This window comes from Lissotriton vulgaris, chromosome 1_1, assembly GCF_964263255.1.
Source record: "Lissotriton vulgaris chromosome 1_1, aLisVul1.2, whole genome shotgun sequence".
Taxonomy (NCBI): Eukaryota; Metazoa; Chordata; class Amphibia; order Caudata; family Salamandridae; genus Lissotriton; species Lissotriton vulgaris.
The window spans coordinates 1,516,200,357-1,516,483,075 of NC_141685.1; the positions used below are offsets into that span (position 1 = coordinate 1,516,200,357).

At 46.2% G+C, this 282,719-nt stretch overlaps 1 protein-coding gene across 1 annotated transcript; it reads right to left on the reverse strand.

Moving 5' to 3' along the window:
* Positions 1-87,783: 87,783 nt before the first annotated feature.
* Positions 87,784-223,723, reverse strand: PANX2 (pannexin 2). Its single transcript, XM_086936772.1, has 3 exons — positions 223,490-223,723; positions 175,324-176,775; positions 87,784-88,352 (listed from the first exon to the last, which is right to left on the reverse strand). The coding sequence occupies exons 1-3, from the start codon at positions 223,713-223,715 to the stop codon at positions 87,982-87,984; spliced, it is 2,049 nt and encodes a 682-aa protein (XP_086792898.1). The 5' UTR covers positions 223,716-223,723; the 3' UTR covers positions 87,784-87,981.
* Between the last annotated feature and the right edge of the window lie 58,996 nt (positions 223,724-282,719).

The window sequence follows — 282,719 nt, forward strand, 5'->3', positions numbered from 1 at the left end:
ATATAAATCCCCTACTGTAGTTAACCCTCTTATGCGCCAGCTCACCACTATGCTGTCCCAGCAAATACTGGGGTGTAAGCTTGGGGAAATCAATGGTGTATATATAGAAATCTTATCGATTTTATAGCAGTTTTTTATTGCCTTCCAGACTTTATATGCAGCCGCTACCACCTTAAATCTGGTGCGTTTGTTGTAGTTCCAATCCATATTAAGTAAAAGACGGTTCCTGACTTCAGCACCCAATAACAGACCATATATCAATGGTTGTAGTGCTGGCTCTAAGGGTCCTATCCCTGTAAGCAAAATATTCATACGTACAAGCATACAGGCATAATAGTATAAAAGAAAGTCAGGTACCGCCCAACCCCCAACCGTCCTTGGCAGTACGATATACTTTTTAGCGCGCCGCTCCTTTCCTCGAGCCCATACAAATTTCATACAAATCGCTTGCAACTGTGTGATGTATACAAGGGGAATCTCTAACGGTACACAGCGATAGTAATATAAAATCTTGGGTAATACCGTCATTTTTAATGTATTGCACCTGCCTACAAGCGTCAGATGTAAACATTCAAATTGATCCAATTGTTTACGTATCTCGCTAAGCAGATTCTGCCAGTTAGATTTAACCGTAGCCAGAGCCGAGGCGTTTATCTGTATCCCCAGATATGTAGCCTCTGCTAGAACCCGGGTATCATGAAAAGTCTTGATGTTAACACATAATATCTGGGTCTTAGCAGTGTTTAATTTATATCCTGATACAGCGCCATATACCACTGCTAAATGTTCAATCTCAGGCATTGTTAGGGCCGGTCTTGAAGAAAACACGGCTACGTCATCAGCATATGCTAGGGCCCGATATTGTTGATGTTGTATCTTAACTGGGGGATCTGAGGGCTGTTCTCCATCATTTTCAAGAACGGATCTATGTAGAGGGTGAATAACAGCGGGGAGCACGGGCATCCTTGCCTTGTGCCCCTTTGTATTGAAACCAGTTCTGATTGTAACGCCATTACATAGATCTGTGCACTAGGTTGTTGGTACAGTGTCTGTATTGATGTTATAAATTTTGGCCCAAACCCTCGATGCTTCATCAGATCCCATAGGAAGGCCCACGACACTTGGTCGAATGCCTTCTCAGCGTCCAGCAATATAAGGCTCAAAGGTGTTCCCAGACAGTTTGCATAATCTATTAAAGCAATCACCTGGTTGACATGGTCAGTTGTGCCCCGCCTAGGAATAAAACCATGCTGATATACTGAGACCAGTGGGGATATCACGTCTGAGGGCCTTGTCGCCAATATTTTTGAATAGATTTTCCCATCAGTGTTAAGCAATGAGATAGGCCGGTATGAAGCTGGCTTATCTTCAGGTTTCCCTTTTTTTCTAAAAACCACAATACTGGCCTCATCCCACGTTTTAGGATACCTCCCAGTCTGTGCCATCCTAAATGTGGTTAACATATCATGTTTCAAAACTTGAAAGAAGGATTTATAAACCTACAGCGGGAGCTTGTCGGGGCCAGGTGCCTTGCCTGCAGGTAATGCCTTAATTGCAGCCTCAAGTTCGAACATCTCTATTGGAGCCTCTAAATTAGCTGCAGTCTCGCTATCTAAGTTTTGCCCAGAGAATTGTCCTAATAAAGCGTTAGCTTTGCTACTGTCATAGTCTTCTCTAGCATATAGACGAGTATAGAATTGCCTGAAGACTTCCACGATTTCCATCTCAGTGTCTACAATTTGCCCGTTTATATCTTTAATACATTTGATTCGCTGTGCAACTTCCCTGATTCTCATTCTCTGGGCCAGGCACCTGCCACTTGCCTCCCCGTACTCATAAAGCAACTGACGCTTAGTGACATAAGTTTTTGCCGCCTCCTTACTCCAATATTATTTCACCTTTGCCTTACATCGGGCTACCTCTGCTGTAGTATCTTGGATATCTCTACTTAAGCTTATATCCTGAACCAAGTGCTCCTCGACCTTTCCTAAATCACTATATAGCTCCTGAAGCTTTGCCCGTAGTTGTTTTTGCGCATATAACCCGAAACTAAGGACCTCCCCGCTAAAAGCCGCTTTAAACGAGTCCCCCTCTCAGTACTCCCTCTATTATAATTGAAGAACTCTGTAACCCAGTCTCTCATATACTCATGAAATTTTATATCTAACAGCAACTTGCGTTCAAAAGTAAATTCCCGGGGCTTATTAAGAGGGCAGCTTATCTGAATGGAAAGGACTACAGGACCTTGGTCAGATGTGACTCGAGGGTATACTTGCATTTGTGCGCCATGGAGTAAGCTTTGTGGTAGTCAAAAATAATCCAAGCGCACTAGTTTCTTGTGAGGTGCCGAGAAGAAAGTGTAGCCAGGGTTACCCCCCTGAGATAAGACCAAGCATCAGTCAATCCGTGTGAGGTAAATAATGCTTGTAATGCTCTATATACTTTAGGTTTCCTACCTACATATCTATATTTCTCATTACCTAATGAGTCTGGCTGGAGATTGATATTTAAATCCCCACACACTATTACTGGGGTAGGCCAGGTTGCAAGTTCAGCGTTAAGGTATTCTAGAACAGCTGGATCATCAAAATTGTATCCGTAAATAGAGCACACCGTACATTTAAAAATGCCAATAATACATTCTGTAATAACCCATCTACCACCGGTGTCCTCTAGAATCCTCCCAGAGCCAGAAACATGTTTTCTAGCTAATATGGCGACCCATCGGATCGTAGAAGTTTGCTTAGTACATACTAGAACATTATACCCGAGCTCAGTCAGAAATGTCCGGTTAGACCATGCTACATGCGTCTCTTGGAGACAAATAATATCACAGCTAAGCCACTGCAGTTCCCTAGCCACCCGTTGTCTTTTATTAACAGCATTAAGGCCCCTAACATTCATTGTACCTAATCTCAACATTCTGGCTGCCATTCCATCGTCTCAAAATAATCAAAATGCCGTTCCACCACTGCCCTGCATATCACACATTCTGAATAAAAAGAAAATTTACTGCACTTGTGATCTCTTTTTGTTGCCCCCAACCATACCCCTCCTCCCTTCCACCTTTCCCTCCCCTACCACCAAAAAAAGGGCAAAAGGACATAGTCCTTGGTGATGCCGGTGTGCGAGTTCCACCTCCACAGGAAGCCAGCCAGGCCGCCACCCTTTTAAATTTTTTATTTGTATTTTTTTTCCCCCGCTTTTTTTACCACAGATATTAAACACTATTGGACACTAGAAAAAGAAATAGGCAGTTATCTCCAACCTCCCGAAACTATCGGTTAATCAAAATTTGCCTGTAAATGTTAGGTAGAGAAAAAAAAAACATCTTTCTACCTGTTCGAGACTTTTAATTAAAAGATACATATCTATATATTTCTAGTTATAAGTGTCCCAGAAAACCATGCTAATGTCAAATAGCAGTTTTAATTCATGCTACTAGTGCGGGCTGAAATCGAAGAATTTCTTTGTGATACCAAACTGCCACCTTGTGAATTGAATTTGCCAAATTCTACACTATCAAACTCAGGTTAAGATGTTCCATTGTTTGTGACTAAAGTCTTCAGATACACTTGTGCCTGAGGCTCCGATGTAAAAAATTTCGATTGCCCCCTTGTAAATCACTTTGAGTTTTGCTGGGTTTAGGAGGAATAATTGCGCCCCCTTGGCTTGAAATGGCGAGAACAGCTGTCGAAATTGCCATCTTAGTGTCACAGTTGTAGGACAGAAATCCGGGCGGACAAAAAATTCGCACCCACTGCCTGTACGACGCTTATTAGGCCGAGCTAAATCATATAGCGCTTCTCTCAAGATGAAATTATTTAAGCATTTCAGTATCGCACGTGGCTGCACCTTAGGTCCCGCTGTTGAGTTAGAGGTTCCATGAGATTTGCGCTGAGTAAACGGGAATCGGTGTGCCCAGACGATCTCGTTCTCCCATTGCCAGTCACTTAGCTCAGGGAAGGCTTCTGTGAAAGTCTCAATGATAAATTTGCGAGCGTCTTTCCCTTCTTTCATTTCAGGAATGCCTAAAACTCGTAAATTATTGCGTCTTGCGCGATTTTCTAGGTCCGTCAACTTCCACTCCACATCTGTTCTTGTCGCCTGTAAAGTTACTATAGCCGCATGTTGTTTTGTCAGTGAATCTTCAGCACTAGAGAAGCGCTCCTCCGTTTCTGTAACTCGCGAAGTGAGCTCGTTAAATGATTTAGCCATTCGGCGCATGGTGTTTTGAAGTTTCCGGACTGCTCCCTGAGTACGGTTACTTTCGGCTTTGGTCTCTGCTCTATGCGCCATGATGCTTTTATAAATTATATCCAGAGTGACCCCATAAGCTTCTTCCTCAGTTAAGCCTTGATTCTGACCTTGCTCTTGCTCCTGTTGTTCAATTTACTCACCTTCCCAGGCGGGTTGTTCAAGGGGAGTCAGCACTTGAGTTAGGCTCTCTGCGTCAAAATTCCGTCTGACAGAATCTTGGTAATCAACCAAGCCCTTAACCTGTAAAGGTGACTGCTCTGCGTCCACTTCTTCATCATAATCTTCCTCCGTAAATGCCTCCTCACCTCCCCATTCCCCTGGCAGACTGTTACAATTGTCTTCTGAAACAACTGAGAAATCTGGCATAGAATAAAACTTGCCCTCTGCAATTGCAGACTCCTTATCAGCCAAATCCTCATTTACTACTCGCTGATTCAATTCAGTCTCTGCGTTAATAATGCACTCAGGGGGAGCCAGGCCGTTCTTAACCCCAATATTACCAGCATTGCCTTTTGTTGCAGTAGCGGATTTTGCGCTACCACCTTTCTTCGAAAAAAGTGCGTGTACAACAGGAGTTTTCGAGCCTTTCCCACTCCCATTTACACTTAAATTCGTACTAGTGCTTGGCTCACCTTGACTAGCCTTGGTAGGCACTGTTGTTCCAGTTACGAGTCCCATGCTGCCCCCTGTATTGCCAGTTTTAAGATCAGGGGGATTCGAAGCTTGAGCCGTGCTTGGTGGATTCAGATTCGGATTCAAATTCCCAGCGCTGGAGGCATTTATATTTACATTAATGCCGTTTTTTTCGTGCCTCTACCTTTCGGGGCCATAGTTATCTCGAAGCTTGCAGTGCGATGTCGAAGTATCCACCAAGGACATGCAACAAAGTATCAACGTAGGATTCTTTTCCTTCCGTGAAACAATCAGCCGGCAGCCTTCACTTACGCCGCCCGTCTCAAGACGCTCACTCAGCGATTTTCTATCTCCCGCTCCTTGAGGCCGTCAGGCTCCATCAGGCTCTGCAGCAGCCGCCGAGCTGAGAGGGCTGGAATGCCCGCCCTCCGTTCCGTGCTTCCCGCGGGGGAAATCAAACCGGGAGAGCCGTCAGGCTAATCCTCCGTCCACGCCACGCTGACATTTTCTGTTTCCAGATGATTAGGAAAGTGCCGGTTCCATCGAAATTCAGCCCTCAGTTAGAAGAGCGGGTAAGCGGCGTTCCCTGGCGTTCTTCTCTACAGAGGGTGAAGAGTGCACACTCACACGGCCTTCCACGCGGCCGCCATCTTGCCCCCCAGCTTTCGTACTTCTCAGTGTTTAATGTTACAAATCCAGAAACGTTTTATTTCAAAAGTGTAAATAAGACAGGGATGAAAACAATGTTGACCAACACTAAACAAACTTATTCTGCACAATTTTATGCTCAGCAGTCTACATTAGGTTTCGACTTCTGGAAAGACAACATTGAGACAAAAACTGTCTGGGGCATGAAAGACTGGCAGGTACAAGGTTTAGAGGCCTTGTTCAGAGCCTGCATTACACCAGAACAAATAATGTTATTAAACGATACTGTTGACAGACTTCTTGTTTTGGCCTGGCTAAGATTAAAGATTTAAATAAACCGTCTTTACCTAAACCCACTTCTGAAAGTAATGACAGTACAGAAAAGGAGGTAGACGTACCATATATTTTAAAACAAAACAGAACAAATCCTGATTGGAAAAATGGTTAACCTGGCCCACAGACACCAATAACTGTAATGATAGATTCCTTAACAAATCACAGGGGTTAAAACTGAACAGGTCAGATCCAAGATACTCCCAGAGACAACATCCAGGGACAGTAACAACATACAGTGTAGGAAAACTATGCCTTGATTGGCTAGAAACATCCACACTTCCGGAAATCAAACAGCACTTTTCTTTACTTAAAGAAAGCAATGATTTGTGAGATTTCTTAATGGGGCCTCGCTAACCACGGCAAAAACATTTCATATACGCTGCATACAACGAAGCTTGGAAAATAATGCAAATGGAAACTGCAGAAAGAATACCAGAAATTGATCATATTAATTTAGAGAAAGCTCTCTCTGTAGTGGACAATGGGTAAAGGACTCTGTCCTCCAGAATATATTCTTTGGACAGAATTGTATCCTCTGCAATTGACATAATGGAACAGGACTTGCTGGGCGATTACATCTAGGAAGGCTGAATTTTATGAGGAGAGGATTGTGACAGCTTAGGATCCTCAAAAAGAAATCTTTAGAGTTCTAACGGAACTCAGGAAAACTAAGGAGCAGAGTCCGGTGTTCACACAAGAGGACTGTCAAAAATTCCAAGATTTCTTTTCTAGTAAGATCACAGACCTCATATCGGAAATTGCTCTCACCCCCATGTTTGATTGCCCCCACCGCCTACTCCAGTCAAGAAGCCAGTGGACATTCCACTAACCACTTTGCCCTTGATTACGAAGGATAGACTGACACTGCTCCTGGGGCGGGTTAAGTCGGGCTCCCAGGCTGACCCATGTCCACCAGAAGTGTTCAAACTGGCAATGCCGGGTATAGAGAAAGAGGTTTTGACTCTCCTTAACGCATCTTTACAACTAGGACAAGTTCCGTTGGCCTTTAAGGAGGCCCGGTTGATCCCACTGCTAAAAAAACGGGGGCTGATGTGAAATGCTTGAAAAATTTCAGGCCAATTTCCCAAATACCATTCTTGGCCAAAGTAGTTGAGTAGCATGTGCTTTCTGATCTCACTGACCATCTGGAGAGGAATGCATTGTTGGAACCGAATCAGGCTGGGTTTCGTGCTAATCATAGCACGGAGCTAGTGATGCTGTCCATCCTGGATGAGTTGAGGAACAGGGCAGATAGAAAAATTCCAGGTGCCTTGGTGCTGTTAGACCTCTCCGCGGCATTTGATAGCGTGTGTCATAAACAATTTTTGGCGCGGTTGAGGGACTTCGGCATTCAGGGCACAGCACATGCCTGGTTCGCTTCCTTTTTGCAAGGGAGGACGCAGAGAGTACAGCTCGGAGATTTGCTCTCCACTACAACATCGATTACCTGTGGAGTGCCGCAGGGGTCCGCCCTTTCACCCCTTTTATTCAATATTTATTTACAGCCTCTGATATTACTGCTTAATCAGATGGACTGCCAGTTTACAATTACGCTGACGACACCCAAATTGTCATCCAAATGGAGGACGAGCCAGGGGCGTTTGCGAGATTACAGAATATTCTTAAGCAGACAGCCAATTAGATGTCCATGAATTCGCTAAAAATCAATCCTGATAAGACCGAGGGGTGGCCAATTACTATCGCAGGCAACCCTTGGAATGATGGTTTTTGGCCAAGAGAACTAGGGACACCCCCAGTACCAGCGGTGGCAGTAAAAAGTCTGGGCATCCATGTGGATGGCAAGTTATCCATGCAGAAACAAGTCATGGCGGTGGTGGGAACCTGTGTTGGCCTTCTCTGACAACTAAGAAAAATCTCTTCACTACTGTCCTTCTCAACTCTGAGGAGTGCGGTCTCGGCTAAGATTCTAGCGAGGCTGGATTATGGCAATTCGCTATATATAGGCCTGCCTCAAAAACTTCTGGACAAGTTGCAAGTTGTCATGAATGACGCTGCAAGGCTCATCTTTAAGAAACCGAGGAAGACGCATGCATCCCCCCTCATGCGTGAGCTGCACTGGTTGCCAGTGAGGCAGAGGGTATTGTTCAAAGGGCTCGGCATTGCACATAAATCTTTGTACGGAAAGGCGCCAGGGTATCTGAAGGCCCGCCTGACGTCCTATAGGCCTGGTAGGATGTTAAGATCGTCGGAAGCTACTCTTCTCACCCAACCACGTTTCAGGCTGGCCACAGTTGGTAGCCGCGCTATCTCTAATACCCTTCCAGCAGCCTGGAATAAGCTACCAGTGGAACTACGGAAAGAAACCAACCTGTTGTGCTTCCGGAAGAAGTTAAAAACTGCTTTTCAAACAAGCCTGGATGGAGCTGTAAATTCCCAAATGACCCTCTGAATGTCTGTTGTGCGTACCTGACAAAGCGCTTAGAGACCCCTGGGTTATAACGCGCTATATAAATCGAAATAAATAAATAAATAAATAATGTTACAACATGGCCACTCTCAATTACGTTCTATAATGCAGTTAGGCTGGACGTTGCAAAATCTTCATTCAGGCTACGTGCCATGGTGTCTAATCAGCACAACATCATTGTTTGCTGTATTTAACCTTACAGATAAACAAATCTCTTTGGCACAAAAAGGAGCAGACTATACGGTGCTGAGCATTGAAAAACTGGAAAGAGTACCATTGACAGTTTCTGAGAAGCCTGTCAGTGAATGTATAATTCATGGCACCATCATGATACCAGTGACGATTTTCCAATTCTAATATTGTCTACAGCATATACCATCAGGCCTGTATGAAAGGTTGGCTAATGAATACATTAAGTCAACATGGACTTTACCTTATACACACAAATGTTGGAACAAGGGGAAGGAGGTATTTCTTAGTGCAACAAATTGTAAAACCTCACTAAGTGGTACACTTTTGTGCAAAGGTATTAATTTACATGGAGCCTGCAACGGTTCTGCAAAAAACCTCTCTTGCCACCTGCATGGTACTCCCTCCGCCGTGATAGAACCCATTTTCAGGCAGCTATCCAATGGCAGTTAGGTTATGTTGAATGATCACAGCTGCTGTGGCATGATGCTAGGAAAACTTTATCTCGTTAGTGTGTCGTCCATGGTCACTTATTGTGTGCAAGTATTGTATCCAACGCACAAGACAGACAGTGGGACGGCATTATGGCCTTCACTAAATATCTCTTCTATACAAATTGATATTTTAAGCAGAATAAAAGCCATTCTTTTGCAAAAGTCTGTACCACTGACCTCGTCTAAAGAAACGTATGATCTACAAGTTGCGAGCACATCTGCAGAGATACATGCATTATTATCAACAAACTGCCCAATAAATTTCGCAGAAATGTTAAGTTAAATCTTGAACATGTCTGATACCAGTGACATCGCACATGTATTTAAGACTATTTTTTCGGGACTGTTAACACCATTCGAAGCAGTCCTCAGCATTTTTCCTAACTTTGTGCACTCTGTGTTCGGCGGCCTGCCTCTCATCTTGGGACTCGTAGCTGGAATTCTATTTTATTTCCTTCTGCTCCGATATGGCAAGTCCAGCAACCAACGATACCCACACCAACATGGAAGGGGCCCTCCTTGCCATGAGGTATCGTGAGATGATTTCACAGATTCTTGGCTTGGCTCGTTTTAGAGATCTGAACACAACCTGGTTTCTATCGTTCAGACCAATTTGGCAAGATTGCATCTTACCTGTTCTACGATGCCTGCTTTGCGGAGAGAAATGCGTGTTGGACATCTGTCTTACACTTCCATCAGTCCTGCCATCGGATGGCGACGCCTTGCTAGGTCCTGTAATGACTCATGCATCGTATTGTCCCCAACGGCTACCAATCCTGATGACGGCATTCATTGAGGTCTCACCAGTAAGTCTAACTGAGGGTGAGATACGAGAATCAACAGGCACACAGGTACTATCTGATTTGAACACTGCTAATGCGGCACCTGGCGCTCACGGCAATGCTTCTCATCTGTGCACATTTGATCTGCTTGATCAAGTGGTTCCACTTTCACCTACTGGGGTAGACGATTTCTTTGCCAGCCTTGATGATCTGATGTTTTCTCCTGACACCGAGAATAACTTTTGATTCATGCACACAGCGGTCCTGAACTCTGAAATTCGGCCTTCAAATTTTCAAAACCAAAGAATTCTAACTTTGGAACTCTATTTTTTCATTACCATTTGAATTTTTCTCTCCAAAACATTGAACTTTTTTGGCACAGACTAATCTGCTTAAAGTAGAACTATTTCTTAGAGAACCAGAAATTCTTTTCCTTTTTGAACACTGCCTAGAGTAAATATTTGGCCTTGTCCTAATTACTATAACTATTGATATGATATGTTATATTATGAAATGGTCTCGACTTTTTCTTTCTGTATTTGAGAGCCATTTTCATAAATGTAAATTCATGATTCATTCAGTTTGCATATATAAATACCATACTATATGCTTGGAAGGTCTTCACTTCCTTCAAATGCGTACTGTAGAAATGCTTAATATTTTGTACAACCATTTCAAGTGCATTTTTTGTATTTTGGGGTGGGATTGTAAACACTAGCTTTAGATATGTTCAGTGCTTATTATATTAGCTTTATTGAACTTAAGATCGTGGAGAGGGTGTTGTAAATGAATCTAGGACCCTACTGTAATTCTCCCGATTCATGCCCTTATATAGGTATACTTTATCATATCCTTATATAGGCATAGAACTCACTATCCTATTTGGCCTAAGCCATACAGCCCAAATACAGCTTGGCTACTTCCACTATGTTCCGAGAATTAACAACGATTTCTTGGAAAAACCCGCCTTCAGCAGCTAGGAACTTCCCCCTGCTTGAATATTAAGTTCTCCAAGAACTCCTGGCATTTTCCAAGAATTTAGCCTTTGAGTGACGATATTAAGTCCAAACATGCGTCAAACTCGGCACCTTCAAAGTATAAATATGCCTAGGTTTGCCCAGTCAAACCCACAGTGGTTTGGAGCAGATCGACTATCTACTTGCCCGACGCCCTGCAGCAGCAAGTGCTGAAGGAAGCCAACCCACCAGCTGACGCACTGAGAGAGACGCTGTCTTTTCTCTTGGCTCCAGTGTTTCCGGCTTACCCTTGCGGGTATCTGGGAAATCGAGTCCTGAGAGAGAGATAAAAGACCTCCTTCATTCTAAAACTAAAGTACAGAGCTGATTAGACCTCTTAGAGAATTCTTGAAATAGATTCCTGGCACAGAACTACAAAACTTAGGCTACTCCTCACTTACTTCTTCCCTCGTACTAGACTTAGTACACCGGGGTAGGCATATTTTAGAAGCACCAGTTGAGTACTTTTAGTCATTATTTATCACTGTATGTATTTTATACGTTTTATGCACTTTATGGCTTAGAAACCATATCATGCTTTTACAGTACTACTTTATAATACTGTTTGTATTATATGCCTTGTACTTTATAACCAGTATTACGATTGTAGCAGTTCATTTCCAATGTTTGAGAAAGAAGACTATTCAATATATACTTTTTATTGAAAACGCCCGTCTCTCTATTTCTCTGCATCTCTGGTGAAACGAAGCAGGCACGATTGACTGAGTAAAATAGTTATTTATTGTTTCCGCAACTCTAGAGATACGTGTCTTATCCTTAGGAAACAAAGTCGTCATGTTTATGCGGTTTACAGAATCTAATCCCTTCTTATGAATTCCAGAAAGTTTCTAGTGACCTCTGAGCTAGCTGGCATTCACTATTAAGTTTAATTTATTCGGTAGAGACATAGTAGACCTCAGTCCTACGTCTAAACGACAGTATATATTATTCCAATGCGCAGAGCCTATTGGGAATATAGGAACTACACTACAAACTGAGTCTTATGAACAGAAACCACTAGTGTGGGTAACCTGTGAAGTTTTACTGCATGTCTTAAAAAAAATACTATTCTCTGATGCTGATGTCAACACCTTAGTGGGTATAAAATGTGCCATCTTTGAAAAGGAATCAATTACAAAAATGGCTGTGAACCCTTTATTGGATTGAAGAACTACAATAAAATCAATGCAAGTCATTTTCCAAGGCTGTTTGGGAACTTCCAATGGTTGTAACAGTCCCATTGGCTTATTATGAACATTTTTGTTTCTCAAGTGAATTTCACAAGCTGGAACATGCTCCTTTATATCCGTACTCATGTTTAACCACCAAAATTGTATTTTCAATAATGTAATTGTTTTAACTATAGCTGGATGATCTGTCAAGGGAAAATCATGAATTTCCTTTAATGCCTGATGTCTAATCCCCACTGTAGGTCAATAAAGACACTGATTAAACCATGGTAACTCATTTTCAATTCTCAATCTTTCATCTTTATCAGATGAATTCACAATTTCCTCTTCGCATAAACACTATATGAAAAAGATAACGATTTTTTTCTTTTGGAATTATTGGATACACTGTTTGTTCTGGCTCATGACTGTCATGATTTCTATGAGACAATGAGTCAGCTTTTCGATTTTGTTTCCTCGATCTGTAATGTATGACAAAATATAGTCTGAGAAGAATAACAACCATCTCATCTGTCTAGCTGCTAATGAACTGCATAACCGTGACTGGAAACTTCTGTTCCAAACAAATATTGTCTTCAGACTGTGAAGTTACTATAAAAGCCAATAGCGGTTTCTCAGAAATAGTGTAATTCATTTTGGCATAAGTGAGTTTTTGAGATGCATAAGATACAGGATGTAATTGACCTGTATATGGATGTCTCTGAGATGAAAATGCCCTAAAGCTATAACTGATGCATTAGCTTCAACATAGAAAGGTAGACCAGTGTCAGGATGTCTGAGGATTGCCCCTGAAGTAAACTTGTTTTTTAATTCCTGGAATGCTTATTTTTCCTCATGATTCCACTTAAAAGGAACCCCCTTTAATAGCCTAGTAATAGGTGATATGACCTGAGAAAAATTATTTAGAAAATGTCTGTAGAAGTTTGCAAAGAATAAAAAGCTCTGGATGTCTTTTACCATCTTTAGAATAGGTCAGTCAATGATTTACTGAGTCGTCTTGGGTTTCCATTTTTAAATCATCTGGAAAAATCCCAAATCCTAAAGATTACACCTGAAAAAAATGAAACTCACACTTTTCAGCCTCTGCATAAAAGTTATTTTCTTGCAATTTTTGCTAAATACTCTGCATACTTGCTGAATGTGTTCCTGTCTGTCTTTTAAGAACATAAGAATATCATCAATGTAACAAATGACAACAAATGTAAATAAAATCTTTAACAGTGTCATTAATAAAAAAACAAAATGGTACAGGAGCATTTAACAGTCCAAATCGCAAATATTCATAAAGCCCAAATGTGATCCGAAATGATGTCTTCCCCCCTCACAAAATCCTACCAAAGGATAAGAACCTCTTAGATCAACCTTCATAAAATCCTAGCATCCTTGATCTGATCAAATATTACTGAGATCAAAAAAAGGGGGTAGCGATTTTTAATGGTAACTTCGTTCAAGGCAGGATAGTCTATAAAGGTACAAAGATCACCTTTTTTTCATGCACAAAAACAGAGGTGAAGTTACAGGAGGTTGTGAATGTCTAAGAGCTATTTTGCCAGATGTATCTCATTGTATTGTTTCAAGTGTTCATTCTCTTTATCTCTTAATCTGTATATTCTGCTGCAAGACAATTTGCCGCCTGGGTTCAAGATAAATCATACAGTTATACTCTTTGTGAGGAGGCAACTGCTCAGCTTGCTGTTTACTAAACACATCTAACAAATGAAAGTATTCAGTAGGAATCTTTTTAAGTAAATCAGTCTCTTTTTCAAATTTTTCCACAGTTTCCATGGCTGCCATTTGTAAATGTGTCATGCCTTAAAGTGGGTGGGGGGAGCAGGATTTGGGGTCCTCAAGAAAATGCAAGCACTCAAGTAGTTGGAGGGGGAAGGCTTTATTGCCAATGCCGTTCAAACCAAAAGAAAAGACTACAATGTCTGTGTAATGTCCAGTTGAAGAGTATTCCTCTTATATTCACTGGTCCCAGCACAGAAAGGAGGAGGGTTCCAGCGTCAAATCTCTGTACAGAGTTCCAAGCTTGCTCCAAAAGACGAGGACGTCACCAAAACATAAAAGAAATCAAGGGTCAGTGGGCGGTCTATGAAGAACCAAACAGAGGGGAGGGGAAGACAGAAGTGAGGGGAGCCACGTTCCTACTTTACGGGTGGAAACCAGAGAGGCAAAGGAAGCAGTGGTGATCTTCCAATGTAGTGTAGTTCCTATTTCCCTGATAGGTTCTGCGCATTGGAATAACATACCCAATAGGCTTGGCATAGGACTGAGGTCAGTATGCCCCTATCGTGTATATTAAACTTAATTACTGTGTACCAGCTAGCTCAGAGGCCACTAGAAACTTCTTGAAGACAAGAAGGGAATAGCTGATGGCAACCACATAACATAAAACTCTGATCCCTCAGGATCGTGGAAACAATATACTACTTTTCATTCAGCCACTCATCTCTGAGTATAGAAGAAACAGTTGGGTGTGTTTACAATAAAATTTATTGCACAATTGTTATTATAGTACTGGTTATATGTGCTGCGACAATTGTTAGACAGTAGAAGAGAAATATGGCCAGCAGTGCAGTTAAATAAAAAGGCATTGTATAGTTCTACCATTTTGCAATAGTAATGAACACATACATGAAATACAGAATGCATTAAGATAAAGCCTATACTCCTATGATGCCTAACTAGATGTACCTAAGTGTACCTAGCATGTGTGTAGGTCTTAGAGAGCCAAGAATCCCCCTAGGATTTAGTCTAACCTGATTACCTTAGTAGGACTCCAACCTGATCTCAAGCTGGACCCTCGAGGATGGGTGGATGGACTTCTGCCAGCTGAAGCTTTGGCATGACCGAGGTTGCAGAGCCTCAGGTCAGAGTGTCGGCATGGAAGTCTTGGTCTCCTCTGGTTTACTTGGTCAAAGGGAGGTATATTTATACCTGATAGGTGCCTTGGAATGTTAGTATTGACGTAAAGCCAGTCTGAGGAAGACGTTAGGAAGGAACCCTTAGGGAATTGTGGTTCATGCATATTTAATGAGTTCTTAGAGAAATCGATAATCCTGTGCTAGGAAAAATCCCAAGAGCTTAAGGGTCTATTTCTAAGAATTTGTTGTGACGTAGGTTAGTCACTGTTGGACATGGAGATGACGTATTTAGGATGGACCGTCTTCTGCGCCCAGAGCACACATCAGATAAGGGACAGCCTCTGTTGCTCATTATTGTGAAGGGAGGGCTAATGTAGGTGAAAGGGCCTTAAGTGGGTGAAAGGGCTTGCCTGTCTTTGTGACACGAAGGATTTGTGCCTCTGAAACGGCGCTCCTATGTTAGGGCCTCAATCCAACACATAACACCCACTCCAATCTATGGACAATCGTGAATAACCCATTAAAAGCAAACTATGTGACTAAAATAGACATTTGCATTTAATTGGCAGTTTAGTTGCATGAGAGTGGTTTATGAACTGAAAAAATAGCAGCTGTTAAAATATGTATAATTACTATAGACTCTGTGGAGGCAGGAAAAATCTATAGTGTCATAAAAAAATACTCTTTAGAGTTAGTAGTTACTTATAAAAGTTTCTGTTTATAAAATTGAAAATTCTTACATGCTGTTCAGAAGACCTTGCTTTCCTTAGAAAAAAAACAAAAGGTCTGTTTAGAGGGAAAGCTCCAAGCACTCGGTGAAAGTTTAAACAATAAGAGAAAAAATGTGTTTCAGGACATGTTTTGCAAAAATAAAGATAAAAAAGTGCTGGCTGGGAGACACAACATTTTTGTTGCTAGTTGCTGCATGGAACTGCCCTTTTTAATACCTCACAGAATCATTGTGGGAGCACAGAATGAAGAGTGCTGCCAGTTCCTGGTTCTGAGGCAGCCAGTGCTGTAATCAATACCTTGGTGCTTCTAAAGGAAGCAAAAAGGCACCCACTGGATTTGCAAGGAATGATTTGGTTTGATGGGAATACGCTCGGGACACAGCCAAGCATGGGACTTCAGCAGCTCCAGCCTGCTGGTAAATGCCACTGGCATTTTCCTTTGGAAGTGTCAGACAGATGATGACCACGCATTCTTCACTATAAAAAACAGGCATCATAGAACAGGTATGTTGCAGTCTTTTCAGACTGGTCTTTTAAATATTAGGAACCGTGAGAAGCATAGCTCCTGTTCGATGTATTCCCAAGGACAATCACACTGTATGTTAAAGATAGAATTTATCAAAAAGGAAAAAAGGGAAGTCTGTATTTAAGAGTGCTATTTTGCAAAAAAGAAAAAATATTTCTTTAGCTGATGTGAAATGAAAAATAAAAGTGCTGCACAAGCATGGTTTTCAGATTGCCCTAAGCATTTAATTTTACATAGGAAACTTTTGTTTCACTACTGTCAGTGTTGGGGCTTCTAGCCCAAAAAAAAGCACAACTTCCCTACACTATAGGATTTCACTACCTCTGGATGTTATCTGTACATAACTTAGATCTGGCCTATGTATACTGAGTCCCTTGGTGACGTTCAGGAATCATTTTTGTGACAGGTATTTGTGTCAAAAGGCCAAACCACCGATACTTTCCTCACTGGGTCTGTTGTTTTGTAAATGGCATCTAATGTTGCCCCTGTTGATGTATGTCAACTATTCCACCCCCGTGCAATGGTGTTTGGTGGTGTTTGGCAACATTCCTACTGGTGTTTAAACAACCACATTTCTAGATGCATTACAATTGTGTAGGAGTTGATAACCTTAATGAAGGTAACAGGTATAAAGCGTCGCAATACGAATAAATCTCTAACATTTCAGGATCTGAAAATGTAGCAATTATTCCTAAAACAGACAGCATAAGCACATCATTTAGAATACAAAGGCTTGTTCAGGCCGAATACATTTATAAGTCTCTTTTGCATTTGAATTGAAAATGGACGTGGCTTCAGTTTTATGTTGTTCCTCTGTTTTGTAGAAAGTGTCCACTAAGAGTCATGCTAAAAACAAGCTCTACGCAAAGCCAAAACAGAAAAAGATGAACCCAGAAATACTCCATAGTTCTACTCATGGTGAAGCCAAGTCTGTATCTTTTGCAAAAAGAAAAGCTTCAAAAGTTTGTACTTGCATGTTTGTAGTTTGTTTTTGGGCTGGCCGTCGCTTCCTGTTCACGTGGAGCCATGGAAACGTATCACAGTTAATTAAATAGTCTGTAGCTGTAAGATCAATTGTTGAAATTGCATCGTATTTAGTTGAAGTTATTTCTGCTGTTTCTGTTGAAAAACATCAAATGTTGAAGTTAATAGTTGATGTCTTTGCTGAAAAACGTTCAGATGTTGAAGTTAATATTTGATGTTTTGGTTGAAAAACATTGAAGTTTTTATTATTTTATGCTTTTATTGAAAAACGTTGGTGTACACATTTGTTTTGGCAAAATTGCAACTTGAGTGTTGTCTTGACTTTTATTTTGAATTTGAAAGGGTTGTTCAAGGAGAACTAGTTCCATTGCATTGTTGCATAGTCCCCCTCTCCATGGATTTGATTTCTCAAACGTGATGAGCTTTTCAGTTTGAATTTCTTGAATAGTAGTGAGATGGACGTCTACTTATGTGGAGTTTATGAGGCCTACTGCTCAGTATTGGCCATATAGTTTTTGGTTGATTCTTTCATTTGAAATGAATCTGGTGCTTTTATCACGGCAGGATACTGCAAAAGTACAGTTCTTGTTCCCTTCACTTTAAGGACTGGCACATGTATTTCTGTTATGAGGGGCCAAATTCCTTTGTGTCCGCGATCTTTTTCTCTCTCTACCCAGATCCCCGACTTATGGGATTCAGACAGGTCTTGCCGTGATTACCTCGACTTCTCTGTGGCGGCCTGTTTCATTTTGACAGAATCTTTGTTTCTTTGTTTCCTTTAGTTCCTGTAAAACAGCCAAACGATCATAGATACAGAATGGTTTTCATCCGCCACTGTGGCTTCACATTTATGGTCAGGTTCCCACATTCATAAATGGAGTGACACCTCCTAGAGAGCTTCTTGGCTGAGTGTGTATTGCCCCTGAATCCATATAAGTGTTTGACCCCACTAGTGCCCCACTACGTCCATCCCTTCCATGGCGTCTTAGTAGGCTCGAGAGCCAAGTGTGGAACCACAGTCAGGGTGTAACGTTTATTGCGTATCTCGCAAATCTTTCTATAACAGTTTTGAGTTTCAGCCGAGTGCTGAGGCCATACCTTTTGGAAACTTGAGCACTGATCCACTGCCACCAAGATATATTTTTAAGCCACTTCAAACTTTGAGGGGCCAAGGTGGTCCTATTACATGACACGATCAAGTGATGCTGTCTAGCAATAGGACCTGCTAGGGTCTTGTGATGGTGTAGCCTGGCACTTGTTTGCAGATGTTGCAGTTCAAGATAAAGCCAATAGTCTGACTTCTGATCCCTGGCCACCAACAGCACTGTTGCAATGAAGAAACAGTAGCTATGACCCCTGAATGCGCGGAGCACAAGCCCTTGTGTTTTAAATGATTAATTCCTGCCTACTATCTTTATTTGGAAATACTCTATCCCCCACTCCAGGAATCTGAGCATACAGAATGTTGTTTGCACCTAACTTGTAGGAGTATTTGAGTGGAAATGTCTTAGGCACTGCTGTGCTGCTTTTGCGTGAAGCAATTACAGTCACCATATTCTAACCGTCTATTCACGTTGTTGGACGAGTGTGCGCAGCTATGGAAGCTGTGTGAACAGCACCCTTTGAGGCTTCAACAGCCACTAAATTCTGTTCAACGTGCAAGCCATCACGTTGATGACTCAGCGTATTAATCATGTGAGTTTTCGGTAGGTCATTTATTAACTCCACTACCTGTTCCCATAATTTTTGTGTTTAATTATGCCACCTTTTTTCATCTTAAAACCCATTTTGTTCCCAATGGTGTAAATATTTATTATATCATTGCACACAGGAAAAGGAATCACACACAATGAGTGTGGGGAATTCTCGGTCCGTGTTTACATGTGTAAGTACATGTGTAAGTATCAGGGTTTTTAAAGCTTCCAACCAAGCTGTGCTATTACCTAGAGGTAGTTCTTTGGTGCAATAAGGACGGAACTTGCCATCCAGCATCTGATCTTTAACAAAGGTGGCCCGTGGGTCAGACCCATCAGTGTAAATTTTTAACATTCATACTGATCTAGAGGCAAGATTTCATTTGGTAGATGATGTTCTTTTTCATATTGCTGGAAGGCCTGTGTTTTTAAACTTGGATCAAATTTGAATTCAAAGTCTGATGCAGCAAAATAATTAGCCCTTTGTATCCATTCTGGATGTAAGGTTTTGGCATTAGGAATGCTAGCCCCGGTACCGGAGTGATGACAATAATACATCTTCCCATGAGCCAGTGCTCTTTCTTTTGCTACAGCAGTCTGAATGGTTGTCAGAATGTTTTCCTGTTGAATTAAAACTAATTTCTGTGTTTGTGTACAGATAAAATTTGTATGCGATTGGTACAGTTTCACCTTCATTAAAGGTTTAGTAAGTGTACCCGCATTGACCCAAAAGTGGTACAAGTTTACACGTGTGTGTATGTGTTTGGGAGCAATAATATCTTCCTGGAGTAAGCCAGTATTGGTGTGTTTTTGTGTCTAGTGTTTGACTGAAAAGTCAGGTTTGAAAAGGTCATAGAAAGGTTTCATTCTTGCTGCAAAATCCAAAATGTATGTTCTGCCAAAATGTAGGAATCTCAGTACTGATTGGTAGTTGTTTAACGTCTTTGGAGGCTGGAGCAGCGCACCCTTTTCTAAAAAGTTAGCTGCCAGGCTTTCCCCTTCACTTGAAGGCTCATATCCCAAAGAAAGGACACAGAGGTGAGCAATTTTTGATTTTTCAAAATTAAATGTGTAGCCCTCAGAGGCGAATCCCATAATACCATGGTCAAGTGTTTCCCCAATAGGTCGTCCTTTAGATCAATATCATCCATATAGGAAAATGCTTCTTCATCAAAGTGCTTTAGCAATTCGGTAATTCTTTCAGAAAATATCCCTGAGCTGTTCTTATACCCACGGGGGAAATGACAGTAATTGTCGCTGGGACTCTAATATACTAAATACTGTGAAGTACCTGTTTTCAGGTGCTATAGTTTGACAGAAACATCCATTTGAGACAACATATGTTGTTTTGTATTTATCCCGCATAATGTTATTCATTAATGTGGCACTATCTGCATGTTGGACAGCATATGTCTTTGTGCAAGTGTTCAAGTGTCTGTAAATGAAAACTAGACGAAATGTATTATCAGGTTTTGATAAGTGATGCAAGGGATTGTTCATTCGTTAACTGCATTTCAAATGATCTTCTGATATTCAAGTTGATCTAAGATCTCCCTAACCTGTGTTTCAGCTTCTTGCTTAATAGGATATTGTCTTTTAACATGTGGTGAAACTATTAACGGGATCACATGGTGGGCTGAGTCCTCATCCCAACCAGCGTGATTTGTATATAATGCTGGAGCCTGAGCCACAGCCCACTCCTGTTCATATGTATGTATAAGGTGAACGGGAACATGGTTGGAAAATGCAGGAAAAATTATACTGTCTCCCTTTGGGCGCTCCCTGGCGAATGCTGGCGGCTAATCTGGTACTGCTAACAGTATGTCAAAACCAGACGATAGGTTCTTCGCAAAGAGACATTTTACTTTACTGTGTTCGTCCTCCTCCATGCGGAGTGTTATTTCATATAACTTGTGTGGGACGCTCACCCTTTTGTCTGGTGTTTCCACCATGATGTAATCATTCAATTTTGCTGTCCAGAAATTCCTTCAGGTTCTGGCGAGCTATTGTTACTTCTACCGCTCTGTCTTAGCAGTGTTTGAGCCCAATCCTCGTTCAGAAGTTGAGTCCTTAGGATTCTGTGCAGGTATAACTTTGAGACCTGCAAGTTTCTTCTTTTTTTTTTTTCAATTGAGGTTTAGATTGTGGCATGTCTTCTATTTGAGTCCTAAGCGTGCTTGTCCCTGGACTGCTTGTGCTCTTCTTTGGGTGCTGACTTTCCTTCTCTCCTTGTGTTGTTTGTCGAGAGGAATGTGTATCAGTATCCTGATACCTGTCAGGTTTCCTAATATTATCCCAATTCAAAAGGTTATACCTCTTTGCAGAGGGCTCCTGTTGAGGAGACCTACCTCGGGACAGAGAATCTTTTCTGAAAAGTGTAGTTTTTTTTATTATTATCTCACTTCTTTTTAGAAGAAGTAGGTATCTGCTTAGAAGTATCCTTCTCAGGACTGCCCATTAGCTGTGGTTTTAAAAGCTTTCCCACCCAAACTGTCCCTTCCCAGTTCTGCATATGCAGTTTTAATTATTTTGGGAAGTTCTTGAGGTTGATCTAGAAGACTGACCTCTCTTAGGTGTTGGCGGATCACCACTGAGGCTGCTTCCCTTTAATGTTGGCTAGTATTATTATTGATACCTGGTCGTAATTACTTAGTAATTTCATACCTAAGGTCAGAGCTGGTTCAGCTCCATACTTGTTCTGTATCTGTCATACGACATCTGGAATTACCGCTAAGGAAGGAATACCAGGAGTTCTGGTAAATATGGCAGCAAAGACTGTACCAAAAGTGGTGCAGTCCTCTAACTCTGGTGTAATCCCCATGGGCAAGCAGAGTGTTAGCATTATATGCTTTCAAATGGTGTGGTATTTGGAAATACTGCTTCTAACTGGGTGATTTTCAGAGCTACCCAGAAAGGAATCTGTTCACGTTTCGTGGGCAGTTTATCCATTACTGTGTGTGTGTTTTGTCGAGTGATTTTAGTAGCGGTGCTCTGTGTAAAAGCTGTATTATTTGTAGCTACCATGGGCTGGATACCAAGGGGCCCATTATGTAACAGGCAGATCGCCAAAAACCACCGCCCGCCTCTAATTTCCCCCCGCCACATTACCATGGCGGGGGGACCCCGGTGGACGGGAAGACCATCCGCCGTTTTTACGCCGGTAGGCAATCCGCCTGATTGCCTACCGGATGGAAAAGCAGTTTATATGTTGGCGGTGTCTGGTAGACACCGCCATCCATATTACTATGCAGGCTTGGATGTACCTTTCCATGGCGGCAACGCCGCCACGGAAAGGCAGGTGATTCTTAACATTGGGGCCCCGTAGCGGGCCCCCAGGGATTCTGGGGGGTGGGGGGTGCACCAGCAGTTCCATGCACAACATGGTAGGAAACCGCACGGTGCCTGCCATGTTGTGCATGGAAGTGCCCAACATGCCTTCCTGGCGTTGTGGCAGGCGGTGCTGATTGCACCGCCCGCCACAATGTCAGGAATGCTGGATGTATGTATATGTATGTATGTATGTGTCTTGTAAAGCGCACTGCTGCCCCGAGGCGTCGTGGCGCTGTAGACCGCTGGGGAACCCGTCCTGGCTATCCCTGTGAGATGGTCCCTACTGGGTATCTCCAAGGTGAAACCAGGCATCCCCGGTGAATGTGGGGGGCCGTTGTAGAGATGGGGCAAGCTAATGCCCAGAGTTGCCGAGTGTGATCCCTGGTTAGAGTAGGCACCGAGGCGAGAATTATCGAGTCTGCTGACCCTGGTCCACGACCCTGCCGCGTCGGGAATTGAACCCTGGTCCCGGGCCGTTCTCTGCTTCCGAGTCTGCCACCTCTAACCAGTGAGCCACACCACTCCAGATGCACCCGCCATCGTGGCGGGCGCATCCTAATGTCCCCCATGGGACCCCGCCTTTATGGCGGGCGGTCCTTTTTTGCATTGTGTCCGTCCGCCATCCTAATGTGCCCCCAAGTGTCCTCATGACGAGTTGCGTCATGGCTCTGTAAGTGTTTTACCAACTCTTTGTGTTGTAAGAGCAGTGTATCTTTTTATTAAGGTTTTGTAATTACAGAGTCCCCCGTGGGGGTAGCATATAAACGATTTGTCAGTCCTTACACTTAGGGAAAGGTTTACATAATGTCCACAAATACGTATTAACTGTTGAACATGGGGGTTACTCCGCCCGGCGGGAGAGTGCATGCTCGCTCATGGAGTCACGGGTGTGGGAACTGAGTATACAAGAGAGAGTGTCACACTCTAATATATCCCGTGAACCGCGTGGTGACGGAAGTCGGTATATCTGTCGTCCCCATGTTTGTCTACATGTCCCCTTACTAGACAGTGCATGACTTACGTGCAATGAGTATGTCGGTATCAAACTCACCGATCAAAACCTGAACTCAAAACTGTGGGAAGGAACTTCTTCTTAGAACCTGGAGAGGGGGAGGGTACTGAGGGCAAGTAAAGGCAAGTGGATGTACGGTGGGCAGAGGGCATGCAGGCCAGTGGTCCAAAAAGGGTAGAGGTCCTGAGGGTACCAGGGGAGAGAGTGCACCCCGGCGTAGGTGGCGGGCATTATCCCTGTCAGGGCATCTGATTAGGTGTGTCGGGGTGTTGTGAGGGGCCACGGGGATGGCAGCGGTGTGTCATCTGGTGCGGTCTCTTGCTTAAATTGTAGGAGTAGTTGTGTCCATTCTAGGGAGATAGGATGTTTTCGGTACCCTTCACTTCTTCCTCCCATAAGGTCTCTTCTTCTGCCGCCCCCCACTTGTTGACTTCCCCTATCCATGCCGGCTCCGGGGGGCCCAAGGTTGCTCTCCAGTGCATGGCTATTGCGCGTTTCGCGAGGATTAGGGCGAGGGATGCAAAGCGCCATTGCAATTTTTTGGATTTTTTCTTTTTGTAGGCTCCCAGGGCACAGATTTCCCATGTGTCAATGTGTGGTAGGTTGACCAGTGTGAGGAGTGTTCGGTGTATTTTGGTCCAATAGCGTTGCAGGGAGGGGCAATCCCAGAACATGTGCCTAAAGTTCGCTTCCTCAGTCTGACATCGGGGGCAGCTAAATTGTGTGTCCGGATAGTACCGGTGCAATTTGTCTGGTGTGAGGTAGGCCCGATGGAGTATTTTAAACTGTATGTTTTTGAATCGCGCATTCCTAGACACTTTCTTTGTATATTCCAGAGCCCCCGTCCACTCCGTGTCATGAAATGCCCTGCCTACGTCATCTTCCCAGGAGTGTCTTAGGTTCGCTAGGGAGACATCAGTCAGTTCTCTGAGGGCCTTATAGTGCCAGGTAACTAGGTGCCTGCCTGCCCCCATATGGAGTATCGTAAGGAGGACCGGGTGCGTGGGGGCTCCCCGTCCCGCAGATTCCAAAACTGACGAGCGCTGTCCAACAGCTGCCTATGCATTAAAAATTGTCCGGGAGGGAGGTCATACCAGTCGACTAGCTGCTCGTAGGTTCTTAGTTGCCCCTCATGAAACAACACCTCCACCTCCGTCACATCGTGATCTGTCCAGGTCTGCAGTGCTCTAGTGGTGTAATATTTGTCCCTGCTGGGAAGGTCTACCAAGGGCAACAGTGGGGAATATAGTGGCCGGTGTTTCGACATTCTATGGACGCGCATCATGCACTTACGTGCTATGGAGACCTGAAGCGGGTGGGTATGGGTCGGTTTGGTGCCGGGCAGGGGAATCCGTCGTATGGCTGTGAGGGGTATCCTGCCGGTCTCCGTTGTCATCTCCCCAATGTGTCTCTCTGTGGTCCAGTGGGAAAGCCATTGAAGCTGCGCAGCAAGGAAATAAGATTCAAAGGACGGGGCTCCTAGGCCTCCGCTCGCGGTGGGCAAATACAGGGTGCGTAAAGCAACTCTGCGCCGGCCATTGCACCATATCAGTGTTGTAAGCAAGGCATCTAGTTCATGAAAGAAAGACTGGGGCGGGATCACTGGGAGGTTGGCGAAATGGTAGAGCAATCTGGGTACCATTATCATTTTTGCAATGGCCACCCGGCCGATGGGCAACAGTGAAAGAGTCTTCCAGAAGCCCACCGCCGAACGCAGAACCGCCAGCACCTTTCTGTGATTACCTTCGTACAGATCGGTCGGGGAGTGGTAAAGTCGCACTCCCAGGTATCTGGGGGCTTCTTCACTCCATCTTAAGGTCTGCGTACCCATCATTACATCGTGTGGTGCCAGGTGGGGGTGAAGCGGGTAGATGGTCGACTTCTCCCAGTTAACCCTAAGACCCGAAGTGTCACCGAACTCTTGCAAGGTTTCCTAAATCGAGGTGAGATCTCCTGTCACATCCCGGACATAAATTAGCAGGTCATCTGCGTATAACGACATGCAGTGTGTCGTGCCCGCTATCGGGATTCCCCATGCGGTTCCCTCCCGTTGTAACCGTATAGCCAGGGGTCCCCTTCTCCACTGGGAAGGGAGCCGAAATAAGCTTACCGACTCTCACCCTGGAGGTGAGTCTCCTATACAAGAGTTTCGTGTATGCCAGCAAGTTGTGGCCAATGTTTAGCTTTCATAGGACCACGAACAAGTGGGGCCATGTCAGAGTATCAAACACCTTCGCTAGATCAAAGATCAGGCATGCTGCGTGGGGGAAGCTATCTTGCACCCTATCTTGGATATGAAAGAGCCATCTTAGGTTATGGGAGGTGTTGCGTCTGGGCACAAACCCGCACTGATCAGGGTGTACCAGGGTAGGGAGAATTTGACTATAGCGATCAGCCATGATTTTCCCCAGAATTTTACAATCTGTATTCAGGAGCGTGATAGGTCTGTACGAGGACGGGCATGTGGGATCCCTATGGAGTTTGAGAAATATCACCATCGTGGACTCGCAAAATGACACGGGCAGGATCCTTTTGGAGAATGCCTCTTCATATGTGAACGCGAGGTGAAGCACTATCTGGGTCGCGAAGGTGCTATGGTATTCTAACTGAAACCCGTCCATTCCCGGTGTTTTCCTTTGCGCGAGAGACCCAATGGCGCGCTTAATATCGGAGGCTGTGATCTTGCTGTCCAATTCTTTCTTATCTGTGGAGGAGAGTGTTGGGAGTGTTAGTGTGCCCAGGAATTGTGTCAACGTATGTGGTGTCGTCGGTGTGGGGTTTCGGTACACGTCCACGTAGTGGGTGCAGAAAATTCACAGGATATCTAATTGGGAGGTGTGGAGGTGCCCTGTCTCATCCGCCAGGTCTGTGATGGGTTGTGAGGTCATGTCCTGTCTGGCCACCCATGCCAGAAGTGCTCCCGCTCTATTGCCCTCCCTGTGTGTCCATGTAGCGTACACTCGGAAGTTGTATTTCCGTAGATCCCTGAGTATTTCTTCATGGGCGAGTTTCACCGCCGCAAGCTGCGGCGCTGTGGCCCGCCTTGGTCCGCGGCGCGGGACAGCTCTGCCAATGCGGTCTCAGTTTTATGTAGGGCCTGCTCCAGTGTTCTCCGCACTCCCACTACCTGCTGGATACAGTGTCCTCGGGCACTAACCTTGTATGCGTCCCACTCTGTGGGCCTTAAAGAAGCTAAGCCTGCATTGTGTGAAAAGTATTCCCGAATGAATTCCCTGTGTGTGTGGTGAAAGGCCTGATCTGTGAGGCATTCTTGGGGGAGTCGCCAGGTAAGGATCGGGCGTGGGGTGGCCGCCAAAAAAGGGTCACAGCATGCGCGTCGTGGTCTGAGATTATACGCCCTAGGTAGTCAGTATGGTGTATTTTGGGCAGGATATCCGCAGAACACAAGAACCTGTCAAGCCTCACCCGCAGATCATAAGGGATGGAGTGAAAGGAGTATAATCTGGCGGCCGGATTCTGCACTCTCCAAGCGTCCGCCAGCGCCCATCGTGCTACCCAGTCATGGAACCATTCTGTTTGTTTGAGTGCTGGGGAATGTGGTGGGGGAGGGTGTGATCTATCTAAGTGGAGGTCTAAAACACAGTTGTATTCCCCACTGAGGAGCCAAGGTAAGAGCAGTGTATCTTGTAGCATTATATCATTGTCAGGATGTGGTGTGTAGCCGGCTAATGTCGTCCATGTAGCTCCTGTTCTACCTAGTGGACTGAGCCTGGTTTTATTTATTTGTTGTAAGGCACCATTACACCAGAAATTGTGGTCCTGGTCAGTGAGTGGAATCTTAATCTTCTCCAATGGAGTGTAGACAGCTGGAACTTTTTCATGTGTGTAAGAATGAAAAGTCTGAGTTGTTGCATTTACTGCTGGGAATGTAACCCAAGAATAGAAAACATTTGTTTGATAATCTTCTTGTGCCTCTATTAACATTACTGTACCTCCTTGGGGTGTTAAACCATGTCTGAGGGGTTTTTGCGTAAGTGTATGCATGATTTTGGGTGCAAAATGTATTGCATTTGCTTCCTCTTTGTAGTTTGAAACCTGTGTCCCAGTGACAGGGGCAACTGCTTCGACAGACATTGTGTTGTGAAAACAAAATGTCCTAAAAAAGGGTTTTAAGATAAGGTTTTAAAAAGGCACAATTGTTCGGGAACTTTTTCCTTCAAGCTTGATTAACCAACAGCCAATACATAGGAAGTTTGTCTACTCAGCTGTAGCGGAATTTTGTGCCTACCCACTCCAGACTTCTCTGGCGTTTTGTGAGTAGGGGTCTCTGAGAATAAGCATGACTGAACTACTCAGATTCTACTGTTAAATAAGTGTCACATTCACGCTGGGCGCCATGTAGTGTAGTTCCTATTTCCCTGATAGGTTCTGCGCATTGGAATACCATACACAATAGGCTTGGCATTGGACTGAGGCCAGTATCCCCCTATTGTGTATATTAAACTTAATTACTGTGTACCAGATAGCTCAGAGGCCACTAGAAACTTCTTGAAGACAAGACGGGAATAGCTTCTGGCAACCACATAACATAAAACCCTGAACCCTCAGGATCATGGAAACAACATACTACTTTTCATTCAGTCACTCATCTCAGAGAAGTACATAGAAGAAACAGTCAGGTGTGTTTACAATAAAATGTATTGCACAGTTGTTATTCTAGTACTGGTTATATGTGCTGCGACAACTGCTGGACAGTAGCAGAGAAATATGGCCAGCAGTGCAGTTAAATAACAAGACATTGTATAGTTCTACCATTTTGCAATAGTAATGAACACATACATGAAATACAGAATGCAATAAGATAAAGCCTATACCCCTATTATGCCTAACTAGATGTACCTAAGTGTACCTAGCATGTGTGTAGGTCTTAGAGAGTCAAGAATCCCCCTAGGATTTAGTCTAACACGATTACCTTAGTGGGACTTCATCCTGATCTCGTGCTGGACCCTCCAGGATGGGTGGATGGACTTCTGCCAGTTGGAGCTGTGGCATGACGCAGGTTGCAGCGTCTCAGGTCAGAGTGGCGGCATGGAAGTCTCGGTTTCCTCTGGTTTACTTGGGCAAAGGGAGCCATATTTATACCCGATAGGTGCCTTGGAATGTTAGTATTAACTTAAAGTCAGTCAGACAGACCCTCCAGGATATCGCGATTTCGCGATTTGCCGCGAAATCGGCACTTTTTAAAAAATGCCGCGATTTTTACAAAAATGCCCGCGAAATCGGCATTTTTGTAGAAATCGCGGCATTTTTCGCTATATCCTGGGGGGTCTGCTTTATCAGCAGCATTGGAGAGGCACAGCGGGATTGCAACCCTCACACCTCCAGCCCTTGATGAGCTGTTAAGAGCTGCTTCGAAGGTGACTGAGAGGAGGGGGGGGGCAGCCCTGACACCTCCAGCCCTTGCTGACCTGTTAAGAGGCGCTGCGAAGGTGACTGAGAGGGAGGGGCTGCAGGTTCAGGAGCAGCAACATCTATTCACATACAAACAGCCCTGCCTGATGGTGGAATCCGCGACTGCCATTTCCCTCTTGTTACCCCGAGCCAACAATCAATTTGTCTCCAAGTTGATGCTAATTATCAGATAAAAGCACCTTTCAGTGGCTAGCCTGCGCCCCATTGATCCCACCTCGCACGTGCTTGTTAAGGAGCAGACAGGTTCAGCTATCCAGCCACGGAGAGCCCGAGAGGGGCCAGCCACAGAGGTCACATGGTCCCAGGAGGGCAGCACGCGCCAGCAGGTGGAAGAGGGGCTGGGGAGAGGTGAGGTTGGAGGGTTGTCTCTCGAGCTCTGGGGTGGCAAGCGCCCTGCGTCTGTGAATTCCTGTACGAGGCAATGTGTCATGTCTCTGCTATTTAGAGGGGGGCTCACACATTCCATTTCTACCCAGGGCCCCAAACATCCGAGACTCGGCCAGATTACACCCCTGATTACACCGAGGCAGCACGTGGTTCTCTTCACAGAGCGTAATTACTGTCACTAAATTGTAAGCAAACCTCGGTTCTTCAAACATGCAGTCTATAATTTAAGAAAATAAAGAAATGGAAGGGTAGCTGGATGATGGATGAGGGGAAAGATGGATGAGGGGAAGGATGATGTATGAGGTGAAGGATGGATGGATGGATGGAGGGGAAGGATGGATGGATGAGGGGAAGGATGGATGGATGGATGGATGGAGGGGAAGGATGGATGGATGAGGAGAAGGATGGATGGATGGATGGATGGATGGATGGATGGATGGATGGATGGATGGATGGATGGATGGATGGAGGGGATGGATGGATGGATGGAGGGGATGGATGGATGAGGAGAAGGATGGATGGATGGATGGATGGAGGGGAAGGATGGATGGATGAGGAGAAGGATGGATGGGTGATGAGGGGAAGGATGGATGATGAGGGGAAGGACAGATGGATGGATGGATGGATGATTGGTGGGTGAAAGGATGGATGGAAGGAAGGATGGCTAAGTGAAAGGGTCGATGGAGAGAGAAAGGGAGGATGGATGGATGACTAAAATATTGGATGGGTGGAAGGATTAGTAAGTGAAAGGATGGCTGGATTGGTGAAAGGGTAAATGGCTGAATGGATGAGTGAATGGATGGATGGGATGAAGAGTGGATGGATAAGTGTACAGATGGATAGGGTGAAAGGGTGGATGGATAATGGAGATGAGTGAAAGGATGGATGAGGGGATGGATGAAGGGATGGATGAGTGAAATGATAGATGAAAGGATACATGATGGATAGGTTTGCAAACGGTTGAATATGTTTGGAAATGGCTGGGCTTACTTATATACTATTGCGCGACCTCTGATGTGTCTGTAAAACGTACCTATTGTCCTGAAGTTTTGTCCTGAATTTTGAGCTCCTGTTCTGAATTTGTGTCCTGAATTTTGACCCTTTGTCCTGAATTTTTACACTCACCGTCCTGAGTTTGCACCAATGCCAGTTGGTCACCCTATTCGCTGGCTTGGAGACGGAGCGCCGTGCAGAGATGTCTGTCCCTCAAGATAAACAGACAGAACCACTCAGCCGAGAGAGCTGAGGCGCACACGGGACGGGGTATCTGCAGAGGCGCGCTGGACAAGGGATGAAGTCACAGGGTTGAGCTCACCTATTGCAGACCATTTCCCCCTGGGAGTGAGCCATGGGAAAAATCCTAGAGGCGAGAAATTTAACACGGGCGTCAAATGGCCCCATGTCATGGGTGTCAACTTCAATCAGTCCCCGCTTTTAAATCTGAGACGATTTGCAGGCTGACATTTTGCAACGAAACTACAAGTACCAACATGCAGTTCGCTACTGTTTAACAAGTGACCACTTGGCGGTTTTGACTGCTCTTTCTCTAGTGTTTAGGTCTGTCGAACGGGCATCCGGTGGGATATCAGGTCGTGTTCAAAATACACTGTACTATTTAACGTGCTTACTAATAAAAGGGGCGATGGGTATAGCCATCATTAGTGCAGCAGGTACAGTGGCACCAAGCTCTAAGGCTATTGCAAGACACAAACTGACCTGCAATGATACGCCTCTTCTGGCGCAAGGCTTTGCAACGTGACGCATCTGGGAGATGCGTCACGTAGTAAATACCCTGCACCATGGTGCATCTTTTGCGCCGCCGCTGCCCCAAAGTGTCTACATTGTAAAGAAACCAAATATACATAGCTTCATGTTGTTAAGTAACTAAAAAAACTAAGATATCTGTGTTTGTTGTAGGAAAAATGGCCACATAAAATGCCACAAAATTGCCGCTAAATTTCCATATTTGTGCCGCTAAATTTCCATTTTTTTGCCACTAAATTTGCTAATCCATGCCGCTATATCCTGGGGGGTCTGGTCAGAGGAAGACGTTAGGAATGAACCATTAGGGAATAGTGGTTCATGCATATTTATTGAGTTTTAGGAGAAATCAATAATCCTGTGCTAGGGAAAATCCCAAGAGCTTAAGGGTCTATTTCTAAGAGTTTGTTGGGACGTAGGTTAGTCACTATTGCACATGGAGATGACGTATTTAGGACGGACCGTCTTCTGTGCCCAGAGCACACATCAGATAAGGGACAGCCTCTGTTGCTCGTTATTGTGAAGGAAGGGCTACTGCAGGTGAAAGGGCCTTAAGTGGGTGAAAGGGCCTGCCTGTCTTTGTGGCACGAAGGATTTGTGCCTCTGAAACGGCGCACCTATGTTAGGGTCTCAATCCAACACATAACACTACCTTACTACCCGTTCCGTCCCGGTGCTTTAACGAGTCCCAGGACACGCTCACATGGAGAGTGGCGGCTTGTGGCGCGGTGTCGGTTGCTGCCGACACTTTCTCCTGGTGTTGAGGTTGTCGGGCAGCCTCTGGTACAGGTCCGGGCAGTCGTTCTCCAGCGGGCTGCTGACCTGGCATTTTCTCCCTTCCCGCCACGTCCCTCGGCTCGTCCGCGGAACTCCAGGTTGTTCCGGACTCCTCCCTCCTTAACGCGTCAGGATTTTTAGATAAGGTCTACAGGGCTGACGTCACGCATCCTGATTCCTCCTCCTGACGGCTTCCTGGTATGTTAAAGGGACCGGCCTCGTCCCGCACCTGCGTTGTCATGACATTATCATAAATAAAGGGTTCCCAGTCTAGCTCCCCAGGATCTTCCCGAAAAAATGAGTACTAATGTACTCTGATGCCACAACCAAATCCTGATGACATATAGTTCTAGAATTTGATGACTGTTATTTTATTGTGCCATGCTCCCGAATAATCTGTGGATTATGCTTAACTAATCATGGAGTTCCTAAAATGATCTGCCATTGAGGGGTATCAATTATGTCAAAGCCTAAGGGCCTTATTATGAGTTTAGCAGTCCATCGACGGTGGTGGTTCGGCTACCGCTGCACTAGAGGTCTTAACTTCCCTATTACAAGTAGGGCGGTCGGATTGAGGGATCCGCGATCTCTAGTTGTCTTGCAGCGGTCTTGAGGCTGCAATATGCTTGAGGGGTTGCTGTGGCCCTGCCAGGCATTTTCCGAGTTTCCTAACACCTCACTTTTCATGGCAGTGAGCCCGCTGTGAAAAGTTTGGTGGTGAGGAAACAAAGGGGGCCTACAGGGCCCCCTTGTGCCTGTAGGCCTGGGCATACATGGATGGGGGCACATGGTGTGCCCATCTATGTGCATGCAACCTAGGTCCTGCAGGGCATGGACTTTACAGTCCATGCCCTGCAGGAACTTGCTTTGGCATTCCCATTGTGGTGCTCTTTTTATAGGCACTGCCGTGGGACCACCAAAGAACCATCTGCCAGTGACAAAAGAATTCAAATTCTGGTGGGTGGTGCTCAAACGGTTTTGGCGGTGTGGGAGCTGGGCGGTCCCGCTCCCGACCTGCCAATCTCTTAATAATGCCCTAGGTTTTCCTTGTGATTGCCCTGACTAAAAACTAAGAATGTTAGCTTAACATGGAGTTCCTAAAATGATCTGTGATTGAGGGGTATTAATTATGTCAAATGCTAAGGGCCTTATTTTGAGTTTGGCGGTCCATCGACGGTGGCGTTGCGGCTACCGCTGCACTGGTGATTCGACTTCCTTATTACAAGTAGGACGGTTGGACCGAGGGATCCACGATCCCTAGTGGTTTTGCAGAGGTCTTGAGGCTGCAGTATGCTTGGCGGGCTGCTGTGGCCCCACCATGCATATTTCGAGTTTCCTCCCCGCCTCACTTTTCATGGAAATAAGCCCACCAAGAAAAGTTTGGTAGTGAGGAAACAAAGCGGGACCTACAGGCCCCCCTTGTGCCTCTGGGCCTGGGGATACATGTAGGGTGGCATATTGAGCATGTGTGACAGAGGTTTGGAGAGCTGTCATCTGGGCAATTCCTTATGCCTTTCTTTTTCACAGACAAATTTCAGGGGTAGGTAAGATTGAGAGACTTTGAAAATATGTTCATTTGATATTGGAATGGATCACTGACTAAATATCGAGACCAAAAATATAGACATCCACAAATATCGAACACCAAAATATCGAATTCCTATCTACAAACAGGTAAGTACTAAAATATTGAATCCAAAATATTGTTAAAAAAAATACTTAGTCCAAATATCGATTTTTTTTAAATGTGTTATTAATTAGTTACAATTAATGAAATATTTAAAGTAATTAACTAAAATATACTTAAAAATACTTAAATAACATTACAATTATTAAATATTTAATGTAAATTATAACAAAAATACAATTTTATTTTTCAAAACATATATATATTTTTATACATAACAACTGTGCCTGCACATTCCCTCGCCTGCCGCTAATAAATTTGGGCTGCCAAAATGCTGCTTACGGACGCTGTTGACCCATGCAGGTTGTGGCTTATACAAAGCTAGAGTGCTCCACCATTGTGTGACACTCACAGCGTCTTCGTTCTATTAGCGGCAGGCGAGGGAATGTGCAGACACAGATGTTACGGCTGCCAATAAAGTTTTTCGCTATGGGAGCGCCATCGGCCTTTTCATTGGCCAAGGATCCACCAACCACATGGCAGTTCTGTTTAAATAACTGTGCCGCTTTACTGCTGGCTTTCCGCACTGATGACGGCAAGAGCCAGAAACGCGTCTGCGGATACTTTCTAACCGACACACAACCCGAGCATGCACCGGACCTTGGGAGTACCATGAACTCCTTGTTTTTGCTGTGTTACAAGCGGTTTCCACCACCGCTTCCCGGTTGCACCCGCCGCGAGTTCGGCTGGCCCCAGGTGGGATACTGTGTTTTGGATTCAATTTGGGCTGCCGAAACGCTGCTTACGGACGCTGTTGACCCATGCAGGTTGTGGCTTATACAAAGCTAGAGTGCTCCACCATTGTGTGACACTCACAGCGTCTTCGTTCTATTAGCGGCAGGCGAGGGAATGTGCAGGCACAGTTGTTACGGCTGCCAATAAAGTTTTTCGTTATGGGAGCGCCATCAGCCTTTTCATTGGCCAAGGATCCACCAACCACATGGCAGTTCCGTTTAAATAACTGTGCCGCTTTACTGACGGCTTTCCGCACTGATGACGGCAAGAGCCAGAAACGCATCTGCGGATACTTTCTAGCCGACACACAACCCGAGCAAGCACCGGACCTTGGGAGTACCATGAACTCCTTGTTTTTGCTGTGTTACAAGCGGTTTCCACCACCGCTTCCCGGTTGCACCCGCCGCGAGTTCGGCTGGCCCCAGGTGGGATACTGTGTTTTGGATTCAATTTGGGCTGCCGAAACGCTGCTTACGGACGCTGTTGACCCATGCAGGTTGTGGCTTATACAAAGCTAGAGTGCTCCACCATTGTGTGACACTCCCAGCGTCTTCGTTCTATTAGCGGCAGGCGAGGGAATGTGCAGGCACAGTTGTTACGGCTGCCAATAAAGTTTTTCGCTATGGGAGCGCCATCGGCCTTTTCATTGGCCAAGGATCCACCAACCACATGGCAGTTCCGTTTAAATAACTGTGCCGCTTTACTGACGGCTTTCCGCACTGATGACGGCAAGAGCCAGAAACGCGTCTGCGGATACTTTCTAGCCGACACACAACCCGAGCGTGCACCGGACCTTGGGAGTACCATGAACTCCTTGTTTTTGCTATATATATATATGTATATATAAATATATAATATATATATATATACATATATATTAACATAATATTAATAAAAAATATACAATATCTTTACCGTAGGGTAGCGTAGGGGTAAAGATTACTATTTCCACTCCAGCGAGTGCAACAGTAGGGAAAGCGTTGGATAGCGTAAGGGTAAAAATTACTATTTCCACTCCAGTGAGTATAACAGTAGGGAAAGCATTGGATAGCGTAGGGGTAAAAATTACTATTCCCACTCCAGTGAGTGCAACAATAGGGAAAGCGTTGGATAGCGTAGGGGTAAAAATTACTATTCCCACTCCAGAGTGTGCAACAGTAGGGAAAGCGTTGGATAGCGTAGGGGTAAAAATTACTATTCCCACTCCAGAGAGTGCAACAGTAGGGAAAGCATTGGATAGCATAGGGGTAAAAATTACTATTCCCACTCCAGAGAGTGCAACAGTAGGGGAAGCGATGGATAGCGTACGGGTAAAAATTTCTATTCCCACTCCAGTGAGCACAACAGTAGGGAAAGTAAAAACTTCATAAATTAATAAAAATAAATTAAATATTAATACCAATTGCAAATTAATTAAAAGTAATTACCAATTTAATATAATATAATTAATCAATTAAAAATACAATTAAAAATTCATTATTAAAATTCATTACCTAATAATACAAATGAATTAACAATTAACAATTAATTAATTAGCAATTAAAAAATAATTAAAAGTTAATTCAAGATAAATACTAAAAAATCAATTAAAATTTTTAATTAATTATAATTAAATTACTTCCCACCCTATTTGCCTATAAACCCACAACACGCTACAGAAAACAAATTAATAAAATTAACATAATTAATAATAATTAATTACCAATTACAATTCAATTAATTACCAATTAAAAATTAACACTTAATTCAAAATAAATACCAATAAATAAATTAAAATATTTAATTAATTATAATTAAATTACTTCCCATCCTATTCCCCTATAAACCCACAACCCGCTACAGAATTAAATTACGCTAAAATTAAATACCATAAAATTCATTACTTACAATAAATTATAAAATAAATATACACTTTTCACACATATACTAACATATAAAACACTTTAAAAAATTCCATATTATTAAAAAAATCGATATATTTAATAACTATATTATATACTTCGATATTTTGACTATTTATATTTATGTAAATCGATATTACATTACTTACCTTACATTCAATATTTTTTTTGCCTATATTATGTCCATTCGATATTTTGTCCATTCTATATTTTAACTTCGATATTAGTAGTAGTCTATATTTTTGACTCGATATTGTGGGGGTTTACCATAGGAATAACAGATACACGTTTTTTATTTATTCAGGAATGCGACAGAGCAATTTATACAAAATTAAAGGTAATATTTTAACAAATTAAATACTGAAAAGGACATCTGTCAATAATGTACACACAGTCCAGAACCACTTTCTACATTTTATACCAATTTCTAATCACTTACTTTTGCAACATGTAACTGTAACTAAAATGTGTCAGAGACTTCTATTATTGAGGAACCAGAGGTTCGAATCCCACTAAGGGGGCAACTGCCTACACATATGCAAAGCATCTGATACCCTCACAGGTGATTATCGTACTTTACAAATCTACTTAACATAGCAGGGATTTTACTGCTGTCCCTGTGCTATATTGTTGGTTTTCCTTTATTCTTTTATAAATTAAAGATTAAAGCCTTGCATAAGAATTCCAATCAAAAGAACACCAATTAAAGGGAGAAAATAATTAGGGTCTCCTGTTAGGACTCCTTTCAGGAAAAAGAAATGGCAATACTAGTCTCTTCACTTTAGTTCCTAGTATTTAACCTCTTTTCCTGAGTGGTTCTCTTTAGGCAGATTCCTGAAATTAGAAGGATGGGAGGCTTCAATACCAGAACCAGGTTCCCATCATCTATCCAAAGTCCCCTTGCATTTCTCTATGTTGTTGTCCAAATGTAGAAGGATAGAAGGCATCAGAACCAGAGTCGAGGTCCCAGCATCTCTGTCAGTGTTGAGAGAGTGAATGCTTATACATGAAAGAGGTAATGTTGGGACCTGCCTCTAGTCAGTTCTTGCTACACAACTGGTGTCTGACCCTACCCCTCCCTGACATGTTTTACTCTTTCCAACTGGGTATAGTGACTCCCTTCTAAAAAGTAAGCCATGTAATCTTCTCGTTCTACTAAGGTTGCCAGTAGTGTGCTAAAGTGGTGTCTATGCAGTAGCGGCTGCTACCAGTTAGTAGTGATGGGGCGGGCGTGGGGGGTGTTAAAAAAAAAGGAATGGGGGAGAACTAGAGAAAAACATTTACCTTTTCGGCAGCTGGCTCTCCTCCGTCCTCTTCATCCATGATGCAGGCAGCAACAGGTGCTCTCCACGCCTCTCCTTGCTCTGCGGCTGGCACAGCCCCGCCAGCAGCTTTACAGTGCACCACAATAGCGGGAAAAAATAATCATAATAACATTGTTATCATTTTATTTTTCTTGTGGGGCGACGCTCCTCTGCCTTAACAGAGAAGCCACCATGGTGTCTTTGAGTGGTAAAAGGTGTCTAGAGGAGAAAGTAGTCCTCTATTTCCAATGGTTTGGGACTTTCTTAAAAAGTACTGCTTGTAAGTACAGTCTGTTGGGGCTTAATCAGCATGGAGTCAGAAGGGACGAACATGGATCAGTGTACTACTGGGAGCTTTAAAGCATAACCTCCTCGCCTACCATTACAAATCACCCTACCTTCCATGGAGGTTGTAGTCATACATGGCTGATGACCTACTGGAGTGGGTGATCCAAAGTGTATAACCCGAACCACAGCTGGCATACCCCGGGTTCTTGTGTTGAAGGTGAAGGGGTCACCATGTTATCTCATGTTATCTAAGATTAGTACTGAAACTTGTTGTCCCTCTGGTATCCAACCTTAGGGGGGATATTTAAGATTGCGGAGGGTCCACCACCGCCAGCCATGCAGTGGCAGGCCATCAGACAGCAATTTTCCCCTGGCCAAAGTAGGATGCCAGGGGAATCACTTTCCGACCATGGTGAGCACAAAGATCACCCGCCACGGATCCGCCACAGGCAATCGTACCGATTGCCTGGCGGAGCGGTCAGCATGCCTAAAATGGTGGCAATGTCTAGCAGACACCATCTGCCAAATTACGATGCTGGCTGTAGCCAGCCTGTCCATGGTAGCAAAACCACAATAGAAAGGCTGGCGGGGATTTTTTTGGGGCCTGTTACAGGCCCCCCTTGTGTTGGGGGGAGGTGGAGGTGCACTGGGGGGGTACCTCCCTGGATTTCCATGCACTAAGTGGCAGGCACCGCAGGCTGACTACCACGTGGTGCGGGTCATTGCACTACATGCATTTTTGGAATTACGGCGGGTGCTGCAGCCAAGGTTAAATTGCTGGATGTGATCGCCATGGTGGCAGTCGCATCGTAATGTGGAGTGAGGGACCCCTGCATGACAGGCGGGCGATTCCAATCCCCGCTACGATGGCGGTGGACTCAAGTTCACCCGCCATCGTAATCAACCTCTTGGTTCTTACATTTATGTCAGTCCCAGAGTCTGGGGCACAATTCTTCCTAGCCCTGACTGCTTGTGCTTTGTTTCAAACATTCTTACTCCTAGACAACAAACGTTCTAAGGTTCATACGAATGTCACCCAACTTCGACTGCAAAAGCACAGTACAACCAGCACTCTTGCAGTTATGACCGGATAAATATACCATGTATAGGAAGGGTACATTGATCCGGTCCTGTATAGCTCTTTAAACATTGATTTGGATCGCTATAGCTCTTTAAACATTGATTCAGACCTTTATAGCTCTTTAAATGGCCTATGTCTCAGGTGAAAGTGGACTCTGTGGTAGAAACTGAAAGCTATCGGGAGAGATATTCATAAAGCCGCCATCGCAAATATACAATATGGGTCAGTTGGCCAACTAACTAGTCTGTTTATGTGAAGGAGGAATCCTTGCCCCTCTGCTGTTCAACCTATAAAGTATGTAAACAAATTACTACGGGAGGCAGCGATGGATGTAATCCCCTTTTTACCCTTTTTTGCTGCGAATGTCACAGTACTGATGGTCAGGACTGTGTGGATGGTCAGGACTGCACAGGTCCTTCCCAATGTCACAGTAGTGATGGTCATGACTGCACGGGTCCTTCCCAATGTCACAGTAGTGATGGTCAGGAATGCACGGGTCCTTCCCAATGTCACAGTACTGATGGTCAGGACTGCGCAAATCCTTTACCTCTTCCTGGAGAGGCCAGAGGTCTATTGTAGGACTAACTTCCTAAAAATACATGAAGCAAGTCTAAGTGCCTGGTTTAAAGGACGTGGCATGCCGTGCAGAGATGCCCTAATAGGTCTGGGTGCATATTAGCAGGAGTACGTAAAGCTACTCTTTTCTTCAAGTGGCACGGGAAAACTCTGCTTAGTTAAAGCAGGACACAAGGGCCATCCATGTTACAGTTTACCTGCAGGTATGATGAGCCAGCGGCAAAGGAAGCCCTTCATGTGTATTAGCGTAAAACTCTATATGCAGCCCTTAAGAGGATAGCGCTCTGGGGACCCACGAGGACAAACACTAGTGATGCCTTAGGACACGGGTACTCATAGTACGGCCCACGGGCCACCAGCTGCCCAGCAAACTTTCCTTGGCGGCCCGCAGACCTTGCAGACATCGTACCCGTGAATTACATTATTTTTTTTTTAATTGTGTTTGCAAACACTGCTGGTTGCAGCAGCGCGAGTCTAAGAGACTCTGCTGCTCTGTGGGGGCCGGCCGCCGGGTGATTCCAATGATAGTCAAAGTGGAGCTGCGGGGGCCTAAGAAGAGGTCAAATACAACACAGCCTCATTAACATGCAAATGGTCTTTTTAAAGACCTGTGAAGTGCTCGGGTGCGGCTGTCTGTGCCTGGGAAGCTGTCTCAGCCCGGGCTGACACACAGGCATGGTGAGATGAAGAGGGTGACAGAGGGCGGTAGAGAGACTGAGACGGAGAGGGAGGGAGACAGAGGGAGAGGGAGGAAGGGTGAGAGGGAGGGAGAGAGAGGGAGACAGAGATAGGGAGACAGAGAAAGGGAGAGGGAGGGAGACAGAGGGTCACAGACAGAGGGAGGGAGAGGGAGGGAGACAGACAGAGACAGACAGAGGAGGGAGACAGAGGGAGGGCGAGAGGGAGACAAAGGGTGAGAGCATAGACATATGGAGACAGAGGGAGAGGAAGGGAGAGGGAGGGAGAGGGAGAGGGGGGGAGAGGGAGACAGAGGGAGGGAGACAGAGGGAGGGAGGCGGCAGATGACAGACAGAGGGAGACAGAGGGTGACACACAGAGGGAGACATAGGGAGGGAGGCAGACAGATGGAGACAGAGGAATTATTATTATTATTATGTTTCTTATATAGCGCCAGAATCGACCCCCGAAGGGGTATCTCCGCGCTTGCCTTGGGAACCCGTCCTGGCTTTTCCCTGTGAGATAGCCCCTACTGGGCATCCCCAAGGTGAAAGCCAGGCATCCCGCCGCGGGGGGGGGGCCGTTGTGGAGATTAAGCAAGCTTAATGCCCAGAGTTGCAGAGTGTGAACCCATGATTAGGTCAGGCACCGAAGCGAGAATTATCGAGTCCATGGACATTTGAGCTCAAGACCCTGCCGCGTTGGGAATTGAACCCTGGTCCCGGGTCTGACCTCTGCTTCAGGGTCTGCCTGCTCTAACCAGTGAGCCACACTTCTCCACAGAGGAAGGGAGTCAAAAAGATGGAGGGAGGGAGACAGAGGGAGACAGAGAGAGGGGGAGGGAGGGATGGAGACAGAGAGAGGGAGGAGGGAGACAGAGAGGAGGAAGAGGGAGACAGAGAGAGGAGGGAGACAAAGAGTGGGAGATAGAGAGGGAGACGGAGAGAGAGGGAGACAGAGAGAGGGAGACATGGGGAGGACGGAGGAAGGGAGGGGGACAGAGAGAGGGAGACAGAGAGAGGGAGACAGACAGAGGGAGGCAGATGGAGGGAGACAGAGGGAGGGAGACAGAGGGAGGGAGAAAGAGGAAGACAGACAGAGGAGGGAGACAGACAGACCGAGACAGAGAGAGGGAGACAGAGGGAAGGAGATAGAGGGAGGGAGACAGAGGGAGGGAGAGAGGGAGACCAAGTGAAAGAGAGACAGACAGAGGGAGACAGAGAGGGAGAGGGAGTGAGACAGTCAGATGAATGAGACGGAGGGAGACAGGGAGAGAGAGAGTGAAACAGTCAGAGTGAGTGAGACAGAGGGAGACAGGGAGAGAGCGAGCTAGAGAGAGGGAGGAGACAGAGAGAGAGAGAGAGAGAGAGAGAGAGAGAGATAGAGAGAGAGAGAGAGAGAGAGAGAGAGAGATGTGTATATGCCGGGTCTGGTGGCTCAGTGGACGAAGGCGTCCGCTGCAGGGACTTGTGATCAACCTCATGGTCACAGTTATTTTTGTTGCTCTAGCCCCGCCCCCTCCCCCACTGACCCCGCCACCACCGGTGTGGCCCTCGGACACAAACCACACTGTAAATTTGGCCCCCAGAGAAAGTTTGTGAGTATCCATGCCTTAGGTCTACCTCCTCCGTCTGAGGTTTAGGTACACAGACCCCTACCCTAGTGCTGTGGCAGCAACTGGGGAATTCGGTGCTGATACTAGACACGTTTTCGAGATTACACTGTGTCGTCTTAACTTCCTAGTGCGCGTTTTAAGGGATGGTTTGATTATTTCACTAAAAAACTCTTTTTTTTAGTAAACACTATTGGTGCCCAATCAAGCTGTACCGACACAGCTGAGGGTTTCAGTATATTGCCTGTGAGGTGTACATGTTATTGTGGAAAGGCCGGCAGTCTCTATTGCTTGGTTGCAAATATCTCACTCACTAATTACTGTAACGAAGGGGAGTGTGCGGAGGTAATGTTCCAATTACTTGGGCGTAGTTCCATTACTCCGAGTCTGTACTTCCCCGATACACTCAGAACCTTCCTCCTTCTCTCCCGGACGCTGGCCGAGTCAAACCTCGCATGTTACCTTGGTAACAACGCGAGGTCCCATCCGCGCAGGTGCCTGTTCTTACAAAGCACCACTCAGGACAACGTTGTATTTTTTGCTGGTTAAAAAGTAAACTGTGACAATGAAGTTCCGGCACTGGAGGCGGTGACTTCCCTCATCCAGTAATAGTTGTAACAAGTAAGAATGGGAGTGGAGGCATGGAATTACTGGTAAGTCACTGGAGCGTAGGGGTGCAAGATGACTAAATCCAGTGGTACCACCACACCCTCTGGTTGTGGTGACATTAATCCCACCCCAGGTTATTACTCCATCTATAGGCAATCCTCTCTGTGCTTTAGATCGGGTACACAAAAGAGGCAAAGACAGCAGCTCATCTGACTCATAACCACAGACGCCTCTAAATCTGATTCATTCTCATCTCATAAAAAGTATTTACAACACATTCATGAGAAACAAGACAGGTAAACAGAATATTGTTTATTGTGTATTTGTTATTTAGTGCTTTTCAATTACATACCTGTGTCACATACAGTATAAGTGCCTGGCGCCAATATTAAGTTAAAGGAAAATGTAAAAAATATGTCAACACCAGGCTTGTGCTCTGCTGTGCATTGCTGGGCAGATCCACACGACACTGAAGCAGCAACTATCTGTGCCTTTTAGAATGTAGCTTTGATTATCAGTAATGCACTTAGTCTAGTTTACTAGTCATTGATCTAAAGGCTAATTACATATTGATCTCCTATCGATGTAGTGGAAATGGCAGTGTTAACAAGGATTCTTCATGTTTAGGTCACCTAATTAAAGCGAACATTTGGCAAGATAATGGACGAAAACAATGCCACGCCTACAGTACGTTTTTTTGTGAGACCTACAAACCACACTGAGCGACATCTTTCGGGCAGATATACGTTTTTCATTGTTCAAGTTAACAATATCCTTAGTAAGTAGCATTTCTTAATCAGGTCCTAACAGAAAGAAACATGTAGTTTACTGACCTTTCGACATCAAGACCTCATACATTGCATACTCATGATATAATTCTAACAGTACATGTATATATTCTGTAAAAAAACGAATAAACTCATTTTACATACAAAAATATTTTTGTTCAAATTTTTAAAAGCAGAAGGACAAGACTAGATTTGACATTCCCAAAAAGCTAAGCCCACCTCAACACATAAGACACCCAACCATGCTCCTGATGCTCTCTGTGAAAACAGGGTCACTTGCTTACCCTCAGGTCTCTCACACTGGAGCTCGGTTGCTCACCCCGAGCCACACAACAATGCACACCCCGGGGAGGGTGATTGAGGGGTAGGAGACGAGGAGAACCCTGGATGCAGGTGACTCTACCTGGCAGAAATTCCAGCTGGCCAGCTACTAATGGATTCTACTGGATGTAGCTGCTCACATGGGGTTTGGGAAATCTACTCAACTGCTGTCTGTTGGTTCCGTTTGCATCGTTGTATGTGTTATTGGTGTTTAAAAGTGTCTATTGGTTTCATTTGTCCTTTGTGTTTAACGAGTAGAATTTCTCTTGTTTTTACTGACGGATTCACGAAGTCCAATGCCCACTAAAAATATTAAATGTGGATTTAGTGGAAATTAAAAGCAGACAGTTAAGTGGACTTCCCACAAAAAAATGGCAGATGACTGTAGTGTATATGGGCAGATCTGGTCCTCAGACAGAAACTGCATGACATGGGCAGTAATAAACATAGGTAAGGCCCTGGCGCAACAGCAAATGAATGCAGAAGCTGATATCCAATATTGTCAGTTCTGCAAGTGTATGTAGCTATGGTATTGATGTACAGACCATACATCCTGCTTTCTCCAGTCAGGTCTGGAGAATTTCCAGGCACATACACCATAAGCCCTGCGTGAAGGGAGGTCAATTGGCACTTCACACGTATGCACATGTATGACCTAATACCGCTGTGCACTATGAATGACCACTCTGAGTGAGATCCTCTGGTTCTTGCTTCACATCCAGCAGTGTTTACCCTGTTTACTGTAGAGCAGATCAGTGTCATCAGATAAGTCTGGCTGTCCATTTAAAAGTGTCAGGACTGGGCCTACGTTTGAGCGCAAAGGCACACGCAAAAGCAAAAAGACTCATGAATCACTAAGATTGCGTATTTTTCAAAGCCACTTTGGGGATAGCATCAAAGTATAAATTGCTCATAACATCTGAAAGACTGTGTTTATCAGGGAGATTTTTTTTGAAGAATAGCAAATCACATTCATCTACAAAATGAGCTCATTACCTACCAACGGATGTACCTTTGCCTTCCACTTCCAGGCTCAACAAACTGGAGGGGGGCACCGAGGAGAGAAAGGGCAAGGCTGTTTACTTAAGTCTCCTGACAACGTACCCCTACCCTTTTTCCCGGTGGGTCTTTGTTCACTCTTACCCTGTATTCCATGTTAAGCATTTCTGACCAGCAGGTAATAAGAAGTCTCAATTATATTGATTTCTACTGTTGAAAAATGTATGACAATGTAGCAGAGACGAACAAGCAAGTGATGTATCGTGGTATGTACCATTCTAGTGATGGCTAGGGCAATGTTTCTCCTAATGACATTGTCATTGACAGGAGCCTCCTCAGATGGGTGGTTGAGCGGGTCTGGTGGTGTACAGCAGCTTGTTGTTTGCATCACTTGGATACAAACAAAGGTGGGGGTTCAGCTCAGCTCTATTGGGGGCCCAATTCCTTGATACAAAAATACAGATACGTAGCTAGGTATGCAGAGGTATGTACATAGCGCCATCCTAGTTCACGAGCAGCAGGTCGTTCATTAGTGGGCATTAGCTATGAATCAAGATACTTTACTAGAGGAAAGATGAAGAAGCCATAGAAACAGGATCACAACTCTCATGTGCTGATTTATGGGCACTGAGGGCGGTTAGAGATTTAACTAGGACAAGAGAGAAGGGGCCTGCATCCTCACCACCGGGTGCTCTTGGGAACTTTATGTTGGGATTCATCAAATCAAAAACGATATTGTTCTTTCTCTTCTCGGTTCTGCGCACTGGTACCTTTCCTGCTGACCTGACCTGAGTTTAAATAGCAGTACTAGGCCCAGCCTTTCTTATGGAAATACTTAGGGAACTCAATAAAGAAATATGTAACATAAATAACTGGTGGTGCAGCAATATATGCCATCAATTAAGTACCGGTGAGGTGGACAGAATGTGTCACTTTCGTAATATGCCTCTGACATACTAACCCAAGATGAACGTAATAAAGGAATTCCCTACTTAATGTGTTGTAATAAATCCCAATTGTACAAATTCCCCCTACAAATATAAATAGGTCTACATTATTTAGTAAGCGAGACTACCTTTTGCCATAGTGGCAGAATGCTGGACATCCTCAGAAAACTGCAGCAAATAAAATCTGACGAAGCAGTTGAACCGGTTTTATCCATAAAGCTATAACGTTTCCATTGTTATAGGCACAGTGCTTAATGATAGCAATACTGTTCAGGCGTATTAAGTGTTTAAGTACATTTGACTCCGTTTACCTTATTTATTTTATCTGCAAATCAACTTTCATCAATGTTATTAGAAATGAATTTAGAGGATTTTTCCTTTTTTTATCTTACATTCGAGCTTGAAGTTTTGCCTTCAATGCACTTGCACTTTTTTGGGGGTTGATTGTGGTACATTTAATGTTCTTTGATACGATCATAGTCTCCCAGTGTTGTACTGTATGCATTGCACTTTTATGGTAGTAAATGATCGAAATAAAGTTCGAAATAAAAAAATTATTTATCTGCTCTTGGTCTTACTAAAGGCACAAAACAATGTTGTTATCTACGTTTCACTAATATAATATAGTATCATTTTAAGTTATGTGATGAAATGTGTGTCTGACTCCCCTGTATCCCCTAAAACAAAAAACATCACCAAGTTTGAAGTCAAGAGTGAATGAATACATATTCGCAATAATCCTGCATTTACTCATGTGGAACCGTTTAATTTACAAACTGAGATAACTGAATTTTCACTAGCAGTCTAAGATGTAGATAATATTTCCAAATCAATATAGAAAGGGAATGATTGGAAATATATATTTTATATCAAACAATAGTTGCGGGTGACTGTGCAGTGACTGTTAGGTGAATGCACACAAAGCAGAGTCCTTATGTATACAAGGTCTGGTTAACTACAGAGCTGAACCAACAAAGGTTTTATAGTAACATGGCCCTCATGCTTGTTTTATTACCTGATATATAGAATGAAGTACCTCCTGCTCTGGATTATTAGAATATTGCAAGTCACTGAGGAGTTCTGTGACCACCATCATATGGTGATGGATCTCCAAGGCGATTTTCAATCGCCTTACACTGTACATCGGGGGAACTTTGTTCTTATAATACATGGGCAGGTGATCACCCTTCAAAAACATGAGGACTCTCCAGTGCAAAACCAAACGTACCAAAAGGCGTTTGATATTTGTTGTAAATATATATTAGAATCCGTTTAATACAGGTCAGATTTTTAAAAAATGATGCAGCACAGAATGTGTGGAAATATGCAGAGATATTTTACCTTTACTATAATTGCCAGAAATATTTTCGCTTTTCATTGTTTATATAGAAAAACAGAGCAGAAGAAGGAAAAAGCCATGTTTCCTATTTTGTTGTGTGAACTGCAGTTTCAATTATGCTCCCTGACCTGCCTTTGGCTACCTCATTTCTTTAATACAGACGGCTAGAAAGGTCAAACATCACCTATAATAAGGAAATTAAAGACAGGCTTTTATACAGGTATTGCAGACACCCATGTATAATATATAGAATTAAAGATAGGTAAACAGGCAATGTTTTTCACTGAAATCTTCTGAGTGACATCAAATAGACAATGAAAGTGAACCTCAGGTTGCCTTTAGTGTCACTCAGAACCCTAGGTGAAAAACATCCCAGTGACTCAATTTTTACCCATATATAATTGTATTTTATGTATTGCCCCTCGAGGACTTTGACTGCTGCGTGGGGGCAGAGGAGTAATGGTGAAACAACGCATAGCATGGCATCTCCTTCCTGACTCAATTGTGAACAAAATATTTCTTAATTGCCATCATCAACCAACCCCCACCAGCTTCCCTGCCTTCCTTCCCTCTTCTGCAGCTGTGCTTTCTGGCAAGCAGAGCTGCACTCACTTGCTTTCAGAGTGCCCTGTCAGCCTGGCCTGGGTGGCCTTTATGCCATAGCAGCAGTGGTTAAGAAGTTTTGTTATCATCTGTTGAATTACCAGATTTAGAATCGAGTGTAAATGATAGAGGCTTCCTATGGAAGCCATGCCAAACAAACCTATTAATGCATCCACAAGGGTGCTAAGCTATAACTGAAAATCACATAACCTTGGGATGGGAATGTCCACATTTTAATGCATGTTTTGGGTACTTGTACAGCGCTTCACTTTTGGAGTATAGTTGACCTTTGCAGCTCTGGGGTATTTGCGAATCACAATCACAGTGGTCTGTAATCTAAGCAAAATGAAAAACCTTCTATGAAATGGTGTTGTACGTTGGAGGCGCAAACCAAGCATTAATGACTGTTAATGGCTTTTCCCCAACTTTGGGGTAAGCAACGTTGCATAATGATATGGGAAGAGTGTATCACCTTCTGCCAGGGTCACTATTCATTGCTGCTATCAGAGGCAAGGAGGAAAAGATTCTGGGCACCTGCAGTCTACAGAGTGATAAAGAATGATTCTCCTCTTGGTTAAGGTATGTATATTAAAAATATTATGTTGTGCACACCTTTTTAAATGTTCATATGTTTATGTTACTGGGTCAGTTTGGCATATATGCAAGCAGTCAATGAATGTCTCACTCCAAGTGTACTATTTGGTTGTGTGGTTTTATTTTGTCACACAACAGGATTACATGTGGGTGGACAGTCTTCCGAGCACACATGAGCCAGAAGAAGAGATGTATTGGGCGGTAATTAAGAGAGCAACTGCTTTTCAAAATGGAGACTAGTTTATGGTGTTTTTATTATGTAATACAGGGGCTGGGTGTAGACCAATAGTTAGTGACTTACTAAGAATGACTAAATGAATATCAGTTTGAAGGTAAGTGATGGCTTGGCATCAGACTGAATGGAAGCCATTATTGTGATTTAGAATGTAAGGATCTTTTACATCGTATTCTTCACAGGATGACGCAGAATTCCAGCAACCAGACTCCAAGGGAGACAGTGCAAAATACCACCTGGAATATGATGCTTGGTAAAGTAAGAAAGACCGTTTCAGAGTTAAAAAAAAATGAATCTACAATCTTGAGAGATGGAAAGAATGACATATGCTGGACATATGAAAGGGTGGACATGTGACCAATAAGCTCTTCTTTCTTTGGACACACCCATGACGGACACCCAGGCACTCTGCTGTAAGAAGTCACCCACAGGGTAGGCTCTCCTATAGTTTTATAGCTTTGTCTGTTCTGAGGGTCAGGAAAGTGGTTGTCTGTTCTGAGGGTCAGGAAAGTGAATGCCTGCCCAGGGAGAACTGCTTTTAGAAGGGTGAGCGTCAAAGAACTACTGAGTAGCAGAGTACTACTGTGGATAAATTCGAGTGGAGATTTGTGAATAGAACAGTTCATTGTGTTTGGGACTATGCAGGTAAGTCCCTTTGAGCCTATAGAGTGACCATCTTTCAATGTTTGTATTCGATTTCTGTTTTTTGTGGTCCAGCTTCAGGTGAATGATAATCATGATTTTATGGAATAGAAAGAAAATGGTTTGCCAGAAAGAACTCTCAGAATAAATGTGTGTATCTGCTTCTAAGGAGTGCAAGCCAGTACACATGTAAAGCATACAATTACACGTCTCTTACAGCTTATATTAGACACATCCATGCTTACCTGAGCAAAAAAACACCTTTGTGGAAGTGGGAGTGTGTGATTGCACTATGCATGTTGTTTAGGAGCGAGCCCCTGGCACATTGTCCTTTCTGGAATACTACGCATTGCTTCACCTCGTAGTCGTTCCAGATCCGAATTAAATACCACAGAATAGGCGGGTGAATTTTTTGTCTGTGTCAATGACAGAGAATAATTTGAGCATGTGGAGGCGGGCAGGCAGGTGGGTGGGCAACACATGCACTCTCACTCACACCCATACATTCACATGGGCACACACAGCCATTCACAGCATGCACTCACAAATGCACATACATTCATACACACACACACCCACGCAACACACAATATAAAACATCAAACTTACCAGCCGCAGCATTCTGCGTGGCATGAGGAAAGCAACTGAGGTTCCAGGAGGGCTGGGACTGCCACGTCCTCTCATAGGCTGACCTTTGGGAGGAGGCGGCAGAATGGGATGGGTCAGTGAGACTTACTGACCAGGGCCGGCGCTAGGCATGGGCAGCGTGGGCAGCTGCCCAGGGCCTCGCACTCAGCCCACCAGCATGGGGCCACGCACTGGTGATGTATCCTGTCGGTTACCTGGCGATCCATTTCAAAGAAAGGTGGCACCTTTCTTTGATATGGAGGGGCCCCCCTCCCCGGGCCTCTCAGGGATGGTATCTGGATACATAAGGGAGGGAGACGCTCCCTTCAATTGAAAGGAGACCCATTCACAGACACGGTGGGAGGCCCATTGTCCATCATTTTGGCGCCCCCATAGTTTTAACTTTTAGCCCACAAGCAATTCTCACACCTATCGGACTGAAGGTGTGAGAAATGCTTGTGGGCTCAAAGTTAAAACTGTGGGGGGTGACAAAATGCTGGACAATAGGCCTCCCACAGTGTCTGTGAATGGTCTCCTTGCAAGGGGCCACTTATCTACATTAGAGGGGCCTCGCACATTCCCTTTTAGCTCAGGGCCTCGCAAATCCTAGAACCGGCCCTGTTACTGACTCCACCTCATTCTGGGATGAGGTATCAGTGATATATACTCGTCCCTGGGCACTTCAGGGCTTAAAACGTAAGCCCTAAATGTGAGGTTATCAGTGACGCTCCCCCTTGTCATGACAGGAAGGTCCACCAGGGAATTTGCCGAGCTGAGGACGTCACGCTCACAGGGACATCTTCAACCAGGCAAAGTTTAGTTCAGGCAGCCAGGCACCTGTACATTTAGCTCATATCTAGCGCCTGGCTGCCTGACCTGGACAAGAAGAGTGTCTGTCAGGCTAACGTTTGCTCAGCCTGACAGATACTCTTCACATCGGGAAAAGGGTGGGGGCCTGGGCCCCTCCACCGTTAATGACCGACTGCTGCTAATATATTTGCATTTTATCTAATTCATTTGTTAGTTGCACAGATTCAATGTGGAGGTGGCGCTTCCTTTGGTGGGCAGAGTCCTTCCTTGTTACTAGTTACACCTCAGGAGCCAGGGCAAAGTAAGAACTGCGAGCTGTCCATCCAGTGCCATGTCAAGGACTGGTAGAGAGGGGCTAGCTAGTGGATTCCTTGCTACAGCAAGGACCAAGGATGCATTCTGAGAATCAGAATTGGTGCAAGGGAGTTAAGAGGTGGGGGCAAAATACACATTTACTTTCTGGAGCTGTCCCCATAGCTGCTACCTCACCTCACACTATGGAAGAACTGAGCCAGCAGGAACACGTAGTGTTTTTACAAGTCTGTCCAGTCAAGCAACAACCATTTTTCAAAGAAAAAGTCATTGAAACAGAGCAAACATGTTTACCCGTCTAGTCAAAATGTTAAGGGGAGATCTACCAATTGCATAGTGAAGATAATATATATTTCTCCGCAAGCAGAATGTACAAACTGAAACCCTGTTAAAGACAAGCTCTGTGGTTTTGCGGTACATTTGAGTAAACGTGGTGCAACAGATCCCCCAACCAATACTCACCAGATTTCCTCCAAGGACACTGAAATATTTGGACGATTGTCAGATATAAGAAGAATTGGCCACTATCGCAATGGTTAAGTAAATTATTACCTCGTGCGGAGACTGGCAAACAACCATCCGCCCGCTCTGTCTATTACTTCATTTCTCTGTGTATCTGGCTACTTATCTACCTGTCTGTCAGTCTACCTACCTACCAAGCTATCTGTCTTCCTGTCTGCCTGTTTGTGAGCACTGTAGGTACACTAGATTTAAAATGAGAACTGAGTAAACACAAGCCCTGAAATTCAAATGTTCAAGCATAAAATAGATCTGTCTTGGCAACCATTTTGGCAAACAAACAGGAACATACGAGCAGTATCCTTTATGTTTTGTTTGTGTACCTGTATGTAAATGCAGTACAATGTGCACCCGCATTGCCAGTAGCAACACACAGAAGGCCACTCAACTTAAGTAGCTGCATTAACTGAAGTATGCTGCCTCTCAGGAGCTCAGAGTGGGCTTTAAGCCATGTTCACAATGCAGTGCTTCTAAAAGCACCACTTATCAACAAGAAACAGGGCTTGACCGTGAGGTAAAACAGTTGAGGCGATTCTAAATGTTGACAATCGTCTTGAAACACCCTCTGCTTTGAGCCCTTTGACATGTAGGCATGAATTGGCATCAACAGGGAAACATATCAGTGAACAAGATGAAGAATGAATTTCATGTCAAGACCAGAGAATCCTATTATGTACTTCTTCCTTGCTTCAATCTCATAGCAGCCAGTAACTGAACAAGAAATTGAATTAGAAATATAGAAAGTGGGAAAAACGTCAACTCTCAGCATACTTTGAGACACAACTACTACGGATCATAATACTGGTGTCTCAACAGTGTTGAAAAGTATGGCAGGTAGAGTAGAGTCCTTCCTCTCTCTTGATGCTCCTAGTAGTCACATATTTTCTTTCCTCAGTTCTAATAAGATCTTTAATTGATAATGTTGTTGTATTTTGCTAGGTAATAGTTAATGTTACACTCTAGTGTTTGGCACAATCAAACTGTCAAATACATTTGGGTGTAAAAGGGACACAAATGAGCTTCTTTTTTTCCTGATTCTGGTGCTCAGTTGGCGCCTTCTGCATCGTCACATGACTCAAAATGAGTTTACATGAGGTTTTTGGGGGCCGCCGTACGCTAATGTTGCAGTCACTGACTGCGTGTTCCCCCAGAGCAGCTTTTACTGCCTTTCCTCCCACTTGGCAGAAGTGGTATGGTCGTTTTCTTTGGCAAGGTCAGTCTTCTGGTTACACTGCCTCTTCCTTCTAAGAGCGGAGTGATGCGGTTTGAAAAAATCTTTCTAAACAAACAGACAAATCTGTCTATTCCATCATTTTCACATGTGTTTGGTACCAATTTCTGCCAGAATGAGTGCTCCCTTGTTTTCAATGGTGAAGGAAGATTTGGAAAATGGCATGGAAGTGTCTGAGTAGCTATTTAAAGGAAATTTGGCAAGTTTTATAATTGTCTCTGAATTATCTGCAGTAAATTTATATATGAGAGTAATTGTGTAAAAATATTGGGGGAAATGTCAAAAACATTGTGCAGTCACAGACTAGGCCTGCTAGAAGTGGTAGTTCATTACTATGTTATCCTGAAATTTCAGAATCATGGGAAGAAAGTTATGTGGTAGCTTCAGAGCCCATCCAAAAACACCCTATTAAGAGAGCTTATAAGGTAAAACATGTTATTTTACATGTATTTGAAGAGCTCATTTTTACCCAAGAGGGAATCCTGGCACTGAGCAGGTGTACCAGCCTTACTTTAAGAGACAGGTATTCAGTTTCTTGTGGAACTAGAGTAGGGAGGGGGAAACTCTGATGCGTAGTGGGAGGTCGTAATATGCATTAGTAGTGATGTACGAGTAGACCCGTCCTCTGGATCTGTTTCTGTGTATGCGTGAGATTTGTGCGAGTACATGTCTGGCAGAGAGAGGGTTTCAAGGTAGCTGTTGGAAGGAGACTCAACTGCTCAGATAGGCAGGATTATGTTATGTAGTGCCTTGAATGTGGGAGTAAAGAGGTTGAATCGATTTCTTGTGTGTTTCAGGAGTTAGTGGAGCTCCCTGAGGTGTGGTATGATGTGTGTTCTGCCTGGGAGGTTGAGTTTGACTGTTGCGTTCTGGATGGTTTGCAGTTGTCTGGGTAGCTGCTTGGTGAATCCAGAACAGAAGTTGTTTCCGTTATTCAGCTTGCTAGTGATCAGGGCATGAATGATGTTTTTTTGGTGTGACTTTGTAACTATTTGAAGATCTTCCTCAGCATTGTCAGGATGTGGATGCAGGATGCGGTGATGGCATTGACTGGTGCAGTCATGAAATGTTTGCTGTCAATGATGATTCCGATGTTCCTGGCATGATGCTGGGTGTGGATCCGAGACTGGAAGGTCATCAGGTATAGTTCCATAATGAGGTGTTCTTGCCAAATACGTCTTTCAGTTTTGAGTTTGAGACAGTGGGTCTCATCCACTTAATGACTTTGGTGGCAAAAGTGTTTCTTTTGTGAGGAGTCATGTCTGAAAGGGAGATTATGAGTTGCATGTTGTTGGCATAGGAGAGGATGTTGAGGTCATGTGTGCCGACAATATTGGCCAGAGTGGTCATGAATCTGTTGACAAGGGTAAGGCTGAGGGATGAACCTTGAGCCAGTCCAGAGATGAGTTGGCATGCTTCTGACTAGTACAATGCCAGGTTGATAGTTAATGTGTGTCCGTAAATAAGGAGCAGATGCAGCAGAGAGCGTGTCCTTCGATGCCATTCTCATGAAGTCGACTGATGAGTATGGGGTATGCGATTGTCTCAAATGCTGCAGAGAGGTCCAGGAAGAAGAGGGCAGAAGTGTCTTTTCTATTCGACTCTGCCTCCAGGCATGTGCTGCAATCTTGTAGCTGGTGGGGATGGCTGTGGCGATGTCTGGTGCAGAGGGTGGGTTCAGACATGTTTCTGTAAGAAACAGGAGTTCTGGAGTGTGGTTGTGCAACAGGTCCCAGACGTCAGTGGCGTGTTTATTGAGTGAGCCGGCCTTGAGGAATATGGATGAAAGTTCTGGGAGCTGTTTGCGAGTTGGCGGATGAGTGTTGAGTGCTGTCAGTGGAAGAATGGAGTGATGTAGGTGTGGCAGAGTCCATGAGAACTTGCATGATACGCAGGAGAAAACTCCCTCCATGCTGTGTAGTGCAGTGCAGCAGTAGTGCAGCGAGCATTGTTGAGGGCAAAGAGGGTCGGAGTGGGATAGCAGAAGATAGGAGCAGGAATAGGGTTCCTGGTGCTGGGCGCAGTCTAAGCACAGATGGAGCAGATTAGCTTGCCTTTGGCGTGTCTTTGGCTTGCGAAAGGCAGACCCGCTTTGTGTCCACACTGAAACAGCCATTAAGTAGGTCCTGGGAGGGGGAGGAGCTTAGCGCGCAACCAAGATGGTCGCGTGAGCACCCGGCTCCCCGGACCCTCGCCACTCCTCGCAATTGATCCTGATGATATCCTGAATTCTTGGACAGATTTTTGAAGATGGACCTCGACTGAGTCCATAACTCTTTTCAGAATTTAAATTGGACTTGGGCAACCAAAACTACAGCGCTTTGAACTTTTGGGGCCCACCTGGAGGCGAGCCGGGGACTTGGCGACTTGTGGATCCGGGACGAAGTTGAACAACAACGGCAGTGGGGTCTCCTTGGCAGCCCTACCTCAACTTTCGGTTTTGTTTCTGGATCCTGGCATGGTATGATTGCGAGATCGTTTCGCTCGGTTGGGGAACAATCCAGCCTCCATTTAGTGTAACCACTGCTTCATCATCACAGCCTTTTGGGTCAAGTTGTGACTTTGTCTTGGCCGTACGAGCCAGCTTTTGTGGTTTGTTGGTGCCCTGCCAACAGGCGGCCATTTTCACTAGGTCTCGCGGGCCCCTCCGGGGCGCATCTTCCAACATGGCGGGCAGGGGTGAAGCCGAGAAGCGGAAGATCAAGACGCCTCTTCGTGGGGGACCGGTCTAGACAAATGTTATGGACCGGTACACTCAAGCCAAAGGATCCCCCGGGCTCTCCAGCCGTACCCCGGAGGACGCCAGAGAAGACCCGTCCGCTCCTGTTGATTTGTACCTAAAGGACATTATGGGCGCCATCACCAACATGAAGGAGACCATCAACCAGCAATATGAGGCTCTGGCTCACAAATTTGACACAGTTGCCATTGATGTCGCCCTGATCAGGGCCGACCTGTCCAAGACCAATGAGAAAGTGATTTCAGTGGATTTGAAGACTTCCAGCCTCACGGCAGATGTGTCGGAACTCCAAACCGAACTTGGCATTTTGAAATCAGCCAATGACCTGATGTCCCATCGGCTGGAGGATTTTGAGACCAGGGCAAGACGCAACAACATCCGCGTCATAGGTGTTCCAGAAAATCCCGGGACTCACTGGGTTGACCTCCTGGTTGAAGATCTAGTCCTGAACCATCTTGCCCCTTCTGAACTGAGCAAGTTTTTCGCAGTGGAGCGTGCACATCGTGTTCCGGGTGGTAAGCCCAAGCCGGGCGCTCCTCTGAGGCCTATCATCGCAAAACTTTTTCACTTCAGAGACCGTGATGCGATCCTGCAGGCATCAAGAGTGAGCGGCCCGGTAAAATTTGAAAACTCCACTGTCAATTTTTTCCTGGACTTCACTCAACTTGTCCAGAGACAAAGGATGGGCTTTCAGGGGGTTAAACGACGTCTTCGGGACTTAGGACTACAGTACGCGATGCTTTTCCCTACTAGGCTTCGAGTGGAATATGAGGAACGGACCCTCTTTTTTGATGGACCGGACAATGAGAGTGACTGGTCGGATTCCCTGCCTGGCCGAGGCGATCGGACGGAGCACCCTGGCGGTGCCGAGGGTGGTGAGCCTACACGGAAGTGACTTTTCGGTCCCTGACTTCCGAACATCGGACATTGCTCAGCTGGGTGCTCTTCCTTTTGCATATTATGTCTTATTGTTGTCCACGTCCGGGTGGCGGGTGGGGACGGGCCTCTTTCCTCCTCCGGGGTCTTTTTGTAGAATGGGACTGTTAGGGTGACAGGCACACTGCATGTTGGGGTGGCTTCTTAGTCTACTGCAGGGGTTCAGGGAGGGGGGAGTTGTAACGGGTTTTGGTTGGGGGTGGGATGGGGTGTTTGTGTATGTGTTTTTCTTTCTCATGGCGACATATTGGTTTCTTCTCTGCTTCAGGTGTCCCGCTCTTTGTGGGGTGACTCATGCATCACTTGTGGGGATGGGGGGTAGTGGGTTGAGGCTGATATCTTGGAACGTCAATGGATTGGGGGGATCGTATAAAACGGGGTGTTGTACTGCAATATTTGCATCGTTTGTCTCCTGATGTGGTACTCTTGCAGGAGACGCATTTGGTGGGAAATGTGTGTCATGCTATGAATAGGTGGGGTTATCGCTTGGTTGCACACTACGGGTTCACCATGGGTTCCAGAGGGGTCGGTATTCTGGTCCGGTCTTCTCTCCCTCTAGAGATTGATGACGTGATCCTTGACGACAGAGGGCGCTACGCCGCCCTCACTGGAAGGTGGGAGGGTAAGACTCTTTCATTTGTTACTGTATACGTCCCCCGGGTCTCCAGACCTCTACTTTCTCGGATGTTGGCCAGATGATGCTGGAGCTCCCTGATAGTCTTCTCCTCATGGGTGGGGATTTTAATTCTGTGCTTTCAGGCGGTTTAGATCGCCACCCCCCCAGGGATCTTCCCAATTCCCAATAATGGCTTGGTGGGTTCTTGGACACCTTTGGTCTGGTAGATTGCTGGAGGTTAATGCATCCGACATAACGTCAATACACCTTTCACTCCGGGGCTCATGGGAGTCTCTCCAGGCTTGATTACATCCTTATGCCTGCTGTCCAGTCTTCCTACGTCGGGGAGATCAGACACTTGGCCCGGGGCATTTCAGATCATTCTCCTTTGTGGCTTAGTTTCGATATGGGGATATACGCTGCGGGCGGATCGCCCCTATCAATCCTTGGTACCTGCGCAATCCCAAGACCCGTAACAGCCTGATAAAGTCCCGGGATCACTATTTCCTGGAGAACGAGGGGTCCGTTTTGTCCTCAGTGTCCCTGTGGGAAGCCTTCAAAACTGTTATTCGTGGACAGGCCCTATCTTTAATAGCTGAGACCAAGAAAGCTAGGAATAAGGAGGTCGTGAATCTGAAGGCGGAAATACTAGAGTTGGAGGCTGACCTAGAATTAGGTGTCACCCAGGATAGACTCCATGCCCTTAGTTTGAAGCAGTTTGACTATAAATCCCTTGTTACAGATGCTGCCTAGACAATGTACAGGGAACAGCAAGGTAGACTGTATGATGTTGGGGATATGGCGGGTAAACTGATCGCCTTGCTTGATAAGAAGGAAAGAGCGAATCGTGTGGTCCCTGTGATTCAGACTTTGGATGGTGTGAATGTGACTGACCCTGGCGAGATTGTGGAGTGTTTTGCTGACTATTTCCGTGTGGTCTACTCCCCGGTGTCCGATAGAGACGAGGATAACTCTCGTTTATTGCTGAGGGACATCGCGCTGCCCCGCCTGTCTGAGGATGATCGAGAGTGCATGGAGGCCTCGTCGTCGGTCGACGAGATTGCGACCGCAATCCGTTCCCTCCATTCTGGCAAGGCTATGGGCCCAAATGGCTTGCCTATTGAACTGTACAAACTGCGCCCGGACAAAGTCGCACCAAATCTTTGCAATATGTTTATGGAGTCCCGTGATCTTGGCACCCTCCCTTGTGACCAGCGTCTGGCAACCGTCGTAGTAATTCCCAAGGAGGGCAAGCCTCGTGATCGTTGTGGGTCATACAGGCCTATCTCCCTATTAAATGCTGAGCCGAAGATTCTCGCCAAGGTCCTCGCTAATCGTCTTCTCACTGTAATTTGTGACCTGATCCATCCGGATCAATCCGGTTTCATTCCGCACCGGAACACTGCTCTTAATTTGCGGCGCTTACATGCTGTTCTCGCTAGGGCGGAGTCTCTTCCGGAGCCGGCCATCTTGGCTTCCTTGGACGCCACGATGGCCTTTGATACGATAGAATGGCCGTATCTCTGGACCACTCTGGCGAAGTTTGGTTTCGGTGCGGAATTTATCAGTTGGGTGAGACTTTTACATACGGACCCGCTGGCTCAGTTGGTCGTCAATGGTAGAGTGTCCCAGTCCTTTGCTCTCGGAAGGGGTACTAGGCAGGGGTGCCCGCTGTCCCCCCTGCTCTTTGCTCTTGCTCTAGAACCGCTTGCAGCCTGGCTCCAATGGGAGCTGTCGATAAAGGGCATTCAGTGGGCCCCCGATTTTGAAGATCGAGTCTCGTTGTATGCAGACGATATCCTTTTGTACCTCACCTCCCCATGTAAATCCCTTAAGGTCCTGTTCAACGTTCTCACTTCTTTCGGCAAGAACTCCGGTTTGATCATTAACTGGTCTAAATCGTGTGTTTACGTAATCTCGGGCGGCCTTCCCCCCTTACCGAGTAGGTTTCCCATTCAAATTTCACAATCTGGCTTCAAGTATTTGGGGGTCTATATATCATTAGACCCAGCTGCCCGCTACGAGCACAATCTCCTTCCTCCTCTCCGACGATTGAAGTTGGACGTGGCTCGGTGGCGTAGATTGCCGTTGTCGCCACTTGGTCGAGCGGCACTCTTTAAAATTATGTCCCTGCCTCGATTTCTCTACGCACTTCAGAACTTTTTTGACGTTATTCTGGCGGGGTACTTTCGAGAGGTGGAAGGTTTACAGAGGAGGCTTGGTTGGGACGGTCGCGCACGCATCGCTCTTGCAAAACTAACTCTCCCCTGGTATGATGGGGGCATCGCGCTCCCGGACATCAGGAGGTATTATTGGGCCTCCCAGTTGTTCGCCATCAACCATGCAACGTATGCACCCGGTCCGAATCCTGCTTTCGAGATGGATAAATATCAGTTGCCCGGCGGTAACTTCAACCGAGCGCTCTACTCTCGGACGGCGGGGAGGAACCTAGTGGGACCCACCAAGATTGCGGTGCGTGTGTGGAAAGATGCCAATGCGGCCATAGGATGGAATGATCGATTGGCACGAGCGACCCTTTTGTATGCTTCTGAAAGACTGGGATGCCTCTGGACAACGAAGGGTTTTGAGAACTGGGATATGATTGACATTAGCAGAGTGGGTGATCTCTGGGTGAAAGGCTGAGGTTCCGTGACGATTTGAACCCGTGTTTTCAACATTGTCGTAAATACATAATTTTGGTATCAGTGAACCGCAAATGGTCCATTTAGCATATCCTGGTGTTTTCGCTGTGCTACGAGCAAGAGTACTCCCGTTACAAACACATTTCTGATCTACCCATGGCATCCATCTTAGATCATGGCAGCCATTTTGTGTTTCTTGCCCTCACATAGACAATGGACACGCAATGACCTCTGATTTCTTCATTTCGATTAAGGACACGTAAGCTTAGCCAGAGATTCACCTCTCTAGTGACACGTGCACCTTAGAGCAGAACACGCTGTGGCTACGTGACTCGACAAAGGCTGCCTCCTCTGCCTAAGGCCAGTCCTGCTATACTGGTTCTCGTGTTCGGTGGCCTGATCATGATTAGGCGGCCGAAGCTGGTAGCCTTGCCCATTTACAACCCACAAACATCTCTTATCCTGCTTTTCTATCTCCTACACCTGGCCCTGTTTCTTTCTTTCTGGACCTTTATTAGGGGGAGGTAACGAAATTTACGATGAGGCGGTCCGGCTCTTGAATGAAATGTTGACATGGGATTGTGATGGAATAGTGGGAACCCCTCTTCGTAATGTTTGACACCAGATATTATCGACGATTCCTGTGCAACGCCAAATATTTATTGTTTAGGACACAAAGGTTTGGGAATGTACCAGCATGTAAAGAATTTGCCTGAAGGCCAATATTTAGTATATAAGGAGCAACCCTTCTTGTACAAATTGAACAGGCTCCTGGATACTGCCCGTGTGTAGTTTCTGTGACTTCTGTGTCCCTGCAGTAATAAACCTTTGGTCTTTGACGCCACCATCGAGAAGCCCGTGTTTCTGTTTATTTGTGCACCGAGACAGGTAGAACTCCGGGGTCTTCGGGTGTTATCCCTGACACCTCTGGACGGAACCAAAAAGTCCAGAACTCCAATGCGCAGTGAAGACCTTCGCGGTGCTTCAAAGTGAGTACGAGTTGAGTGATAGGGAGTTCTTCAGGTATGCAAAGGTTCGCCACGCTTTGCTGTCTGTCTTCACAGCCGGTGTTAATGTTCCTGAATCTTCCCCACTCGAGGACTGTATACTTGACGGTCATCTGCCCGATAGTACGATCTCCTTGATTTATAAGAAATTAATTAACAATCGGGCAGATCTCCTTGCCCGTCTCAGGGAGGCCTGGACCGGAGACAGGTTGGAGTTGGATGAAGAAGACTGGCAGTCTGCACTATCCTCCCGGAAAAGGTCGCCATTCCAGCCCGTCTCTGTCTCGTCCAGCTCAAAATCCTTCATCGTGTGTATGTTACGGGTCCTCGCTTGTTTGCTATGGGTTTTTCCTCGGATGGGTTGTGTAAGCGCGGATGTGGAATGAGTGCCACCTTTCTTCATATCCTTTGGGAGTGTCATGAGGTGGCGGCGTATTGGCAACGTGTGCATGCGGTAATGTAAATGTAAGGTGTTTTGTAGCGCGCTCAATTACTACCGGAGTATCCTGGCGCGAATGACCGCTGGGGAACCCGTCCTGGCTTTCCCTGTGAGATGGTCCCATGCTGGGTATCTCCAAGGTGAAGCCAGGCATCCCCGGCGTCTGTGGGGGGCCGTTGTAGAGATGAGGCAAGCTTAATGCCCAGAGTTACCGAGTGTGATCACTGCCCAAAGTGGGCACCGAGGCGAGAATTATCAGTCCGCTGACCCAGGTCCTCGACCCTGCCGCGTCGGGAATCGAACCCTGGTCCCGGACCGTTCTCAGCCTCCGGGTCTGCCGCCTCTAACCAGTGAGCCACGTAATGGAGTGTGTCACCGGGGTCGCTCTGCTGCCTGAGGCTCGTAGATGTTTGTTGAATGTGTGGGAGCCAAATGATTACAACGTTGCCCAGGCCCAGTGGGCGGCCCAGGCCCAGTGGGCGGCACTTGGGAACATGATCGCAAAGAGAGATATTGCGCAACTGTGGGGTTCCCAACGGCCTCCCACCGTGTCGGTATGGAAGGAAAATATGGACTGGTGCATGTTTAGAGAGAAGACAGTATATTTGGCTAGGGGCAAGCCGAGGGCGTGGAGTATAATTTGGGGTCAATGGAACGCCTACCGAGGGAACATCTGTATGCCCCCGTTTGAAGACAATCCGGACATTTCTCTGTCCCCCTGATCCGGAGGTTCATGAAATAGTTTACTCTTTTTTCCGGATTGTCTGACTTCCTCACTGCCTCCCCCCCATGGCATTCTCTATTGCCCTCCTGATTCTCTATCTGATAATGCAGGCCCCCCCCCATCGGAGCCCGACATTGTCTAGAACGCTTTTCGCCTTGAGTTTTGTTTTGTTTGTTTTTCTTTTTGTTCCTTTTCTAAAAATTAAAAAATATCTATATCCTGACTACATCCTGTGTTGCTGAGAAATGTATCCTGTATTCTGCTGGATCTACAAGGGATCAGTCGCTGCTTTGTGGTGTCATATCATTGCTTTACATGTACTAGCGGCCGGCCCCTGTGGCTGTAGGCCCATACTTGTAATGATGTTGTTTTGCACAATAAAGCTTTTTTAAAAGTAGGTCCTGGGAGAGGGGAGGCATGTAGGGGAAAGTGGGAAGCGCTGCACAGAGGTGGGAGAGTGGGAAAATGTAAGTAGTATTGGAGGAGAGGTAGGCATGAAAAACTAATGGCACTTGTGCCATAAACAAAGGATGCACAGAGCTAATCAAGGAGGCAAAAAACAGGAGGGTATTAGAATGGGCAAAAAACGCACTACGAACTGGCACAGAAATGGAAGGAAAGAGGCACAAAGGCCACACAGACAAGAGGGCACACAATTGGCAACTGGCACAAAAAGCGTGAGGAAAGAGGCACAAGGGAGGCACATACCAAGAGGGCACAAAAACAGGGAACTGGAACATAAAGCAGGAGGAAAGAGACACAAGGGAGGTGCACAAGAGGGCACAGAAAATGGTACACTGGTAGTAAAATGGAAGGAAAGAGGCACAAGGAGGCACAGAACAAGAGCACACAAAAACTGGGGAAAGGCCAGCCACAAGAGACAGAAAAACAGAATTAAAGAGGCAATAAACAAAGGCACAGTCAAACTAAGGCACAAACCAAGGCTGGGACAGGCCTGTGGAGGAGGGGGGGGAGAGAGAGAGATATCGAGAGAGACAGAGAGAAAGAGAGAGAGAGAGAGAGAGAGAGAGAGAGAGAGAGAGATAACGACCAGGTGAGGAGCCATGCGGCAGCCTCAGGCATAGGACTGGAGCCGGGACCTCCATCACAACGCTGTCCTGATGGCTAGTATGAACCTGGATATTCATAAAGATTCTCCAGGCTCTTCTGCACCTTTGACATTTGACGTTGTTGCGGTAGAGAAAGGAAGTGTTCCACCAAGTGGTGGTTCCGCCAAGCATATTGCAGCCTCTGACTGCTGCTCCATGGGAAAGTCAGTGATCCCAGGGTGGTCTGACTGCCAAGGTCTTAATTGGGCAGTCAGACTGCCGGTGCAGCAGTGGTTGGATCCACCACAGTCACACCACCAGGATTCTGGCGGTCCTTGGACCGCTAGACTCATAATAGGGTTTTAAGTGTTATGAAAACCCATTATTAATCCTAAGCTTTTGGCATTTTTCACTAAGTACGGTAATGATTGGGGGCGTGGCCTGACAGCATGGCCAACAGAAGGTGAGCTCCAGAGCTCTCACCCAGCCGGGAGCCATTCTCTCCTACATCCTGCAAAATCCTGCCTGAAGTGAAGCAATCCAAACAGAAATAGCTGCAAATCACACATATTGAGCCTAGCCTGGCCCCAGTTTCTGCAACAACAGGGTGAAACCGGGATATTTCCTGACTGCAGTCTAGCTGGGCCTGTGACTCTAGGCAGTTTTAGTTGCACTGAGTGGAGAGCACCTGTACCGATTTACTGCAGTGGATCCAGCCCGCCCCGGAATTCGCCTAAACTTGGAACAGCTGAGGGATACTAATATGGGGCTGGCATTAACTCCCCCTGGGAGCTGTGGCACGGGCCGGATACCCGGTGGCATGGCAGGAGCGTGAGATGTCCCGGCATTGGCAAGGGGTGGTACAAGCCCCTCCACGGTGGCTCGATCGTGGGAGGCCAAAGTAGCACCTAGTATTGGGGACCTGAGGTAGCTGGCGGCCACAGCCGTGCACTGAGCGGTGACTGACCCTGGAGGAGCGAGGGCAGCTGGCCCTGTGAAACCGCCGGGTGCTGGCTGGAGACGCTAGTGACTGTGCACCGTGCCAGAGGGTAGGCCGGCGTGAGAGGAGGAGCTGCATGCAACAGCTTCTGCTCTGGGACCTGTGAGTGAGCATGACCTCAGGACGCATTGGAGGCACCTCCTGTTCTCCGGGTTGATGGTATGAGTAACAGGCACTGGAGGAGCTCTGCCGGAGCTTGAGGGCTATGTGGTGGGTGTCGATTGGCCCCCTTCCACCACTGGCTTCAGTGCTGGGTGCCCCCGGGGGTGCTGGTTCTGTGGTTGCATAGGCCCTTTCCTTGCACCTGCACTGGTTGGTGCCCTGATGGTGGTGGACTTCCTGATTGCTTCCCTGGGCCCCCACTGGGACATTGGAGGTCATATACCCTAGTAGCCCGGACCTAGTATGCAGGCGGAGTGCTGATCATGCCTACAGAGGGCCCCATGTGGAAGCAGTAAATATGCAGATGGAGGGTTCCTTTACTGCTGTGAACTGGGGGGCTGATTCAAGTGACTGTAGCTCAGAGTTGAACACTGCTTGTTAATTACCAAAGAGGCTTGCTGAGCAGGGTATTGAAATGCTATCACCTGCAATGTACTGGGTTCTCTGCCTCTCTTGACCCTCACTGTCTGCCGTCGCCTGTAGTCCTGGAGGTACTGCTGATCCCTATTGGGGTGTGCTTTCGGCATGGCCGTGCTAGCTTTGAAAAGCTGGTATTCCTTCAAGTGGAGCCCTGAGGACTCTTTGAACCCTGGAAGGTGTGTGACTCAAACTGTGCAGATTGGTGCTCCATAAATCAGCAATACAGCTGCTCTCTGGAACACTCTTACTCTTGTCCTGAGCCCTACACCTTTAGGGTGTCCTATAAGAGTAGAGATACTGTATGGCCATGCGCAGGTGGCGCTCATGCATTTTATGTCTCTAGGAGCCCACTCGGGAGTGCACATTGTGGGATGCTGGCACCATCGTGGAGGCGATATACCACCTTGCGATAGCCTATGGTTCACTGACAAAATATCAAGGTCCAAAATATCGACCTACAAAATTATCGAGACATTAATATCTACCACAAAAATATCAACTGCTTAAACCCAAAATAATAAGTATAAAAATATTGAAAAAAAAATTAGTTTCAATAATATTATTGTGTTAAATATTGATTTTAAAATATACATCTAAATAATAAAATATAAAATAAAATATATGAAATACTAACATTAATTGATCAAAAATTAAACATATCAAGGGCCTGATTACGATGTTGGTCAGAGTTGCCTCCGAACAACATCGCAGCGAAATCGGGACCAACCAACCTCAATTTGGTGGTCCCAACTGCATTGTTACGATGTGACCGCACATGATGCAGTCGCACACTCCCACTTCCCTATGGGAGCTTGTGCTGCGGTCGGAAACCAGCCGCAGCACAAGCTTCCATAGAGAAATTGGAGTTTATGTAGATCCCTGCACCATAGATACCTCCATGCCCACAATCGTAGGCCACAGCGGCACCAAAGTCACTTTAGGACAGTCTTTCCATGTCAAAAAGGCAGGCATGGAAAGGCTGTGTGAAACCGGCATTGTAATCCCGACTGCGAAAACGATATCCTACAGGGATTACATTGCAATTCCAATTGGCCAACGGGCTCCTTGAGCATGTTGGAAGCCAGTCGGAATGACTGGCCGGTTTGACTTCTGACCAACTACATTGTAATTAGGTGGTCAGAACCAGGGATGTCGGTCAGAAGGCCTCCGAATTGCAGTCAGATGCTTTCCATAATGTATATTGTAACAAATATAACAAATAAACTTACTCTAAAAAAGTTAGACACACATATATATATATATACATATATATATACATATATATATATATATATATATATATATATATATATATATATATATATATATATATATACACACACAACAACCAGCTCCCACAGAACCATATATACCATATATCTAGTTAAAAATATTATAAAACGAATAATTATTTTATATTATATTCAAATTTACAAGATATAAAATAATATAATATAACATATATACATATATGAAAATATAAATAACTTTAAGGGACAGATTACGATATGGCCCGTTGGTCGGAGCCTTTAGGGCTGCATCGTAATGGGTCGGTCGGTTTCCTTTCCGACCGCCTCATTATGATGGAGTCGGTCAGAAAGGAAACCGGATGGTCATTCCGGCTGGCTTCTGACAGACTCAGAGAACTCCTCCGGCAGTCGGGAGTCGGCTAGTAATCTCAAGGGTGGCTCTTTCTGCCCTTGAGATTACGATCACAGTTTCCGACATGGTTTCCATGACGGTCTGTCTGACATGGAAACCAAGTCGGAAAGCGTGTTGGGGGGCCACCATCAGGGCCCCATTTGGAGCACGGTCTCCGGTTGGAGGCCGAGTGGGCACCTATGGTGCCCACTGTTGATATCTGTACCTTGTGGCAGGCACCTTGAGGTGTCTTCCAAGTGGTGCAGGGATAAACCGCACCTCCTATTTCACTAAGGTTGCATGCATTACTGCCGGTTTATGACCGCAATGCATGCTCTCATAGTGAAATATAGGAATGCGACCAAACATTGTTCGGTTGCATCCTAATGGGGCGGTCAGGACCACCAACAGGGTGTTGGTCGGTCCCATGACCGAGTCGGGCGGAAGTGATTCTGCCTGACATCATGATGAGCCCCAAAATATTTAAAAAGCAAATCACTTTAATTAAAATGAAAAAACAAACATTTTTTACAATTTAATACAAATATTTTACAAATAAAAAAATGTATAATTATAAATATTATTCTTTTAAATACACAACATAATGATATTAATTAAAACACTATCAAATACATTAATAAATATTACAATTAAATATATACAATTCCTACTACAATTTACACAAAAATAGACAAATTCTTTTACTGATAATATATCAAATGTACTTATCCGACGTCACACAACATAACAGCAATAAAATTGTTACATCACACAAAGGTAAAATGTACTACTCTCACTATAATAAATGCAAAATTAGATAAAATAGTGTTTTTCAGAGCACTGCAATGAATACAACACTAGGAAAAAAATTAGATTACAAAGAGATAAAATGTACTTTACCCTCTCAAATAAGTGCAACAGTAGAGAGAGTGTTGGATTGCGGCATGGTACAGCTTACTATTCCCACTCGACTGAGTGTAACAGTAGAGAACGTGTTGGATTGCGGAGGGATACAAATTACAATTCCCATTCCAGTGAGCCCAAATGTACGGAAATTGTTGGATTGCGGAGTGGTAAAATATTATATTCTCCCTCTAGTCAATGCAAGAGTAGGGAAAGTTTTGGATTGCGGAGGCGTAAAATTTACTATTACCACTCCAGTAGGTGCGACAGTAGGGAAGGTGTTGGATTGCAAAGGGTTAGAATTTACTATTCCCACTCCACTGAGTCTAACTGTAGTAAAAGTGTTGAATTGCGGAGGGATAAAATGTACGATTCCCAGTCCAATGACTGCAAAAGTAGGTGAAGTGTTGGATTGCGGAGGGATACAATTTACAATTCCCACTCCAGTGAGCGTAAATGTAGGGAAAGTGTTGGATTGCGGAGTGGTAAAATGTAATATTATCCCTCTAGTCAATGCAACAGTAGGGAAAGTGTTGGATTGTGAAGGGGTAAAATTTACTATTACCACTCCATTAGGTGCAACAGTAGGGAAAGTGTTGGATTGCAAACGGTTAGAATTTACTATTCCCACTCCTCTGAGTGTAACTGTAGGTAAAGTGTTGAATTGCAGAGGGATAAAATGTACGATTCCCAGTTCAATGAGTGCAAAAGTAGGGAAAGTGTTGGATTGCAAAGGGGTAAAATTTAATATTCCTACTCCAGTCTGAGCAACAGTAGGGAAAGTGTTGGATTGCGGGGGGCAAAATGTACTATTCCGACTCCAGTCAGTGCAACAGTAGGAAAAGTGTTGGATTATAAAAGAAAAAAAATGTAATATTCCCACTGCAGTCAGTATTACATCAGAAACAAATTCTCTTAAAAATAATAAATTATTTAAAAAACAAACTAAAAATATAAATATTAACCCCTTCCATGCTGCCGTCGGCCATTGGCCGACGGCAACACTACCTCGCTGGTGCTGCCGTCGGCCAATGGCCAACGCGGCCCCGCCCATTTTGCGGAAGTGCTGCACTTCCGCAAAATCGCGGGCGCAGTAAACGGGTTAAAAAAAGACACAAATATATTTCATATACTTTTTTTTTAATAAATACATATTCTAATGGTAAATACATACCATACATAATTAAAAATATTATAAAAATTTAAATCCCAAAATAATTTTTATATACAAAATATTTTATGTACAAATAGTTGATAAACAAAAAATTATCTATTAAATATACTTTCCACAATATACACCCACAAAATATACAAAACACTCTTAAAATGTATTAGAAAATGAATTACTCAATTAACATAATACATTTCAATTTTAACATTTATTATCAATAAAAAAATATTCTAACCTAATTAAAATTGTATTTACTTCCCACCATATACCCCAACAAAACCCAAACCCACACCTAAAATGTAAGTAAAAAAATGTAATTACACAATTAAAATACTTCATTATAAATCAAATAATCATTATTAAATAGAAAATAGTAATATCAATGACTTTTAATTAATTTACTTCCTACCCTGTACCCCTAAAAACCCCACAACTTACACCTAAAATAAAAACATATTTACATAATTAACATAATTAATTGTCTATTAATCTTTTAATATTAATTAACAATTAAGTATTCATGAATACAAATGTAATTACTTCCCTGCCTGTACCCCTATAAACCCCACAACCTGCACAATAATGTTATGTAGAAAATTATTTTAACACAATTAACATAATTAGTTATCAATTACATAATTATTATTAGTTAACAGTTATTAATAAATGAATAACATTGTTACCTTCCACACAGTACCCCTATAAGCCCCACAACCCGCGCTTAAAATGTAAATACATTTAAAAAAGAACACTATTAACATATTTAATTATTAATTAAAGAATATTAATTTAAAAGTAATCATTAATTTGTTATAATTAAATTACTTCAAACTCTGTGCCCCTAAACACCCACAGCCCGCTACGGTACTAAAAATAATAAAAATGACTTCAATGAAATGTAATAACTACTAAACAATGTACAAATACATGTAAAAACATATACAATATATGTACAAAAAAATGTCATATATACATTTAAAATATATACCAAAATACAGACTAATAAAAACCGATAATATAAACAACTATATTTTTGTAATCAATATTAATGTGTTCGGTATTTAAATTTTTTTTATTACTTACCTTAACCCCTCCCATGCTCGTGACGGAACCGTTCCATCACGAGCCTCGGGTGGGCTGTGCTGGTGACGGAACGGTTCTGTCACGGTCCGCTCACCGCGCCTGCGCTGCGCGAATTCCGCGCCTGCGCGGCACATTCTATTGAGCGGGCAGGGCCGTGACGGAACCGTTCCATCACAAGCACAGCTCACCCGCGTGCCGTGACGGAGCGGTTCCATCACGAGCACGAGACCGCCGCGCGGCCCCCCCACCCCCTTAGCACTGCGGCGGAATAGCCGCCGCAGTGAAGGAGTTAAAATCGACATTTCTGACAATAGTATTCTTGCTGACGATATTTCCATGTCACAATATTTTCAACATAATATTTTTGCAAGTTGATATTTCCAACTCAATATTTTGTCTCAACACCGGGCGAACCTCCTTGCGGCCATCCAGGGATCACATACCGCATTGAAACAACAAATATAAGCAGTATCGGTTGATGTCAATTTGCTGAATCTCCGATAAGGTTACCAGCGCTGAATCTAATATAGAAAACATGACATGGGGGGAGGCAACCTTGAACCGTCAGATGGCCACAATTACTAACATAATAGCAAAACTGGACTGGAGAGCGGAGGACACAGAGTGTCTCTCCCAACGCTGCAACTTTTGGGTGCTAGGAGTTCCGGAAAAAGCAGAGGGAACATCCACTGAATGTTTCTAGGAAGACTGGATTCATAAATCATTGAAGCCTAGGGGCCTTTCCGACATCTTTATAATTGAATGGGTCCACAGGGCCTTGGTCCTGCCACTGCATCCTGGAACCCTCCCCCCAGGGACATCATCGCTAAGGTCTTTAATTATCAGGACAGAGACTGCATTTTGAGGCAAAGGAGTCCCCAGTCGGGGTTATCTTACTCGATGCTGAAAAAGCATTTGATAGAGTGGACTGGGGATTCCTTTGGACTGTGTTAGAAGCGAAAGGGTTTCCCCCACAATTCATTTTAGCGGTGCGCTCACTTTACTTAGGACCCAAGGGTATAATTAGATTAGGTACTGACCAGTCGAGACCTTTCCCTATCACTAGAGGGACCAGACAAGGCTGCCCTTGTTCCCCGCTCTTATTTGCGTTATATCTAGAACCTTACTTGAGTAGACTTATTCTGGAACCTAATATTCCATCTGTCCGTCTCTTCGAAGTTGATCATAAAGTTTTAGCGTATGCAGATGACGTGGCTATTGTCACTTCTGATGTCTCCTCTGCGCTACCTACAATAATTGACCTTGCTAGTGAGTTCGGGAAAGTCTCTGGCTATAAGTTAAACATTACAAAAACCCAGATTATACATTCGGAAATGGGTAAACCCACTGATATCCCATTAAATGCTACTGGTTTATATCTTGGTGTTACTCTATCTCCTAAGGTTGAGGATATTGTTGCATTAAACTTAGACCCCTTACTCATATCTGCTAACAGAACGCTAGAAAGATTTAATAATTTACATTTGTCATTATATGGACGAACTAACGTTATCAAGATGATGATTTTTCCAAAATTTTTGTATTTTTTTCGTACCATTCCTCTATTTTTTTCCATGTCCCTTTTCAATAGAATAGATAGAATGGTGTCTAGGTTCCTGTGGGGATACCACCGCGCTAGAAGATCTTTAAAATGGTGCACTCTTCCACTAGATTGTGGTGGTCTGGGGCTCCCAAACTTTAGAATGTACTACTGGGCTATTGCTTTGAAAACCTTTCGGGTATTGCTTTTTCATGATTATGTATCAGAACCAGCCATTGTACCTTCTATCTTTGAAATGCTTCTAGGTACCCATGCGCGGCAATGTCTGCTGAAAGTCATCGAACCTAGTTACTATAAAAAAACAAAGTTTAAGGTGGTCCTTGCTGCATTTTTAATTTGGAGGCAAATTAACAAAACTCTACGCATAATCCCAAAATTGAATTATTATACACCTTTGTCCGATAATAAGTTATTATCCGCAATCTTCCAAGATCTGGTAATTTACCGATGGCATGCGAAACAGATTCATCTACTTGGTCAATTGTATCAAAATGGGTCCCTTATGTCTTTTTCTAAATTACAAGAGACATTCGGTTTATCTAAGAACGATTTTTTTAAATACCTACAGATTCGTAGCTTCCTGGAAAAAAATAATGTTCTACTTACCGATACTATGGAAACTATTGATATCTTAGAAAGTTCTAGGAAGAATAGCCGTATTGGTATTATTTACCAGCTAATGAACAATAGGGTGCAGAACGATCTCGATCATCATACCTTGAAATGGCAGAGAAAGCTTTGTATTGAAGGAATTGATTTGGTAAAAGTGTTCGAGATGAGTAATAAGACACTAATCAATAGCTCTCTTAAGAGTCAACACTTTATGTCCACCTTAGATCTGTACTATACACCTGCCAAACTCGTAAAATGGAAAGCTCTAAAAGGTACTAACTGTAGCCGTTGTGGAACCTTAGCAGCCGACTCAATTCACATGTTTTATAGCTGCTTTAAACTGGCTGTATATATAGAAAAGATTGAAAAGTTTCTGACCAATGTGTTACATGTGCGGATTATGCTTCATCCTACTATTATTATTTTTGGTGTTTATTTTCCATCTCGGAATCTAACTATAGATCAAGAACATTTTATGTTTATGGGAATGTCTATTTATCGAGCTTGTATCACTTCTAGATGGTTGGATGTAGATCCACCAACTTTTTGAGTTATGGTTGGGAAAGCTGCTAAATGTTTATAGATTGGATAAAGCAGTTTACAAACTGAAAGGACTCAAAAAGAAGACCTTTGGTCGGAAGCTATGGTCACCAATTGATAATTGGATTTAAAAATGTACAATGGTTGTTTTCTGTAAAGAATTATGTTGGATTTCTCACTTCGTTATACCCTTGTATGTACTACCTCTGCCAGAAAATAAATAAATAATAAAAAAAAAAGAAAAAAAAAAAAAAAAAAGAGACTGCATTTTGAGAGCGACTCGTGAAAAGGAGGTCCTCCAATTCAAGAACTGCACCATAGCTATCTTTCCAGATTTCACAAAACTGGTTCAATTCCTTCATGGCTGCAAAAAGAAACTGAGAGCAATGGGCTTGAGATATATGTTATTGTATCCAGCTAAGTTGAATGTCCTACACAATGATAAAGCCCATTTCTTTGATAGACCTGGGGATGCTTGCAAATGGCTTGAGGTTCGAGACTCTGCTATTACCACGGGTAGTGGTCCATGTCAACGACAAAAATGGAAAATGTGCCATCGGACCACCTCTGCAGGGCCCCGCACTGCTACTGATAGTCTGAACCGGTCTCCATTGGACTCAGATAGAATTCGTATTGAGGAGAATGGGACAATGCACTTGACACTACTTGCATCCCCTGAGAGGGGTGGACTTTCTAAAGTGCTGTCATCTTCTGTGGATGCTGCTTCGAGGGCACTGAGCCCCACAACTGAGATGATTCCAGACACGGCTATTAATGGGGGCGGAGAGGGTTGAGGGGATCCGGTAACACTATGAGGTGTTTTTATTGATTGATTTGTTTGGTTTAATAGGGTGGGTAGTGGCGGATGATACAGATGTTTGGTCCAACTATTTCTCGCTACAATAACGTTATGTTGTTGTACCTGGCTGAGGGGGCTGGTTTTTGATTCTATTTAGTATGTCCTCGTTGGACATACTGGTGTGTTGTGTTCATCCTAACACAACTGTAGGTGGGCTCTTGTAGTCACATGTTGGTACTATGGTTGTCCATGGGTGTGTGGTGAAGTTGGTTTTCCAAGTTTCAAATGAGAAAAGTTTTTCGTTTGTTGCGCAAGGGTAGTAGCCATCTTAACATGTGGCCATTTCCACAGACAGGATATCTAAGCCTACAACACAATGACAGTTTATTTTAGTTATAAACTCCTTTCCTGGAATGCAAGGGAGCTAGGCACTTCTAAGAAATGTTATAGGGTGTTATCACTTCTCAAACGTTATGGCGTCATGACTCTAGCTCGGGGACCCGATACATACCGCTGCTCCACCCTAAAACTGCGCTGTATGAAAATACATGGGGAAGAGAAATTGAGTGAAAGTTGAACCATTCACTCACCTGAAAAGCAGGAGAAAAGAAACACTGCTGATCCTAGTTTGACTGGCATCACTGCCCTCTACTTTCAGGAGGCGAAGCGGCCTGGTGTCCACTTCTGGGGTACACTATGTTTAAATCTGGCTAGCGGGACCAGCTTCGTCTCGAGCTTTTGGAATCTGGATCCATGTTTGGCAACAGCCTCCTTGGAGATTTCCCCTGCACGCCTGTGATTACAGCCTGCACCTTGTACCTGATGTGCAACCCCGCCGTAGGAACGCTGGTTTCCAAACCACGCGGGAGGCAGCCTGGCAAACCAGACCTGTTGCCAGCGCTGAAGCGCTGAAACTACTTGCAAATTCCAAACCGCATGGAAGACGATTTCAGGAATTTGTTCCGTATCAGCGTAAAAGTGCTCAAACTGCCTTAAGCCCTGAACCCCGTGAGAAGCTGTTACGGGAACAACCTTTGTTTGGTATATCATTTCACCCAAGAGTACATTGAATAGAAGTTGCGCTGGAGCACTTGTTTGCACGTGTTCCTTTGGGTCATTTGCGATGGAGTGCTTGTCTGCACGTTTTCCTATGGGTCATGGCACTGGAGCGCATGTTTGCATATTTCCTTTGTATTATTGTACTGGAGCGCTTACCTGTATAATTCTTTTGTGTCATTGCACTGGTGCGCTTGCCAGCATATTTCATTTTGGGTTGCCGTGCTGGAGCATGTAGTGTCCTGTGGGACACGTTCTAGTGTTCTGCAGGAAGCTGTAATCCCAGCCACTCCTTTGAGGGCTGGACACACTGCATCCCCACAGCCATTCATCACGGGTGTCACGAGTGACGGGGGCCCGGCAATCAAAGGGCCCGGGCACATGTGCTTGTGGGCAGTTACTACAATGAAGTCCTCTAGTGAATGTGTCTGTCTGTTCACTGATGTGGGCCTGAGGCCCAACATCACACTGGCGACGAAAGGGTCCGAGCCCCCGTGCACAACAGCTGCATCTGCCGCGCCGTGGGAGGAGTAATGCAGCATACAGCACCGGCACCTGTCTGCCTGCACAGCCGGCGATCACCCTATAGGAGACACCACTAGGAGACGAGGAGTTGCGAAAACTGCGGTCCCGGAGAGCCCCTGTGGATTGCATCATACTGGCAGCATTGCCACCCCTTTACTGAGGCGATCAGCAAGGCAAGGAAGGGTACCCCCGCTCACTGCCACTAGCAGCCTGACCACCTGAGCCCACGCAGCACCAACAGGAAGGTGGTGAGTGTCTCCTCGCCCCCCCCCTGTTTGCACGACGCCAGCAACACCCAGGGCATGTAGCGTGTCACATCCAGCCAGCGTGGAAGGGTACCAAGGCTGCTGCTGCCCACAGGAAAGCCTGCACCTGCGCGAGCCGGGCCGCGGAGGACTGCAAGCCACGTGGCCCACTCTTACAGCACATCCGTCACTGCCAGCAAGCCGCCAAGCACATGTGCCCCGACCCTACTGTGCCCCCCTTCCTTCATTGAGTGATCAGCATGGCCCGGAGTTAGGCGCGCGGCCGGACTTCCAGCAAGCGCATGGACCCAGCGCCAAATGCCGCCACAGATCTACTCCAAGTTCCAACAGCTGAGGGGAGAAAGTGAAGCTACTCCGCAGCCTTCCACAGGCACCTGCATTCGATAGGCAAGCTCATGCATGCATCATCAGCCCCACGTGGCCGGCCGGCGGAAGGAAAGCTGCTGCTCAGCGCGTTGAAAGCACAGACAGCGCCACGTAGTGACCAGTGGTGCAAACTGCACCCGCCAACAACGCAAGGAGCCCTACACTAGCCTTGTCAGCACTCTATAGCCTGCAGCAGACTGGCTAAGTGACTGCCACCCAGAAGCAGACTACCGGGGCCCTGCACCTTAGAAACGGTGCTGCCACCTGGTGGGTGTGAGAGACAACACACCCTCCTGCAACTAAAGACAGGAGCTCCCAGCTTGGGACTTCACAATAAAACAAGAAGAAAAGGAAAAAGAAGAAGAAGCAAACACACACTCGCAGGTCAAGATCAGGTGGAACATGCCTAGCATTGCAACAGCCAACTGCCCCAATCAAGAGCCTCCAGTTCAAGCTGAGGGTGAGTTTTTCTATGAGGAGATGGCTACAGTGTCACCTAGGGGCCACTGAGAGACTCCACATAATCAGCAAAGAAACCACAGCACAGGTGGCTGCAGCACCATCTAATGACTGCTCAGGAGCGTCTCCAAAACTGATGCCCAAGTGCTGCTGCCAACAGTTGGAAGAGGGGAGACTCCAAACCCGCACCTAGCAAAGGAATATCAGGCCCCAGGACTGCCTCAGCACAGGAAAGTTCCAAAGAAACGAAACACGACCATCAGCCCAGGCAGCACCAGGGACCAGAGGAGAGACCCTGACTTCTCACTACCCTGCCAGAAGCGGCAGGATCAGCAAAACGAGTTTGCGAAAGGATCCTAGCAGTAGATTCAAACGAGCGCATCCAAAGAGCGGTCCAGCACAGTAACTGCCCACCGCGACCAATGGCTGCAGACCTGTGACAAGCATAGCTGCACTGAACCCTACAGACCAGCAGTACTAGAGCACAGCGTCCGGCTAACCAACTGGCAACGGCAGTCAACAGATCCAAGAGAGCACACAGCCACCACCTGGAGGACAGCCTGCTCACGCCCAGTGGCTGAGACGATCTGCACCAGGCACAGCAGAGAAGACTTCTCCTAGAGTGACCCTCTGCACCCTGCAAGTGAGAACAGCCAGAACACCTTCAAAGACAGCGAAGTCTCCAGGTATCTGCCACACTCTAGAGCCCCCAAGGTGCCCCCAGCTGCACCAGCGCAAACCAGCATCATAGAAGCAAGAGCACTGCCTGCCACTTCCGCAAGTACAGGGAGAGACTGAAAAACTCCGCAAAGAGCTGCAAGAAGCTCAGAGCTACACACGGACAGCCACCACCAACAAGAGTGGACGACCAGCCAGAGCAGCAACGTCTCAAAGTCGCTGTCCCCGCTAACAGCTCAGGAGCGGAGGAGAGATCGCATCACTTGCCCCTCCTAGTACACAGACCTAGTCGCAAGCTACGCTACCAGCACACTAAGCGCCAGAAGAACGCATCCAAACAAAGCAGGCAAAGTCAGAATCGCGCAGAAAACCACACCAGTGAACCGGACAACACGGGCAGGCACCCGAGAGAGAGCGACATCTCCACAAGGAAGCACCGCTGAACGCAGGTAGGAGAGCACCCACGTCTCCACCTCCCCAGCAAAGCCCTGCAGGGGGCCGAAGACCATACACATTGTCCTCCCTCACACTGCCTCAAGACAGAGTCGGCCGCGACCCAAGACAGGCAAGAGAGGAGTTGCACACCCCACGTGACAAGCCGCCAAAGCTACATGTGCTCCAACAACCACCGACCGGACGTCACGTCGCCCACCAATCAAGGAGCACGTTACACCAATTGACCAGTCTGGGCAAGCATGCCTAAACGTAAGCCTCAAGGGAGAACTAAGAGTAAGCAACAGCAAGCGCAAAACGAGTCTCATCCCTACGCTTCCCCTGGAGTAAGCTGCAGCAAGTGCAAACCGAGTATCGTCCCAACGCATCCCCAGGTGAGCGTCAACCGGTGTCCCTGGAGACAACCTCATGGGAGAATGGATCATAAGCCGCAGCAAACGCAAACCGTGGATCATCCCAACGCTTCCCCAGGAGACCGTCCACCCCAGAGTGTCAGCAGTCCAAGTCAAACGGCATCCCTGCTCCTGACTGCAAATGCCATGGGTGAAGATCAGCCCAGAGTGTCTTTCCTCACACCGCCTCAAGGTGGAGTCGGCAGTGGCCCCAAGACAGGCAAGAGAGGATCCACACACTCCACATGTCACAGCACCACTTAAACTCAACCTTAGCAAGGCAGAGGCACATGCTGCCAAGTACCTCCTGGCATTCGACTCTCCCAGCAAGTGACCACCATCTGTCATCCTGTGTCACCCCATGGCTGGCAACCGCCATCACACCGGCCATCAGCACATGTGTCAAACACCACCCAAGAGTATCGATGGATTGGAGTCACATGTTATTGCCACACCACCCGAGAACAAAACAGAGACTACCTGTGAACCGGGCACACCCCTGGACCGTGGGATTGAGAGCAAGCATCGGCCAAGACATCTTCGCCCTAGAGGGTGGATGGTACGACCAAGTAATAGCTACTCGGTGGGCCAGCAGCTGCCCCCAGTCAGCACACAAGCGGCCCCAGCGTAGCCTTCATGCAGTTCTGCAGCAACCCCGGCAATGGGCCTCTCCAGGCGGGAGAGTGAAAAGAGACTTTGCTCAACCGACGGGTCATCGGTTGCAGCCAAAAGGTTCCACAGAGATGATTGATTAGGCAACACCTCGATGAACAGTCACCATGAACTCCATCAATGCTCATGACGCATCCCATTGAAAGAACTGTTTGAATCCACCACAGACCATCACCGACGTCAACAAAAGGGAAGCCACACAAGTGAACTGATGCTATGCAGCGGACGTTTCCAAGCCAGCGGTCATGTCCTGAACCCTTCAGGTTAAACTACGAGTGCCGACCGAGACGTTCCTGCTGCGGGCAGAATCAGCCCACATCTGACATCTTCGGGCCACCTATCTCAGAGGACTGATGGACCCTGTGGTAGTTTAGTTAATTGTTTTATCTCCACAGGTTGGACTAACGTTTTGTTTGTTCTTCAATAAAGTTGGAAAGGAATGTAGTGTCCTGCGGGACACGTTCTAGTGTCCCGCAGGAAGCTGTAATCCCAGCCACTCCTTTGAGGGCTGGACACACTGCACCCCCACCTCCATCCATCCCAGGTGTCACGAGTAACGGGGGCCCGGAAATAAAAGGGCCCGGGCGCACGTGCTCGTGGGCAGCTACTACACTGAAGTCCTCTAGTATCTGTGTCTGTCTGCTCCCTGATGCGGGCCTAAGGCCCAACATCACAGAGTGCTTGCCTGCGTATTTCAATTGGATCACTGCGCTGGATCGTTTACCTGTGTATTTGCTCATGTGTCACCACGCTATAGCACTTGCCTGCATATTACCATTTGGGTCACCACGCTGGAGCACTTGCCTGTGTATTTCCTTGTGTATCACTGCGCTGGAGCACTGCTGCAGGAAGACCTTCAGTAATGCTTAACTGAGCATTGTTGGATTGTTCCAAGACCTGTACAAAAACAAGCCCTTTTCATGAATCAATGACTCCACCCTTACCAGTTGAAACACAATTCACTGTTCTACACTTGTGACCTATTGTTTCAGGTAGTTACCACACCTATGGGGAGGGCAGGCTATGACTAGATTTCTCCGACAATTAGAAATTGGTGATATTGTTTTTCTTTCCCTTGGGTAACCTCCTACACATCGATAACAGGCATCCCGTTCATTTCTTGGCCTTCTTCCCCTGCACCCCAACCTTCTCCTCATGTAGGCCTTAAGTGTTTCGAGTAAAAGTTAAGGGGCAGTGGAGTTAGGTCATATCGTCTCTGCAAGGTCTCATCACGTCAAGATAAGAGTTGCGGTGGTCTGACACATGGCACCAGGATAGTGTGTCTCCAGGAGACCCATTTAACTGAGGTTAAAGCCACAAAAGCTTGCAAAAGAAATGGAGGGAGAAGACATAGTATGCCACTTATTCGTCCTTCTCTAGGGGGGTGCTTGTCTGGATTGCTCCAGGGGTTCTGTTGCATTGACATACATGGAGGCTGATGTGGTGGGTTTATACATATTGGTCCAGGGCACATTGGATGGTCAGGATGTGGTGGTCTTTAATTCTTATGGTCCAAACACTAATGGCAACCCTTTTTACACTACTCTAGCAGATGTAATGTCACAGACGAGAGGGTTTGAAACGTTCTGGGTGAGCGATTTTAATTGTATAGTGAATGGGGAATTGGATTGCCACCCTCCCCAACAAGGTATAAAACCTAGGATGACTGCCAGGTGGGACGAAGTTATGTCACAACTGGGATTCCACAAGGTGTAGAGGGACATTCACCCGTGGCGCTGGGAATATACTTGTCACTCAGCCAAACATGGTACGGATAGCAGACTGGATCGAATATTGACAGCGCAACAGACAGCTGCAAGAGTGCATGCAGGGACACATCTGACACAATATGTATCGGACCATGTACCTGTTGCATGTCAATTCCAACAGAGGGGGTGTCCCCGATCCCCATACTCATGGAGATTCCCCTCTGAGATACTGCAGGACCAGGTGTAGGGAAACCGTAGCAGAGGCTCTGACTGACTATATTGATATAAACTGGACGTCTGCCCACAGTCGTGCGATAGAATGAGAAGCACTCAAAGTGGTCCTGAGAAGTAGATGTGTGGGTCTCTCCTGTGAAGTGCGTTGCACTCTACAGACAGAACTCCTTCATGAGGAGCAAACATTGGCAGCCTTACAGGGGTACTCAAGGGGAGAACCAAAGTCAGGAAATTGAAACTGAACTACTGAGACGGGTGACTGAAAGTAGGGGCAGGTTAGAACATTACAGTTTGAAATCGTACCGACGACTACTTCATCGGGAGGGTGATAAATCAGGAAGACTCTTGGCCTGGACTCTCCACCATGAGTTGCCCCACTCCTCTTTGCTGCACCTTATGTCTCTCTGTGGGGGTGAGGCATGCACTCAGAGTGACATTTTGGAGGTATTTTGAGAGCACTTGGAGCAGGTGTATGCCAGCCTGAGTGACCTGGACCATGCACGACACACAGAATATTGGGCAGAGCTTCAGGTCCTGACCTGGGGCATTGGCGAAGCAGGAGCTGGACTCCGCACTTACATTAGAGGAGATTCAGGCTGCTATAAAATGGGGAAGATGTCGCGAAATGATGTCTCCACAGCTGAACTTTATCAGGCTGATAGTACAGTGGTGGCCCCGCCTTCTTGAGGATAATGGAGAAGCACTAAACAAGAAATGTACTGCCGTTTTTATTGCGCGAACGTACCATTGCAATAATCTTGAAGTCCGGGGCTGTGGCATCTGATCCATCCTCATACCATCCAATCACAATGAGACATAAAGATCCTGTGTAAAGTTCCAGCATTGTGATTGGGTCCGGAGGTTGCACAGTTGGTCCACCTGGGCCAATATGGGTTCATACCGGGATGGAACACTACTATGAATATCAGACAGTTAATGCATGTCATGCCTGAAGTGGAGGATAGTAAGCGTAAACTAGCTTTGGTCTCTATTGATATTGGCAAGGCGTTTGACACCTTGAATTGGTGGTACCTCTTGGCGGTCTTGGAGGCAATGGGCTTCGGACCGCAATTTAGAGGTTGAGTGAGCTTGCTGTACACCGAACCCATGACATGGGTCAGGTTGGGTAGGCTATGTTCTGACCCCCTGAAGGTAAGGAGGGCCACATGACAGGGGTGACCACTATCACCCTGTTGTTTGCAATAGCTCTGGAGGCTTTGGCCCTCAGGAAAGACATCAGGAGGTGGGGGATACGAGGGGGGGGGGGGGGGGGGGAGAGAGCACTTTATCTTCCCATATGCCAACAACACGCTTTTCTACCTGTTGGCTCCAAGGGACTCACTGCAGTTGCTTCTGGAGACTATGATGCTTTTAGAGACATATCAGGATTGCGTATTAACATGAATAAGTCATTGATATTCCCTCTGGGTTGCTTGGCATCTCAGGATCCAGCCATAATACCGGATGTGCCCTTACACGTAAAAGCTGATCAGTTCTGATATTTAGGACTTATGGTTGGCCACACGGCTCAGATGTGGCACCAATATAATATCGATCTAGTGACAGAGGGCCTAACTAGGTCAGTGCAATTCTGGAACACGATCTCCTTGTCCCTTATGGCAAAGATGGTGTTCTTGCTACGCTGCCTATATGCTCTACAGCACTCTTTAGGCACGTTGCCAAGGACTGTTTTTAAATGTCTCCACACCTTATTAACAACTTTAGTGTGGGAGGGAGGAAGGAGCAGAGGGTCCCGGGTGTCTATTCATTTGCCTTTAGCACTACCTAGCATTTCAGTTACAGCATACAGGACACTGGTTGTCAGGCGGGGACAATTGGGAAAAAGATTTACTGGCAGATGGCACACGGGTAGGGACACTGTCACAATTGCTCCACGGGATGAAAGAGCTGGTGATTTGGTGCCATATCTAATCAAACATACAGCCGTATTGGGGGTACGAGCAGTGAAGGTGTAACATGCTTCCTTCACAAGAGAGTTTGTATTCTGGGACCTCCCGCAGTTCTACCTGTTGACCTCTGTTGTGGACGCTACTGCCTGGAGAGAGGAGGGGTATTTCACCCTGGGAGACCTCTACCACAATGACACATTAATTACATTTGAGGAGGTGCAGAAGACTTTTGGTGTGGGGTGTGGCCAGTTTCTATTGCAAGCACGTATTGTGGACATAGTAAGTGATATCTGGCCTACATACCCGGATGTACCAATTTCCTCTGATTGATTGATTGATAAAAATTTATATTGCGCAAGACAATGACCCGAAGGTATCAAGGCGCCTAACAATAACATCAAAAGTCTGAATCAATCATCATTACACATAGGCCTGTAAGAAGAGGCGGGTTTTTAAAGCACCGCGAAAGGTCTGCAGGGAGGGCAGGGACCTAAGATCCAAAGGAAGATCATTCCACCACTTGGGAGCTAGAGTGGAGAAAGCCCTGCCACCCCATTTAGCTTTTCGCACACGAGGGGCTGAGAGAAGCAATTTCCCGGAGGAACGCAGATTCCTTCCGGGGATGTAGTGGGAGATGATGGAGCCCACTCCAGAGTCACTGTTCCTTGCGATGGCTCTGTATGTCATGCACAGGACCTTAAACCGTACTCGGTACTCCACAGGAAGCCAGTGCAACGTTTTTCTGGCCAAAGTGGCCGAGAAGCGTCTAGGAACATCCAGAACAAATCTGGCCGCGGCATTCTGGACAACCTGCAAGCGCTGTAGGAGGGTCTTATTTAGCCCCGCATACAGCGCATTGCAGTAGTCTAGGCGTGAGCCAATGAGCGCGACCGCTATTTGCTTTCTGGACTGCACAGAAAGATATTTCCTGATCCTTCGCAGGGTGTGGATAAGGCCCCAACAGGTGGTGATGGTCCTACTCACCTGTCTGCCCATATCCAGGGCAGGATCTATCATCACCCCAAGATTTTTTGCAGATGTAGTGGGGGAGGGACACACACCTAGCGAGTCAGGCCACCAGCTAGAGGACCAGATATTTTCGTTCCCACCAAACACCATCACCTCAGTCTTCTCCCCATTCAGTTTGAGGGAGTTCTGAATCATCCAGTGACCAACCGCCTCCATACAAGATCTAAATTTGGAGACGGTCTGCATATCTGAATGGGAGAGAGAGACGAGTATTTGGGTGTCGTCAGCATAGGATACTACCTCCATCCCGAAAGTTCTTATTAGTCTGGCCAGTGGGGTCACATAGATGTTGAATAGGGTCGGGCTAAGAGCCGACCCTTGTGGGACCCCACATAGCACAGGCCGGGATGGAGATAGAAACTCACCCATCTTGACTCTTTGTTCCCTCCCAGTCAGGAAGGAAGTCAGGAGATCTAGAGCTGCGCCCTTCACCCCCACATCCCCCAGACGAGATGAAAGAACTGAGGGAGAGAGGGTATCAAAGGCCGCAGTTAGGTCTAACAGGACCAGGAGGGTAGTCTGGCCTCTGTCCACTGTCGTGCGGATGTTATCGAGCAGTGAGGGCCGACTCGGTGCTATGATCTCTCCTGAATCCATGCTGAGAAGAGTCAAGACAACCCGAGCTTTCTACAAAAGCGGCGAGATGCTTATTCAGATGTGCTTCAAGCATCTTCGCAGGGGCGGGAAGCAGCGAGATTGGACGGAAGTTTTTCAGGACTTCCGGGTCAAGGGAGGCCTTCTTTAGCAGGGGTTTTACTACTGCTTTCTTCCATTCCAAGGGGAAGACACCATCTCTTATTGCTAGATTCATAATTTCTAGCAGTGGTGGTAGGAAGGACTCCTTGCACTGCTTGATGATTTTCAGAGGGCAAGTATCCAAAGGGGAACCGGATTTGATCTTATTAAGCAGGACTTCAAGATCCTGCGGTTCTAGTGGTGGAAAGGAGTCCAGGGTGCTTAGTGGAGGAGCATCGAAGATGGGCAGATTCGACTGAGCCAGGGCATTAGAGACACTGATGCCAGCTCTTTGTTTCTCAAGAGCTAGATGGATATCCAATATTTTTGTATGGAAGAATAGGGCAATCCTATCACATAAGTCCTGCGAAGGGATAACAGGGTCAGGAGTTTGTAAGTCGACTAACGCGTCGACAATTTTGAAAAGTTCCTTCGGGGAGGAGAGCGAGGTGGTCAGGGTTACAAAGTAATCTTGTTTAGCCTGCACAATCTCAGCCTTATATTTCCTGACAAGGAGTTTGTGGGCTTCTTTATTCTTAAAATCCCAGCTAGAATGCCAGAGCCTCTCCTTCCTCCTCACTTCTTGCCTGAGGAGCCTAAGGGAGTCGGAGAACCACGGAGCAGAAGGTCTCTTCCTTGCTCGGCGTCGGGTCTGTATGGGAGCTAGCTCATTCATAGCTTCGGTGACAACCTGTTCAAAATGACCAACTGCGGTATGTACATTGTCCATACCCGTGATAGAAAAGCTAGCAGCCCAAGGCGCAAAGGAATGGCTGCTGATGTCCCTAAGGTTTCTAGCCGTAACCATTGCATGATTCCCTTTTTTACTTCCATCCCTCATGAGGTATTCCAGATGGAATGGAACTGCGAGGTGGTCGGACCAAGATAGATGCACCGGATCCTTAGTGATTATACAATGGTCATTCGAAAAGATGCCATCTAACGTATGACCTGCCCGATGAGTCGCCCCACTGACTCGCTGCATAAGCCCACAGGAAGCCAGAGCCTCAATGAGTCCTGAGGTGTCAGAGACATCCTGTCGTTCTAAATGATAGTTAAAATCACCTAGGATGGAGAAATTTTCTCGACCAAAATATGGTTCCAAGGCCTGAAGAAATTTAAAAGTAAAATCAGTCCGTGGGCCTGGTGGTCGATATAATAGGATTCCATGGAAAAAAGGACACTGTGCTTCCTTTATGGTGAAATAAAGGGCTTGGAAACAGTCCGGGAAATCAGGAATAGGTATAGTGTGACATTGAAGGTGGTCTTTATAGAGAATCGCTATACCACCTCCCACTCGACCCTGTCTGTCACTCTGAAGTGTTTAGGACGCTGCTGGAGTTTGGCTGAGTTTGGCACTCTGGGCCTTATTACGAGATTTTGGCAGAGCGGTGGCGCGGCGGTGCAAACTACCGTGCCACTGCTCCGCCAAAGCTCGCACTGCCTGGCCGCCAGATTATCACTTATTCATAGTCTGGCGGGTGGACAGATTGGTGGTTATCCCTGCGGTGCCCTTTAAAAGGCAGCGGTGCCTTTTAAAAAGGCACAGCAAAGGGAAAGCCTCACAAGGTTCCTGCACGGCATAGACTCGTAAGTCCATGTCGTGCAGATACCTATGTGCATGCACACGGAGGGCACATTTATGCCCCCCTGTGTGCATCCACATATGTCTGAGGGCCCCCTTTGTTTACACTCTGCCATTTATTTCATGGTGGTTGAACTGCCATGAAAAGCCTGGCTGATAGGAAACTCGTAATATGCTTGGTGGGACCGTGGTGGTCCCGCCAAACATATTGCGGCCTCTGGCGGCCACTCCTACGCTGGCGGTCTGACTGCCCGAGTCATAATCTGCCACTGCTGCGCCACCACAAGTCTCGCAGTCCAAAGACCCCCAGACTCGTAACCTGGCCTTTAGTGTCACACTTGTATAAAGCCATGCTTACAGATAAACCTAAGATCAGTATCGGGCCACCACGGCCTGGGAGGATGCACTGGGTTCATCGATAGGAACGCACAGTAGAAAGGTGTTTGTGCATTAGTTAAGCAGGGAACATGTAATGCACGGTTCAAATTAGTAAACTTCAGCTACATACACCACACATATATCACCCCAGTGTTACTTCATCCAATAGGCCCTGCCAAAACAGATAGATGCCACAGGTGTCAGGGCAGACCCACAACCTTTCTTCACTTAGCCTGGTACTGTGCTCCGGTACATCAGTGGTACAGAGATTGCAGAATACTGAGCGTGTAACAGTGGAACTGGAACCGGCCACATGCCTATTTAGGACTGCCAGAAAGCAAAAGGGTAGGAAATGGAATGGAAATGTGTGCAACTGGCTGTACTGCTAGCAAAAAGGCGGGTTGTTATTTCATAAGTGAGCCCAATCGTGGTCCTAACGAACAAGGATGGATCAAAGATGTTAAAGAATGTGTGGTAGCAGAAGAAATCCGACATCTGCAGCGTAGGAGGGACGAGAATACAGAGGAGGATTTTCAAATCTGAGGTAGGGGGCCTGCCAAGGTTAGAGGAGGTTGAAGAGATGTCTGAGCAAGGATCTGAAAGGTAGGGTCATAATGGCAATCATGGGGAGTAAGGTGTATTTCTGGCAAGAAGGAATAACTGCTGGTAAATTTCTAATGTACTGTTAAGTAATCACTTGTCCCTGGGAGTGGGAATACTCCTGATCTACTACGCATTTCGGATGATGGCTGCAATGTATGAAATTGTTAAAGGTGCAGTGTGTGTTTTTTTCTGTACTGTCGGAATTGTTAAAATAAATATATTCTTTTAAAAAGTATGGTAATGATTCAGAATCAGAGGATAGATTTTGTGCGGTCCTCCTGAGAGGATAGCCTGTTAGATTCAATGGGCACAATTAAAATAATGTTTGTGATGGATTAACAAGACAAGGATGGCAAAGGGACTGTTGACCTGTACTAACTGTCAAACTGGATCCAAAGATTGATTTGTTTTATTGGAAAACCGAATTCTGCAATTTCCCTCAAAAGGCACAATGGTTTATTACTGAAAATAGACCCAAATTTGGGCAAACTGATATCCCCTGAAGTTGGACCTGCACATGGGCATCTATTTGGTGATCACTTCATGAAAGAAATATCAAAGTGCATCAAAGGCCTTCACCACTCTTGACAAGGTTCAATCCTGCAAGGTCTTCAGCTATTGTGTTTTTTCACGGGAAAGGTTTTTTTGTTGTTGACTGAAACCCATCCAACAACAAATCCCAGTTTGCCTCCAATAAAGGAAACTTTGACTTTAATGACACTGGACCCGCTTTCTTCTCTAAAATGTGAGGAGGCTTACACAACATTATATGAGAGGCCAAACAAGAGCCATAAACATTAACAGTAAGTATTTAACACATGTTGGGCCTAATTAAGATGTCGGTCGGAGTTTCCTCCGACTGATACCATTTCAGGGAGGGAACTGCCTGGCCATAGGTCGGTGGTTCTGATAACCCCATTAGGAAGCGACTGAACCAAACTTCAATTTTTCAATGGGAATTAGGGCAGCGGGCCAAACCGTCCGCAGGACAAGCTCCCATTGAAAAACGGAAGTTTGTAAACATCTGTGGACCATGAGGCAGGCCCCCACAGTCAGGGCCGGACTGAGAACGAAAACCGGCCCTGGAAAAGTGCTCGGCCGGCCCCGTAGGGGTGCGACCAAGCTCTTTGCCGGGGCCAGTTTTCGTCCGTTTTTGTTACAGGGCTGCAAAATCGGCCCTGTAACAAAAACGGCCCCCAGGGCCAAAAACCGGCCCCCACCCTTGCGGCGCACCGGGGGATTGACTGGTGCCCGCAATGGCCAGTCCAGGCCTGCCCACAGTGCCTGCCACATGGTGCAGGGATGTTTAGGGGGGCACCATAGGTACCCCAGGCCCAAATGCAGAGAGGCAGGTGGGAAGGGGGCCCTGCTAGGGACACCCAAAGTCAGTTTCCGAGAGAAAATCCATGTCCGAAAGGCCGACATGGATTGGCTGTCGGAAACTGATATCATAATCCTGGCAGCAGAAACGCCATCTTTAAGTGATTATGAGCTCTTTCCGAATGGCCGACAGGCACTATGAGCCTCTCGGAAACACGTTGGATTCCCCCACCGGTTTAAACTCTGACCGGCTTTCCGACCGACATCGTAATTAGGCCCTTTTTATGTATTGGTGGTCGCACTTTTCTTTTTCTGCAATCAAATCACATAAAATGCGGATTTTACAAGATTTGGTGCAGGAAAGTCCTCATTTTTTAAAGACAGAAAGGTGAGTATCATCCTACCTCTGAGATTATTAACATAATTGTTAATAATTTACTGGCTTGCTATTTCATACTTTTTTTGTTTCATGTTTGATAATAATATTTTATTTTCTGATTCTTTACTTGCCCAGTCTATAGCTCCTTAATCTGCCTAAGTACTCAATTGGATTGCAGTCTTCTTACTATTTGCCACTGTTATGTTCACAACATAAAAGCACTTACCCTAACCCATCAGGAGAAATCGTGCATTAGGGATATTATACCCACCCAGGAGAAATTAGACCTGTTTAATTACCGAATGCAACAGTCTAGGAAAGAAACTTGGCAACTTTACTTCTTAAAAGTGTAAGGCGGTGGCGTATATTTTGTGTCTTTTGGGTACTGTTGTGCTCCCAGTGTTTTGTGCTCTGAGCAGGGCCAGGGGAATGGGGTACCCTTTATGGGTAGATATCCAGAACTTTACCGGTCGCAAGGGCTTTGTGTTACAGCCCTATGCAGACACAGTACAGACACCGTGGGATAAATGCTCTGGTTTGCTGGATTGCAATCCAGCGTGAGTCCTAATCAATCAATCAATCATCAAGGTTTGTATAGCGTGGCTTGCCAGCCGGAGTGGGGGGGGAGGGGGGGGGGGGGGGTCTTCAGGCGCTGTGGGGTTTGAGCGATCCTCGGTCGGAGAGAGGTGGAGGTCGAAGAGCCAGGTCTACAGATGCTTCCTGAATTTCCTCAGGGAGAAGAATGTGCATAGGTGGAGCTCGTTCCAGTCCTATATTTTACTACATGTCCGCCGTAATTCTGTGTAACGCTACCAAAACAGCATTAGATTGTGTACAATTCTAGGGCAGTCTATTATTGATCTTATATGTGTTGGTGCACAACATAAGGGAATGTGTTGGTGTACTGATCGTGTTGGTGATGGTAAGCATCAAAAGTGCATTTTAAATGGCCATAAAGTAGACCATGTATTTAAAGGTCCCATGCTCGTGCAGTGATGCATTCTGGGCAGGATTATAAGCTTCGATGGCAAGTTCCCTCACTGTATCTGAAAAGATGCCACCCCCCTGGAGAGAGGAGCTTTGCTGAGAAGCATCTACCTGGTAAGCTTAGAGTATGAGACTAGGCAAGCACAAAAGGCAATGAGCTCGAGGCTGGTGAAGGGGAATACCCTAGATGCTAGCTCCCTGAATGCTAACTTTTTTGGCAAAATGAGCTATCCTTCTGACACAAATGAACGAGTATGAATTATTCCAGCTTTCAAAATGACCTCCTAATATTCCACGGAGCTTGCAAAAGGCCTGGGCTCTTGGAATGTTGCTCGCTTGATCTCCTTTGGGGGTATGACTGAAATAATGTCATCTGGATCGGGGGATGCATGGTTCCTATCGATCAGGTTTGAGATCTGCTCCTCGTGGTCCTCGTAGAGAGTACTAATATGGAGTATAGGAAGTGTTTGGTTGCGGTTAAAAGACGTCACGGGGTCTGGTTTGGACTGGTTTAGAAGGGCGTTGGCAGCTGCGGCATTCTTTGCTATAAGACTGTGGTTACATGTCAGGAACGTGACCGGGGAGGGGATTGTCCGGCAGGTCTCTGACAAAGAGCGACTGTCTTCACCAAGATTCTTCACAGGGAGAGAGATATCTGGAAAAAACACAATATTTGTTAATGTGGTTTTAAGAGGACTTAATATTTCCTGACTTAAATTCATTTTAATCACTAAAGCTTCCAAATCCAACAAAGTAAAATAAAATCACCACTACACAACTCATAAAACCCAAACCAAGAGTAAGAGGTTAAAAAACACTTCATAGGTCAACGACACATACTTTACTTGGACAACAACAATGCTAACCATCTACATTTTCCTACCTGAATCACCATCTACGAGGGCTGAGCTTTAGAGAAGGTTATAAGATAAAAATCTAGGTGGCATGGAAGCCATTTCACAAATCATACCATGATTACCATAACTGTGTTATGGTACTTTTTTCTTCTAAATTTCTGCCTGTATTTATCGTCTTTTTAATTGATCTGTATGTATCTATAACTCTTGAACATTCCATGGAAAAATCAAACTGAAAATAGTACTGAGTCAGATTTACTTGTGTAAAAAGTGTACACTTGCTCATGTATACCTGTTGAGTTTTCATACTGTATTAAGTAGCAATATACAAGAGATCATAACTATGTAAACTTCATTTTGATCATGGTCTTATTTATGAGTTAAAATAAAAACTAAAATTGAGGCCTTAATAATCTGGTTAGCCGGTTCGCTGCGGGTGTCGGCCAACGGCCGTCACAAGCACTACCTCGGTAGTGCTGCGCACGTCTGCTGGCCGACGCGGCCCCGCCCATTTATTAGAACATTCCGCACAGGCGCGGAAGGTTCGAAGCAGTTTAGGCATTAAAATGGATAAGATGACTTTGCTTTCTTTAGGATCAAGAGGCACATACGAATATCATCCAGTGCTACCTCTATAACTATACAGTCCCCTACCAAGACACCCAGGATCAGTGGTGTAGCGTGGGTTGCCACCAGCCGGGGCAAGGCAAGTATTATACCCCCTAACCTGTGGATTGCGAAAAGCAAAGAAAAAACGTACTACTTTCTCTACAGGAGCTTGTGTTACGGCTGGAATACAGCTCCTATAGAGAAATGGGTGTGTGTGTGTAAAACCATGCACCCTGTGGGGGGCAACCCATAGTGCCTGCCACACAGTATAACGTTTTACAGGGGGGTACCTTAGGTACCCCCCTGACCACAAACTGTAGGCCGCGTAGGCAAGGGGGCCCTGCTAGGGGCCCAAAGTCGCTTTCCAACAGCCTTTCCATGTCGGAAAGGCTGGCACAGAAAGACTGTGGGAAACCGACATCGTAATCCAGATGGCAGAAATATTGTCCACAGGGGATTACAGTGCGGTTCCGACAGGCAGGAAGACACCAAGAGCCGGTTGGAACCGAGTCGGAATGACCGGCCGGTTTACGTTCCGACTGCACACATAGTAATCGGGTGGTCGGACCGCCCACCCAAAGCCTCGGCCTACTGGGATCTTGCCTATGCACCGGACAGAACAGCCTACCCACCATCCGATTTATCATAGTGTGCATGGGTGTGGCATCTTTTTGGAGAGGTGGAGTGAGGATGGACTTGTGGGTACCGACAAATGAAGATGCAGACTCTTAACTCACCCACTCTGGGGGAGAGAGTGCTCTGCAACCGTCAGGTGCCAGTGTCCCTAGTGCAGGTCGAGACGGTACTGAACTGCATAGTGTCTTGTTTGACAACCCTGACTTGGTTTCAGGAGTAAGCTGGTATGTGGACCCGTCCACGTCCTCATGAATGGTGGGCATTCCGCTGTTCTGCCTGTGAGTCATGCACACCAATACTAACTCTGTGAGGGGACGATATGTTGGAGTTACATGCTTTTCCTAAATTGCTTGCCACATAAGTTGCCTTGCAAATCATGGAATGTCAGATTTTGATTGCGCTCACCAATGAAATACCACTAGAAAAACTCTTACTGTGAACTTTCAACAGAGAACATTTGTCTGTAGCAACGACGCTGCTAACAGGAAATCCTCTATAACGCCTGTTTCCCTCCACACTCACCCTCACTCCAATTCTAACCAAATACCCTACCTTAACTCACCGGACTGCACACTTATCCTTTTTTAGTTATGTGAAATTTCTTTTCAATATTATGAAAAATTCTGTCCACAAACTTTTAAAAATGAAATGGTACTTACAATTGAAGATGATGAAGGACAATGGAAAGAAAGACCCGTAACTAGTTGTTTACTAGAATACACCTGGTCTTCCTTTGCCAAAATCCTTACAACAGCAACAGTGTTTTAAAAGAAAGTTTAAACTATATAGAAACTTCAAAGAGGTGCAACAGTCACTCTCAGCTTTAAAGCTATGTCACTTCCGGCTGAAAAGGGAATGTCACTTCCTGCTGAAAAGGGAAGCATTTGGATATTCCAATACCTTTCAAGTTGTTTTGGGTGCTAGCAGACCTTTCCAAGCTAATGAGCAGGAGCAGAGTCCCTTAGTTAATTTGTCACTCAGTGGTTACAACTCAGTTCTGTGTTTGGTGGCTGTGTGGTCCATACATTGATCCATCGATGTAATCTCAAAGCATGGCTTGTTGGCATGTTGGTCAATCAATTAAAAGATGAACATTGATGGGATTGTTTGCTAATCTAGATAGAAAAACCACAATTTACGAGGAAACGCATCTGACTAGGTTAGATTACCAGTCTTTATGCCATGGCTGGGACACATATAGATCTTGCTAACAGGGAAGAAGTTTGAATTAACCATGTTTGACCTTCATCCCCTCACAACAAGCACAACCAGAAGACCTGCTGAGCACGTAAGAAAAAGGGATATTGCTCTGCCTTCTCAACCCTGGCTAGTGGGTCCGAAAGTGTCTTAAATCTGTTTCTCTTCATCAGAGAATAAATAAAACATCTTAAGACCCAGATGATCAATTATTTATATTTGATGGTTTGGATGTTCATAAGGTACTGGCGCTGGTGATCGTTTACATTTCCAGTAGTTAAAATTCACACTTCTTTGAAAGAGTCTCCATTAGACTTTAAATCCCCTAGAAGAGACCTAGAAAATATTGATAGGAAAATGAATACAGTGTGAATAGTGATTAAAGTACTTTCATTGGTATATATCTATGGATCGCATCGGATTTAAATTTATCTGAAAGAGAGGTTATGAAGCAAGCAGCTGGGTATCGAGGAAAGGCGAGAAGGCACATGTGACGAGGAGGACCCGGACTCGGGCCCTCCTGGCTCACCTTTACCCGTGTCCCCTCTTTTTGCACAGCACTCCGATACATGGAAAACGGATGGCGGCGGGTATAATCCCTCACAGGACCCAGAAGAGCCATGTTACTTTAACTGGGCGGAGTTGGACCCTGAGCCCGCCCACCAACTGGAGGTAAAGGAACGCCCGAAACGGAGTCAGGTGTGTCTTACACCTGGAGGTGGTGGAGAGTGGTGGCGGCAGAGAGGAGCTGAGTGGACGTGGACGGAGGACGGAGAAACGAAGATTGCAATCGAGGAGGAGGCGGGAGAGCAGAGGAGGAGAGCGGGCGAGGAGGAGAGCGTGGAACATCGGCTGGAGGAAGCGGGAGAGCAGAGGAGGATATCGGGAGAGGAAACAAGCGTGGAACATCGGAAAGCTGAGGCGGGAGAAGAACAGCGGAGGACGGAGGCAGGAGCCGAGAGAGGCAGAGGATCACGGACCGACAGAGACGTGTGGCAAAAGAACGGAGACGAGAGCGACAAGCCAGGAGGCCAACAGGAAGGCGCACCGCCCAGCCACACTTCACACGAAGTGTGGCTAGAACAGGTACGGTCACGGTTCACGGGGTGGGCGGGCCGTAAGTGGGGTAAACCTCCGTGACACAAGCGACCCTCTGTGCACCGACCCCCACCCTTCACCGAACCGGCACCGTATACTTTGAGAGCACGTGTGATCCCTCACTTCCCTACCCTAATCTATCGACGTAAACATTGCCTAAATATTGGTTTCTTTCTTTCTCGGGGCAATCCTGACGAGAGTCAACAACGGCGGAAGCAAGGCCTACAACACCCAGGAGGCACCGGGAGTTCTTCCGGCTGGGAACGGCGAAACAAGCGGCAGAAGAAGCTGAAAACCCCTTGCCTTTCTATCGAGTGCCTGTACAGAAAAGAAAACATTACAAAACAATAAAGCCGTCGTTACCTAGAACACCTTTGTCAGTAAGCTTATTTGATAGCCCGGCCAAAAGCTCACAGCACAGAAGGCACTGGGCTGTAAGGATAGCAGAGAGGAAAGTTTACAATAATTGATATTGAAACGACAATCATCAGTTACAGGCGGCCAAGGGGGATAAAACACAGCCCAGGATGCCTGATTTCCTCTAAAAAAGAAATGGTTACGCTAGATACAGCAGTTTCTATGTCAATCATAGGCCCAATTGAAGTGATCACAAATTCAAAAACAAGCATTGGCAAAGTCAAGATTTCGTGGCTTTAAAAGGCCAAGCTATTGTTTTGCCAATGATTTTTGACAGAGAAGAACAGCCTCAGAAAAAAAGCAGAAGAGTAGAACTCATCCAATCAGAACACAGCAAGACTGAAATGCTCCGGGACAAAATGTAAGACTAGGGAGGAAAGCCACTGAATCAAGAGCAGGCAATGCGGATAGACAACTAACCCATCCACTCTTGAGCATGTAGCTGACCCAAAGACCACCCTATGTATTTGACATGTATTAGAAACAACAGGTCTTGACCCAGACAGCTAAAGCTGTGTGTAGCTGAGACTTACAAAATAGACTTCGTGTTGTGGTACCCCAATTTATTGGAGTTATACTTGATAGATGCTGTCAGGCCTAAAATATAGATGTAACCTTTTCAGAGAAAAGGAGAGCTGGGAGGTGTCTTTCACTCTCCCTCAACAGTTAGGCTTGGGTGCTAAGGAGTATTGAGCGCCTGAAGGGCCTGTCAGAACAGGGGGCATATGATAGAAGCATGCCCCTAAGCGTAGTATGCCCTCGCAATAGTTGATATTTTACTTAATGATTATTTATTATACACCATTTGTCTTCAAATCATATGCATTAGAAGGATTGTACATTTTATGAGCAGCTCAGCAGCAATTATGTAAATTACCGCAAAGGTAAAAAATGCTGCAATAATATTTCATTACGCATCCCATCCCGACACTACGAGTTTTACCTGAATTGGATTGAACCAGCCTTCTAATGGTACGGTTGATAATTATATAGGAGCTGAGCATGAGCCCAGCCCTTCTTGCTCCAATGAACACAGAGCTTATTGAAAAGATATATACGTTATTGACATAGGTGCTAGGTTAGACACATGGACTGGTTGCTGGAGGGGATGCTGACCCCATAGGCACTGTGACGTATGCGGGGGCATTATTTAACTTGCCATTTTATCCTAATAATGCAACACTAAAACTCAATCAACCATCAGCCAGAAATATATCAAGACATAAAACCTCAAACTACCACCCAGCAAAGCATGCAAATGCTGCATAAGTTGGAAAGACAGTGTGCTTCAGAGGAATTAAATAACAGGAAGCACAAGGAGATGAGAGACAGATACAAGAAGCCCAAGGCCAAATATCCTGAGCTCAGGTCTGGGGTCACAGAAAGAGGGTCAGCCCAGGAACCTAGCTACTAAGGACACGTGCAGTGGGATGTTGAAATCAAAACCTTAAAGTCTGAGTGGACAATGCAAGGACCCTTGACATGAAGTTGAATGAATATGCTAGAGGTAAGAAACTAACTAACTGAGCTATCTTCCTGTTACACATCACATGCCTTTGCAAAAGGCCATAGGACCTTACACATTGACTTGAGCTCAACACGGAGGAGACTGAAGCAACATGAAGGATGAGGAGACGACAACAAGCACCAAATCGGGGTCTCTGTTAAGCTGACTCATTGCAGTCACAGGACATTGTGCATGAGAGCACAAGCACAAGTCTGCTTGTGCAAGACGTTCCCAGAAGTAGGTACCCATCATGTCAGGATCACACAACCTTCCTGCAAAAATCAAACACACCTCTGAGGAGCTCAAGCGACCCTGTATAAAAGCTTAGCATCTCCACCTCGAAAAGAACAGTTCAGATGCCAGTCCTCCTTCTGTCGTGCTGTCATATTACGAAGGAGCGCACTTAAATTCCACGATCTGGGATCATATTACAAAGAGTGCCCCACTTTGCACACCCCCGGGGGAACTTTGGTGCTAAAGAAGAGGCTGCAGACACTGGAGCAGCCCCTTCTATAATGCAGATAGCGCCAGCACTATCTGCAGGGGACATTCCCTCATTTGCATGGGGGCGTGCCCCATACAAATGAGGAAATCCCTTTGCCTCTGCTCCCGTGCCATATTACAGACACGTTCGCAGAGGCAAGGAAGCTCTCAGGGGGTGCGCTGACAGTGCGCCAAATAAAAGGTGGCGCACTGTCAGCGGGCCCCAAGAGAGCAGCCCTTTGGAGGGGGAAAGTGGGTCCTATGGACCCCCAAGACATGTTAAATGTTAAATGTCGTATACTTGTAAAAAGCACAGCTGCCCCAGCAAAGGGGCGTCCCAGCGCTGTATACCGCTGGGGAACCCATCCTGGCTTTCCCTGTGGGATGGTCCCTCCTGGGCATCTCCAAGGTGAAGACAAGCATCCCCGGCGCTGATGGGGCCGTTAGTAGAGATTAAGCAAGCTATTGCCCAGAGTTGCTGAGTGGGACCCATGGTTGGAGTAGGCACCGAGGCGAGAATTATCGAGTCCGCTGACCATGGCCCAAGACCCTGCCGCGTTGGGAATCGAACCTTGGTCCCGGGCCGACCTCTGCTTCCGGGTCTGCCCCCTCTAACCATTGAGCCACACCACTCCACTAAAACATCCCTTGAAGGTGGGCGCAGTCACTGACTACACCCACCTGAATGGGGATCTCTAATCACCTGCACAGTGAAAACACAGGGCGGGTTTATGGCAGCCGCTCCATATTTCACAGGAATGCGCTGCTGCCAGGGCAGTGTGAGTTCACGACTACACTGGGGGGGGGGGGTGCATTCCATGTAATGGTGTGCACTTTCCCTGTTTGCACGTGGTGCACCTGTTTACGGTGCACCGAGCGCAAAAAGGGAAAGTGAACCTTTACATAATAGGGCCCCTAGAGTGCAAACCTGCAGAAGGGTGCCAAATACTATCCTTACAAGCAGTCGGAAATAAAATATTTATTAAAAAGTTCATACATTATTGATCTCCCCTATGATTTGTTCAACACTTTTTAATGCATTGGCAATACCCAATTGTGCGGCTGCTCTTTACTTTAATAATCCACAAGGATTTAGATGTTTTCCTGAATTCTTTTTTTCATTTCCTCATATTCTGTTTGTGGAGTCAGGTGAGCTAGGACCCAGAGTACGCAGACCATGACAGGAAGGGGACACAGGAGGAGGAACAGGATGCAGGGATTCAAGGAAGAGCAGGACAGGAAGGCTGGGGAAAAGAGGAGAGCGTGGTGTACACAACTTAAAATAGAATAAAAGAGCGATTGCCCCTACCCCATGCCACACCTACGCTTCGTTTTTGGTGCCCAACTGAGTTGAAGAGACTGTCCCGACAGTAAAATGATGGCGTTTCATTAGATAAAAATATAAGGTGCCCCCCAAAATACAAAACTGATGGCCAGGGGAAGGGAGGCCCGCTACAGTCCCCAATGTCCCATGAAACGGCTGGTTGGAAGGGACATCATAATCACTATGGCGGTGCCTGGCAGGCACCGCCACTATTGTAGGGATTGTGGCTCCCTCCGACGCACGTCGGATGAGTGGCGGTCAGTCTTTCCAACGGCCAAGCATCCACCCAGCATTGTAATATGGCGGGCGGTAAACAAAGTTACGATGGCAGTGGGACCGCAACCTACGGGTTGTCGGCTGTAGTCGCACTGTCATCGTAATCAGGCCCTAAGTGAATTGTTTAGTATTTTAATGAGAGTGTTTTCATTCACTTCCATCCTTACCCATTCTATACATGATCCAGCACTTTTTGGAGTTGCCCAAAACCTTCACAGTGCTTTACATGAGCTGCAGATTACATTAACTGTTATTTAGGCAGAGGAGATTATGTGATTAGCCAAGAATCACAGGATGTTAAGCCGTCGCCAGCACTCAAACCTGGTTCCCAGTTCCAAAGTCGTCAACTCTGTCCATTATGACACATGTCCTGCGTTCTCTATCGCCTTAGCCTCAACTCTTTCACATTCCTCTCACCCTCTCTTCCATTTTCAAACGTTATGACCGTTTTTTCCTCTTTTGGTAGCTCACACTATGAATCATGGCTCAGTAGAAGGGTCAGCCATTTTGGAACAGCAGCTAGCAAGTCATGATGATGTCGAGGCGAGGCATTGTTTTGTGAAATGAATAATAAACTGACATGCTCCTACAAGACCGAAATCCTTTCAACCCCTTGTGGTACCCACAAGGCTGAAATCTTTGACATTAACTTGATAATCTACTTAGAGACAGACCCCAGTATTCCTGCTGCGCTCAATAATAATAACGACAACCATGCAGGTGGCATTCGACTGTTACTGCAAATCTCTTCTGATCAGAAGTACCCGCCATAACTGAAGCAAGAGATCCAATCCGAATCCTTATTGAAATCCAATCAAGACCTAATGTGTGCTTGAATGGCTCTCAAAGGTGATACTTAACTTTCTCTCCATAACTCAAGAACTCCGCAAGAGTGACTGGTTTACAGTGAAAATGGGCTATAAGATAAGCAATAATAAATAAAATAAAAAGAAACCTCCTTTCTGCGTATATGACTACTTGTGCTGCAATAAACAGGGATAAGTGAAACAAGACTGGCTGAGGACATCTTAGCAAAATAGTGCAATACACATGTTAGCCCCAGGACCACACACTTTCTGTGCAACGTTGGAGTTTCACAACTCTAATCTACTGCTTTAAACTTGTAAATCAATCATAATGCAAAACAATGATATGCTAGTTAATGAATGAATGAATGATACTTGATGCTGTGTGCTTCAATAAATCGCGACATCCAGTTTCCATCTTCCATGCATTTCCAGTCGAGTAACGGTTACCAAGATTGTTTCCACAACCTGGGAGCTCCCTCTAGTGGTCGATGTACAATACGTCCGGAATATCGTAGGCATAGAAAAGAGAGCAAAAAGAAACGCAACACAGAGCATTTCAACGCCAAGCACCGTTCAGTGGCCAATTGTAATTACCCTGGAAATTATTTTAAAACATGCATACAATGACGTGAACGAGTTGACGTAAATCAATAAATATGACATTGTAACTATACGGCGCTTCTTAGATAGTTTTGGTCCACTGACAAGAGATTGAACATACAGATACACTCTGACTATGAGCAAGTAATGCGTGACAATAACTTTATGAAACGTAAGTGTTTTAACAATTGAAAAGATAAGAAAGAAAGTCGAGCATTCTCAATCTAGAGAGGAAAACTCCATTAAACTGAACTTGTCGAGCAATGAGTTTCGTAAGGGTGACATTAATATGAATTCTTTAATGAACCTGGAAACCAGCAATGACTATTCCAATACATTGCATGTTGAGGAAATCGTGAGCTCTTTAGCGGGTCTACGAGGGAAACAACCATCACAACGCAACTTTTACAACGCACTACCATCACAATGCAACTTTTACAACGCAAGATCCATTACAACGCATGCCATTACAACGTAAGTATGGGTAAGTATTTAATTAAAATAATATTAATTTATTTTTAAATACATTTTCTTAAAAGAATTATAATTTAATTTATTATAATACATTTTAATATTTTAATATTTTAATTTAATTTTATTTGAATTAAATGTATTTTAATTAAACCCCCTGGAGTTAGAATAGTAATTTAACCCCTACTCTATGCAGCACTTACCCTACTATTACACCCCCTGGAGTTAGAATAGTAATTTTAACCCCTACTCTATCCAACACTTACCCTACTATTACACCCCCATGGAGTTAGAATAGTAATTTTAACCCTTACACTATCCAGCACTTACCCTACTATTACACCCCCCTGGAGTTAGAATAGTAATTTTAACCCCTACACTATCCAGCACTTACTCTACTATTACACCCCCCTGGAGTTAGAATAGTAATTTTAACCCCTATACTATCCAGCACTTACCCTACTATTACACCCCCCTGGAGTTAGAATAGTAATTGTAACCCCTACACTATACAGCACTTACCCTTCTATTACACCCCCCTGGAGTTAGAATAGTCATTTAAACCCCTACTCTATCCAACACTTACCCTACTATTACACCCCCCTGGAGTTCGAATAGTAATTTTAACCCCTACACTATCCAGCACTTACCTACTATTACACCCCCCCTGGAGTTAGAATAGTAATTTTAACCCCTACACCAGTGTTTCCCAAACTGTGGTCCACGGACCCCCAGGGGTCCGTGGCACATTCCCTGGGGGTCCGCAGGCAACAGTTTTAAAAGCACAGAAACTTGTCTTATATAATTAGCAGCTTTCCAGCAACAATAAAAGTGTCAAGAGAATGCCAGTGATTAATGTACCTGCTGGAGCTGAGGAGAGTTTGTTCAGTTGCAGCTTTGATTGAACTAATGTAGCACAGAGGATTAATGTGCCTACTGCAAAGAACGTGTGTCATGCATTTATCACAGCAATTCTTTCGTTACTGTGCACTTCATAAGTGACAATCGTAATCTAGCAGAGGGACCTATAAACTGTCAAAGAGCTACTTGCAAACTGCATGGTACCTGTTAGTAACTTATATTTTTACCCAGTTATTCATTATCCTGATGCTGCTAAAAAGATTTATTTGGGTGGAAATACATTTTTAATGTTAAAGTCAGTGCTAGCCACTGTGTTATGTTCTGAATCCTGGGTTTGTGCTTTTCCAGACCGAGCACTCTTTAAACATTTTATATTCACACTGATTTACATGTATGATTCAATGTCTCTATATGTGTGTGATGTAAAGTGCTCTGACATCCTACAATGGTATGAGAGATGCTATCAAACAAATGAAATACATGTGACAGAGGGGCTATTACTTCAATATAAAATACTAAGCGCCAGATGTACAATCTGTTTTTTTATGCGTGAACGGGTTCGCGAACCCGTTTATGCATGCAAAAATCTAGTGAGCCATGTACATAGCCTATTTCGCGAGTCATAATTTGTTTGCAACTCGCTAAATAGGTTTTGCAACTTGCTATTTGGAAGGGGCATGCCCTTCCAAATAGGGAGCCTCAAAACCTTGTACAAATGTTTTGCAGTCGCAAAACAGTCACAATTACCACCTACTTCAAGCAGATGGTAATGCATTTGCAAATGGGAAGGGGTCCCCAGGGGACACCTTCCCCTTTGCAAATGCATGCAAAATTATTTTTTACGGGCAGGCAGTGGTCCCAGGGACCTTTGCCTGAACTTAGAAAATGAAACGAAAACGTTTCATTTTCTTTTTTTTTTTTTAAATGCATGGTAAACAGGCTGCATTTTTTTAAAAACTGCTTTATTTAAAAGCAGTTCGAGACATGGTGGCCTGCAGAGCCCAGCAGGCCACCATCCCTGGAAGGGCTGGCATTCCCAATGGGCTCGCAAATTGCGAGAGGCTCATTAATATTAATGAACCTCACAATTTGCGACCCTATTGGGAATCCCAAACACTGTTAAACACACTGTTGTACATTTCATTTAGCGACTCGCAATTTGCCACTGGCAATGTGTCGCCAATTGCGAGGCGCTAAATGAAATGGTCGTACATCTGGCCCCCAAAATCCTTAGTACTTTGAGTATTTGTTTTGTGTGCACACATTTGTATTTTTTCGAATTACTGTTTTAATTTTGAAATTTAACTCATACAAATTGATTGGGGGTCCCAGCTTCCAGTGGCGACTCAATGGGGGTCCTCATGAGTCAAAAGTTTGGGAACCACTGCCCTACACTATCCTGCACTTACCCTACTATTACACCCCCCTGGAGTTAGAATAGTAATTTTAACCCCTACACTATCCAGCACTTACCCTACTATTACACCCCCCTGGATATAGAATTGCAAATTAAATTTTATTAAATAATAATAAAAATTATTTTAAATAAATTATTTTAAAAAATTGTGATTAAATTCAAATTAAATTAATATTAATACAATTATATACTTACCTATACTTATGTTGTAATGGCATGCGTTGTAATAGCATCTGCGTTGTAATGGCATGAGTTGTAATGGATCTTGCGTTGTAAAAGTTGTGTTGTGATGGTATGCATTGTGAATATATGCGTTGTAACGTCATACATTCGGTCTAGGACTGTGCTAAGAAAAGACAGGGTGGTAATGATCAGGCAGTGATTTGCAAAATTCTTTGAGTCTGCCATTGGTGTTCTTAGAAAGGATGTGCCAATAGTTTGCTTAAATAGTTAAGGCACAGTACTCTGTAGAATTAATGCCTTAACCACACATTTAGAGTCCGGGATTAGAAATGTGAAGAATTGTTCCCTGCAGCTCACAGCCCAAGTTAAGACGTGTTTGAGGTTTTATCTAGGTTTTTTTTTTTAATTTATTTTTAATTTTTTTTATTTTTTTTATCCTCATTTGTGTGCATAGCTCCAATCTATCAAAACCGAGAAGAAAACCACCACAGAGCAAAGAGCCAAAAGGTCATGTACTGTGCCAACTCAGCTATATAGCTGGTGAGGGGATTTGTCTAACGAGAGGTAGGGCCAGTTCCCATTTGGCACTAAATACTGCGACCAGTCTTGGACTCGCTTAGAATGGTACCTCAGTTGATAGAGCCCGAATCATCGAGACCCCTTGAAATGTAGACTATTAGTCTTAATAGCCAAGGTAGGCAATGCTCACATTAATCATAGGACCTGGGAAAAAAAAAAAACCCAGGTGAGGTCACGACTAACCAAGCATTGCCCAGAATGCTCTAGTATTCGGGTTTCCTACCCTGGCAAGGTCGAGTTTAGAAATTTGGAGGAGTGATGTTCGCCATTCATGCTCTGTAGGTGGTAGAGCGTCTTTCCAGTGTCTACATATCTCCCTACGTGCTGCAAGGATAGAATAAAATATCAATCTTGTTGCTGCGTTGTGGGTTTTACTTCTCAGACCAAAAATCACAAGCGCGAGGTCTATTGTAATGTGTTCGCCCACAAAATGCGACAACTTATTTTTAATGGCTTCCCAATATTCTGATAAACTTGGACAATCCAAGAACATATGTGTATCCGTGGCAGTAGTTAACCCACATCTAGGACATGAATTTGGGCCTGTTAATGAGAATTTTGTTAACCTGTGGGGAGAATAGTATGCTCTATGCAAAGTAAAGAGGTGGTTTCGACGAAGCCACGATGGTTTAACTAAATCCCAAAGCAATGAACAGGAAGCACTCCAGAGCTCTTCCACATCAAGCCCCGGCATTAGTTCTGCCTATAAATTTGTTGGTAGTTGAAAACTAACATCTATTTCATCTAATATTTTGTTATACCACGGGAAATTTCTTTTTTTGCCACTGGGTTGTCTAATAAGGAAGTTACCAAGTCACTAATGTCACCTATAGGCTGCTTGCTACGTCTCATTAACTGACCATTATATGTCTGAGCCCAGCTAGTAATCTGAATATATTTAAATCTTGACAACTCAGGACCGACTTTGTTAATAAGATAATCCCATGGGAGTAAAGCCCCATCCATGAACAAGTCATCCCAACAATAAATACCAGCTTCTAGCAAGGGTCTATTAAGTGCGTCTGTTGTCCATAAGGGGGGGGCAGGTAAGTTCCATATCGGTGCCCTAGCTGAATAGTAGCCAATCTTTATCGCTTGTTTTATTTTGTACCAAGTAGATACACAACCTTTTAGAACTTTCAATTTGATTTTTTTTAAAAATTTGGGGTCACTGAACTTAAACAAGAAACCGGCATGATTAACTCCCTCACTGTCCAATAGAGTAGAAAAAAGAGGGCCCATCCCAGTAGATAACGGAGTTTTAAGCAACATACGCATGTGCGATAATTGGAAGGCCCATGCGTATATTTGAAGGTCTGGTCCAGCCAGCCCTCCCTTCTCCCTCCGTCGTCTAATTTTTTTCCACGAAATTCTGGCACTTTTATTATTCCAAATAAAACTAGTAATAACACTCTGTAGTTTAGAAATTAGTTTTGAGTCAAAATAAAGTGGAATTGAATTAAATAAAAAAGAAACTTTCGGTAAAATGCTCATCTTCACCAGATTAAGCTTACCCAGAACAGAAAGCGGGAGATGAGACCAATCTCTCATGAGTTTCCTGCACTCTGCAGCGACTTTATTAAAGTTGAGAGAGGCGATTGCATTGATATCCTCAACTATATTCACTCCTAGATAACGAATTTGACTTTTAGATGTCCCATTATTGTTAGTTCTGTTACAATTCCAGGACATTGATTCTGTCTTGAGAGCATTGATCTCATACCCTGAAACTTTCCCAAATGTATGGGCCTGTTCTATTATTTCTGGGTACGCCTCTTCATAATCTGTGGAAAAAATCATAATATCGTCTGCATAAAGTGCCACCTTCCTATCCCAGCCACCATAAACAAAAGGTTTGATGAATGTATTGTCCCTAAGAATCTGAGCGAATGGCTCTATATATATGTCAAAAAGAAGGGGGGACAGGGGGCAACCCTGTCTGGTTCCTCTCATGACCTTAAAGGGTTCTGTCAGGCCTCCATTGATTAGCAGGGAAGCAGAAGGGTTACGATATAGAAGCTTAATTGTCCTCCGAAATCCATCCCCAATGCCAAAGCTCTTCAAGGTCTCCGATAGATACAACCAATTCACCCTATCAAAGGCCTTGGTGGCGTCTAGAGTGAGAACAACCAGTGGAATGTCTTCCTTTATAGCAATGTCGATTGAACCAATCAGTTCGTATGTAAGCTCACAGAGCTGTCTCCCTTTTATAAAACCCTTTTGGTTCGGAGCTATTATATCCGGAACAACCCGCCCCAGCCGATTTGCTAAAACTGATGTAAAAATTTTATAATCGGCATTTAGTATAGAGATGGGCCTGTATGAGCCACAATCAGAGGCGGGTTTACCAGGTTTCAGAATTAGGGTTATAGAGGCACTATTCCATGACTCCGGTGGTGTTTTGCCCTCTCTAAGAATTTGGTTAAACAGAGTGGCCAGTACTGGTGAGACTTCCGAGATAAGTTTTTTATAGATCTCGCTAGGCATCCCATCTGTGCCAACCGCCTTTCCGTTTTTTGATTTCTTTATGGCCTCCTCCACCTCCGCTATAGTGATTTCCCCATCTAAGTAGCAAGACTGTTCTGTTGTTAGGGATGGAAGAGGTATGCCCCCCAGCCAATTAATTACGTCACAACGATTGGGCCTAAGATCGTCTTGATATATGGTTTCGAAGAACTTTCTAAAAACTGCTCTAATTTCCTCATCCCTGGAGAAAGTACCTTCCGCTGAAGTAACTGAACAGATGTTATTACGTGCCCGATCAGATTTTGTTTTCCAGGTAAGTAGTTTACCTGCCCCCTCCCCATATTGAAAATGGGAGAGCTTACTTGCTTCCCATCTCTGCATGACCCGCTTCTCCAAAACTGCTGACAGTAAAAGTTTCAGCCTGTTCAGTTCTGCTTGTCTAAGATCAAGGGTTGGATTTCCTATGGGATCAATGTTATCTATATCGTTTTGTACTCTCGAAATGTTTCTCTCAATGGAGGTAACTTCATCTATATATTGTCTACTGCAGAAGGCTACTTTATTTTTAATAAGGCCTCTTAGAGTACACTTGAACGCGTCCCAAATTATCCCTATTGGGGCCGAATCCTTATTAGTGCTAAAGAAGTAGTTTGTCTCTGATTGTAAAAATACAATGTCCTCTGTTGAAGAGAGAAGAGATCTATCAAAGGACCATATTTTAGTGGGAGGAGTCGTGGCTAATTTTAGTACTAGTTCAATTGCAGAGTGATCAGAAAGATGTATTGGGGTGTATTGTATTGAGATAGTATTTTCAGCAAAAGCTCTACTTATAAGAATAAAATCAATTCTAGACCTGTGTCTATATTTATGATTTCTAAATGAAAATTCTTGCCTTTGACCCTCTTTAAACCGCCAAATATCTAAATAGTCATATTGGCGCATCAAACCTAACAGGCAGTTTCTAGATTTGGAAGTTATTTTCTGCCTACTGTTAGGGGTTTTATCTAAGAGTGGATTCAAGATTATATTAAAGTCCCCTGCTATTATCACTGGGTCTGGGAAACTAAGCAAGTGGCTAAATAAAGTTTCCAGTGTTGAGGGATCATCTATGTTAGGACCATAATATCCCACGAGTGTTAACTTTGTGTCTCCTAATTCTATTGCCGCAATAACCCATCTACCTCTGGTATCTACTTTCTGCTGCTTAATTTTGAATATGACAGATTTTTTGAAAAATATCGAGACCCCCCGTGTGTTAGAGCCTCGTGTTGTTGAGATTGATGATTCTATCCATCTGTTCCTACGGACCAAGTCAAGTATCTCGCTCTCGACTAAGTGAGTCTCCTGGAGGATAATGATTCCCGCATCGGTGTCCCGAAGATACTGCATGATTTTATTAGCTCGTGGTTTGGTGCGGAGACCATTAACGTTCCAGGACAATATTTTTAGTTTACTCATTAGATTGTACAGTTAAGACATTTATTAGGGCTGGCTGTGACAGGAAGATGATAAACAACTCAAACGAATTGTTACTTTGTATCTTAAGATGAGAAGAAAACATTGTGTTGAAAAAGAAGCTGTTTACATATAAAGATTGGAGCTCTTTACAAAAAATATGATTTTGCCCCCCTCCCCCCCCGTGCCCACCCCAACTCCCTCCCTGGGAAAACCCCGTACTCACCAACCGGAAAACTTCCGGAAGTAAGTGCTCCTAGCTCTTCCCCGTCTCGTCACCTCGTGCCCATACTATCTAAGAAGTGACTCGCCGAACATGGCTGTATAAATCGTATATTTGTGTTTGTTTTAATTCGTTAGTTTTTTTCCCATACTTTCCCCTTTTTTTTTTCCCTCTTGTTTTTATGTTTTTTTTTTTTATTTATTTTTTTATTTACACAATTTTTTCCTTGGTCCTTCCCCTTATCCCTTCTTTCCCATTTTTTTTTTATTTTCCTTGTATTTTTTTTTTTTCATTTGTGCCTTTTTATTATTTCCTTTAACTTAACTCCCTATCGACCTTGTGGCCATATTAATGTTCTTTTCCAATTCTTTGCCACCTCTAAGATTAAGGGTCAATGGCGATCCTTTGATTCATCTGATTATGATTGTGATAGTTTCAATAAAACTTAGTATCACTCTCCTTGCTTCCTATTGCCAAAGGCTAACAAGAGTTCGTCTGCGGCTTGCACTGATCTAATATTGTGCATTTTGTTGTCTAACATGACTTTAAGAGATGCAGGGAACCCCATTTGTACTGTGGCGCCAAATTTACGAAAAGCGTCCATTCTTTTACCGAGTTCCCATTGTTTATCCAAGGTAAAGCGTGACAAGTCTGAACGGATCTGGAAATTATAGCCTTTATATGTTTGCGACTTAAACTTAAGAGCCTGGTTCAAGATGTGTTCTTTTAGTGAATAAGTGTGAAAATTTACGAGAATTTTCCTAGGCTTAGACCGCTGGATATTGCGCCTAAAGGGATCCCGGTGTATACGCTGAATATCCGCTGCTAGCTCCTCAATGGATTGAGAGAGATTTAAAGTTTCTTTCAAAAGAGTGATTATGTAACTCTTAATGTCTGCACCTTCAGACCCCTCAGGAATATTCAAAATGCGTATGTTACTCCGCCTTGCATTATTTTCTAAGATCTCCATTCTTTCTGAGATAGCCTGGTCTTCTTTCCTTAGTTTAACAATGTCCTCCATGGTGCCCTCAGCTCTCATTGATATTTGACCCACCGTCTCTTCTAAAGCTTGTGTTCTTAGCGTCAAATTACCTAATCTCTCATCAAGAGATTCACAGAAGCTCCTTATCTCTTTCTGATTAGAGGCTGACTCAGCGAAGCCTTGTTTAATTTCTGCAGACAGCTCCGCAAACATTCTTTGTACTGAGGCAACTGATATTGTGTCAGCACTAGAGCCAGCCACATCACATAGATCTTGATCTTGAGAAGTTCTCAGAGGGGTTTCAACAAATATATCAGCCTCAAAGTTGTCTTCAATGTTAGCATTGGCGTTAGGGATCTCGAGAGGATTCCTACCATCTGCTGGAAAGGTAGAAGATGACGATTTACCCCCTGCTTTTAAAGTTCCATCGTTTATTATGACTTGGTGGACAGAACTCTCCGTCTCAGACACTCTCTGTGTGCTTGATGTACTCTCCTCTGGTTGTGATATATGGGGCAGATCAATATTAGCAACTTGATTATCTTCTAACTGGTTGGTTTCCATAGTCTCAGAACCAAACTTGGAAATGCTATTGCTTTTACTGGATTGAACTTGTTCTTTCCCTAGGTTCAAGATTTGAGGGATCGCCTTGAAGTATGAGCGCAACGAAGGGGTGACTCTAGGGGGGAGAGCTGTAGCGGGGTTTGCTTTGGCACATTTTCTTCCCCTTTTAGCTTTCACTTCAACCGAGAGGTATGAAGATGTTTCCCGATCTGCTTGTGGACTTTTTTCTAATTGAGAAACTTTTTTATCAGCCTCCTCCTCGATGGCTTGTAGTGCGCTCTTTGCTTTCTTTTTTCGGGATGCACTGGCCCCCGCTGTGTTCCTTGCTACGCTCTTTCCCCTTAACTTCCTAACAGAGTCTGAAGCACTCATGTGTGCCAGATTATGGCAAATGGGCGCGCTGTTTGCTTTGCAGTTAATCACCACATCTACACACTTTATTGTACTCACAACGCACACAGTACTTACTGTGGGAGTCTCAGAAAACACGAGGGGTCCGCCTTTTGGTGTAACACTCGGTATAATACTCGCGTGCAGGAAAGAGTAATCACCGTGTATCTTGTTTCCTTCTTGAGTGCTAAATCCAAATTTCAATTTGTAAATTTCAGAGGCTCCGTTAACATAGTTGGCGCTTCCTACGCCAAGAAGACTCTGAAGCCGTTTTACCCTATGAAACTCGAAAGCGGCTCGGTTCCAGGGTTGTAGCCTCACAGTCGGGAGCAGCCCACACGAAGAGCGGTTACTTCCGCATTCGTCTTCGTCTCCGCGGTTACTGGTGTTCCAGGGTTGTAGCCTCGCTGTCGGGAGCAGCCCACACGAAGAGCGGTTACTTCCGCGTTCGTCTTCGTCTCCGCGGTTGCTGGTGTTACCGAGGCTGCCGCGCCCTTCCCGGACGCTGCTGGAAATTCTGTAGACTCGGCGCATTGAACAAAAATATATTACCCTCGCCGATCAGCCGTGTAGGTAGCGTGTAGGTGTGTGATAGCCGAGTCAGGTTTCAGCTGCTAGCTGACAGGCATCTACGGACGAGACGGAGCGGAGCACTGCCGCAGTCAGCCGACTGCCGCCATGTTTTCCCCCTGTGATCGAGGTTTTATCTAGGTTAAAATATACAAACCGGTGCCAATTTTGAATTATACATTACAGTTTGCAAGGTATCTATTTACATCCTCACCTTGGTTTATAAAAGAAATCTATACATTTCTCACCATCTATTGACAGACTTCAGCACATAGGATGTACTTATCAAATCGCCACATAGTTGGTTTATTTAAAGCATCTTCAGATTCTTGTTTCCAGTTCGAATTTGAGCAGAGAAGTGGCAGTCAAGTACTGCTGTGGGTTTCCTCCTTGTGAAATGCACATTTGAGGGATTTTTGTGTGATTTATGTACAGGAACTATATATTCTTGTTCAGGTGGAATACTAAGGGGTCGATTATAATGTCGTTCAGAAGGGCTCCGAATCGGATTCGGGTTTGCTGAATTCGATTTGGAACCCTTGTTTGCGACCGAATCGTACACAGTTCACAAAGACTGATTACGATGCCCAGAAACCATTAGGGCTGTCCAAATCGGTTCCAAAAGGCATTCAGACAACTTGCATCTTTCAGAGCCAAATCGTATAGCTCTACGGACTCGGTTTCCAAGCGAGCGATTGCGATGATTGATTCGGCAAGCCTTTCCGAATTGGTTTCTCCGCAACGAATCGGCTGCCGGAATCTGTCTTTGGGGGTCCATAGCAGGCCCCCCTTCAACAGGGGCCTTCCCAATCGGGCCTGTGGGGCTTCCCAGGGGACTCCGCTTTCCAACCATGCACAATGTGGCAGGCACCATGGGGTGCCCACCACAGGGAGAACGATTTTCCCCAAACACCCCTTTCTTCAATGGGAGATTGTATATTTGTTTGGAACACAGGTTCCCTTTGAAGCCAATGGGAGTCCAACGGAATCGTATCGGAAGCATCCAGGTGCCTTCAAATCGCTCAGTCGGACTCCCCTGATTCGAGTCGTTCAGAAAGTATTCCGTAACCGATTCGGTAGGAATTTTTTCTGGACGAGATCGTAATCTGCCCGTAAGTTTGCAATTCAACTTAAAATGGCAGTTAGACAAAACATTGAGTTTTAAATATCATAATGCTAAAATATTGTTACTACGAAAATATTGTGGTACAGAATGTCATTGTCAAAAATCATTGTTTTTAAGATTATTTTCATTATTATAGTAGTCAAAAATATGTTAATTTAAAATGTTTTAAATAATATATTAGTTTTAAGAGGTAATATTGTTAGTCTAATTCTTAAAAAAAATAGACTACAATGTTAAGTGTTCTAGTAATTTAGTTTTACATTTAACAATTTATAGTTTATTAGTGGGTTGCTGGGTTTATAGGGGACATGGTGGGAAGTTAATTAGGTTATAATTATTTGCATTTAATGGTAAGTATTTTTAATTAATTATTTGATTGATTATTAATTATGTTAATTGATTAATTGCTACATTATATTTTTTAATTTATTTTATTAACTTTAATGTATATTTGAATGTTATCATTAATAGTTATATGTTATTTTCTAGTAGCAGCTTGTTGGGTTTGTAGGGGAATGTGGAGGGAAGTTAATTAATACAATCTTAATTCAAAATTAATATTTTCTTACGCTCATTAAATATCTAATGAATATTATTTATTGTAATGATTGAATCACTTATATTTTCAATATTTCTGGTGTTTCTTTTATATTTGTATTTTATTTTGAATAAGTTATTATTGTTTTTTTTCACTTTTCACTTTCTAAAGGGCTTAGGGTGGGAAGATGCTACCGTTATGATATTATGTAAAATAATATTGTTATATGTAATTCATTTATTGATTGTATTTGTATTTAATTTTGCTGCAGTCATTTTTCAAAATGTATTGTACAGTTTTTGTTTCATTAATTATTTAATTTGTAAGTGTTTTTGAAATGATGTCTGTGGAATGGCTTTTGTTGCAATAATTATTTTTGTTTTTTCCAGTATTTTGATTTATAAAAATAGTGTTCAAATATTTTTGTATTTATATAAGTTAATGTGATTTTAGGTAGGTCTTTTTTACAATTTTAAATTAAATGTTTTTTTTTACATTTTTCTTATTTCATATAGTATTGATATTTACTAGGCACTATACTTTATTATTTTATTATGTATAAAAATAATTGTAACCAGCCGTAATACAGGCTCCTATAGAGAAATGGGTGTGTGTGTGTGTAAAACCTTGCACCCTGTGTCAGACACCCCATGGTACTATTCACATTGAAGTACATCTGACTATATATCACTGGAAGAAAAGTGGGGAGAGAAAATGTAGAACAAGTGCTATGTAGGAACAGAGGTGACATGCTTCATCATATGGGTTCCCTCCTCACATCGTAGTGTGGGCTATGACTCCCTAAGGAGAGGGAGGAGCAGAGGTGTTTTCTCAGAAGATGAGCGAAGAAGTAGAGATGAATGAGGGGTAGAGTGCAGAAAGGTGTGATAAAGTGTGATTTAAAAATGTCTATGTGAGTCCACTAAACGTTTATTTAGTGGTCACAGTGAGAAGGTTAAAATGCAAGAGTCACTCTGAAAAAAGTGGTTAAAGTGAAAAAGTGAAAGTATACAAGCCACTACTAGAACTGTGTGGCCTGTTGTTCAACGTCCCTCTTCTTTTCAGAGGGGTTCGTAAAACTAATGGGGGATAAAGTCATGTGCACTCTCCAAGCTCTTGTACCATCTCGTGGTGCCCAGTTGTTAATCCTGGTGCCCCCTCCGAATGAGATGTCAGGTTGCCGGCCTCTGTCTTTGGGGGCCCGTTCCAGTCTCCCCTTCACCAGGGGCCAATGGATTTTAGGGATGCTATACACCATGGGTACTCGTAAACATTTCCCCAGGGGTCAAAAAGTATGGTCTGTGGTTCGGCTGAGGGCTGCATTGATGCCACCAGCATGGGGTGAGGGGACAGGTGGGTTTAGGTGAAGGATGTACATGAAGTGGACTGTGATTCATGGAGTTATTTGGAGGGTTTCAAACCATACTGCCCTGTAAATTGTGCCCCTAGACTGTAGAAGAGATACCGATTTGACAATACTGTGCTAAACTGTATCTGAGTCTCTGTCCCTCTATCACAACCTGGGGCAAACCTTCTCTGCTCGCAATTGCTAGCTTTAGCAAGTCAAAGTGCAAAAGAAGTAATCTGGTTATTGAATTTGAATGAAAAACAATCTTAGGCCTCACAATCTCCTTATTCCTTTGGTCTCTCATCTGTAAACATTGGGAAATTAGAATGCTTAGAAACAGGCTACGCCAAGATGGCAAGTTCTATAAAAAAAAAACCTTGACAAAGACCCCCCCATCCTTTGTCGAAGCATGCATTATGAGTGTTGCTGATAAAAGGAGCATATAGGGTGGATTGCATAATAGTCATTGGTAATGCCTGTGCACATACTGCTTTAATTACTCTTGATGACATCACTGTGTAGTTTCAGATACTTGCGAAATGTCCTCTGAATGTGTGCCTGCACTTTTGTTTTCAGCTTATCCTATTAAAACCTGTTATAATATAGTATTGCAATATGAATTACAATACCACAGTATATATGCTTCATTGATGAAGACTAGTCTTTTTCTGCACTGGTGTGTTAGCACCCAGTACTGCAGTAAAAGCAGAGACATGCTCACCAGATATTTGAGCAAATGCTATTTAAATTACAGTCCACCACTTCCTTAAAGCTATGTGTAGAAACAGGATCTTTAAAAGATGCGTTCTAGGAAGGGCTCACGACTGGATTGACATTTCGCAACTGGCAGTGGTGCTGGTATCATTTTCAGAATGGGTTGCTGCCATTAATGTTACATTACTGAAGTCATATGCACTGCAAAAAATCCATATATCAGGCAAAACTAAGTGTAGGTGAGTGGCAAGGATGCAGTAAGTAGCTGGTGGTACATTTTAGAGCACACTGCTGCAAATATATCACTAAAGCGTGGAGTGGTAGTGCACTGCCATCACAGACAACACACTTTCTATTGAATTGACAATTACAATTGCACAGACATACAGTTTTACTGATAAAACTATACACTGCACAAATGTGTGTGGAAGTCAGCATCACCTAGAGTATTGGTTTGTTTGGATCAGAATAAAATCTTGTTTCCACCACACTTCAAAATTCTAAACAATGTGCTTCATTTGTGCTTTCCTGAATTCTGATATATTCTAAAAAAAATATACAGTTCATTTACTGCCATTTCAATTTTGTTGTGTGCATGAAATAAAGAAAATCCTGCAGTCTTTCCTTTCACACTTCCAGAGAAGTAAACACCAGGCACCCTTTCAAACGAAAAAACAACACTTTGTGGAAAGACAAGGCCTGATATTTGACCTCTACCTTTGAATGCACAGCAAATTTGACAAGATGAAAACAAAATTTAAAGGCCTCTTAATTGCTCATTCCAGGTCTGAACTCCAGCATTTTAATTTTGGGGGTTCTTCAGCATCCCCCATTCCCTTATTTCCAGCTCCTATAGCATGGGCATGAAATTAAGGAAGCGGTTATTTAAAGTTCTGTTATTGTATAGAGCACTGTCCTAAAAAGACAACTCATAGACAGAAAAGCCTTCCTCACAGGCATGCGATATTGATGAATTGGCAGTGGCGGGGATAAGTAAAATCAGTCAAGCAGAAAGATAGAAGGTAGGAAACCTTTGCAAAGAAATACTGCAAGTTTACTGCTGTGAACTAGCATACAAGGGAGACAACTGGAAAAATGTATTCTCATGGACCACCTCATGAAAAAAAGAGCTCCTGGAAAGCAATCACTTGTGGAAGATTACAAGGAGCCAGTCAGAAAGGTGGTAAATAGGCTGGACAAAGACATGCGGAACAGCCTAAAACAAATAAATTCAGCAAATAAAAAACAAGAAAATGTGAGTAACCAAATAAAAGTCCAATGGTAAGCAATGGGTAGAATGCATTCTTAGGTAAGCTTTCAGCATGTCCCAAATATGTCTTTACAACCAGACTGCTGTGCTGTCTGGAAGACTTTGACCTCAAGAAGGATAAAGAATGGAAAAAGTCCACCAGCCTATCCATTCTGAAAAACCATCCCCCTTTCCTCCTCCTCGTCAGAAGTTTTCTCTTTGCCTTTATTGGCCAAACCAGCTCTGTGCCAGTCCGTGTTTTTCTCCCCCAGCTACAGAGGTGCTGGAATAGGGTGAGGATATTGATCAGAGAGAGGGCTCATAGAGACACAAAGATCCATTCTGCTAGAATAGATGTCATAGCCCTGCAACAAAATAGCAAAAACAAGGATCTTATCCAGAGAGAAGTGTGAAAAGGGAAGAATTTCACTCTGGAATTTTAGCTTAGAAATGAAGAGGGGCGTGGCTTGGACGGCAATGGAGACGGTCGTCTAGGTCCGTCGGCTCCACATCCCTGAGGGGTAAACAACCAGCCATACGGGACAGAACAGAACAAAAAAGACAGCACAAGGCGTGGGAAAGGTCTGAGCAACTGATCGAGGAGCGAGAGGTGAAGAACGCAACCACGGAGAGGGAAATGAGCTCCTGAACCCACCGAGCACCAACAACAGCACAAAGAAGCAAGATGGCGGAGTGAGGCAAGAGGGGCGAAGGCTACGGAGCTACGGAGCAAGAAACAAAGAAGACCCCACTTCTGTAGCACGACAGCAACAGCGGTGCCGGGAGACCTGTCATCACAGTCTAAAAGGCACGGATCAGCCGCAAGTAAGGCAAGACTGAGGAGCACAAAGCGGACGGCTGCCCACAGCAACAACAAAAAGAAGAGGAAGATCGTGGCGCAAAAGGAAAGGAGCGGAAGCAAGCGACCCAAACCTCTCCTGAAGCCGAACTACCCCAAGCGTCGGAGGACCGGAATCAAGCGAACCGGAAGTAAGTGGCTACAAGACGCCATTGCCGGAAGTCTTCCCCGACTTCAAGTTGAAGACGGAAGGTATGCAACTAGGTGACCCGGAAGCGGAAGGGGAGGAACCAGGCAGCCGGAAAGGATAGCGGACAGAGAAACGGAGGAGCGCGATCATCGGCAAAGCTGAGCGCAGATGCTGGAGAGAGGTGCGGCAAGCAACCGACGCTAGGAGCTGAAAGGCCTGAGGAGCGAGATCGCCGACTGAGAGGAGAGGCGCGCTGAGAACCTTAGGCAAAAGCCTAGCGAGGGCAAAACGGAGAGGCGTTCATTTGGCCAAGCAAAAGAGCGTGTTGATATGCGGACAGGGCCGGAAGGGGCAGTGAACTAGCGCGGACAGCAAAAAAGTGGCATAAGCACTGACACTAAACAAGGAGACTGCGCTAAGAGAGCGACGGGGGACAACGTGATATATGACACCCCAGGCACACGCTAGACGCTGAGAGGGGTCTGAGAAGGGGACAGCACCCTAGCAAGGCACGAGACATTGAGCTTGCAGACTACTGGCAAAAGTCACCACTCCTGTGAGATAACAAGCAGCGGGGTCAGAAAGGGCAGAGCAAGCACACCCCTCCTAAACATCCCGAGCCCGAACAGCCTTGAGCAGCCACAAACAGCCATAAACAGCCCCTGCAGCAAACATGCAGCGCAGAGGCTGCACAGAGCGAAGGGAGTTTTAAACATCTCCGTTGTGGCGCTAAACACAAACACCTCCACAGTGCCAGGCAGCCCACGGGCGCCCCTATATATGCACACATCGCCTCAACGAAGGCCGAGACGTTAAAAAGAGCCAGTGGTCCTGCAGACCGCGAGCAAGGCAGCCTGCACGCTGGCAGGACCCAAGGCAAAAACAAGAACAAGACACATCAGGGAGCCGAGCAGATACAGACAAGCTGCCCAACCGCCTGCCCCAAAGGTAGCGAGCACACCAAAGGCAGTACAAGCAGGAGGGAGGCTGGTCAACATCCTATCAAGGAGGGGCATCAAAACAATGGCTGGCAATGATGGAAAACCAACAGGCGAGCAACAGAAGAAACCAAAATTTGACAACCAAGGGTCCCCGTTGAAAGCAAGAGGAGAGCCTGTCACTCTGGAGACCATCCTGAGGAAAGTGAACGAAGGCAATGAGGTGGGAAGAGAGACAAAACTCAAGCTGGAGAACATGCAACTAGAAATGGCAGCCATAAGAGCGGATCTTCACAAAACAAATACGAGAATAGAAGCCGCAGAAAGCCGAATAAGCTCGGTGGAAGATGAAACTAGCAAACATACCAAGGCCATAGCAGAGTTGAAAACAGCCACAAATGCTGTACAAAAGCAGCTAGCAGAAAAGGACGATAGGGCAAGAAGAGGCAATGTGAGAATACTAGGAGTGCCGGAAGGGGCAGAGGATAAAGCAGGCTCCTGCGCCGCCATGCTGGAGGAGATGATCCCACAACTTACAGGCATCACCTTCCAAAGAGGCTTCGAGGTACAAAAGGCATACAGGGTACCAGCAGGAAAACCAACCACAGGCAGAAGCCCGAGAGCGATAATCTGCAACCCACTGAGACTAAGTCATACCGAAGCCATATTCGCCTTCGCCAGGAAAAATCAGAATCTGACGTGGGCTGACAGCAAGATAGTACTTACCCAGGACTACTCAAAGCCGACAGTGGAGATACGGAAGGGCTTCCTGGCACAAAGAGACACCTTGCGGAGAAGAGGAGCCACGTTCAGCTTCGTCAGCCCAACAAAATTCAAGGTAACAGACAAATGGAAAACGATGCTTTTTGAATGCCCAGAAGTTCTTAAACGATACCTACAAGGCCCTGCAGTGGAGGACATGGAGGAAAATAAAAGCCCAGGGGCAGCAAAGAGGAGCGCGTCGCCGCTAAATGAACAATCGGAGTGATGAGGTTGAGGCGAACGGCGAGCGTCAACGGGGGAGCACAGAACAGCGTATCTACCTCACAATGTAAAATGAAGGAAGCGCACAGGCAAGAGAGAAATTGAAAGACTGAAGGACATAAAAGAGACCCGAAACAAAGAGAAACACCAACAGCCGAAGATATAACCAACTCTACCTCAGGGATGATGCGGGCAGAGGAACTTTGTCGTCGCACACCCGGCTAGCAAGTAAGGGAGGGAGGGGGGCGGGAAGGCGAGAGTGGGGGAGGGGGGAGGGGGGGAAAAGGGGGGGGGGGGTTCTATGCATGGGCTTACTGACTATCTTTCCTTTCTCTGCAACTCTTGCATCTTTTACTTCTCTCTAATCACACTCGTACCAAGTAGGAGCAAGGGCAAGCACGAAGACATGTATAGGCACATGACACGGAGAGCAAAAAAGCCTGATGGGAACCCACCAGCACAGCGAACACAAGACAGTAGTAATGACACATAACAGCCAGAATAGCATAGGGTCAGACATCAAAATAGTCTCCCTAAACGTAAAGGGGCTGAATAGCCCGGTAAAAAGAAGGAAGGTACTCGAACACCTAAGGAAACTTAAGAGTGACATCTACGTGCTCCAAGAGACGAGACTAGAGCAGGCAGACATCCCACGATTAAGAGCCAACTGGATAGGAGAGGTGGTGGGATCTCCAGCCCTGAACAAAAAGAATGGGGTAGTAACACTAATAAGCAAAAACTCGAACCTGTCCCTTACAAGCTACCAGGCAGACACCCAGGGTAGGACACTAGTAACCAGTCTCAAGAGAGCAGGAGAGACCTACCATGTCGCGAACATATACGGCCCTAACAGTGAGGACAAACAATTTTGGGAGGGGATAGGTGCCCAGCTACACAACCTACCGATGGAAGACCTACTGATCGTCGCCGGAGACTTGAACCAAGTTCTTGACCCAGCACTTGACAAACACCCCTGCAGACGCCACCCAACAACTAGCCCTAACATCCTTATAAACCTTTGCTCCAAACTGAGGATTAAGGACCCATGGCGCCTAAGCAACCCAGACGCCAGGGAATATACATTCTACTCCAACCCCCACAACTCCTACAGCCGGATAGACTACATACTAATGTCAGAAACACACACTCACCTCATTGACCACACAGAAATAGGACCCATAACAATATCAGATCACGCACATATAAGCCTATCCCTATCGGGCAGACACAACGAAAAGCCAACACGCAGGTGGCGATTCGATGACGGCCTTCTACAACACACATCAGCGAGGGCAGAGATAGATACGGCGATTAAAGAGTATCTGACAATCAACGATACACCAGAAACACCCAGAGAGGTACTATGGGACACCCTAAAAGCGACCATACGGGGGACAGTAATGACAATAAAGGGCAAAATGAACAAAGCAAGGAACAAAAGAATTGCCGACCTAGAGAAAGAGATCAAAACACTAGAGAACAGCCACATTACAAGCCTAGAAGATAACAACACACTCACAAAACTAACCAAACTGAAGTATGAGCTCAATAGAATATTAAGCGAAAGAGCAGGGACCTGGATCAACAAATATAAATCAGTCAACCTGTGCACCGCCAACAAAGCGGGGAAAAACCTAGCAACCTACCTAAAAGGGAAACAAAAGCAGTACACAATTGGGGCAATCAAAGATAAACACAACAAGGCCCAAACGGCTAATAAAGACATCGTGGAAGTCTTCAGGGACTTCTATGAGGGGCTATACACAAGAGATGACGCGCTAAAAGAGGATGGGGGCGAGGAACTCCTTAACAGCATAGCCACACCCACACTAACAGAGCGAGAACGAGACGTCCTAGAGTTAGCAGTTACGGAGGAAGAGATAAGGAAAGCCACCACCAGCCTCAAAGAAAACAAAGCACCAGGGCCTGACGGGTTTTCAGCAGGGTTCTACAAACAATACCTGACCACACTCCAACCCACACTGAAACAGGTATTCGACGAGTGCGTCCACAAAGGACGCATGACCCCATCAATGGCTGAGGCAAACATAGTAGTCATACCAAAGGAAGGGAAAGACATGACAGAGGCGAAAAACTTCAGGCCGATCTCGCTCATAAATGTAGACTGCAAGATATACGCGAAGATACTAGCCAACAGACTTAACGCCTACCTACCTAAACTCATACACAACTCCCAGGTAGGATACCTCAAAAACCGTATGTCCCATGACAACACCAGACTACTATGCCATCTAATCAACCACTCGTACCAGAGCAGTAAAGCTGCAGTAATGATAGCCCTAGACGCCGAAAAAGCGTTCGATAGAGTCTCATGGCCCTTTTTAGATCGATGCATGGAGAAATTCGGGCTAGGATCCAACTACAGGAGGATGGTGATGGCGCTTTACAACAGCCCCAAAGCGCGAGTGGTAGTGAACGGCGGCACCTCTAACATACTAAACCTAGGCAGAGGTACGAGACAGGGCTGTCCGCTCTCACCTGGCCTCTTCCTATTGGCGATAGAACCTCTCCTAACAATGATACGAACGAACGAAGACATAGCAGGTGTGCCAATAGGAGAGGAAAAATTTAAGCTAGCCGCGTATGCGGATGATGTTTTAATAATGACTGAAGACCCTGAGAGATCTATCAAGGCACTGACAGACACAATTGAGAGGTACGCCCAGGTTTCAGGGTACAAACTCAACAAGGACAAATCAGAGTGCAAGCCCCTAAACATCCACACAACAAGTGCAGTACTAGGAACTTCAGGCCTAGCGTGGCAAAATAAACCCATTAAGTACCTAGGCATTCTCTTTGAGAGGGACCTTAGCACGACACTAGAACATAATGAACAGGCTATAATTCAGAAAATAAAGGCCAAAGTAGACGGGTGGTCACCCAAGTTCACAACCTGGTGGGGGAGGGTTGAAACAATAAAAATGATGCTCACACCAATGGTGAACTATATGCTAACAATGCTACCCCTAACCAACAAAGACGACTTCCACAAAAAAGTAGACAGGATACTGAACGATTTTCTATGGAAAGGGAAGAAGGCCAGAATAAGCATGCAAAAACTCAGATTATCAAAGGAACAGGGGGGGCTAAACATAACAAACTTCAAAAGATTCCACGAGGCATGCATAGCTAGACAGGGACTGCACTGGCTGGACCCAAGACAGGACTACACACCGGCATGGCTAACACTCGAACAGGGGTTGCTTAAAGGTATGAAACCCATCACCCTCCTCACGGCCACCAAACACCCGGCAATCAAAAATAACCCGGTACTCAGAAACACAAAGCGAGCACTGCTGAAAGTTGACAAACTTCTAAACATGAGCATCAGGGGAGGGCCCTACGAATCCATCTGGCACAACCCAACCCTAAAATACAGGGGCAAGATCCTAGACATGCACGATTGGTACAGCCAAGGGATATCCATAGCCAGAGACCTTAAGAACAAGGGCGCGGACGTTACTTTCGACACCCTGAAGGGAGAGTACAACCTAAACAGCATAGAACTATACAACTTCCTGAAGATAAAAGTCGCAATAAGGAAGGCGAACCTCAACACCCAGACACCCTCGATAATACAGCTGGCCAGCAGCCTGAACACGCTAGGACACCAGGTAGCACACATCTATAAGATCCTAGGCCCCAAACACACCAAACTTAATGACAAAGTCATAAACTTCTGGGGGGAGGCAGCAGGTCAAGCACTCAGCGATGACGCTAAAGCCGAGCTATGGAGGTCCGCGAGTCGGAAAAAGGTGACAGCCACACTGAGCCAGACAAAATTCTGGCTGTTACACAAGGCATACTGGACACCAGCCCGATTAGCCACCGTAGGCATTAGAGACAGCGACGTATGCTGGAACTGCGGTAAAGAAAGGGGAGACTTAGAACACCTCCTACTAAAATGCCCCAAGATTAAGGACTTCTGGGGGAAGATCAGAACAATTATTCACGAAATCACAGGCATAGACATACACATAGACCTCACGAGCCTGGCCCTAGGGTTCACGTCCCAGGCAATCACAAAAGCAGAGGATCGGGACCTCATTGATCTTCTGCTAACATCCGCAGTCAAAATAGTCCTAACTAATTGGAAGGACACATCAAAGGCGGCTCCACAGGCGTGGCTCAACTGGGTCACGTTCCTTAGGGGGGCGGACAACATCACAGCAAAACACACACCGAAAACGCACAAGCAGTCGACCATGTGGGGGTCCTTAGACCACTACCTGTCATCACACAAGCCACCGTAGGCGTGAGCAAGATACATTGGAGGGCGCTTGCTGAAACAGTTTTGTGATAACAGAACACCGTGCACATCTCCTACTCTATCTATACCTCTCTCTCTCCACTGTTCCCCCCGGGGCGCGGGGGCACAAGTTGATCGATCACAGAGACGTACAATGATATGGAACATCAAAAGGACGGAATACGAACTATGAGACTACGAACTGGCGAACAATATCACGAGCACGGACTACCGCTCCCCACCCCCCCCTTCTTCTTCCTCTCTCCTCTTTAGCCTACTTTCTTCTTTCTTCTTCCACTCATGTATAAACCTCGTCCATGTATGTAAATTTATATTTTTTTATATACAATAAAGAATTTCGGAAATAAAAAAAAAAAAAAAAAAGAAATGAAGAGGTCATCTGCTTCTAAAACGGGCTGCATAACACGAAAGCTAGGAGATCCAGGCACCTTGCTACTGAAGGTTTGCTAAGAGAAGAAGCTGGAGACTGTGATCAGTAAGTGGAAATTCCATAATGCATATATTTGTTTTAGCATTAGCCAGGATGTACCTACACAGATGGCACAACTGCATCTATAAATCCTCCCCTTCATGTGCAGTGGTGCTACTGAGAAAGTGTTCAATTTATGCAGCATGTTCTATGGGTGGACACCATGGAGTAAAGTTGGGCTCAAGCAACACCTGCCTAGGTTTGCAGACCCTAGTATGCAGAGGAAGAAGACTAGTTCACACAACTACAAGGTCCGCAGCAGTTAACTTTGTATGAAGGGAAAGGCTGTAATCTTTTTGGTTGTTTAAGATACAGCTTAACCTTGTTTCCAAAATGTCTGCCCTTAGTTTATTTGCAAAGTAAGCATACTTGCAGAAGCAGTTCTTGAATATAGAACATGCTCTCGGCTTGGGAGAGTGTACCCCTCAGGCTCACAGCTCAGACACTGATCTAGCAATATGTTCATTTTATTGCCTTTTTGATCTCAACTCAACATTCAGCTTTATTCGGACTCTCACAATAAGAACTGAGGAAGAAGAAAGAGGCGTTGTGGGCTGGACTGGAGCTCAGTACTGGAAAAAGAGGGACTGGAAAAAGCGCGGTGGTCCCAGAACCCAAGAGAGATCATCTGAATGGAATGTGATGACTCTATAATGGAGTCTTGTATATGAATTGGGCAACTGTGAGAGGTACAAAGGTTAAAGGTACGTTTGACTTACTGGAAGGGGTATGGCTGCATTCGACATAGAAGAAGCAGCTATTGTGAAGCTTGAAGATGCAGCTCCATTCCTTAGCAGAGCGAGAGAAAAAAGATTTAAACCCTCCTTTTTAGTAATCATACTTTTTCATAATCATTGTCCTTTGATGCTTTATTTATTCGTTTAAGGGAGGCTATTTTTGAAAAAAAGACCATACTGAATCATCAAACTTTCCTTTGGTTTGCAAACCCTCTATTTGTCTGGTGAGGGTGTGGAGAGGTTTGAAGGCTCCGTTCTGTTGCAGGTCTGATGTAAGGTCAGTGGTGGCTGGTGACTATTATAGGTGGTGGGGTGCAAAATTCGGTGATGAGTTTGACGTATGAACCATGTGAAACAAGCGAAGTAGATTAACATAAGGGGCATTCAAAGGTGTTCTCCCCTTGTACATTTTGACAAAGGAGGGCAAAATGGGACATTTTAAAGATAATGTTGACAAAAAACAGTAAGGTTTATGAAAACTTGAAAGAATGTGCCCATGTTTTGTGGCACAAAATATTGGTAATGCTCAGCATGTGTGATACACTTCTGTAAGAAATGGGGTCTCTAGTTGGCAGAGGTATGCACCCTTTCCAAGTAGGGACCACCACTCTAGTCCGAGTAAGCTAGATACACATTAAAAGATAACCTGTGCTCACCTTCTGGCAACTTGGTAAAGAGAACTCAGGCTTATCTAAAGAAGCAGTCGAGTGATGAGTCAATGTCGATCCCACAGTGGTGGTGATGCATCGGTTCCGTAGATGAAACGCTGAGATTCAATGATTCCAAAGAGGGATGTACTGGGATTCTCCACATAGTCAAAGGATGAGTTGATCTCTCAACTCTACAGCGGCGGCAATGCATGGTTCCAATGCGTCAGGCTCTCAAGGCGAAATCTTGGTTGCAATAGCGATGCACCAATTCTGTTCCCGCAATCGGGTCAATGCACTGGTTCTGCTACACACAGACTCAATATGCTTTGATTTCAATGATGCAATTATCTGGGTCCCCTTCCAGTGAATCAGGCACAGAAGCAATGGTAGAGACTTTGATATACCCGAGCCTCAAGCAACAGGAGGAAAGCCAACATGCACGTGGAGATCACTTCATTGCAAGGCAGAGTCCAGCTTTCCTAAGCAAAGTCAGAGAGCAACAGGGAGCAGGGTAGTACAAGAGAAAAGCAGGCCTTCCAGGTCAGCAGTCCAGCAGAGTTTCAGTCCTTGATGTTACATAGCAGATCTTCTGAGAGAGTCCAGTTTTAGGTACAGAAGTGTATGATTCGGTGAAGTAAGAGACCAAGTACTTATACACAAATGTGCCTTTGAAGTGGTGGTGACTTCAAAGAAGGGTCTGTGAAGTGCACACAGGTCCTTTCTTCCCCTCCCAGGCTACAGACAATCAGTAGGGGGTAATCAGCCCTTTGTTTGGGAACAGGACATTGCCTATTCATGTGTAAGTGTCAGATCCTCCCTCCCTTCCTTCCCAGAAAGAGCCATCAGAATGCAGATGAGAATTCAAACACACCTAACCTTCAGGTGTTTGTGGCTATCTAGAGGGAATGCACAAAGCCTAGCTGTCACCCACTCCAGACGAATACTGGAGACAGTCTGCAGGTGCACAGTGCAGTAAGAGCAGAGAAATGCCCACTTTCTAAAAGTGGCATTTCTAAAATAATAATGTTAAATCGAACTTTCCTAGTAAAGAGGATTTATCATTAATGTTAATGTTATTGGGATTTGTATAGCGCTCGGCTGCCCCAGCAAAGGGGCGTCCCGGCGCTGCGAGCAGAGCCAAAGACAGAAAAAGAAGAAAGCACCAGAAGGGAAGAGGTGCGGTTACTGAAAGAGGTGGGTTTTGATGGCTTTCCTGAAAGCCAGAAGGTCCTGCATTCCACGGATAGTTTCCGGGAGGCTGTTCCAGAGCTTGGCAGCGAGCAGGCTAAAGGATCGACCGCCCATTCTGGCTAGATTGGTACGGGGAATGACCACCAGATGTTGTCCTTCTGAACGAAGTGACCTCCCAGGAATATATTCCGTCAGGAGGGGGCGCAACATCGGGGGGGAGGCGGTTTTAAGGATTTTGAAGGCAAGGCAAAGTGCCTTAAACTGAATCCTTTTTCCCACCGGGAGCCAGTGTAGTTTTTTCAGAGCGCCAGCCACTGAGGAGTGGCGGGGGAGACCTACTTACGCTCTGGCGGCAGCATTCTGCACTCTCTGAAGTCTGGTAGTTTCCGCCAGGTTAGCGCCCAGTAGGAGGGAGCTGGCATAATCCAGCCTAGAGAGGATGGTAGCTTGGACAATTACCTGGCGGGTGTGACAGTTGAAGAACTTCAGAATAGGTCTTAGATTGCGCAGGATGCCGAAGCAGGTGGCTGCGACTTTTTTGGTGTGGTGAGTGAATTTCAATGCTGAGTCGACCCAGACTCCCAAGTTTTTTACACATTCCTTGGGCTCAGGAGGTTGGCCTAAAGTATCAGGCCACCAATTATCGCCCCAGGATGCGGTGTTTTTCCCCAAGAGCAGTATCTCCGTTTTCCCCGCATTGAGCTGGAGGAAATTGGCCGTCATCCAGTTGGTGATGTCAGTAAGGGTCTGCTTGAAGTGATGAGCCTCCAGACCGTTGTTACCATTGAGAGCTACCACCAACTGGGTATCATCTGCGTAAGATACTAACGTCAGACCACTCTGTTTAACCACTTCTGCTAGAGGTCGGACGTAAACATTGAACAGGGTGGGGCTCAGTGATGACCCTTGAGGCACCCCCTGTCCAATGTTGTGCTCTTTAGAGATGTAAGGGGGGGTGGAGACTTTGAAGGATCTGTTGGCAAGAAAGTCTTTAAACCATCCCAGGGCCGTACCTGTGATTCCAGCTTCCTCCAATCTCATCAAGAGGGCCTCGTGTGACACCGTGTCGAAGGCAGCACTGAGATCCAACAGGATCAGTGCTGCCGTTCCGCCGGTGTCAAGAATGGTACGGAGGTCCTCTGTAACACTAAGCAAGGCTGTCTCGGTGCTGTGACCAGCTCTAAACCCGTGTTGGGAGTCATCCAGAATGTTATTGGTTATGAGGAAGTTGGTGAGGGTGGTGTTGACGTGTGCCTCTATGATTTTAGCTGGCCAGGGGAGAAGTGAGATGGGCCGAAAATTTTCAGGAAGGGTGGGGTCCAGGGTGGGCTTTTTCAAGATGGGGGATACCCATGCCTGCTTCCATTTAGAGGGAATTTTAGCCGTAGAGAGAGACAGGTTAATTATTATTATTATTATATTTATTTTTATAGAGCGCAACAGCTACCCTAAGGTTTCCCGGCGCTAAGAAAGAGGCTGAAACAGGTAACAAGGGGAAAGGGACAGTTGAGCAGATTAAGTTTAGTTATTGGTTAAACAACCATGTCTTCAGGTTCTTACGGAATTGCAAATAGCATTCATTTGTGCGGAGTTGGATTGGAAGGGAGTTCCATAACAAGGGGGCCAGATAGGAAAAAGAGCGACCTCCTTGTCTAACTCGATTGATCCTGGGTACCTGGAACTTATGTTGAGTCGAGGAGCGTAGAGTTCTAGTAGGGACGTATTGTTTAACCAAGGAGCTCAAATATGCAGGGGCCTTACCGGCCTTAATTCTATGCATGAAACATAGAGCTTTAAATTTTGCTCGTTGTTCAATCCGGAGCCAATGGAGACTCCGGAGACCAGATGACGTAGAGGATCTTTTTGGTAACATGCATATCAGTCTCACAGCTTCATTTTGCACTGTTTGGAGTTTCTTGGTAACATCCTTGCATACTCCCAGGTATAAGATATTGCCGTAGTCCAGCCTAGAAGTAATTAGAGCTTGGACTACAGTTTTTAGTGTATTCTGGGGGAGCATCCACCTGATTTTCCTTAGCCACTTGAGTATGGTAAAACACGTAGCTGCCACTCTGACCGTTTGCTGTTTCATAGATAGGTTTTCATCAAAAATGATGCCCAGGTTGCGAGCATTGGTAGAGGGGGTGGGTGTCGGCCCCATCTGAGAGGGCCAATGTTGTGGGCCCCACAAGGAGGTTTGTTTTCCAAATAAAAGTAATTCCGTCTTTCCTCCATTGAGTTTTAGCTTATTCTCAAACATCCAATTGGCAATGTTGGAGAGGCCCAAATGGAGGGAAGATGGGTTGGAATGTGCATTTGCCGAGAGTGAGTAAACAATCTGGGTGTCGTCAGCATATGAGTAAATTGTCAACCCAGATTGTTCGGCTAAACGGGCAAGGGGACTGACGTATAAATTAAATAATAAAGGGCTGAGTATCGAGCCCTGGGGAACACCATAAGGTTGATTATGGGGTTGAGAAGAGGATGTGGCCGAAAATACTTGAAAAGTTCTCTCAGAGAGAAAACTACTAAGCCAAGCCAGTGCTGGTCCTGTGATACCATAGGTTTGCAAGGTGTTAAGGAGGATGGTGTGGGAGACCGTGTCAAATGCGGCACTTAAGTCGAGTAATATAAGTGCCACGGTCTCCCCTTCATCCACTTGCCGACGTATGTTCCGTATCGGTTCCGTGACAAGCTCATTGGCTGCACAAAAGGTCTCGGGTTTTAGGGGGTCAGCCGGGGAGCCAGATTTTATTTTTTTACAGATTTTATGGAAGCTCTCACGTTCTAGTGAGGGGAGGTAGGAAAAACAGGGCCTACTGGGGTCTAAAGTAACGGAAATCTGGGGGGAATAAGGGAAGGTCTCGTAAATTTTCTTTATTTTGTTGGTAAAGAAATTGGCCATGTTATTACATAAGTCTGGAGAGGTGACGGCAGTGATGGTGGTTTTTTTTGCAGTGAGGTCTTTTAGAATTTTAAAAAGTTTTAGCGGCGTTGGTGCCACTGTTGATTTCAGTGGCATAATACGTCGCCCTTGTTCTACAGACATGACGATGATAGGTTTTTTGTAATTGAACATAGTTATGCTTGAGGTTGGTGTCATAATTTTTCCTCCATCCTCTTTCCGCCTTTTTACATTCTTTTTTCAGGGTGGCTAATTCTGAATTGTACCAGGGGCTAGCCGCATGGGCACGAGCCTTGACCCATTTAGCTGGAATCAGGGAGTCCAATGCTTGAGTTATCCAGTGGCAGAACTGGTCATATCCTAGGTCAATGTCATCACTCAGGGGAGGGGGATTAGTCCTTAGGAGATTATGAAGCTCCTCCAAGCGGAGTTTTCTCCACGGACGCTTCTGAACTTGAGGGGTGGGTGCAGATGCGGGGGCGGGTTTGCAAGGGACTGTCATGATCACCAAATGGTGGTCTGTCCACGCCATAGGAATAGGTGTACCGGCAGTTCCATTCTCGATGTTGGAAAAGATGGGATCAAGGAGGTGTCCCGCTCTATGGGTGGGGCCACTCACAAGTTGATTAAGCTGGAGGGCAGCAAGATCCGCAAGAAAGGAGGAGATTTTGGGCTCCGTGTCCCGGTCAAGGTGTAGGTTAAGGTCACCTATGATCGTATAATTGGAAGTTTTAGTGATGTTAGTGCCCAGGTACTGTAGGAGTGAGTTGATGAATGGAGTGTCAGCGCCAGGGGGTCTGTAAATCAAGAGGCCAGTTGCGCAAAATTGAGGGTTGGCTTTAATGGAAAATCTAGCACTTTCGCTGCCCCTAATATCAGCTTTGATTAATTGGCAGGCGAGGTGCGATTTAGCTATGAGTGCAAGCCCGCCCCCTCTTGAATTTCTGTTTACGGTACATGTTGTAAACCCCATAGGAGTGGCCAGGTTGATGACCGAGTCCATGTCGTCATGGAGCCACGTCTCGGTCATAAACAAGGCATCAAGGGAGTAGTCAGCTAGGAGATCATGTATGTCTAGATGATGCTTCTGCATCGATCTGACATTGAGGTGTCCCATCCTGAGGGTCGTCTGTGTGGATTGAGGAGGTCTTGGTTTTAATGTAGTGAGGGTACATAACTTAGAAGGGTGTGGCAGTGGGTGCAGGATATGAGCTGGGTTCCGCCTGGTACAAGTGCAGGTATGATGCTGAAGATTCAGTAACTCTTGCTTGGAGTAGCACATCTTACCATGCAGGTTACAACCCCGGAATAGCAGGGGGTCTGGCGCCTGGCGCGGCCTTAGCGCGGATGGGCGCAGACGGGCTGACTCAGGCCAGACTCCGGCACTAGGGACGGTGCTCCCGCAAACGCGACCGCTAGCGCGGGAGACAGCTGTTTCCTTTTATGAGGGACACTAGAGCGCTCCCACCGCTCTTGCCCTCACAAAGATGGCCGCCGTGAAAGGAACTTCCTAGCCCTTCATAAAGCCCCAAAACGGCCGATAGAGCCGTGTAAATGATGCGAAAATGAGTGCAGGTAAGCTGAAAGAATGCTGTCTGCAATACAGAGTGAAAAAATTACAATTTTAAAATAGCGCTAAAAACGAGCAAAGTGACTCGAAAATGACACACAATACACCATTAAAAGGCAGTGCATTACAGGTCGCGTTTTTAGAAAGTAACTCGCCAAGAATCTCGCGAGCACGGTCAGAGGGCTTCTTTTATGGGGGACACTAGAGGACACTAGAGCACTCCCACCGCTCTTGCCCTCACAAAGATGGCCGCCATGAAAGGAACTTCCTAGCCCTTCATAAAGCCCCAAAACGGCCGATAGAGCCGTGTAAATGATGCGAAAATGAGTGCAGGTAGGCTGAAAGAATGCTGTCTGCAATACAGAGTGAAAAAATTACAATTTTAAAATAGTGCTAAAAACGAGCAAAGTGACTCGAAAATGACACACAATACACCATTAAAAGGCAGTGCATTACAGGTCGCGTTTTTAGAAAGTAACTCGCCAAGAATCTCGCGAGCACGGTCAGAGGGCTCCTTTTATGGGGGACACTAGAGGACACTAGAGCACTCCCACCGCTCTTGCCCTCACAAAGATGGCCGCCGTGAAAGGAACTTCCTAGCCCTTCATAAAGCCCCAAAACGGCCGATAGAGCCGTGTAAATGATGCGAAAATGAGTGCAGGTAGGCTGAAAGAATGCTGTCTGCAATACAGAGTGAAAAAATTACAATTTTAAAATAGCGCTAAAAACGAGCAAAGTGACTCGAAAATGACACACAATACACCATTAAAAGGCAGTGCATTACAGGTCGCGTTTTTAGAAAGTAACTCGCCAAGAAATTACAATTCCAATGATATAAAACATGATACTAGCACTCCTTTCTAATCAGGAAGTACAGCTTAAAAGTGTAGTAAGGATTTTCCAATGTTAACCTATTAGAGAAGTGGGCTTCACAGTAGTGTAGAACAAATGTGGGTGTTTGTCACTACCAGACATGCAAAACTTAAAGGTACATGTCCTACCTTTTCCTTACACAGCACCCTTCCCTGTGGGCTACCTAAGGCCTACCTTAGGGGTGACTTATGTGAAATAAAAGGGAAGTGTTAGGCATGGATAAGGTTTTATTTTTTTATAAAATATTTTTTTATTTTCACCATTGCACAGTTCGCACATTTCATTGCATATTCTCCAAAGATACATTTAAATTCATATAACGTATTACATCATACACAAAATTCATCAAAGCATCCTACATATTGCAATAAATTGATATCAACTCAAATTAATGCAACAAATGTCACATATATTCATCCAATCTTTCCTAGCCTAATCCCTCAATCCCAGGCCCTCTCTCCATCTTATAATGGGGTCCCATATCTTTAACCCCAGTCTCCTCCCTTTTCTACCTTTTTGGGCGTAGATATTTTTTTCCAAATTATAAGTTGATAAAAAATTAGACAGCCAAACTTGCATTGCTGGGGGGTTTTTGTCCAGCCAAGCCCTGGCTATGCATAGCCTAAAAACTGCCATTGCGACAAAAATGAACTCCCTCTGATTAACATTAGTATCTGTGACTATCCCTAGCAATATTTCTGGGGGTTTTAAGGTAATCTGGATATTCAGAGTGGCATCAAGAAACTTCTCTATGTCTTTTATCACTGTTTGTATCTGCGGGCATGCAGCAAATAAGTGTATTAAGTCTGCATCAAGGGAACTACATCTTGGGCATGTGATGCCTACGCTACCCCCCCATTTTGCTATCTTTGCAGGGTGAAGTATAATGAGTAAAGGGTTTTATACTGCTGTGATTGCAGTGGTGCTGAGCAAAGGAGAGTTCGCCCTAAATCCAGTGACTCTTTAAACCAACTAGCCTCACCTTCCAGCTTGTCTGCCCACTTTTCACTGTACTTGTCCATATCATCTGGTTTCCCTGCTAACAAGTTTGCGGAAAAACAACGTATAGAATAGTCTCCCCCTAGCCTTATTTTCTCCAGTATTTCTACCTTAGTAAACCCTACACTCCCACCCTGCTTATTCCCCAGAAAACTTCTTAACTGCAAAAATTTAAAAAGATCCCTCCTATCTAATCCGAATCTGGTCATTAGCTCTGTAAATTGGAACACCCCCTCCGTATTCCTCACATCCCCAATCTGTACTATCCCCTTCTCCAACCAGCCCGCCATTGTACTATCGCCAAAAATCTGCATTGGGAGGGACACATTTTTATACATCCTTGTATACCAATTATATCGGCCCAGTCCAATTCTCTTCATCACTGCATTCCAAATCTTAATTGCGGCTTGGACTGTCTTGAATCTAGTTCTTTTAAAGTATGCGAAGTCAATACATTTGAGAAAGGATTTCTCTACCTCCGGTCCCAACACAATGGAGTATATCCTGGATGAATCATTTGCTGTTCTAGCATCTACGCCGCCCCCACCTATCAGTCCCCGCATATATTGCAGTGCAGATGCCCAGTAGTATAATCTGAAATCGGGCACCCCCCAGCCACCCCTCTCTCTAGGCAGAGACATAAAGCGGTATGCCCTACGGGTCTTACCATGGGCCCAAATAAATCTGTTCAGCATTTTTTCAAGATCATTAAATCATTTTATCTAAAAAAATAACGGTATTGTCCTATAAAAGTACAAAAATGTTGGCAATATTAACATTTTTATAACGTTAGTGCAGCCTACTAACGACAAATGCAGATTGTTCATTCGATCCAGATCCGACTTACCATTTAACATCAAGGGCGCTAGATTATTCTGTACCAACGAGTCTAAATCAGCTGTGATTGCAACCCCCAGATATACCGCTGAGTCCACAACTCTTTGATCATTAAACACAATATGTTGGTTACATACTATTTGAGTTTTGGAGCTATTTAGGCTGTACCCAGATATTTGCCCAAATCTTTGTGCTTCGGACTCAATTTCCCCTATGGCCATGCTGGGATTAGGTGTTAAAATAGCCACATCGTCGGCGTAGGCGAGAGTCTTTACCTCGCATCCATTCAACCTTATTGGAGGAATCCTTACATTGCTTTCCATTTTCCTTATCAATGGATCCAGATAAAGAGCGAATAGTAATGGGGAGGATGGGCAGCCCTGTCTAGTCCCTCTCTCGATCCTAACTGCTGCTGATTTACCTCTATTAACTCTAATCCTTCCTGACGGATTCTTATAGAGAGTCTGCATTGCGGTTATAAAACTATTCCCCAATCCATTCCATTTTAATGTTTGCCATAAGTATTCCCAGGAGACTCTATCGAACGCCTTTTCGGCATCCAAAGGACATCCGCCGCGTCAAACGTTGTAATCACCTGCCTAATGTGTTGCATAGTGCCTTTTCCAGGGATAAACCCATGCGGAGTGTGGCTTACTAATCCCTCTATTACCTCTGCCAATCTTATGCAAAAATCTTGGAATACACCTTAGTGTCTGCATTCATCAATGTAATAGGCCTATAGGAGTGTCGAATGTTTTCCTTTTTTTAAGATAACAATGATGTCTGCTTCCCCCCATGACTCAGGTATCTTATCCCCCTTCTGCGCCTCCAGCATGACATTAAACATTTCAATTCCCACAGCTTGATAAAATACTTTGTAAAACTCGGCCGGGAGCTGGTCTGGGCCAGCTGCTTTACCTGAAGGTAACGTGCTTAATGCCGTAAGAAATTCCTCCAGAGTAAAAGGGGAGTCCAACCTATCCTTTTCTTCCTCAGATATACCCGGAGGAATAATATTACTTAAATAGCTTCCAACCACATTAGCTGTTCCTACACTGCCTCTAGTATATAATTCTTCGTAAAACTGCCTAAACACTTCCCTTACTTCAGTTGTTTCAGTGACCATAATTCCATTCTCATCCATAATCTCAACAATGTCTGATGCTGCTAGCCTCTGTCTGGTGCGTACTGCTAGTAAGTGGCCTACCTTCTCGCTTAACTCGTAAATGGCTTCCCTCTTAGTTAAATAATTCTCTGCTGCTTTTTTTTAGATATTTTCCGCCGCCTCCGCCCTAAGAGCCACTATTTTTAGCAGGTGTTCTTCTATTGGTGCCCTGTTTTTTAAATCCTGCGCCAATTCCTCCTCAACCCTTATCAGCTTTTGATAAACTTCGTTGATTTTAAGTCGTGTCCTTTTCTGGGCTGAAAACACATAACTCATTGTCTCTCCCCGTACCCCAGCCTTAAAGGCATCCCACACCACTCCCACATGGGCCGTACCTTTATTAATTTCCCAGTAGGCCCTAATCCATTCTGTCATGTAGGCCCTGTAGCCTTCATCCTTCAAAAGGGCTCTATCGAATGTCCACTGCATATCTTTTCGCCGTGCCTGGCCCAATCTAATGGTTAAAATCAGAGTACTATGATCCGAAACAATTCGAGGTTGTTTTTCTATTTGTGCCTCTGATAACAAGGGAGATGAGATCAGGAAATAGTTCAGTCTAACAAGTACTTTGTGGGGGGCCGAGTAGAGTGTACTACCATCAATACCTGGGTTCAGCTTAACCCATGGATCCACTAAAGAATTATTTGACACCATATCTGACAGTGCCCTATGGGTTCTCTTTTTTCTCCCTGCATATTCCCTCCCCGTCTGTACAAATGAGCTACTGGGATCATGAATATTAAAGTCTCCACAGCATATGATTGGCTCGGGCCATAGTGCCACCTCAGTATCTAAAAATTGGAAAAGATCAGGATCGTCTTCTGTCGAGCCATACACAGAAACTATGGTACATTTTTCTCCCTTAAATTTTATTTCCAATATTACCCACCTTCCCCATTGGTCCTCCGATTTCCTTATTACCTCTACGTCAGCGGGTCTTCCTAGTACCACCACCCCTCTATGCTTCGTCCCTTGCTTAGTATTTGCCAGTACAGAGAACCCTAATTGGTCCATAAGATAACCCTTAGAAGCTTCAACATGCGTTTCTTGGAGGCAAACCAAATCCAACTTAAGTGTCCTAAGCAATGCCGCCACTCTCAATCTTTTACCCGAGTCATTGAGGCCGCAGATATTGATAGTTGCAATCCTACAAGTCATTAAAATATATCATAAGTTTTGTCCAACTCTGTATACCATACCCGATCTAACACTTTGCTTTGATAATGAATCCAATAGTTATCGTGTATCCTCATCCTTCTGGCTAGTACATACTGAAAAATGTGAATTCCCTGTGCTCTGAAATGTGCTTTCCTGTGCTGCTTCTTACATCCTCCCACACTTTTTTTTGCGTTTTTAACCCTTTTTTATCCCCCTTTTCCCCTGCTCCCACCCTACCCCCCCTCTGGCTCCCTCCCCCCTCCCCCCCTTTAGTGGCAAATAGGTCCATAAGACCTATGTGTAGCCGCAGTAGCTTGTGGGGATCGCTCTTCTCTCCCCCCTTTACCCATCACCCTGTATAATGTATGCCCCCCCCTCTATGTCTTCCCCTTATGTATTTCGCTATTTTGCGTGTGCTGTCCCCTTAACCATAATTCAAACAGCGGTATATCAAGGTCTAGCATCTTCCTCTAGTCATGCTTACCCCCCGCATGTACTCCTTCCAAATCCCTGGATTTTAACAGTTCTATATTTCTCAGCCCCCTTTCTGTGACTTAATCTCCTCCAAGAATTGTTGAGCCTTAATTTCGGACAGGAAGATATTTGTTCTGCCCCATGTAACCACTTTTAACCTTGCAGGAAATAAAAGAAACGCCTCGGAGCCTAGGGCCTGGAAGGGTTTAATGAGCTGCCTAAGTCTCCATCTTCTCTCCACCGTTACGTGGCAGAAATCTGGCCTGGCGAGGAAGGTGATTCCCTCAAAGGATCTTTTCTTGTCAGGTCTGGCCTTGTCCATTATTTCCTCCCTGAGCAGGTAATTCCCAACATAAATCAAGATGGCTCTAGGCAATGCATGTTGAGCTGCCTGCCCCTTGCCCCCTCGACCTTTTCTGATGGTAAAGGGAAATCTGTGGGCTCGTTGAATCTCTCTTTCCCACTCCCACTGTGATTCGGGGAAAGCTCCTCTTAGCAAGTTAACAACAAAGTGCATAATGTCATCCCCCTCTGCTCCTTCCGCCACGCCCAAGATGCGAACGTTATTCCGCCTCTGGCGGTTTTCAAAATCCTCCAGCTTCCATTGCAGATCACTCGACAATTTTTCCTGCTCCAGTTTGAAGTCCTGCCACCCCCTGACATCATCCTCTAGCTTCCCAGTTCGCTCCTCGACCTCAGTCACTCTCTCGACGACACCTTCATAAAGCTTGTTAACCTTCCTGAGGGTTTTCTGGATCTTTTTTGTGGCTTGCCTGGCCCTTCGGCTTTCTGTCCTTGCTTCTCCTTGCATCTGTTTGAGCGTGGAGCATATCATGTCAAAGGGGGCCTGAAACTGCGCTGACATGGGGGTATTGCCTAGGGTCTGTGAATTGCCTTCCTCTAGGTAGGTCTGCGATGTTGCAGAATAGTCCCAGTCTAACTTCTTCTCTCCTGCTGAGGTTGATTCCAATACTCCTCCATGCCTTCTACCCTTTACCCTTCTCTTTTTCTGCGTGGTTTCTTTCATTGATGAGCTTGATCCAGAGCTTGTTTCTCCTTCTACCTCCCCCTCGTCTGACGGGACGTCGCTTGACTGGGTAGTATCGGTTTCTTCATTTACTGAGAAGAAGCATTCCCCTTCTAATGAGGCACCCTCTTTTTTCTCCAAACCCAAAGTTTTATCTGCAGTCAGTGAAACACTTTTTCCTGCTATGTTAGATTTGCTGGCCTCATTGTTTATTTCTTTATCTCTTTTGCTGCTCATCTCAGCTTCTAATTGAATTAGCGCCTCCATCATGTCTGCGCTTCCCGCTGACCCGAGTCTATATGGCCCCCCGCCTGTGTCTGATGTTAAAGAGTTATTACTCGTCCCTTTGGCCTCCTTCACTCCGCTGTTGTTGCTCTGCTTTACCTTAAGCGCTGTGGCTTCAGCGTTACCTCCGCCTCCGCTGCCGCCGCAGCTACTGGTGAGTGTTTCTGCCGAGTCTCGGGGTTGCCTAGCGACAGCTGCCTCCGCGCCGGGAGCGTCTGCTGTTGAGTCCTCGAGGACGTTTCTGCTCGCGGTTAGGTCCGTGTCCGGCTGGGAGCTTCTCCTGGAGGTGAACGGTTCCATCAAGGTAGGCTGCCGTAATGCCGCTTCTTTTCCTTTGGTTGAGCCCTGTCTTGCGTTTGTAGCAGTGTCTTCGATGGGGTGATCCGAGTCTTTCCCAGGCCGGGGACGATCATTTCTTTCTGCTGACGCTGACACTGTATCTGATTTTGGGCGCACCTCCGCCTTCTCTGTTTTCTCCACTTTTTCTGCTTTCTCGATTCTCTTCCCCTTTTGAGCCGGGGGTATTACTTTTCGTATGGCGCCAGGTCCCCGCTGTTGTAGTCCCGGGGGTACATCATTGCCGCTCCTTTTTGCGCTTGCATGGACGCCTCTGCCACTTGCTCCTTGCATGTTTGTTGGCGTATCCTGTTGCGCTTTTGTTTTTTCTTTATCTTTATCTTTGTCTGTCTTAGTTAAACGCGCCGGCATCCTCACCAGTTGTGCCCAAAGCTCTGCTCTCCACTCGGTTAATTTTAGCAATAACCGGCTGAGTTGTGCTTAGTTGCAGGGTATTTTGAGCGAACCCTGAACAGTCCTGCCTGCATCCAAATTTTCAGATCCATAGGGGGGTATGCAACCTTATTCAACGACCATCAGGGTGACCCGGGGAGAGAGGTCTGGAGCGACTTCTCATCACAACCTCACGGCGGCCATCTTGCCCGCAGGCATGGATAAAGTTTTAAATGCCAAGTTTAAATGGCAGTAAACTGAACAGACAGGTCTTGTAATGGCAGGCCGGAGGCAGGTTTCAAAGCCTACTTGTGTGGGTGAAAAAACACGGAATTTTTACCTAAGCCTCTAAGAATGAATTATAACACTTAATGTTTTTTAAGGATAAACATAACTTTATTTGTTTACCCAGATACTTGAATTTATCTCTGATTTATAAACATTTGTTTTGTCTTTTTGCACACAGAAAACGAAAATTGCTATCAACCTCACATATAGCCATATGTGAATTACATTGCAACTTTGTGAATATTTACAAAAAGTGAATAAGGCACAAAATATATGTGAAAACAAAGTGCTCTTAATTAAACCAAAACATGGACAATGAATTAACCTTCAATTGTGAACAAACAAATCATTTCTCAATCCTAAGCCAGGGTAAAACGCTTTTTGTGTATGACCCCTAGCAAACTAGAGCCGACTGAATCAGGAAGGCTAAACAGTTAGAAAAACATCAATCGATTCCAATCTTAAATTCACAATAAATGTACAAAATTAGAAAGCCGACGCGTTTCGAATCCTGTTTACAGATTCACAGGATTCTCCTCAGGGCAGTATAATTCTAGTCCATGAGAACAAATTCTAAAAAGAAAGAAAAATTGTGTTTGTAATTAAAAATGATCCTCGAGCCATTTTTTAAAAACATTAGATAACATGGCGGGAGGCGGCATACCTTTGGTGGAACTTATCCAGAGATGCTTTTATTTCATGGACAAAGATGATCTATGCTGTGAGTCCGCGCTGCAACAGAGCGAAGGGGTGGTCAAAATAATGCATTCATAGGGAAAAGCATCACAACTATTTTTGAGCACAGGCACTATGTTACCTTTAGTAGTCACCATCCGGCGGCAAGGCTGCCTGGTCCGGGTAGTACTTGTTCTGTTTTACGTTGTTTCCTGTAAGTTTGAAATGAGGCCAATAAGTGTAGGGTTTTCTACAGCTAAAAGATCGAAGTTTTTGGCAGATACCGCAAGGACTTACTTTTCTTTTAAATGGTAGCGCGTACAATCCTCTCCTAGTCTCTGCAATGGTCGCTAGCGTTATTCCGATTTCCAGCAATTCTCACTGTCAGAAAGAGGAGGGAGGGAAGGTCATTGCGCTAATCCTGAATTGCGTGTTAAACTAAAGGGAAGCTAAGCGTATGGCGGCGCCAAAGCTTACCGGCGATACTTTGAATCCAGCGTTTCTCGTTCACACTGCTAAACTCCCCGCTCTCAATGTGGGTGTCCGCGGTTGTGCCTGAATTGATTACATCCAAAGTGGTGTTGTCAAATAGCCAATCAGGAACAAGCTGATTCCGATTGCGACCCAGTGCATTGTGGGAATTGTAGTTTCCGGGCTTTGCTCTACTTCTTAGGCTCTATTTATTTCACTTAGGGTGTTCAAGCCTTTATTGGCACTATCAAATTTTAGAATAAGATAGGCTTCTTTGCGTAACAGTAAGTTTTCGACCTCGGACTGGTGTTTAGCATCAATTTTTGCCAGTACTGTCCACCTAAAATCAGTTTCACTGTGCTCTTTTTCCACAAAATGGTCAACCATTGGTGCAGACAGGACTCTCTTTTTTATTCGTGAACGATGTTGAGTCATTCTGACATTGACTGCCTGGCTCGTTTTGCCAATGTACACCCTGTCGCACGGACAGACCACAGCATAGACCACATCTTTTGTCTTACAGTTTGTGAATACTTGATGTTTCCACTGTATGCCACTATGAGTAAACACACTGCCTTCAATAGTAGTTGTACAAGAAACACAATTACCACATTTATGGTGCCCACATATTGGTTTGAGATTCCACTGTGTTGTTAAATCACTTTTGGGTGGCGGAATGTAACTGTCCGCCTTGATGAGCTGTTGTCCTAAGCTCCTGTTCTTCCGCATTGCGAAAATTGGTTTGGCTATGGGATACTCCAAGGTTTCCAGAAGATGCCAATTTTTTAGAATGATACGTTTAAAATGGTTAGTATGTTGACTGTAAGTGGTTACACAAACCAATTTATCCGATTCACATTTTTCCTTTACCTTAAGTAAAGCTTCTCTCGGAGTGAATCTGGCTCTATGTTTGGAGTGTTTTAGTAACTTTTTGGGGTACCCACGTTTCGCCATTTCGCTGCAAAAGGATGTTGCATGAAGATCGAAATCAGATTCTTTCGTACAATTTCGTCTTATCCTGAGCAGCTGCCCATAAGGAAGGTTGTCCTTCAAACTTTGTGGGTGTGAGCTACGATAGTGGAGGATTGTGTTTCGGTCCGTTTCTTTTTTGTGCAAGGAGGCTGTCAGCTTTGCTTCACTGGCACTTACAATGACATCAAGAAAGGTCATTTTTTGTTTGCTGGAATTTAGGGTAAATTTGATATCTCGGTGACGTGAATTGAGCCATACATGGAAATCATCGAGATCAGTCTGGCTCCCCTGCCACAGGAGCCAGACGTCGTCGATGTATCTTAGCCATTGTTTAATGCTACATGCAAAAGGGTTGTCATTAAATATGAATTTGTGTTCATACTGGGCCATGTAGAGTACTGCCAGCTCCGGCGCATAAGGACAGCCCATGGCTGTCCCTTTGATCTGGAGGAAAAATTCATTTTCAAATTTAAAATAGTTGTTCCGTAAAGTGATTTCTGCCAATGACACAATGAATGAGGTGGGCACCCGGTGAGGTCTTTCTCGCTGGTCTAAGTATAGCTCAATCACCTCAAGTGCCTCATCCTGGGGGATTTGGGTGTATAGCGAGGCAACATCTAAGGTTGCCATCAATTGAGTTTCTTCATTAAATGTCAACCCCTCTGTTTTGGTTAAAAAATCCGTTGTGTCCCTCAAATATGATTTAACATTTGGAACGAAGGGCTTGAGAAAGAAATCTATGTATTTCGAGATTGGCTCGAGTGCAGAGTCGCACCCAGAGACAATTGGTCTTCCCGGAGGTGTTGTGTCATTTTTATGTATCTTTGGCAAAAAGTACAGAACTGGCGTTCTAGGGGATTTTTTGTTGAGGAATTCGAATTCTTTGGGACCGAGATAACCCTCCTCCAGTCCTTTCTTTGTAATTCTTGAGATCTTATCCTGAATGGCATGAATCGGATCTTCCCTGGACGGTCTGTACCACTCACGATTGGTTGTGTGTGTTTGACCTTCAGCCAGATACATCGAGCGGGGCCATAAAACTACAGCTCCGCCCTTGTCTGCCTGTTTTATTATGATCGAAGTGTCAGATTTTAGATCACGTATGGCATTATTCTGGCTTTTACTGATATTATTTCTAGTGAACCATTTTGTTTTCTCTAGTTTCGTGAGGGATGATAAGACCGCTTGCTCGAAGGCAATTATCTGTTTAGGAACATTTTGCGTAGGCGTGAATCGCGATTTGACCCGAAGTCCAGTCGTTTCCTGAGTCGATGTCACTTCTGAGCCAGCAAAGAAAGCTTTCAGCCTCACCTTGCGACAAAAGTCTAAAGCCTCCAATTTTAATTTTGTGAAGTCAGTTCTTTGGGTTGGGACGAATTTGAGGCCCAGGTTTAAAAGTCTTTCCTCATCATATGTTAACTGTTTAGTAGACAGATTGACTATGGTTGAGGTTTCTAGCTCTTGTAGAATTTGTTGCGGGTTCGCATCTCCCATGGCTGCTTGAAGCGTACCCGGGATTGCCCTCCTCTGGCTAAAAAAGGAGCCGATGCCCCAGAGGCTCCCCGCCTTTTCGTATTATTTTGTCTAGAATCAGAAGAGGAGTCAGAAGAAGTTGTGTCTGAAAAGGTTGTGAACCTATTTCTAGATCTGCCCTGAAATGTAGTTAGGGCCACTCGGGACTCACCTGAGGTATAAAAGTCTTCTTTTAGAAAAGGGTAAACCTGTTCTAATTTAAAGGATTGGGAATCTCTGTCAAACTGAGCTGTTTTGATATTAAGAGTATTGTCTTTGAAAAGAGCAATTTCCTTTTCAATCTTTTCTAAGAGCAATTTTGCCTCTGTGGTAGTCTGATTATCATTAATGTTTTTGACCAATTCCTCAATCTCCTTTTCTTCCTGACTGCAAATGCGTTGGGCGGTTTCTATTGTGTGGACCATTAGATCCCTGCTGCATTTAGTGTTAATTTGGCTAAAACCTTTTTTATAGTCTGCATCTTCTGTGAAGATGACAGGAATATTTTTCACCTGAAGGCCCCAAGGTATGGTCCCTGCTTTCAGATGTTTTAACAGAAAATACCCATGGAGTTCAGTACGAATGTGTTTTTTTTGAAGGCGAGTTAGTTTATCTCCCTCATTTTGTTGTTTCGCCGAGGTACTAAGGGTGATGTTAGAGAATGGGGAGGACTCGATAAGATTTTGAATATGGCTTTCCGTGAAGGACAGCGTATCCTTTTCTGCCATGCTAGGCAGGAGAAAACCCTCCTGCAAATTTTCACGTTAAGTGAAGAGATATGGAGGACACTCTTTGTGTCAATCCCTATCCACTCGGGCTACAGCCCGCTCAATAATGTAATGAAACACGGGTGGTTGGGCCCTGTGGGAAAGAGGGTAGGTAGGGCCAATATAATGAAAAAACACGGAATTTTTACCTAAGCCTCTAAGAATGAATTATAACACTTAATGTTTTTTAAGGATAAACATAACTTTATTTGTTTACCCAGATACTTGAATTTATCTCTGATTTATAAACATTTGTTTTGTCTTTTTGCACACAGAAAACGAAAATTGCTATCAACCTCACATATAGCCATATGTGAATTACATTGCAACTTTGTGAATATTTACAAAAAGTGAATAAGGCACAAAATATATGTGAAAACAAAGTGCTCTTAATTAAACCAAAACATGGACAATGAATTAACCTTCAATTGTGAACAAACAAATCATTTCTCAATCCTAAGCCAGGGTAAAACGCTTTTTGTGTATGACCCCTAGCAAACTAGAGCCGACTGAATCAGGAAGGCTAAACAGTTAGAAAAACATCAATCGATTCCAATCTTAAATTCACAATAAATGTACAAAATTAGAAAGCCGACGCGTTTCGAATCCTGTTTACAGATTCACAGGATTCTCCTCAGGGCAGTATAATTCTAGTCCATGAGAACAAATTCTAAAAAGAAAGAAAAATTGTGTTTGTAATTAAAAATGATCCTCGAGCCATTTTTTAAAAACATTAGATAACATGGCGGGAGGCGGCATACCTTTGGTGGAACTTATCCAGAGATGCTTTTATTTCATGGACAAAGATGATCTATGCTGTGAGTCCGCGCTGCAACAGAGCGAAGGGGTGGTCAAAATAATGCATTCATAGGGAAAAGCATCACAACTATTTTTGAGCACAGGCACTATGTTACCTTTAGTAGTCACCATCCGGCGGCAAGGCTGCCTGGTCCGGGTAGTACTTGTTCTGTTTTACGTTGTTTCCTGTAAGTTTGAAATGAGGCCAATAAGTGTAGGGTTTTCTACAGCTAAAAGATCGAAGTTTTTGGCAGATACCGCAAGGACTTACTTTTCTTTTAAATGGTAGCACGTACAATCCTCTCCTAGTCTCTGCAATGGTCGCTAGCGTTATTCCGATTTCCAGCAATTCTCACTGTCAGAAAGAGGAGGGAGGGAAGGTCATTGCGCTAATCCTGAATTGCGTGTTAAACTAAAGGGAAGCTAAGCGTATGGCGGCGCCAAAGCTTACCGGCGATACTTTGAATCCAGCGTTTCTCGTTCACACTGCTAAACTCCCCGCTCTCAATGTGGGTGTCCGCGGTTGTGCCTGAATTGATTACATCCAAAGTGGTGTTGTCAAATAGCCAATCAGGAACAAGCTGATTCCGATTGCGACCCAGTGCATTGTGGGAATTGTAGTTTCCGGGCTTTGCTCTACTTCTTAGGCTCTATTTATTTCACTTAGGGTGTTCAAGCCTTTATTGGCACTATCAAATTTTAGAATAAGATAGGCTTCTTTGCGTAACAGTAAGTTTTCGACCTCGGACTGGTGTTTAGCATCAATTTTTGCCAGTACTGTCCACCTAAAATCAGTTTCACTGTGCTCTTTTTCCACAAAATGGTCAACCATTGGTGCAGACAGGACTCTCTTTTTTATTCGTGAACGATGTTGAGTCATTCTGACATTGACTGCCTGGCTCGTTTTGCCAATGTACACCCTGTCGCACGGACAGACCACAGCATAGACCACATCTTTTGTCTTACAGTTTGTGAATACTTGATGTTTCCACTGTATGCCACTATGAGTAAACACACTGCCTTCAATAGTAGTTGTACAAGAAACACAATTACCACATTTATGGTGCCCACATATTGGTTTGAGATTCCACTGTGTTGTTAAATCACTTTTGGGTGGCGGAATGTAACTGTCCGCCTTGATGAGCTGTTGTCCTAAGCTCCTGTTCTTCCGCATTGCGAAAATTGGTTTGGCTATGGGATACTCCAAGGTTTCCAGAAGATGCCAATTTTTTAGAATGATACGTTTAAAATGGTTAGTATGTTGACTGTAAGTGGTTACACAAACCAATTTATCCGATTCACATTTTTCCTTTACCTTAAGTAAAGCTTCTCTCGGAGTGAATCTGGCTCTATGTTTGGAGTGTTTTAGTAACTTTTTGGGGTACCCACGTTTCGCCATTTCGCTGCAAAAGGATGTTGCATGAAGATCGAAATCAGATTCTTTCGTACAATTTCGTCTTATCCTGAGCAGCTGCCCATAAGGAAGGTTGTCCTTCAAACTTTGTGGGTGTGAGCTACGATAGTGGAGGATTGTGTTTCGGTCCGTTTCTTTTTTGTGCAAGGAGGCTGTCAGCTTTGCTTCACTGGCACTTACAATGACATCAAGAAAGGTCATTTTTTGTTTGCTGGAATTTAGGGTAAATTTGATATCTCGGTGACGTGAATTGAGCCATACATGGAAATCATCGAGATCAGTCTGGCTCCCCTGCCACAGGAGCCAGACGTCGTCGATGTATCTTAGCCATTGTTTAATGCTACATGCAAAAGGGTTGTCATTAAATATGAATTTGTGTTCATACTGGGCCATGTAGAGTACTGCCAGCTCCGGCGCATAAGGACAGCCCATGGCTGTCCCTTTGATCTGGATGAAAAATTCATTTTCAAATTTAAAATAGTTGTTCCGTAAAGTGATTTCTGCCAATGACACAATGAATGAGGTGGGCACCCGGTGAGGTCTTTCTCGCTGGTCTAAGTATAGCTCAATCACCTCAAGTGCCTCATCCTGGGGGATTTGGGTGTATAGCGAGGCAACATCTAAGGTTGCCATCAATTGAGTTTCTTCATTAAATGTCAACCCCTCTGTTTTGGTTAAAAAATCCGTTGTGTCCCTCAAATATGATTTAACATTTGGAACGAAGGGCTTGAGAAAGAAATCTATGTATTTCGAGATTGGCTCGAGTGCAGAGTCGCACCCAGAGACAATTGGTCTTCCCGGAGGTGTTGTGTCATTTTTATGTATCTTTGGCAAAAAGTACAGAACTGGCGTTCTAGGGGATTTTTTGTTGAGGAATTCGAATTCTTTGGGACCGAGATAACCCTCCTCCAGTCCTTTCTTTGTAATTCTTGAGATCTTATCCTGAATGGCATGAATCGGATCTTCCCTGGACGGTCTGTACCACTCACGATTGGTTGTGTGTGTTTGACCTTCAGCCAGATACATCGAGCGGGGCCATAAAACTACAGCTCCGCCCTTGTCTGCCTGTTTTATTATGATCGAAGTGTCAGATTTTAGATCACGTATGGCATTATTCTGGCTTTTACTGATATTATTTCTAGTGAACCATTTTGTTTTCTCTAGTTTCGTGAGGGATGATAAGACCGCTTGCTCGAAGGCAATTATCTGTTTAGGAACATTTTGCGTAGGCGTGAATCGCGATTTGACCCGAAGTCCAGTCGTTTCCTGAGTCGATGTCACTTCTGAGCCAGCAAAGAAAGCTTTCAGCCTCACCTTGCGACAAAAGTCTAAAGCCTCCAATTTTAATTTTGTGAAGTCAGTTCTTTGGGTTGGGACGAATTTGAGGCCCAGGTTTAAAAGTCTTTCCTCATCATATGTTAACTGTTTAGTAGACAGATTGACTATGGTTGAGGTTTCTAGCTCTTGTAGAATTTGTTGCGGGTTCGCATCTCCCATGGCTGCTTGAAGCGTACCCGGGATTGCCCTCCTCTGGCTAAAAAAGGAGCCGATGCCCCAGAGGCTCCCCGCCTTTTCGTATTATTTTGTCTAGAATCAGAAGAGGAGTCAGAAGAAGTTGTGTCTGAAAAGGTTGTGAACCTATTTCTAGATCTGCCCTGAAATGTAGTTAGGGCCACTCGGGACTCACCTGAGGTATAAAAGTCTTCTTTTAGAAAAGGGTAAACCTGTTCTAATTTAAAGGATTGGGAATCTCTGTCAAACTGAGCTGTTTTGATATTAAGAGTATTGTCTTTGAAAAGAGCAATTTCCTTTTCAATCTTTTCTAAGAGCAATTTTGCCTCTGTGGTAGTCTGATTATCATTAATGTTTTTGACCAATTCCTCAATCTCCTTTTCTTCCTGACTGCAAATGCGTTGGGCGGTTTCTATTGTGTGGACCATTAGATCCCTGCTGCATTTAGTGTTAATTTGGCTAAAACCTTTTTTATAGTCTGCATCTTCTGTGAAGATGACAGGAATATTTTTCACCTGAAGGCCCCAAGGTATGGTCCCTGCTTTCAGATGTTTTAACAGAAAATACCCATGGAGTTCAGTACGAATGTGTTTTTTTTGAAGGCGAGTTAGTTTATCTCCCTCATTTTGTTGTTTCGCCGAGGTACTAAGGGTGATGTTAGAGAATGGGGAGGACTCGATAAGATTTTGAATATGGCTTTCCGTGAAGGACAGCGTATCCTTTTCTGCCATGCTAGGCAGGAGAAAACCCTCCTGCAAATTTTCACGTTAAGTGAAGAGATATGGAGGACACTCTTTGTGTCAATCCCTATCCACTCGGGCTACAGCGTAAAACAGAACAAGTACTACCCGGACCAGGCAGCCTTGCCGCCGGATGGTGACTACTAAAGGTAACATAGTGCCTGTGCTCAAAAGTAGTTGTGATGCTTTTCCCTATGAATGCATTATTTTGACCACCCCTTCGCTCTGTTGCAGCGCGGACTCACAGCATAGATCATCTTTGTCCATGAAATAAAAGCATCTCTGGATAAGTTCCACCAAAGGTATGCCGCCTCCCGCCATGTTATCTAATGTTTTTAAAAAATGGCTCGAGGATCATTTTTAATTACAAACACAATTTTTCTTTCTTTTTAGAATTTGTTCTCATGGACTAGAATTATACTGCCCTGAGGAGAATCCTGTGAATCTGTAAACAGGATTCGAAACGCGTCGGCTTTCTAATTTTGTACATTTATTGTGAATTTAAGATTGGAATCGATTGATGTTTTTCTAACTGTTTAGCCTTCCTGATTCAGTCGGCTCTAGTTTGCTAGGGGTCATACACAAAAAGCGTTTTACCCTGGCTTAGGATTGAGAAATGATTTGTTTGTTCACAATTGAAGGTTAATTCATTGTCCATGTTTTGGTTTAATTAAGAGCACTTTGTTTTCACATATATTTTGTGCCTTATTCACTTTTTGTAAATATTCACAAAGTTGCAATGTAATTCACATATGGCTATATGTGAGGTTGATAGCAATTTTCGTTTTCTGTGTGCAAAAAGACAAAACAAATGTTTATAAATCAGAGATAAATTCAAGTATCTGGGTAAACAAATAAAGTTATGTTTATCCTTAAAAAACATTAAGTGTTATAATTCATTCTTAGAGGCTTAGGTAAAAATTCCGTGTTTTTTCATTATATTGGCCCTACCTACCCTCTTTCCCACAGGGCCCAACCACCCGTGTTTCATTACTTGTGTGGGTGGCACAGTCAGTGCTGCAGCCCCACTAGAAGCATTTAATTTACAGGCCCTGGGTACAAGGCATACCACTTTACAAGGGACTTACAAAGAAATTAAATATTCCAAACAGGTGTAAAGCAGTTATACCATGTTTAGAGAAGTAAGCACATGCACTTCAGCAATGTACAGCAGTGGGTAGCAGTGGTAAAGGGCTCAGAGCCCTAAAGCCAACAAAAAGAAGGTCAGAAGAGCAGGAGAAAAGCAAAAAGTCTGAGGTCATTTTGCAACATCTTTCACACTCTCATATAAAACTGCACCTTGTTGCCATAAAAGATTTACCATTGAATGGAAGACAGTTTGTTGCATATCATCATTCATGTCCAAATCAATCATCAAGCATCCTCATCTGTCAGGGACATGACAAAATGACGCATAATGAAACGTTTCACAATGAATTAAATCACAAAGCAATGCGTGATTGGCACGCATATGCAATTGATCTGATAAATGATTACGACTCAAAAATTAACAATAGGTAAAATAAAAAATGCCTTTATATTTGTTATTACATACTCTCAGGATCCAGAATTATACGATAAAGAAATTGTAATTTTTGTTTGTACTGTACGATTCCATGAATCAACTGTTAGACAAGACTGAGCTTCAGTAATGATTTTAATCTTCTTGCTTTCCTTTCAAGCAGTGAATTCTGGTAGTTGGAGCCCTCCTATGCTTGAAATGAAACAGTTGGACAAACAAATCTATTCAGATTGCTTTGTAAAATGAGGGCCCAGGCTGTGTACTTTCTGTGCTACCAGTTGTCTGGCGCCCTCGTATTAATTTCAAAACGCTTCCCAGATAGACTGCATTTTTTGCCTCTATCTGGTGACTCACCAATCTCTGCTGATTGTGTGATGGAACAGTAGAATTCACAATGTTTTTCTTCTTTGCCTTTTGCTAGAGCGATAAAACACCAAAATCTGTTCATAGACTCCTATCAAGCTGCAACGACACCACAAAGTAAAATGAAAACATTTGCTGAAACTCCATTTGCCGAAACGCTGTTCCATAAATATCCATGTGCACATTCGGACCGGTCTATGCCGCTGTTGTTGTGGGCTAGGCTGGATTGGGGGGAGGGGCATTAGAATGTTTTGGGAGTAAGAGAGTTTCTGATAATGTACACAGATGTTATCACAAGCATGCTGGGCATGTTTAGGTTGTATGAGTACCACGAACACTGACCCTAAACTAGATAACATGAAATCGAACAAGGCAGGGTCTGCCCGGCCGGCTACTTTTGTGCTTATTATATTTCTCTATCCATGAATTTACATTTTTGTTTTATTATTGTTTTACATTATTATTCAAGCTCCCTGTAGTTTGAAGTGAAGAATGGGAGGTCTTTGTTTTGTGTGATTTTTTCTGTTAAATTTGCAGCTAAAGATTTGTTGAAGCTTGCAATCACAAGTCGCAGATTTTTACCAGTATAGGCACGTTTATGTGAGCCCCCTCCAGAGGTTAGTGGGGGAGTGACGACCCTCTCTAGGCCACATGTTTATGCTACTTAGAAGCAGATTAAGTAATCAGTCATACACATTACCAGAGGTGTCCCAAATTGTACACAATAATTTCATAATATGTGCCATGTCGTGGCTTTTCTTGTGTGTGCCGCGACAGCACACTGTCTTTGTTAAGTTGCACTGCTGTGTTTTTATTTTGTACACACATCAGTCATAACTGAAAAGTAGCAACTTTATGGGAGGATGGGGGAGAGAGGTGCTCATTAAGTGAGTGTAAATAAAATAATCTTATCTCCATGATCTTCTTATTTGAAATGTTATCCACTCGAGGGTTGACGAAATAAAGTCCACCCGCCTGCCTTGCCTGGCTGTAATAAAATGCATGCTGAGCCCACAGAAACTAAGGGGCCGATTAGGATGGCGGCGGTGCTGGGACCAGCCGACAGTGGGGCGGGGATCCCGCACCAGCAATTAGGATGCCACCACCACCGTCACTGTGGCGGTGGCATCCTCTATTCTCAGCATTGTGGCGGGCGGTGCTCACTGCACTGCCCGCCACTATGCTGGGAAGGCACTGTGTGCATTGTCATGCACAAGGTGATAGGCACCGAGCGGTGCCTGCCACCTTGTCCATGACAATGTAGGGTGTATGGTAATCCCCATGTGCACCCTCCGCCCCCCCAATACCCTGGGGGCCCGCAGCGGGCCCCCAACAGCAAAATCTGCATGCCTTTCTGTGGCAGCGATGCTGCCACAGAAAGGATGCCTCCCGCACCCATGCTAATATGGATAGCGGTGTCTAGCAGACACCGCCACCATATCTAGCCCTTTTTCCGCCCGGGCGACTGGTCAACTGGCGGAAAACCAGCAGACGGTCTTTCCGTCCGCCGGGGTCCCCCCGCCATACTAATATGACGGGGGGAAATGGGTGGCGGGCGGAGGGAAATGTAGGACGTTCGCACTACATCGTAATCAGCCCCTAAGTGTCATGCCTCCCTCCCACCCAATCCAAGCACTGCTGTCATGATGTTGATAATAGTAAACAGCATGAAAGAAGTGCCAGGATTGGCCGGGGGTGTTGAAAACAGCACTCGTTCCGAGACCTTTGGGACTGTGTCTCTGTTTCCCCAGATCCCGGACAGTTTTGACTGTGGAAGCATCAACGGTGCATGTTGGGCAACAACAACAAAATACCCATCCATCTGACATGTGCAGTTCAGTTACACAGCCTCAGCAAGTCACCCCAATCAGCCATGCCTATTGCTGGGAGAGACAGCTCTGTGGTGGAACTGTCCCATTAAGGAAGCAAAGATGACGTGTGGTAAAGGGGAAACTATTTTAACTGAGAATTGTTTTTTAAATAATAATTTGGAATGGCTCTTAGAGGGGGTAGTAGGGCAACTCCCCTATGCCCACATGTAGGAACCACCCCTGTGTCTACGTGAACAAATTAAATGTAGATATCTCGATGGTAATTAGCCCAAAGATTAGCTCGTAGGTTAGATCATTTGCAATTTGGTGTATCAAGTCTATGCATTCAAAAAGGTTAGTGATCATAGCATCAGTTTCACTTTGCTCATGTTCAGGCACAGACTGTGAATTTAAGCAGTTACAGAACCACGTTGCCTGCTCATTGACACTGGTAAATCCTAGGTGCAGACCAGTGCAATCTCAGTCTTCACACTGTTGACCTCAGTCCAGCCCCTACAGGCTCACAAGTGCTGAGCAATGGGCTTGTTGTCTGTGCATATGATAACTTTACTCCGAGTATACAGAGTCATCTTTCTATGCCAAAAGGTAAAGGGGGGGTTATGCCACAACCAATAGAAGCTCCCCTTTTTGCAACCTCACTTATCTGTTGACCTCACTTAATTCTGCCCTGGACTCAATTGAGATGCAGTAAGAAATAAATACGGTGAAAACTTCTATCACTTAAAAACTATGCAACACTGTCTCCTTGTTATAAAAAAACAATCATATTTACTTTTTTTTTTTAAAAACGAAATCTATTATCAAGTGATATAAAATATGCAAAGATTTATTACACACATTTCTTGTAATCCATCTTACCCTATTGCACTTGCAATCACAATACCACGTTGTCAATATTTGTCATTGTTCTCATTATGACCATACAAACAATAATAATAGCTTAGAAGAATCTTAAATCTGTTGACGGGGTGTTTCAGTGGTATTTGGAATGGTTAACACCACCTTCTTCAGCACAACAGTATTTTTATAAAGATCATAAACAAACTCCAGGAGATAAAAATATATAAAAAGGCAATATCAGACTAAAACAATGTAGACAATTCTATTCATTACAACATTTAGTTCCACTGTATTGTTAGTGCAAACCATTGGTCCAAATTGGATGATATCCACACCAATTACTGATAAGTCACGAACCTAAATGAATTAAGATCGTCCCTTGTACTGACTTCAAACCATTAAAGCTACCTCGATCACCACTGTAATTACTCTTTGATGGTCCTATTAAGGGGTATCAATTCCTCCTTTTGCACTGAATAAAACATTTTCTACAACCTCTGCCTGTCACCTAGTTGTCAGGCTGGGGTACAAAGTTGCCTCTTGCACAGGCTACATAATCCCATAGACCAGGGATACTCAAAGTATGGCCAGGGTGCTGCACCTTTAATTACAGGCCCCTGGTGAACAGAAACACTGGGCTGTTGTTCACGTGACAGAGCAGGAACATTCAGAAAGCTATGAAACAAACAGGCATACGTTATTTACAGGTTAACTAAAGTAACCGTAAAGAAGAAAAGAAAGTGTTCTGGAAAACGTATTGTTCGGAACATCTTTAGCTTTACAGACATCTTGCAGCAAGCATGTAAAACTATGGCAAACTCTCTGCAAACTTGAAAATAAGGTTATTTATTTACATGAATGAGCGTTTTTACCTTAGTAGATCAGATCATATAACTACATTGAGAGGCATTTATTGGCAGTGAGTTTTCAAGCATGATCTTGGAAACATTCATGCCGCCCCCATTCTGAAAACAATGCCAAGAGCAAGTCATTTGTCAGGTGCACCATGTGTGTAGCCTTGGTTGTTATATAAAACACAAGAGAAGGTTTTGTACAGCACACATCCTGAACTCGTATATGTTATGGGGCTCTCATATGTAGTAATCGGAGGCAAAGTGAAATTAACCTATTGCCTCGGATCACACAATTTTGTCAAGCGCATAAGCCAGGATTGATGCCAGGTTTTCTAGTTTCACATTTTGCAATTCAGCCAGTAGAGGAGTATCTCTTTCCCTCTCACATTCTACATTAGAAGTTAATGCTTTGACTTTAAATTTTGGTTAAGAGCGTTCATCACCACGACCCTCGCATTGCTGGCATCTGTGTGACCCTCGGGCATGCCTCAGACAGTACTATGCAGCCCCCGGGCAAATGTTTGCGAGTACCCATGCCATAGATAAACCCTGCAAAAGAGACAAATGATGGACGGAATGCTGAACAATGCAAACATTCACCCACTGTCACAAGGAGATACTGGAATTAATTATATGAACAATACCCAGGTATTCTAAAAATGGAGTCATGATTGGGGCATTATTAGAGTCACAGTAAAAATATATGAATTGTTTAAAGAATACAGTGATCCCTTCCTAACATAACACCATATAAATTGTAGGGAGGACAGACTACTGAGATGTATCCGGATTTCCACAAGGTCGCCACTTGAGGATAGGTCCCATGACTCACAATAAGGTAAAACTACATTTAAGTAGTTGCTTACATCCCCAGGCTGCTTGTTTCCGGTCCAGGAAAGACTTGGCTTGGCAGTTCAGGCTGGACTGTTCCCATGAGGAACAGGGCCAAGACTGATTTGCATATGGAGGGGTCTAAACTGAGGTGGCATGGTGAGCAGAAGAACAATGTTTTTTACCCAGATCTCTTGACCTGGGGTAAATGTCTGATTTATTCAGCATTCTGTCCATTATTTGTTTGCATAGCACTTTTCGCTCTAAGTGGGATGGTATGCCCAGACGTGGGTCCTTGCTCACTGTATCACTGGATCCAGGCTAGCCTGACTGATGATGAGTAATACCCCGGAACCGGTCCCTGGATGCTTGTGTCCAGTCCAGGGAGGACTTAGCTTTGCAGTTCGGGCTTGACTTTAATCCCATGAGGGAGAGGGTCAAGACTGATTTGCATACACTTAGGTCTAAACTTGGGTGGCATGGTGTTAGAAATGGAATTTCTGGTTGGCTAAGGCATGTGCCTAAGCCAGGCAGACACCACCACTCTAGCCAGGGCAAGGGAGTTACACACTGAAGGTAACCCCTGCTCACCTCCTTGGTAGCTTGGCATGAGCAGTCAGGCTTATCCCAGAGGCAATGTGAAAGGCGTTTGAACAACACACACACAAAGCAGCAACACACCAGGCACACTACAAAATAACTCCACACAAAGGTATATCAAAAATAGCCTTCGTATTATCATAAACACATTAGATCATAACCACACATGTACACTGTGCCAACTGGCACCAGACCATAATTTACAGGGGATTATATACAAGACAGGGCCAATAGGGCCACTGTAAGACCCATTAGAATGCACAAGTAATAACACAAACAGTAACTACTGGGAAAATAATGAACTCAGCATTATCACTAGCATAAACACATTATGTAGTCTCCTTAGGCCTAAACATCATAGCATGACATTTGCATTAGGCATTACATTAGGCATAAACATATTATGCATAAATCACATTTAGGGGTGCACCGTAGTAACACCCCACAGGTGCATGCATCACCTTCAGGCATAAACACATTATGTGCAATCTCTTAGCCTTGTGTCCTATCAGGACACAAAAATGACCCCAGGCCAAAAGGCCTTCTCTGGGGCCCAATGCCCTTTGTCCCAAATGTCAGGGCGTAAGGATAAGACCTTCTACTGGCCCTTGGCTGCCAATGCAGCAAGAACAACGTGCGTAATGCACTGGGGTAGGGGAGTGCACCTCACCCCCTGCTTTTCCTCTAAAAGAAATGGCCCCCGTTGTAGCTGCCCTATCTCTTGTGGTGCTGCTGTGTGCAAAATTAGCACCTACAGAGTGCCTGGGGGAGTCCCTCCTACTGGGGCTCCGCTTCTGGGCAAAATATCAGCACCAACCATGCCTCTTATGCGCCCATCTCACCTGGACTCCTCGAATGCCAAATTGCCCCCACGTTGCAGGGGCAGAAAAAATAAGGCCCGTAATGCACCGGGGGCCGGCACTGCTACCAACCGGTAGCGCTATGTGCCAAGGGCGGGAGGTCCTCCCTCGGTCTCTTCCGCGTAGGTGAAACTTCTTCCATGGCCAGACTCACCCTCAGCGAGGTCGGACCGGGAGACGCTGCTCCCCCCTGTTGTGCCTCCGTCGGCTTCACCCTTCAGAGGCACAGTGTTGATGCACTCAGCCGCGTTTTGGCGTAGGTGACCCGAGCCGGCTTCTCTCTTCACTCTGGACTTTCGGCGGGCACGCGGGGCTCTCCACCAACCACGGAAGCCCCGCCTTCAAGCAGGCACAAGCTTGCCTGACTTCCTGCCGCTTGCCCTCACTGAGGCGGGGTAGGCTCTTGTCCTCCTTCAGGCTCGTCCTCTTCCCGGCAAGGCTCCGCCCTCGGTCAGGCGGTATGCCTGACTACCGGCCCGGGTTGCGGCGGTGAATAACACAAGCCCACACTCCGGCTCACAGCGGCGGCTCCTCTAAGCACACCAAGGCGGGGTGGGCCAAAAGCAGTATCAATGTGGGGTAGGCTACCGCCGTTAAAAATGCACAAACGTGGGGTGGGCTCCCGCTCTCCTCAGCAGCGGCAGTGCGGGGTGGGCTCCTGCTCTGCTGCAGATGCACCCACCATGCGGGGTAGGCTCCCACTTTCAGTGATGGCAATACAAGGTGAGCTCCTGCTTCCAAGGCAACACTTGCGGGGGAATCCCCACATCTGAATTCCCTCTCCATATGTTGCAGCTTCAGCTCTGCAACGCCGCAACACTCTCCCCGTCCTGGAAGTTTTGAATAAAGTGCCCACAAGGTGCCCAGGCAAAGGCTTCAGGGGCACAATTCTGGGCCTAGGCAGGCCAGCTCACAGGGCCCTCCAGTAGTGTGGCAGTCCCTCGTGGCGGTTCCTCCTGGCGCCAAGCAGCAGCTAGTCCCCCACAAGTCACAAGAAAGAACACCTTACAAGAGGTCACAGCTCCAATATTTATACAGCATTTTCTTTGTCTGCCCTGGCACAGGGTTGGGGGAATCCAGCCTCAACTGGTTCTGGGGGGTGTGGAGCACGTTGTTTACAGGGCTACTACCCTCCTTTGTCAGGTTGGGGCTCTGTCATCAGACACACCACAGGGGAGCAGAGCCAGCATTCACCTAGGCAGGCACAGACGTATTCAGTGTCAGGGGACTACTCCTCCCACTACTCCTAATGCAGATCTCCTATTCAGCCTAGCGCGGACTCACCCAGCCCTCCCTGGAGCCACACACACCTCACCAGCCCCTGTCACTCTAAGGCCGGACATGCAATACACATCACACAGGCAGACACATAGCACACAGAAATACTAACTTCTAAAAGTGGCATTTCTTAAATAGGTATAACAAATCTGCGCACACCATTGCGCAGTATTTATTATTACCATTCCAAATATACCAAACTTGACCACGCTGCTCCTCTCATATCAGGAATTACCACTGAAACACCTATTAGGGAATCCCTAATGCATTTCTATGGGAGGGCAGCCTCACAGCAGTGAGAAACCAAAATGGCTGTTTGTCACTACCAGGACATGTCACACACTTAAGGTACATGTCCTACCTTTCACCTACAATGCACCCTGCCCATAGGGCGCTAGGGTCTACCTTAGGGGTGACTGACATGCAGTAAGAGGGGGGGTCACAGACATGGCACACACTTTAGGTGCCATGTCACAGCAGCAGTAACACTTCACGCACAGGCCCTGCATTGGCAGAGGCCGGAGACAGGTTTGAAAGGCTACTTTGGTGTGTGGCACAATCATCGCTGCAAGCCCACCAGTAGCATTTAATTTACCAGCCCTGGGTATATGAGATACCACTTTACAAGGGACTGACAGGTAAATTAAATATACCAAACAGGTCTGGACCAATCTTACCATGTTTACCACAGAGAGCACACACACCTTACACTGAACAGCAGTGCTAAAGTGCCCAGAGTCTTAAAACCACCAACATCATGTCAGAAAAAGGCTAGGAGGAAGGCAAAAATGTCAGGGATGACCCTGCAAAAAGGGTCAATCCAACACATGTTGAGCAAAAGAACAATGAATTTAACCCAGATCTCTTGACTGGGGGTGAATGTATGATTTATTCAACATTCCCTCCATCATTTGCTTGCGTAGTACATCCCTCGACAGGATCATTAGACTGTATTTACAGGGTTTGTCTATGTGATTATGTAGCCTGTGCAAGAGGCAACTTTGTGCCAGAGCCTGACCATTAGGTGACAGGTAGAGATTGGAGAACAATGGTATATTCAGTGATAAAGGAGGAATTGGTACCCTTTAATAGGACCACCTAAGAGTAATTACAGTGGTGGTTGAGGTAGATTTAATGATATGAAGTCAGTACAAGGGACAATCTTAATTCCTTTGGGTACATGACTAGTCGGTAATTGGTGTGGATATCTTCCAATTTGGACTAATGGTTTGCACTAACAATACAGTTGACCTAAATGTTGTAATGAATGGAAATCTCTACATTATTTTTGACTGATATTGTTTTTTTAATTTGAGTTTGTTTATGATCTGTATAAAAAATATTGTTGTCCTGAAGAAGGTGGTGTCAACCATTCCAAATACCACCAAAACGCAGCGTTGACAGATTCATTAATTTTTAGTTGTATAACCTTCTTCTGAGTTATTCTTATTGTTTGTATGGTCAGAAAGAGAACAATGTGACAAATATTGACAAAGTGATTTTGTGACTGAAAGTGCAATATAGTTTGTAGGATTACAATAAATGTGTGTTTTAAATCTTTGCATGTTTTTAACCCATGTATATTATTTCATGATAGATGTCACTAAGTTTAAAATATATATGACAGGTTTTTTTTAAAAAAAAAGGAGACCGTTTTGCTGCATTTGTATGTGATAGAAGTGTTCACTGTAGTCAATTCTTAGTGCAGCTCGATTGAGGTCAGGGCAAAATTAACTGAGGTTGATATAGAAGTAAGGGTGTCCAAAGAGGAGCTTATTTTGGTTGTAGGATAACTTTAAATAAGACTAATTTCCCCTACTTCTATCTAAATTCGTCCAAGTTTGGGTCTCTGATTTCTGTTTGTTTTTGTAACTAGGCTGAGCATTCTGTTATGCATGTTGCAGTCTTACATCATTGATGTAGATAATGTGCCTTTACTGATTTTTAGGTCTTGCCTACACGGCACATGTACTGTCTCTTCTAGACAAGTTGTATACACTCTGTGAACTTACAGCTCTCCCATTGCCTTTTATTTTCTGTTCTAAGTGTCATTTTTAAACCCTTGCCTGTGTGTGATCATTCTCTTGTAAATGTCCTTCCTTTTCGTGTGTTGTTCCCTCCCACTGAGCAAGGACCAATTACTTCTACCCTTACACTTTTTTGCTTGTAGGTTTGTTTTTCGCCACTATTTGTTTCTTTGTTGTCTGCAAATGTTTCTGGAAACCTAGCCTTTGTTCGTGTGCCTTCTGTAAAGCTTTAATACCTGTGTCGGCTTCATTTGCTGTCTGTATGCAATTATTTATATGCTTTTTGTGTTTGTGTGTCCTCTTGTCAACTTTATTTCTGTATGCATCTGCAAGACTTTTTAAAGCTATTACTTTTCTTTTTGTTTGCAGCGTGTTTTGGCTTTTTAAAGCTATTTTAATTATTTATTTGCTTTCGTTTTTGCGCGTCATCTGTAAAGCTTGAAAGCCTCTCTTTTTTTAGGTTTCGCCTAGCGGAAGCTGCGCTCTGCGCAGCTTTTCCGCGCAGGCGAAATCCTGTTGAGAACCGTAGTGTGGCTTTGGTTCGGCCCTCGTCCGTGATTGGCTGGCTCCGTAAACGGAGCCTTGCCATTGGACGAGGGGCCTGTCCGTCAATGCTGGACCAGACACGGGGGCGTTCCCGACATTCTTTGGCTTTTGCCGACGTCACGGGACGCCGGGAACGCCCCCGTGTCTGGTCCGGCATTGCCGGCACTTCTGCGAGGCTCCCGAGCGAAGGAGGAGCCCCGGGGAAAGAGCATGTCCCGCCTCGGAACGAAGTCCAGGTGAGTCCGCCTCCCTCCCGAAGTCCGCCACGTTTCCCGCCTCCCTCCCGACGTCCGTGACCTTTCCCGCCCCCCTCCCGCCCCCCTCCCGCCGTTCGTGTACTCTCCCGCCCCCCTCCCGCCGTTAAGATCCACAATACGTCGCTGATAACAGCTAAAAATAGGCAAGACCTAAAAACGCTTCAGGTCAAGCGACAACTCTGTAACACATGACCGGCTACATTGGCAGCTGTGTCATTACATTGTTTTATCTTCCTGTGCGAGAGAAGCTGAATAGGGACAACGACAGACTATTTCGCCGCCATCTTGAAGATGTCATTGACATGAATTCATCGCAACGAAAGTCAGGGCCAGGTCTGCCTAAACGTCTCATTTCTCCACGAAGAAACTTCGATTGAGACGGAGTTGAGGACGAAAAGGGATACCAATCGAAACTGAGGTTGTTTTTTGACATCCATTTATGAACAGCATTACACGCGATTATTCCATTCCATTTGGTAGAAATCTTAGAATGTGGCATACAGCATAAAATGCGTTAAGCGTTGCGCTTGCCAATACTCACAAAAATGTGTCATTAAACAAGCCTTGTCATGTGTTTGTATTACAGAAAATCGAGTAAGCTCTGCTTCCATGATGGCCGACGCCTCAGCACAGGTGCCAGCCCGAACGTTAGGGTCGCGTTTATTATTTACCAGCTCTTCCGACCGACTCCCTTTGCCTGTGGTGGGAACAATGAGACCTCACCCAGTCGTTCATAGAAGTAGAAGGAGGACTAAACTGTGCCACCCTCTTTGGGTAGCTCGTGTGCATCTCTTGTGGTGTATACTCTGGGAGGCGGAAGTGAGAACTGACAGCGGCTCCCTGGCTCCGACCTGCCGCCGTTGGCTGCAGGAGTCTCTCTGGGTAGATCACCTAACGGGAAGATGAGCCGAGCCCGTTGTGCAAAGCCACGGCCTCTTTCGCACTGACATGCTCCCACCTCTGGCGGCAGCACCATGACATCTGTCCGGAGCCTCAACCGGGTTGGGGTGCGGGAGGATGAGAACGGGGAAGTGGATGTATCCCTCCAGCAAATGATCTCTGCCATCGTGGAGGAGAGGACACGCAGCAACATCCGACATGAGATCAGCGGGCTGGGTAAGAGACTTTTGAGAGAGTGACATCATTAAAGAGGGACTGTTGGCTTCTGAGCTAGTGACTAACGAGAGAGTGACTGTTGACAGGTCCTTAGTGTGAGGGACAGCGAAAGGTTCATGTGTGACTACAGAGAGAGTGACTTCCGATAGAGTGAATGTCGCAAGAAGGTGAAAGTGACTCCCGAGTGACTTATTGTTAGACAAGTGAGTGCCGGGAAAATAACTGGTATGAGACGATGGTAGTGAGTGAGCATAACTAAACAGACTACTACCAAAAGAGTTACGATTGAGACCTTGTGTGGGCGAATGTTGTGGGACTAGCTAATTGTTCAACAAAGTGACGGCTCGGGGAGTGACTGCTGCCAGTTCAGGATCTGATCTAGTGACTGCTGTGTGACAGCTGACATGTGACCAGCTAGAATACTTACTGAAGGAATACTCCTTTAGAGAGTGGAATCCTCGGTGGCTGATTATTAAGAGATCAGGTGGATATTGGTTAGAGACTAGTGAGACAGAGTTGATGCTTTAAGATATATATTTACTGGATAAGTGACTGCAAGGACAGTTCCTTGTGGTAGATTTATAATCCATTTTCAAAACGCGGATTTATTAATTTCGTGAGTAGATGTCACATCACACCGAATACTGGACAAGAGTCAAAGCTACTTATTTGCTTATTTGAGGTAGCCGTTTACGATTTGAACTTTTTGGGGGCATTGATGAACAATTCTCTGTACTCTGGCTACACCCTGTAGCATACATTTTTTTACGGGAATATCCGTAGAAAGCCGTGCGCCCACCCAGCATTGCTTGTGAAAGCAGAGATCTGAAGTCTGAAAGCGGGATTGGCATCCTTAACAATAATTGCGGAAACGTCCAAATATGGTTGTGGTGATGTGCGATCATCTACTATTGTGGTAAATAATGTGTATCACGTCAAGTGGATCAGTTCTGATGAGTGGCTTGCCAATTATGTGCATCCTCAAGGGCATAGAGCATGAGCGATCATTCTATATCATAGTCCAGTGGCAACAGATTGCCAAACCGAATCGGGGCTTTAGTGGGTGGGAGGGGTAGGGGGGGGGGGAGGAGGGTGTGTGTTGCACACTGCGTAACATATTTCGTTGGCTCTCAGTATGCCTTAATCCCTGTATGAGGAGGCCCTCCAACCAGCAGCCGGCATGCCACCGTGTTTTGTGTGTTTCGAATTTAATTTTTTTCAGAGTCGACTAGTATGAGGGGGAAACAGGCTGATCTGTGTAATAGCAGTAAAAAGAGACAGGTTGGACAGGCCATATGTGAAATTTGGTCTCTGGAGTGTCTGATGTGTTCGTGGTTTAAAGTGGAGTCGTCTGTTTACCGAGACGAGAAGCTGTGGTTACTGTTTGAAACACGTCTTTAAACGTGGGCGGGTGATACATTATTTTATGTATGATACACTGTTTGTTATCACTTTTCTAGACACAAATGTGGTGATGTGACACCTACCTACGACATCAATAAAACCGCGTTTTAAAAATGGATTAGAACTCTACCACAAGGAACTCACCCAGTAAATTTACATGTCCATAAAGAAATGCACTGAGCTGTGACTGCTGGCAATCTCAGACACCCCAGAGGCACGGTTACCAGTGCAGTGTGTTCCTAACGCGATGCTGTGAACGCATATGGTTACTGCTGCTTCCGGTTCCGGTGGGACGCTCTTGGGGCTCTCTGGCTAAGGCCAGCACTGCTTCTCATCCGGGCTCGCGCAGAGGCCCCTCTCGTGCCCCTGCAGATACCCATCGCAGCAGGATGTTATCTCTCACCGATAATCCCTCCCGATGGCCTTCTGCGTCCCTTTTTGTTTGCGACAAAGCGTGTGGCCTCGGGCCCGGGGCTGGCCTTGACTCCACAGCCCCGGGCTCCAGCGAGCATTGTTGGGATGAGCGGGGTCGCGCCATTGTCGCCTGGCCCTGATCCGGTGCCCTAAAGAGGAATGTGACCCCCCACCCCCACTTTCAGTGACACTCGCTCCCATTTTGCTTTCACTGACACTCTTCTATTGCTTTCAGTGATATACTCTCTCCTCTTGCTTTCAGTGACACTTTCTCATTCCAGTGACACTCTCCCCTCTTTGTTTTAGCGACCCTCTTATGTTGCTTTCAGTGGCCCTCTTTATCTCTTGCTTTCAGTGCCACCCTCTCTTTCCTCTTGCTTTCAGTGCCACCCCTCTCTTTCCTCTTGCTTTCAGTGCCCCCTCTCTTTCCTCTTGCTTTCAGTGACACTTTCTCATTCCAGTGACACTCTCCCCTCTTTGTTTTAGCGACCCTCTTATGTTGCTTTCAGTGGCCCTCTTTATCTCTTGCTTTCAGTGCCACCCTCTCTTTCCTCTTGCTTTCAGTGCCACCCCTCTCTTTCCTCTTGCTTTCAGTGCCCCCTCTCTTTCCTCTTGCTTTCAGTGACACTTTCTCATTCCAGTGACACTCTCCCACATCAACGTTTTACACATAATTCAAAGAAGTTAGAAAAGACCATTTGTCAAAAGCAATACCAAAAGCACAAACTTTAACAAAGGCGAAACCATTGCATTGTAAATGCTTGTTCTTGGAATAGCAGAGTTTACCCTAACAGGGCTATAAAATCCAAAGTGGTGTGCGAGTGAGAAGCTGCAGGCATCTGCTTTGTGTCATGCAGGGGGATGCGCTGGCCGGTGGGAGGAAAGCACGGTCATGATGCTTTTTTGAGCAATTGTAATTACAGCAAAGCAGTCTGTTTTTCACCTTCACTTCTCACCCAGAGGAAAGATTCATCAAAGCAGTTTGTCAGAGCATTCTGGTGTTCTGCAGTGGACAAAACACCTCATTCAAAAAATGGCACCCTGCCTCCTCACATCTGATTTTTCCCTCTGTTTTCATTCCATCACAGGGCAAAATAGCTCAGTAGATACAATTCCCGCAGCAGATCGCACTAAATCTGGATGTTTCTGACTGCGCTCTTTATCCAGGGGCTGGCTATACTGATTCAGAATTTAGAGCCAGGAGTGCACAAAAAACACTGAAAAGCTTAATTTTTCTCATTTGCTTTTTTTGGTGCCATCCACTATTAACCATACATTGACTAACACCCACCCTCATGTTATCCCCTCCCGCCTCCCCCATCCAATTGGTAAAGCCAATAGCCTGCCCTTGAGCGAGACCTATTGGCTTTGCCAATGCTTATTACGATAGCTGTCTGACATGCACAGCTTGATTTTTTTCATAGAAAATGCACCCCACAGCATTCTGACCGGTATGGAATTTCAATGATGAAGGAAATCACTTGCTTCCTGGTGATGCTCTCTAAGGCAACAATACCAATGCTGGAGTCTTCTGTCTGTGGTTGCGAGGCCTTTGCCCTTCTGATATGATGTGGGCTTGAGCCTCAACACTCATCCCTCTAAATTGGTGGATAGGCTATTCCTAATTTCCCACCTCATTGCAAGGGTGGCTTGAATCAGATAATAACAGTATACGATGTGCTCCAACAGCAATGTTTCTGCAGAGGGGCACATTGTGCACTGGCTTTATCTGATTGCCAGAAAGAAATCATAAGAACTCCAAGAATTAGGGTAGCAGGTCAAAAATCTAATCTTTTCTCCTGTGGTCAGACTTCCGGCTGTGTCTAATTCTATTGAATGCTATCTTGTTTCTATTAAAAAGGATTTTTTTTAAGTTGGAAGAAAGAGAGGAACGTATGCACGACAGCTGACATAAATAAGGGCTAGATAAACCATGTAAAAAATAACTCATATCTTATAGCACAGTATTTTCTTTTCTATTTTACTTTGTGATTAAAAATGAAACTGTTGAACAACTTCTTTGACTGCCTGCATTTGTAGTGTTGTGGCGCCCTCATGTGTTAAAAGCGTACAACTGCAGGCATGTGAAAAATCAGCATCTCTTTCAGTTAAAACTGGGTCCGCTGATTAGAGTGTCGGTAGGATTTTCTCAGTGATGGCTAGTTCACATTCCGAGTGGTGCTCATTGACCTAACTCTTAGCCACAGCAGACAACTAACAAACCTCGAACACCACAGGGGCGTCACTAAGCCAGATGATCTGGACTACCGAGTGATGTTCCTCAAAGATCGATCCTCCCCACAAATTGATTTAAACTTTACATGGAACCACTTGATTCGTCTGAAGGATACTTAGGTGCACATACACCAGTAAATTGATGTCACTCAACTACACTTAAAATTATCCAACTTACAAGAGATCAAAACTCATGGAATCTGACTTTTCTGTGTCCAGACTCAGATGAACTAAAACTTCTCCTTCTCAACCCAGAGAAAACTGCTGTTCCTATTACTTTCAGCATCAGCTAACAAGCTGGCACATGATTACCAAACTCACTAAATGTGAATTACTTTTCCACTTCTCCTGTCTCTTCAGCCAAATCTCTAGGTTTTATTACTGACAAAAATGGATCCTCCATCACACATGTTAGACCTGACATCCTTAGAGTGATCTTACCCCAAACCTTTTGCCCTCGTCCTCAAATGTTGCTGATCTCGTTTTTGTTGTCTTAGGACCAATGTTTTCTCAAATTGTTTTCCTCTGTGTGCAGCAGTGTAAAATCTCTGTACGCTGCAGCCAAGGCTATGTGTTCCAGAAACACAACTGCACTGCTGGCCCCCTATGTGACAGTGTTTGTTGGTGCTTCCCAATGACCAGTGGCAGCTCCTCCGCTAATGGCGGAGGAGCGTCACTCCACTGCTGCAAAGCAGTGAAAGAAAGAACAAATACAATGATAATTACCTGAGGGTATTATCATTGTATTCGTTCCTGCTGCACAGCTTTGAAGGGCACGCAGGGCTGCTCTGCTCTCAGAGCAGGAGAGTAGTGGTTTGCCCAGTCCAAGTGCATAATGACTGTTTGGCCCTCTGGGGCTGTCCAAAACAGTTTTATTTATTTTTTATTTAATGCGATTTTCTATAGCGCGAACATTACCCAAAGGTGTCAGATCGCTTTACAACAGAACCAGTTGCGATACTTAAGGACTTAGGATTACATGAGTTTCAGAAAAGATACAAACAGGAAAAAAAATTGCAAATGTACAAATTGTAAAGTCACACAGGGAAGAGATACAAATAGGAAAAATTGCAAATGTACAAGTTGTAAAGTCACTCAAGGAAGAGATACAAATGGATAAACTCTAAGAATCTCATTGGAATGGTAGTGAGTACAAAGGTCTACTACATATACTAGTGGTTAGAGTTATCTCTATATACATATATAAGCACTTCACATGTTCTCCATGCAGGCTGCATTACAGCCTGCATGGAGAACATGCCCTGGCCCCTATTCCCTGGCTGAGCGCAGATCCACGGTGCTCAGACCAATCACAATGCTGCATTGCACTGTTGTGCTTGGTTTATGGGAGGGAGCCTGGCTGCTTAATGTTCTCGCCCGGGAGAAGAGAGACTGAGACGACATGCAGGAGAGCGGCGATAACGTACGTTTTTTAACTTCTTACTTTTTTTTTTTTTAATCAAACTGCCCTTCCGCCCACCCCACTCCACCACCCCTGATCTGTGCCGGCCGCTCCTGCCAATGACTGCCATGGATTCCCTCAATACCACCCTTTAACATTGCCCCACAAGTCTCCATTACCACTCTCTTTGTGATGCATTCAATTTGTTTTATAGCGTAGTGTAGGGTGTCAGAGCACTTTACATTGCACACACATTAAACAGAGACCATTAATCATAGGTGTGTAAATTAGTGTATAAGAAAAGTAACATAAGACAGAGGACTGCAAGGTGTAGGAGTGACGTCATCCATACTGGTAGGCAGGAACAGTGCTTGGTCTAGAAAAGCACAAACACAAAATTTAAAATATACTCCATGGTTGGGGGTTCTCTTTAATAAAAATTATTTGGTACCCAAATGAAACCTTTTTGCAACATTAGGATAATGAATGGCTGTGGAAAAAATCGTATAATCTAATCTATACCCTGCAGTATGCATGAAGTTCTTTGATGACAGTTAATCGTCTACTGTTCTATATTAGGATTTTAACTTAAGAACTGCAAGTAATAACATGACCTCTCTGACAAAAGTAGTAGCCCACTAACCTATTTTTCTTTGCAGCAGGCACATTAACCCTCTGTGCTACCTTAAAACTTCCACTGGAGAAAACTCTTATCCCTCTCCAGGCTGTACATTAATCACTAGAGTGATATTGACATATTTATTATTGCCTGAAACATGCTGGAAGCAAGGAACGTTGCAGCAGGTTCTTTTAAAACAATAATATACCTGCAAACACATGCCTCCACCCAAAGTCAGCACCCGGTGGAGTGGAACTGGTTGCACCACATTACAGCCAGCCCTGGCCGGGCAAGCCGTGCCCTATAAACAAAAGAAGTGCAGCAAGTCTACAAGCACGACGTGTGCTTGGAATACTTCCTGCATTTCTTTTGTTAATATAGCGCTGCACACAATCTGCACACTCTATTAACAAATGAAATGCAGTCTACAAGCATGACGTGTGCTTTCAGAATCCCCTGAAATCACACGTCGTGCTTGTAGACTTGCTGCCTTCCATTTGTTAATAGGGCATGGCTGCGGGGCAGATTGTGTGCCTTTGTGAAAGTATTCATGTTAATTGCAGCACATGCCAGGCTCTGCAATTAACAGGAATACTTTCAAGAAGGCACACAATCTGCCACGCAGCCACCTCCTTTTCAACAAAAGAAATGCAGCACGAGCAGGAGCCACTTGCTGATGAACTTTCCATCCGTTCGTGTTCCCGTCATGGGTGATCCTACCGAAGAAGGAAATTACAGTTTTTCACATGGCTTGCGTTTTAAAAGCAGTGGTGTGAATTGTCCTTACAAAGGTGCTGTGTGTCCTCACTTCACACAAGACACTGTGCACTCGGGGTGACATAGTTACGCGTGTGTGCACCTTACAGGGAATTATGTTCTCTCCTCTAAACAAGGTAAAATTGGTTTACACTCAATTGGCACATTTAATTAACTTGTAAGTCACTAGTTAAGTGGTGCTACATATACTCAGGCCTGTAAATTAAATGCTACTTATGGGCCTGTAGAGCTTATTGTGCCACCCACTTAGGAAGCCTTTACACATGTCTCAAGCCTTTCAATACAGACTGTATTTGCATTTTTAAACTGCCATTTCGACCTGGCAAATAAACCTTTTGTCAGACCTAAACGTTCCTTTTCAATAAACATATATAGGTCACCCCTATGGCCGGCTCTAAATAGCTCATAGGGCAGGGTGCGGTGTATTTAAAATGTTGGACATGTATTTTTAACTTTTACATGTCATGGTTGTGAAATACAATTGATTTCATTTTTCACTACTGCAAGGCCTGCCTCTCCCATAGGATAACATTGGGTTAACTTACCACACAGTAAATGATAGCTTTGAATTGGGAGCAGGTAGAAATATCAAGTTTGGTGTCTAAAGATTTGTAATTCAAGGCCCTTCTTAATGGTAAAGTCAGATTTAAAGTCACAATTCTGAAAATGCAATTTTTAGCAAGTTGCCATTTTCTTGTCCCAGTCATTCAGTGGCTGCAGTCTGTTTCCTGGGTAACATGATTAGGTGTAGCTGGCAGCTGGTCTTTGTGTATTGCTCTCAGACAGTGAGAGAAAGGGCAATAGGTGCTGGCAGGATGGGTCACCTCAGACTTGATGAAGGGAGGAGCTGTTCCCTACCACACTTACAGATCACAAAGGCTATACCGGAGAACACACAAACAAGAGTTTGACACTAGTCTTTTGTGTCCCAGACAAGTGGGCTTGGCCAGGGAGGCGGGAATTTCAAACACCCCTGGGGTGGAAACCTTCAGAACCTTCTCCTATTTCAAAGCTGAAATCAGTTATTGGAGCAGCAGACCCAACTCTTTAGTATACCTTTGGACCTGTGGAAGACTCATAAGGACTGCTCTACTGCTCTGCAAGAAAGACTGCTACTCTGATGCTCCGCAGCCCTACTGCCTGCTGCCCTACTGCCTAAGTAAAATGACTGGGCCTGCTTCTTGATCCTTAGACCACCAGAGTGCCTCCAAAGGCTAGTTGTGTGGCCTCCTGATCAAAGCTTTAGAGACAGAAAAGGCTCCACCCACTTAAACTCAGCAGCTTGACTTTACTTACTGTTAGTCTCTGCCCCCCAAGTGGTGCCACCTGAGCCCTGGCCCTTTGGAAGTAGGCCTGCAGGTGTTCTGCCAGCCCAGCTGTGATCCTGTAAAGCAGAACCAAGGGATCTCCTCGCAGCCGCATTGAAACCACCCCTGAACGGCACAGGCCTTTGCATTGCAAGCCCCTCTTTGATGGACTCCTCAAAAACAATGCAGGACTCCCCATCTCAGCCCCTCAGTTTCTCCGGAACCACTGGTGCACAATGCATCTTTGATGCAGGACCTCCCATCGTAAGCTCCACATCAACGCAATCTCCTCAACAATGACAGAAGCCTCCACATCACAGCCTTGCAGCTCCTTCGTACCGCCACTGTGCAATGCATATTTGACACAGGATCTCACAATGCTTCGCAACCAGGATGTAATTTACTTTGTTCAGTGGGCCTAACAGGCTCCCTGTATCCAGCCTACACTCCATCGTGGTCAGCCTGAACTTGTAACTTTGTCCAGGTCCGGCTCGACCAGATAATCACAGTTGGTACTTTATGCTTCTAAGCACTGTCTTTACTTAAAACTTTGAAATTGCATTTCTCCAGTTCTACTGATTGGATTTTTGTCATTTAATAATTTATTACATTGTACTCTGTTATTCTAAATTGGTGTAGGATTTTTTCTCTGTTGTGTTTTCACTTTATTACTATTTGAGGTGTTGCATATATACTTAATATATTGCCTCTAAAGTAAGACTGACTGCTTTTGTAGCATGCTACCAGAGGGTTAAGCAAAGTTTTATTTGGGGCTTGCTTGTGTCTTCATCCTAACATATATTGTGACTGCTACTTGAGTAGGGATTCACCCCCTCAACTAGTAATCAGATTTCCAACACCACACCTAAGCAGAATACCAAACACTGCAAACTTTCAGGTTATCACATAAAGAAATCCAACACCTAATCCCAAAAGGCTTTCTAAAAACAGTAGAACAAGTGCTATTCATCTCAAGACTGGATTTAGAAAATGCTGTCCTAGAAAGAGTCCCTCTATCTTTCTATTACCTCTCAAAACCATCCTCCAATGTACTGCCACATTAATCCACAAAGCAATAACCTTCAGTCTCATCAAGCTCATCCTTCATGACCTTATCTAGCTTCCTATTCCAGCCAGGATCACATTCAAATTATGCATTCTTGATCACAAGGGTCTTAAATAAAACATTTCCCACTATCTCTCATTATCTGGCCAATGCAGGGAACTCATAAATCTAAGAATCAAAGATTCACCTTTATAGAAAGTATACAAATTGGCATTTAGGATACAACTTAAAGCCCTTTTTTTTAAACCATTCCCAAAATAACATCACATTGCCATATGTATGATACATGACAACTCCATCTAGTAATGATGCTAAACACCCAGGTGGTAAAAAATATTGAACTCTTATGTTTTACACTTCACCTTTGTGGGAAAGTGGTTTATTAGCTGGGGTGTATTAATGTCCATCACCTGTAATAAAGTTACTATTTTGTTAGATTCAGTCAATGTGCCAGTAATTTAAACTTCATGTAGCTCCTGGCACAAAGTAGACAGGCTGACCTTAACCAAAATGTGTAGCGCATTCAGAAGTACCAGAGCAGTTAATATGTCCAAAATACTACGCAATAAAAATCCCACTCTAAACTATAAATATGAATAAGCAAAATGACATAAAAACAACAAAAATACATGGCAAGAGTTAGATCCGTGAAACATATTTCCAGAGAATAATACATACACAGGGGCACATGGCAAGGATGCCCCCTGTGCGCAATACTATTTGTCTTGGCACTAGAGCCATTGGACCTCCGTCTCTGGATGGAGGCTACTCACTGCAGAATACCCTTAGGCGCATCGATGCACCGATGCACCGGGTGTCTCCATATGCAGACGACCTGATTATATATGGGACGGACATCCTGGAGGGACAGGGTTCCATCCCCGTATTTTTGCTGATTTTAAAGTAGTGCCTGGCTTATCCATGAACAATTCCAAGTCTAGTGCTTTTTTCTTCCATGACCAAACACACCCGGACAGTATTGCTTTTGGGGGACTCACAATACCAACAGCCCCACATACCTTTAAATATCTGGGCATTAACATCTACGTTCACAAGCGGATATGTTAGAGGGCAATCTAAATAAGGCCATCCGAGGTATACGATCTCAGGTAGCTTTCTGGACCACACTAACCCTATTGGCTATAGGCCATGTGGCTCTATCTACGATTTGTTGTTGTTTATTTTGTGAGTCATCCTGTTTTTTTTATCTACTGGGTCTTTAATGATTTTATATATAACATTTGGAATGATTTTATTAAACAAAGGATAGAGGGTTTTTGTTACCTCAATAACTTTCTCAGCGGTTTCGAAATATCGTTAATTGGCCAGTTTGAATTAACTAGGCTGCTTCCTGCTTTTGTTATCTCGATCTCAGGTGAAGATACAGTTTTTGTAGCTTTTATAACTTTATTCCTTGCTTTTCATTGTTATTTCCTCTGGCTTTTTGAAAATTGGTATTCATGTGCTGTTTCTGATGGGATTATTTGTGAAACCAGTGAGAATCCCCCTGTTTGTGCTTCTTTTTTCTTTTCTGTTAAATCCTTACTACTTTCCTCATTTAAGTTTGTATTAATCACAATTTTTTCTGTTATGTTTGTTAATCAGGGAAGCACAACTACAATCTGCATATGAAGATATTGGTTGTGACTGAAATCTTATTACCAATTCTCGCTACTGAGGAAGCCATGGCGCTAAGAAGGTCTACCTGCACCTCCATTTTGTTTGACTGATAAGTTAGAGCTTCTAGTAATAATTGAGAAGTTCTAAAGAACAGGTCCCAGATTGACCCCGAGTCCCAATTGCTCGAACATTGTGCTCCCTGAATTTGGCTTTTTACAGAAGAGGGTTGTTTATTAGGTTCACATGCTGTGCTTCGTTTTTCTTCATCTTTATTTCCTGATTCAATAAATTGTAGCCTGTTATTACGTTCATCCTTTTGATAGGGTGTACTCCATCGCTGCAGATTATCCAATTTCATTATGTAATCGTCCGTATTATTTTGGGATTTGTTGGTCTGCTTGAGATTCTCTGACCCGAGTTTTGCTCTGCATCCTTTAAAATTGAAATGGTGTCAGTATGAAGGGGATTAGATAAGTTCATTTTATCCTTTATTGCTTTTGGCCTACCTTCCCCCTTTTTTAAATTGTCTTGTTGACACTGATTTGTTTGCACCAGTCTCATTGGGTCTCCTGCTACGTTAGATTTTTTTATATTTACTTGCACTTCAATTGGTAGCGGCACCCCTGTTACTAAGAGTTGTTGGAGATCTCCAGACTGTGTTCTCATGTCACTTGGGTCATCTTGTTGCAATTCTGCAGTTAGAGGAATTGTTAACATCTCTAGGTCAGTTATTTGACCCCATTAGTTATCAGGGTTTTCATTTGTTTTTGTTGTTAGGTCCCTTTCATACTGGCCAAACTCCTTTAGATCATGCTTTTGGGATATTGCACTGGATTCACTCACTGGCTTAATTGGGGTTTGAAGACCATTTGAATCAGTTTGTAACGTTCGCATTGGTCTCGTTGGGTCCTTCATAAAATCAAACTTTGTTGTTTTCCCAAATATATATATATATCATAGCTGATTTCGAAGACTGGTTTTCCCCTGATCGTTTTAATTTAATTTAATTTTAAATTGCTGTGGATTGTAGTTTTTGTTTCCTCTTAGCGGGGGAACAGGTGGTCGCTCCTGTCCTGACCTCATACTTCCCACTTAGTTATACAGGTGTGAGTTCTTTTTCATACTTTATACAGGCCAAGCTAGTACAGCCATGGCGACAATGCTCGCTTCACCCCTCTTCACTCCATGAACAGACCCCAGCTGGGAGTTGTTTCCATCCATAGAACATGGGCAGCCCTCACTGCAACTAGTCACAGTTCACTAGTCACAGTGCACTCCTGCCTCAGGTCTTACCAACAGCCATGCAGCACGCAGCACACTGCTTCTCACCTTTATCTGAACTTACAGCAGTTTACTGTACCCTGGCTGCGGGTTGCAGACTATCTGATATAGTTCAGGGATGTCGGGTCACAAGGTTTTTGCAGAGCTGTGGGGTTGCTTCAGCCACAGCACCTCCTGTTTCAATCCCAAAGGCAGTTAAAATCTGGTTGCAGAGTTTGCGGAATCACACGCTGCTCTATTCCTCACCGCTTGGGTTGCAGGTGTAATTACAGCCATTCCCAGTTCTCTATAGTGGGTAGCAGGGGTCACAAAGGCCAGAAGGGCCTGGAGTACGAGGGGGAGCCTCAGAGTCTCTCAGGCTGCTGGCTCCAGTCCCCCCTCATGATATAGGACGATGCCAAATGATGCTAAACCACCAAACCGAGCCGCCAGCTCCAGCCGCCTCCAGCCACCAGCCGCCAGGGAAGCCCGTCTCCGCTCCCTCATCTCTGCAGAAAACCACTAGCTACACTTGCTCCTCACTCTCAGCCGCTCCGCTCAGCCGTTCACCGATATCAGCGGTGATCAAGGAGGAGGTCAAAGTGGTGGTTTAAGCAGCGGAGGGAAACGGGGAACAGCAAACTCCTTCTCAGGTTTCAGCTCCTCGCTCTCAATGGCAGCGAAATTGCAGCGAAAACGAAAACCCGGACTGAACTCAAGAATTACTGTCCTTCAGTCTCCTGACAGAAGAAGTAGAGTGATTAAATAAGACAATGAAAGAGAGAATACAATTGATGAGAATGAATGATTTGTCTTGGTGAGCAGAGTTACATAAAACACTGCTTGCTCACATGTCAGCTGGTAAATTACTATCTTAGAGGAGACCTGACATAAAAATGTCTCCTGGGTGGGTGAGAGGGCACAAGCGAATGATGTGTAGGTTATCAGTGGATGGAGGTGAAAGGAGTTGGAACATCAAATACTGGTATGATAGGAAGAATGCAGCAAAAGCGGTTATTGTGCATCTGGGTGATAAAGTGAGAATTCAAGCTCTCACTGGAAATGTGAATTGGTCCAAGTTGTTTACCAAACCACAGTGAGTTACCAAGTTGTTAAAAAATGCGGTGAAACCCAGGGATGGAAGCAGATCTTGAATTGCGTTTGTGCAAATTGGATTGATTGAGTAACAGGTAGTAAAGAAAGTGGCATTAGTGGTCCTGGGCTGAATCCGGAAACTGACAGGGTCTTCAGCGTATGTGTGGAAATTGTAACGAGCGATGGTGGGAAAGAGTGTCCCGGAGGTGGGCATATCTACGAGACTTTGCTTCATTTTGAGAGATGTCCCTTCTATCACTGGTTTCCAGGCAGCTTTCAATTTTATGGAGGTCTCTCTTTTTATGTATAAGAAAAGGTGTGAACTACTATTCGATATAGTGTTATCTGTAATATTACCCATGTGTGCTCCAGTATAATCAGCAATTTTCACATGTTTGAGTTCTGGTTCGATGTCTGTTCTTTAGTAGGGTTAGCATTAGTTCTTTTGTCCTTCTTGTTTTGTTATTTAAAACCTTGACTGTGGTGTGAATTCTGCCGCAGTGCTGGAGAATGAATGAGTGGGCGGGGTTCGGATGGCTCCCGGCCGTCCTCCTCACACGCCCACTGTGATATCAGACGGCCGGGGTAGTCCGACGCATGGATCGGGTTAAAGGCATGGAGTCTTTGGAGCCTTGTCCGGGCAGATTCCATTCTAGAGTGATATAGTGATGCAGATACAGGACGTTGTGGAGAAAGTTAGTCCAGCTGCTGGCTGCGGGGGAAGTATTTCTTCATAAATCTCTTATTTGTTCCCCAAGACTATATGACATACGTCATTACATCAAGGATAAATATACTAAGGGCCAGAACGTATGCCAATATTTCTCTTTTTTACAGGATATGATAGGATGGGAGGATATTTTCATGAAAACACATTTCCCATGAAGAAAGGAACAAAAAGGAAATTCTAAAATTAATCTATTTTCCCATTTTTAAGTACTACTGTACGTGGAATGAGGGTGAGCGTGTTTCAGTTGGACCAGCCAATGTTTGTGTGGTTTAAGTAAAGATTTTTTTTGTAATGCCCAATGTAAATTGGGAAAAATGGAAAACAAGTCAAAAAGAAGAAAGAGGTCTTCAACTATAACCTTTGTTTTTTTTTTGTTTTTTGTTTAAATTTTTAAAACCTTTATTTGAGGAAATGGGTGCGTACAAATACGGGCCTACAACCCAGAGGCCGGCCACGGAACAAAACTGGAAAGCACCATCATCAATTAAAGGCACGGAGTGGTTAGATGATATTACCTATCGCTGTAAGTCAATGTTATTAACTAACTAGAACCACTCGACATAGGATTAAAGGAGGTTAATTTTTATATATTAAGGAATAAAGGATCGGCCGTATAGGTAGCAACCTGGTGTACGTGGCGGGGAATAATCCAACTGTTTCGTTGCAGTACAGCAAAAAAGCAATAATCAGAAAGGTCCATAGCATGCAAAACATAGGTTTGCTTATAATTCCTCAATAGTAGTATTTACGCCCGACCACATGTACCCAGAGACTAACTGAACAGCAATTCCGCAGTAATAAAAACCATCAGGGAAACAGTTAAGTTGCAATCACTATATAACCTTTGTTAAGTATAATACTAAGGAACTGATTAGGTTTGGCTACAAATAATGTTTCTGGACATCCACATAGGAAGGGTGTCATGGGCCTTTGTGCAAACAAACAAAAAGGCACCTTCAATTGTTGTTGGTCTAGTAAAAGACAACACTTATCCTGGTTTGGTAGGTAACTCATGGGTGTGGGCGCCGAAGTGACCACACCTGCTGCCCCAATAGTAGCTGCGCCCCTATTTCTGGCTGGTATCCTCGCAATTAAAACCAGCTAATACAAATGTTTACCATAGACTGTGGATGTTCTTTGTAGAGGTTCATAATTGATAAACAGAAATAAGCAAAGATTTCCTGCGTTTTTATGAGTTTTATTTGAGATGCACGTCCTTTACAACTGATTTAGCAAAGAACTAGCAAATCACCCGGCGCATATTGGCTTGACTAAATCAAACTAGGTCCATTACTTTATTTTTCGAATCATGACTGGAGTAGAGATCTGTAGCAAATGATGGACTGAATGCTTCTATTACTGCAAATTATCCCAAAGCAAGAGTAGTTATGGTTATGAATGGCCGCAAAAATGCTAGTCTTGTTACGTAATAGTTGTAGGCACTCTCCCTCTAATGGTCAAACTACTCAACACCCATAAATACAATTGAAACAGACAAAAACACAAAAAAAGAGTGCCTCAAGAGTCCAAAAATTGTATACAGAGCGTGTTCTACATGAAAGGAGGAGAAAAAATCGAGAACACATGATTTTATGGTGTCAATCCCAATATGCTCTTCTCCAAGACCAACATAACATGGGAGCTGTAGTAAGAAGTAGATGTTAATGTTAATGTTAACTGGGACTTCCAGAGCGCATAATCACCAACAGGTCTCTTAGCTCTATGAGAGAGAGCCTAACCTCACCATATCCACAAGTACATGCACCGAAACTTGGCCTAGGTTGGGCCCCAGGCTTCTGTAAAAAGAAGCGTTTTACATTTTTTCCTAAATGGAAGAAGGGTGGGTTCCCTGCGAAGGCTTTCCAGTAGCCTGTTCCAGGGTTGAGGGATCATTGAGGAAAAGGCTCTGCCCCCTTTGGCGGATGTATTGAAGCAGGGGTAAGCCAAAAGGCCAGTATCAGACGATCGAAGGGTACGCCCTGGCATATAGTTTATGAGGCGTTCCTTAATGGAAGCTGGGACCCGGCCGTGGATGGCTTTATGGGCTATGCAGGGACCTTTTAACCTGGTTCTCTGTTTGATCGGGAGCCAGGGCAGCTGCTGCAGTAGGGGGTGGCATGTCTCAAACAATTCTCTTTATTATTCTTCAAAACATCATTGAAACAGCATAGACAACATGTTTCGTCTTCTGAAAGGACTTCTTTCTCGGAAGAAGGTACTTGGCGTGGTGGTGCATCGTACTACCCCGTCTGAGCTTACAGAACCTATTGGGGTGTGGATATTAAGCTGCATTATTGATATACGACTTTCAGTTATTGTTTTAAGATAATATAGGATCAATACGTGTGTTCCAAGAATCTCTGGGAGAACCGATTCTCTCACACTTAGACTTTGATGTGATATTGCTGCAAAGAAATATATAAACTTTGATGAAGTCCTTCCAGAGGACGAATTGCTTCTTTAACTGCATCTACCTCAATCAGCAGCGTAATTGATCAGTGCTTACATGATTGGCCAGAGAACCTTGACGCTATTTCCTGTCGAACTCAACTGACAAAGGAAGTTTGTAATTAAACTAGTGAGCACTTCCCATCTGGCAGAGGCGCCTGACACATTAGAAAATAATTATGCCATTCGTAACAGAAAAAAAACATACAATACAAAACAATCCAGTGCTACATTACTTGTGATTGATCATCTGAGTTGACAACATGTTACAAAAGGATCACTATCTGCATGAAAGCTACGTTCATGCCATGTGTACTTCCTTCAGTCACTTCTGTTTTTAAGTAATAACAAGTTGCATTCTGGGACCTGTAGTTTTGTTCACCCGATAGAAGTATGGACTTGAAACTGACAGCATACAAGGTGATGTTGGCTAAACAGCCAGCATGACTGCTGTTGTCACAAGACTCTTGAGTAGTCATCCGTTCCCTTGAAAGTAGTACTCGGAGTCTGATTTTGACATTACACAAACAGGACTACAAGTCCCAAATGAAAAGGAAAACAAAGGACTAGGGGCCAGATGTAGGTGGCCGTTACCGACCGGTAAATGGTCATTCCATATGTAGGTGCCCTATTTTACCGATACGGTAAATTTACCGAATCGGTAAAATACTGAATCGGTATTTTGTACCGATTCGGTAATTTTGAGATGTAGGTGGGACTCTTCTGAGTCCCACAGGCCTTACCGAATCGGTATTTTACCACCCAATCCAATTGGGTGGTAAAATACCGATTTCAGGTGTGCATGCACATGTGTGCATGCACACCTATGGCATGTGACAGACAGACATGCCCTAAGGGCATGTCTGTGTGCCACATGTCACACATGCCTGAATTCGCGGTGCTAGAGGGTGTCAAAGTGACACCCCCTGCACCCTTGCAACATTAGGTATTTACAGAATCGGTAAATACCGGTTCGGTAATGCCCATTGATTCCTATGGGCTTCAATGCCCATAGGAATCAATGGGCATTACCGAATCGGTATTTACCGATTTGGTAAATACCGATTCTTACAGAATCAGTAATTCAATTACCAATTCTATCTACATCTCCCCCCTTCTATTTTACCGATTCATAAATACAGAATCGGTAAAATTCGGTATTTATGAATCAGTAAAATATACTTACCTACATCTGGCCCCTTATGTGCTTACTCACGTTTCACATGGTATAACTAGAGAGAAAAGTTAACTCACACACAGATACAGTGCCACAGAAAAATAATGTAAAGCAAATAATTTCATCCTAGATAATGTTTTTTAAACAATTGCAGCAAAGAAAAAAAACCAAAGTACAACAATTTTCAAATCATTGCATTCAGCTCCAGAGCTACAACGTGTACTACAGTATCAGTCAGACTTAAAAGTAATTTTGTCTCCCTTTCCATCAAAGTTGGCCTCAAAAACTTACCAACATGAGCGTTCTGTTGAGCCTCCGTGATCAATCATCTAGCAAGGTTCTTTTACAGGCAATCACTACTGAACTCACAGGTTCTAAACAGGAAACCTCAACAGCTCCGAGCCAGTAGTAAATATGACAGAAAGTTACAGCTCCCCCAATAATTAATGAACCTTAGGCCAGGTAGAGTTCCTTGAAACTCAAATCACATAAAAAAGCTGTGTGACTTTAGTTTGTGGAGAGTCAGTTCACCAAGGATTGCCACACTAGGCCTGAATCAAGACATATCGAACACCCCCTGCATTATTGTTGTGACATTACATATAATATTTCCTTATTAGAGTTTGTTATACATCAACAAAAAGTCAAATGAAGAAATAGAGAAAGTCATACTTATTGAAACATAAATTCAGTTTAGTTAAGGAGAAATACAGGCAAGCAACATTCAGTACAATATTGGTAGGTGCCAGAGAGGCACTTGAATCTGAGATACTATACCTTTGATAGAAGCTGAAACATGGACGACAATGTTCTCCTCGTGCTCTCGGAATCCGCTCTCCTGGTTTCCCAGAGTAGGGATTGGGGCGCTCTTGTGGATCTCTGCCTTGGGCTTCTTATTGCTGAGGATATAAGGGTGCACATCTAAAGAAAAGTGTCGGGCGTTCTTCTTATCTGAGCCCCCAGAGGAGGTAACGTTTGGCTCACTTTTATGAGGCAATGTTGGTGGAGAAGATTTAGAGCTGGATTCTAGCAAGGGGGCTACAAGACTGTCCGTTGCAGTTTTCCGCCGCACAGGCTTCGGCTTGTCGGGCTTGCTGTTTTCAGTTTTCATTATGGCTATCTGCTCCTTGAACGGCTGGGGTAGGGTGTTAGTGCTTGGCATCCATTTCATCTTCTTTCGAGGTCTTTTTATGATGAGCTGCTCATTGACATCAATGCCGGCTGGATCTACGCTAGGATCCACGGTCTGCGTGCCTGAGTCTCTCATGGTTGGAGTGGCATCGTAGTTCGACTGGGCCAGGGCTGCAAGCAGCTGACGTACCACATTATCGTACATCAAATCACTTTCATTGGTGATGAAATCCAAACGGTTCAGCGATTTGATGTGATCCCTATTCTCGTTGCAAAACATCGCAAGAATGTTAATATCACAAAACTGGGACTTTTGCCATTGTTTCTTAGTCTTTATCCCCACTTTGTTGAGTTTGTCAAATATAAAGTTTGACTTACGGAATATGAACAGTTGGATTAAGTTCACAAGGATGATTAGGTTCATGAAGCAGAGAAGGCCAATATCTACGCAACTAATTATCCGCTGCAGCTGGACAGAAGGCAATTTGCAGTTTACCCTGATGTGCAGCTTTGAGCTGCTTATTTTGTCTGGAGGCTCTCCAAGTGCGCACGTAAATTCATTCTGCTTCTGCGTTGCATAATAGAAGCTCAAGTAGGATATTGGAATGCTACTTAAAAAGACAATGAAAAGGTGACGCGCAAGGTAGAGCTTGGCCAAGAAGTTACTGCTCCCTCTCCTTTCCAGGTACTTCTCAAAGAGGTTTTGCTCTGGACTTTTCTCTTTTTCAGCATTCTCGATTATCTCACGCTTCTCTCTTTCTGTGATTCCAGGACCTTTGGACTGAATTTGTTTCTCTATCTTTGGCGCACGGCCCTCTGCTGCGCGGTGATAGCAGTTGTCAATCTCCTGAAGTAAAAAATTGAGCTCAGATGTCAAGCGAGTGGAGGCCATGAACTCCCAGCCCAGAGCAGGGATGTACATGATGCCAGTGAAGGCAAGCAGTGCATAGGGAAGGAATTTGTGTTCAAATAAGGAGGGCCAGCGGCTGATGTCCACTCCGGGCAACGCATCTTTGAGTTCTGTCCAACAATATCCCCTTGCGTATAAGGCTTGGTCGCGGGTGAAATTATGTGGTGTGTAGCAGTATATCGGCTCCTCTGCATAACAGAGAAAACAAATCACTGATGTAGAATTAGCCTAATAACAGTCTATATTCAATAAACAGTTTTAATATTGACATTGTGTGTCTTTAAGTAGGCCATTACAAGGTGATCACAATCTGTAACATTGTATCTAGCAATCAGTTGGGCAATTAGTAAGCACAGAGAAACCAATTTATGTAAGCTGCAAAGTTCAAAGATAATTACACCAAGCCGAAATCCTACTTAGCGATTTACAAATGGTTTCTAACTGATCCAACTGCAGCATAAGTGCACAACTGGAAAAAGAGGAAAACACTCGTGGTTATGTGAAAATACGACCAGAAATTAGCAGCTACAAACACAGAACAACAGCAACAGCAAAGACAATTTCAATATAGCAACTGAATCAACTGGGAGTTGCCTAAAAGGAATTTAAATCAAATGAAATTTACTATCTAGCCATTCCCCAAAACATTCTTGGGGTCATGTACTTCCAGGTGCTACTGAAAAAACAGGTGCACATCTTTTTGTTTGTTTTTACATTACTGCTGATTAAAAGCTGAGCGAAATTTACAGCTGTCTGCTTTTTACATGAGCTGTACCAACAGGTTTATTCTGTTGGTATTTGTGGGTGCAAAGACTGCTTAGGTGCCTTCAGTTTAATTTTGTTTATTTGACTTGTAAAACAGGGACTAAAGCACGCCTGATAAGCAACTCAAAATGGTGTTATATGCAGCAGTTTACAGTTGGGTCTAAATGACTGTAAAAGCAAGCAACTGTAGCAACCATTCGTAACTGATCAACTCGATCTTCCACCACGTGTAACTTACAAACCCTCCTAACACATAAATGAGTTTAGCCATGTAGATCTAAGTGGTATATGTAAGGAACCAACAGGCATTACAGAACTGTTCTCATTGCAGAGTCATCACAGAAACACTTTTTTCCTGTGTGATCAGCAAACGTTTGAAGCCACATACAACACAAGGTGGCTAGTCAGTTGTGGTTGTTGTGGTTGTCATGTTTAGTTTTTCAGCACAGTTCTCCAACATATCCTATTTCTGTTCCTGCTTTAATAGAGTTGTGACATGTAGCTTACGTTGCCTGTTTATCAGCGTTCATCCTATAGTTGGTTTCAATACGTCGGGCAAATGTTTTGAGATGGAGCCTGGCGAACATCATGGTGCTGCCAGTGCAATGTTAGAGTCTGCAGCCCTAAGAAAATACTTTAACCATGGGAGAACAGACCCCTCCGCTCTATTCCTGGGTCTCACTTCCCATAAGATTTTCTTATCAGACAGTAGCTCTGGGCCTTGCTAACAACAGGCAAAATAAATTAGTTGCCTTAAAGCCACAATTTGTTTATGCTTTGGAGCCCCAGTTCTACTCACCAATAATTGAAGCACTCTCTGGATGGTCTTCTTCAAGAATACAATATATATATATATGCAGAAAGAGCAAAGTATACAGCATAAAGTACATACAAAGTAAATATAATATATCCATGCAGCAGGACCAGAGGGCCCGATTCACAAAAGTAATCTGATACAAAACCCTAACTTTACGGCTTTCGGTATTCATAAAAGGCATTTAGGAGTATTAAAATTAGGATTCCTAATGTTACTACTCCTAAACTGAGACAAAACCCTAACTTTACGGCTTTCGGTATTCATACAAGGCATTTAGGAGTGTTACAATTAGGCTTCCTAACGTTACTACTGCTTAATGCCCATTGTGAATACCGAAAGTCGTAAAGTCAGAATTTTGTCTCAGATTACTTTTTTGAATCGGGCCCAGAGTGAGTGTTCATGACTGCCCCAAAAACAGGGTGCCACGACCGATGCTCACCAACAGAGTAGGAGGAGCCTTAACGGTAAGTTGTCAAGGTCGAGGCCGGAGAAGGGTCAGATAACAGATTTTACGTCAAGATTAATACTTCATAGTAGGTAATTAATAGTTTGTGATTCATCACCACGCTTGGCAGAAGGACCACCACACACATTTTTTATGTCCTCGATCCATATTTCTTCCGCGAGATGTAATATATTAGTAGTTTATCCTCTATAGCGCTTAACACCTCTCACAACCTCTTCTAGATCATTCAGGAAAAAGCTGTCCCCAGTTCTTCTTAGGTGGGCAGTCTTTTTGTGAAGCAAGAGGTTATGGTGTGATTGTTTCAGTTAATGAATCTCCCATCCAATGCTTTCCCTATTGCCCTTAAACTCAATGCTTTGCCACTTACTGATCAGACTACTGATAATCCGCAAGCCATATACGGTGCCTTCCTCTGTTTCCTTCACCGAAAGTAAGCACCCGGACCACAGTATTTGTCAATTCATTCAACTTGTTTGATGTTAAGTCATCAAGAGGCGAGCAGGAAGCTATTTCTTACCAAATTTTGCAAACCACATTGAAAGTTTTTACGGGAACTAGATTAGCAAGATTCCCTAAACAACAATATGGCCAGCTGGGGGCAAATCTGAAATATTGGAAAGGCAAACCCTATCTGCATCGGAAACAGCATGCTTCCAGGGTAATGATCAGTCCCTAATTTCTCAATAAATGAGAATGTGCAGCAAGCCTTAAGGTGCTTTAATAAAAGTGCAATCAAGAAGAGGAAAGGATCACCCTGCACAGTAGTGATCTGGAGCTGCACTTGCCATGCAATCATTTCAGGTCCTTAAATGTTATTTAATAAATATCTCAAACAATAATAATTTTTCAGGTAATTTTAATACCATCATTAAATAGGTCAAGAAACAACTATTCAGGCTTAGTTGCACGTCCAACAGCTTTTCGATGAACAGCAATTCATTCAAAAAGATGCCATATTTAAATTGACATGTAAGGCAATAAGAAGCCTCCCCTCGCCCCATCCCTTTCCAGCGACCATTGGAAGATGCCACCACAGGAATGCAAACCAACTTAAAACCATTTAGGGTTATTCACTAGGTTTCCAGTGGGCGCTTGCATGACAAAAAGGGATTCAAGGCATTGGGTTGCTTTTCTTACTATTCTAAAAGCCTGTGGGGGGAGCACAAAATTGCACAGCACCACAAAACCCTCAGTAAATCGGAGCCTTTTTGTTCAAATTTAGTAGCCAATCCCATTCAAATTCAAAATTGTATTTGATTCAGACCTCAGCGGAGGTCAACAAATACAAATACATCATATAAGATAATTGAATATAAACTTTTAAGATTACATTAAAACTCATACAAATGTAATGGGTTAAGATCTGTGATTGAATCTATATACGTTTTTGTTTTTAGGTTTCGACCTGGCCGTAGCACTGCGAAGCAGTGCTCCGCCCAGGCGAAAACTTTTGTTTACAGTATGGGGAACTTGAATCCGCCCCTTCTTCCATTGGCTAGCTCCATAAATGGAGACTAGCCATTGGAAGAGATTGGCTGTCAATCACGCTTTCCCTGTGAAAACGCGATTCGGGGGCGTTTCTGACTCTTTTTTTAAGTCCCGCCCCTTGTTGCCGTGTGTCCCGGGCCGTGCTGTGATTGGCTGCCGGCCCGGGACACCCCCGTGACGTCATTCCCCGGGCCGCGCTGTGATTGGCTGCCGGCCCGGGACACCCCGTGACGTCATTCCCCGGGCCGCGCTTTGATTGGCTGCCGGCCCGGAACCTGACTTGTTTTCTTTTTTATTCAAAGCTTTGTTTCGCCATTCTCCTGGGTGCCTCCACGGAGCTGGTGTCTCGCTGGCCCCTCTGCGAGTGCCGCCAGTCCCTGCTGTGTTCCGTTTGTCGGCTAGCTCTCTAGTCCTAGCTGCCAGAGGTCTCTTAACTGCATCGCACGTCCGCGGGGTGTCTCCGGGAGGCCCCCAGTTGGCTCAGTGGCCCCACGTCCCTGACTCTCTCTCGACGGTGCCCCCCCTCTAGTGGGTGCTCCTGGGGAACTCCATGCAGATGCCTCTTGGATGCAGCCTCCCTGTCACTCTCTGGATGACCGTCCTAGGTGCTGTCCCTGACGGCCTCAACTAAGGGTCCGCCTCTCTAATCCTACTTCCCTGTCGCTCTCTCTACAGCACTGGGTGCTGTCTCACGCGTCCGCGGCCGTCTGCCTCCTCAATGCTCTCTTGGCAGTGCTGCCAGTCCTAGGTGCTGTCTCCTGGGTGGCAGGGACGTTTCTCCACACTCTCCATAGTGGTCTTTGCGCCCAGTCCTTCGGTGCCACGTGGCACGGGTGGTCTCGGGCGCCTCGGCAGCCGGGGTACAGAGCTGATGCATGCTCAAGCTCGTTGTCCCTTGTCTTACCCCTCATCTTTTTCTGCATTTCTAATTTATTGAGTGCCCTCCCCGCTGTCATGTTTTATAATTATATCTATCAGAGCCCAGGCCTCTTCTTTTACGTCCTCCCTCCTCTTGCCTCTACCCTCCTTTCCTCATCTCGCTTTCCCTGCAACATTCGTCTACCCTTTTCATTCTTCCTCATTTATTTTGTCTCCCATTTCCCAGTCTTTCCCTTCTCTACTGTCTTTCACTATTCTCTTCTCCCATTTGGTTTTCTCAATTCTTTTCTCCCGTATCATTCACATTCACTTTCTTTTTCTCTCCATTCTTTCTCACACCTACCCTTTCTCCGCTTTTTTTCCTTCTCACCATCGAATTCTTCTGAATATTTCGCTCCTCTTTTCGTTTTCCCTTCTCTCTGACTGTATTTTCTGCACTCAATCCCCTCCTTTCTTCCTCTCTTCTCTCTCTATTCCTCATTTTTGTGCTCCCTTCTCATTCACTCGTCCTCATTCACATCCACTTTCTTTTTCTCTCCATTCTTTCTCACACCTACCCTCTCTCCTAATTTTCCAGTTTCTTTTGATATCCCTTCTTCATCCTCTCAATTTTTCTCTTCTATTCTCTTTCTCTCTCTCTCCTTAACCCTCCCCTCCGGTAGTTCCTCCTAGCACCTCTTGTCACATTGTCTGCCGCTGTCTTTTCTCCCTGCTTATCTCTCTACAATTAGCACAGCCGTAAAAAACACAGTCATTGTGTCATCAGCAACGTGCCACCATACAGCAAATACCAGCTACCACACTTCACCTCAAATTTTAATACAGCAGTAGCCTGTTTTTCACAGTCCTCCTGGTTATTTATGCTTTTTTTGGTTGCACTTCTGGAGTATTCAGATACTCAGATTGTCTGTAAGCTTTAACTACCATCAGTCCTCGAGACATCTGGAGTTACTGAATCCTTTTGAACAAACCGGAGCGCTACAAAATATTCTGAAATTAAATTCTTCCATATCTGAGATCTTAAGTTGTGAAGTGTGGTAAACATATGACCCAACTGCAGCCTGGCTTAAGCAGATGGTATCCCCTACCACTTTGACAAAGTAAATAACTTTTGGGTTGATACATGCTACAAACTCACACCCAAAAGACAGAGCAACAATGTGATGAAAAGCATTTTCTGATATGAGAACATTACAATGCTTATCTACTGAGGCTTTAAGTCTCAGCATCCTAGCTGCTGTTATGCTTGGAGTAAGCCATGTGTGTGGGTCTGTGTGTTTTTATGTGGCATTTGCCAGAGATTAAACTATTGGCATTGTAAATGACAATGCCATTTATTTATCTGTTTTCAAAACCAACACACAAATACAAATGTTGTCATTTACAATGCCAATAGCTCAAACCTTTCAAAAGGCGAAACCATTGCATTGTAAATGCTTGTTTTTGTTTTTTACTAATCAAGCTCCATGCTTTTAGTATAAATCTAAGAGACTCTTAAAAAACGTAAACAGATTGTTCCAAACACATTAATTAGGAGGGGGATTTACACAGTGTAATTAGATCTTGAGTTAAAATGACGTTATATTTAAAACGTATTGGATTTGGACTTGTTAGAGGTTGTTGTTCACAGAGCCTCTGGTATGTATCAGAATTGTACAGGTACCGCTCAAGGAAGATGATACTCCAGCTGAATGTGCCACAGGGCAGCGAACTATAGTCATTCTGCTTAAGTAAGGAAGATATCCTCCACCAGTTATGAGTTGGCAAGCTAGTGTTAGTACTCCAAAGCTGTTTACGGGGAACTCAGTGGCCTGATTGCCAAGATATTTTTAAACAGTGCACTTGCGGCAGCATTTAAAGGCCCATTTGTTTTGCACGTGTGTGTTTTTTCAAATCTATAATTCATTTCGATAGTTCTAGCTATGGTAAAAAAAAAACTCTTTTTAAAGGGCAATAATGTCTGTAGATGATAATAGTAATATTTATTACTACTATTGCTATTACTAATATTTGTATTTTTTAACAACGTCTGAAACAGTACTAAAATGGTATACTGCCATTTGTTTCACATGAGATTGCTTTAACTCAATTCATATTAGGACACACACCCCACTGGGCATAGCAAAGGCTTCGAAATAGCCAATTGTCTTTTTAGAGCAGAGAGGATGGGGGAGCACTCCAGTATCTCTGATTGACATGACAGGCAGATCCTAGCATCTTGATACAGGTACCTTATAATAAACTGAATAAACCGAAAGGTTACTGCATTTTGATGTAGTAATCTTTAAAGAGATTTGTAGTAAACTCTTTTCTAAATTTGAACAGAGTTAGGGCAGTCCTTATGTATACAGGGATGTTGTTCCAGATCCTGGATGCATAGATTCAAAAGTAATGCTACTTTTGTTTTTGACATTTTTACATTTCCTAGGCTTTCCACTGATGGTGGCCTACATATGGGTGTGCCAAGAGCCACCAGAGATTGTGAGCTTGTCTGCATGATAAGCAGGGGTGCTGGTTCTGATGGCCTTGTAAATGATGCAGCATGTTTTGAAGATCATGCCAGCTGTAATGTTTAGGGCCCTGGGCTCTCATGCAGCCATGCAGATGACCGCAAAGACACATAGTTGGGGTGACTGGAACTGCCCCAGGGCACGTGTGTCCGGGCCCCTTTATTGGCAAGGTCACCTGAACGGTGTCACCTGTGATGGATGGGTGCTGGGTGAATGTAGAGGCCAGCCCACGAGGAGAGGCTGGTTAAAAAAGGGCATATGCTGGAAGACTTGAACGTGTCCAGCAGATCACTACATCCCTCCCAAACTTTATTGAAAAAAAACAATGAGTCCAACCTGTGGGAAAGAATGAAACAACAAAACAAAACACCACTGAGTCTCTTCAGGAATTCCCCAAGACAGTACTGGATCTTATGACCACATTTCCATGGGGTTACAATTCCCCTCTACAATATTGTTCGATCCCGCCTGCTCTCTTGGTGTTGGAGTACTTTAACAGTTCAAACTGGGGGGTGCATCAGGAGCAGTGGTGGAGTCCACTGCAGAGATAGCTTTGAAAACGCCCTGTTTCCATGGATGGCCAACCTGCAAAGACAGAATTTGACAGTTTGGTGGTTGAGAGTCTTCCTTGGAGGCTGTGGTGCTTCCCAGTATCCATGGGTGGAGTGGTTTCAGACTTCTGTCTCTTGCCAGGAGCCCTTCAAGCAGGACGTCCTTGAGGCCCTTTTCACTGGGTTTCCACAGGAGTGTCTGGACTGTGCAGTATCTCTCCCAGGCCGCACGCGAAGGGTCCACTGCGAACTGCCAACAGGATCTCATACGGGTCATTTGTGCCCCTGCAAGGGTGGATGTCTCAGAGTCTGTGTGCTCTTGCCATCAGGACTCAGGTGCACAGGCATCTGCTAGATAGTCTTTGGATAACCAGTCTCCCTCCGCGACCTCAATGCCTCTCGGTGTCTATTGTGGAGTGGGTGCAGACAGATCTGTCTTGTCAGGATTCCCCTCTCATTGGAATTCCCTTGAGGCCCTTGCCCCTGGATGATTGCCACGGACATGTGTGTATTGTTCGGAGCATCTTATAGGCCACATGACCGGGGTCACTGAGGAAGTCTGAACAAGACCACGTCCAAGTCTCTCGACCAACCCCAAAGGTGGACAGGACATGGTTGAGTATGCTCTCTTCAGCAGGCTTCAGGTTCACTGGGTATATGAGATGATTTCCGGGGAGCCAGCCTCCCACAACGCCAGGGACTCCTTGCTACTCTCCAGGTGTTTCTTAGACATAGTGCTCCACGTTGGATGTGTGGTGCTCTTTAGGTGGTGCTAGTGACACACTTGACAACGATGACAATTACTGATGGCTGTCAGTGATCTTCTGTGTGATGGGTATATCACACTCAATCAATCAATGCCAGCTTTATTCAATTTTTGTAGAAAAAATCATAAAAGCAAACAATTTAAAATGACAGTATTACATAATTATAAAATACACCCTTTGTCTTAAAAAATACATTACTCAGGGATACAATGATTAGTTCCACCGAAAATTTACAGATCCTTTTTATCCTCTCCAGTAAATTTTATATGGCAATTCTTTTCCTGAAGTTAACAATGCTTTTTTAAAAAGATGCTATTGACTTTGCGAAACATTCATTATCTATAAATTGCAATGCTAAAGACGATGGCCTGAATTGTCTCAACCCTAACAATCATAAGATCCATCTTTTTCTTTGCATTACATAAAATGTTCAAAATAAAACTACATACATAGTTGTTTGTTGAGATTGTTTTTCACAAGGGCAAATACTTAGTGTAGGAGACCAGTCATTTGGTTCGGGAAAAGTTATCAACTGATGATAGAGACCAAGTCTGAAACGGGTTAAAACAAAATCGATCAAACCCGCTTACTGTGTAATGTAAATACATCTGTATGCCATAAGAAGTAAGTCTGAGTTGATTCGACTGAACCAATGGATTTACTGCCTCGGTAGTAAGTCTACTTGCCTCCATGTGTGTCAAACAACATTTTTAAAGATGTTTTCTGGTAACAGAATGTAAAATCCCAGGGTTGTTAAAATATTCATAGTGGCGAATGGCATTCATAAAAGTTTTTATGTAATTCAGCCATGGGATCTCCATGGCCCGATCTTACGTAAGACTATCTTTTAGTATATCACAATTAAAAATTGTTTTTGTGGAAGTCCAGATCTTGTGCGACAACAGGACAGGTTGGATTTTTATTAGGTCTGAAATATAGGGCAACCCTAGTTCTGAAGGGCATATATAGGTGGAAGTACTATCTGGAACCGCCCAAAGATATTTTAAAAAGGCATTCTCTACTTGTTGAATAGATTCAGTATCCCGGTAACCCCGCACACCTGCGCCATACATAGCTATGCTGGTACATTTTGCCCTATTTATTTGTAGAAGTTCCACAGGTGGTTTTCTACTCAGCTCCTATTCCTTACTGCCTGGTGCCATGTCCCCTTGTTGTTGAATAAAATACCTACATAGGGAAATGTTATAGTGGTTTCCACCTTATATTATCAATGAAAAAGCCCCTGCACCTAGAACTATTTCTGCCTCACTTTATTACAAAGGTTTTGGAAATGTTAACGAGAAGACCCTGCCTCTCCATGTACCTGGTGTAACTAGTAAATAATCTTTGGCGGCCTAGTTGAGTGGGGCCATCAGAACTGCATTGTTCACGTACAATGGGCAGATATAGGATGTTTGTTTATTTCTGGTAAGTCCTAGCACTCCTCTATCAGCGTTTGTTCGAAGCCATTAGTGTATAGTGTAAATAAAAAACTAACGGTGCCAGGACACATCCTTGTCTAACCCCCCTCTATAAGCTGAACGGTGCAGTGCATTCTCCCTCAAGTCTGTAATGGACCCTTGCTTTAGCATTACAGTACAATTGTATTAAAAATTGGATACATTTTGACTCTACCACCATACTGGCTAAAATCTCACACAGTTTGTCAAGTATCACGCAGTCGAAAGCTGCAGAGAGATCTACAAAGGTAAGGTATAATCTACCTTTTTTCGACCTCATGTACTTCCCTATCAGGATATTGAGGTTCAGTCCTTGTTCAAGCGTACCCAGACCTTGACGAAACCCAAATTGTATATCCGATAGCACATGATTATCTTCCGCCCAGTCTTGGAGACAGTTAAGGACAATCCGGCCCGCAATCCATACTAATTAATCCAGCAAGGATATCGGTCTATAGCATGCATGATTCTGCTGATCCCCTTTTTTAAAAATTGGCACTAGGATAGATTCCGACCATGTCTCAATAAATCCAGTGGAGCAAAAGGCCACCAAAACCTGCGTTAGAAGTGGAAACCATAAAAGCAAATTGGATTTGAAGAGATCAACTGGAACACCATCTGGACCCGGTGCCTAGACTCCCTTACTTTCAATGATCGCACTTGTTACTTCTTTAAGAGAAAAGGAGAGAACAATGGGATAATTAGCTACAGTTGTTGGCCCCTGTGAACTCAGTGTGTTATCAGGAATACTATTCTCTTTTTCCATTTTATATACTTTGGAAAAGAAGCGTACCCATTGATGTTCACTAAAGGCAATCTCTACGGTCGGCATATCTTTAGTTTTAGAAAATGGGGCATTTACTATTTGCCAAAATGCTGTGGTGGCCCTATTTTGTAATGCTTCATGCAACCTTACCCATGCTTCATCCTTTAGAGTGTTTCCGGATTTTCTGGGCCTGACTATATTCCCTTCTGGACAGCCTTTTCTCATTGATGTCCCTGTCTGATTTGTGCAGAGCACATTTAAATTTTGTATAAGCTTTAGTGCAGTGTGAGTCAAACCACCCAGGATTACTCACTGGGTTTTTCCTGTTGACGACCCACAGGGCCTCCTTTATTTTATTTGTAACCTGTGCATAGGATTCTAGAATGTCAGCATGAGAGCTTGTTTCATCCAAACAGACTAAGAGGGATTATAACTTTTTAAAACAATTTTACTAGTAAACTCTGTTGAGTCTAACTTTGCTCACTGTAGTGAATAGCCGTTTGTTTTGCCCACAGCCATGTTTTTAACCGCATATACTCTATCATTTTCAAATTTATGCATTTTTTTAGGACAAGTTAAAATTATGCTCAAAGGGAAATGATCACTAACGCTAACCCTATGGGTACTAAAGTTTTTAAGTCTCGTGGCACATCGTTAGGTAACATTATGTAGTCTATGATTGAGTTTGTGCCTCTTCCATTAAACGTCTGAGTGAAAAGAACTGGAGTGAGCATAGGTTGTTCACAAAACCTAGGACAAAAGAGAATAAAATCTCATTTAAACATTCCCCATGCATTGAGTGGGGAAAGTGAGAACATTCATCACTGCTCTCTAGCTGAAGTGCACAATTGTTCCTTCCACTCAATGGACACAGGCCAGCATTAAAATCACCCCCCCCCCAGACAACACCTTATACTCTTACATTCCCTCGCTGTAACTTATTCAGATCCCGACATAATCTTTGTATGACATTTGCAATTTGGTCCCTTTCAGCATTATTATGTTTATCAATGTATAATAACAATTTTCTACCTACATACATGGTGACAATTTGATAATAAGTATCAGAAGTTACCAAGGTTACCTTATTAACATTCAGTAAGTTAGACATGTAAATACATAGACCCCCCTTAGATCTTCCATCTGTGGCTGGGACAGCTGATGTATGAAACATCATGTATCCATTAATATGTGTTTCGTCTACCATCCAGGTTTCCTGGAGACATATAATGTTACATTTTTCAATAAACTTGAACCATAGTGAATTCTAGAGCTTTGAGCGAAGGCCAGCGATGTTCCAAAATAATATTGAGATATTCCCCATTTTGTCGTCATTGGCCTCCAGCCTTTCAGGCCATTCTCCATTGGGGCATATTAAGCCTTGTCTTTCACCCGACTCAGCGAAGGAGTCGCCCACTAGAGTGTCTAGTGGAATAACTTCTGCTGTTCCCCCTACACTTTGATGATGCACCCCATATTGCTCACTCTACTTTAATGATGTTTCTGATTGGCTTACCCAGGTGAATACTCAGAGGTGCGTCGTTTTCTGGCCTCAAAGCACTCTTTTCTCTCCTCTTTTTTTATATTCTTCTTTGCGATATAGTACTGTGGCCTCATGCCACCCTCTTTAGCTCATAGCTATTTCATGTGATGTGGCATTGTGCCACTCTTCTTCTTCACAACATAGCATTGTGACATCTTGCCTCAGCCTTCTCCTTGGCTCTTCCACGATGTGGCATCATGCCACGCTTTTCTCCCTTTTGACCAGGCCTCTCGATGTGACGTGAACTTCACATGGACCTCCCTGGTCACGTCCTGTTCCTAGGACTGATTCTCTTCTCCTCTGTCTCCTGACCAGGCCTCTTGCTGTGATCTTCTCTTCACAGTGACCTCCCTGGTCGCGTCCTGTCTTGTCTGTAAGACCTGACTCTCGTCCTGTCGGTAGAACATGACTCTTAATACAGGGTGCAAAGTGGTAGCAAACTCGGGTACTTGTGCAGTTCTGCTGCTGAAGCAGTGAGGGCGAGCAGCAGGGTATCTCCCTTCCTAGCTGACTGGGCTATTGAAGGCAATGTTAACATAGCCATATCTAGCCCTGTGTGCACAGATGCAGTGGAAGCTTGAACTTGGGGCCAAATATTTCTTTAAAACGGTACCTCGCCCGTATGGATCACTTGCTTGTCCAGGTGCCTTACCACAAAGGGACGCTAGGCAGCACTTCAGCTCTATTCATCTGCCCTTGGCAGTCTTTCCTCTGCCTTAAGACTTTGCTAGTCACTGAAAATGCCGGTGCGGCCTCATCGGCAGCAGGAGGTCTCTCGGAGGGCTGCAATACCTCTACACACCGGCAGACCCCTCTACAGGACCAGGTGATTGGTAATGGAGCTTGGAAACGTTCCCAGTGGTGCTGCTTTGACTGTCACCTTACTCTAGTCAGGTTTACTGCTTCAGTGGTGGGTCACTGCAGCTTTTATCATGCCTCGGGCCATGCCTTAACTTGCAGGGCGCTGCCGGAATATAACTTGGGGCCTTGTATACAGGGGGAGTCCTTGTCCTACGCAGCAATTCCTAGTCACAATGTCAGCCCCCATTAGAGCTGCCGCCCACCAGCCGCACCGTGCAGCCACTGTCCATGCGAGCTATGCCAGGCAGTAGATGCTGATGAGGGCGCATGTGTGTTGCTTCATGTTGGGAAGGCTTTCCTCCCCCTCTCATTGGGGCAGATGGTGGCAGGCAGGGCAGCTTGCGGACGCCTCAGCAAGTCACAGCATGGACAAGCACCGGGCCGTCCTTACTTTGAGGGTCCTGTGGCGCATTCTCTTGTGGGTGCTGTCTTCTCTTGGCGCTGTTCCTGCTGGTGCTACCTTCTCTTGTCCCCAGGCCCATCACTGATCCCTTTTTATCGGCCTGCTCTCCTCCCGGGTCAGGTCATCGTGCTGACTTACTGCAGGCAGGGTCTGCACAGGATGCATTTCCCCAGCCCCAAACACGGCACAGGGAAGCCGGAGCACATGTGGGGTTAAACCCGCTCATCGCCATTGTAATGTTTAGGGCCCTAGGCCCTCATGCAGCCATGCAAATGACTCCACAGACATATAGTTGGGGTAACTTAAATTTGTCCAGGGCATATGCGCCCATCCCTTTTATTGGCAGGGTCACCTGGCCTGTGACACCTGTGATGAATGGGTGTGGGGTGAATGTAGAGGCCTGACCTCTGGGAGTGGTGGTTACATAGGGTATATGTTGGAACACTAGAACGTATCCAGCACATCACTACACTGGACAGTAAGGGAAGACAATGGATTTTTATCAGGAAGGGGGTTCTTTGTTCATATTTCTTCCAGCCGTGGATAAGGCATGCTGTAGTGTGTAGGATGCCCCTTAGAGGTGCCAGTGTGGAGTCTAAAAGACCCGGCAGCATGGTGTTACCACCATCCTGTTGGTCTGATGTGTATGGCTTGAGCCAGTAATACACATTTATTCTGCGGGAAGTGCCGCCTGCATGAGGCCTTTCCTTATATGATCGTTTAATCTACAGCGCAGATCTGCTGTATGATCAGTGTAAAATGGGAGACAGATCTGCTGCCTAAAGACTCAACCTGTATAATATATGTTATAATATAATAATATTAGCTATCTCTCCCATGCATATTTTGACCTTTTTTTTCTGACCGCCAAATCTCCCTTAAAACCTTTTAAAATATTCAAAATGTCTCTGAAATATATAAAAATCATACAACTACCATATATTTTGTTGAAGTAGAACAAAAATTATACAGAACTCTAAGCTAAGGTCTCTTCTCCATACAGACTGCAGAAACTGCCCAAAGTGGTACTATTTTGTGCTCTTTATTAATTCTGAACGAGATGTTATTTACCACCAGATTATATATTTTTGTAATTTACATGTTTGCCCCATTTCTTTTTACACCAGTGTTCATATAGATTACTCAAAAAACTGCGTTCAATGCCTACTTCTGGCCAATGCTCGAATGCAACTTCAATATTGTGAAACAAAAGCTGGACCCAGACCTAACCCCTTATATAAGACATAAATGCATGGAAAGGCGACTCCTCATGGTATTAATATGTAAATGTTAAAAAGAGCTCTATTCCGCATTAAAAGGCCCTCAACAGGGATTGCTACTGCAAAAACAAAGAGTCATACATTGCGTTTAGCCTTTCAGAAGGTACTCCATTCTGGTCTGTGTTTTAGGAGCCAGTCAATAAATGTGACGCATCTGTTCAATAATTCAATGGTTTATCTAAAACATTTATCGAGTGCCACTTCTGTATCCTACAAAATAGGCAAGGACGGAACATGATGTACTAGTAAAGCGCAGCTAGAAGTGAGACCCTGTCCAGCTGCTCCCCGCCTATTTCTCCTCTTCCAAAACATAACATGACACATGCTTCATTTCATTCTCCTCTATTTCTATGAGAACTGGTTGCGATATTGAGAATTCTTGTAAAATTGTAAACAACGGCAATTGCGATGCGACAAATTATTGTCAAAATAGTTATGATGCTCTCTCCCACCAAAATACAATTGAATATAAACTTTGTAACAAATATTTTTTTTACAATTCTTTATATTGAGTTTTGTATAAAAACATTAGATTACCTCAACAGCCCTACAGAACCCACCTTTTGCCATCACAGTAAAGGTGTGTCCTATGCACGTAAGCACCCCACAACAGTTGGTAACATTAGTAACATCATTATAGAAATATCCTATACAGGTCAAAATATCTCCGTGATCTCCATCCCCCTCGAGCAGGTCCATATTCGGTGGATCAGTCAATGTAGCTAACAGTTCCGCTCATTCTGCAAGCGTCTGTGTAAACTTATCACCCCTCCGTGCTGCCTTCATGAGCCATTCATCTGTAAAAGGAATGTCTTGACTATTCTTGCTTCCAGCGCGGCACTGCCGGTGTGTCGGGGTCACCCAGGGGTGGCTCCTCCGCTATGGGGGAGGAGCGTTGCCCCCGCTACTTTTTCGGAGTGCGAGAAGCAGAAACATAAAATGGTAATACCTTTTAGTTATTATCATTTTATATTCGCGTTGGGGATGGACAGGTGGGTGAGGCAGCTCTACTCTCCGAGCAGGGCAGGTGAGGAGCGGTGTGCCCACTCCTGAGTGTGCATAGACTGTTTGGTCGGTCCTCTTGAGCCGCCTAAAACAGTTATGTGCACTTTGCCCTTCTTAATGTAGGCTGCAATGCTGCCTGCATGGAGAATTTGCCAACCCCATAAGCCCCTGGCTGGGAGCTGTCCCGACCAATCACAACTCTACATGAAGCGTTTTGATCGGCTTAGGGGAGGGAGCCTGGCTGCCTGCTTCCTGTCGGAGCCCGGAGGGCGGGAGAGCAGGAGCCGAGAAAAGGAAGGACCTGGCCTCAAGGTAAGTTAAAAAAGTGTTTTAAATTAACTCCCTGCGCGACTTCCCCCGTGATCCCCCTCCCTACGTGACCCCCGCGCACATCCCCCCCACCAGCGAGCCATGCCAGCTGGGACTGAGGGACCCAATGTATATGCAGTTCTTCTTTTGGCAAGTACTGACCCGAATGTCCACACACATTCTTAATCTTATTTTACAGCCTTTACGTATAGACATTATATCAAGTAGTCACCTTTCTATGGATTTCCCTACAGTCAAAGCAACCATATCGTTCATAGTTTGTACCCCTTCCCCCCAGAAACGATCCACTTTTGGACATTTCCACCTTCTAGACAGGAAATCAGCTTCTGGCGTACCACACCTACCACACCTGGATGATATATCAGGCTAGATCTGTGCCTGTCTCGATGGTGTAAGGCATGTTCTGTTTAAATAATTACACCATTGGAGTTAAAACGAGCGCTCGGGTATGGTTTTCACACGCTTGCAAGCCATCCTCCTTTCAGATGCAGTTCGCTGCTCCAGGAAGTCAACTGCCCAGCGTTCCTAGGCCTTCTCAGTGTTACCACCTCTATCTAATACTGCCCAAGCATATATTATAGTTATCAGGTTCCTACACTCAGCCAACTCTAGAATCTCTTGTGCGCCTACTTGTCCAATGGAAGCCCCAGGGAAGTTATTCCAAACACCTTGCACTGCGTGCAATATTTATACTGCAGAAACTGACGTGGCCCTACCCCAAACTGCTCCGCTCCTGTGTCCGCATAATATATATGAATCTGTTATCGCAAAGGCTACCCCTGAAGGGGGCCTCACAGGATAGCGCCATAGCAACCACCGCTGCTCTGAAAAATCGAACTTGAGCCTCATTGGCGTGCCCAGAACAAAGGAGTGGGCTAGCCCACACGTCACCCTCCCCCCCACAAGAGACAGCGCAAAGGGGGCACAAGGATGACTTGACCAAATACAGGACCATGTAATGTTTTGAACACCCCAATTGGGAAGCCACCACCCAGAAAACGAGGGTGATGGAGGGGTTATAAGGGCAACGCTCCCCCAGCATTGATACTTGTTTCGCTGCAGGGAGCTGGGGAGCGGTTGACTTCAGTTTTTTGAGGAAAAGTTACATTACCGAAAGATTTACCTTGCAATGGTGGACCAGTCCTCATGGTCCGAGGCTGCGTGTGAAACACCGGTGGCCGTGTCAGTAGAGCCTGTGCAGGAGCGCCACCTGGGGAATGGCACAGGGATCTCCCCAGCTGCGGCATAGATAGCCGGGAGAATTGTGGCGCCAGCCACTCAACAGGAGCGCCGTTGCCCGTGAGACCTACCGGAACAGGAGAGGTCAGAGACGCTGATGTTAAAGTCGACAGAAACAGTTGCGGGTCTCAACGTGGGCCCACCATCACGGCTGAAGCAGGTACTGAGGCGGATGGTTGGGCATCCCGAATTTAAAGCACTGAACAGAACTTCGGTGGAGCCGCTGTTTTCAAAAAGCTTGGAGCTGGGATTGCCAGGCCGCAAGACACTAGCCCACCCGCTCACTGGGACGTGCTTCTAGCATGCAGCCCCGTCCTCTCTGTCCAGATCCGCTCAGTAAGCACTGTCTCGCCCGCCCCTTTGTTTTCCCTCACCAAGAAAAGAAGTGGGCATTGGGGCAAACAAGAAGTTTCACCCGCTCAGGGTTGCAAGGTGTGGAAGTTGGTGAGGGCCCATCAGTCTTGTCTTCACCCCCTCCATCGCTGCAAGCTGAACGGAGCGTGGAGGTAAAATGAGTAGGCTTAGCCGGGCCATCGGGGATGGCATAAAACTGTAGTGGTCTTTTGGAGGGAAGTCTTCTCCCTTCCCCCACACCCACCTGAACCACCAGTCTGACTGCAGAGCGACAGGCAGGGTCAGCCCTGGTTAGTACTTGGAGAGCAGACCGCTAGGGAGTAAAAGGAGCTGTGGGCAATTAAAAAAAAAGAAGGCGGAAAACGACAAGACAAGAGTTCAAGCCTTCTAACAGTATGAAATAATGCTAAAGGGGGGGTCAAACTTCACAAGGGTTTGTTAGTGCATAAGGAGAGTTGCAGCACCCTGCTGACCCTTGCCCCACGGCACAAAGGTGTCAAAGAGCCATAGAGAGGCCTTGGGACAGCCCGATTGCAGGGTGTCATAACCCAGTCCTCTTAGAGCGAAAAACATTCAAACAGCCCGGATACTACAGAGGACAACGGAGAGTCAGGGCTCAATCGGCCAGCCAGGCGAATTTAATGAGTTGATATGACAGATCAGGGCGGCATCTGAAGTGCACGGGACAAGTTGGCTGCAGCCGCACCTGACCAAAGGCGCGGGCGGAGGGCCGGACAGTCAACAAATCAACGGGATGCCAGCAACCAGGAAGCAACAGAGGCCACCAGGGAAAGGACCAAAGAGGGTGAAGGTGAAGAAGGGGCACAAAGACCGAGCCACCGCCTGTAAACAGCACGGTGTCAGCAGGTCCTAGCGGGGAAACCAGCAACTCAACATTGAGTGGTGAGCATATCGGCGCAATTGTCTAAAATCAATATCCCAGTTGGTCTGCAATGGTTTAAAAGCACAGGGTCAGAACACACGCAGCTGACACGGGGGCCCTCAGGGGGGGTAATCTAGGCTCCCACGGCACCTGGTGGATCCAGGAAGCACACGGCTGGGGCACTTGCAAGGGCAACAGGAGGGCGCGTCACCGAATGCGGCAGATCTGGGCGGGTGACCAGCCAGGGTATGCAGGATGCAAGCGAGGGATAGTGTCTACTTCAGCTGGGCAGGCAACCCGTCTCGGTTGGAGCAAACCCAAGAGACATATGCAAGGCCATCACCAGGGCAGTCATCCATGATAACTAGAGCCACCGGGTTGGCAAGTCTCATCCCCTGGCAGTCAAAGAAAAGATATGGAGGAAGGAATTTATCAACATCTTTTCACTATTAGAGATACAGTTCGATGGTTTGAACCTGACCATGTGCGATAAGAAAGAGGAAGACAGAAGGGAGAGGAGAAGAGAGAGGAAGGAAAGGAACTTTGATAATTGGCTGGATGCTTACAGAATTATGACATGCATCATTGTAGAGAATTTCCCCCACTGTGCAGCGGACCTCTGGCTCTACGAAGTTAACATCCACGGGGCACATAGGCAATTTCCGGGTGACGCTTGGTTGGAGTAAAGGTTTTAGGTTAAAAATGCAAACACACACGGAAATGGAGTGGAACGAGGAAGATGTGTCAGGGATTATTCACAAAATGCTGGTAGCAAAGGAAGTCAGGACATGAACAGGAAGGGGAGAACAGACCCTTTGGGAACAACACTATAAGGGGAGGAACCAGCCATACCGCAGGCCTAAATCACACAACAGCTGGAAAACCCCACCCTCCAGCAGGACAACAGCTATCTGTTGGAAATACGAAACCAAACAATGCACATGGGGAGCGTCGTGCAAATTCCAACACAAATGCTCAGGCTAGGGTGGAACACCCAGTGTCAAATTGCAGACGCCGCAAGCAGCATGGAGAGAAGAAAGAGAAAAAAAAGAAGCACTAGTAGGGATCCTGGGCGCTGGGGGTACAAAAAGACAACGGCGGCTCACAGTTAGCAAGATCCCCCATCAACACCTACCAGCTCAGGAGGCTAGCCAACAGACACCACAATAGAAGTGATGCAGCCCTTTTGGTGACAGGTTTCGAGGAGGGGTTTAGAATTCCATTCCAACGCCCTTTACCTGAGGCCAGGGTAAAGAACTTGAAATCAGCCTTGAGGCCCCCAGAGGTGGTCAGCCCAAAATTTGAAAAAGAAAGGACTCAAGGAAGGATTGAGGGCCCCCTAACACTGCCCCTGCACAAAAACCTGGTGATCTCACCAACGGGAGTGGTGCTGAAGAAGAAGAGCGGCCATTTCAGGCTCATTCATCACTTATCTTTCCCTAGGTGCTCATCAGTAAAAAATGGGATCAGTCTGGCAAAATGCTCTGTGGGGTATGCAACTGTGGATGATGCCATTGATCTAGTGAAGGCCAAGGGTCGGGCCTCATGGCAAAAACGTATATTGAGTCGGCCTTCCGCCTCCTCCCGGTGAATTTTTAGCAATATAGTTCCTTCTTGGAGTGGGCCTTTAAGGATTGCCACCCTCAGGGTGGTAAACTACACTACCTCCATGACTTCCTGTTTGTGGGGTGGGCAGTGTCCCCAGAATTTTTTAACACTCTGGCAGTATTCCGAGCCATTGCAGGGGATATGGGAGAACCGCTAGCGGCAGAGAAGATGGTGGGGCCAGCAACCAAACTCACTTTCCTCGGGATAGAATTAGGCTCTGTAGCGGATACATCCAGACTGCCTCAGGTCAAAGTGGAGGAGTGCAGGTGCTTGCAAAAATCTATGTTTTACTACTGAGACTGAACTTGAATATGACTTATACGCCCTGATGAAGTCGGTGGAAATTATCCACGAGGCGAAAAACATGTTGGCTGCATTCTGTTCAGACTGGCTGTGATATTACCTATTTGGAATTCTGACGTTTGGAATAAAACAAAGAAATTACCATAACTATGAACTGCTGGATTTACTTTGGAATGGACATTTGCTCAGGATAAGATTTTGTTTGTATTGTTATTTGGGGATTCCACCTCCAAATCATGGAACGTTGGGTGACCGCTCCACTTATCCTTGGAGCAAACTTTGAAATTTCGATTGTACTACATTGCACTGCCTCAGCGCAGTTGGCCCTGCCACTTTTAGACTGTTGTACAATAGAACAAGAGACAACGTGTGTTGGCAATTCATGCTATGTATGTAAGTATTGGTGTATGTCAGTTGGGAGTGGGCACAGTGCTGGGCTATTGCAGAGGCCATCCCTGAAGGGGGCCTCACGGGTCGGCGCCATAACAACCGCCACTGCTGCAAAAAATCTGTTTTGGCCCGCATTGGCGTGCCCAGAACAAAGGAGGGGGCTCGCCTCACACGTCACCCCCTCCCCCAATAGACGGCACAAAGGAGTCGCAAGGATGACTTGACCAATGGCAGGGCCAGGTAATGTTTTGAACCCCTCAATGGGGAAGCCGCCACCCAGAAAACGGGGTAATGAGGGGGTTAGAAGGGCAGTGCATGCCCAGTATAGATACTTGTTTTGCTGCAGAGACCTGGGGAGTGGTGCGCATGGCAGTTTTATGAGACCCACCCACACCCACACTACAGCATTGTCGCAGGGCTGAACGGCAAACAAGGGGGATAAGAAGGGGTACATTGGTTGGATATGGAGGCACAAAGGCAGGGCGGTGTGTCGAAGGAGGGCCACTCGGGGATGGCTCACGGCAGGGTGATTAGGCCAGAAAAGGGGGTAGCAAACGGAGATGGCACTCGCAGCATAGACCCGCCGAATGGCAGGGCATAAAAGGCACAACGCGATTTGTCCCAACTGGGGCCCTCGTCAAACCAATAAACTGCATGTTCCACTTGTGTTGCTGCAGCCTATAAGAATACATCTAGGAGTCTTAAGTCTCCTCCAAACCACAGGAGGTTCAGCATTTCTAGTGTTACACATCTGCGCTTCACAGCCCAAGCCAGGGCACACATCAAGATATCTAGTCGAGTTAATGTGTTTGCCAACATAGGAAACATAGTATTTTGCAACACATAAACAATGGGGTAGAAACACCATTTTCAGCAAAGAGACACGCCCAGTTATGAAAAGGGACAGCATTTTCCAGAAATGCACTGAACCCATCAGTCCATCCACCACAAAGCCAAAATTAAGAAGGTACTGGACAGCAGGCCAACACATCATCCACATTACCAAATACCTGAAGCTCTATTTTTCCCACTCTACTCCTATATTCACACAGAGGTTCCCAAATGCCTCCCAACTGTCCCAGGGGAACAGCTTAGACTTGCAGCTTGTGCGCAAAACTGAAACCACACCTAACTTTTCCAGTTCTTCCAGCAGCCAAATACTCAAATGCATAGTCAGCATATAGTGAGATGATGTGGGGGACAGGGCCTGTTCTGATACCCATGGAAGGAGCCCAACTCACCACCTGCAAGAACGTGACTCAAATTGCCTACACAAACAACATGGGCAATAAAAGACATCCCTGTCTAGTTGCCCTTTCCAATGCCCATGAATCCATTATTATTCCTTCCGTACGTACCCTAGCCTTGGGATCTGTATATTTGTAACACATGTGTAATATCATAATGTTCATATGCACAGTTTACTATTACCACAATGTTTCTAATAAGATTTTTTTTTAAACCAGAGGATTATTGTAAAATGTGAACACTTTTCTTGTGAATATGTACAAAAATGATTATTAAATAATGCAAAACTCAGGGTCACTGATGGTGGTGTTCTACCAATCCATCACAAAAAGCTCTGAAATATGCAAAATATTTTTCTTTGAAAGTGTTGTAGTTTTCATTCTTTGCTTTGCTAATTTCTGCCTTATGCATGTCCACTGGAAAAGAGTTACACCACAGACACAGCTTTGTCAGTGTGAATATAAATTTGCTCAATGTGGCAGAACATCTCATCTGCTACATAACTTGCAGATTTGACAAAAATAGGAATCCAGCTTGTAGCAAATTTGACTCTTTCTGCACTATCACCCCAAATTATTTTTTAGTCTTTTTGCTGATCTCTATTTTTGCAGTCTGTAGAACTCTGTGCACTTGACAGTGCTGTGCTCCCCCTTTAAACTGATGATGAATAACCCTGATTGGCATGTCTAACCTACCTGTAAATGCCTAGTATATGGTACCAAGTGTACCCTGGTCCTGTAAATTAAATGCTTTTAATGGACTGCAGAACTCGTGCCATTAACTGCAGTGGCACTTTTAATCGTCTCCAGGCCTACCATTGTACACTGGCTGTGCAGTTTTAAACTGCAAATTGTAGCCCTTTTTCGACAAGCCTAAACCTTCCTTTAAAATGTTTATGTCACCCCTCAATAGCCCTTATTGTCCATAAGGCAGTGTCATGGTGTTTACAATTAGGAAATGTAAACATTTAATGTGAATTGTAACCTTACAATGAAAATGCCATGTAGCAGGGTTGACTGTTCCAAAGAAAAGCATTGGGATACATTAGTAAGCTTAATGCATGCTATCTCCACCTAAGAAACAGCTACAAATTACATTTTTGGAATTTTTCAGATATTCATTACAAGCCCAATTCCCTGGTGCCAGTCCGAAATTAGCATTTCAGTGGACATGAATGAGGTCTGAACTTGCTTTGAGGACAAGGACAAAAGCTTTGGGTGTGGGGAGGTGTTGTTGTGCCCTTGACAAGATGACCTGTGGAATGGGTCCAAAGACTTAATTAAGTTTAAAGAGGCCTACCCTATCACACGCAGATGTGGATAACACACATGACTTCACCTATCTTTTGTCCTTTTAGCCAGACTGACTTCCATCACATTGTCAGATTTTGATGGAGTTTCAAGATTAGCTTGACAGGTCTATTAGTGTTTTTCATATGACGTTGTGGCAACACTTTAAAGAAGGGAAACAAAATAGCAAAACAATCTGTGTGTAGCCGATGTCCGGCTGCTGAAAGCTCAGATTTGTCCCCTCAGACTTCTGTCTCTGAGTTTGTTGTCGGTGCAGGGACTGACTGAAACTAGATGTTAGTGTTAAACGTGGGAAGACACTAGAATTATCATAGTATACTCCCCACACACATGTCCCACCCTGCAGAGCCTGAGTCTACTGTGTCCGAAGACTTAGGCGATCTTTAAAATGCCCAAAGTAGGAAAGGTTAGGCCCGGGAATCTTTCCAACCCCTAAGCTCATGGGAGGCATAAATGTGGAATTTTCAATCACCTCATTTAGAACACTCCTGAAAATGCGGAATGTCAGAAGAGGACTGAGCCTGCTGTCTGAGATCTCAGAACAGCCTAATATACTGGACCTGTACACCCTCTTGTACCCAGGACAAAGAACTGGACTCCAAGGGCCTTAAGGGTGGGACTCTGCTAAAGCTACAGGGACACAACAAGCTACAAGAGGCCTTTTCCTGAAACTGCCCAGCTGAGCGGTGGCAACTGGACCTGGCCTGGTTCCTCCTGTTGTCCTCTGCCTGCCACCCTGTGAGTCTCTAAATGCCTTCCCTGGTGTCCTAGGGGGCTTAACAAGTGAACTCCTATGGTGGATTGGGAGTTAAAGCACTAAAGTTGGAAGATAGAATCTTTGACCAGGACGAAGCTGGTTAGTGTGTCCTACCCGAACTCCGAGTCTGGGTCAAATTGCGCCTAAGTCATTTTCCACTGCAACTATTGACTAGCATTGACAGTTTGTGCTTCTTGGCGCTATTTCTGCCTAAAATTTAAAAAATCCATATCGCCAGGTCCCCTTACTGGATTGTTGTCATTCTGGTGTCATTTTTTGTTTAAGTACTGCATAGATAAGTCTGTCTGCTCTGTACCATAGGTACCAGGGGTTGAGTTTAGGATAATTTAGTGACTCAAAGAGTTCACCCTGAGAAGCAATGTGATTATTACTTGTGGTGGGTAATTACACCCCTCAACTAATAAACCAAATTCCTAACACAGTTCAAACGGATGAAACGTTTTTATAAACACTGCACACAAGTCCAGGATCATGCCCAATGCTTTGCAAATGTCATCTGGTCACCTTGCAGCTGCTGATTGCAGTTTTCAGATATTTAAAAGAGGAGATTAATATTCCCTGTAAATATAAATATACCAAATTAGTGACTGGAGAAAGGAACATTTTCTGAAGCAGGATACAAAAACTCTAAATATGTATGGGTAATTTTAACTGGATGAGAACAAGATCAGTGTGGTGAGCACTTAATGAGGACATGAGTTTGATCATCATAATTTGAGGTGTAGTAGTTCCTATTATTTACAGTGCTTAGAAATGAAAAAGTGTGGTGTGAAGAGCTGTTTAAAAAACAAATGACTATTATTAAAATACTTTGCTTCACCTTTCACAAAATGCTCACACATCTTGAAACCTAGTGTGGCACGCACAAGATAAATATGTAGTATACATTTTGATCTGCAAGGCTGCTTTATAAGAGAAACCTATGCTTATGTAGGCCCTACAACTTGCACAATTGCGAACATGCTCTAGAACATAACTCGAATGGGCAAAATAAATGAGGCACACCTAAAATAAGACATTTGTACATGTAGGTTTGTTTTCAGCACAGGGATGGGGGCCTACTCACAATCTTTACTGTGTAGTACGTTTAGCAGTACTGCAATTATTCTACTAACATACTACACAATTCTATTCACTAACCTACATGTGGAGATCAATGCCTCTAGCCCTCCTTCCTTATATGTGCAGAGAGCTCCACTCCGACTGTGGAGATCTCTGCACACCTATGTATATGTTTTTGTGGTAAATGTGAGAGGGACCGGGGGAGCAGCAGGTGAACCAGGAGGGAATACTCCCTACTAAAGGGGATACGGTTTGAGAAGAGTACGGACGGGGTGGGGAGGGCTATTGAGGGGAAGGCACTCATCCACAAAAGAGTAAGACCATGGCTATTCACAAACTGTACTTCTATAGTTTCTATAACCAACAAGCACTGGCAAAGCCAATGGAGTCATAGTGCTTTTTTATCCCTTAAGTCATGTTTCTATGCTACATGTACAAAAACCAATGTATGGCAAGCAACAAGAGGCAGAAGGGTGGGGGAGTGTGGGACAATAGACAGCAGTGGGAGGGCAGGTGACATTTTAGAGCTTGTTCACATAGAAAAAAAGTAGCTCCAGCTATTAAAGCAGCAGATTAAAACTCCAAAAGGAAGATGTACTTGTTCCATGATCTAGAGAAAACACAAACACACAAAAGAAGACTAAGGGAGACAGGGAACCAACAGCAAATAGTACACATTGACAAATGGAAAGCAAGGAAATAAGAGTGACAAAAAAGCCAACAGAAGGTAAGTAATCGGTAGGCTTTTAAGATATTTTTTTTATTTACAAGAGATTTCGCAAGCACAGTGATAGTGCTGTGCAGGCGAAACCTAAAGAGGACCCAAAACATTAGTGAATGTACTCCATATCAGAGCTGGAATGCTTTCAGCACCAGACATGGATAACCACTGGTACTGCAACATTCTTTCATAGCAAATGAGTCAATGACTTAAAATAAAAGCATTTTAGAATGTTAAATCAAATTCACTTATTTAATCTTTGCTATTTAACAAATATGAGGAAACACCAATATTACACTGGATGGTCCAGAAATCCATTTTTAAGCTTAGATTTGATCTTTTGATTGTGCAATCAGATACTACTAAAAAGTCCAGAAAATATGAACACCACATGTTGGGTGCCAAATATTGCGTCAATTGAGTTGCTGGCTCAGCTCTACTAGGTTTGTTTTCACACCCACAGGTGACACAAGTCAACTTAGTCGTGTATCAAGAGGGAGAGAGAGGACCAGATAGCCAGCCCGTATCCCCTTATTATATATGCTTAAATCAAAATGAGGCTAGCTGAGGTGAAAGGGAAAGGGATGTTTAAATAGTAATCTTATTTAAAGGTATGCGTGACTCAGTATAGTTTTGTCAGACTGTTTATGGCACCTGGTAGGTGTGCTCATGAAGCCCTCACCCACCAACCTAGTTGGTGGCATGCTTCATCATCGGGCCCACCCAGTGACACCTAACGTGTCCCGGGTGTGCTACGACGCCTGGAGACAGCGGAGCAGGTATGTCACTGTGTGTGCGGTGAAGATTGTTTTGAATGTGAATTTAAAACGGCTTGGCGGGGGTCCCAGTACCCGAAGGTAGGACAGACTTTATTACCTGGGCCTCCGTCAGCGGTTAAAAATAAGGCAGGTGGACGTTAGAGGCGAGTTACGACCTCCCACGTCCTTGGTACGTCAACATGTTTCAGCCAGTGCCTTATGGATATGCTGGCTTTCTTCAGGACTATTAAAAAGTGTGTGTGATTAAAACTACGCTATAAAGTCGGCTGTCATGAGTATTCATGCATACCTTCCAAGTGACTCTTTCTCTCCCTGTATGTTTTGTCTTTGTCTTACTTGTTATTTGTACAGGTGGTCTTGAGAAGGGAATCCCCCCTCTCACACATAGATACACTTTAGGGCGTGTAGACACATAGTCTGTATCACACGTCCACTAGTTTTAATCACACACACTTTTTAATCGTCCTGAAGAAAGCCAGCATATCCATAAGGCACTGGCTGAAACATGTTGACGTACCAAGAACGTGGGAGGTCGTAACTCGCCTCTAACGTCCACCTGCCTTATTTTTAACCGCTGACGGAGGCCCAGGTAATAAAGTCTGTCCTACCTTCGGGTACTGGGACCCCCGCCAAGCCGTTTTAAATTCACATTCAAAACAATCTTCACCGCACACACAGTGACATACCTGCTCCGCTGTCTCCAGGCGTCGTAGAACACCCGGGACACGTTAGGTGTCACTGGGTGGGCCCGATGATGAAGCATGCCACCAACTAGGTTGGTGGGTGAGGGCTTCATGAGCACACCAACCAGGTGCCATAAACAGTCTGACAAAACAATACTGAGTCATGCATACCTTTAAATAAGATTACTATTAAAACATCCCTTTCCCTTTCACCTCAGCTAGCCTCATTTTGATTTAAGCACAAGTCAACTTAGTCCAATGCATCATCGCTGAATATGAATTACAGGTTATTGTAGCACTGCAGTACTCCACCTAATATATGAATGAGGTGGTATCAATGCTTTTTGGTTACTAATAGGTAGCATCGGTAATCCAAACGATTGCTCATTAATACTTTACACACTAAAGACCAACCGAAACTGAATATTTATGTCAACATATTTTTTTTACAACAGTTATTTTAAAAGGCTGAGATCTAGAGCACATGATATGGATAACATCACAGAAGATAATAAAAAGCAGCTAAGCTTTCCAATGACAGTGAAAGTAGGAAAAAAGTAACATCACAATTTATAGCCCTTATATCCTCACTGTGTTATCTCTAAGCACTATGCTAGTTCTAGCAGATGAGTACATAATAAGCCTGAGTTTCTCAAGGTGGCGCACATACCTGGACAACAGGGTTTATTGTCTGTTTGGAACAGTTTTTAAGCTATTTCGACCACAAGGCCAAGAGCTATAAGATTGTGTCCACGAAAGAACACAACCCTGGCACCAGTTTGTGAGGGCAAAATGAAATACCTCACAGAGCCTCAGGGTGGGTCTTGATGGAGGCTTCTTCAATCAAGATTAAATCTGGTGCCGTGCTCATCTAGATCTGGATCTGCGATCTGCAACCTGGGTGAAGTTTTTCTCCGAAGTGGTCAAGTGGTAGTCCTTATATATTGTATCTTAGCTAAGAAGGAATTTGCAATATCCCCTTAGGAATGTTTTGGCATAATCTTATACTTTAGTGAATGTAGTAATAAGGTAAAAATATGTCAATATAGTCTATAATATTTGGGTTATGTTTGTTATATGACCTTGAAAGAGGCACCTGTCCCAGAATAATGTCACATTGGGGATTTTGTGGACGGCTGTATCTGAATGACTTGACACTTTCACGGTTCTTGGAATGATGATTCTGCATAATTTGAGGAAAAATGGCAGCCTCCATTGTCAAAGACGGCAGCCTCTATGGCGACCTCCGTTACCTCCTGAAGTGTTGCCCCTTTATTCAGGTCTACAGGCTGGCAGCAGGAAGAAAAAGGGGAAACCAATGCCAAAACCAGTTTTCTCATGGGTGTGTAGCCCCCAGGTAGCCACATCCTTAGGGTGGGCTACCAAGCTTCTAACATCCAAGGAAAGATTCAGACATCTTGGCAATGGTCAGAATAGTGCACTCTGGGATTGCTAGTTGGCACACATAGCCGAAAGTCGTCACAGGGCAGGTGTTATCCTTGTAGCCCATTGACTAGTAACCTCATAATCACCCCAGTGCAATTTTTGGGCATAAACATGGCACCCCTGGCACCCTGATCCTTAGATCATTATCGAACTGGAGAAAGGACTGAAGAAAGACTGTCCTTCAGACCCCTGGACTTGCCAAAGAAACACTGCACTGTCTGCTGGACTGCACTTGCTGTATATTGGGCTAACAAAGAGAGGACTGTGCCTGTGGCTCCTGGTTTGATGAAAGTCGCTCGCGAGCCCCAGAGCAAAGAAGGACACCCCCATCTACCCCACAGCCCCGGGGGCATCCTTGAGCATCCTCCATCCTCAGCATTACCAGTATCAGGACCAGTACGTCAAAATCTATGGCGGTTGCGATGTAAAGTTCAGAACTGGACCAGAGAACAATTTGGTGACCAGGTAACTGTACAAATACGCCTTAGTGGCCCCCCTGACCTTCCCCCTACTAGATTTGGTCATCCCAGTTGCAATGGAGTAGCTGGACACAATTCTTTCAAACTTTACAAATATTTTCAAACTTTACGGTAATTAATGCTGTTTGAAGTTGCCACTTAATGTACTGAGATTTACTTTTACTTTACATTCTATATCTAAGAAACCTCTGGTGCATTTCGTTCATCTTGGACTCAATTAATTCATAATAATATAATCTATTTTTATAAATTGGTGATGGATTTCTTTCGTGTTGAGTGATTTTTTAATTTTATTGTTTAGCGCTTCTAAATGCTTAACACTAGTTCCTTTGCTTAAGCCTGTTAGATCTGGCTTTTCCAGTGAGTTTATTCCCACACTTTGCTTTTTGGCCTCCTGTTTTGAACCCTGTTTTAGTTGGGTTTATGACTCTGGGCACTTTACCACTGCTGATCAGTGCTAAAGTTCATATGCTCTCTCTGCAAAGTGTGATTATGGATTGGTGTTTCAATGATTGTCTTATTTGATTTACTACTAAGTCCCTAGTACAGTGCACTGTGTGTGCCCAGGGCCTGTAAATCAAATGCTGCTAGTGGGCCTGAAGCAATGATTGTGCCATCCACGCAAGCAGCCTTTTAAAAGGATCTCAGACCTTCCACTGCAGTGTCTGATGTGCACTTGTGTCGACATGGCAAGTGCACATACTTGCAAGGCCCCAACCTTCCCTTTTCTTACATGTGAGTCACCCCTAAGGTAGGCCCATGGTCCCCTGTGGGCAGTGTATGTGAAAGGTAGGATGTGTGTGGCATGCCCTGATAGTGAAATACTGCCAACCTCATCTTTCACTATTAAAAGGCTATCTTTCCCATAAGATACAATGGGAGTTCATTAATAACATCTTATAAATATAACTTCCCATTAAGACAAGATAGGAAGGTAAAGTTCAGTGTGCCTGAACTCAGAATATAAAGATGCATCTTTTAGTAAGGATGACTCTTACATTCTGTGTTTGAAAACACCACGTTTAGAAAGTAAGTGTTTTCTTGCTTAGCCATCCTGTGTGCCTCTGATAAGTTTGTCTATTGACTGTCTGGCTTTGGAGTCACAGGGGCTGGGGTGATGCATTCTGCTCAGACAGCCACTGGGGGAGGGGTTGATGTGTGTCCTGCCTTTCCAGAATGAGTCAGGGCTGTGCTGAATAGACCTGGGCTGCATTTAGAGTGGGGGGGAGGAGATTTCCTTGCACCTGAATAGGCCAGGTCTGCCTTACACAATGCTGTCTCCACCCCCTGCCGTGTAGCGGTGCCAGAGAGGACAGAACAGGTTTTGAGTTAGTACAGACCCTCTCTGACACCAGAGAACAAAGAGAAATAGATTATAACGAGTGAGGCCAGAACACAGACTTTTAGATCACTTTTGGACTTCAAGAGGAACCTCTGCCAAGGATAAGAGCTGGAAGAAACTGGAGGAGGAGTACTGATTTTGCTGTGTGCTGTATGGGGTTGGCCTGCAGTAGCTGTTTCTGCCCAGGAGAGGAACTGTGTGTGTATCCTGCTTGAGAAAGTATCTCTAAGGGCTTGGAAACGGAGCTTGCCCTCTGTTCAAGAAGTCTCAGGAACAGCAAAGACCTCACCATCCTTCTGGGCACCGTCTCTGGAACCGCTGGTTTCAGTCGCCACAGAAGAAAGGCGCAGCCGACTATGTCACCGAGTCCGTCACAGGTTTCCGTGTCATGAAGGCACTGCAGAAGGCCCTGCGCATTTTGCACCGCATCCGTGGTCTCACTGACGCCGTATGGACGATCGTCACCGAGCTGTTGCTTGCACCGCGTCCTGTGGGCACCACACTCCGCACTGCCTTGCTTCATCCTGCCTGGACATCACCAACACCATCATTGCACAACCCGAACATCCACCAACTCTGTCGCCTGCACCGCAACCTGCCAGCACCGCATCGAGCACCACCTCACCCTGCACCGTAAGACTTGGTCTCACCAATGCTGTCACGATCATCACTGAGCCGTTACCTGCACCGCACCGTGAGGGCACCACACCATGCACCGCTTACATTTTCGCAACGCAACCACAATGGTTGCCCTGACCAACTCACACCAACGTGTCAGCCGCAACGAGAGTCTGTCAACTCTTTAGCTGGCCCGAACCGACGCGGTAGGCTAGAACTGTTACACTCTGTTGTTTCCAGCATCGCAGTAGCCCCGGACGGAGCTACAGACTCAGAAAAACTGTGTTTTTCAGCTATTTCTTCAACTTAAAGGTTATCTTGCAAAGTAACACATTTTACAGCATTGTATGTTACATTTTTGTAGTATTTGGTCATGTTGGTTTAGGAAAAGTTTTGCTTATTTTTCTAAACTGGTGTGGTGTTCATTTGTACTGTTTTCACTGTGTTACTGAATGCATGTACAAATTTACACACTGCCTCTGAGATAAGCCTGTCTGCTCATGCCAAGCTACCAAGGGGGTGAGCATGGGTTGTTTTATAAGTGTATCCCCCTTACCCTGACTAGGAAGAAGGGTCCCCTACTTGGAAGAAGGTGCAAACCATTGCCAACTAGAGACCCCATTTCTAACAAAGACTTGTGGCTCGAAGCCACAGCCTGGGTTGCCAGGGTTGAGCTCAAGTTTTTGCAAAGGAGTATGACTGGACCCAAGTCAGTTTTGCCAGTGCATTACATGGGAAAGCCGCACAACCATTTCATACAATAGACGACAATCCTCACAGTTACTCAAAGGTGTAAGAGTAAACAACCATGTGTAGATTTAACCATGTCCAAGTTTACCTCAGTGAATAGCCCCAATGTGTCTTAGTCTGAGGTATAGAAAGGGCAATGCTAATAAAACTGGTGTGTCCATGTTTCCAAGATACAATTATCATTTGCTAGCTAAAAACATTTAGATATGATTAATGTTCATAGTTGTCTTTCCTAAGAACCTATGCATTGTATAGCACTTAGATCCCATTTGTAGCAATGTGTTAAAATGTCAAACGAAATAAACAATGGCACATAATGTGTTGCATAATTTGTCTATAATCGCATAATAGGGTACATAATTTGCCTTTCTTGGTTGCAAAATGTAGTAAACACTGTGGCATAATATGGTCTCCCACTGACAAGATATTGTCATGTGCGGCCTATGGCTGGCATTAAAATGTCACTCCAGATATAAATGTACCAAATTTGAGGCAGATAGAGAGGGTGGAATGATAAATCAAACTTCCAAAACGCACAAGGTGAGGGAGTAATACTTCTTTGAAAATTTTAAAGACTTGGTAAGAATAGGTCATACAGACAGGTGTGCTACCAAGCCAGGCCTTAAAATGTAAATCCCATCTCTGGAGAAGTACTACTGGAAAGGGTTGAGCCATGACTTCAACCCACAAATGAGCATGACAACCTGTCTGCCACCCCCAGGGATCGGATTGGGGGAGCTTGCTCTCAAACTGCCCTCCTGGGGGATGGGAGCCCACTAGATCACCAGGGAAGTTTTTAAAAAAATGGCGGGGCACCGGACTTTGTATTGGGTCATGGCATCACCCCAAAAAGGGGGTATTACAGTTTTCAGACACTCTGTGGGGGGGATGATTGGGGGTTTACCCTAATCTTCACTTTGTGGGAGGGGAGATAGCCCACTAGACCCCAGGGAATTTATTTAACAAAAAGGGGTGGTTGCGGTATACCCTGGAATCGGGCCCCACTCCATTAAAAAAAGCTGCAACAACCTTTTTGCCCCCTAGATGCAGATGTCTTCCCCCTGCTGCATACTGGGGGTTTTACACTATCTGGCCCACCAGGGTGGCTGACAACACATTAGATAACAGGTATTAATATTTTTTCTTTAAACAAATATTGTGTTGAGGTGGCCCACCCAAGCCTTACCCTCATCCTTAAGTGCCACTACAATATTTCTGCCACCAGGGCCCGATTGCAGGTAATTACCCCATATCTGCCCACCAAGGGGTCAGAATGCCCACTACAAACAGGAAAGTTTTCATTTAAAAAAATGTTGTGCAAGACCGTCCTCATTGGGCTATGTCCTTGCCCCATAACGGCACCAACCTTCTGCCCCGCTAGGGGAATATTGGATGATTCACCCCAGTCTGGCTTCAGATGAGCAGAAAACCCATTGGATGCCTACTTTAAAAACTAAAACAAAAAAATAAGGAATAAAGTGGATTAAGTACCAGCTGATCCTGACATCAGGCACCACCCTACTCTTAAAACCAGAGAAACTTTCTGCCCCTCTGAAGCTTAAAACATTTCCATACCCAAAGCGAGTGAGAGGCAATGTGGATTTTTTTGGGCGTATTTTGATATAATAGGCAGGCAAATCCCACTTTCCTGTCACTTGCCATGGTGAAGGGCCACACTATTTGGGGGCAGGGTCAGCTAGCAGCCAGGTAACCCTACTGTTAAAAATTGGGTTGTTGGTTGACCGGGGTGCAAGCCCTGGTCAAGCAGCAACCCTCATGGAGTACCTCCACTTCCAGATCCAGACCAACCCTAAAACGACTCTCTGCGGAACCCCCATCTACAGGCCACCCCGGCTCCTGCACTCTCTTTACTGACGCCATCACTGACCTCATTGCACCCCACGCCCTCGCCTCCACAGACTACATCCTAATCAGAGACCTAAACTTCCACCTTGACAACCACGATGACTCAAACACCGCCTCCCTCCTAGAAAACCTGGCTAACATAGGACTGAACCAACTAGTCACCGCCCCCATGCACACAGTGGGACACACACTCGACGTCTCCTACAGCCACACCACAGAACTCCTCTGACAGATCACCACTGCATACACTTCTTCTTAAAAAAAACACCATACACAAGCACACTCCTGCCTCCCCCGCAGAAGCTGGAACAAGGTCATCGAAGGCCAACTCACCTCCACCCTCATCAGCTCCCCACCTTCGACTCCACCAGACGCAAACACTGCAGCGCGCCACCTCCACCACTGGATCACGAACTGCGCCAACACACTTGCCCCCCTCAAGAAAGCCAAAGGAAGACATATCAAAAAAGCAAGTTGGTTCACCCCTGCACTCCAAGAATCCAGAGGCTCCTGCAGACTACTAGAAAAGACATGGAGAAACAACAAAACCCCGGAAACATGCACCGCCTACATAGCAGCCACTACCGCACACCACCATCTCATCAAATCCACAAGGAAGAAATCCCCCCAAGACAGAATCCTCACCAATGCTCACAACACCAAAGGAACTCTTCTCATCATTAAGGAATTTGCCATAGCCTACGGCAAAACAACAGACGTCCCACCCTCCCAAGACTTCTGCAACAGACTGAGCAACCTCATTCACCTTAGATTAAGATGATCTAAGAAAACTTCAACAACCAAGACCTCCTCACCGCTCCAGCCCACCCTCCATGCAATGCCACCCAACAGACCCTGCTCAAATGGACCCCACTCACGACAGAAGACACCTTGAAAGCCATGAAAAGCATCCACTTTGGGGCACCCTCAGACCCGTGCCCACACCACATCTTCCACGGAGCCTCGTCCACCATCGCACCTGAACTACATTGGACGATTAACTGCTCCTTAGAGACCGCCACCTTCCCCGACGACTTGAAACACACAAAAGCCAACCCCCTTTTAAAGGAACCCTCCACAGGGCTGACGGACCTCAAGAACTTCAGGCCCATCTCCCTACTTCCTTTTGCAGCCAAGGTCACCAAAAAGCCAGTCAGCACCCAGCTTACAAACTTCCTCGAAGCTAACAACATCCTGGACATCTCCCAATTCGGATTCCACAGCAACTACAGCACTGAGACCGCCCTATTCGCCGCCACCGATGACATTTGCTCCCTCCTCGACCAGGGAAAACAGCACCCCTCATCCTCCTGGACCTCTCGCTGCCTTCGACACCATCGCCCACTGCACCCTAGCCACCAGACTCCATGACGCCGTTATCCGTGGCAAGGCCCTTGATCTGATTTGCTCCTTCCTCACCGGCAGAACTCAGCAGGTCAGACTTCCTCCCTACCTCTCAGAACCAACATAGATCAACTGTGGAGTGCCCCAAGGCTCCTCCCTCAGCCCCACCCTCTTCAAAGTATACATGGCCCCATCGCAACCATCCTCAGGAACCATAGGCTCAACATCGTCTCCTATGCCAACGACACCCAGCTGATCCTCTCCCTCACAAATGAACCCAATGTCACAAAACACATCTTCCAAGAAGGGATGAAAGCTGTTGCCACCTGGATAAAGAATAGCTGCCTGAAACTCAACTCAGAGAAAACAGAAGTCCTCACTCTTGACTCAGACCTTCTGCATGGGACAACTCCTGGTGTCCCCCCTTCCTCATAAATCCCCCCACTCTGATGGACCTCACCCAAAACCTTGGCACCATACTGGACTCATCGCTCACAATGACCCGCCAGTTAAACGCCATATACTTGACCTCCTTCAACACCCTCAGCGCGTATCGAAAGACGGTCAGATGGATCCCATCCGAATCCAGAAAAATTGTCACGCATGCTCTCATCAGCAGCAGACTGACCTACAGCAAGCCTCTCGATGCCGAGATGAGCAAGAAACTCCTTTTCAAACTCTAGAACGTCCAGAATGCCACAGCCAGACTGACCCTCAACATCCCCCATTGTAGTCATATCACCCAACAGCTCCGCGACCACCACTGGCTCTCCATCGAAAAAAGAATACATTTTGAACTCCTCACCCACAAATAAAAGACTCTTCACAACACCAGACCCACGTACCTGAATAACCACCTCTCCTTCCACGTGCCTAAAAAACACCTGCGTTCAGCCGATCTCTCTCTCTCTGGAGACCGCCCCATGCATCTACAAGACCAGAAAGGGATAAAAGTCCTCATACCTCGCAGCCAAAGCCTGGAACTACATCCCCCTCCACCTGCGGCAAGCTCCCATATCACCCCAGTTCAGAAATGATCTCAAGACCTGGCCCTTAGGATAACCCCAGGACTCAACAGAGCTGCCTCCCCCTCCCCCCCAGCACCTTGAGACCCTCACGGGTGAGTAGTTGCACTTTACCAATTCTGATTGATTGATTGACTGTACCTCCCATTGCCACTGACTGATTATTTTGAAACTTGAGCACGTTCCCTTTTCAAAGTGTCACATTTACAAACAGTGGGAATCTTGCAAGATACAGTGCCATATTTATAACTGAAACCTACAGTCATATTATTTTAAATGAGAAATTTTAAAGTGAAGAAAAATGTTACTAGGAAACATTGTCTTAATCTTTTTCTCTGCTTTAAATTATGCCAATTAAGTTCTAATATTTTATGAAGCATGTTTCTTTACCTTAAATTCCTCACATTTAAACAAATGACTTATGTTCCTGTTATAAATATGATTTAGAAAAGGGGGTGGTGATGAACAGAGTGTCTGAGTTAAACAGACCACTCTTACCCAGTCCAAAGATCAGGGCTTGATCCATCACCGTTATTTATCTCACTGCCCCATCCCAGCTCAGAACCTGGCTATATGCAAATCAGTCTGTCCCTGGCCCAGTGCATCATGGGAACAGGGCAGACTAAACTACCAAGCCAATTCTTCACCAGAAAGGAGACAAGCTACCAGGGACCGGTTTCTGGCATTTCAGCCTTCTTCGGCCCGGCTTGCTTGAATCCTGATGGAGCAGTGAGAAAGGGACTCATGTCTGAGTATACCCTGCCACACCTATAGTGGCCAAAAACGATTTAGAAAAGGGGGTGGTGATGAACAGAGTGTCTGAGTTAAACAGACCACTCTTACCCAGTCCAAAGATCAGGGCTTGATCCATCACCGTTATTTATCTCACTGCCCCATCCCAGCTCAGAACCTGGCTATATGCAAATCAGTCTGTCCCTGGCCCAGTGCATCATGGGAACAGGGCAGACTAAACTACCAAGCCAATTCTTCACCAGAAAGGAGACAAGCTACCGGGGACCGGTTTCTGGCATTTCAGCCTTCTTCGGCCCGGCTTGCTTGAATCCTGATGGAGCAGTGAGAAAGGGACTCATGTCTGAGTATACCCTGCCACACCTATAGTGGCCAAAAACGATTTAGAAAAGGGGGTGGTGATGAACAGAGTGTCTGAGTTAAACAGACCACTCTTACCCAGTCCAAAGATCAGGGCTTGATCCATCACCGTTATTTATCTCACTGCCCCATCCCAGCTCAGAACCTGGCTATATGCAAATCAGTCTGTCCCTGGCCCAGTGCATCATGGGAACAGGGCAGACTAAACTACCAAGCCAATTCTTCACCAGAAAGGAGACAAGCTACCGGGGACCGGTTTCTGGCATTTCAGCCTTCTTCGGCCCGGCTTGCTTGAATCCTGATGGAGCAGTGAGAAAGGGACTCATGTCTGAGTATACCCTGCCACACCTATAGTGGCCAAAAACGATTTAGAAAAGGGGGTGGTGATGAACAGAGTGTCTGAGTTAAACAGACCACTCTTACCCAGTCCAAAGATCAGGGCTTGATCCATCACCGTTATTTATCTCACTGCCCCATCCCAGCTCAGAACCTGGCTATATGCAAATCAGTCTGTCCCTGGCCCAGTGCATCATGGGAACAGGGCAGACTAAACTACCAAGCCAATTCTTCACCAGAAAGGAGACAAGCTACCGGGGACCCCTTGTTGTAAATATTCCTGTTATAAATATGGCACTATGTCTACACGCCACTGGTAAAAAATATACCTGTTGTTTGTAAGTCTTTACGCAGCATTTGTTGACCTACGGGCCGCATTCGACCTGGTGCCGAGGGCAAAATTGTGGGAGGTGCTGGCAGCTCTGGGGGTCCCAATGACCATTCTAACCTTGATCATGAGACTCCATGAGGGCACTTATGCTAAAATTCAATGGGGTGGCTACGGTAACGACACTATTGATCTTCCTGTCGAGCGTGGGGTTCAACAGGGCTGTTCAATGGCACCAACATTGTTTACACTTTTTATTAATGGAATTGTTTCCTGCATGCAATCCCAGCATGTGGATGCTCCCTCCCTCGCTGGTGTAAAAGTTCCTATTTTAATGTTCGCAGACGACACCTTAATTTTATCGAAATCCCCTAGCGGTCTGCAAAAGGCATTGGTAATTTTTGACAAATTTTGTAGTGACCACGGCTTGGAGGTAAACGCAGCTAAAACAAAACTCATGGTTTTTAATCCTTGCAGAAACTTTAAATCTAAAATATCCATGAGTGGGCGTTGCCTCGAAGTAGTAAATTCTTTCACTTACCTGGGGATTCACATTTCAAATGACAATAGATGGAACCAACATTTAAATATTGCAGTACTAAGACACAAACAACTGGCTGGTACCATCATCAAGGAGCATAGCAAATCTTTGACCAAACCAATTAAACCTCCTTTGATCATATATGAGGCAAAGGCAATAGGGTCAGCATTGTATGGGGCAGAGATGTGGGGGCAAGAAAACCTCCAGGAGTTACAGACATCAGAGAATAACTTCCTTCGGAAACTAACAGGCACCCCACAGAGCAGCCCCCTTTTGCCTCTCAGATATGACCTCGGTAGGAAAGAAATCTCGGCAATGTGCAAACTTCGTCCGATATTATATTGGCGTAGAATCTGGACCACCCCTGAGTTGTCACAATATGCAGCAGAGTTTGCTGATGTCATCAAAGCAGACCGATTTCATAAAATCAGATGGTTCAGATCATTAAAATTAGCATTATGTGAACTAGGGTTAAATGAATTGTGGTCCGATCCAACCGGGTCATCCTTTCCATCCAAGTTATTTATAAAAAATCTTTTCTGGGAACAGGTTGAAAACAGGAGTCTCCTTAGCAATAATAATGGGTTTATGACGACTGCTTTTCTTGAAGCTAAGCTGTTTCCCATGTATGAAATGTATTGGGATTTCATAACGAAACCCATAGATAGGAAACTGTTTTTCCAAATGAGGGCTGGCTCTCTACCTCTACGCAACTTAACATCAAAATGGAGAGATGGAGGTCCAGCTATCTGCCCAGTTTGTGGGGAAGGAAAGGAAACGTTGGGTCACTTTTTGTTCTCCTGTCATGCATATTTCGCTCCCAGACGTGTTTGGTTGGCTCCCATGTGTAGAAACTTGGGTACTAAAAGTAGCATGGTAGCCCTACGCATTGTAAAATCTACCTCCTTAAACTGGATTATAATAGCGACTGCAAAGTATCTGGGGTGGGCGTGGGTAATTAGGCAGAGATTGCTAGTAGGGTAACTACTCTCTGCTTAGTTGAACAGAGACTGCTAGATTATCTATTCTCTGTTCCCATGCGAGGTGTCTTATCTGATGAACAATTTTAAAAATTACATTGATTTTTAACAGTAATACTGGATTGCTTTTTTTTAATCTGTTTTTTTACCATATGAACTTTGCACCTTGGATTGTATATAACAGGATGAAATGTAATTCTAAATTGTCTTTTTAATGTGTATTGTGCTTAAGTCATATTCGATCTTGTAATTTAATTGTATTTTTATTATGTGTTTGTTTGTCTGCTTTTATGAGTAATACTCGAAAAAAGCACTTTTGAATTGAATTGAATTGTAATTATACTTTGACATTGGAGAAAATAAAATGCATGAGTTTTATGCAATGTATATAAGCATAAAGTTAACTCTTCAGTTACATTTCCTCCCATTTCAAAGTGTTGCATTTGCACAGAGCAGGCACCTTGCTCCTAGTAGCTAATAGACACTCTGCCATATTTATATCTGAAAAATACAGCTCTTTATTTTTAATTGGGAGAAAGTTAAAGTGCAGAAAAATGTGCTTTCAAGCGCAGAAAAATCTTCCTTATTATGAACATTTTGGCAGAACCTTTTTTTGCACTGTACATTTCTCCATTAAAAAATTGTTGTATGTTTGTGTTGTACATGTAAGGGTGGCACATATGACGAAATCTATATCTTGTGCCACATGTACATATGACACACTCTCAGTTACCCACATACATATATCCCATTCATTCATACACATGTTCATAAATCCCCACAGACCATGCACTCACTGACGCACATGGCAGCCAACCATGGTAACCCTAGTCAGAGTATTGGGCTCCATGGACATTAGTTTCAAAGTCAATGCCGGTGGGCGAGGGGGTATCTGGTAACAATGTGGGAGACACTAAAAGATAGAGCTGACTATCATAAACAAAACAAAAACAAAACAACAAAATTCCAATGAGTTTAACTGGAGATACTGAAGCTTAAAGTTTATAGTGAAAAATAGCGGCAAAATACTCAAAGAGCTATTGGGTAAATCTCGGTACAAAGTCACAAGTTCAGGCCAAATGGGATGAAGCAGGGGCCAGCTGCAGGGACCCAGTTAGATCCGATGAACAGAGTACCTTAAATCCTGATTGTGGACCGTTGTGTGGATCCCAGTCGAAGATGTATCATGCAGACCATGCAATGTGTCAGTTCCGAGATGCGGCAAGGCTGCAGTGCAAGGTCCTGTCGCGCCATCATCGAGGATTCCATCAACGGAACTTGTGATGCAAAGTCTGGTGTAGGGTACTTTGATGAGAGATGCAAGGAGCTGCACCGGGGAAAGCGTTGTGCAGTGGCGGTTCCGAAGGTGATGCATCAGTTCCAATATACGGGTTGTAGCGGCGAATCAAATATCAAAAAAAGGTACCTCTTATATGTACTTAAAGGTCTAAGAGTAAGGGGAAAACAACAACAAATACTCGAACAAGTATTCTTGTCAGACCTCTATTAATTTGCTGATGGTCTCAAAGGGCTTTTCCTAATGGGCTATTCCACAACAAGTAGTCTTTCCACTCAAGATTGTACATAATTCATTGATTTTTATTACAATTTTTTTTCCTTTTTTTCTATATAGTCAACATTTTCTCATATGTTTATACATTTGTGTAGTTTTTTGTTTAAAACTACAAACAATGCAGACATATACAGTTAATTACAATAAAAATAATAGATAGAAAACATGTCATGTTTCACATAAACCAAAAACATTAGTTACAGATAAAAAACACTGGAAGACATGAAAAATCACATAAAAGCAATCACTCTCACCAATCAGGACACTCTCACACAGGCAACACACTCACACACAGACAACAATCCTAGGGAAACTTCTGCTTGTTCATATGACATACACCGATGATAGTACTGTGGATTGACTCAATCTCTAAATTTTCCACTATTGTGTTGTCTTTAGGAGGTTTCCCACATACGGTCAAACCACGTTTCAGTGGATGTGAATTACTACCACCTTCATCAGGACCACTGTTAGTAGTTCACTTTTCAAATGTGTGAACAGAGGTTCTCTTCATGCTGTGCAGTGATTCTGCTGCATCTGATCAAAGGAAATATCTAAACCCAGTCTTATGAGCTTGGTCTCGCCACACTGTGGCAATTTTTAAATTTATTTTGTTCTGTAGGCAGTTATCGGCGCATCTGGCTCCCGGTCTGCTCGGGTACAAAAACAGGTGAATTAAGTCTTTTGAGATGGTTCCAATCCTTGCAGCAATGGTGATACATCAGTTGTGTTCAGGGATACGTCGCTTAACCCCTTCGATGCTGGTGACGGAACCATTCCGTCATCAGTCACGGTTGGGCTGTGCTGATGACGGAATGGTTCCGTCACGACCACACCCATTATCATTGGGGCCCAGCACAGGAGGAAAATATCATCCACAGCGATGAGGTTAAAAGAGAAGATGCATCGGTTCTTCTAGCAAGCAGCTTTGACCCACTTCCTAGGTTCCAGGACTGGGTTGGCACCACTTGGCAGGGGAGACTCACACGATGCAGGGTATAGGTGGAGGGGTTGGAAGCCTGTTATGCCCAAGAGGCTTCAAATAAGGAGGCCAGCCAACTAGCACTTGGAGATACTCTGAGTTCTGGGGTCAAGAGATGCAGGTCCAGTCCTTCTCACCCAGGCAGGAGGGCAGCAGGCATCAGTTCAGCACAGCAAAGCTGGAGTCCAGCAGAGTGCATTTCGGAAGCGTGGCAGTCCTTCAGCAGCACAGCAGTCCTTCTTCCTAGCGGGTTATCCACAGGTCCAGATGTGCACTGAAGTGGTGGTGTCTGAGGTACAGGATTTATAACCAGTGGTTCCTTTGAAGTAGAATAGACTTCAGAGATAAGCCTTTAATAAACATAGATGTCTTGCGTTCCTTGTCCTTGCTTCAGAGTAACTACAGGGGGTATGCAGCCCGTGGTATGGGGACATCAACTACCGCTTAGAAAAATACAAACACTGTGGTAAAAAAAAGAAGAATTTAACTCTATTTGTTCCTGAAAGCTGGGAAGAGGGTTTTCTTACCAAAGCAAACCATTTCATGATTGCTTTTTAGAAACAAAGCATTATTTATTTCACAGAACTTTTTTACCATTTTATTGCTGTACTGAGGGCAGTGCAGTGCTCCGTGGTGTAGCACAGGGGGCGGTCCTCTTACATGCGTCCATCGCAGGAAGGATTGCCAGCAACCCCCGCTCCTACCTGCGGCCGTCACATGCAGCCAGAACCCTGCGGCTTCGCAGGGCGGCAAACGCAGGGGTTGCCATTGGCAGCCAAAGGTCTAGCTATGCCACTGGCTGTACTTTGGCTATTTCTAGGTTCCTGCCAGGAGAATCCACTAATTCTGGGTACTTATAACCCCCCAACATGTAGGAGAATACAAATGCAAATTTGGCCTGAATACTGTTTGTGGACAATAAAAGCTATGAAAGCTTAAGAACAAAGTACCTCAAACATCAAAAAAGGGCTCAGCATTGGAGGAAGCCTAAGCAGCTATGGGGATAAAATCTAAAATAAATGTCACAGCACACGTATGTGCCCTGAAAAAGCATTGGGCCTGGGAATTATGACACTTGCTCCAAACCCTCTACCTCCCCTTCTGACAGGACTGCACGTTAGCAGACTGCATTTTTCAAATATAGGTTAAACCTTAGACATCAAAAACATTTACAACGCTGCAGTGTGGGACTAGTGCAAGTGCGTGCTCAGCTGTTAATATTGTCCAAAGCAGCACACCCCATACCTTGCACAAGACTTTCAACAAACCAATAGGGTTTTGTATGGGGCATTCAACTTGTTTGCTGATGCATATTATGTGGGGGGCTAAACAAAAAGATCTAGAATACTATGTGCTGGTGCCTAAATGCCATGATTGACAGTGACGGGGCATCTGGGCAATTGTGCATAGCCCCTTACAGTAAATTGCCTCTATGTGGCTTTTTACAAAATGACCTCTTTGGTGAACTGTTCAAATAGACAGGCAGGAAGGGCTTTCGGCCCTGAGATCAATATAGTCTACAGTTTGCAAGTTCAAATGCCAGCAGCAATAGCCATATTGTTAGATCAGTTCGGTGTATTAAATGTAAAACGCATGAATTCAAATTGTTAATGCTTATTCTGAAAAGTTAACCTTTTGTCCAGGAAAATCTTGTGTGTACAGACCGAGAAGAGTGAGGGAACTTATGAGCCGGGTCTTGAGTGGGAGTGGAAGTTGCAGAGGCCAGCAAGATTGGCGGAGCTGGATTTCCATTGGAATGAGCAGGAGATAATGGAAGCAGATTAAGTAGACCAGGACGAGAGAACTATGGGCATGGCTTGTTGTGGAGGGGGTGAATACTGGGGAAGGTAATGGTAGTGGGGAAAAGACCAGTGGCGACTGCCACCGAGTAGTAAGGGTGAGGCAGGGACAGGGGGAGGAGGGATAGAAAAATACATTTAAAATGACTTACCTTGCTGCCGCCTCACATCCGTCTTCTTCTGTTGCTGCTGGAAACAAGAAGCACACACAGGCTCCCCTAAGCCAATGACGAAGCTGCTGTCACCATAACAGCAGTGCTGTGATTGGTCTGAGCACCGTAGTTAGGCGCTCAGAAGGGGAATTTGATCCTGTGTATGTTCTACACCCCTTAGAGGCTGTACGATACAGCTGGTTAAGAACATGTAAAGTGCGCATGACTTTTTGGACGGCCCAAGACGGCAGGTCAAAGTGTCATGCTCACTTAAGTGCCCCAACCACTCCTCTCCTGCTGGCTGTGAGAACAGCCCAGTCCCGCCCGCCACCCCCTCCCCCCCTAAACCTGCCATGCAACGAAAAAATAAAATGATAATATTGTGTTATTATCATTTTATTTTTCCTTTTTCCACTGTTCAAAGAGCAGCGGGGTGGCGCTCCTCTGCCTAATCGAAATTAACATAACATAACATAACATAACATAACATAACATAAAGACTCTTGCGTGAGATAGGAATGATGGAGGGAGGTGAGCAAATGTAGTTGAACAAGACAAAGGTCCATAGCTCACTCTTTCACTGGTGCACACACTAGAAACGGGGAACATCCTTTTCAACGCAACTTTTACAACGCATGCCTTTACATCGCAAGTTTTACAACGCATGTCATTACATTGCATTGCACTGGGGGGGCGCTCTAGGATAGGGAATAGATTTAATTTACTATCCTACACCTTCCCTACTAGCCACGGGGACTGGAGTTGGAATAGTAAATTAAACTATTCACTATCCAGCACCCCTCAACACTATGCGTTGTAACAGCATGCGTTGTAAAACTTGCGATGTAAAGGCATGCTTAGTAAAAGCATGCATTGTAATGTCATACATCCACTAGAAACTAATTAAGGGGCCGAGGGTTCAAACGTGGATCAACACAGTGATGCCCCCGCAGAAACAAATGGTGGCTGAGGTCATTTCAAGTACTCCTGGCATCTTGGTGACTGGCGTCCAGGGGAAGTGTTGAGGTTCATAATTGAAGTGGTGTGTAGGTCAAAGTATTTTATTTAGCATAGTTACTTAAAACCATTGCTACAAAGCACCTCATAGCATTTCATTTATAAGTTAAGATTATTTTTTTTAATGATATAAAACAATTCACTACAAATCAGTAAAATCAGTACAAAATATTTGTTTAGCAGCGTCCGACAAGGTTCTTTATGACTATAATGTTATTCTGTCCAAAGTTAGCGGCCGGGGGTCAGCATTTTGATTTTGGGACAATCTCTTCTCTACTTGTCTCAGAAGTTTTACCAGGCGGCAGTTCAGCTGCTTGTCCTCTGGTGCAAAGCGCGCCAGCACGGCCTGCCTCCATGTGCGGATGCCTTTCTGGTTAAGAAGTGGCTTTAAAAGTTGTTTCGTTCCTGTGTTAGTTCTTTGCACGTACACAGCAGGTGCGGCATATCTGGTGGGAAGGAATAAACTGAAATGGACAGGGAGTCTTAGTGGGCAATGTGACTGCCTCCACATAGGGAGCTTTCCATGTTTATGGGTGTCCATTGGGGAAAAGTGGCAGGAGCGTAAACAGGGCCATCCAGATCTCCACCATGAAGACACAGTTGAGATTGGTGGTAAGGGTGAGAGCAAAGAGAATTGCTGGGAGAGTGTGAGTGAATTCATGTGTTTAGTGTGTTGGGACAGAGTTCACATTTGTGGGGTGTGTGGTATGGAGTGGGGGTCTTTTAGTTTACGTGGATGGTTGCTTAATAATTGCTGAGAGTCTGCAAGAGGTCTCTGGGATTTGATCATTTGGCCAGTCATTATTATCCTCTAGCAGGAGGGCAGAGTATGAACACAACGCCAGCCAGTCCCTATGGCACAAGGGAGTCTGTGCCCTGCATGGAGTGTCATTATTTCTGTGTGCATGCAGCCAGTTTAAGTGAAACTGCACGGGTCCATCAGCAGATTCTGCAGGGTTGTCCCGCCACCGTGCATTATGTGTCTGGTGCTGCAGAGCTGGAGTTTGTGATGGAGGGTAGAGGACAGGGCAGGAGGGTGTTAAGATTGGTGGCAGCCATGCAGCAGACACAAGAGACTTCACAACAGACCAGAGGAGAGGGTCAGTAGCAGTGCTGAATAGGGCACTGGCGTCACACTGACCCAGCGAACATTAGACTGCACCCTCCCACCCACTGCGCCTACCAAGTCCATGGCAAAGCCTCACAAAGGACTCAAAGGAAAGTCTTGTTGGATCATTGTCCGGTCTGCTAGAGAGTCAGGCACTCACACATACATCTTATGATCTTACCGACGCGGCTCTAGATCATAACACTGATAGCGCGAGATTTCTCCCAGTTCCATCAAGAAATAATATATGGGAGAGCGACGGTGAAGAAAGCTAATTAGAGACATCACTTACGCCCGACAGGGCAGGCTCTAGGCTCATGGTGGCCCTGGGCAGGGAGCGTAGGTAGGGGGCCCGGAAGAGGGGGTCCGGGCGGGGCGGAGCGCGTAGGCCAGTAAAGAGGGGAGGGGGTCAGAGAGTTTAGAAGTGGAACAGAGCCGGAGGCCGCCAAATCCCTGCCAGGGGCCACCACGCAGATATGTATCCATCCTCAGAGGATTAATATATTAAGGATATATATTGGCGTGGTGGCCCCTGGGGTTTGGTGGCCCTGTGCAGGTGCACAGCTTGCACATGCCTAGAGCCGGCCCTGCGCCCGAAGTTACTTGTAATAAACCTGCAGCAGTTCTTTACCCATAAACAGAGTGTCTGGTGTATCATTTATGGGGTAAAATGTTTTTAAGTGTTGGGAGGAGCGGGTGACGGTGTGGGCACTATGCTGTACGTGTACTCTACAAGATGGGAGTGCGCCGGTGGCACTCCACAGGGGGGTGGGGTGGGGCACAGTTCAGTACGTTACTGTGGTCAGGTGGGGTGCGTGTGCCCATGCTGTATATTACAGTCGTTAACTTGATCTTACCGGCAAAGTTTTTGGTGAAGACCAGCGTGACCAGCAGGATGGGGATGATGACCGTACCAATGGTGACCACGCGGTCGAAGGGCAGCTCGAGCTTAATCTGCACCATCAGGGCTGCCAGGGAGCCTGCCCGGTCGTCCTGCTGCCCGGGCATGATCAGCTCCTTCAACTTCTCGCCGGCCAGCAGCGCGGTAGCCATGTCTGTGTGGTTGTCAATGAGATGTTGCATAAGAGACTAGAGCGCCTCGTTTCTTTCCAGGAATTTGTGGAGAGCGCACTGGGAGCCGAGGAAGGGTGAACTCCAGCCTGCTGAAATAAACAGTGCAAGCAACATTTAGAGAACGGAAACAGAGCTCCTAGCGCCGGCGGTACTACAATAGCTAGCGCCAACTGCCAGCTCTGCAGAATACACGGGGTTCACTCATTAGACAGCGTATTCTTATAGTGCTTGGAAATTCCCTCCCAACTATTAAGTATAAATTTGCCGGCACACTTCACAGCACAACAAATTACAGGCAATAGACGGATGCAGGCTGCAGGGAAGAGGTTACCTGGTTTCCTTTCTCCCCGATTTTAAGAGGCTGATATAGATATGTGTTTTTCCCCAGAGGCAATAAAACTAGATACAATGTCTCTGCTTCCAGCCATGGAAGCATCAAACCGTAAAGGCTTCGAGATATTCGCATATTTTTTAAAACCCTGCTTCTAAGTATGAATGGTGAGGGACGGGATTTTCCATCTACTAAATCCTCAAGGTCGGGGGGCAACAGCAACACTTCAAAAAGACAGCAAAAATCCGTGAGGATGAGGAGGGTGAGTCGGACCTCCTGGTGTAGGGTCCGAAAGCAGGCAAGCGCGGTCTCACCTGGAGCTGGCCGCGCTGTAAGGGCAGTGAGCTCCTAAGCAGTGCTGCCCTGTCGCACTGCACGCTGCGCCAGCGGAGAGTGCCTGCCTGCATCTCTCTGCCTCCCAGACGCAGAACGAGATGGACCGGCCCATCCGAGGCAGCCTCCTCTGGCTGTACCTCTTTGTCTCAGCCCGACTGATTGGACGCCGCCGAATCCCCTTGTTTCCATGTGCTGCCACCGTGGTTAATTGGCGGCAAAACCTCTCAAGTGCCACACTGGCAGAATCCGAAGCCTTTCAAGAAACGATCTAAAACTACCGGCTTTCCCCTTTCGGTGCCATTCTAGTAAATGGTCGTTCCCTGTCCATTTGCTTTTAACCTCCTCGATGCCGGGTTGCTGCTTCACCCACATGGCTCTGTATAGCAGGGTGGTACCTGTGCTGTGTCTGTGCACGTCTGGAGCACCATTTTTTTTTTTTTTTAAATCTGTTTTATTGAAACTCTTGGTATACAGGTACATTTCTTTATGTGCATAATTCAAAGGGGAAACAACAATTGGAGTGGCTCGTACAGTATCAGAGCGAATGCAGTCGACGGTTGAAAATCCAATAAATGCACATATATATAAAGAACTCCACCTGCCGTCTTATGGATGGACACTGCATGCATCAGACCATTCATTCCGTTGTCTTAACACAGTGTAACTCACAGTGCCGTTCCTACCAGGACATCCAACCTTGCCCGCCCAGATGGGCAGCCCGGTAACCAGCCGTCCCCCCGGTGTCCGCAGCCTTCTGGTCAGTAATGAAGTGTGATGTCCCCCAACAGTATGAATAACCATCCAGGCCCGGCTCCGGGCGGCATGTACGTGTGCCGTGGACGACTAGATTGTTCAGGATGTCGGTGCCATGGGGCGGAAGGTTGCGGCAGTGGTTTTCATATGTGATGCACTCCTGTGTTTAGTCTCTGTATGCTAGAAGCGAAGGTGCGAGTAGGAAAGGCAGATCTGGTGTGGTCAACTGGGGGGCGACCTCTGCCGTGTGTGTCGCTGTTCCGATCTAGGGAAGAACAGGAAAGAAAGTGAGGGTGTAATGAACCCAAACTTGGGGAGGGGGTGCTGCAGTGTGGGCTCTGTCTCGTTGGTTTCGGGCGGAGTGGTCTCGTAGGGTGCTGCCCAGTGGTGCTCACGGGAAGGTGATACAAGTGGTGCGTGATAACTCTGAATCCCGGGGTGGGAGTGCATTAGCGGAGTCGCCTGTGTGTGTAGCCCCTGTTGACGGGCGGGGGGGGGGGGAAAGAGTGGAGTGGGCGGGGAAGCGGGGGGGGGGGGGAAACCAGGGAGGTGGGAGGGGGCAAGCGGGGGGGGGGAGGGGGAGGGCGGTGGGTCACGGGGGTGGTATTTCTTGTTTGTCTGTGTGCGGCCCTTGTTTCTCCCCTTTCTCACTACTCTCCCTTTACATCACCCCTTTATCATGGCAGGCCCTGGTGAAAGCTCGCAGGAAACCCTCCCATATCTGGGCTATCGGTATGGCCCTCCGCCCCGCCGTCTCCTCCCTACTTAGTACCGTGCCCTCTGCGGTCGCCCAGTAGGTGAGGGAGGCACTCCAGTGTTTTGTCAGCGGTGGTGCTGCGGTTTTCCAGTGGCGGGTTATGAGTCTTTTAGCGGTTATCAGCCCCAAATCCCAGAACCTCATGTGCGCCTTGTTATGTTTCTTCCTGGTGAGGAGGCCCAGTACACAAGTGTCCCAGTCGTGTCGAACGCTTAGCCCCGTCCCTTTCGCCAACAGCGTGGTGACATCATGCCAGTACGTCCGTAGCTTGGGACATGCCCACAGCATGTGTAGGAGATCCGCGTTCAGTAGCGCGCATCGTGGGCATTTGGACGTATCCAGGCCAAAGTAGCGGTTAATCTTGTCCGGGGACAGGTATGCCCTGTGTGTGATGTAGAACTGTATAATTCTGAATCTCGAATTGCGGGGAATGTGTTGTGGTCCCTCTAAAATCCTTTCCCACTCCTTATCCGACCAGTCCTCCCCCCTGTCAGTAGTCCACCTGTCCCTGAGCGACCGCAGGGAGCATGTTGTGTGGGATCTCAGCGCCTGCGTTAGCCAGTGTACGACGTGTGTACCCGCCCCCATTACGTGTAGGTATTGTATTAAGAGGTGTGTCTCGGGTTCCGCTGACATATCGCCCCAGTGTTCCGTTAGAACCCGTATCATTGATGCATGCATCAGGAATTGGCCCGCTGGCAGTCCAGGATTCTCCACTAGCCCCTCGAACTGTACCAGGGCCCCGTCGTCATATAGGTCCGCCATTGTTTCAAGCCCCACCTGCGCCCAGTCGTGCAGGCGCGCCGCCGTTACCACTCCCCCCGGCCTGGGTAGTCCCTCCAGTGGTAATGCTGGGGCGTAGGGTGTAGTCTCCTTGGTTAGTTTCAGTGCACGCGTGTAGCATCTCAGTGCCACTGCTACATGCAGTTGCGTCTCACGTGTCACGCCTTTGAGGGGGTGGAACAGTGCGAGAGCCTCCGCATGGGTTACAGCTGGGACTGTTGAGGCCGTATCGTTCAAGTTTCTGCCCGCGAGCCATGCTACCACCCACTGGAGCTGTGCGGCGAGATAGTAATGCTCGTGGTTCGGGACCGCTAGTCCCCCCGAGGCCGTCGGGGCGTACAATTTCTGCAGGGCCACCCTCGGTCTCCCTGCGTTCCATATGAGGGTTCGTGCTAAGGTCTCCAGGTCTTTGAAGATCCGAGCTGGGACATATACCGGTAGGTTCGAGTAGTAATACAGTAGTCTGGGCAAGACTATCATTTTGGACAGGGTGATCCTGGCCGGGACGTTAAGCGGGAGCGTGCCCCAGAATCGGATCTGTGCCCGCAGGGAGTTTATGGCTCAAACCAGGTTGCCATCCAGTATATCCGCCGCGTTCCTGTAAATGTGTATGCCCAGGTACTTAAAGGTGCCGGCATACCACGTCAGTGTCGTGTTTCCTAGCTGTACTACGCACTCTTGCATATCTGGGTGAAAGGGGAAAACTCCAGACTTACCCCAGTTGACCCTTAGTCCCGAGTGCGTCGTGAATTCGCAGAGGGCGCTGGTGAGTTCCGGGGGTATCCGCGTCAGGTCCCTGACGTAGAGGAGTAGATCGTCGGCGTACAGGGAAACCGTGTGCACCACGTCTATCAACGGGATGCCCCACTCGGCGCCCTGCATCCTCAGTATCTCCGCCAGTGGCTCCATGGCCAATGAGAAGAGTAGGGGCCATAACGGGCAGCCTTGTCGCGTGCCCCGCCTCACCTGTATAGCATCCGATATCAGGCCCCCTATCCGGACCCGGACGGTAGGCGTCTGGTATAGGAGTCCCACCATGTCCAGATAGTTGTCTCCCAGACCAAACTTTTGCATAACCGTTCTAAGATACGGCCACTCTACCGAATCAAATGCCTTTTCCAGGTCTAATACTATGCAACCCGATCGTGGCCAAGGGTCTCTCGCGTACTCCTGCACCCTAAATAACCGGCGGATGTTGAGCGACGTGCTGCGTGTGGGTACGAACCCGTTCTGGTCAGGGTGGACCAGGATGGGTGTATATTGGGCCAGTCTCCTCGCTAGAGTGGAGGCTAGAATTTTATAGTCTGTGTTTAGGAGGGCGAGTGGCCTGTATGAGCCCATAAGTGCCCCCTCCTTACCCGGTTTCAAGAGGGAGACCAGTGTGGCTTCGCTCAGAGAAGGGGGCAGGGAGGAATCTTCTAGAGCCGTCTCATACATTTTAACGAGTTCAGGGATCAGGAGATCCTGGTAGGCTTTGTAAAACTCCGCTGGGAGTCCGTCGGGGCCAGGGGATTTTCCGTTGGAAAGCGCCGCTATGGTCTCCCGGAGCTCCTCAGGGGCAACGGGTGCCGCGAGGATAGTTCGTTGGGCGTCGGTGAGTGCCGGCAACGGTATCCGACGGAGATATTCCTCCGTGTCCGGGGCGGGTGTGGGCAGGCAAGAGCGATACAGCGTTCTGTAATGTGTAGTGAATGCTCCATGAATCTCTGACTGTGTGTGTAGGGGCATCCCAGTCGCATCTAGCACTTTTGTGACTGGTTTCGTTCGGTCGTCCCTGGCGATGAGCCACGACAGCAACTTACCGGGCTTGTCCCCCCTATCGTGTGTGCGCGCCGCATGAGCCGCAAAATTCAGACATCGGAGCCTCTCCAATAGCCGTTCGTGGGACGCTTGCGCAAGTTGAAGTCCAGCGATGTTCCCTCCCGTCGAGTCCCGCTCGTGTCGACTCAGTTCCTCCTCCACCCTCTGTAAGTCCTTCTCCACCTGACGTTTGAGATTCCCCTGTGTACCTAAACACTGCCCCCTAATGACCACCTTAAACGCCTCCCATTCCATTTGCAGAGAGGTGGCTGAGCCTGCGTTTTCCTCAAAGTAATGCACTATATGTGCGAACAATGAATCCCGGAAGGGCGCGTCTAGCAGGAGGTCCGGCTGCAGTTTCCAGGTGGGGACAGGGGGGCGAGCACTCGCCCATGTGACAGTTAACATGTGTGGGTTGTGGTCCGAGTCTGTCCTACCCATGTAATGCGCGTCCGTCACTAGCGGGAGTAGATCATCTGTGAGCATGAATCTGTCCAATCGGGTGTGTAGGGTGTGGGCTCCCGAATAGTACGAGTATATCTTGGCCGTAGGGTTCCGGTGGTGCCACACATCATGTAAGTTCCAGTGTGAGGCCCAGGCTATAAGAGCTTTCATGGCGCCCACTACTGGTGCATTGGGTAGTGGTGGGAATGAGCGGTCCAGTGTGGTATCTAGTACACTATTGTAATCCCCCCCCAGCATCCAGGGGATCCCATGCCAATGTGCTAGTGTCGTGGACACCGTCTCGAGGAAGCCCTGTTGGTCCGTGTTAGGGGCATAGAGCGACGCCACCACCAGCGGCCGCCCGTCTAGGCGTCCCTTCACCGCCACAAACCTCCCCTCTTTGTCTATGTGTGAGTCCTCTACCTCAAACGGGAGCCCTGGTCTTATCCATATCAGTGCCCCCCTGGCGTAAGAGGAGAACCCAGTTGCATAGATCTGTCCGCGCCATCGCCTGCGCAGGGTGTGTACCTCAGGGGCTGTTAGGTGTGTCTCCTGGAGGAGTGCTATCTGCACCTTGTGTCTCTTTAAATAGGAATAAATCATGTATCTGCGTGCGGGTGTGTGTATTCCGCGTACATTCCAGGTACACATTACGACTTCAGCCATCAGTATATAACAAGTCAGTCACACCCATTCTCCCCCCCACACCAAGCGCCTCTTCAAGGGGCCCTCCATCACCCAGTGTCAGAGCATCCCCAATTTTATCCGAGCAGCACCCAAGAAAGTCTAGTGAGCACCCCTGTAGGTCATGCATGCAGCGTTTCACAGTAGGGAAAAGGGGGGTAAACATTAACTGGGGGGAATACCATCGGGTAGGTTGCCAAACGTGCAGCCGTCCAAACATTCTGCAAAAAGTACGAACAGTCCATTCTGGGGGGTTGCTGCCCATCGCGCAGTCCAAGTGCCCAGTGGGTGTTTATTGAGCGTGAAGGCGTGAGTGCCCTCCCAGGGGGGGTGTGTAGTGTAGGCCTGAGTGGCCGTCAGGCCGGCCCACCGCCTGGTTAGTAACATGTCCAGAAAGTCATGGGGTCTCTGCCCCAGTCGGGCCTGGAGCTGATAACCATCGCCCACCCATAGGGACCCCGCAATGTAGTTGCCCATGTAGCGTGGGTGTCACCGGGCAGCTGCTCCGCAATAGGCTACTGCAAGTATGACATTGTCTCAACTTACTGCGTGTTCAGTGTCCGTCTCCACCGGGCCTCGCTGTGTCTTTGCTTCTATCGCTGGTGGCCTCGTGGTGTGGCACTCCTTCATTAGCCATACAGGTCCGTCGTCTGTGGGGTGATGTCTGGCAGCCCATTTGAGAGCTGCGAGTCCGGGAGACCATAGATCGCTTCGTCGTCACTTGGCGATACTCTGGGGCTGTGGGCGGGCGGAGAGCGTTGTGAAGGGGAGCCGCTGAGCTCCGAGACCATCCGTAGAGCTTCCTGCTGTTCCCTGCGCATTTCCTCCTCCGGTGGGCTCGCGCTGTGTTGGGTGCTGCTGGCCGCTGGAGAGGGTGACCTGGCTCCGCGTCTCCTTTTGGACCTCCTGCGTCTTCTTGGCCTGTCCGGGCGTCCTGATCTTTCAGTGTTTTTATCCGTCCCATTGTCCAGCCAGGCTTCCACGTCTTCCGAGGAGTCAAAGAAGTGCGTTTTTTCGTTCGCTACCACCCTGAGTTTTGCTGGGAAGAGGAGGGAGTACGTAAGTCCCAGTTGGCGTAGTCTTCGCTTCACCATTAGGAATGATTGTCGCTGGCGCTGCACCTGGATCGTGTAGTCTGGGAAGAACATTATGTTCGCGTTTTCGACCTGCACAGTGCCCAGTTTTCGAGTCTCTCGCAGGACAGCATCTCGGTCCCTGTAGTTCAGGATACGGAGTAGGAAGGGGCGCGGGTTGGAGCCGGTGTGGAGCGGCCTTGTCGGGACTCTGTGCGCCCGTTCCACCACGAAGTATGGCGAGAGAGTGCCTTCTGGCAACATGGTGCGTAGCCATTCTTCTACGTGGGTGGTTGGATCCTTGCCTTCCCATTTTTCTGGCAAACCCACTATGCGGACGTTGTTGCGTCTCGCCCGCCCTTCTGCATCCTCTGCCCTGTCCTCCAGGAACTCCACCCTGTTGAGGAGGTCTTTAATCTGCTTGTCTGACTGGGCGACTCGAGGTTCCATGCCCGTCACTGTGGTTTCCAGGGTTTTGGTGCGCTCAGCCAGCTTCTTGTGATCTTCCTTCAGGTGCGTGAGGTCTATGGCGACTCCGTCTATTTTCGCCTCCAGGGACGTCCGGGTAGACTGGATGGAGTTTTCCAGGCGTTCCATGGCTGCCAGCACCGAGTCCAGTTTGGTCGCCACCGGATCCGCGTCCGTTTGCTTCTGCGTCTTATCCATTTTGCCCTTCTGGGACGTGCTCCCCGTTCCTGTGCGTTTTCCGGCACCCCCGGACATGGGCGGGCGCTGGCCCTCGGAGGACCCTGGTGAGGTGGCGGTTTGTGGTCGCGGTGTTTGTCAGAGCCACTGGCCGGGGCTCTGGTAATATTCCTAGGTCGGGGAGTGCAGGATATGCCCACCTTGGAGTCTTCCGTGAGGTTGAACTGCACGGATCGCAGCGTGGTCCGGTGGCGGTAGCTAGTCCCCTCGGTTCGGATTCTGGCCCAGGCAATGTGTGATGCTGTGTCGCTTCTGCAGTGAAGCGTATTGTAGGCTCCACGTCGTCTTCCCGTTGTGTCGGGCGTCCCTCTATGCCGTGGCTCTGAGGGTACCGAAGTCCGGTAGCGTTCAGCTGCAGCGCGTGTGGTGTGCAGTAAGCTGTGTCTCCCTGCGGCACCCACCACTCCTAATTGTTCCTATGGATCCGTGTACGTGGCCTGCAGCGGGGTCCCCTGGCTGTCGTTGGCAATGGCGGGTGGTGTGGACAGTCGGGTCCCAGGCCTCTCAGGCGGTCTGTGGCTTCCGCTGGCCCTGCCCCACCAGTACCTCGTGCTGCGTGCTGCAGATGCGGCCTACGGCGCCCCCCGATGGGTGTTCCACTGCTGCCTGGCCGCTGGGCCCGGCTTGTGGCGCCGCACGGGTTTGGGTCCGTGGGCTCCGTGTCGCCGGGAGTGGCGGGTCTGCGCTCAGGCGGGTGCTGTCATTGTTGCGCCTTGCGCCGTGGCACTCACCATGCAGGGCCGTTGCCGGCGGCGCCGGGGGCTCCGGTCACTGACCTGGGGGGGTGCTCGGGGCCTCTGGTTGCTGCACCGCTGGAGCCTGGTGGGTGTTCAGCCCTTCGAGTGTCCGAGTGTCACCCGGGTCCGCTTTCTCCAGCGCCGGTCCGCACCTGTGGCAAAGGACGATGGGGGGATGGGCTCCTCCTCGCTCCTCAGTCGATCGCGATGGCCCGGATGGCGGCCTCGGTTCCCCTGCAGCGCAGCACTTCTTCGCCTCCCTGGCGTGGCCAGTCGGGTCGCCTCCGTCTTCTGTGGTCTGTAGGGGGCCGATCTCCGGCAATGTAACCCGGCGCCGCCGTCGCTGTTCGCGCCTCCTAAGGGTCCCGTCCGTGCGGCCCTCGTTTCCGGTTGCAGCACCGGGCTTTCCTGCTGGGTCTCGCCGAGTCTGTGGGCTCCTTCTCGGCTGTGTCGGCCTCCCTGGTGCCGGTGCGGTCCCGGGGCTCGTTGGACCCTGATATCCGGTCCGATGCTGCGTTAGTGCCCCTTGGTCACTCGCTGCAAGTCCTGGCCGGCCAGGCGGTGAATTACTCGGATAAATTGACCCCTGAGTGTGGGATCACGCTGGAGCTCCGCTAGGGTGCAGCCAGTCTCGCTGCGCGCGTAGCCACGCCCCCCACGTCTGGAGCACCATGAAGATAAAACCCTGCATATTCCCTTTATTCTGAACGCACAGCAAGCACTGTGGATTATACACAGTTTTTCAGTTCAGCGATTGTCACAAGGTTGCCTTCAGGCAGTGCTGTTTTTTGAGCTAACAATATGCAGCATGAAGCAAGATGCTGCTTTTAGTTTCACTTTTACCGTTATAAAAAATGGACTACAAATCCCAGGGTGCTTAGTGCTTGTGGGTAAAAAAAAGGATTAACAGAAGTCCACCCTCAGATTGCAGGGCCTCTTATCAGCTTTATTCGCTACCTGTGGCCCCCAGCACAACGATCTCGCAAACAGTAGGACAACAGAAGACAGTGGAAGAACTTCCTTCTTGTACATTGCCAGTGTTTTTTCATGACATCATTTTTGGTGTGGGTAATAAAAAAACACTAGGATGGACCTTAACATTATTACATTGACCTCTTTCTTGTCACAGATATTAAGTGAAAAAGGCAAGGTATTGTCTAAAAAAACAAGCAACCAAACTAGCCCTTCAAATGTGCCACGTTGCTGCTTTCGCCCTGCTATCTCAGCATTGTTTCATTTAATTTTCATTTTTCCAACAATGATTCTATTTTAGTAAAGTGCCTTTAATAGGTTGGGCTCTTTAATGATTCTTGTGATTACATCCAAAGGCCACAATACTTTTCTCCATACTTGACCTTGAAAAGTGGGCTGTGTCTTGCATTCGTCAAGGGTGATGGCTGGCACACCAGGGCCTGGCACTTGTTTGGAGCCATACTGTACCCGCTGTGGGCTCACATGTCCATCCCTTGACCTCAATCATTGTCTGGGGCACCAGTGGTCTATACCAAGTAGGGTACCTGTCTGCTTCCTTGCCCTGCCTTCATCTCAGCGCAATTTCCCTTCTTCGGATTCTGGGTGGCTGTACCTTGTTTTTCTTCCATCAGGGTTATGGGAAGTTTTGTTTATGGAGTCTCTGCTTTCCTCCTCTCCACGTCCCACAAATCAGAGTTTGGTAGTGGTGCTTGAGTGTTCATATGTTGGACTTGGCCCTTTTTGCAGGGTCATCTCTAAACATTTTGCCTTTCTCCTAGCCTTTTCTGACATGGTGTTGGCGGTTTTAGGACTCTGGGCACTTTAGCACTGCTGTTCAGTGTAAAGTGTGTTTGCTCTCTGTGTTACTTATGGTAAGATTGGTCTTCACCTGTTTGGCCTATTTAATTTACCTGTTAGTCCCTTGTAAAGTGGTATCTCAGATACCCAAGGCTGGTAAATTAAAGGCTACTGGTGGGCTTGCAGCGCTGATTGCGCCACCCATCAAAGTAGCCTTGCAAACCTACCTCAGGCCTCTGCCTTTGCAGGGTCTGTGCTCGCAGTGTGACTGCCGCTGTGACGTGGCACCTAAAGTGTTTGCCATGTCTGTGACCCCCTTTTACTGCATGTCAGTCACCCCTAAGGTAGGTGTGGTATCGTGTTATGTGTTGTGCGCGTGTGTGTCTCGTGTGTATGGCGCGTGTATGTGTATGCATGCGCGTGTGTGTATGTTCTCGTGTGGAATGCGTGGAATGTATGTCAGGGAGAATGCTGTGGGAGGGAGTCGGTTACTGGAAGGGAAGGTGGAGGTTGTGCCTTCATGTCGCTGTATTGCCTTCTACTTACTTATTAATAAAGAAGACTTGAAGAACCCTATCTGCCTACAAGACTACTTACTTACAATACATGGCGACGAGCGGGATACGGCAGCAGCGACATTGATTTTTTTTTTTTCTTCGCCGTAGTGAAAGAGTAAGGAAGTTGCCTGTCCGGTTTTCTGATTTCAGTTTAGGATGATTCTGTTTGTGGGTACTTAAGCTTTTTGAGGAGGAGGGTGTGTGGTATCGTGTTATGTGTTGTGCACGTGTGTGTCTCGTGTGTATGGCGCGTGTATGTGTATGCATGCACGTGTGTGTATGTTCTCGTGTGGAATGCGTGGAATGTATGTCAGGGAGAATGCTGTGGGAGGGAGTCGGTTACTGGAAGGGAAGGTGGAGGTTGTGCCTTCATGTCGCTGTATTGCCTTCTACTTACTTATTAATAAAGAAGACTTGAAGAACCCTATCTGCCTACAAGGCTACTTACTTACAATAGTAGGCCCTAGGTAGCCCTATGGCAGGGTGCATTGTAGGTAAAAGATAGGACATGTACCTTAAGTGTGTGACATGTCCTGGTAGTGACAAACAGCACTTTTGGTTTCTCACTACTGTGGAGCTGCCCTCCCATAGGAAAGCATTGAGGATTCCCTGATAAGTGTTTCAGTGGTAATTCCTGATATGAGAGGAGCAGCGTGGTCGAGTTTAGCATATTTGGAATTGTATTAATAAATGCTGCACAATGGTGTGTGCAGAATTATTATAACTATTTTAGAAATGCCACTCTTAGACGTTGGCATTTCTGTGTGCTATGTGTTTGCCTGCCTGATGTGAATTGCATGTCTGGCTTTTGAGTGACAGGGGCTGGTGAGGTGTGTGTGGCTCTAGGAGGGGTAGAGTGAGTCAACACAATGCTGAATGGGACATCTGCATTTGGAGTAGTGGGAGGAGTAGTCCCCTGACCCTGAATAGGATTGTGCCTGCCCTGCACAATGCTGGCTCTGCCCCCTGTGGTGTGTCTGATAACTGAACCCCCACCTGACAAAGGGGAAGAAGAGCCTGGTAAACAGAGTACTCCAATTCCCCCCTGAACCAGTTTTGTCTGGTTCCCCCAAGCCCTGTGCCAAGACAGACAAAGGAATGTGACATATAAATATAGGGGCTGTGACCCCATGAAAGGTTGTGCTTTTTGGTGCTGTTCCTGTGTTGAGGGGGGCCTGCTGCTGCTGGGGCCCAGGAGGAACCGCCTTGAGGGCTTGCCTCCCTGCTGGAGGGCCCTGTGTGCTGGCCTCCCTGGGCCCAGCTTTGCCCCCTTCCCCATTAAGGACTTTTTGCTGCTGTAGCTGTGGCTCCTAGCACCTCGAGAGCGCTATATTTTATTTTGCCCCAAAAACAGAGCGTGGGCTTAGCAGTGCGGAGCTGCAGCCCTTTTAGAGGGAATCTCGACATGGGGATTCCCCAGCATTGTGCCTGTCGAGCGGGTGCCCACCCCTCTTTGTGCTTTTAATTGATAGTGGGTGCCCACCCCGCCTTTGGAGTTGTTGGCGGGTGCCCACCCCGCATATCTGTTGATTTGTGAGGCAGGTGCCCACCCCGCACTATGGCACTAAAAAGAAATCACAGTTGCGGCCCGATTGAGACCGGAAGTCAGGCGCATCCGCCTGACTGGGGCCGGGGCCTGTCGTGTGTGGCCAGAAGTCCGGAAATGCCAAGCGGGGCTCCCGTGAACTGAGGGAAGCCCCGCATGCGCCGCAGAATAAGAAGAGAGTCCCCGAGGAGTGGGGGCTCTTCGGCCGCCTGGACTGGAGGAGTCCTGCCCAGAAGCCCGGTGAGTGAGGCTGACTGGGAAGAGCCCCGAGGGGAGGGGCTCGGCTGTTGCCTTGCAAGCTCCATTCCCGACTTCCCCAGTCCCCGAGAGGTCTCAGGAGAGGGGCCAGGTTCGAGGAACATTATCGGTGCCTGAGCGGACCCGCCAGAGAGCGGGCTGATCCAACAATGGGGGCAATTTTGTTTAAAGAGCCCCAGAGGCGCTGCTAAGGCCTCTTTATTTTATTCACAGCTGCCCCGCACCAGCGCGGGCAGCTACAACGTTGGGCCCCATTTTGTTGTAGAGTCCCTGAGTGGGACAGGAGAAGCACTGTGGTGCCCAGGCCATTTCCCACAGCTACACCGCACCAGCGCGGTCAGCTGCAACTTGGGGCACATCTGTATTCAGAGTCCCAGTGGGGACCCGTCCAGAGGGCACAGTGAGTCCCAGTGCCCACATTTTTTTTCACAGCTGCACCGCAATTAGCGGCAGCTACAACGTTTAGGCCAAAGCCTTTGTTAGGAGTCCCAGTGGGGACCCAGGAGGCACAGTGTTGCCAGAGCAATTGCACCCTTGGATTCTGCTGCAGTGGCAGCCGCCCTGACATTTGGGACATAGGGCATTTGAGCCCTCTGAGAAGGCCAGTTGGCCAGGGGGTCAGTCAGGTTGGTAGGGCGCCAGGCCCTAATGTGATTTATGTGATAATATGCTAAATGTGTTTTATGCACCATGATTCATGCCTCTGATGTTTATGGTTAGGAGGTTATTCCCTAATCTGAGGTTTATGCTTATGAGGTTATTGCATAATGTGTTTATGCTGGTGAGAATATTATTGCATAATGTGTTTATGCTTATGAGGTTGGGGCATAATGTGTTTTACGCCTGATGTGATGCTGATTGCATAATATGATATATGTTGCATGATATAATGCTGAGTACAGTATTTCGCCAGTAATTTCTGGTTGTGTTCTACATTTACTATTTGGGCTTAGTGATGGTTCTGACAGTGGCCCAATTGGCCCTGTCAGGTGTATATAATCCCCTGTAAATATTGTATAGTGCCAGTTGGCACAGTGTATATTGTATGATTACTATTCTAATGTGTTTTGGATAATACAAAGGCTATTTTTCTATATAACCTTAAGTGGAGTCCCTTTTGTGGTGTGCCTAGTGTGTTGCTGCTGTGTGTGTGTGTGTTGTGCACACGCTTTACACATTTCCTCTGGGATAAGCCTGACTGCTCGTGCCAAGCTACCAAGGGGGTGAGCAGGGGATATCTTCAGTGTGTAACTCCCTTGCCCTGACTAGAGTGGTGGTTTCTGCGTGGCTTAGGCTCAAGCCCTAACCAACCAGAAATCCCATTTCTAACATCCTCTTTCTCTACTTTTCGTATAAGTTCCCCTTGGGTGTTGAAAAGTCAAGCTCATACAATGAGGCTTATATCTCCCAACCACCTGAATTTTTTTTTATTAATGGTAGCCCTCTATGGGTGTGTTGAGTTTCAACTGTCTAAACGTCCTGTGGCTTATTAGAAGCAGAGGCCTTGCTTTGCAAGCTCAAACCGCATCATGCGAAAGACACTTATGGACTTTCAGAAAGGTGATCTGGGAATGCATTCCCCTAGTGGCTTACTATTGGCTTTGAAGTTTGTGGTTTGTAACTCAAGTTTTCTGCCTTCCCATTTGCTGGCTTTATTTACTTTAGGCTGTGTAGCTTGAGTTCGTATCTCCCCATGAGAAAGCTGTGTTTACAGTATTCTTCCACGTTTTCTGTAATAAACAGGCCTTTAAATTTAAATTCTATCTCGTCACATTTGCTGGGCATTCAAAGACCGAGGTCAAATGTCAAGCTGTGTTTCCGTGACAGCCTGGCATTTATTTTGCTTTCAGAGGACTTAAAGTGAGAGCGTTAATAGGAAAGAGGTATGCAGCGAACTTTTTCCATGGAGCCACCTTGTGCCCTTTCTTTAAAATCTTGTTTTCGACATAGCCATCTCAAAAGGTATCTCGTTCTTGAGCTGTATAACACATTTGCATTTTTTTGCAAAATTCATTTTCTTTGGTGACTCGATTTAATTTTTGAAACTGCCTTTTAGGAACAAAGATGAAACCACATTCAATTATCAACATCAAACTAACATATGGTGATCTTGGGCAATTTACACTGTTTATAGCCCATTCCCTGTCAAGCACAGAATAAGATCTTTTCACAGGAAAGAGCCAGCCACAATGTTACACAGTTTAGTAGTGCTTGGTTGGCAGTTTGATGTGTAAAGCATATGTTTATTCATGACATCTGTGGCAACTCGTTTTTTAAAGTTGGGTACGTTTAAAGGCACTTTTTCTGAAAGCTTTTGTGTTTATGTTTATCTACACAATAATTATGTATTCCATCTGCAACCGTGCCTTTTTTGGAACACATATATTACTGGATATAAATTATTTCCTAATTTGTCCTTGCATGTACTACGGTCATGATTTGAATAGTGTAGCATGTGCACAAGGGAAAAAGTTCTAGGAAACCTACTGAACACTGATTATTTCTATATTTTACTACTAAACAAGCAATCATAAGTGCAATGACGTGTAGGAACTAGGGTCATGATTTGAATGGTGCAGCAGGTGCAGTGGCACAGCGGCCAAAAGGGCTAGGAAACCCACTGAACAACGATTACTGCTATATTTTGCTACCAAACAAGCAGTCAGGAGTGTTTTTTTGGTTCTTTTGCAACCATTGCACCCACAGTAACACATACCCTAAAACAATACTGAAATAAAAGCTGTAACCTATTGGACTATTCGTATGTTCCACTCAGCGCAATGCATACATTTTCAATGCATGCCTTTACAACGCAGTTTTTACATCCCAACATTCTTTACAACGTGTTCTTTTACATAGCATGCCATTACATCGCATTTTCAGAAACTACCTTTACAAGGCATTCCTTTACATCGCATTATACCTTTACAACACATACCATTACAATGCATACCATTACATTGCATTTAAGGTAAATGTTGGATAGTATAGGGGTAATAATTACTATTCTAACTCCAGTGAGTGCAACAGTAGGGTAAGTGTAGGATAGTGTAAGGGTACTATGCGTTGTAATTACTTGCAATGTAATGCCTGCGTTGTAGTGACATGCATGGTAATGACATTCGTTGTAGTGACATGCAATGTAATGGCTGCGTTGTAATGACATGCGATGTAATGGATCGATGCGATGGGATGCGATGTAATGGATGTCCTTGCCTCCGCGCAGCGGACGCGCAATGCGGGGCGCCTGACTCGCGCCGGAATCGTGCCAGAGTCCTGCCCGTCTGCGCCCGTCCGCGACCAGGACGCGGCCGCAGACGCAGGTAATGTTACATCCAGCGATTCCATATTCCATCTCCTACGATAGTGCCACTCTCAAGACATTGAAGCCCAAACACTGTATCTTACCTCCTATCACACCCCAGGACGTTAGCCCCCAATTACCTCTCATAAAATGTCTCCCAGGACATCCAGATGATCTAAAGCACAATTGCTTCTTCCTGCAGACAACTACCGACTTGGCACGAATAAAGTCTAGTATGATCAACTGCCGTTCCCTAGTAAAACATGCCCTCGACATCGCCCAAACTTTGGAAGAGGATAAGTGGGACCTATTATTCCTAACCGAGACTTGGTTAGGGGATGAAACCAATCCTGCGATACACTTAGCCATTCCCTCCGGCTATAGTATACTCTGCGCAAATAGACAGGGCTCTCACCTTGGAGGCGGAGTTGCTATAATATACAGATCCCATTGGGCTATATCCTCTTTTCCTTACAAACAATTGGAACGCATTGAAGCACTCCCCTTCTGTATTAAAATAGCGGCCAATTTTACCTTCACCGGCCTCCTGGTTTATCGTCCCCCTAACTCTAAAACATCTCACCTCCCCGTATTCCTAGACTATGTTCTGCAAGCAACATCACGATATGCTAATTTCACCCTTCTTGGGGATTTTAATCTCCACGTAGACAATCCCTCGGACTCCACCTCCTTCAACTTTCTGTCTACCCTATCAGATGGAGGGCTAAATCAACTTATTAGTTGCCCTACACATAAGGCGGGCCACACCCTTGACCTGATCTGCACCAATTTGGATGGTCTGGCCATAAGCGATCCCTTTCCGGTGATCTGGTCTGACCACCTCTTTGTTCCTTTTTCGTTCCCCCGGCACCGCCACAATCGCCACATATGCCCGGCCAAACTACAGGGCAGAAATTGGATCAAGATCTCCCCTGACAGCCTTGCCGCCCATCTCTAATCTATCGGCCCCTAGACACGATTTTTGACCTTGACACTCGTTTGACGTAACTTTAACGGCTGGATTTCTTCCGCAATTGACCTCCTGGCACCTATTAGGCCCATCAAAACCTACTGCTCTGTCCCTTCTGCTCCGTGGTACTCCGACGAACTCCGAAATTGCAAATCGGAATGTAAACGCCTCGAGAGACGTTGGAGAATAACCTACTCACCTGACAGTAAATCTCTCTATAAATCTGCTTTGAAAGAATATAGGAAAAAAATTATTGAACACAAAAGAACTTTTCTGGAAGAAAAAATCAACCGTTCACAAGGATCATCCAGGGAAATATTTGATACAGTTAGATCCTTCACCGACCCTCTGGCTTTAAAACGACCCCCATTGGTGTCTCAGACACTATGTAACAGCCTCTCTGATTTTTTCGAGAACAAAATAGCCACCATATACGACTCCTTACCCAGCAATACTAACTCAGACAAATGTACTACTAATATTACCATCACTGGATCTGTCTGTACACTTTCCAACTTTAAAGAGATCACCTTAGATCAATCTCTCAAAGAACTCCACAAAAGCAAATCCGGATCTCCTCTTGATCCTTGGCCCGCCAAGCAATACAAGTCCCTAGCACCCATTCTCAACCCCACACTGAACGGGATCTGGAACGACTCGCTGCATACGGGAGTCTATCCAGACTCCTGGAAGCATGCACGGTTAGTCCCCATAATTAAGAAAGCCAACGCCGACCCGAGTGAACCTTCCAACTACAGGCCAATCTCTCTCTTACCAGCCCCCGCCAAAGTGCTCGAAAAACTCGTTCAGCAACAACTAGCGGGTTTTTTAGAAACATCAGGTGCTTACCATGACTCTCAGCACGGCTTTAGACCAGGGTATAGCACTGAGTCAGCACTAATCGAGATGGCAGATGCAGTACGCTGGGGAATGGACGAGGGATCAAGAGCGGTGTTGGTGCTGCTTGACTTGTCAGCAGCATTCGACACCGTCTCCCACCCCCTCCTCCTAGACCGCCTACAATCCAAAGGCATCCAGGGTACGGCCTTAAAATGGATTGCATCCTTCTTGTCCAACCGTACGCAAGCAGTGTTCACTCCCCCATATACGTCAGATAGCCGTCCACTTCGGTGGGGAGTCCCCCAAGGCTCCTCACTGAGTCCCCTCCTGTTTAATGTTTATTTTTCACCCCTCTTTGATATCATCGCCCAAACTGGAATAAAGGCCACCTCCTACGCTGATGATATTCAACTTTTGTTTTCATTCAACAGCATTTCCCAAACAACCTTTGAGCCTCTAAAAAACTGCCTTCGCACAATCGCCCAGTGGATGGACAATAATTTCCTAAGGCTAAACGCAGGAAAAACGTAGGTACTTTTCTTTCACCAGCCGTCCCCACTAGATCCCAACATCTGGTGGCCTCTTGATTTGAGTGCACCACCCCAGCCCAAAGACTCGGTGAAAAACTTAGGGGTTAGATGGGATTCTAGTCTCACACTGCATCATCAAGTTCACACAGTTAGGCCAAGATCAGAATGGTGAAAAAGTTTATCAATTTCTTACCCAACAACACCAGGAAGATTGTAGTCCAGGCGTTGATCACTTCGCACCTGGACTACGCTAATGGCCTGTACACTGGTCTATCTGCAGGTCTTTGTCATCGACTTCAGACAGTCCAGAACGCTGCAGTATGACTGGTTGGTGGCATTCCCCTACGCGAGCACATCTCACCCCACCGTCGCAGACTTCATTGGCTTCCTGTACAAAAAAGAGCAGAATTCAAAGCACTGGTACTGGCTCACCATGCATTGAGAGGCAAGGCCTCTGCCTACCTTTCCACCTGTCTCACCCCTTATAACAACACCAGGACGCTTCGTTCTTCCTCAAAAAACGTCATCACTACTCCCAGATTTAAAAAAACTCGCTCAGGCGGAAAAACTTTCCAAGTATGTACCTCTGCCCTCTGGAACAAGTTACCAAATTCCATCCGGTTGATCTAGGAAGAACTACCCTTCCGGAAAGCCTTAAAAACTCATCTGTTTTGTTAAATATCTCCTTTCTATATGACACTTATTCCAGCATAAGATCACACAGGAGCGCCGGGACACCCCGTTGGAGTATCTGTGCGCTATAACAAAATACACTAAATAAATAAATAAACAAATGGATGTTGCGATGTAATGACTGCTATGTAAAGGTAGTGCAATGTAATGACTGCTTTGTAAAGGTTGTTTCCCAGCCAATTGGGATCACCTATGCAAGAGCTATTGGCTTTGTCAATTTTATTTGCCATATTATACAGCAGCGCTAGCTTCAGAGCAGCATTATTGATTATTTTTAAAAAAGTGTTAAAACATGACCAGCGCTTGCTGTGCCAGACAGCTTTTTTACATTACTTTCAGCCATTTGAAACACAGCTAAAACGCAATAGCAAAGCCAATAAATCTCACATTGACAAGACCTACTGGCTTTGCCAATGCTTATTAAATCTAGTTTGACAGTGCAGCCACCTCCCAGAACGCTTGGCACTACTTTAAATAATACAATAAGCTTTGGAAAAATAAAATGTCACTGTCTGCTTTTGGCTGTGTGATCATCTTTCTGCCTAAGTGCTTCTGTTGCAAATGCTTGAGGTGCATTGTTTTCAGAAGTACCAATAGGTACAGGGGACGATTATGTAAATACCAAAGCCATCGTCAAAAGTAAGCTCCATCCATTAAAACTAACACATTCCATGTGATAAATATATCTCTACTTGAAGTGTGGTGTAAACAGATATGCAAATGAATATTAATATTTGTGAGAATTTATTCACCGCTATCATATGTTCAGCAAAAATAGTCTATATAAAAAATACAAAGCACATTTTTGTATTAAGCAGTAAGAACTGACAAATATTACATGCTTCTCGTTCTACCTTTTGTGAGGGAGGCAGCCTTTCTAGGATGGCATATATTTTGTTTGTTTGCCGTGCTTCCTGGCTGCAGCAGACAGTCCCATCACAGCTGGAGCCATCAGTGATCTACCACCATGGGTCAGTTACTCCTGTGTATAAAAAAGCTAGTTTCTGAGAATTCGCTCCTCTAGCCGCTCTCAGCTGCCCCTTAGCCTGCACCCTTTATTATCACTCCTTTTCATTTCGGAAAGACTAAAACCTCCTTCTGCTGTAGGTTTGCAGTAGGCAGTTGATTGCTGTATACCCTCTCTCCGCTCCTGACCTTCTGCTTTTGTCACCCTATTATTTGTCTAGCTACTCTTCCGCCTCCACGTCCCTCCATCAGCACAGTAGAAAGGGAGGTGCAGTTGGTGCGGGCTGCCCCGGGTGGCATCACTGAGGGGGTTGACAAAATGGCAAAAATATGTTTTTAAAATAAAAAAAATGACACTTGCAACTGTAAATATCTTACTTTTCCTACTTTCTTTAATAGTCTCAATGTGTGGGGAGTGACAAGAAATTTTAAGCACTGGGTACCACCTGACCTGGCTACGCCACTGCCCTCCATGTGCTTCTTTCTTCCCTATTGCCCCTTGCTGCCCACATCACCTCCTCTATCTCCTTTCCTTCTGCGCATGTCACAAAATTGAATCAAACGTCTGCCTCCTGACCAGAAACAAGCCCTATCTGCATGGTGACCGCTGCACCTGCCCACCATAGGCAGATGTTAGCACCATGGCAAACCAGCAAACGTTGTGTGCAAAAATGTTTATGCATCAGAAATTCACTCTCTAGTAAAAACCTTCACAATTAATATCATATTTCCTAACCATCATACCAGAAACACAGGCACACCTTAGAAATACCCATTCGTACATGCACCTCACCTCTGCTAAGTACACTCTATGTAACGCAGACGATCCTATTGTAGATAAGTTGATTGTTAGTGATCTATACCATGTATTGGTGAAGCATGTTATACTGAGATTCTTGTGTCCTACTTGACTAAATGTGTTCCCTTTTAAGTTTGCCAACCTTTCTCACCATCCTACCCTGTCCCCCCTATCCCACATTGCTCTTGCCTCCCATACTGCCCTTACCTCTTCACCCACTCATGCAGTCACAGATTCATATGGACATCTTTCCATGCACTTACTTGCCCATTCAACCAATCACTGACTATTTTATCCATGCATTTGATTACTCATCTATTCATTATCCTCATCCTATATGCTGCGCCTTCACACTGCCCTTAACCCTACACACTGGTCTTACATCATTTATCCATTCTTATAATTACCCATTAATCTGCCCATCCATAATGTATTCAATCACTCACTCATCTATCTAACACTCATTGATCTATCCATTCATACAGCCATTAAATCGTTCTCACATTCATCCGCTAACCCAGCCAGCAAAGAAATTTATTAAAAAAACACTTTCACTTATAAGCAGGGCCACTGCAAATAAGGGGCAGGAGATGGCCAAATTATGCGATAGTGTTGAGTAAATTATGTGGCAAGAACAGGCAAATTATGCAGCACAATACGCCTCATTTTGTAATAGTATTACTTCCTTATTTCACCATTATTAGGTTGAACCCTGAGCCAGCGCTCAAGCACTGCTCTGGGGTTGATCTGGGATACTTGAGTACGGGAGGGAAGCCATGCCCACACCCCCGCCCATCTTTTTCATCAGCTTGTGTCTTTTTCCTTAACTAAATGCTGTCTTCTATTGGTTTATATAGCGATACCAAAGGGGATGATGGACGGAGCATCTGAGCAAATCAAACACTCACCCCCAGTCAACTGATCTGGGTTTAATCCATCACCATTTTTTAGCTCACTCCACCACCCCAGTTCAGACATGGCCATATGCAAATCAGTCTGACTCTGTGCCTCATGGGAACAGTCCAGCCCAAACTGCCAAGCTATGTCTTCCCTGGACCGGAAACAAGCATCCTGGGACCGGTTTCAGATTCATAATCCTCATCAGCCAGGCTATCTTGAATCCAGTGGTAGAATGAGCAAGGGACCCACTGGACCGGAAACAATCCTCATCAGCCAGGGTATCTTGAATCCAGTGGTAGAGTGAGCAAGGGACCCACGTCTGGGCATACCCTTCCAACTTAGGGCGAACAAAGCGATTCCAAAGGGTATGATGGACGGAGTGTCTGAGCAAATCAAACACTCACCCCCAGTCAACTGATCTGGGTTTAATCCATCACCATTCTTTAGCTCACTCCACCACCCCTGTTCAGACATGGCCATATACAAATCAGTCTGACCCTGTGCCTCATGGGAACAGCCCAGCCTGAACTGGTCCCTTTACTTCTCATCTAGTACTATTTTCTGCTGTGCCTTCTGCCCCCACCCTCACCCCAAGTATTCCCGTTGTTCGTGCCCGCCTGGCCCCGCCTGGTCTCCCGCCCACAATGCAATAGGTCTTGCGCAAATGCGAGTCCTATTGCATTTCAAATGCTTGTAGTTACTGTTTTGCAGTGGTGAGTCCCTGGATTGGTGTAGGAAGGGGGAGGCTCTAGTTGGCGCAGTGTAGCACTAGCGACAAGCAGGGACTCTCTTCCTCGTCAGGGCTGAGGGTTACCTTCAAGACAACCTCTGCTTACCCTCTAGGTAGTGTGGCTTAAGCAGTCTTAGGCTAATCTCTGGGGCACATAGGGTTAAACATTTGCAATATTACACCATCACAACCAACCCACCACACAATGACACCAAACTGTATTTTGTAAAAATATATTTCTTTATATAATTTCAAGCAGGCTTGTAAATACAGTCTTGGTTCAATTTAAAACGGTTCCAGTGTACTTTAGATTAGGTTGCCACAGTTCTTTCTTTAGCAATGAGCAATCTTTTGGGCCTCTTGCCCAGGTTCAACAAGGTTCAGTGTTTTATAGCGCCTCAACGCGCTTTCCGTGGTCTCTGGTCGCCTCCTCGGGGAAAATCGGGCCCGGCCTGCTAAAGCTCACGCTTCCCGCGTGGTTCGCGAAAGGCACGGCCGGGTCGGCGTTTGGCAATGAGCCCCCCTTCGGGGCTCGAGTTGAGGAGAGCGGGCCGCGGGCCACAGGGCGCGTCAGGCGGGGCCTCGGGGGCCAGGAGCAGTGTGAGCCTCTGTCTCAGGGGCGGCTCGCGCTGGAATGCAGGCAGCAGCTGCGAGGCTCCCGGGGCGCCCGAGGTCACACAGCGCGGTGCGAGCTCAGGTTGCAGGACGCTCGCACCGCTGGGGGCAAAAACACAGTACCTTGGGATTCCGAAGCGGACGGCTTCAAGGGGAGCTGTCCCACGTCGCGTTGCTTCCCGGGCGGGCGGCGGTGCTCGATGGGCTCACAGGCCCCCTTCTCAGGGTTCACTTCGGTCCTGACGGCGGCGGCTGGGTGTGGCGCAGTGGCAGTACGGTCCCCAAGTGCGGGACGTACCCAGCCAAAGTGCCGGTCGCGGTGGAGCCCTTTCAGCGGGGCACACGGCAGGACGCTGTTCGAGGGAGAGGACAAAGGGCAGCAGTCCATCTTTGCGGGGGAATCTACGGCGCTTGAGCCCAGTAGACTTCGATGCTTGGACCGGACGGGTCCTCCTTTACTTTGCTCTCGTGGGGCCAGGTGCAGACGCAGTCACGGTTTTCAGGCCAGCGGCGGGCTGGGCCTCACATTGCTATGGCGATCTGCTCACCCACGGTCACGGTGTGCAGGGGGCTGGATGCTCTCGTCCTCTTCAATTAGCGCTGCAGCGATAAGCAGCACACACAGCTGATGCCTTGGTCAGGGAAGGTAGCGCCCACTGTTCCTGGGGCGCTGGTCAGGGGGCAAGTTCACAGGCAAGCCCTTGGAGATCTTTCAGCAGAGTTTGGCACAAAGTTAATTAAAGCAAAAGTCTCTTGTAGTCTTTTCTTTCCTCTCCTTCTGCAGCAAGGCACCAGACACAGGCCAGAGACAGCACTTCTCCTTGTCCTTCCAGGTCCTTCTCTTCGGGCAGAGTTTCTTCTGTAGCGCAAACAGGATCTAATTTACTAGGAGCAGGGCTCCTACTTTTATACCCAGTTTCTTTTGTCCTTACAGGCCAGGGGGGCCTTTGCATAACTGCTCTCAGCTCCTGAGCACTTGTGGTGGGTACTTCTGCTTCTGCATTCAGTGTGAGGGCAGGCACATCAGCCGCTCCCCAGGGGGGCGGAGCCGGCATTGTGAAGACAGGGGCAGCCTGAGCACTTTGTTGACAAGCTTCGGTCCTTCCTGGGCCAGGTGCAGGCTGAGTCATCAGTCGCTCCCCAGGAGGGCGGAGCCAGCATTGTGGAGGCAGAGCACAGCCTGATGCATCATTCAGGGGAAACTCCCACCACCCACTAAGGTGTCATCCTGCTATTCACAACCTGTCAACTCCCAGCCCTGTCACTCACACACTCAGACAGTCAGATACACACAAGAGCAGAGGCGGGCTGAAATGGTTAGACAAGCAAATGCTAACTTTCTAAAAGTCAAAAAATCAAGAAAGACTAGCTAGGTTTATGCAGGTTAGACTCAGTGGAGTACGTATGTCACGGGAAACCAGTGGGTTTCTTTAAAAAGCCCTCACCCACCAACCTAGTTGGTGGCATGCTTCATCATCGGGCCCACCACAGTGGCACCTAGCGTGCCCCGGGTGTGCTTCGACGCCAGATTACTGCGGAGCTGGTATAATTGCTGAGTGTGCAATGTGGTGAGTGTGAAGGTGAAACTTAAAAAACCATACAGAAATCCCAGCACCCGAGGGTAAAAAATATTTTAATAGAACTGGGTATCTGTTGGTACGTTAAAAGGCAAGTAGACACGTTGGAGTATGGATTATGACCTCCAGTGTCCTGTGTGGTCTACATGTTTCAGCCTGGCCTTTCTTAATTTGAAACAGGCTTTCCTCAGGACCAAGTGAGTATGTGTGGGGTTATTAAAACTAATTTACAGTGAGTGTTTTAAGGTTTTATGTGTAGCACGCGATAAGGTGCTATATGGGAGAGAAGGGGGTTCCCTCTCGCTTTGACAGTATTTATCTGTTCAAAGCCTCCTTGGGTCGCCTGGCAGAGAAACAGACCGCAACTGTCGATCTGGTTCCTCCTTGGACCTCTAATCCTTCTGCGGCGCCCGGTTTGTGGTCTGTTTCTCACATACTCACTTGGTCCTGAGGAAAGCCTGTTTCAAATTAAGAAAGGCCAGGCTGAAACATGTAGACCACACAGGACACTGGAGGTCATAATCCATACTCCAACGTGTCTACTTGCCTTTTAACGTACCAACAGATACCCAGTTCTATTAAAATATTTTTTACCCTCGGGTGCTGGGATTTCTGTATGGTTTTTTAAGTTTCACCTTCACACTCACCACATTGCACACTCAGCAATTATACCAGCTCCGCAGTAATCTGGCGTCGAAGCACACCCGGGGCACGCTAGGTGCCACTGTGGTGGGCCCGATGATGAAGCATGCCACCAACTAGGTTGGTGGGTGAGGGCTTTTTAAAGAAACCCACTGGTTTCCCGTGACATACGTACTCCACTGAGTCTAACCTGCATAAACCTAGCTAGTCTTTCTTGATTTTTTGACATATAAAAGCGGGGATTCAGACTAGCTTACCTAGTCCTCCCTCTCTCCTTTGATTTAGTGAACTTTCTAAAAGTAGCATTTGCAAACCCAGGATATTAAAATAAACTTTACTAAAAGAAGTATTTTATTATTCTGAGTTCAGGCATACTAAACATGACTCTCTACCATGTTCCCTGAGCCTGCTGGGATTATAGAGTGTAATAATTCCAGCAGCCCATTCTGGCCTAAAGGGAGCAGGTAACCTTGCAATAGTGAACAACGAATTTGGTTGTAATTCACTACTAGGACATGCCACACACATCAGGGCTTGTCCTACCTTACACTTACAATGCACCCTGCCCTCAGGCCTACCATAGGGGTGACTGATATGAAGTTAAGGGAAGGTTTAGAGGCTCGCAAGTGGGTGCACTTGCCCAGCCAGCATGACAGTACCAGACTGCACGCAGGTTCTGCAATGGCAGACCCTAGACACATTTTAAGGCTGCTTCTGTGGGTGGCGCAACCAGCGCTGCAGGCCCACTAGCAGTATTGGCATCTACAAGCCCTGGCACTCCTGGTGCACTTTACTAGGGACTAACAGTAAATCCAATGAACCAATCATGGACATCAATCACATGTACAATTTTCAGTAGGGAGCACTTGCACTGCGGCACGGGTTGGCCGTGGCGCAGTGCCCTGAGTAGCGGACACCAGCAAAACATCTGAGGCACAACAGCAAAAAGTGGAAGGGAAACTCACGCCAAGGTGCCAGGTCTAACACGTGTCCCCTCCAGCTGAAATGTGGGGGGAACTACCCTTCCCCAGGGAGTTCCACATCACTAAGGCGGAAAAATCTGGACAGACCATCAGCATTGGCGTGATCTGTGCCAGGGCGGTGTTCCACCGTGAAGTCCATCCCCTGTAGGGAGATGGCCCACCTCAACAGTTTTGGGTTCTCACCCCTCATTTGCATCAACCATCTGAGGGGCCTGTGGTCCGTCTGAACCCGGAAGTGAGACCCAAACAAGTAGGGTCTTAGCTTCTTCAGCGCCCAGACCACAGCAAATGCTTCTCGCTCTATTGCACTCCACCTACTTTCCCGTGGAAGTAACCTCCTACTGATGAAGGCTACAGGTTGGTCCCAGCCCTCCTCAGTCATCTGTGAGAGAACAGCCCCTACACCATGCTCTGAAGCGTCTGTTTGCACTATGAATTCCTTGGAGAAATCAGGAGCTAGGAGCACGGGCGCCGTGCACATGGCAGTCTTCAGGGTGTCAAAAGCCTTCTGACAGGTGTCAGTCCAAATCACATTCCTGGGCTGCTTCTTAGAAGTCAGCTCTGTCAAGGGGGTCACAATAGTGCCATAGCCCTTGACAAACCTCCTATAGTACCCAGTGAGCCCCAGGAAGGCTCTCACTGCAGTCTGGGTCTTGGGGGTTCCCAAGCCAGGATGGTCTCAATTTTGGGTTGCAAGGGTGCCACCTTGCCACTCCCCACTTGGTGTCCCAAGTACACCACTGAGCCCTGCCCAATCTGGCACTTGCTGGCTTCGATTGTGAGGCCTGCTCTGCGCAGGGCCATCAACACTTCCCAGAGGTGTCGCAGGTGTTCTGGCCAGGTACCACTGAACACCGCGATGTCATCCAGGTAGGCGGCACTGAACTCATCCAGCCCAGCCAACACCTGGTTGACCAATCTCTGAAAGGTGGCAGGGGCATTCTTCATCCCAAATGGCATAACCCGGAACTGGAAATGCCCATCTGGTGTGGAGAACGCTGACCTCTCCTTTGCCCCATCGGTCAAGGCGATCTGCCAGTACCCAGACGTTAAATCAAACGTGCTGAGGAACCGGGCAGCCCCTAGCCGATCAATGAGCTCATCAGCTCTGGGGATAGGGTGCGCGTCAGTCTTGGTGACTGAATTGAGTCCTCTGTAGTCCACACAGAACCGGAGTTCAGGTGTGGCTCCCGGCGCAGCAGCCTTTGGGACCAAGACCACGGGGCTGGACCAAGGACTGCTGGAAGACTCAACCACCCCAAGAGCAAGCATCTTGGAGACCTCCTCCTTGATGCAGGCCCTGACCCTGTCAGCCACTCTGTAAGCTTTATGCTTCACAGGTAAGCTGTCTCCTGTGTCCACATCATGGACGCACCAATCTGTGATACTAGGAACCAGGGAGAACAGATCTGGAAACTGCCCCAGCAATTGGCGGCAGTCTTCCTGTTGCTCAGGGGTCAGGGTGGGTGAGAGGTTAACTCCATCCACTGACCCATCTTTTTCACTGGCCACTAAGAGGTCAGGAAGAGGCTCAGACTCCTCTTCCGTTCCATCATCAGTGGCCAACAACATGCCCACTTCGGACCTTCTTAAGTGGGGCTTGAGGCGGTTGACATGTAGGACCCTTAAAGGGTTCCTGGGCGTCTTCATGTCCACCAAGTATGTCACTGGGCTCTTGCGCTCCACAACCTCAAATGGTCCTGTCCACTTATCCTGAAGTGCACAGGGTTCCACTGGGGCCAAGACATACACCTCTTGTCCAGGCTGAAGCTCTACCAGAGTGGCATTCTGGTCGTACCACCGCTTCATCTCCTCCTGGCTGGCTTCCAGATTTGCCTCAGCAAGTTGTCTGAAGCGCCTGGTTTGGTTTCTGAAGGCCAGCATGTAGCTATATACATTCTGGGGAGGTTTCCTGGGAGATTGCTCCCAGCCTTCCTTTACCAAACTCAGTGGTCCTCTCACGGGGTGACCATACAGCAGTTCAAAGGGGCTGAACCCTAGGGACTTCTGTGGCACCTCGCGGTATGCAAAGAGCAGGCATGGTAAGAGGACGTCCCACTTACGCCTCATTGGACCTTCCAGGCCCATGATCATGCCCTTCAGGGTTCGGTTGAATCTCTCAACCAACCCGTTTCCTTGGGGATGGTAAGGTGTGGTGAACTTGTAGGTTACACCACACTCTTGCCAAAGGGACTTCATATACTTGGATATGAAGTTGGTCCCCCTGTCGCTCACCACCTCTAGAGGGAATCCTACTCGTGAGAAAATTCCCATCAGTGCACGCCCCACCACGGGGGCCGTCACTGTCCTCAGAGGGATGGCTTCAGGGTACCGGGTGGCATGATCCACCAAGACCAGGATGAACCTGTTGCCCATGGCTGTCTTGGGGTCCAGAGGCCCAACAATGTCAATACCCACTCGTTGGAATGGAGTACTGACCACAGGGAAGGGTTGGAGGGGAACCTTGTTCTTCCCTCCGCTCTTCCCACTTGCCTGGCAAGTTGGACAGGTCCTACAATGAGCATCTGAGCTCTTGTGCATTTGGGGCCAGTAAAAGTGGGTGACAAGCCTGTCATAGGTCTTGTCCATCCCCAAATGTCCTGCTAAAGGCACATCATGAGCCAGTCCCAGTAGGAAGGCTCTGAACTTCTGGGGTACCACCAGCACACGGGCTGACCCAGGTTCAGCAGCCTTAGGCTCTGAATACAGGAGGTCGTTCTCCCAGTACACATAATGTGTTTTGGCCTGAACACCATTGGCCTGGTCTGCAGCCTGCTGTCGCATACCCACGAGAGAAGGGCATTCTTTCTGCTCCCTGCAGAATTCCTCCCTGGAGGGGCCTCCTTCTTGCTGCCAATGGGTCAGCTCAGGCAGGTCCCCCAGTTCAGCAATCTGTTCCCCAGTAGGCTCCAGGGCATCCCCCTCAAGGTCTGCTTCCTCCTGGACCGTGGGAACTTCAGGGGCCGGTTTCCCGCGCCCCCTGCACCTCCTCCCTAAGGCCGGTTCCTGGGCCTCTCCTTCAGGCCCCAGGACCTCTTGATCACCCCTACTGGCTGCCATTGACAGGGTGGTCACGCACGCCCAGTCAGGTAGACCCACCATCTTCAGGTGAGTCGTCTTCTCCACCTTTTCCCAAGGGGAGTGCTCCAAGTCATTCCCTAGCAAACAGTCTACAGGCATGGCTTCTCTCACACAGACCTGCAGAGTACCAGAGACCCCCCCCCACTCGAAGGGAACTTGAGCCATGGGACACTGACTCTCTGAATTGTCAGCCTTGACAACCCTACAGTAGGCATGGGGTACAACCTGCTCCTGAGACACCAGGTGATGCCTCACTGCAGTCACACTGGCTCCTGTGTCTCTAAGAGCCTCAGCTTTCTTACCATTGATGGTAACCACCTGCCCATATTTTTTAGTGTTAGAGGGCAGGTAGTTTGTAGGGACCATCTCACTGTCTCCTAGTGAGACTAGGGTCATCTGAACAGGATCTCCACCCCCCGGGGCCATCACTTCTTCTCCTAAGTGAACACTGGTCACTTGTCGGGGCGGAGCACCAGTGGGTGCTGGTTTTCCAAACAGGCGACACTTGGGGTCACTGGCTATGTGCCCCGGGTCACCACATTTGAAACAATTGAAGGGCCCCTTTGGAACAGGTCTACCTGTCGGGCCCCATTCTGCTTTGGGGGTGGGGGAGGCTGAGAACCTTTCTGCTGGTCCCCTTGGGGATTACGTTGGGGGCCTTTTTGGAACCCTTTCTGTTTTCCCTTGTCCCCCCCACTCTTCTGCTGGGGACCCTGCCCACCCTTGGCGGAGTCTCCCACTGGACCCTTGTGGACCCTGGTGCTGAGCCAGCGGTCCGCCTCCTCAGCAAGCTTCCTCGGGTTGGACAGCTTGCTGTCTATCAGGTGCTGGCGTAACTCACGAAAACAGTGATCAGACAAGTGCTCCCATGCAATTAAATCAAAGAGACCTTGAAAATCATTCCCTTTGTTACCCTTCACCCAACCATCCAGTGCTCTGCAAAAAAAAGTCACATACTCCACATACGTATTCCCAGGCCGCTTAGTACACCCCCTAAACTTCTGTCTATACATTTCAGGGGTAAGCCCATACCTGGTCATTAAAGCTTCTTTCATATGGGGATAGGATCTCTGGTTTTCAGTGGGCAAATCTAGCAGGGTGTCCCGCCCTTCGCTAAGGAACCTTCCCCACAACCCCGCTCCCCAATCCTTGTCAGGAACCCGGTGGGAGGACATGGCTACCTCATATGCCCTAAACCACTGTCCTATGTCATCCCCCTTAAAGAACTCCTTTACTACATCTTTGGGGATGTGCACTCTAGACTCTACCTGCACCGGCGTTGCGCTGCCACCAGAGGGAGGATGATCCAAGCTTCTCTCTTTTAGATTCATCTCCCTCATTTTCACTTCATAATCCATTTGGTGTTTTCGCTCTTCCAGAGCCATTCTTTTGCTCTCCAGCTCCAGTTGGCTCTTTAATTTTAATTCTGCCAGCTTCATTTCATGATCCCTGGTTGCCTTCCTGTCTGCCAGCTCCTCTGGCGACAGGCCTCTGCCAAAGCTATGCACGCTGTCTGGTTTTTCAAGATCCACCAGATCCACAGGTGCATTCTGATCCTCAGGTGCATTCTGATCCTCAGGTGCCTTCCTGGATTCCATCCAGGCTTTCAGGGCCTTGTAGAGCTCTGGTTTGTTTCTACACCCCACGTGTGGGACCTTGAGTTTCTTGCAGAAGAACTTCAGTTCCTTTCTTGTGTAAACATCCAGCTTTGCTTCATCCCATTCCATCTCCAACGCATCAGAGGTCACGGATTCTCCTCCATCAATGCTGTTGGTGCCAGGCATGATTTCAACACTAGGGATCTTCTCTTGGCAAAATTAAAAACAAAAAGTCTGTGGCTAAGTTACTGGACTGTAATCACTATGCAATGGTCAGTAGCTAAGGTAAAACACTGCAAATGTAAATTCGCGATCCTCACCGCTGCGTCCAATGTAGGAAGGGGGAGGCTCTAGTTGGCGCAGTGTAGCACTAGCGACAAGCAGGGACTCTCTCTTCCTCGTCAGGGCTGAGGGTTACCTTCAAGACAACCTCTGCTTACCCTCTAGGTAGTGTGGCTTAAGCAGTCTTAGGCTAATCTCTGGGGCACATAGGGTTAAACATTTACAATATTACACCATCACAACCAACCCACCACACAATGACACCAAACTGTATTTTGTAAAAATATATTTCTTTATATAATTTCAAGCATGCTTGTAAATACAGTCTTGGTTCAATTTAAAACGGTTCCAGTGTACTTTAGATTAGGTTGCCACAGTTCTTTCTTTAGCAATAAGCAATCTTTTGGGCCTCTTGCCCAGGTTCAACAAGGTTCAGTGTTTTATAGCGCCTCAACGCGCTTTCCGTGGTCTCTGGTCGCCTCCTCGGGGAAAATCGGGCCCGGCCTGCTAAAGCTCACGCTTCCCGCGTGGGTCGCGAAAGGCATGGCCGGGTCGGCGTTTGGCAATGAGCCCCCCTTCGGGGCTCGAGTTGAGGAGAGCGGGCCACGGGCCACAGGGCGCGTCAGGCGGGGCCTCGGGGACCAGGAGCAGTGTGAGCCTCTGTCTCAGGGGCAGCTCGCGCTGGAATGCAGGCAGCAGCTGCGAGGCTCCCGGGGCGCCCGAGGTCACACAGCGCGGTGCGAGCTCAGGTTGCAGGACGCTCGCACCGCTGAGGGCAAAAACACAGTACCTTGGGATTCCGAAGCGGACGGCTTCAAGGGGAGCTGTCCCACGTCGCGTTGCTTCCCGGGCGGGCGGCGGTGCTCGATGGGCTCACAGGCCCCCTTCTCAGGGTTCACTTCGGTCCTGACGGCGGCGGCTGGGTGTGGCGCAGTGGCAGTACGGTCCCCAAGTGCGGGACGTACCCAGCCAAAGTGCCGGTCGCGGTGGAGCCCTTTCAGCGGGGCACACGGCAGGACGCTGTTCGAGGGAGAGGACAAAGGGCGGCAGTCCGTCTTTGCGGGGGAATCTACGGCGCTTGAGCCCAGTAGACTTCGATGCTTGGACCGGACGGGTCCTCCTTTACTTTGCTCTCGTGGGGCCAGGTGCAGACGCAGTCACGGTGTTCAGGCCAGTGGCGGGCTGGGCCTCACGTTGCTATGGCGATCTGCTCACCCACGGTCACGGTGTGCAGGGGGCTGGATGCTCTTGTCCTCTTCAATTAGCGCTGCAGCGATAAGCAGCACACACAGCTGATGCCTTGGTCAGGGAAGGTAGCGCCCACTGTTCCTGGGGCGCTGGTCAGGGGGCAAGTTCACAGGCAAGCCCTTGGAGATCTTTCAGCAGAGTTTGGCACAAAGTTAATTAAAGCAAAAGTCTCTTGTAGTCTTTTCTTTCCTCTCCTTCTGCAGCAAGGCACCAGACACAGGCCAGAGACAGCACTCCTCCTTGTCCTTCCAGGTCCTTCTCTTCGGGCAGAGTTTCTTCTGTAGCGCAAACAGGATCTAATTTACAAGGAGCAGGGCTCCTACTTTTATACCCAGTTTCTTTTGTCCTTACAGGCCAGGGGGGCCTTTGCATAACTGCTCTCAGCTCCTGAGCACTTGTGGTGGGTACTTCTGCTTCTGCATTCAGTGTGAGGGCAGGCACATCAGCCGCTCCCCAGGGGGGCGGAGCCGGCATTGTGAAGACAGGGGCAGCCTGAGCACTTTGTTGACAAGCTTCGGTCCTTCCTGGGCCAGGTGCAGGCTGAGTCATCAGTCGCTCCCCAGGAGGGCGGAGCCAGCATTGTGGAGGCAGAGCACAGCCTGATGCATCATTCAGGGGAAACTCCCACCACCCACTAAGGTGTCATCCTGCTATTCACAACCTGTCAACTCCCAGCCCTGTCACTCACACACTCAGACAGTCAGATACACACAAGAGCAGAGGCGGGCTGAAATGGTTAGACAAGCAAATGCTAACTTTCTAAAAGTAGCATTTGCAAACCCAGGATATTAAAATAAACTTTACTAAAAGAAGTATTTTATTATTCTGAGTTCAGGCATACTAAACATGACTCTCTACCATGTTCCCTGAGCCTGCTGGGATTATAGAGTGTAATAATTCCAGCAGCCCATTCTGGCCTAAAGGGAGCAGGTAGCCTTGCAATAGTGAAAAACGAATTTGGTTGTAATTCACTACTAGGACATGCCACACACATCAGGGCTTGTCCTACCTTACACTTACAATGCACCCTGCCCCCAGGCCTACCATAGGGGTGACTGATATGAAGTTAAGGGAAGGTTTAGAGGCTGGCAAGTGGGTGCACTTGCCCAGCCAGCATGACAGTACCAGACTGCACGCAGGTTCTGCAATGGCAGACCCTAGACACATTTTAAGGCTGCTTCTGTGGGTGGCGCAACCAGCGCTGCAGGCCCACTAGCAGTATTGGCATCTACAAGCCCTGGCACTCCTGGTGCACTTTACTAGGGACTAACAGTAAATCCAATGAACCAATCATGGACATCAATCACATGTACAATTTTCAGTAGGGAGCACTTGCACTGCGGCACGGGTTGGCCGTGGCGCAGTGCCCTGAGTAGCGGACACAAGCAAAACATCTGAGGCACAACAGCAAAAAGTGGAAGGGAAACTCATGCCAAGGTGCCAGGTCTAACAATTGGGATGTTTTTTCATGGTCACACCAAGCGTGGGAGAGGGATGGGCCATATAATTCCGCTCAACATAATTTAATACAGTGCCACACAATTCCATGCAACACAATTCAACTCAACACAATTCCATCCCACGGTCACAGAATTCCACTCCACAACACAATGTTCCTCTACACACCATATACATCCAATCCACCCCACAAAATTCCACATAATGCCGCATAATTCAACACTGAGCCACATAACTTCACTCAGGACATGCCAATAAATGACACACAGTATCACTATACATAAGTCCAGCACACTTAATGCCACTTAATTATTAATCCCCATAATTCCATTGCCAGCATTTCTCTTATTGGTTTACTGCAGGTCTTTCAGCAAAGTTTCTTTGCCATAACTTAAAAAAAAATCCAAACTTCAAACACACACTCTCCTCCTTTTCTTTTGGTGTCTTCTGCATACACAAGTGGAGCCTCTTTATGCGTCTATAGACTTCTCTACCCTTCATTCTCTTTTTATCACTTTATCTAGATTTCCTGGTTGAATGTCAGAACCACGCAGGTGTTAATCACGCCTGCCTTAATAACTTTGTCCGAACAACAAATGTGTCTTTACAACGCATTCCGTTACCACACAAGTCGTTACAACGACTTGCCTTAGGGAACGCACTGGAGTTGGAATGGTATAATTTACTGTTCCAACTCCAGTCTGTGTAACAATGGGGAAAGTGTTGAACTTAAATTCCAGCAGCAATCCAGCAATGCTTACCTTAGGGAAAGTCGTTCTAGCAACTTGCATAATAAAGGAATACATTGGAAAGATGTATCCGTGGTTCGGACCGTGCTGTTAAGGCACAGCGTGGTTTGAGCTGCAGTACAAAGGCTCTTTCCCAGATATCATTCACCACTTCATACACAAACTACCTATCACTCTTAATCTTACTTTCTATCTATTTTATACAGCTCTCGTCCCTATCTATGCACCATGCAACATATTTCAAAAACACAAATACACTAGTCAACACAAGATTCCACCCAACACAATTCCACAACTAACAATTCCAATTTCAACCACATAATTCCACTACAAACAACATATATCTACTCCACTACAAACAAAAAACATAAATAAAAAACAATATAATTTACAATGCCAATAGCTCTAACTTTAACAAATGCGAGACCAATGTCAATACAAATGCTTGTTAAACTTGGTAACAATGTTTGGGCATTAGTGACCAGTCCAACTTTGCAAAGGGCCTTGCACCACCCAGCAACATGTGTCACTGCATCTTTAGTAACTTTTGAAAAGTTTGAGCTAAATATATATATTTTTTGTTAAAATCTGCAGATTATGCAGCAGATAATGGATTATGGGACAAATGCGGCAAAGCTATAATCATATGAAAAACACTGTGGCTGCAGAATTGCATAATTCCAATAGCCCTGCTTATAAGCCAAATCTATTGGCTATTTGCTTGTTTATCATTGTCAGTTGTTTATGGGTGTGGGTCGGACTAGAGTTTTCCAAATGAAATGGAAATATACCGGACCTTCACACCTCTTTCTCTGAAGTTGAAAAGCCATTGCCTAACTGAGTACAAGGACTGGCATTGAGTTACCTCTGTTTTGAAAGCAATAACATAGCTTAGCTGAGCATTCAGTATGGCATTTACCTGAGGAGAAATACTTATATTCATGTTGTTGAGATGATATTGCTTTCTGTGACCCAAAATTGTGGGACACTCACTGCAACATGAATGTTTGCTTTTTTGTTACTCTGACTGAGGTGGTTTTATTTTCTTTATCATGTTAAAAAATAAACATGTTTTCTGTGCCCTGTCAGAAAAAGCTCTTTTTTTAGTGTTCACCCTCATTGTTTTTGCTGAGTTTTATTGCTGGTTTTTAGACTCTGCACCCTGGGTCACTGCTGTTCAGTGTATGTGCTCTGACATCTACAACATGTAAAATTTGGTGAATCTCTTATTGATGTATTTAACCTTCTTATAAGGCCACTGTATATAGTGTAGAAACTTCACCCATGGCATGAAAAGTTACATTGTTCCTGTACAGTACAGCACTTATTGTGCCATCCACTAGAACAACACGGAAAACATGGCTTCAGGTCTACCATTGTAGTCTGACTGCTGTAGTTTTTTTTTAAAAAAAAGACTTTATTGATAGATTGCACACATTCTGCAGAGCTCTGCACACCAGAGATATCTGCAGGACAAATATACCACATCAATTGAGATGCAAGCAACTTTTCTTTTCTTTGATACACAAACATAAACAAAACAATACTAAGCACCCCCTCTACCCCACTGCCCCCCCGAATTCCCCCCTCCCGGATCCCGCCCAACCAAGTCGCCCTAGGTCCGTCAAGTGTCTCCTACATATTACACATGGCCCGTTCATGCCACCTCAGGAAGATCTTCCCGATCCACCGGTGGCTCAAGCCAAAGGCCCCTAAAGTCAGTCCAACGTTTCCAGATTCTATAGTGCTTTTGCGGGCATCCCCGGGCCACAAAAATCGGCTGCTCCAATCCCATACAAAGTCTAACCCCCTCTTCCACCCCACCACAGAAGGGGCTCGCGGATCCTACCACGCTCTAGCCACCTCTCTTTTGGCCAATGTGAGGCCCAGCAGCAGTAAATGCCTCTTGTAGACATTACCGCCCACCCCATCCATCACGTGCAGTAAGCCTAATTGCGGTGTATGGGGGACCTGCCACCCCAGAACCTCAGACATGTAATCCCGCACCCCACTCCAGATCCGATCTAGAGAGCCACAACTCCACACTGTGTGTATAAATGTCCCCTGTTGGAGACGGGACCCTGGCCGGCCAAGACTCGCGTCGAGGTCAGTCAGGGATCGCCATCTCCAAGGGTCAGGGCAAGGGAGTCACACACCAAGGCAACCCCCACTCGCCCTCTAGGTAACGTGGCGCGAGCAGTCAAGGCTAAACTTGGAGGCGATGTAAGTTAAGTATTTGCGCACGCACCCCAGCAACAACAACCAAAGGCCCACCACAAAGGAAAACTCCACACAAGGTTATATAAAAATAGCCTTTGTATTATAATAAATATACATCAGATAAAACACACATCTTGTTACACTGTGCCAACAGGCACGGGCGGAATTTACAAGGGATATTTGTACAGGACAGGGCCACTTGAACCACTGTCAAGGGTATCAGCACTTTCAGAAATAGCACGCAATATAAAAGTAGAGCATACAACCGGTAATCACTGGTAACAGGACCTCACTAGCACCACCTGTACTAGGGAGAAAACAACCACCTACATGTCACACTACCTGTAGGGGTGTAAAAGCAAAACACAGGATGCCGTAACATTCAGAGGTGTAAAGGCACATGACGCATAAACAATACATTCAGAGGTGCAGAATCAATAACAATTGCGCCAAACTCACAAGTCACCACCTGTGACTGTCCCGGTGTCCCAATGTCAAGGCCTAAACGTGGCAGTTGCCCACAAAGTGCTGGGCAACTGGAGCAGGGAAAGTTAGCGCAAAGTTGGAGCCTCTCTGGGCTCAAAGAACCACCACTGTGGCACTGGTGAGCCTCTCTCAGGCTCTCTTACACCAGTAAGGGGGGCTGCTGAGCCTCTCAGGGCCCCAGCAACAAAAGGGTGCAGCCTCGCTGGGCTGCGGGGTCCCCCTCCCTGGGGACCCAAAGCAATGATGCTGGCCAAGAGCCACACTGGGCTCTAACGCAACTGGTGCCCCCGGGGCACCTCGTGGCTCCAAGAACGCGGAGGTGCTTTCTCTCGTTGGAGCCTCTCTTAGGCTCGGGTTGGAGTCCCCCTCTTGGGGACTCGGATCGCTCTAAAATGCCCCCTAAGAGCCTCTCTGGCTCTTAATAACTACAGGCGCGAGGTCGCGCTACAGAGAGGGGGCGAGGCGGACACCGGCAATGTGTCCCGACGCTCCCCCCTCCTCTGCAGGCACCTGCACTCACCGGGTTCGCGCTGGGCTCTCCAGCGAAGGCGGGTCTCTCCCGCTGGTCCCGGGGCTCTCCTCTCCACTCGGGGAGCCTCAGCAGTTTCTCTCGCGGCTCGGCGGAGAAGGCGGGACTTCCGGTCGGCCTTTCCTGGGCCGCGCTGTGATTGGCCGGGCCTCCTCACCACTTCCGGGTCGCCGCGGGCAGCGCGGCGGCTCGCTTTAGGCAGGCAGGCGGCTTCCCAGGTGATCCGAGGAGTGGGCTCCCTCGTAGATCAATCAAACCGGGCAAAGTAAAGCGGCAATGAGCGGGGTGGCACCCGCGCCGCCAAATCACCACACGGGGCGGACAAAATACAGCGCTCACAGCGCTCGGGCAAAATCCAGCGTTTTCAAGCGCTAGGCAGGCGATCTCAGCGCTCCCAGCGCTGAAGGGCAGAGAGCAGCGCTCTCAGGCAAGAAGTCCTCAGTGCTCCCCAGCACTGGAGGACAGGACAGGGCTCCAGCAGGGCTGGAGGCAGGCAGGGGGGGGCAAGGCTGGGCCAGAGCCAGCACACTGGGTCTCCAGGCAGGGAGACTCCCCAAGTGGCGGTCCTTCTGGCCCCAGCAGCGGCACAAGCCCCCTCTGGCAGGATTCCAAAGTAGAACATTTTCAGTGGGGACACAGCCCCTTCTTATACTGACAAATCTTTTGTCTAAGGTGCAGGGTGGGGGGAAACCAGTCGCAGCTGGTTCTGGAGCACTCTTGATGGCCCAACCACCCATTTCATTCACTGGGGAGGCTAGGGTCGTCAGACACACCACAGGGGGGCGGAGCCAGCATTGTGTGGGGAAAACCCAGCCCATCCAGGACACAGGTACACTCCTCCCACACATCACTCATGCTAATCTCCCACTCGCCACCGGGCAGACCCATCCAGACTTCCTGGAGCCTGGCATGCCAGCCAGCTCCAGCCAATCACGCTCCAGCACCCTCACTGCACACATATCTCAATGTCCAGAAGTAGCACTTCCCAACTAGATACACACATGCCGCAGACACCATCTTGCAGCATTCACTCTCACGAGTTTAAGCATACCAAACTCGAGCCTGTACTCCCCACGCATCAGGAACTACCAGGGACACACACATTCCCCATGCATTCCTATGGGAGGGCAGGCCAGCCATGCTACACGCACGCACTTTCACTCTGGGACTCAGGGGAAAGTGCGCAGAGACCCAAAAATCACTAACACAGGGTCACAAATAAGGCAAAAAGTCTAGGGGTGAACCTGCCCTGCGGGCCAAGTCCAACACAACCCCCTTCCAGCCAAAACGCAGGGGAGAACAATCACCACCGTGATGGACTTCCCTGCTTGGGGCGATAGAACACGGACGCAGGCCCGCCACTGCCGGGACACCCTCCTGTTCTATGCCACGGTGAACCCCTAGGGTTCCTTCCAAAGCTACTGTAAGGACCAACTGGGCTACCCCACTGGTACTCCTCAGCTGTCCGCGGCCAGGACCAGGCCCTGGGCCACCCAGGTGCCACCGGTCCTTGCCAATTCGCAGAGCGGGGGGTAGTAACCCCTGGCACATAGTGTCCATTTTCCACTCTCCCTGTCTGCAAGACAGGACTAGACTGCCACTGGTTCACCAGCCTTTGGTCTACAACCTCAGACGGACCAGGAGTCTCAGGGAAGGCTCTCCTCCCCTTACCTCTTCTTCCAGGGTTCCTCCTCCTCCTGCGAGGGGTACCCTTACAACGCCACTCCAACCCAGGGTTTAACCCCTCAGGTTGCGCCGGGGTCAGAGGTGGGCTTTCCCACCCTCTGCACCCCCTTCCAGAGGTCTGCCCTCTCCCAACTGGAGAAGTTCCTCTGGAAGAACCGGTCAGGACACTGGTTACAGTCGTCCTACCCTTCAGGTCAGGCCGACCCTGAACCTGGCCTCCCAACCTCCGGTCTAAAACCTTTGGTGGAATAATTGCCTGGCACTCCAGGACTTCTGGGGACTCACACGCAATCCCCCTGAGGCTGACACATGACCCATGTGTCGTGTGACGGTCTGTCTGGCGCAGATCTCCCGCCTCCTGTCCACCTGACAGTGCGCAAAGATCCCCCAGACCAGAATTGGCGCCACCTGGGTCCACCCAAGAAGATCTAGCCCAACTGGCTAGTCTCTGGTCCACTGGTGCATCCACTGGGAAACTCGTCCCCCAATCACTCCTCGCTTCGGACTTCTGTGCCCTCCCAACTGGAGCGACACTGCCGGACACTGGAACCCCTGGAGCTCTGGTTACAGACGCTCCAGGTTCCCTAGACACTAGGAGATCCTCCTCAAGTGTACTAACAGGACAGCCTAGGTCCCCAACCTGGTGTTCCCTCAAGAAACCACCCAAGTTCTGAGACAGGGCTTCGGGCCTCTGGGTGCTCTCAGCCACCCCCTGACTCCTGCTCCACTGAGCCAGGCAGTCAGCCCCTTCACCCTTCTCACTATACTGGGACCTAGCTGGGCTACACTGAGCCTCTTCCACCCCACTGGGCTGGAAGCTCCCTGTACCACTACTGTTGGACTCGCTCACCAATGACTCTACAGAACCTCTGGCCCTCTCCCAGCGGTCTGCTTCCACTGCAAGCTGCTCTGAACAGGGAGACCCATATTCCAACAGGTGCTGGCGCAACTCCGGACAACAAACACTGAGGAACTGCTCTTTGATAATCATTCCGTGCAATACATCAAAATCATCTTCCGTGCGAACTTGCACCCAATCAATCAGTGTCGCATTACATTCATCCTCAAACTCTCCCCACGACTGGTGAGGCAGTCTCCTAAGGTTCCTGAACTTCAACCGATACTCCTCTTCTCGGGAAACAGGTACCAGACTCGGGGAACTGGGAGTGGGACTGTCAAAACCAACACTTAAAAAGCTGCCACCACTGGACTCCACCCTCCCTGGGGGATCCAGAAAATTATGACTGCGGTCAGGGGATAACCTACACTCTAGGGCTATCTTCTCCCTGGCCAAGGCCCTCTCAGCCTCTGCAATCCGCTCATTCACACCCAGCTACGCCATCTCTCTGGCATGCTCTAACCTGAGCTTCTCCATGGCCAGCTGGTGCTCCCTCTCTTCTCTCCTATCCACCCACTCCTCTGGGGACAGGGAAAGGGATGGGGGGCTACATCTGACACGGGACCCAGCAAGGGACTCCCTATCTATGGGGTCCTCACTATCTGCTGGCGTCCCTGTGCTGTCATCTTCTCCCTCCTCTTCTGAATCTTCAGGGCTCCCCACAGACCCACCACCCTCCTGGTGTGAATCCCGGGCCCTTTCCTCACTGCGCGCAAGATCCCACTGACCCTTTTGCCATAGGATCAGGCTGCTCCTAAGTTCAGACTGAGTATCTGACTCATCCACTCCTATGCCTCTCTCTCCACAGAACCTTACCAACTCTCCCATACTGTATCCAAACAGATCACAGAAATCAAAAGCAGGCTCCATTCTGGCGGACGTTCTAGAGAAGAGATTACACAGGGAACCTAGGGGTCTGAGCTTACACAGGAGTACACAATTCACAAAGGTTCAGCAAGTTCCCTCTCCCAGAGAACTCACACTCACTTGCCTAGTGCCACACACCATTCATTCACACACAACCCCCCCCTCGGACTGGTAAGGCAGTTTCTACCACCCCTGATTCCTCAACCTGACCACACGTGACACAGGTACCAAACTCTGGGCGCGGGGCAGGGGAACAAATGTACTGGACACAATTGCACAATGATACCTCAGGAGAAGAAACAATGAAATTCTACCAAAAACACAATAATCCCCAAAAATGTGGTCATCTAAAATGCAGAGCTTTGTAGTGGCCAGTTGCCACTGTGGTACAACGCAAACACAAATCCTTATCCTCACCGCTTGCCGCCAATGTTAGAACCTGGACCCTGGCCGGCCAAGACTCGCGTCGAGGTCAGTCAGGGATCGCCAGTTCAAGGTGTCAGGGCAAGGGAGTCACACACCAAGGCAACCCCACTCGCCCTCTAGGTAACGTGGCGCGAGCAGTCAAGGCTAAACTTGGAGGCGATGTAAGTTAAGTATTTGCGCACGCACCCCAGCAACAACAACCAAAGGCCCACCACAAAGGAAAACTCCACACAAGGTTATATAAAAATAGCCTTTGTATTATAATAAATATACATCAGATAAAACACACATCTTGTTACACTGTGCCAACAGGCACGGGCGGAATTTACAAGGGATATTTGTACAGGACAGGGCCACTTGAACCACTGTCAAGGGTATCAGCACTTTCAGAAATAGCACGCAATATAAAAGTAGAGCATACAACCAGTAATCACTGGTAACAGGACCTCACTAGCACCACCTGTACTAGGGAGAAAACAACCACCTACATGTCACACTACCTGTAGGGGTGTAAAAGCAAAACACATGATGCCGTAACATTCAGAGGTGTAAAGGCACATGACGCATAAACAATACATTCAGAGGTGCAGAATCAATAACAATTGCGCCAAACTCACAAGTCACCACCTGTGACTGTCCCGGTGTCCCAATGTCAGGGCCTAAACGTGGCAGTTGCCCACAAAGTGCTGGGCAACTGGAGCAGGGAAAGTTAGCGCAAAGTTGGAGCCTCTCTGGGCTCAAAGAACCACCACTGTGGCACTGGTGAGCCTCTCTCAGGCTCTCTTACACCAGTAAGGGGGGCTGCTGAGCCTCTCAGGGCCCCAGCAACAAAAGGGTGCAGCCTCGCTGGGCTGCGGGGTCCCCCTCCCTGGGGACCCAAAGCAATGATGCTGGCCAAGAGCCTCACTGGGCTCTAACGCAACTGGTGCCCCCGGGGCACCTCGTGGCTCCAAGAACGCGGAGGTGCTTTCTCTCGTTGGAGCCTCTCTTAGGCTCGGGTTGGAGTCCCCCTCTTGGGGACTCGGATCGCTCAAAAATGCCCCCTAAGAGCCTCTCTGGCTCTTAATAACTACAGGCGCGAGGTCGCGCTACAGAGAGGGGGCGGGGCGGACACCGGCAATGTGTCCCGACGCTCCCCCCTCCTCTGCAGGCACCTGCACTCACCGGGTTCGCGCTGGGCTCTCCAGCGAAGGCGAGTCTCTCCCGCTGGTCCCGGGGCTCTCCTCTCCACTCGGGGAGCCTCAGCAGTTTCTCTCGCGGCTCGGCGGAGAAGGCGGGACTTCCGGTCGGCCTTTCCTGGGCCGCGCTGTGATTGGCCGGGCCTCCTCACCACTTCCGGGTCGCCGCGGGCAGCGCGGCGGCTCGCTTTAGGCAGGCAGGCGGCTTCCCAGGTGATCCGAGGAGTGGGCTCCCTCGTAGATCAATCAAACCGGGCAAAGTAAAGCGGCAATGAGCGGGGTGGCACCCGCGCCGCCAAATCACCACACGGGGCGGACAAAATACAGCGCTCACAGCGCTCGGGCAAAATCCAGCGTTTTCAAGCGCTAGGCAGGCGATCTCAGCGCTCCCAGCGCTGAAGGGCAGAGAGCAGCGCTCTCAGGCAAGAAGTCCTCAGTGCTCCCCAGCACTGGAGGACAGGACAGGGCTCCAGCAGGGCTGGAGGCAGGCAGGGGGGGGCAAGGCTGGGCCAGAGCCAGCACACTGGGTCTCCAGGCAGGGAGACTCCCCAAGTGGCGGTCCTTCTGGCCCCAGCAGCGGCTCAAGCCCCCTCTGGCAGGATTCCAAAGTAAAACATTTTCAGTGGGGACACAGCCCCTTCTTATACTGACAAATCTTTTGTCTAAGGTGCAGGGTGGGGGGAAACCAGTCGCAGCTGGTTCTGGAGCACTCTTGATGGCCCAACCACCCATTTCATTCACTGGGGAGGCTAGGGTCGTCAGACACACCACAGGGGGGCGGAGCCAGCATTGTGTGGGGAAAACCCAGCCCATCCAGGACACAGGTACACTCCTCCCACACATCACTCATGCTAATCTCCCACTCGCCACCGGGCAGACCCATCCAGACTTCCTGGAGCCTGGCATGCCAGCCAGCTCCAGCCAATCACGCTCCAGCACCCTCACTGCACACATATCTCAATGTCCAGAAGTAGCACTTCCCAACTAGATACACACATGCCGCAGACACCATCTTGCAGCATTCACTCTCACGAGTTTAAGCATACCAAACTCGAGCCTGTACTCCCCACGCATCAGGAACTACCAGGGACACACACATTCCCCATGCATTCCTATGGGAGGGCAGGCCAGCCATGCTACACGCACGCACTTTCACTCTGGGACTCAGGGGAAAGTGCGCAGAGACCCAAAAATCACTAACACAGGGTCACAAATAAGGCAAAAAGTCTAGGGGTGAACCTGCCCTGCGGGCCAAGTCCAACATCCCCACTTCCTGACCACATCTGAGACAGGCTGGAGATGCAATCAGCACCGCTCGCCATAGCTGCTCCCTAGTGAAGTAAACTCTATGTAAATACTTAAATTGGATGAGCCCTAGGCGCATCGCTATGGCAGCACCCCTGGGGGCTGTCAACGCCTCCCTCCAATCCTCCTCCTCCAATTCTCCTACGTCCCCTTCCCAAGTCTCCCAGAGCTTCTGCAATGTGGGGGAGGAGTGTGTGACTAGTGACTGGTATATGTGTGATATCTTTTTCATCTCCAGATCTCCCATAAACACCTTTGCTTCCAGAGGGCTAAACTCGGGGAGGGACTCCAGGTCCTCTAGGCTCGGGGCGAGGGCATGGCGGAACTGAAGATACCTAAAAAACTGAGAGCGAGGCATACTAAATTCTCTACATAGATTCTGAAAGGACTTAAGCGTCGTACCAGACAGCACATTTCCCAGTGTCGAAATTCCAATGCTGTCCCATCCCCGGAAGCCCTGTAGTGTTGCGAGCCCAGGTAGCCGCCCATTGTGCCACAACGGGGTTTCACCAGTCATAGTGTTCCACCATCCAATGCGACGCAGAGCCTGTCTCCAAATCTGAAACACCACCTGCGTGGCTGGTGGTAGTGTCTTTCGCAACTGCGCGGACTAGAGAATGGTGTGTAGCGTGTGAGACCCCATAAGGCAGCGCTCCAAGGCATATGCCGGGTCTCCCCTGTTGCCATACCACCACTCATTCAAGACTAGGAGGTGAGAGGCTTGATAGTAAGAAAGAATGTCAGAAGTTGTCAAGCCACCACAATAGGTAGATAAAAAACAAGTGTGCAGCGCTACCGGTATACTGCCCCCCCGCCCAGAGGAACTGCCCCAGTACGGAGTTTACCTGTCGGGACCATTGAGGCGGAATGGGATAAGGGTGGTTCTGTAGTTGGTATAGCAGCCTGGGAAGGGCCATCATTTTAAAAATGGCTGACCTACCATATATAGTCAGGGGTATGTGGAACCTACTCTTAATATCCGCCGGACCCGTTACCAAACCGGTGCTATATTCCGCTCCCAGAAGACCGTGGGAACCTCAAATATAAACACCCCCAAGTACTTAATGCCGCCCACCGCTACCTGAAGTGTAGATGCCCAGTCCCCCACTCCCGAGCGCGTCCCCAACACCCATAGGGTCGACTTGCGAGGGTTCATATATAGCCCTGATGTTTCTCCAAAGATTTGCATGATTTGCAGAAGGCGCGGCCCCAACCTAGTAAGGTCTGTAAGAAAAAACAGGACATCGTCCGCGTACAGCGTGATCCTATCGGGCAGTCCCCGCGCCCACTCGAACCCTCGCAGCTGTGCATCAATGAGCACCCATGCCGCCAGCGGCTCCATAGCTAGGGCAAAGAGGTACGGCGAAAGGGGGCAGCCCTGCCGGGTACCGTGCCCGATGGAGAATCTGGAGGATATGGCCCCCGCTACGCGTACCGAGGCTGTCAAATCCGTATATAGAAGTCACAGATAAGAAAGAAAGCGGGGCTCTAAGTTGAGCCGAGGCAGGAGCGCAAACAGGTAGACGCAACTCAGAGAATCAAATGCCATGTCCATATCCGCTAATAGAAGTGCCGCTTGTTTCTCCACACTCTGAACCGCTGCCACCACTACATGCGCTCGTCGAAAATTGTGTCTGGTCGCCCTCCGGGGCATAAAACCAGCCTGGTCTGAATGGACCAGCGCTGCGATGTGGGGCAAAAGCCGGTTAGCTAATGCTTCGGCCAAGATTTTGGCCTCCACATTTAGCAAAGAGATTGGGCGGTAGGATGCGTGATGCTCCGGGGGCAGGCCCGGCTTATGGAACAACACCACTTCAGCGTGTCTCCAATCTGGGGGGAGGCTACTTCGTTCCCTGGCCTCCTCCAAGGCCGCACTATAATGCGCACCCATCTGTAGGTGATATTTCTTGAAAAATTCACTAGGAAACCCATTGGGTCCGGGGCCTTTCCTGTGTTAAGTTCGCCTAGGGCCGTGCCCAGCTCCTCCTCCGTCAGCTGGAGCTCAAGGCGCTCTCGCACCTCATCCGATACCGCACGAGGCGGTAAGTCAGCTTGTCCAACACCTCTTCACTGAAGCATTCGTTCAGGGCATACAAATCTGCATAGTATGCAGCGAAGCCCTCCGCTAACTCTTTCGGATCCGTAACCAAGGCACCCGCTCTGTCCAGTATCCCTGGCAGAGCCTGCGCCTGGAAGGTGCCCTGACATAGCCGGTGCAACATCGTTCCTGATTTGTCCCCCCACTGGTATATCCTGCTGCGTGTCGCAAGCCATATCTGCCGGACCTCGTCTATCAGCAAAGAGGCATAGGACTGCTGCGCCAGGAGTAATTGCCCCACCACTTGACCCTCACCCTCGGCACTGCTGTGACGCTCCAACGCCTCAATCTCAGCCTTGGCCTATACCAATTCTGCCCTGCGCCTCCTCCGGGCAGCAACACACCAAGCTATGTCTACCCCCCGTAGCGTGGGTTTTAGGGCCTCCCACACAGTCCCGGCGACGGACCCTACGTTCTCAACTAAGTATTCAACTATGGCCCCGCCCATATGTTTCTGGTAGTCTTCGTGCTGCAGATGCCACACGGATAGGCGCTATCTAAACGGCTGCTGGCCCTTTCTAAACAAATGTCAACTGTAATGGGGGAATGGTCTGAGAGCCCACGCGGTAGTATATCCGCCGACTCCACCCTACCAACCACTGCTCTTGGAACAAAGATATAATCCAGTCTGGAAAAGGATTTGTGAACAGCTGAAACATATGTGTACTCCTGCCTGTTGCCATGCAGGTGCCGCCATGTGTCCACCCAATCCAAGCCCCCAATCATGTCTCTCAATTTGGTGGAAGGGCCCACCACCTGACCCCCCCGCCCCCCGGGCCTATACCGATCTCTGAGTTCATCCATAATGTCATTCCAATCCCCTCCTACTACAGCTTACGCGTCAGGGATGTCGATCCACACCGCAAACAGCTTCTCAACCATCGACCATTGCAGAGGGGGCGGGGCATACACACATCCCAGCACCACAGGCTCCTCCCCAACCATACCCTTGACAAATAAATATCGTCCCTGTGTATCATTCCATTGAGCAGAGTAAACATAAGGAATTCTGCGAAGCACTAAAATGGCCACCCCCCTAGATCCCTTAGTAAAGCCTGCATGAAAAACCTGTTGGTAGCCATACCGCTGTAGGCACAGTGTCTTAGTACCTAATAGATGAGTTTCCTGTAGCATTAACACATCAGCTCCAGGCCTCTTTGCCTACTGTAACACTGCCCCCCTCTTGATCTTGTCTAGGACTCCCCGCACATTTCAACTAAGGACACGAAGAGAGCCTCTGGGCTCTAGCGCCCTACCCTTCGGATTCGTCATCAGGGAACTTTCAGAGCACAAGCCCAGACGCTGGACCATGCAGGTGCACACACAACAACCAGTGAGACCCTCACATAACTGTGCTACTCATACCCAAACAGAACAAATCCCCCCCAGGAACAAACAAACCTCGTCTCCCCCTTCCCATACCTCAAGAACATCGAAGTACCTGTCGCGGCATAAAAGACTCTTGGCCCCCAACGCAGGACCTGAGGCCATACACACCAATGGATCTCCACTCAACAACCCATAATTCCTAAGCCACCCCCAACAAGCCCTAAGCTAAGGGGGAAAAAAAGTCTGCCCACAATGCTGCTCCCTCCGCCCCGCCACAGCCCACGTTTACTCCTAGCCTTGCGAATATCCACACATCAACTCCCTCCTGCCCGCAAATCAGTAACGTCAACAGCGCACATTAACACGTAGCTATGCAAAATTGTAATGCAAACCAGTTCCCTCTTGCCCGCCAGTTAGAAAAGTCAAGGGTCTAATGTCTGATGCTCAGGGGCTTCCTTTCCCTTATCTGAGGCACCGCTGGATGCCATCCGCCGCCTGGACCTGGATCTCCAGTTCCCCCTCCTCCACGACCCCCGAGAGGTCTGCGACTGTGCCTCGCTCAAGGATGAATCCGACTCCAATCCCGGCGGTGTGTGCACCCTCACCTTCACCGCTTCATCAGTCCATTTAAACACCTCCTCGGGGTATCAAAGAAGTGGGTGCGGGACTGAAAAACCACCCGCAGGCGGGCCGGGAATAGCAAGGCGTAGGGGAGCTAAAGTTCTCTGAGACGAGCCTTGGCGGCCGTAAATGATTGCCGCTGTTGTTGCACCAAGCGCGTGTAGTCCGGAAAGATCAGGATACGTTGGTTCTCATAAAGTAGGGGTTCCTTAGCCCTGGCCTGATGCAGGATAGTGTCCCAGTCATGATAGTTCAGCAGTTTGGCTATTACAGGCCGTTGGCGTGCCCCCACCGGTGGCTTCTGCATGAGAGGCCTTTGTGCCCGCTCTATCACAAAATATCTTGAGAGGGAATCAGGGGGAGCCAACTTTCTAGCCACTGCGTCAAGAAGCCCTCCATATTGCCTTTCTTGCAGCCTTCCGGGAGACCGTCGAAGCGCAGATTGTTCCGCCGGGCCCGCCCTTCCACATCCTCAGCCCGTAGTGCCAGGCCCTTCTGAATGCCCTCCATATTGGCCACCTTACGATTCAGGGCCGTGACGTGTTTCCTCCACTCCCGAAATCCGCGTTTCAGCCTCCATGATGCGGGACACAGCGTTTCGCAAGTCCTGGCTCAATAACGTGACATCCGACGCCACTGTGCCGATTTTCGTGTCCAGCATATCCCTGGACTGGGTTATGGTTGCCATCAAAGCTGCGTTATCCGGTCCAGCGTCCTGTTGACCGCCCGCAGACCCTGCACTCCCACCAGGTCCCGTGAACTTGTCGATGGGCCCACGTTTCATGGTCCCGCCACCGCCCTGGTCCCTTGTCGTGGCCGCCAGTTGCAGGAGTCCGCCCAAGGGAAGCCCAGGCGGCGCGGCCCCAGGCAATCCCACGCAAATTCCACCAAGGTCGCAAATGCACTCCCGGGCCACTCTCAGCCGGATTAAGGGCACCCTCGGATCAGGGCCTGCCGTCCAGTCTCGTGCCCCAGTTCTATTCACCAGGCTCTAGGATTGAAGAAAGCCAGCGCCCACGCTAGGCCACGGGACACTGCTCAGGCCAATACCACCAAGGCCGCAAATGCACTCCCGGGCCTCTCCCAGCTGGATAAAGGGCACCCTTGGGCCAGGGCCTGCCGTCCAGTCTTGTGCCCCCGTTCTTTTCACTAGGCTCTAGGATTGAAGAAAGCCAGTGCCCACGCTAGGCCACAGGACATTGCTCAGATCTCCGCACCGCTCTCTCCACCGCTGTGGCCCGGTCTGACCGCCGTAGGATGGTCCACAGGCCCCCCTCCAGCCTCGCACACCGGCGATGTCCCAGGCTCGCGCCCCTCCTCGGGCGTCGCGCTCCACCCCTCAGCCTCTGGCTCACCACAGCAGGGGGCTCCCAGCCAGTCAGGGCACACCCCCGGGTCCACAGCCCGAAGAGAAGACAGGCCCTGTGATGAGACACCCCGCTCTGGGCCAGTCTCACCTCCTCTGCAATCCGGATGCCTCTCCTGAGGGCTGATGCGCTCCCCAACCGCTCACCGCAGGCACAGCTGCCGGATTCCGCCGCCGGGGCCGCGCCAAACTTGAGCCACCGGCTCCTCCGCGTGGCACTAGGCTGCACAGCGTGGGAGCCCCAGTAAAGTATGGGGAAGAGGGCCCCTCCCTCAGAGCTCACTACCCAGCGGGAACTCCGGGGGGGGCGGCTCGCACTTCAGGAGCCAGTCACGGTCCCGCTGATTCAGGGACCTACACCGCTCTCGGCAGGCCGCGACGCCACCACTGCTCCAGCCGCCGGGACTCACGAAAATGGAGGTCCCTGGCCTCGTCCTGCCACACCAGAGCTCCAGACGCCAGGCACCCCGAATAGCCCAGATTGCCAACTTGCAGGATTAGAGCCGGGCTAGCAGAGCTCAGCTAAGCCGCGTCCGCCATGCTGGCTCGCTTTGCCACGCCCCCTGACTGCTGTAGTTTAATGCTACGGTGTAACCTATTAAAATATAATTATTGACAGAAAAAAGACTTCTTTTTAAATATTAGTAAATAACCACAGTGTAGGCCTTGTAGACCTCAAGGTAAGTTGCATGGTATGTAAAAATAGGACATGTAGAAAATTATTATTAACATGTCCCCAAAGAGAAAAGGCCCAAAAAGCTATTTTCACTGTGACAGGCCTAGCTGTCCTATGTAGTAAACCAGAGTGCAGATTAAAATAATGATAATGCTAGCTTGGAAAAGGGATCAGCTAGAATCCTAATGAAACAACTATTTTTAATAGTTATCAAAAATCCAATTCACTGATGAAGTCAGATTTTTTATAACATTTAAGGAAGAGTAGCTTTTAGAAATTTATGCTTTAACTGCCTAAGCATTCAGGAAGCTAATTTGTATTATCTCTCCAGCTCCTCACAGTCACTGCTCAGCCTTGAATAAGGTGTGAATGAGGTGTGAAATTCCTCTCAAGAGCACACAACAACAGCAGCGGCCCATGCAGGAAAAAGCTGTGGGGCAGTGGGGGGATTATGACAGACAAAGAGGGTAAAATATTTATTTATTTAAATGTACCTTGTCATCGTCCGACAAAATGCTCCCCCACCCGTGCACACTGCCCCACTACTCTTACCTGCAGGGGCCACTGCTGCACAACAGGCTGACCTTAATGGGCAGGGATAACTCCTCGGAGCTCAATAGTGTTAGACCTGGCTCCTTTTTGCATGGCTTCCATTGTCTTTTTGTCTCTGACCCCATGTTTTCAACTGTGTGCTGCATTTTGTTTTTTCTGGTTTTAAGGCTCTAGGCACTTTACCACTGCTAACTAGTGCTGAAGCACAAGTACTTCCTTCCTACAATGAAATGGTAATTGGTTTCTCCCTGATTGGCATATTTGAATTATTAGTAAGTCCCTAGTATAGTACACTGTGTGTGCCCAGGGCCTGTAAATCAAATGCTATTAGTGGGCCTGCAGCACTGATTGTGCCACCCACATGAGTAGCTCTGCAAACATGTCTCAGGCCTGCCAATGCAGTGTCAGTGCATGCTGTTTTAAACTGTCATTTCGACCTGGCAAGTGCACCCACTTGCCAGACTCAATTCAATCAACTTTATTCGCATTTGATAAATGGATAAAAGTACAGCGAGAAATCAGTGCAAAATAGGCAAAAACATATTGAAAATCATCAATTGGTTGTATATTAAAATATCAATATTCTCATAGATATCCATAATTTCCAAACCAGCAGCCCACATTACAAAGGTATAAAAACCTAACAACAATTCATTTTCAGCAGGTAAGATAATAAAACCAAGTTATTAAGACAAACAAATTAAAACAACACCCCTCCTATACATGGTCTTCCTAATTCCACAGCTCACGTTGGCTTGTGTATTAACATCCTTACAGTAATTCATTAAGCAGTTAAAATCATGCTAATAAGACTAATCCAATAAAACAACCTCCCTCTCTGATTAAACTTTTCTGATGCTCAAGGCTAAATGTAAAAAGTTTGCCGTCATAAAACAGACAAAAGGAGATTCCAGAGTATTGATAACTACAAGGGCTGAGGAAAGGGAGTATAACCGCAGTTTTATTAACATTGGGAGAATTAGACCCACATTTATCCAATGGGTGCGACTCCTATATACGGATGTATTGGGTCAGGTGCGGGTCAACAACCACACATCTCGGCAATTCCGACTTCACAGGGGGACCCGTCAAAGATGCCCCCTGTCGCCACTATTGTTTGCCCTCACTCTGGAACCCCTGGCCCACTGGGTTCGTACGGACGTGTCCATCAGAGGCTTCCAATGGAACGACGAGATAACAGACAAGATTTCTCTCTATGCCGATGACATCCTGGCATATGTAGCCTTCACCCGGTCTTCAATTAACAGCCTATTCCACGTCCTCACTAACTTACTAAATATTAGAAATACTCGGGCTACTCGATGAACTGGTCCAAATCGATACTATATATGCTGCATGGGCCCCCCCCCCAAGCTGCCCCAGGGATTTACCATCACGGTGGCCCCAGATGGTTTTAAATACCTGGGCATCTTCATCGCGCCGGACCCAGTGGTGTTCCATGACCGGAACCTAATGGGCCCCCTGAGGAGGTTGCAAAGGGACGTAGCACATTGGCGTTCTCTCCCACTATCGCTTCCGAGCAGGGCTGCCCTATTTAAAATGCTAGCGTTCCCGCGTTTCTTATACGCCCTGCATAACTTTCCCTTTCCAATCCCTGACTCCCATTTCGGTACTGTGGAGAGTGACATTGGTTAACTGTTGTGGGACGGTGGGGCAGCCAGCATAGCCCTCCATAAACTCACCCAAAGCTGCTACGACTGAGGTATAGCCCTGCCCAATTTGCGCCTTTACTATTGGTCGTCGCAACTAGTGGCCATCAATCATTGGATTCACAGCTCCCCCCTGAATCCGGCCTTTCTCCTTGACAGGGGTCAGACCGGGCGGGAGGGTTACCTGGGGGCCCTTTACAGTAAACCAACCAGGAAAAGATATGTCGGGCCCATGGCACACACAATTGCAATATGGCATAGAGCCAACAAGAGTTTGGGATGGTCGCACAAAATTACCGAAGCGACTCCACTATGGTCGGCGCAGCAACTGGGTGCCCTCTGTTTTCTTCAGGGTCTCGATAAATGGGACACGATAGGGCTCTCCACTGTGGGTGACTTAGTACATAGAGGGAAGTTACTGACATTCGAAGACCTACAAACCAAACACTCCCTGGCACCAACAGAACACTTTCGATATCTTCAAATCAAACATGCCCTTCTCACTGCCATCCCCGACCTCACTTCAATACCTGAGAGCTCCACCCTAGAGGATAGTCTGTTGTCGGAACCTCTCCCTGAAAAGGCCATATCCCTCACCTATCGTAAGCTCTGTAACAACCTCCCCGACACCTTCCACCCCCTACGGGACAAATGGGAGGAAGACCTGGGTCTTTTAGAAAAGGAGGAATGGCTGGCTGCCTTAATGTCTCCTAGGGAGTCGGCAATCAACCATCGATTCCGACTAATCCAACTGAAAGTTCTACATCGAGCTTATATGTCTGCTCTCACACTAGCTAAAATTGGTAGGCGCCCTGATACACTATGTCTCAGAGGGTGTGGCCAGCCTGGCACCTTCTACCACGTCCTATGGGACTGCCCGAGGGTGCAACAATTCTGGGAGGGAGCAACACGTAAAATGAGGGCTTCTTTGGGTAAGCCGATTCCGTTATCGCCAAAAGAGTGTGTCCTTAATATATGGGGGGCCACAGACCTGAACGAATTGGAACTACAGTGGGCAGTACTGGCCTTCCTACTGGCTAAACGCTCCATTGCTATGAAGTGGGGCTCCCCCGAGAGACTGCTGGTGGTGGGCTGGGTAGCTGAGATGGACCGCTGCATGCTTGCTGAAAAAACAGTGTACAAGATTAGGGGTTGCCCAACGAAATGGGATAAGAAATGGGGACACTGGAACAACTTCCGGGGTGAACTGTGGGACTCTCCAACAATTGAACTGGCAATGACCCGGGCTGGACCCACCTCTCGATGCATATTAATGTATCAATATGATTGATGTGCAAATTGATTCAGCTGTATGTTTCTACATGTGACTGATTTATTGACTCTGCTTTTTCTCAAATAAAATCTTATGTTTAAAAAAAAAAAAACATTGGGAGAATTAACTTTTTTCTTTCCAGATTATAAAAACAGCAAGAAGAATAAAATGTGCGACATAGTTTGTGGGGATTGATAATCACATGGACAAAGCAATACATGTTTTAATGAATGTGATTGGGCTTTGTAGCCTACCATTAAGGGAAAAACGTTCAGTCTCATCCTAGTTAATAGGTGTCGATGCATATTGTTGGAAACAAAGGAGAGATAAGAATCAAGTCCCGAGGCCACTCTAGGCAGAGTCTGGTAACATTAAACAGTTACTTTACTTTGGTTACAGTGCCATCTTTCTAATTCACACTTTTTGGCAAAAGCCTCTCTTAGCTTGATTTTAGAAAAAGACATGCATTTTGAAGGTGTTGTATACAAGAAGGCTAGGCCCAGGTCTATAAAGGACTGCTTAACACATGCCAGCCATGGGATACTGTTGGCTCGGTCAAGAATCATTAAATCTTTTATTACCACTTGGTTTATCTTAACCGAGTCTCTCTTCCAGATTTTTGATCATAATAGCTGCGGGCCAGTTTGATCAAGTTGGTAATAGAAGGAAGGCCAAGTTCTTTATGGGCAAATAAGTTCAAGCAGGTTGGAGGGACTGAATGTAGCTTTTTAACAAATCTATCCTCCACTGTCTGCAGGCTACCCACTTGAGCTGTGCCCCATATTTCCACACCATAGGTGGCTATGGCTACAGATATGGCCAGATAGACTTAAACCATTTCCCTACAAGGTTTTTACCCAGGCTAGAAGTAAATTTCCAGAGGGCCGCTATACTTAGTTTCAACATGTTAGTTCTGTTTTCTACCATAGAAAACCAGTTAAGTTTGGAATCAAAAAGGAGACCTAGGTACATAAACATTTCTACACAATCCAGGGAACCCCTAACTAGTTAGAGTAAAATTGACTTGTTTTCTTCCCAAACCCGCTGTCATAACAAAAGTTTTCAATTTGTTGACACACAAACCCAGTTCCACCATATAATTTGAGTATGTGCCAAGCAAACGCTGTAGGGCCAAGGATGTTCTGGCCATCATCTGCATAGAGAAGAGCAGCAGCGATAGGCCGTCTGCAGATGGAACATCCCTGCGCTGTGCAGTCAAAACTTTGCTAAGTTTGTTGGTATATAAATAAAAAAAGAAAGGGGGTGAGGACACACCCCTGATGGACCCCCTTTTCAATTCTGCTTCGTACATTTCCCCTGTTTTCCTAATCTTGTTAAATCTTATTAATCTTATTATTATCTCTATACATTTCTCTGATAAAAGTGAATATTGACCTGCCAACGCTCATCGATTACAGTAGAGCCCAAAATTTTGAGTGGCTCACGCAATCGAAGGCTGTGGACAAGTCCATAAGAAGCCATATAAAACTGACTCTTTTTTGCATGGACATACTTCGCTGCGAGCAAAGCTAAAATTAAACATTGATCAATTGTGCCCCTCCCTTTTCTAAACCCGTATTGGGCCTCAACTAGAACATTATTTTCAGATGCCCACTCCTCCAATCTATTTAAAAGCAATCTCTCCATTAACTTGGCGGTGCTGTCCAACAAGGAGATTGGACAATAATTTGCAGGATTCGAGAGAACCCCCTCCTTACATATAGGGATGATCACTGATTGCTTCCAGGAAGTCGGGGTACCCACTTTGGTAACAGCGTTAAAAACTTGGGTCAGGAGTGGTGCCCATAAATTTTTATGGACAAAGAATATGTCCAATGGACCCGCTGCCTTTAATGCAGGAGATTGGGAGAGTGCAAGCTCTATTTCCTCTAAGGAAAATTCCATCCCTGGTTGAGCCACCATCAGATCCACAGGTTCTTTTGTAGTACTATCCCTTTCTTCATGAAAAATGTTTTGGAAATTAAACAACAAGGTTAATTAATCTATGTGGAGATCCAGAGAGGGGGCGCCCTGATTCTGCAAAAAAGGTGCATTTACCACTCTCCAAAAGGCCTTGCTATCTTTACTCCTTGAGGCCTCTGGCAAGTTTTCCATGCTCCGTCCCACAACTGCTTCTTTCTCACCTCCCTAGCTGTCTTATAGTCAGCTTGTAACTGCCTTATCGAATCTTTGTTTCTGGGGTGTAATGTAAGAGCAGTGTGAAGTTTTTATAGGCCTTTGAACAATTAGTCTCAAACCATCTCATCACCGGTGGAGTGTTTCTTGTTGCAGGGAGAGAGAGGTTAGAACTTATAGATGTTAATATTCTTCTAAATGCTGTTACTACTTGGTAACTGTCTGAGTGAGGATCTAGGCAGGATTGGATCTCGGGTAACACCTCCTTTACAACCTTTGGGAGGAAGGAAGTTGAATCTATATTTTCCACTTAAGTGTGAATCCATTTTTTTCTACTTAGGATGGGTTTTGGAACAAATAAATAGCTTGTCTTAGAATCGAGAGGCCAGGCAAAGCAAAAAAGAGGAATGCGTGATCACTAAATTTGGTTAGCTCAGCCATAATAAACTCAGTTGTTCAAATAGCCCCAGTTCATTGAAATGTAGGGAGAGGTTGACATGTAGAAGGGTGACACAGGTTTACTATAACTAGATCCTAGGTTAATAAAAACTGTTTAACACATTTCCGTAATTAAAATGGACAAGCAGGAGGCACTTGAGGCCCCCAGAGGTGCGGCCATTGCGATGCGCTTGAGACTCATCCAATTCAAATACCTCCATAGAGTCTACTTCACAAGGGAGAGACTGTGGCGGGCGGGTCTGATTGCGTCCCCAGACTGTCTCTGATGCGGCCAGGAGGTGGGGACATTGATCCACACAGTATGGAGCTGTAGTTCCTTGGTCAGGTTCTGGAGAGCGGTGTGGGACTGTATGTCTGAGGTCCTGGGATGGGAGCTTCCTCGTACTCCACAGCTAGGTCTACTGCATGTGCTAGAGGGGGTGGGGGGTAACGTGTATAAAAGGCACCTATTGTTGCTAGGCCTCACCATTGCAAAGAGAGATTTGGCTAAGGCATGGAAAGATCCCCCGTCTCCCTCAGCGCAGGTGTGGAAGAAGGGGCTAGACTTCTGTATGGGGTTCGGAGCGTCCGATTTTTGTGGTCTGAGGTTGCCCAAGGAAACACTACAAAATATGGAAGCATTGGGCGGAATATCGGGCCTGTGGATAGAGCCACCAGTTGAACAAGAAGATTACCCGGGGACGACATGAAAGGGCCAAGAAGGAAGGAGTATGTACCCTATCGATTAGGAGAGTTTTTTAAAAAGTGTGAGACGATATCGTGCGGCGGTGAAGGGAGGGATCCGGGGAGTGGCGTGTTGGGGGTAGGGGTGGGATAAGGGGCGGGGGGGTGTAGAATTGGTTGGTTTTGCTCTTATTATTTGATTCAAATGATACATAGATTGCCAATCATCTGATGCTGTGTACTTGATTTGCAGTTCTCTCCGGATTGCGGAGTGCTGCGCCATATGTGCAATCTGTCAATAAAATCTGTTTTGAAAGAAAAAAAATGGACAAGCAGCGAGACATTGGTGTCAGTTACCCCACAGATACGTTGATTTGATGTAGTACAACAATGCGCATTAAAATCACTGGCCCAGATTATAAAAATTGACTATGGGTGGTAAGTTAGCAGGGCTTCCAGTATACCCCCCAACTCATCTGTCACCTGGCTGGGGTTCTGAAAGATATTATTATAAAAATGTATCAATAACAAATCAGTTTCCCAGAACATTCAGCTAGGATAGTATGAAAGTAGGGCGAATTATTAGTAAAAGTCACCTTCCCTAGGGAAATTATGCTTGCTATAAGTGTAAGTAAGCCCCCTGATGTTGATGGAAGTGCTGGTATGACAAAAGAGCGATAGCCATTTACATAAAAAGACTGCTCGGCCCAAGTTTCCTGAAAACAAACAATATCACAATGCATAAACACTTTATACCAAGCTTGGTTATCTTTTTTGTTTTCTTAACCTGCTATATTCCATGAGAGGAACATTTTGTCTCTTAAGGGCTGCTGAGAGCGGGTTGTTGTTGAGTCGGATAAAGAAGATATAGGGCCAGCTGGAAAAGGCGTGTTACTACATTGTGAATCTAGGGCAGCCTTTGTTGCCCTCACAGCAGGAACCAAAAGGGCGTCGTTTGATATTCATAATGGGGAAAAAACTGAGGAAGCGACGGATTTGATGGTAGTATGAGTCAATCACAAGCCTTCATATCTTCCAACGCGGAATATCCATTTGAGAGGGGGACAGTGTCATGGGCCAACTGGTCCGGTTTGTTGCCAACTCTCAATAAAGGAAGGCCCTGGGAGTGTGAGATGGAGCAAAGTACAATTGCAGGCCTTTAAAAAAAGCCCAAAGGGATTGCATAGATCTGGGTTTCAGATGAGGGGGCAGCCGGTAAAGTACCCAGTAAATCTTGCACTAGCGTTCATTGTCGATGTTTAAAATGACACAGTCATTGTAGGTAATTCTTACCTCCAACCAAATCCACGGCTTTCTTCTAGGCATAATCAAGTAATTTTGGATAAGATGACCAATATTTGAATTTTGTGCCATCTAGAATCGAGCCTTGGCAATAAACTGGAGTGTGGACTCTCTTTGACTGGGAATATAAAGGTATATTGACAAAAATTAAAACATAAGGACAAACTGCAGGTGGTAGGTTCATAAATTGTTGATTCGGTCTACTGCGGGAATGGAGAGAAGAAGGATTTGAATTAGCCTGTAACCTTGAAAGATGTAGTAATTGCCCCGTGCCCTTACCGTTTGACTCTTGGATGGTCACCTGTGGCGGGCCACGCAAAGGGTCCACATTTACATTGTCTGAACCTATAGGGACCAAATTGGTGGCCGTCTGATTTGCAACTCGAGGGATACCAATGGAAGTGGAAGACTGTTTATCTAACTCACAGCCAAGGGACCTAATTTTACAGATCAAACTAATTTTGACGATCAGAATTACAGTTTTTACAAGTTTTACAGGCAACAGAAGGGTTATCCATAGTTAGGGGTTGAAGACTAGGATTAGCAGGACTGCTGTTAGAGTCTCCCATCATATGATGTGCCACGTTGGTCAATAACAAACCTTGTAAAGTGCAATCCATGAATTCTAAACTATCATAGATCGGTTGTAGGAGTTGTTTACAATTATCAAGAAGCTCGCACCAAATTGGGTGAGATATATTCTCAGAATAAAGCTGGCCGGGCCTACATGTGCATGTCACTGGCAAAGCGGCCTTTCTTGACTTCTTGGTGGGG

Excerpts from the sequence above, each read along its gene's own strand:
- PANX2 (XM_086936772.1), bottom strand. The coding sequence starts at position 223,715 with ATGCAACATCTCATTGACAACCACACAGACATGGCTACCGCGCTGCTG. Across the intron at positions 176,776-223,489 it reads CTTCACCAAAAACTTTGCCG|AGGAGCCGATATACTGCTAC; the intron begins GTAAGATCAAGT and ends TCTGTTATGCAG. Across the intron at positions 88,353-175,323 it reads TGTTTCAGCTTCTATCAAAG|ATATCTCTCTCCCTGTGAAG; the intron begins GTATAGTATCTC and ends TGTTTTTTCCAG.